Source organism: Vigna umbellata, chromosome 2, assembly GCF_029865625.1.
Source record: "Vigna umbellata cultivar VRB3 chromosome 2, Vumbellata_1.0, whole genome shotgun sequence".
NCBI classification, from domain to species: Eukaryota; Viridiplantae; Streptophyta; class Magnoliopsida; order Fabales; family Fabaceae; genus Vigna; species Vigna umbellata.
The window spans coordinates 50812874-51065020 of NC_142166.1; the positions used below are offsets into that span (position 1 = coordinate 50812874).

The 252147-nt window shown below is 30.8% G+C and overlaps 28 protein-coding genes and 1 non-coding gene across 38 annotated transcripts in view; 17 read left to right on the top strand and 12 right to left on the bottom strand.

The window, feature by feature from the left end:
- Nucleotides 1-6356, top strand: part of LOC124826880 (Regulator of chromosome condensation (RCC1) family protein) — a 6605-nt gene extending 249 nt beyond the window's left edge. Inside the window, exons 1-16 of the mRNA XM_088107380.1 lie at nt 1-207; nt 320-381; nt 464-531; nt 844-965; nt 2017-2122; nt 2247-2298; nt 3351-3468; nt 3553-3583; nt 3666-3689; nt 3830-3954; nt 4232-4313; nt 4431-4553; nt 4655-4708; nt 4987-5056; nt 5481-5514; nt 5753-6356. The exon at nt 1-207 is cut by the window's left edge and continues 249 nt beyond it. Of these exons, the coding sequence (XP_087963506.1) occupies nt 12-207; nt 320-381; nt 464-531; nt 844-965; nt 2017-2122; nt 2247-2298; nt 3351-3468; nt 3553-3583; nt 3666-3689; nt 3830-3954; nt 4232-4313; nt 4431-4553; nt 4655-4708; nt 4987-5056; nt 5481-5514; nt 5753-6123 (1638 nt within the window). The 5' untranslated portion in view covers nt 1-11 and the 3' untranslated portion in view covers nt 6124-6356. The remainder of the gene's footprint in view (nt 208-319; nt 382-463; nt 532-843; nt 966-2016; nt 2123-2246; nt 2299-3350; nt 3469-3552; nt 3584-3665; nt 3690-3829; nt 3955-4231; nt 4314-4430; nt 4554-4654; nt 4709-4986; nt 5057-5480; nt 5515-5752) is intronic.
- Nucleotides 6357-17989: 11633 nt separating this feature from the next.
- IQD32 (IQ-domain 32) lies at nt 17990-24029 on the top strand. Of its 2 annotated transcripts, XM_088107382.1 has the most exons (7): nt 17990-18019; nt 18123-18214; nt 19938-20267; nt 20362-20574; nt 20904-20984; nt 21086-22841; nt 23669-24029. In XM_088107382.1, the coding sequence occupies exons 2-7, from the start codon at nt 18131-18133 to the stop codon at nt 23686-23688; spliced, it is 2484 nt and encodes an 827-aa protein (XP_087963508.1). In that variant the 5' UTR covers nt 17990-18019; nt 18123-18130; the 3' UTR covers nt 23689-24029. The 2 variants fall into 2 exon arrangements, with proteins under 2 accessions (XP_087963508.1, XP_047155785.2); XM_047299829.2 differs by lacking the exon at nt 17990-18019 and having other exon boundaries at nt 18058-18214.
- A 2575-nt stretch (nt 24030-26604) lies between these two features.
- Nucleotides 26605-32145, top strand: LOC124826877 (Zinc finger C-x8-C-x5-C-x3-H type family protein). The gene is made up of 4 exons (XM_047299825.2): nt 26605-27021; nt 30482-30691; nt 30851-30975; nt 31061-32145. Exons 1-4 carry the CDS (start codon nt 26962-26964, stop codon nt 31956-31958), a joined length of 1293 nt encoding a protein of 430 aa, XP_047155781.1. The 5' UTR covers nt 26605-26961; the 3' UTR covers nt 31959-32145.
- A 1331-nt stretch (nt 32146-33476) lies between these two features.
- LOC124826876 (39S ribosomal protein) lies at nt 33477-35274 on the top strand. The gene is made up of 2 exons (XM_047299824.2): nt 33477-33989; nt 34908-35274. The coding sequence occupies exons 1-2, from the start codon at nt 33633-33635 to the stop codon at nt 34935-34937; spliced, it is 387 nt and encodes a 128-aa protein (XP_047155780.1). The 5' UTR covers nt 33477-33632; the 3' UTR covers nt 34938-35274.
- Nucleotides 35275-36709: 1435 nt separating this feature from the next.
- Nucleotides 36710-38316, top strand: LOC124826875 (putative methyltransferase At1g29790). Its single transcript, XM_047299823.2, has one exon. It carries the CDS (start codon nt 36785-36787, stop codon nt 38042-38044), a length of 1260 nt encoding a protein of 419 aa, XP_047155779.1. The 5' UTR covers nt 36710-36784; the 3' UTR covers nt 38045-38316.
- Nucleotides 38317-45629: 7313 nt separating this feature from the next.
- Nucleotides 45630-46551, top strand: LOC124826866 (SAUR-like auxin-responsive protein family). The gene has a single exon (XM_047299809.2). The coding sequence runs from the start codon at nt 45868-45870 to the stop codon at nt 46291-46293; it is 426 nt and encodes a 141-aa protein (XP_047155765.1). The 5' UTR covers nt 45630-45867; the 3' UTR covers nt 46294-46551.
- Nucleotides 46552-55251: 8700 nt separating this feature from the next.
- On the top strand, nt 55252-61319 carry LOC124826874 (filament-like plant protein 4). Of its 2 annotated transcripts, none has more exons than XM_047299822.2 (6): nt 55252-56576; nt 56830-56934; nt 57323-57539; nt 57657-60081; nt 60286-60328; nt 60527-61319. In XM_047299822.2, the coding sequence occupies exons 2-6, from the start codon at nt 56836-56838 to the stop codon at nt 60983-60985; spliced, it is 3243 nt and encodes a 1080-aa protein (XP_047155778.1). In that variant the 5' UTR covers nt 55252-56576; nt 56830-56835; the 3' UTR covers nt 60986-61319. The 2 variants fall into 2 exon arrangements, with proteins under 2 accessions (XP_047155778.1, XP_047155777.1); XM_047299821.2 differs by having other exon boundaries at nt 55252-55765.
- Nucleotides 61320-73814: 12495 nt separating this feature from the next.
- On the bottom strand, nt 73815-74473 carry LOC124826865 (SAUR-like auxin-responsive protein family). The gene has a single exon (XM_047299808.2). The coding sequence runs from the start codon at nt 74389-74391 to the stop codon at nt 74086-74088; it is 306 nt and encodes a 101-aa protein (XP_047155764.2). The 5' UTR covers nt 74392-74473; the 3' UTR covers nt 73815-74085.
- A 16172-nt stretch (nt 74474-90645) lies between these two features.
- On the top strand, nt 90646-93083 carry LOC124826873 (putative cytokinin riboside 5'-monophosphate phosphoribohydrolase LOGL10). Its single transcript, XM_047299820.2, has 7 exons — nt 90646-90944; nt 91036-91133; nt 91215-91245; nt 91326-91425; nt 91898-91968; nt 92401-92544; nt 92668-93083. Exons 1-7 carry the CDS (start codon nt 90819-90821, stop codon nt 92761-92763), a joined length of 666 nt encoding a protein of 221 aa, XP_047155776.1. The 5' UTR covers nt 90646-90818; the 3' UTR covers nt 92764-93083.
- A 3439-nt stretch (nt 93084-96522) lies between these two features.
- On the bottom strand, nt 96523-103947 carry GH9B5 (glycosyl hydrolase 9B5). Its single transcript, XM_047299817.2, has 6 exons — nt 103351-103947; nt 102861-103144; nt 101738-102175; nt 101118-101265; nt 97224-97390; nt 96523-97148 (listed from the first exon to the last, which is right to left on the bottom strand). Exons 1-6 carry the CDS (start codon nt 103568-103570, stop codon nt 96816-96818), a joined length of 1590 nt encoding a protein of 529 aa, XP_047155773.1. The 5' UTR covers nt 103571-103947; the 3' UTR covers nt 96523-96815.
- A 7972-nt stretch (nt 103948-111919) lies between these two features.
- LOC124826870 (putative HVA22-like protein g) lies at nt 111920-114724 on the top strand. Of its 2 annotated transcripts, none has more exons than XM_047299814.2 (7): nt 111920-112099; nt 112655-112687; nt 112801-112899; nt 112991-113047; nt 113162-113225; nt 113321-113530; nt 114202-114724. In XM_047299814.2, exons 3-7 carry the CDS (start codon nt 112802-112804, stop codon nt 114565-114567), a joined length of 795 nt encoding a protein of 264 aa, XP_047155770.1. In that variant the 5' UTR covers nt 111920-112099; nt 112655-112687; nt 112801; the 3' UTR covers nt 114568-114724. The 2 variants fall into 2 exon arrangements, with proteins under 2 accessions (XP_047155770.1, XP_047155769.1); XM_047299813.2 differs by having other exon boundaries at nt 111921-112099; nt 112655-112695.
- Nucleotides 114725-117225: 2501 nt separating this feature from the next.
- On the bottom strand, nt 117226-121037 carry LOC124826869 (transcription factor E2FC-like). The gene is made up of 14 exons (XM_047299812.2): nt 120778-121037; nt 120194-120368; nt 120029-120079; nt 119850-119935; nt 119582-119670; nt 119441-119495; nt 118663-118715; nt 118530-118580; nt 118397-118445; nt 118242-118307; nt 118080-118156; nt 117765-117963; nt 117631-117688; nt 117226-117505 (listed from the first exon to the last, which is right to left on the bottom strand). The coding sequence occupies exons 1-14, from the start codon at nt 120904-120906 to the stop codon at nt 117462-117464; spliced, it is 1182 nt and encodes a 393-aa protein (XP_047155768.2). The 5' UTR covers nt 120907-121037; the 3' UTR covers nt 117226-117461.
- A 6949-nt stretch (nt 121038-127986) lies between these two features.
- Nucleotides 127987-128623, top strand: LOC124826863 (uncharacterized). Its single transcript, XM_047299806.2, has one exon. The coding sequence runs from the start codon at nt 128008-128010 to the stop codon at nt 128371-128373; it is 366 nt and encodes a 121-aa protein (XP_047155762.1). The 5' UTR covers nt 127987-128007; the 3' UTR covers nt 128374-128623.
- A 5546-nt stretch (nt 128624-134169) lies between these two features.
- LOC124839071 (WEB family protein (DUF827)) lies at nt 134170-135861 on the bottom strand. Its single transcript, XM_047314813.2, has 2 exons — nt 135519-135861; nt 134170-134896 (listed from the first exon to the last, which is right to left on the bottom strand). Exons 1-2 carry the CDS (start codon nt 135663-135665, stop codon nt 134420-134422), a joined length of 624 nt encoding a protein of 207 aa, XP_047170769.1. The 5' UTR covers nt 135666-135861; the 3' UTR covers nt 134170-134419.
- Nucleotides 135862-138395: 2534 nt separating this feature from the next.
- LOC124839077 (uncharacterized) lies at nt 138396-142783 on the bottom strand. Its single transcript, XM_047314820.2, has 13 exons — nt 142391-142783; nt 142134-142276; nt 141997-142054; nt 141497-141603; nt 141180-141396; nt 140854-141088; nt 140686-140752; nt 140539-140596; nt 140356-140422; nt 140159-140249; nt 139673-140023; nt 139382-139585; nt 138396-139126 (listed from the first exon to the last, which is right to left on the bottom strand). Exons 1-13 carry the CDS (start codon nt 142521-142523, stop codon nt 138725-138727), a joined length of 2133 nt encoding a protein of 710 aa, XP_047170776.2. The 5' UTR covers nt 142524-142783; the 3' UTR covers nt 138396-138724.
- Nucleotides 142784-146920: 4137 nt separating this feature from the next.
- GASA1 (GAST1 protein homolog 1) lies at nt 146921-147808 on the bottom strand. Its single transcript, XM_047314795.2, has 3 exons — nt 147652-147808; nt 147488-147527; nt 146921-147330 (listed from the first exon to the last, which is right to left on the bottom strand). Exons 1-3 carry the CDS (start codon nt 147727-147729, stop codon nt 147149-147151), a joined length of 300 nt encoding a protein of 99 aa, XP_047170751.1. The 5' UTR covers nt 147730-147808; the 3' UTR covers nt 146921-147148.
- A 1776-nt stretch (nt 147809-149584) lies between these two features.
- Nucleotides 149585-152642, bottom strand: LOC124839054 (uncharacterized). The gene is made up of 6 exons (XM_047314793.2): nt 152266-152642; nt 151838-152037; nt 150863-151003; nt 150597-150677; nt 149909-150033; nt 149585-149822 (listed from the first exon to the last, which is right to left on the bottom strand). The coding sequence occupies exons 1-6, from the start codon at nt 152486-152488 to the stop codon at nt 149774-149776; spliced, it is 819 nt and encodes a 272-aa protein (XP_047170749.1). The 5' UTR covers nt 152489-152642; the 3' UTR covers nt 149585-149773.
- Nucleotides 151896-154672, bottom strand: LOC124839053 (uncharacterized). Of its 2 annotated transcripts, none has more exons than XM_047314792.2 (2): nt 154176-154671; nt 151896-152037 (listed from the first exon to the last, which is right to left on the bottom strand). In XM_047314792.2, the coding sequence occupies exon 1, from the start codon at nt 154617-154619 to the stop codon at nt 154194-154196; it is 426 nt and encodes a 141-aa protein (XP_047170748.1). In that variant the 5' UTR covers nt 154620-154671; the 3' UTR covers nt 151896-152037; nt 154176-154193. The 2 variants fall into 2 exon arrangements, with proteins under 2 accessions (XP_047170748.1, XP_087963510.1); XM_088107384.1 differs by lacking the exon at nt 151896-152037 and adding an exon at nt 153347-154014 and having other exon boundaries at nt 154176-154672.
- A 1662-nt stretch (nt 154673-156334) lies between these two features.
- LOC124839076 (nucleolin) lies at nt 156335-159152 on the top strand. Of its 2 annotated transcripts, XR_015784460.1 has the most exons (5): nt 156335-156606; nt 156727-156834; nt 156928-156998; nt 158189-158879; nt 158986-159152. XR_015784460.1 is itself a non-coding variant. In XM_047314819.2 (4 exons), the coding sequence occupies exons 1-4, from the start codon at nt 156391-156393 to the stop codon at nt 158514-158516; spliced, it is 723 nt and encodes a 240-aa protein (XP_047170775.1). In that variant the 5' UTR covers nt 156335-156390; the 3' UTR covers nt 158517-159152. The 2 variants fall into 2 exon arrangements, 1 of the variants encoding a protein (XP_047170775.1); XM_047314819.2 differs by having other exon boundaries at nt 158189-159152.
- Nucleotides 159153-162037: 2885 nt separating this feature from the next.
- Nucleotides 162038-164759, top strand: LOC124839081 (uncharacterized). Of its 2 annotated transcripts, XM_088107385.1 has the most exons (5): nt 162038-162494; nt 162610-162672; nt 162813-162887; nt 163086-163402; nt 164612-164759. In XM_088107385.1, exons 1-5 carry the CDS (start codon nt 162219-162221, stop codon nt 164622-164624), a joined length of 744 nt encoding a protein of 247 aa, XP_087963511.1. In that variant the 5' UTR covers nt 162038-162218; the 3' UTR covers nt 164625-164759. The 2 variants fall into 2 exon arrangements, with proteins under 2 accessions (XP_087963511.1, XP_047170781.1); XM_047314825.2 differs by lacking the exon at nt 164612-164759 and having other exon boundaries at nt 162039-162494; nt 163086-163526.
- Nucleotides 164760-170689: 5930 nt separating this feature from the next.
- On the bottom strand, nt 170690-174111 carry LOC124839082 (tubulin beta chain). The gene is made up of 3 exons (XM_047314826.2): nt 173596-174111; nt 171704-171973; nt 170690-171615 (listed from the first exon to the last, which is right to left on the bottom strand). Exons 1-3 carry the CDS (start codon nt 173993-173995, stop codon nt 170933-170935), a joined length of 1353 nt encoding a protein of 450 aa, XP_047170782.1. The 5' UTR covers nt 173996-174111; the 3' UTR covers nt 170690-170932.
- Nucleotides 174112-186360: 12249 nt separating this feature from the next.
- On the top strand, nt 186361-191158 carry LOC124839072 (protein PSK SIMULATOR 2-like). Its single transcript, XM_088107387.1, has 13 exons — nt 186361-186640; nt 186720-187014; nt 187337-187650; nt 187745-187837; nt 187956-188046; nt 188283-188376; nt 188567-188664; nt 188817-188886; nt 189608-189705; nt 189785-189901; nt 190051-190127; nt 190274-190318; nt 190417-191158. The coding sequence occupies exons 2-13, from the start codon at nt 186787-186789 to the stop codon at nt 190907-190909; spliced, it is 1818 nt and encodes a 605-aa protein (XP_087963513.1). The 5' UTR covers nt 186361-186640; nt 186720-186786; the 3' UTR covers nt 190910-191158.
- Nucleotides 191159-196288: 5130 nt separating this feature from the next.
- LOC124839079 (Pathogenesis-related thaumatin superfamily protein) lies at nt 196289-199402 on the top strand. The gene is made up of 3 exons (XM_047314822.2): nt 196289-196448; nt 196523-197228; nt 198675-199402. The coding sequence occupies exons 1-3, from the start codon at nt 196391-196393 to the stop codon at nt 198889-198891; spliced, it is 981 nt and encodes a 326-aa protein (XP_047170778.1). The 5' UTR covers nt 196289-196390; the 3' UTR covers nt 198892-199402.
- A 3043-nt stretch (nt 199403-202445) lies between these two features.
- Nucleotides 202446-202529, bottom strand: TRNAL-CAA (transfer RNA leucine (anticodon CAA)). Its single transcript has one exon. It is a non-coding gene; the product is annotated as a tRNA-Leu (tRNA).
- A 4851-nt stretch (nt 202530-207380) lies between these two features.
- LOC124839069 (uncharacterized) lies at nt 207381-209824 on the top strand. 2 transcript variants are annotated; one of them, XM_088108061.1, is made up of 2 exons: nt 207381-207945; nt 209595-209824. In XM_088108061.1, the coding sequence occupies exons 1-2, from the start codon at nt 207664-207666 to the stop codon at nt 209604-209606; spliced, it is 294 nt and encodes a 97-aa protein (XP_087964187.1). In that variant the 5' UTR covers nt 207381-207663; the 3' UTR covers nt 209607-209824. The 2 variants fall into 2 exon arrangements, with proteins under 2 accessions (XP_087964187.1, XP_047170768.1); XM_047314812.2 differs by lacking the exon at nt 209595-209824 and having other exon boundaries at nt 207394-208293.
- A 1788-nt stretch (nt 209825-211612) lies between these two features.
- Nucleotides 211613-216818, bottom strand: LOC124839052 (uncharacterized). The gene is made up of 3 exons (XM_047314791.2): nt 216421-216818; nt 215916-215999; nt 211613-215029 (listed from the first exon to the last, which is right to left on the bottom strand). The coding sequence occupies exon 3, from the start codon at nt 214910-214912 to the stop codon at nt 211952-211954; it is 2961 nt and encodes a 986-aa protein (XP_047170747.1). The 5' UTR covers nt 214913-215029; nt 215916-215999; nt 216421-216818; the 3' UTR covers nt 211613-211951.
- A 7312-nt stretch (nt 216819-224130) lies between these two features.
- LOC124839068 (ATP binding microtubule motor family protein) lies at nt 224131-234125 on the bottom strand. Of its 3 annotated transcripts, XM_047314809.2 has the most exons (23): nt 233655-234125; nt 233357-233556; nt 232521-232644; nt 232339-232433; nt 231429-231564; nt 230795-230860; nt 230566-230628; nt 230356-230406; nt 230102-230184; nt 229873-230011; nt 229055-229097; nt 228614-228768; nt 228295-228483; nt 227517-227620; nt 227328-227400; nt 226718-226824; nt 226548-226623; nt 226329-226435; nt 226162-226237; nt 225107-225258; nt 224908-224986; nt 224670-224750; nt 224131-224569 (listed from the first exon to the last, which is right to left on the bottom strand). In XM_047314809.2, exons 1-23 carry the CDS (start codon nt 234111-234113, stop codon nt 224504-224506), a joined length of 2724 nt encoding a protein of 907 aa, XP_047170765.2. In that variant the 5' UTR covers nt 234114-234125; the 3' UTR covers nt 224131-224503. The 3 variants fall into 3 exon arrangements, with proteins under 3 accessions (XP_047170765.2, XP_087963514.1, XP_087963515.1); XM_088107388.1 differs by having other exon boundaries at nt 224132-224750; nt 226727-226824; XM_088107389.1 differs by lacking the exons at nt 224131-224569; nt 224670-224750; nt 224908-224986 and adding an exon at nt 225972-226061 and having other exon boundaries at nt 225128-225258.
- A 6338-nt stretch (nt 234126-240463) lies between these two features.
- Nucleotides 240464-241738, top strand: LOC124839073 (uncharacterized). Its single transcript, XM_047314815.2, has one exon. It carries the CDS (start codon nt 240776-240778, stop codon nt 241367-241369), a length of 594 nt encoding a protein of 197 aa, XP_047170771.1. The 5' UTR covers nt 240464-240775; the 3' UTR covers nt 241370-241738.
- A 2368-nt stretch (nt 241739-244106) lies between these two features.
- On the top strand, nt 244107-246702 carry LOC124839065 (rac-like GTP-binding protein RAC1). The gene is made up of 7 exons (XM_047314807.2): nt 244107-244346; nt 244687-244774; nt 244872-244981; nt 245099-245162; nt 245864-245928; nt 246053-246118; nt 246202-246702. Exons 1-7 carry the CDS (start codon nt 244248-244250, stop codon nt 246301-246303), a joined length of 594 nt encoding a protein of 197 aa, XP_047170763.1. The 5' UTR covers nt 244107-244247; the 3' UTR covers nt 246304-246702.
- Nucleotides 246703-252147: the final 5445 nt, after the last annotated feature.

Sequence of the window (252147 nt, forward strand, 5' to 3'; positions counted from 1 at the left end):
GTGAACGGGAAATGTCTGCATCTGAAGCGGAGAAGAAGGTGGAGGAAGAGAGGGAGGAGGTCAAAGGGGGAGAACTCTTGTTCTGCGGTGCCACGTGTTGGGATATCATTGGCCGGCGCAAGGGCATCGTTGACGGCAACCTCGTCTCTCCCTCGCGCCTCCGTCCTCTTGTCAGTGTTGATATTCGTTTCGTCGCGGCCGGTTGCGGTAACTTGAACATACTCTTTTGTTTTTATATTTGGCATTCACTTTTTTAGAACTTATTCTCCCGTGTTATGAGTTATTGTTTTAAAGTGTGTTATCGTTGGCGAGAGTGCAGTCTCTTGTCATTGCGTTGCATTGGACGTCGAAGGGCGTTGCTACACTTGGGGACGGAATGAGGTATGTTTAAGTTTATGTGCACACACTTAGGTGTTTTAGTAATTGAAGTTTTTGCGTCTAATATTTGAGATTTGGTGTGCAGAAAGGACAACTGGGTCATGGAGATACGATTCAACGTGATAGACCAACTGTTGTGTCTGAACTTTCCAAGTGAGTGAATGATTTGGTGTGGTGAATGTTGTTTTTTTTTTCGGACTTTTCCCTTTGGGTATTATGAATATAGTGTTACTTCCTTGTTTAGTGTTGTCTATGAGCGTTGGCACACTTTTAGGAAGAACCATAATTGTTTTTGCTTTTGGTGGGTTGTCTGTTCTGAGGTTGTCTAATGGAAAACAGACACTGTCTCTATTATTCTCTCTAACTTTTAATATGATCGTTAAGTTTTACATCTGTCTATCTATAAACCCTACTCTATGTAAGGTTTAATTTTGTATTGATCTGTACTTTATCCTGTCATTGAAGGTACAAAATTCTCAAAGCGGGAGCAGGGAGGAGCCATACTGTGGTTGTTACGGAGGATGGAAATTCCCTGGCCTTTGGATGGAACAAGCATGGACAACTAGGTTCGGGTTCTGTGAGAAATGGTATGTATTTTTTAGTTATCTGTAAAATTCTGCAGTTTTTTCTAATGTATTTTAAATGACACCCATTGTTTGCTTGAATGTTAGCGTGCTCCACTTTCTTTCTTGGCGTCGTTCTGATTTTTATGAGTGGAAATGTAGTATAAACCTTTCAATATTTGGGTATTCAATGATGGAATGGAAGTTCTGGTGGAAGTGAGTAGAATGAAAATGTATTCTTCCAATTTGTACTTATTACAGAAATCTTATTTTTCTCATACTATTACTATTTTATTTTTTGTGAAGTATTTTATCCCTAGTTCAGGAAAAATAATACATATATTTTTTCAAATGAGCATCCATGTCACAATTTGTAAACAGACAATGCAAACTTCAAAGTGCATAGAAAAAGTTCCAAAATAGCGAATTGAAGGATGGGGGAGGATGAAGTGCACTGCTGTAGCTTCTGTGCCAAATTATACACCTGTAGATGAAAAACACGGTTGTTTCTTCATTACTTGAAAACAGGGTGGTTTGACATGGTTGGTGCAAGTAGATACTGGTTGTAAAATATGGAAGAGGAAAACGATGGCAATACACCAGCAACAAGAAGAAAGAGCTGAAAGAAAAAAAAATGTGGCTATGATAGTAGATATAAATTGGTTTCTCCTCTTCACTGTTCAGACTTGAACATAATGGGTTACAGAGTGGAATGAAGTCCACCCAATTTTGTTCCATCCCAACCTATTTATAAAAGCCCAAACAAAGAAATCACTTATCATTCTATTCACAGGGTTCTCATTTTCACCCTTACCATTGATCTAGACTAATAATTATTTTCAGTCATCTACTATAAAATTTGTGTAGAATAATGGTTGCACTGTGATTAGTTATTGGGATTCTGTTGGTAATTCTTCTTGCAACTTGCTGCTATATATTGTCCTACAACAAAATGTGATTAATAGCTGATGTAAAACTTTGTAGATCTTCCAGTTGTACTTTTGTTTTCAGCAGTAAGGAACACTTTATATTGTGGAGAATGACAAATTCATTTCCCTTCATGTGTCTTGTACAGAAATTGAGTCATCACCTGTTCGCTGTCTTGTGTCTGAAGTAAAACATACTGCTTGTGGTGGTGACTTCACTGTGTGGTTATCTTCCGTTGAAGGAGCTTCTATATTGTATGTTTTCAAAATTAAGATTGCATTCTGTTTTTGTGATTGTCTGTTTTCAGGGATGGATATTCTATTCTTTCTTGGGATGCAATTGTTGGTGATTTTCAATTTTTTTTTCTTTAATTCCCAGAACTGCAGGGCTTCCACAGTATGGACAGCTTGGGCACGGTACAGATAATGAGGTATTCTCAAGGATGATGTTTTCACGATCTTTGTTGTCCCAAGATGTGTGTCCTTATTTTAATTTAAACCAATGGGACGCAGGAAGCTGTATTCTAGTGGTTGTATATGATCTGTTATCTTCAGATTTAAAGGCCAGTTGATCCCGTGTGCTTGGGGCCATCTAGGTACCATTGAGCTTGTAATGGTTGCCTGGGTTTAGCAATTCTTACAATTACAATGATTGAACTTTGATTTGTATTTCCCTCTTGCTATGGCAGGCATATGTTTTAACACAGATTTTTTTGTGCTGACATCTTTCCCTTGGATTTACTGCATCAATTTTGTTTGTGTTTTCTTCAAATAATTATTTCAGCATACTCAGTTTAAGTAAGTACTTGCAAGTTTTATAATAATACTGGATGTCATATTTCAACTTTCAGCAGACTAGATATTTATGCAGGCTACTTTTTTCATTTATTTTATGGATTTTAAGTCCTTGATTTGTCCTACTATTCGTTGCATTAATCTTTAATTGGTACTTTCTCCTGTGCTAGTTACTTGATTTCCTTAAATAACTTATTTGAAAATAAGACCATTAATTAGGATAGGAATGCTTAATAATTTTTGTGGTTGCATTGCAGATTCAGAAGCATTACAAGAGAATTATTATAAAATAATGGATGGAGAGGACTGAAACTAATCAGTAATTATTAAATAAGTAATTATATTTTGTATCAGACATTTGCTAAGTTCATCTGTCTTGTGAATTATGTCACTCTTATTCTATAGTTGCCTTCTATGGCTGGTGTTTTGCCTGATCATCTTATCGAGCTTCTTACATGTCAATGTGAATTATGAGCTTTGTATCACAATTCTTGTAATAATGGATCTTTATTTTTCTTCAAGAACAAGTTAATTTTCTTATTTATAATATGACTAAATAGAAAGTTGTTATTCTCCATGCTTGTTGATTTTGTAATAAAGTACTTTTTTTTTCCATTCCCATTTGATTCTTGCATACTCTAATTTATACTCACATGCTTACTCTAGTTAATTTTGCATATATCCGCAGTATAATTCCAAAGACAGCTCTGTGAGGTTGGTTTATGAACCCCAGCCACGCCCTCGAGCAATTGCTGCTCTTGCTGGGGAAATAGTTGTGAAAGTGGCATGTGGAACAAATCATACAGGTGGTTGTTATTCCTTTCTTGATATTGGTTATATGACCTTATTTACTACTTCACTTTTAATGATTTTTTGATTTGGATATTTAGTGGCGGTGGATAAGAATGGCTATGTCTACACGTGAGTAATCCTAGAGTTCCCTACTTCAATGTTTTGGTTCGTTTCATTTAAAGTTATAATTATCGATTATTTGTTTGTGCAGGTGGGGTTTTGGTGGTTACGGAAGGTCTGTGCTTGGTTCGAGATTGGGTTGGCAATATTTTGAGCTCGCAATAAACTGCAAATATGAGATATTCTTGTTTGAATCGGTTTTTAATATGTGGTCCCTTGTGCTCAAAATTTCATAAAACCGTATGGGTTATGTAGGCTAGGACATAGAGAGCAGAAGGATGAGTGGGTCCCACGCCGTGTTGAAGTTTTCCAGAATAGAAATCTTTTACCGCCTGATGCCATTGTTTCTGCTGGTTCTGTGAGTTCTTCATGTACAGCAGGTATGCTTCTTAGACATGAATATGAATATTTTCTTCTATTGATTCTTGATATTTGTTTTAAATTTTTGTTTAGTAGTTAGTTGATGGTTTGAGTCCAACCTCTATGGTCTTTTCATTCGTACTTAATTATAATTCATTAGATAAGGGATGAGTACTTTCCACATAATAAATTACTCAATGGTTAAATCAATTCATCCTACTAGTTTTACTGACTAAGGATGAGTACTTTCCACACAATAGCTTTTGCTTTCAGTTTCACCTCCTTATTTTGTTTCAGGTGGTGGGCAGTTGTACATGTGGGGAAAATTAAAGAACACTGGTGACGACTGGATGTATCCAAAGCCTCTAATGGATTTAAGGTTGTACTATATTTTATGGTTTGGCTAATAATGTTTGGTGTATGTAATTTTTCTTGATGAGTTTTCTTTGCCAACTTGATGTTGATTAATAATTCTCTGTTTTTTTTTTATAAATAGTGGGTGGAATATACGATGCATGGATTCAGGCAATATGCATCATTTTGTTGGGGCTGATTCCTCTTGCATAAGTTGGGGACATGCTCAGAATGGTGAGCTGGGATATGGACCTAGTGGACAGAAGTATGTTTATTCAACTCTTTCTGGGCTTGATATGGATGTGGGGAGTAATCTCTAATTTGTGTTGCCTTAATTTTGTAATCCTATTTGTACTTTTGTTTTAGGTCTTCAGCTGTACCCAAGAAGGTGGATATACTTGAAGGTATGCATGTAATAAGGTAAGTAGTGAGCGTTCCATTTTGTTTTATTTTATCATACCTGCCTCTTTTGTGGATGTTGCGATTCTATTTTCAACTCTGAATTTCAAGTGATTTACTTTTGTTTCATGTGATTTTTTGGTAGCCAAATTTTGGTTTTGGTTAAGTTGTAATCTTTGATGCAATATTATATTTGAACAAGTTGGTTTTCAATGCGTTATCTTTTTATTCAATTAAGATTGTTATCTATATGGAACCAAATGCGAAATGATCTATAATGTTTTCTCATTTTCTAACAGCGTTGCTTGTGGTATGGGTCATTCCATGGTTATTGTTGATAGAGCAAATGTTGTTGATCGACTTGAACAGGTAGCTCTTAAATCTTGCATGTTTATCTTAGGAGTTCATTAGCGCTCATGTTTATTCTATGAAGTTCTCAGAATTGAACAAGGTCTTCTATTGTGTTTTTGGCTGGCTGTAGCGGAAATAATAGTATCGTAGTGAGTGTTTTTCGAAGCTATTTATCTGTTCAATACAGAAACCAGTACATTCTTTGTAACAAGGTTTTTTTTTTTGTTCGCATTTCGTCTTATTGAATAGATTAGGAGGCCGTGAGTTTTGTCTGTTATCGGTTGATATTATCATGCATTAAATTTACATCATCAATCTTGCATTTATATCTCTAAAGTGTTCTTCATCACATGTCGGATGTAGTTTATTTTATATTGTTATAGTGTGTGGTTTACTTTATCTTTTCGATGTATACAACGCCTGACGTCTCATTTTTCTGCAGCTTGATATTTATGATGGGAAAGCTGTTGGTGAAGGTATGCTACTTGCTATAATTGAAATTAGTTTTAGCTCTAAATCACAATCTGTCCAAAATGCAAAATACCTCGGCATGTATTATTGTATGATTGACTTAAGGGTGGTGGGATGGAATCCTAATTGCTGTGGACATATTTTCCTGATCCACATTCAGTTGACGGACTGTTCAAAAGAAGACTTTTAACAATCTGGTTGGAATCTGAACTGGTGCTGATTTCATTTTTGCTTTGGCTGCAGGTAATGAGGCTGTAAATACGTCTCCAGCTCCCAAGCAGGCAGCAAAAAAGGGTGCCAAGGCAGCTGAGAATTCGAAGAAGAGGAAAAAGTCGAAAGATTCATCAGAGTCAGAAGATGAAGAGGAAGAGGATGCTGAGGAAAGTGATGATAGCGAGGATGATGAAAGTAATGGCGAGGCTGAGGTGAAAAGGTCGCGTAGTGCTGGCAAAGGCCGAGGTAAGGCATCGAAAACGTCCAGTGCCAAAGGAAAGGGCTCGGCTGCAAAGGGAAAAGGTGGTGGCCGAGGGCGCGGTGGGACTTCAGCTAATAAGAACAGTTCTAAATCCCCTCAGGTGAAATCTGGTAAGAGAGGAAGGCCCCGTAAGTCATAACTTTTTAGCTTTTTGGTTGGAAATTTTGTTCTCTATGTAACCACTAGAGAATTGTAGCGTGTAGTTCATTGGCCGGTGATTATACCTAGTGTTTCAGTACTACTCAAATTTAATACTGCTAACTATGCAAAATTTTTAGAAACACTGGAATTTTCCGACTGTTTTGGAACCCAAAGGCAAGAATTGCCCGCTTGTTATTATAATTTCTTCAAGCTGATGCTTTTATTGCTTCATTAAGTCTTTTTTATTTTTTAGTTATTTTTCTTTATCTCCAAAGTGAGTTTTGGCACTATGGTTATGGGCGTCTCAGTTAATTAACAGCTCTAAAAATTATAAACAAAAGATATTGTTGTGTTTTGGGAAAACTATTATGTGCTTTCAATGAAAACGTTTTCCATTTTCTTGAATTTAATACCATGCATATTCTAGTTGACCAGCATTGGTACGAGCCATTGTCAATCTACCAACATGCATATTAAATTTTTTCGGGTAATTAATTTATTAATGAAATCTCAGTTTATTCACTGACGATGGAGACAAGTTTGATTTGTAATTTTATTTTCGTATATAATTATTGGTTTAGAATAGAATGAAGGAAAATAAATTTTATTTAAGAAATTTAAAGTAAAAACAAGTTAAGGGTGGAGTAGAAATAATTAGCAGTTTTTATTGTCTTAATTAAGAATATTAGGCCTGTAAGCATTCAATATTTCCATTTTATGTTGTATGATTTCTTTACCGCTTTAAAAGAAAACAAAGATAGAAGAATGTTTTATTGTTTTGGAAGTATTTTAGAGAATTATTGTTTTGTAACCGTTTGAGTAATTGGATAAAAATAACAAGTGAGAGTGAATATGGTGAGTTTTATTTAAAGAGTTTATTAGAGAGAACAAAATTATAAAGAATTTGTTTAGAACTGTGTTCAGAGGGATGGTATAGACGAGTTTGTGTTGTGTTCTTTTGGTTGTGCAGGAGTGGATACTCTTTTGTGAAAATAAAATCTTTAATGATTTGTTATTAAAATAAATATCAATTAATTTGGAGTTAAAATAAAATTTAATTAGGATGAAAATGGTCTACCCATAATTTAATAATAAACTTATTTTTTCTATCTATCCATCATCAAAGACATGTAAATCTTTAAATAATTTTTCTCCTCAATTATGAAGAAGCAGAGTAAATTTTACCTCTTTATATTCAACTTTGCAAATGTATGCTATATGTAACACTCTTAAAATCTCATTAAACAAAAATAGATAGACTTAACCGATTAAACATTTCATATATATATAATATGTTTGTGTATCAAAATCATTATAAACCTAATATTGTATAAATTATATTATAAATTATATGAAAAAATTTAAACACCAAAACATGTAATAAAGCAGTGTTTTAAGCAAAACAGTACGATTAAATTTTGTAAAAAATTTATTTTGTTAAATACATACACAATTTTTTGAAAGACTGATATATTAAATAGATTCATGAAACTCAATATTTGTTATAATTATTTTTAATTGAGGTTACAACTTTTAGGACCAATATCCTTTATTAAGTCATAATAAGGTTAATTAGACAAATTTCAATAAATATGATTTTGTTTCATATTATATTTCTTTTGTTATGTGAAACCTATTTCAATTCGCACCATTTTAATATTATGTTTTGTATGAGTAAGATATTAGTTGAGTAATAATACTTTTATCTTCAAAGTCTTTTATAATATGTTTTGTGACTTTAAGCATTAATATTTTTCTCGTAAAAATAACTATTGAAATTCATTCACACACAATTACTTTAAACAAAATTATAATTTAATTATTTAATAAAAAATTTAGGTTCAAAATATTGTCCAACACACCTACCCAATACCCACAAGTTGACTCGTTTAATATCCTTTTTAAATCTAAGTTTCATCAACTCAAACAAACAATACAACATCACAACTCACATTTTAACATGATATAAACCTACTTATGATCATAGTCTCCTTTTTCAATTCTACTTTTCAATTTTATATAATAACTTTTTTTTTTGTTGAAGATTTTATCACAAATTATGATAGACTCGACAACTCGATACAAACTCAGTAGTTTGACATCATAATCTGATTGACATCATAATCATAAGTTTTTTTTTTTTTTTTTATGTTCTTTCTTCTTCTTCTCTCCAGGTAGCATGGTATCTCATGATGGTATCAAAACTCTTTCTTATTGTACCTCTGATTATCTTTTTTTCTTCGTATTTTTTTTATCATTTGTTTTTCTTATTTGTTTTCGACTGTCGAACTTAACACAATTTGTTTCCGACTGTTGAGCTTAACACAATCAGATTATAAGGTCAAATTACGGAGTTTGTGCCGAGCTATCGAGCTTATCAAATTATTCTAGTTCACAGTCTGTTGTACAAATCATTCATCACATTTTATCATTCACACCATATTTCATTTTCTCCTCTCTTTTTTTATTCAATTCATCAATAGTCTACCTGCATTATAATTTCTCAGTATTCATCATTTAATGTTAATATCATTGTTCTCCTTTTATAGATTCATAACAATAATCAATTACATCACAATACCCAATATTTCCATATTTTTTATCCCATCTAATCAATTCACTTGCACACACATTCAAATACATTCCAACATTCAAAACCTCCAAATTTAATTTCAAAGTAGACTTAACATTTCCAGAAAATGAACAATTTAATCAAATCATTTTTTGTAATTAAAACCTTAAAATGATTTTAACAATTTAATCAAATCATTTTTTTAATTAAAACCTTCAAATGATTTGTTCCCTTACTTGAAAGATGGAATCCACCAACAATACCATCACCACAATACTTAAGTTTGATCTATATACACAAGATTCTTAATCGTTATTAGATTTTCGGTTGGATTGTATGAAAATTAAAGTGGTTTCTAAAAAAAATATATTGTACTCACTTAGAATAAATTGATTCAAACATATTGTAGAACTCCTTGTAGATTTTTTCTATTGCTTCAATTCTTAAAAAAGATGATGAAGAGTATTGGATCTTAGTAGAAAAGAGGGAAGGAAGAGCTTTTGAAACTGACACACACACACCATTTAAAAAATCTTAGAAGCATTTTGTTTTCATATTTGTCTTTGGTAATTATTGAAGCTTTGTAATTCCTGTAGGAGAATTTGAGTGCTGGAGTATGTTAAGTATATTCCTGTATCCTCATCGCCAATGGTTGTGCAGTTTTTAGGTAGCTTTACCATAAAGCATCATTTGATTGAGAAACATATAGAGATGAGTAGATTTGACTGAAAGGGAGTAGTTGCCTTACCACACTATTGTCTGCGTGTTGTTTAAGAGAAGTAAATAATGATCTAAGTCATCATATCTTGGTGCTAAGTTCAATGTTTGGTTTGCTATTATAGTTGATTGTTTTGTTTAGTGTTGTAATTTGTTCTGGAATACTACGGTTTCCAGCTTCAATGTGCTAAAATTGGTCCAACAGGATGAAGTTCAGTTGTTTTATAATGAGAAAAGGTGAAAAATATGGTTTGAAGAAAGGCCCAGAAGTGATGTGGGCTTTTGTTATGGTGAGAATTGTTGGGCTTTGATATGGTATTATTAGAGTAGATGATTGTGAAAAGTGAAGGGTTAATGATTAGTTTGGAAGTGAGAGAGAGAGAAGAAGGTAGCATGTGAAGTATGTCAGGTGGATAAGCTTTAAACGAGAAGAGGCCATGCACATGCATACTAGCTTTTATGATTCACTTGCCACGGTTTCTTCTCTTTATAATGGACGAAGTATTTGACGAAACAACAATGTTGTGGCTGGCTTTGTTGGATCCCATGTGACAGTGGGCACCACCACACCTACGCACTTGCCATAAATTCTCTCTCCATACTTTCTCTTCTCTTCCAACACTCTCTTCGCGTCGAAGTATAGATATCATTTTGAGCGAAAGACTAGATATCAACGAGTGATCTGATAGCCGATGAAACAATATGTCTAACAAACAATAAATATTGTTCGAATAACTCTGATATCACGTAAAAAAAATAGATTTTGAACCTAACTCAATTCAAAAGATCAGCTTGTAACATGAGATTTATATCAACTTATATATTATAAATTAGCCTTTATATCTAGTGATCGTGAAACTTTCACTTATTGTCTCTCTGAAAAAAGAAAATGCAAATCTCCAATCTTCAGTTTTTCATTCATTCTCCACTCCTATCTACTCACAATCAAACCAACCTTGCGTCCTTCTCTCATGATTGGAACACTCTGCTTCCACTCACATCATAATCCTACCAAAAATTATGGATCAACCTTATCTATCAGACCAACTGATTAACCAAATAATTTACCATTCTCACTGTTTTATGCACCAAAACAAAAGATATAGCAGCTATTTGTGTGGTAAAAACTTGTGGACCAAACTTGTCCCATATACCCAATAACTAATCATTTTTTCTCTCTTTGATGTGATATCATGTTCACGCAAGTGTATGGCCATGAGAAAACGTACGTACGTGCCATCTAGTTATAGACAGTGGTTAAATAGATTTTTTCTTAATCACTATATGATTGGATAATCATACTGTTTTTGCTTTAAGATCGCCGGTTTTAAATATTTAGCTTTTTCAAGTTAAGTTAGGTAAAGTTATTATGGATAACATGCTCTGTGTTTCGATTTTCAACGCAATTGTAACGGACTTGAATTCGAAATCATTATTTATACTAAACATGTTTGTCTCGGTTTATACTTGTATTTGGTGATCAATTATTTGTGATTTGACAAGTGAATAGCAAGATTTGAAATGTGAAATTGCTAACGAATAAAATACCAGTCCTTGTTTTTCCGTGTCTTTTGTCAAAAATATGGTTGTTCTTTCAAAACGCTGCCAATGGAAATTCGTGAACTCACATACAAATGAAAGGATTGGACACCAAACATGTTGCTATCTTTTGAGAATTCTTTCGAAGGAAATAATTATACCGAAAAAAGTAGTATTTGAATTAATATTTTAAGTTTATTTTGTCCTTTTAAAAATAAGGTCAAACACAATTTTACAAAGTAAAATAAATTGATTTTTTTACCGAGGCTAATTAAATTTATTTTTTTATATATAAATAGGCTACAGTGTTTGTCAAATATTGTTGACAATAACATTGCTCAAACATATATTAAGAGCTTTTTGAAAAATAGGTTTGTCGCATAACAACGCAGACAAATAGTTTGTATATTTAAATCAAATGTTTTAAAATTACATTTATCACAAACCGCTCTGAGAAACAGATAACGAAACTAGTCGAGTAAGTCTTTATTAAGTGTTTTAACTTTCGTTTAAATATCAATTAGAATAAATGTTCATTGCGATTGAAAAGATGGGACATATTTTAGTAAAATGAATTGGATTTATGGGGAAATTTAATTCATTATATTTGATGGTTTCGAAATTAGAAGTCTTTGTTTTAAGAGATGATGAAGGGTCTATTTCTTGGAAGTTAGAAAGTGTCACGATAAGTTAAAGAGTCTATTTGTTAAGAAAAATAATACTTTTAATTATTATTCATCAACCAGTGATAATAGACCATTTGATTTCGTTGAAAACAATACCCTTTTATAAAGATTGCTATAATTAAAAATTACTAGTATAAATGATGATTTCGAATATATAAAAAAAAAGTTATTGGTGTAGAACATTTTATATATAAGCCAAAATTGGGAGAAAAATGTGGTTGTGTGAGGGTAGGTTATGGTTGGAAGTGTGGGGGAAAGAAAGTAGAGGGGTTGGATGAATGAGGGACATGAGTGGGTGATCATAAATTATTTAATAAATAATTTAACACATAAGATCGGGGTGGTTGGACCAATGTTTTTGTTTTTAATCAAAAAGGACCTTTTATTCAGATAGATCATTGTCTAAATTTCGATTACAATTACGGTGTTTCATCAAAATTATATCTAAAATCCTGTTTTTAAAACAGTTTTCTCCTGTATTAATGTTTTCGAAATTAATAGAAAGTTTTTGTGTAATTTAAAAAAGTGTAATTTCACAAGATCTAAAGGATTCTCGACCTAATTTATTTTAATATATATATATATATATATATATATATATATATATATATATATATATATTCAAATTTCACATTCCGTTTAAATATAATTCATAATAAAAAAATGTTTTTCTTGTTTTATTATTTTAATAACTACTTTTTGAATTAAAATAATTACTCATTATAAAAAAATTATTTACTCTTTTATTATTTTATAGTAACCATTTTTTAAAATTTAAATAATTACTTCTAATATAAAAAATTATCTACACAATATTAGTTACAATATTTTTTATTTCAATAACTATGATTTGTTTTATCTATAATTATATACATATTTTATTTTTTAATTACTATTTTAAAAATTTTAATAATTTATAGATATTTAAAAATGTATATACACAAACGCGATAACACCTACGTTAATATATATAATGGCGGAGCTTAGTTAGCGCTTAAGGAGATCTTGTCCCGTTCCTCAAAATTTGTTTTTACATTGCTTAATAAAATATGTAATATAATCTTATTGTTGTTGTAAAGTATGAATATTAAAAAAATGGTTTTGTTATATATAAAACTTAAATTATTATTGAATTGTAAAATATGAATAAAGATGATAATATTTATCCTCACTTATTTACTCACTTGCTTATTTAGTATTATTTAATAGTTGTAACTAAGTTGCCAGTACTATATTAAGTAGAAAATTAGTTAAAACTTTAATTTCAATATTTTATTATTAACACTCTTAATTATTTAAATTTTAAAAATTTATCAATCTTTGACAAGAATAATAATTGTATTTTAAAATAAGTTCTTATGTAAGCATTTAAATTTATTGTGTGAAAAATTTATAAGCTGTGGTCGAGATTATTATATCCTTCTTGGTGTACATTATCTTGCTCCTTAGTTAAGATTTGCATTAAAATAACGAGAAGATTAATATTGGGATTAGTAAATCCTAAGAATCCTTAGACTAGGTTTAACATATCTCACCTAAGGATTCAAGAAATTATATATAAAAAAAACAATAAATACTAAGAATGTGACAATCTTGAAAATTAAAAACAAAGAAAGAAGATTATTTTGTGAGGACATCTCAATCTTTTGCAAGGAGAAAACTAATTTTATATTCAATATATACATAAATAATAGAAGTAATGAATGCTCAACAATAAAAAAAATATATGTTATTATGTATTTATATTATTTTTTTAATAACTTTTTGCATTATGGATGTTGATTATGTATTTATATTAATTTTAATACGTATTTAATTATCTAATGAATGATCTAAATATTCATCTACATGCAAGAAAACACTTAAAGACTTTATGAGATTATTAAATAAATGTGTATTAGGTGTTCTCGTTTGATATATTACTCAATTATTTGATAAAAACTACTTTAGATGTTTTATTTAAGATATATTTATATATCATTAAATAGAAATTTTGAAGATTCGATTTTAAAAATGATTGTAGTTTTACCATAAAACTTATTGGTGCTAAATGAAAAAGGTGTAGAAGATGGAGCTGATAATGAGTCCAAGGTTGTCCATGTTAAGGTGGAATATGATAATGCTTTTTATTATAAATGAATTGTGTTGTATTGTATGGCACAACACCCATGTGCTCCTACGAATCAAAAAGTCAAGCCACGTGGCAAGCCAAGACAAAATAGCGATCAATGAGCTTCTCGCTTCTTTATTACGTTAGAGTCGAATGTCTATAGATACAAATATAGAATCTAAATGCCATGTGATGTTTCTCTCACTGTCTCCAAAAATAAATTTTCAATGTAATTTTCTTTTTTAATTTTTGCTTAGAATATGATTTATTATTTTCCATTTTCTTTTACATCATTGATAGATCAGATATACCATACTCAGAATACTATTTATTTTCTACAGATTTCTCACCATGATAACTTTTCTACTCATATTTTTCTTATAGATTTATTTATTCTACCAAAATAATAATTTTAGACATGAAAAAAAGTTTATTATTTTATCTAGACATAAAATTAAAAAAAATAAAGGAAATTTATTATTTATCCAATCCAGTAATTTAAAAAAAAAATTTCGATTAAAGAAAATATAATTCTCAAAATAAAAAATTTGCTAATATTTTCTCTTGTTATGGGAAGATAACGTAATAGATTTGATTATTACATTTCGTTTGAAAGTAAATATTCATTACAACTTCATTATAACGCTCAATTTATATGAAATATTTTGTCGTCTTTATTTTAATAGATATACTTGTATTAATGTTCATATTATTCAAAAATTAAAAAAAAACAAAATTCACACAAAATATATAATATTATCAACTATTAAATATTAAAAAAATACGCACTTACTTATCTGTAACTCAAATATTAAAAAAAAAATACAATGTTATAAATATTTAAAATAAGAATATCAAATAACAATTATATAAATATCAAATAGTTATAGTTTTTTTTTTAAATAATGAAATTAAAAATAAAAAATAATCTAAATTTTATCTAATAAATTAAATATGTTTTAAGAATTTAAAATAAAAATGAATATAAATATTGGAACATGATTTGAAAAATATATAATACATACCTATCGATGTTTCTAAACTCAATTTAAAAAATTAAATATTACCTATACCCAGTTAATATAACAAATTTTAACAAAATCATAATAAATTCAAATAATCCCATAACATATCCTCAATATGTAGGCAGAGAAATAAATCCTTTACCGATACATCTTAGCTGGAAAATACTCAAATACATTTTATGTTTTTCAATTTAAAAAGTATAAACAAAATAACATAAAACTAGGCTTCAATCTTAATATTTTGAGATAACAATAAGGAATCGTGTAACAAAATATAACTTAAATAGTTTCAAAAGTGAAGGTTATAAAATTATACTGCACAAGTACAACAAAAATTTATATGTAAACACAATATAGATTTTTTATTATTTGAGTTCGATGTGTTGAAAATTTTAAAATAAAAACCAAATTAGTGAGATGAGTTAACCCTTTATTCTTCATAATTTATCAAAAAAAAAAAAACTTATATATGGTTACATGAAAAAATGTCAACCTTTCAAGTGCAGAGTGTATGGATTAAATTTAATACACTTGGTACACTTGTAAAAGGGAATCAAAATAAATTTTAATCTATTTATAATCGATTCACTTGGGTGAGACTAATTTAAATGACTCGCTAAATTTAATAAAGAAAGTGTAATTTTAGATAAAAATAAATACACAGTGTAATAAATGTTTGTCTTGTTTATGAAAAAAAATATATCAAACATTAATTCTTCCACTGTTTGTCTTGTTTTTCAATATTTTTGATTTTTTTTTATAAAATATATATTAAAAGTGACGAATTTGTTGTATATTTATCTTATCAAAATTTCAATGTTATATAAAATTGATGAAAAAAACACTTACACAATAATTTTTTACATGTTTTTAAATATTTTTAAGGCTTATATTTTATCTAAATTTTTTATTTTATCATTTAGAAGTTAAAGAATTAGCAAACAGTTAATATATATTTTTGTTAGGATTTTTCTATTTTTTTAAAATGTATTCAGTTTAATTCAGACCAATATTTACGAGACTCAGTAGAGTTTATTATACAGATTTAGGTGGTTAAACCCAATAATCAGTTTTAACCACTTGATATTGGTACTTTTGTGCTACTGTAGTATATCATTTCAAAATTTGTTAAACTTCAATTGAAACTTTAGTTTAACGGATAAACTAAGGATAAACCTGAGTCTATATGATTTACAATTATAATATATTAACGTTAATTATAAATATAATTAAATTGAAAAAAGTAAGATAAATATAACATTTTACATGATTTCTTAAATTTTAATTTCGTTACCATCATTTTATACCAAAAAATTTATCAACTATTAAGTATATCTTTTACTTGTCTATATATGCTAAAAGAAAGCCTTTAATTATGCGTTCTCATTTTTTTTGGTAAAATAAAGTAGTAAGATAGGTAAAGGATAGTCAAACTTATATATAAGGTTGGACTTCCCCACAGTACATTAAAGATGTATCATTAGTTGGTTAAATGGATATTTATGATTTGATTTTGTTTACATATATTAACCACAAATAACACGATTGAATTACGAAAAATGATTGAACATAAACATAAAGACATCATTCAATAATTAATTGCACTGAAAATATAAAAAAAATATTTTTTTTAAAACGGAACTACAAAATAACATAATTTTTTATAAAAAGTAATTTAATTTTTTAAGTATAATATAATACGGATAACTATAATTTAATTTTTCTCTAGATTTTCACTTTACATAAAATCTCGTTTAATCAATAATATTCAAAGTATCTATCGTGATTAGATAATGTCCCAATCCGTGTCAGGAAAAAAACAATTATAGTTTCATATTTCTTTGGAAACACAGAGAAATGAAATTAACTAAGGCTTCGTGGACCCACGTTGCCATAAACAATGGTTGGTTTATAACCTCTTGATTTGAAACGAGTGCTGAAACTTTCTATTAGGTAGATGCCAAATTATGATACTCATCAAGACCTTCGGATCTGTGGAGAGGCATGGGAGCTTTTCAATGAAAGACAATGGAGTGATGGTATATTTAGAAAGATTGTGTTTTAAACTATTAAAAATATAAAATTTTGAAAATATTCGGTAATAAGATACGAGACCTACAAAATGTATAAGTTTAAACGAACTTTAACCAATACAAACATTGTGATTTAAATAAAAGAATAATTCTATTAACTGCAACGGTATTTCTTTTTTTCTATTCCTAGATTCTAACAGGAACTTCCATTTACATACAGCTGCATCGTAAAAGTTGAGAAAAAGGATACCGAATGAGAAACTCTAAAACCTAGAAGTTAAATTATAGACAAGTTTATCTCGATTAAGTTACGTGCATATCAAGTAAAACACATTATCATCGCTTAATTAAATAATGATTATGATCACAACAGATTTAAATTAACCATGCACTGTAACAACGACAGCATATTCCTATCTCGATTGATAATTTAAAATCTAGGTTTTGATTTTTATTTATTTTTTCTGCAGAACAATTTTTTAATGAGAAACGCTCGAAACACAATGACAGATTAAACTAAATGTGAAAAAAAATATAGAAACTATAATTAATTTTTTTATGAGGAATATTTCGTTGTGGATGCAACTCCCATAGTAATTTTTAGTCAAATTATGATCGCTTAGTCTATGCATTAATCAAACTATAACTTACACTCTAAAAAACAGTGCGAATTCCAGACTTAATTCTAAAAATAGCTTGAAGAAGAATTTAGGTAAAACCATGAAGAAATTCAGGAGGGATGGATTCCATTAAAAGCTCTTATTCCACACGAAAGAAAAAAAAATGAAAAAAAAAATCTGTATTTTCTTAAAAGAGAAAATAAGAAAAACCAAAAAGAATGGAAGAATTACTGGAGTATAAAGGTAAGGGGACCACAACACGCTGGATGTTAATGGTAGTGGTAATGGTCCTATATATCCTAATCCTAATCAACTGCGAGAAGGGCAAAATCGTCTTTCTCCACATTTCAAACGGAAGAGTGTTCAAAAACTTAAATTGTACATAATATAGTTATATTATATCGTATTATAAAATATGAAATGAGTATATAAAAAGGTGACACCATAAAAAGTAAAAGAAAATAAAAAATAAAGAGAGTGATCCATTTTATTTGGGTAGGTGAACGAGAACGGAGATGAAGTGATGCAAAGAAAGAAACGGAACGCGGACTCCAAGGCAAAAACATAAGGCAGATTTAAGGAGGGAGTTGAGGTCCGTATATTTTAAGCTTATTACTTTTCTCTCTCTCTATTTCCATTTTCCAATACGGTAACCAACCGCAACACAAAGCTCTCTTGTTTTGTTCCTTTCCCAGACTGAGCCATGGGCAAATCTACCTCCTGCTTCAAGCTAATCACTTGCGGTGGCGATGCGGCCGATAAGGACGACTACCACCAAGTCTCCGAGGTAATTGCTTCCTCAATTCAGTTTAACCACTCTAACTGTCTTTCGCACCATCTCATTTTCTCTCTGCATGTTTGATCTCATCTTCTTTCTCTTTCTCTTCTCCAATTGACGTGCTAGGGCTCTCTTCTGCATCGGCATTCATCAATCACTACATTCGCCTTCCATTTCTTTCCCTCATTTCCTTCTTTTTTTGTTTTCCTTTTTTATAGCTTATTAAAAGCCTCCACAATATAGTCTGATGCGGTTTTTCCATCATTTACTTTCCTTTTTCGTTTGTCCTTCTCGTCATTCTCAGTTTCATGATTACGGTTGGATGTTGAGGGAGCTGCACGTGTTCTCTGTTGATTATTGCAATTATTGTGCTCACTTTTTTAAGTTTATTTTCCTTAATGTAGAAATTTTTGTTTGCATCGAACTCATTGCATTGCCAATGCATGGGAACGATCCAGATACTGTATGCGTTAACTGATTCTTTTAAATCCGGGGTCTAACAACCTCCTTAGGATTTTTACATTTTACGTTTTTGATATCGAGTTACTATCAACGTTATTTTTAGATCTGTGCTTCTTGGTTCGTTGTGTTTTCTCTGGATGAAGTGTATTCATTGCACATGTAACTTCAAATAGCTGCACATTGCTTTCTAGTAAATTTCTTTGAGTCGGTGAAAGATTCATACAAAGGCCTTTAGCTGTTGGAATTATCAATAAGAGTGCAGCAGGTCTTAGATGCATGATGCATTAATCGTGAGATCATTGAAACGAAATTCATTTAGGATATTTTGATAAATTTAGTTCATCTAATATCCGTTTCCTGTCGTGTTTTGTGACTAATGATATCTGTCATATGGAAAATTGTCTGTATTTCTCTTTGTTTTCGTTTTTTTAATTCCACTGTGTAACTGATTAAAAGCTGGATTTTAAGAAAACACTGTAGAAGTCTGTTTCACGAGCTCACTTTTCTTTTGCAAAATTGCAAGAGTTCTGCATCTGAACAAGATGGATCTTTCGTGATTGAAGCATCATTCCATTTCAATCTTACATTTGAGACACATCATCAATGTAGTTTTGAATAAATTAGAAGAAAAAAAACAAAATATACATATTTTAACTTGCTTAGAGGAAAAATATTCTTTGTAACTTGCTGTAGTTTCCACTTCTAAGTTCCGTACTAAAACTTTTTGAAAGCTGAAATTAAAAGGAGTACCATAAAAACTTTTGAATACCAGAATTTACTTTTGTGAAGTTAGAACAGTTAATATTTGATTGCATTTCAAACAGCGTGGTTCTGTTATGACTGAATAACCTTCCATTTTGGCCATATGTCTTGGGCAAGGAATATGGGAAATAGTTTATAGTTTTGAATAAACATGTATTAGAAAATGCTTATTCTAGCTTACCAATAATCAGCAATCCCATCCTATTTATATTGCGCTATTTGTAACCGAAGGGTGAGATGTAAACATCTTCGTACGGAATCTCTTTTAGTGCTAAATGTAGGATCAGAATCACGTTCCTGGCTTCTTGCATATAATTCATGCTGGAAAACAATAAATTCCCATAAATACTCTTGTGGAGGATGTTTGGCCGAAATATAATTATATTGAGCATTTCTACTTTCTACTTTCTTGCTAGCAGTAAGAAGAAACTGAGTTTATGTATTCTTGCTAGTGTTACATGCATGGCTCCACGTTTGTTTTTCACATTTTTTAAAAATATCATTCCAGATCAAGGAGTCTAATGATAAACGTGGTTGGAGTTTTCGCAAGAAATCTGCAAGGCATCGTGTGCTTAGCAATACTGTGATAGCAGAGGCTCCATCTTCGACAAATAAGGAAAGTGCAGAATGTACTAATTTTAATTTTCAACCACTTTCTGAACCTAATGTTGTCGAGAAGGTTTACACAACAAATTGCTCTGATGAGAAGCCCCAGTTATCCTCTTTTGAAAACTCACAAGTAGTGGAAACAAATGTAATTGAAACTGAGAGGAAGGTGGATGTGAATCCACCAGAGTCTGATGTCATCGTCATCCAGGCAGCTATTAGGGGGTTATTGGTATGTGTACCTTTGGAAATCTTGCTAATCCAGAACATTGAAAGAAGGAACTGTTTTAACTTCCTTTTCTGTGTATTGTTCTCGTTGCTTTCAGGCTCAGAGGGAACTGCTACAGCGTAAGAAAGTAGTGAAGTTGCAAGCTGCCATTCGTGGGCACTTGGTCCGGAGGCATGCTCTGGGAACCCTGCGTTGTGCTCAATCCATAATCAAAATGCAGGTCCTTGTGCGAACTCGTCGTGCTCAGCAGTCACAACTGGAAAATCATTTAATTCACAAGGATGGCGAAAAGGATTCCTCAGAAATTTTGGTATTGTTATTTCAAAATTGAAATTAGTGATTGGCAATTGATTTGTCCTCTGTCTAATAAGTTTGATGGTTATTGCCCAGTTGTTACTTGTTTAAGTTTGCTTGAACTTGGGAAATGTTTAGCCCATAGAATTTTCCCTCCGTAATACGTTAAGCATTCAATACGATTACAGGAAATATGGAATACAGGATCTCTGTTTCATTGTTTAATAGTTGAAGGTTTTCTTTTTTTTGGTTATTTGGAAGAGCATCATATGATCTGTAGTATCATTAATTGATATGCTGGAAACCTTGCTCTAAGTATGACCATTTATTTTTACCTTTGTTTAGGGAAATGAAAATCTGATGACCAAATCTAATGTGAATTACACTTCCATTGAGAAGCTGCTTAGCAATAGGTTTGCAAGTCAGGTATGCTGAAGATGGATATGTTTGTTCCCTACTTCGCAGTTCCTATATTTGTTAATATCTCACTAAATCTCTTCCCATCCTTTATTTTTTTTACATTCAAGCTGATGGAATCAACACCAAAGAACAAACCTATCCATGTCAAGTGTGATCCTTCTAAAGCCGATTCTGCTTGGAAATGGTTGGAAAGGTGGATGTCCATATCATCAAAAGATATTGCAGATTGCAATGAAACTAGTTCTCTAACAGAACACTCAAAGGAAAGCAAGGATAGCGCTCCTGTGTTTCAATTTGAAACGGGTATTCCATCTGAACCCTTTCCCCCAGCCACTGACTCAATACCCACTGTTGAGGATTCACCTCTGCCATCTGAGGATGAAGAAAAGTCAATTACTTATGACGCTAATAACTTTGAGTTCCAAGCAAGCTGCTCCGCACCATCTATTGTAAAAGATGACTTGGAACAGGTTCCTGCTGAAGAAAAAACTGCATATGATGCCAAAGTTACCTTAGCTGATACCAATTCCTTCCAAAATGACAATTCAGCATCAGATGCAAGTGCCCCATCAGAGTTTTACTCTCTTCACAAGGGACCTGAAATTGCCCCATCATCAGAACACAGTTCTGTTCATGGGGAGCCTGAAATTACCCCACCACCAGAGCATACTTCTTTTTATCAGAAGCCTGAAATTGACAGTGAGCAGAACAAACGATCCGTGAAAAGATTTGCTTCAGAGCAACTAGAGTCTGAAGGCAAGAAAACTGTGAATGGATCAAAAAAGGTCAGTAATCCTGCATTTATTGCTGCACAGTCAAAATTTGAAGAGCTGAGTTCAATAGCAAATTCAGGCAGGACAAACAATTTGTCCTACCAAGATTCAGCAGTTGAATCACAAGGAGACACCTCTTCTGTTGGCAATGACAGTGCATATAAATCGAAAGAGTTTGCATTTGAAAATCCTGCTCTTTATCTTTCTAGGCTTGCTGGTTCTGATTGTGGCACTGAACTCTCCATTTCTTCAACACTTGATTCACCTGACATATCAGAGCCTGGTATAATGGAAAATGAACGAGATGCCAAAGATTTGGTGGAAGGGATTGGTAATCTTGAGAACACAATAAACCGTGATGATGAGGCCAATGTTTCATCTGCCATCCCAGCTTCTAATGTAGCTACTTCTGTTTTGGATCAGTCGGAGGTTGTTGATGACATTAGTGGCAATTTGGGTCCCTCTGTGGTGGCTGTGGACTCTGGAGAGCCTGCTATTAGTAATATTGAGAAAAATGCATCTGATCTGCAGAGAGAACCAGCAGAGGCTGGTCTGCAAGATTTAAGATCATCTCCAGAAGCATCACCTAGAAGCCATTTGACTGTTCCCGAATCACAAGGAACCCCTTCAAGCCAAGTGTCTGTGCAAACTAAAGAGAACAAAGCCAACAAGAATAGATCTGGCAATAAACGTCGGAGCCTACCCTTAAGTAACAAATCTCCTTCTACTCCAAATCAAGATTCGGGATCAAGAGGCAGTAGGGAGCAACTACCTAAAGATCAGCAGAACGGAAAGAGGCGCACTTCCTTTGGCTCAGTAAAGCCTGATCACATTGATCAAGAACCTAGAGATAATAATACTAGCAACAATTCTGTTCCCCATTTCATGCAAGCTACAGAATCTGCTAAGGCCAAGATTAATGCAAATAACTCGCCAAGATCAAGCCCAGATGTGCATGAACGGGACGTTGAAGTTAAGAAGAGGCTTTCCTTACCTGGTGCCGCTGGTAGACAAGGATCTCCACGTATCCAGCGATCAACATCTAAGGCACAGCAGACTGCCAAAGGGAACAATGTAAATCCTCCTCAAGGTAAACTTTAGAGTATAAGTAACTTCTTTTGCTAGGATTTTGAAGCTTGAATCTTCTTGTTATCAGGAATGGATCATCCGTTTTGTCTTCATTGAATAGTGTTTTCTATCAATTTAGTTTGTACGTGTAAGGGTTGTTGCTAGTAAAATTATGATTAATTGATAAGCCGTTATCTTGGCAGTCTATTGCATTGTTATGGCTGTTTGACATGCTAGTAATGGATAACTTTTTCTTTGTGTGTGTGTGTGGGGACAAGCTTCAATCAATCAGGGCTGGGCACTTTCCAAGAATCCAGCCTATGTTTACAGATTATATCTGGGATTTGGTTTGTCAAAAGTTAATATTTATATTACTTAAATTGTGTTTCTGACCATTGGGTTGTTTGGGGCGGGGTGAACTAGAATGTGAGAGACTTTTTTTTATCAGTTTCTTTTCGAAGTTTGTTTTATAAGTAATGTTGGAAATACCACCACATTTTTTAGGCCCAACTGCCACTGGAGGCATATGGTTAGGGAGATTTTAAGCATAGTTTCCATATTAATGAAAGAATGTTGTTTTAACTTCTTAGGCCAGCATGCTTGTGAATATATCACTGCTGCTCTACCTCTAAGATATTTGTAATGTATGGCTGTCTCTGATCCCTTGTGCTTTCTTTGCCTCACCTTCTTATAGTTAGTCAGAATAATCCTGGTTATTGAGTTAAACATATTGGGTGTCCAGTGTCCGCCCTTTCTTGTGGAGAACATAGATTTTGTCATGAAGAGAAGAGAAAAAAAAATCTGGTTTTTAAGCTGTACTACTTACCACTTGCTTTCTGATTCTTCCAGAGAGAAAATGGCTGAGGTGAATTGATGGCGGAAGTGTGCTGACAAGCTTCTACGATGATTCATTTGTTAATTCTCTTTGAAGCATAGCTGCTCCGTTTACATGCTTTTCTTTTTCTTCTCTTTAAATATTTCTTGACACTTTGCATTCTTTGCCTCCCTTTTCTGCTTCCCCAAATTTGAAGGTGCTCAGTTTGGTTGTGACTGCTGGGAACATTCATTTGTAAAAGTGAGTGAGGCTTATATATGTTATGTACATTGTTTGTTGCTCTGGTTATGGTTATTATTGTGCCATACCTGTGAGGCGCACGCGATTTGTAAGTTTCAGAGTTCAAACTTATGAAATATTTTTATGTTTGTTGAATTTATTATTGTTTTGATTTTGACCAACTGAAGGATTATAGTAGCCATTACTCATCGTTATCGAAATAAGCTGAATATCATCCAGATTTTTTCCCCTTTTTCTTGTGACCTGAGAACTCTTTTGAAAAAACTGAAGTGAAGGATAAAAAGAGCCAAAACTCAGCTGTAATATGCCAAAGCCTTGTTAGCCCGATTCTTTTGGAATTAGCAAAAAGCAAACTACTATTATGGCGGAATTGAGAAACTTCTGACTGAACTGAAAGTGTTTTGGAATTTTTCATAAGTAGAGCTGTCAATTTTTCTTGGATGATTTAGATGTCAACGAACTAACTACAAAAACAAAAAATTACGAGCGGTTGGATACTGATAAAAAGAGTTGGAAATGAGATTATATTTATGAAGTTTTCTAATTGAAAAATAATAATTGATGATAAAAAGTATTTAAATAAGCTTTCTTTTATCAGTGTGAAAATTAAAGGAACTAACTATAAGCAAACTACAGAAATTTGATAAGCACCAAGCCAGTTAACACTGAAATTTGATAAGCACCAAGGTCAGAACAAAAGTTCATTGTGCTTACGTAATTTTTTTAAAAAAGCTGTTGCTACAAAAGTTATTATTTATATAAAATAATAAAAATATAAGTATATAAGCACACAAGATAAGGTTTAACAAATGAAGTTTTCTCATTGTCGTTAGAGTTGTTCAAGTAAGTTAAAACCTCAAATCAATCTAACTCGTTATAATTATAAATTTCAGTCAAGTTGGTTTTAAAAAATTGCAAATTTTGATATGAACTCAAATTCAACCTGGCAATTAAAAACTTGACTCACCCAAAGTTAAATTATTGGCAAGTTGGATTGGCTCACCGATCCGTAATAAAAGAAAAGGTAAAAAAAATTAGATTACACAATTTAAAAATAAAATAAAATAATGTATACATAGAAGTGGGAGAATAAACATATGAGATGCAGGAAGAAACTGCCTTAATAAAGTCATAGGCCTGATTTAAGCCTTATTGGTAACAGGCCCCATAAAACTTTTATGTTTCATACCCGTTTTTTTAAATATAAATTTATTGTTATTAATTTTCCCACTAAATAACCTTCTTGGTGGTAGTTAATTTTCAAATTCCCATGAAAAACACACCGCCGGCTTATTGTAGGTAATTCAAGTGTGAATCCAAGTCTCACATTTAATAGAAATAATATAATAAAGTAGATCAGTATTTAAAGGTGAAAGACTCATTAACTCATTATCTTAAAGTTTTGGATAGAGACTTATATAGTTGGCTCATATGTTATTGGTGTTTGTGTAATCCATATGGAACCTCGTCCTCAGTAGATCCAACACTTCTCTAGAAACACCCTCTAATAAATCTTCTACAAGTTAATTTTTATATTTTCATAACTAAACTTTCTAATGTCTATTCATAATTTTTTCTTCTAGAATTATGTTTCTGAAACTATATAAAAAGACTTTTGGAATATCTTTTCTAGAATGTGTAACAAATACATTTTAGGAGCATAGTAATGAGAAAAATATGTGGATAGGCTTCAGACGTTTAATTTGAAATGTACAAATAGACTTTTCAAGATTACTTTTTGAAAGCCAACTTTTTAAACAGTTTCACAATTTGAATTCCGAAAGAAAATCCACCAAAGAAAACAAACTCACGTTTCGAAGAATAATTTGTCATATTATAGAAAAATATTTATTTACATTTTAAACGTGTTAAATAATATAACAAACTTAAATAATAAATTAAAATATAAATTAACACGTAAAAAAATAGATTGTGATTAAATTGAAATATGTATTATTTTTTAAAATTTAAAAATTAAATTATAATAAATTTGGATTTTACGTTAAAGTTGGAATATCTATTAATTTTTTAAGTTTAAAGATCGAACTAGTTTAAAGTTTTAAAACTAAAATATTATATGTTAAAAAAAGGCCTTAGTTTGACAAGAAAAAATAGTCGGCCAAGGAAATAATTCTTAACCATGTGTAAAAGAGGGCTCAAACTTTGTGATTAAGAGTATAACTTATATTTGTTTAAAAGGAATAATGAGTTATTAAAATTAATGATATACAATCAATCACCCAAACTTTCAGGTTTTAAATTGTTAATTATTGTTAATAAAATCATTACAAAATACAAGTTAATTATTAGTATGAATTGGATATATAATGTTAACTTAGTGGAAAATAGCGAGAGACGTGGTGACAGTTTGTATAACCTTTAAAAGTAAATAAATGTAATTAGAATAGTTTATGTTTAAAATTAAATACAAATTAAAATTAAAAAAGTTCTCCCGTTTATATTGAAATTACATAAATATATTGAAAAGTATCTTTTATATATACAAATTATTGGTAATTTTATCAAACATTTAGAATTTAATAAAGCTAACGTAATACGATGTTTTTTGTTAAAATGTAGCTGAGTTAAGATTAATCTGGCTTGTGAGGAGAGAGTGGGTATGTGGAAGAAATGAGAAAATAATTAAGGAGAAAATGTGTAATTATTTTACATAGAGAAAGAAAGAGAATGATAATTGAAAAAATGAGGAAAAATAATAAGAGAAAAAGTTGGGGGTGATAATTGTGGCTGTATATTCCAATTTGCAAGTTGTGTGATTCGGTGAGATTTGGGTGAGTGACGATAATTTGGGGTTTCGAGCTTTAAGGAAAAGGGCAACCTGGGAAAGAAAGAAAGAGAGAAAGAAGTTCTGAGCATGTGAAGAGCGAAGAACTGCGATAGATGGATAGATAGAGAGAGAGGTGGGTGTGTGTGTATGCGTGTGCGTGACGGTGAGGGCCCTTCGAAGATATAAATAGCTTTCTCTGGTTAGGGTTTACTCTCCAATCTATTCTTCCATACTCACACACATTTCCATCCAAGAAGTTTAACGATCCATTCCCTAATTATGCGCCGATTGCAAAAATCAAAAAGAGTTTCATGGGCCTCCGATTTAGATCTTTGTCAGGTAAAATTATCTGCCCAATCCCGAATCGATCCCTTCCTTCCTTCCCATGCTTAACATCCGATACTCGCTACTCTTGTAAACCTTTTTTTTTTTTTTTTTGTAATTTATGCCTTTTTGTCTTCCATTAATCTCGCTCTGTGTTCTTCTCTCTGTTCGTACTCCGTAATCTACCTTTCCTGGATTCCTATTACAATCTGATCGCTCTTGTTTCCTTCTATCTGAGAATCGAGGGTTTTACCTTTCGAAGTCGAAGTTAACACAGATGCAGTGTAATGTTGCCAGACAAGGAAAGGGATAACCCTAATTGAAATTGTAAACCCTGGAGGACTCTCTCTCTCTCTCTCTCTCTCTCTCTCTCTCTCTCTCTCTCTAACTTGTTTTCAATGAAAGTTGAGTCATCATGGATTAAATTTCTATAAAATGGGATTTTAAATGATTGAAGAAGAAATGAAGAAAGAGGAAGGTAATCTGTTTCAGAATACGAAAGGAACTAAAGTGAAATAGCTCATTTGAAATTCCTAATAAGGTCTGGGCTGTCCTGCTTCTTCATTCAGTTGAAGTTACTGGTAAGGTCGTCAGGCAATGACAGAAACATCATTTGATAACTGGTTACAGTATGAGTATGATCGGGCTTTGTTTGTTCTGCCTGAGAATTGAGGGTGTAACCTTTCAAAGTCGCAGTGTAGTTCTGACAGGGGAAGGAATGGCTCTAATTAAAATTATAAATCTTCAAGGATTTTCTTCCTGATTAACTGGCCATAGATTAAGATGCCTGTAAAATAGGCTGTAAGTCATGGGAGAAGAAAAATGAAAGTAAGGTTTTGTTCCAAAATACAAAGGAACTTAAGAACCATGATAAGCTGCAGGCTGTTTTGTTTCTTTATTCACTTGAAGCTACTGGTAAGTTGAGAGGTAATCAGCCAATGCAAGAAAGATCATTTGAGAAAATGAGTCTTGACATGTGATTTTAAATGTTGATACGAGACTCTGGCAAGTGCATCTTTGACTATGGCTGCCATTTGCAATCTTATAGACAGTAGGAGACTGACGTGCAAGAACAAATAATTACTAACTTTTGCTTGAAGTGCTCTATTAAAACTCCTGAAGAAGGCAATAATGAAATTAGTAAAATTCATCTACCAATATTTTCTGACAGAAATACATTATGTATGTATATATGTATATATACTGTCCAAATTTGCCTCCACCAGGATTACCTCAAATTCCTTCGGCTTGATGACTAAATGTGATTTGTGAACTGTTTGTATGTTTTAAAAAATTAGAATTATTATGTGAGATATTATTGCTCGAATGTTTAGGTTCAGTTTTATGGAATGCATTATGATGTGGAGTTGATGTTTGTTGTTGTGTGATTAGAAAAAGCTGTTAATAGCCTACTGCAATCTGGAGTTTAATGCATAGTTACATGGAAGACTTCATGTGTAGGGAATGAAACATCAGCAATTTACTACTATGTTAAATTCTATTTGAAACATAGTTTATTGTTGGAGAATGAATGCCCTTGTATCAGCTAATCAGTCAATTTCTTGTTTTTCACCCTTACGTGCAATTTTTTTTGAAGATTTCCACTTATACTTTCTTTTTCATAGTGTATTACCATCAATATTTCATATAGGAAAAAACCCCGTTGGCTCAGGACTCCTGAAGAGAGGACATTAGTAGGTCTTTCTAGATGCCTATATGCTTTCCACATACTTAAAGGAAAATTTTCCATAATTGGATCACATCTGAAAATGCTTTAACAGTTTGAAATATATGTCCAATTATGTGTTACTGCAATTGCACATAATATTTCCAGACATTTCTTATTTGCTTAAGTGGAAAAAGGAATCCATTCTTCCTTGTAATTTATATTTCTTTGAAGAAGGAATCCATTCTTCCTTGTAATTTATATTTCTTTGAGATGTATCCTGTGGATGTTAACTTGTATGCTTATGCTTTCTGTCTGTAACTATGGATTAGTTGATTTCTTTGTGGTCTATAATTTTCTTATTTGCCGTAATTCTTTCTATAAAAGAAGATAGTACTAACTCCAAAGTGACGCATTGATCTGTCCAACTATTTTTTTTTGTGACGTTGTTTTTATTATTATGATTAAAATAATTCTGCATAATCCTTATATCTGCACTTTTCACTTCCTTTTTTGTTCAAATTAATTTTTTGTTCATAGATTATTTGTGGTTGCAAGTGTGTCCGTGAGTCCCTGGAGAGTTTAAAAAAATAGCAGACTTTTTGTTTCTTCACTGCTATTACTATTTACAATGGACTCTTTTTCGTTGACCAATCTGAATTGGTAGAGTTCTGCAGCTTAGACGTCTTTGTTGTCTTTTGCTCTAAAATTTTTTTATTTTTCTGTTTGAAAGGAGACTAAAAGCAAGACCTCAGCCACTTCCAACCTGGGATGGCCAAGTCATAGTGATATTTTCTCGAGATGTACTGCTGGTGCAATCAGAGGAAAAGGTGACAGGTTTTTGGTTGGCCAGCCTATGAACTCAGATAACACCTTTCAGAGTGTGATTGTATAAGTTCTATGTGGTCTTTGCAATCCAAATCCGAGATGAAGAGGTGGAAAGATCTAGTCCAAATCTTTTATTTTTTGTGATCAGGGATCATAATCTGGTTTCACTCCAAGTATCAGTCTGTGCACATTGGACATGGAAAGAAGGCCAGACTCACTTGTGGGCAGATATTTTTGTGTATCCAGTTTCAATGAGACGCATCAGTATCTTGCCTAGTGCTATGGCGAGATTGTAACTTGTGTTTTTATTAATAGTGTTTCCATCAAGGGTGGGGTATTCTGGATGCAGTTATTCCTTGAGTCTACAGTAGGCTGTGAAAATCTTAAAGAATACTAAGGAATTGAAGATATTGGATCATGGCCTTTCATGTACCTATTGGATGAAAATACGATTTATATAATTTGAAAGGGAATATGCTTCTAATATGATTGAAACTACTCTGAGTGCTAGTGCATCTATTAGTTTCATCAGTATATTTTAGCTAGCTGTGTTGATTTTTATGTGACAACAGTTCACATTGTATCATCGATGACTGTACTTGGATGAAATATTTCATGAATGGCTTGATTGTGTGTTTATAATGATTAATGTTGATTTTTTGGATGTGATAAGTGTAAGTGATCATTATGTCAGTTTGAGGGAGTTTTAATTTATCATATTTTGTGCGGTATTTAGTTTTTTCATGTTGAGTTTTGTACTCAATAAGTTCATTTTGGATGATCTTATGTATTCGCCTCAAGGTTAAGATGATTTTCTTTGTTCTTAATTATTTGTATTTAATAATCGCTTACTTGAGGTTATATATAGTGGATAGTATTAATAGTTAGTTACTGAAGAATATTCTGCCTGATTATTGGATATATGAATAAATGTCAGAAGAGTGCCAAAAGGCAAAAGACTAATACTTTTTCATCGAACAGGTTAGGCTATTTTTATCAGAAGAATCCCCTTCGCAGGTTGGATTAAATTCTCAAGATCACCTCCAAGCTAAGGCATCATTGCAGTTCCCTGCAGGTGGACCAGGTTCCGATGACATTCTGCCTCCTGGATTTGAGGGAACTCATACTTCAAGTCAGTTTGAGATTAAGCCATCTCAAATACCAGTTATTAAGTGGATTACTCCTCCAAAGGTAGTTTTGTTTTAGTTCTCTATTAAGCATTTTTCCTCTGTAATTTTCAGTATTATCTATATGTCCAAATAGGTGAAAGAAAAGTAAGAAAAAAATGGCTATATCCATGAGTTTGTCTTCATTATTACATCTCTTTTAGTCAATTTGTGATTCTCCCAGATTGTGCTAAATCTCGAATGGCAAGTAGTGTCTGGGGAAGAAAGCAAAGAGGTAGAGGATCAACGTCAGAGGGAGATGAGAGTACTTGAAGCTATTTATCCTCGCACATCATCCATTCCTCCAAAGTTTGTGTCTCTTCCGTGCCATGTACTGTAATTTTTCTTTGTATCCATATTTTGTCATATAAGATTTTTTCTCCCCTGCATGCAGCCCTTCTGTTTCAGTGGATGTTGAAGATTCAAATTACATGGATGTTCAACCTGTACTGATACCAATAACGGCAATTGAAGATGACGATGCAGCAGCAGATACATTATCGGATTCCTTGGAACCAGTTGATGCTTCACAATCTCTTGAATTACCTCCCGGTATGTTGAAGAATTCAAACTCTGCCACAAGTACGCAATTTGCTCGTGGTCTGACATCTGATGTATCTGCTGCATCTATTGCTTTAACTAACATTGTGAGGAGCAACGAACATGGGAAATTGATTGACCATGAATTACTTAATAATATTCTCAGCAATCCAGAAGTGATTGAGAAATTGGTTAGAGATTATGGACCTACTAATAGTTCGCAATATGTACATAATGTGGGGTCGTCCTGTGCGGTTTTTTCAAATCCTCCTATTCCTGTTAATCAAGGAGAAACCGCTACACCTTCATCGATTGCTTTTTCAGCCACTTCTTCCTATACACCATCTACCGGAGGTCAGGTGGCACCTGTTTCTACCCAATGGCTTCCTAGGCCTGCAACCAGTTCAGCTATTGTTTCTTCTCCTGTTGAGGTTCCTGCTGCGAAAGATGTTAACTACTATAAGAGTTTAATTCAGCAACATGGAGGAGATAAACAAGAAACACTGCCATATTCCAGTAAACGTCAGATTCATCAGCCAGTAACAAGTTATGAGCCAACATACAATCAAAGAGCTAAAGTGTCAAAACCAAAGATAATGAAGCCTTGTATCTTTTTCAACAGTTCTAGAGGATGTCGAAATGGAGCTAACTGTGCCTACCAGCATGACGCGTCATTTCAGCCACGAGGTAATACCGTGGCGGGGATACAAAGTTCAAAGAGAATGAAAATGGATCATGAGATTAGCAGTTAAATGAACTCTGTTGATTGGTGGTGTCGATTGCCGTTTAATGTCATGGTGACGGCTGAATGCAGGTTCATATGCTTTTTGATGTGATCCAATTAGCCTTTAATTTGATGAGCAATTGTGAGCCTTGTTTGCAACTAGTTTCAAAAGCTACATGTATAATTTTTTAATGAAAGGCTCTTCGTTTTCTTCCCTTGTTTTGAGAATTTGCCAAATTTACTACTTTTCTTGGTCAATCTTCCGATGATTGTATTTTAAGATGAAGACTGATTACAGGCACCACCAGCTGGATGATGTCTTTTTCCTTTTTCTTTTCTTTACTTTCTGGCAATATAATTTACATTTTTGTGGAATTTAATCTGCCTTGACGTTATCATTGGCCATAAGGTGAAGGATACAACTTTTTTGCTCAATATGGACATGAAATCGCCAATTTAAGATTAGAAATTGTAGTTAGCAACAAATGTCATAAAAACATAATTCATGGATTGTGGAATATTTTTATGAATGGGGCATTTGGTTTGTTAAAATATTTTATTTTTATTTATTGTTTTGATTTTCAATATGTTAAGATTTATAAATTTCTGTTTGGTTTTTTACATTTTATTTTCAGTTTCTTGTTTGACGCTCCACTTATCCTATGTCGTAAAAGAGAGTGACATCACATCGACAAGCCATCTGTCTGGATGACACTAATGCTGTTGAATGGATCATTGTTGTTTACAATTGCAATATCTTTTCCTTATTTTCAGCTTTTGTTAAAATTATTTAAAAATTATTTTTTAATTTTTGTTTGAAATTATAATCAATTCATAATAAGTACTTGCAAATTTTATTTTTTAAATTGATTTAATAAGATTAAATTAATTTAAAATTTACTTCTTAATATATAATATAATATAAAAATTAGATTATAGTCTATTTTAAAAAAATTTAATATATATATTATATACATAAAAGGATTAGAAAATGTAACTTAACAATAATATATTTAAATGAAAGAAAAACCAATCAATTAATGATCAAATAAATGTTTTCACTCGCTTAACTTTATTTACATTAATTTAATTATTACACAAGCTAAAATACATATGTTTATTGCATAAAATAATTTAATTTTAAAAATGTATAACTTTTTTTTGTCCATAAAATCAATTTTATAATATTATTATTTTTATGCACTAGCTTAAAAAATATAAAAGTAATACAATTTAGAAATATATATGATTTTGTAAAATAAAATAAAAAATATTTAATAATTTTGAAATATAAAATATTCAATTCTTTTTTGTCAAATAAATAAATTATTTTTTATTTATTGAAAAGTAAAATTATTCATACCAAAAGAAATGATCAAAATGTTATACCTTATAGAATGGTATAAATACCAGATTAAAATAAATAATAATGAAATTTAAATAATAAAAACCTTATTTTAGTCTGAATATTAAAATTAAAAATAAATTAATTACAATATTGAATATTGCTTACGTAATTGTCAATTAGAGATAGTAAATCCCCCAAATGGAAGAGAAAGCGAAAATTTGAAATACGAAACCCTAAACTCATCCATCCGCATAAACTTTTTTCGGTTTCTCCTTTTACGCGTTCTTCACCAACTTGATTAAGGTTTTGGTCTTCATTGGTTTTGGATTTTACGACTCCGAGTTGGATAGAACAATGTTGAAGTTCCTGTCGAGAGTGAAAATCGAGTTCAACGTGCTGGATCCGCGAACGGCGTCGTGTATGGAGTTTCTGGCGCAATGCAACTCGCGTAAGGCGAAGGAATCGAACCCGGCGTGCGAAGTGGAGGTAAAGCGCGGCAAGGTAGAGTGCGCGCCGCAGATAACAGTGACATTCGTGAACGGCGTGGAGGAAGTTTTCGACGCGACGGCGACACCGGCACAGAACATAAGAAACTTGATTCTGGAAAAAGGTCGGCAGCTCGAGACGGAGCAGATGTTTCGTGAAGCCGGAGAATCCTGGCCCGTTATCATCCCCGACGAGGAGCTTTCTCAAATTGCACCCCCCACCAAAGTGAGTACTCATTTTCAACTTTATTTATTGGGCCTGTAATACTTTTACACCTAAGTAATTTAAGTGAAAAAAGGTTCATTGATTTTATTATGTGATACTTCACAATTTAGATTGTGTGTAGAATGCAAACATAGGTGATATAGTTAACAGATACCATAGTCCTTTATGCATTATAAGTTTTTCTCTCAGATCCCTGTGTCCGCTAAAAGTGGGCAACCATAAGGATGGTGTGTAGAGTTTTGTTATGCCAGTGAATGAAAATTTTGTTGATGGAAGAGTAGTTATGATTTTAAAGTAAGGTGTGATTCGCAAAATTCATTTTAGGCTTGCTAGTTTTGGTTATGGGTGTGTGCACAATGACTGGAGAATTTCCTGGATTCTATGAGGGAATTTGTGGTATTTTTGTGGATGATAACTTAATGGTTTTTTATAGTAGTTGTTTTGCAGATTGATAAAACGGAGTACTTAGTTTGGATAAACTTATTCATAATCATTTACAAGAAAATTGAGACTTAAGATGAATTTAGCTTCTTCTATAAACTAAAGTCAACTTATGCACTCAACTTTTATATAAGTTTTCTTGTTTAACTTTTCCAAACTGAAGTGCATAATTTAATTTTGACATATTACAGAAATTCAATTTATTTTATTTCATATTCTTCTCCATTAACTGATTGTGAGGAAGTTTCTCCAAACATTGTCTAAATATGTTGTCACTGTTCCATGGATTTTTTTTAGTTGTACAACAGCGGTTTATATGCATGGCTTTACAACTTCTGTTTCTATAACTCAGCAATTTGGTTTAGTGTTGAATACGACTTTTATTCATCGTCTTCAATATGTCTTCTCTCTGTGAAGTGTAGTCTATAGTTATAGCAGTTGTAATTAATTTCTGTGCTTTATGTGCGCTTCTTTCAGCCAAGGAAAGCAGAAGACAAGAAGCAATAGCTAAAAATTCTTGAGCTTATTAACTGCTGGGGATTTTTCTGGTTTTTCTTGTTTACTTTTGGTAGGCGGAGAAAAGGCATCCGATTGCTGCTGCTGTGCATGCCTTACTTTATTTCAGCATTTAGTTATTGACTACATGACTGCATACTTTTTCCATAATAATGTATGCCCTTCAATTGGTGAATTTTGAAACTGTAAGCTTGTCATGCTTGCTTTTTTCTTTCTTCTGGCTTCCACCTACAGTGTTTCCATGAGAATGATCTAGCCTCTATAAAGTACAAATGTTGTGAACATAAGCTCCCAAATGATATCAGATTATTGATTCGGAGGCACAACACACCGAAGAGCAAACCTTTGAAGTTTGGCTATCAATATTCTTATATTTCAGGGGATAATAACTGTTTGCATGCAATACTTATTGGCCCAGCTGCTACAAAATTTCGAGATTAAGTGTAAACTGTCCCAAACGGATGGGTTGGGAGTTTTATTTTAGAATGAATCTGTCCCCGCGAAGATAGCTGAATGCTAGGATTTCACAAATTAATAGCTGCAAATTCATCCTAATCACAGGGAACACAATAAAGTCAGTTTTTGAATAGTTGATGTGGTTATGTAAAGTTTGGACTTAAGTAAATGTTTTCAATGTTAAGATTTGAGAGTGGGCTTTTAAGTTATTGACCTTTATTTTCTATTGAACAAGTTTTTTGCCTTTGAAATTGATTGCCTACAGAGATGTACACATTCATCAACGTGCAGAGTTAAAAAATTCTATTTGGTATATTTGTTGCTATAAGAGAGATGTGTTGCCAGTTATACAGTAAGCCAGATTTTATTTCCAGAGTTATAAATTATACTTAATGGTTAAAAAAGAAAAGAGTTGTAAGTACACTCTTTCTAATGTACATTTTATTATTAATTAAGTATTTAAAACTATAAAAAGGGAACCATAATTATATAAAATTTATAGCACTTAATAAAAAAGGGAACCATAATTAAAGGAATGATTTCTAAAGTAACATTTGACATTTCTCTTCAAGAGATAAAGAGGAACAAAACTAAAAGGGTTAAATATGTTTTTAGTCCCTAAACTATTGATCGTTTCTGGTTTTCGTCCCTCTTCCAAACTAAGGTACAATTTGGTCCTCAATCTTTAAAAAACGTTCGTTTTAATCAAAAAAACGAACGTTTTGAGGACTAAAACGAGGACTAAAAACAAAATTTTGAGAGTTTGGAAGAGGGACGAAAACCAGAAACGGCCAATAGTTTAGGGACTAAAAACATATTTAACCCAAACTAAAAAGAGCAATGATATTTGATTTCATATATCCATTTATCAAACACCTTTTATTTTTTTCATTTTATGACATCATCCATTCTAAAAAATTATTATTTTTATTTTCTATTACATATTAATTAAGTATTACTAAGATTTTTAGTGTACATATGAATACTTAAGAAAAAAAAGCCTAAAATGAAAAAAACAAAGAGCCTAAAATGAAAAATGATGAGGTGGACGAAAATAGTCTTCAATTCATAAGAAGCATTATGCCTTCCTCCTGTGCATCATTAAGCATTAAGTAACTACAATTAATCATACAGAAAAACGATTATTTAAAAAAAATCACTGTAGGAGTAAAATAGGCATTAAAAAATAATTTTTTATATATATAAAAAAGAAGAATAATATTAAATAAATGTAAAAATTTATTATGTGTAAAAGTATTACTATCCTAATAATACACAGATGGCGTATAAATGAAGAGCTTACGTGTAAAATAACGAGCTACACACAAACACACAACAGACACAAAAGCAAATCAAGGTAGTGTTCTTCTTTACTCTCCAAGATGGGTTCCGTGTCTCTGAAAATAGGCGACGGCACTGCCAGATTCAAAAGTTCAACCGTGTGTTCCTCCCGAGTTAACATTCTCATGATCTTCTCCGTTATCACCACCAACCTCTTTGCCCTCTATGCCTTCTCTTCTTCCACAAAAGATCTTCACAACCACCACCTTCTTCACAAAAACTTCTCCCTAATCTCCGAACAAGTCACCCTCATTCTACGAGAGATCGACTTGTCGCAAAAGAAACTTGCCCAGATGGAAAAGGACCTCCTCGGCTACGAAAGCATTGACCTTTCCCGAAATAACACCTCCAACGAACTCAAACTCTTTCTCCACCGCCACCACCTTCCTCTGGGCAAAGACTCGAAAACTGGAATCACCGAAATGGTCTCGTCTGTGGGCCACTCCTGCGACAAATCCTGGGACTTGTTGTATCAGTACATGAATTACAAGGTTTCTGGACCCTGCCCCAATGATTTGAGTGTGGCACAGAAACTCGTTCTGAAAGGGTGTGAGCCTTTACCGAGAAGAAGGTGTTTTTCTAAAACCATTTCTAAGGTGGGTCTTCTACGCCCTTTTCCCACCTCGCTTTGGGAACCTCCGGTTAACAACACTGTTAACTGGAGTGGTTTAGGTTGCAAGAGTTTTGAGTGTTTGAAGGGTAAAAAGTTGAGTAGAGAGTGCATTGGTTGCTTTGATTTGGTTAATGGGTATGAAAATCAGAGGTTTGTGAAGTCTAGGAGTAAGAATGATTTTCTAGTTGATGATGTGTTGACTTTGGGAGGTGGTGGAATTAGGATAGGGCTTGATGTTGGAGGTGGGTCTGGGTCCTTTGGTGCTGTGATGGCCGAGAGGAATGTTACTGTGGTTATTACCACTTTGAATGTTGGTGCTCCATTCAGTGAATTCATTGCTGCAAGAGGACTTTTTCCTCTATATTTGAGCTTGGATCATAGGTTCCCGTTTTATGACAATGTGTTTGATTTGGTGCGTGCTGCGAGTGGTTTGGATGGTGGGGGGAGGCACGAGAAGTTGGAGTTTTTGATGTTTGACATTGATCGTGTTTTGCGGCCAGGTGGTTTGTTATGGCTTGATAACTTCTACTGTGTTGATGAAGAGAAGAAAAGGGTGTTAACCAGGTTGATTGAACGGTTTGGGTACAAAAAGTTGAAATGGGTTGTGGGAGAAAAGGTTGATAGTCTTGGATCAGGTAAGTCACAGGCAGTGTTATCAGCAGTGCTTCAGAAGCATGTTAGAGTGTAAAGCTTCATAAGACAACATGACACGATGAAACACGCAATCTGTGTATGGATGGATGAACAAATAAGTGAATGAATATGACTGTTTAAAAGTACTGGTTTGTATGTTATTCTGGTACTGCTACCTATTTTGTAGGTGATAACTTCCTAGAGAACGAAAAGTGATGCTATCTTGAGTTTTTCTTTTTTTGTCAACATCCTCGTATAATTTCTAAAAAACTTACTCGTAGGATTGTTGTTGTTCCATGAAATACTATTTCTGTCTCTTTCACTTCATTGTCCTGAATTCAACCACCTTATCGTTTATATGACTTGAAGAAAATTCTTCATGGCAGAGATTGCCTTTGCTCAGTGGATGTATTTGGGGGTTCAAACCTAGAATTGGAAATTCAAAAGGAAGACAATGAACTTGGAATTTCAAAAAGCCATTGTCTGCAGCATTTACTTCGTATCATTATTACTTCATTTAATCTTTCACCAAACCATTTTGGGTGATATCCGACCTTAACAATTGAATGCATGGAGTATCCAAGGTTGGACCTTGTTTGACACTATTTGATAACTATTTTACATTCATGTAGGGATAAAATAGTATTAAAAAAGGTAAATTATAATATTTGCAAAAAAAAAAGGAAATAAAATGTAGTAAAAGGTAGTGTAAAATGGTTTTGAATGTCAAATTACATATGTTTTTTGACTGTTGTTAGTAAACAAAATGTCTCCGTTGGGCTAATCAAACGTTATTCGCACCCTTGTTTGGGCCTTTGGGATAATCTAAATGTTAAAAAGGAGGCTGCTTCTTCTTGCACCACTATGTTTTTCTTCCTGCATCCCATATTTTTGAAAAAAAAAAAACCTTATACATAGAATAGGTGTTGTTTTTCAATTAAATTAAATAGTTACATCGTGAAGTTAAATTAGTTATGCAGCTTGTAAAAATGAGTAAGTAAATGTTTTTTCTAAGTTCTTGTTTATAGTTTATGTATAAGCTAATTTTATGTTATGAAATAATTTATTTATCTAAAATTATTTGTGGAGAATTTTATTCCAACATTAAAAAAAAAGTAAAAGTAGCATAGTCTAAGATTAGAGTCATAACAAAATATTGAATAGAAAAAAATATCGAGGAGATTTTAGAGTATTTGAAAATAAATTTTTTGTTGTTTATTTAAGTGAATTTGAAGGTAAATGAGAGTGAATTTGGAAGTAAATTTTTTTAATCTGTCACGTCAATCAAATCGTACATTAATTTTCACAAACTTTACTTCCAAATCCACTCTCACTTATCTCCAAATCCACTTAAATAAACAACAACAAAATTTACCTTCAAATCCTCTTAAATCTCTTCAATCACTTTCCCCAAATCACTTTCCCCAAATCAAGGCCTTAATGATTTCCTGGTCTCATTTACAACCATGAAGCAAATAGCACACAGCCATTGATTCCTTCTTTAGAAGCTTCATCCACTCTGAATTTCTGCAGGTGAAAGAAATTCTAGTCCCAACCAACAAAATCCCTCCCTACAGAGAGAATTGGGTGGAATATGTAAAAGTGAGTGACGATAACATTTTTAGCAGAGTTATCAACTCGTGAGTGAAAAGAAGTCTATAAAGTAAACCTAAGCTGGAGTATGACTCACTATAACAAGAGTGAGAAAATCACTCCCATGGATTATCAAAAAACAAACACAGCATTGTTCTCATGACAGCATTATCATGTACTGTCATAATGTAATTAAGGTTCTTTATTGTTTCTTCGTTTTCCTTTCTTCCTAGGAATGTGGATTCTATATACCAAGTTTTCTTTACATGAATTCAGGGATGCTTCGCACGTAAAATAAATTGTTGCATGGCTATATAAATAGCAATTGTAATCACCACAATCTACCACTTGGATTCCAATAACACGAATGCAATTTCATCATAGTTTTCGTCCAAATACCAGATTTCTAATAATGGACAATACCTTATAATACAAAATACTGCTTGTGTGCATAAAGTAAGTTTTAAAATAAAGTATATTACATAAATATTACATCTAGTGTTATCTGAATTGGACTAGATATTAGTCGTTTCACCGACCATGTAAACAGTATGACACACCACTAATCACTTTGGCAGTAACATCTGATTGTCCAATAATAGACACATTAGCAGGGTTAATTAACAAATTAAAAAAAAAACTTTAGACAAAAATTACATTAAATAATAAGAACACTGACGACGTGAATTAAGAAAAATGTCGATGTTGGTCGTTGGGGACGGAATCATCTGAAGACAAATCAGACACCATCATGACATTGCATTTTCTTTGTCAGCCTCCATCTAAAGAAACAAAAGAGATAGAGAGGTAAGTTTCTAACTCAGACATCACGTGATTACAAAAAAAAAATGATACCTTAATCTAGTAGATAATGAATATGATAATTAATAAAGCTAGATGAAAACCGAAAAATGTGGAAACTGGAAGTTGATAGTTAGAAACTAAAATTTGTTTAATTAATTCTTCATATTATAAGTGTATGTTAGTTGTTAAAAGCAACTTGCAAATATAAAATGATGGAAACATACACATTGATTTTTAATATTTTTCTTTTTCACTTACAAATTATTATTTTACATTCAATTATGATATTTTATATATTAGGTTGTACTATTCATCATTTTAAGTAAACATCCTATTTTCATTACGTAATAGTGAAAAAGAATGTAATACAAGAAACTATTATGGATCAATATCTTAATATGTAATGTCAAAATAGTAAAATAAAATAGTGTAAGATTAAAATAAAAAATAAATTATTATCTATCACTGAACATAGTATGCAATAAAAGGTAAACATAAAAAATATCTTATGTAACAAATAATAAAAATCAGAGTAGAAATATAAATGTAACAAATAAATCCAATTAAATCTTGAAGCCTTTAATTATTTATTCATACAATTTTCTCTTCAAAGAGTAAAGTAATAGTAAAAAATTTCGATTCATATGATTCAAAATGAGAATCTAATCTGTCTATTTGTTTTATCTATAGACAGATTATAGATTATGTATTCGTTTTGTTCTATTTTCATGTGCATGATCGAAGTGAGGGATATGTCTCTGACAAAAGATTTTACGCATCTCATAATGCCAACCTTTTCCTTAAGTTTTCTATTTCTTAATTTCACATATACAATTTAATTAATAGATAAATGAGGAACGTAGTAATAAGCTCATTAATCCATATTTTCGCTCCTTTTTAATCGCGGACGTTCTAGAGAGCTCGTCTGCATGCACCCAAGGCTTGCCACGTGTAGTCTAACTCAAAACTATATAAATTAATAACTTTATAAAATTAAATACCTTAGCATGTGCCATCTACGGAATACTATAGAATTGTAGCATATATATATATTTATTTATTTTCGAAAATTATGTTCATCACTAATTTTTTGAAAACTTACTTTTCACGACACATAGATCGGAAATTACCACTATCTGATCCGAGAATATTTTATCTCATTAATTATATAATTTGGCTTCAACCTAATTATTGGTGAGAACAAGAGAAAAATTAATCGTTAATTATTTATATTATTTCCAAATTAATTGTTGGATAGGTTGGTATTTTATGTGAAGTTTGTTCTTATTTTCGAAAAAAAAAATATTTGTGTGTTTTGTGTCAGAATTGAGCACGTTCAGTTATTACGACATTACACCTAACTCACGAGCTATAAATGCAGTGAATTATCTTCAAACAACTCTAGCCTCTATATAAAATATACCTTATTATCTTATTAATTTCTAATTTATTTATTTTTTCTAGCTTCTCACTCGTTTTTGTACTGGATACAGCATGCTTTGACATCCAATACGGAGGACTACGTGTTAGTTCATGATTTGATTATGATTATAAGAGTCTTATATGATCCACCGTACTTAATTTATTGATAACCAATAAAAACCATCATATTTCTTCGTCAAAAATCATACAACATTAAAAGTAATAAAAATATATGAAAAAACAATTCACAAATTAATAATGGCATTTATTAGGAATATCTTTATTAATGATATTCAATACTCAATTCAATTCATCAGTTTCAAAACATGTTTATTTGATAATAATAAAAAAAACACCCTCTCATAGATTAGATGGTGTTATTGTCTCCTTTGTCCGTTTGAAATGAATCTTCCGATTTTAAATCGATTTATTGACCAAAACCAATCACTGATATATCATCTATCATATATATATTCTGAATAAATGAAGGGAGGAGATTAATTTCTAATCAAAGACAGTAAATAGAGCCAAAAAGAGGTTAATGAAGAATTTATATTTATCCCAACCTAAAAAAAAAGTGAAAAATGTAAACTATTACACCAATAAGAAGACTTTGACTTGCTTTCTCGACCTGTCTCTTCTGATTTTAATTTCTATTTCGAAATAAATAATGTATTAATTGACAACTATTTATATATCAAATGATGTTTAAGCTGCTAATGAGTCGTCAACTCTTTTTTTTTTCTTTCAATTCTTCTCTAAATAAATCATAAACATGAAGAATTTTTAATACTTCCAGCATCATTTTTTCTTTTAATAATCAATAAAGATAATTTAATAAATTATTTCACTCATTAAATTTTTTATTTGTTCTTTCCTGACAAACAAATTTCAATGTTACTTTTTGAAATGGATGGAATATTAGACAAATGATGAATTAATTACGAGATACCATTGTGAACTTAAATATAAAAAGGATAATAATATCTTAGTAAGAGTTTGATGAATGACTTAATTGATAAAATTAAACGTTATTGCTAAAGTCCTTTTGTCCCTTCTTGTTGGCAGCAGTCTTTCTTTGATAAGTTTTATACAACCCTGACATTTCAAATTTTTAAAACTTGTGACGTGATATGATTATTTTTTTAGTTGAATTTTTATTAAAATATTTTATTTATTTAGTATTTAATTTTTTTTATGTTTTAATTAAGTTTTTTTACTTAAATTTCTGATAATTAAATTAGTGTCATTTTATTTTTGTTATTTTACTTATCTTTATGTATTAAGATATGTAAAATGTAAAATGATGAGTAAAATAAATATGTTGAATAATAAAAGCAGCCCAGTCAATGACGGTGATGAAAATATAATCCTTAATCACTGTAAATAATGTCGTAAAAGTTATTAAAAATATATAATAATATCATTATCTAACACGTTTTCTTATAAAAAGTAACAAAAATTAGTCATTGTTTTTCATTTCTAAAACGGAAATTGTAGCAATCATCTTTTATTTTAGTTTAGATATTTTAAATTAAGTTTTGATTAAATATTTACAAAAATTATAGTTTTCAATTGATATTTTACATATTAATTTTCATGTATATATGGAATAAGATAACAAAATAAAAGTTATATCACCAAGTTAACAAAAATAATTTAATTATAAAATATAAAAATTTTAAGCACGCAATAAAAGAAAAATAAAAACACAATTACAAATATATAAAATTATGAAAAACTAAAAAAGTTAATTAAATTTTCATTTTCTTATTTATATATTGAAATAAATAAAATCTATATTGGGTTAAGTCGGAAGATTATTTTAGTGTTATTAAAATAAACCACTCGTTTTAATGCAGTTCGGTCCAATACAAATTGACCACTCAGTGAAGCAATTCAACTCGACTTACGTATTTATGAATCTAAAAAATTTGAACCAATGAGTTAAATGGGTTGACTCATTTAATAACAAGTTTTATTTTTTCTTCAATTCCAAAAATAATAACATTTTTTTTAATTGAAATCTAAATGAAGTTAAATTCAAATGATATTAATAATAAAATTTAAAAATAACAAACTGCATGGGTTGATGAGTCAACCTGACTCACTATAGGTTGATAATCTAAAAAATTAATAAATTTTATAATATAATAATATAACTTAAAAAAAACTGGATGGTTTGATGAGTCAAACTTCATCACGATTTTAATTTAGGTGAACGATATTTTTGACGTGTCTGATTCAAAATTATCATATCAATTTCTTTTTAAATATAACCTATCTTAAACTTGTAATAGGCCAAATTCAGTTATGGATTTGAATCCGATAACACTAAGATTTTTCATTTTTTCAATAAAAATATTTAACAAAGCATTGAGGCCAATTCTCGTAAAACAATAATATATTAGGTTTATTTTACTTTTTCATTTGACTTTACTTATGACTTAAGGTGAAATTTTAATATTTATTTCTTGAAATTACGTTTATCATATTTCTTTTTATTAGTATATGTACTATTATATTTGAAGAAAAGTCAAAAGAATAATATGATGTAAATAATATTGATAGGAATAATATACATATAAGAGATTCGACTTAATAATTTTTCAATATAAAGATTAAAAAAACACATTTCTCCAAGTAATAGAAACAAGAGTAACTAAACTAGGTGTAAACGAAGAGACGGGCTTCCAGAAATCCAGCATATATTCTTCATATCTTCCAACAGTTTCTGGTCTGATCACCAACCAATTAAATCAAATTGACGAAAGAACAGAAGGCAAAGAACAAACAAGGGGGATATTAAGGTACAAACTGAATGACATTATTAAAATTGTTCCTGGTTCATGTTTGGTTAACTTAATTTGGAGATACGGTAAGATATGTGTTTTGTCATAAAACATTCTTAAATCGTAGCTGGGTGAAATTATTGGAAATGAGGGGGGATGCACCCTACTAACTAAAACATGCGAAGTGGACCCTTGAATCATAATCTGCAAAATTTGACACTTAACTCTATTCTCATGGCAGGCACCATAGCTCTTTATATTTTATACGAGAAGAAGAAAAGAAGGAAATGGTGGCTCAAGTGACCACTGTCGTCATTGTATGTTTGTTGTGGATCACGAATTAATAAAAGATGGTGGAAATATGGGGAGTGGAGGAATTAGGAGGGTGCTTTTGGCTCTTTCTTTTGGGAATTATAAAGAAACTTAGAACGAGGCATCTTCGCACATGGGTGTAGTCAGATTTTCAGATTGGAAAATTGTTTCTCAAAGGGCTTTCTATTTAAGATTATTTTCTTGTTTTATTGCCAATAATATCCTAACCCACTTTTTCAAATACAGCTTAACTAGAAAGCATCTTTTATCAGTGGGTCACTCTAACCTCAATGGGTAAACCATCCTACTCCCTTCTCTTTCCCTCCTCTTTCCATTTTTTAAACATTCTCTTTAACCAATAAAACCTCCTCACTTCTTTTACTTCTAAGATTAACACCATAATCTCTCTTTTTAAATTACAAAAATACTTAGTAAAATGGTATTTAATATTTTCTTAGAAAAAGGAGCGCAGAGATTTTATGACACGCCTGGCTATAGCTATAGGCTATAAGGTAAAGATCCTTAAATTGTGCATTACTCAATACAAACATGCCACTCATGATTTTGCCCTCAACTCCATCAAGCAATTGAAGGAATCCACAATACATTTTTCTGTTGACCACTGTTTCTTTACATTTACCAGCTCTATTTCTTAGGCGTGCTTTTCATTTTCTTAAGCCAAAAAAATAAATAAATAAAATAAAATTCTACACTTTGCATAAAACCAGTCTCGATTTTACATGTGTCATAGGTGAGTTTCTTCCTCAAACGTAAGTCTTCTTTTGGTGCAAAAAGAGGAGACAGTTGTTTGGTAATTATTAGGAAGAGGAAGGGCACAGTGTCAGCGGGCTATTATAAAAGAGCACCACCACCCTCTTTTCCAATCCCCCACTCCCACTCCCAATTTTCCTTTTCCTTTTCTCACACACTCCAAACAAAACAGTGGAGAGGGAAAATGGCAATCTCAATGTCAGAAGGGGGACTTGCAAAATGTACCAGAATCCGGCACATAGTCAGGCTCCGCCAAATGCTGCGGCGCTGGCGTAGCAAGGCCCGCATGTCGGCCCACCGAGAAGTACCCTCCGATGTTCCGGCGGGACACGTGGCGGTGTGCGTGGGCAGTAACTCCAGGAGATTCGTGGTGCGCGCCACCTACCTGAACCACCCCGTGTTCACGAAGCTACTTGTAGAGGCGGAGGAAGAGTACGGGTTCTCCAACCACGGTCCTCTCACCATTCCCTGCGACGAAACACTCTTCGAACAGCTCCTCCGCTTCATTTCACGCTCCCATTCCCCTCCCTCCAATCGTTTCGACGACTGTCACGTCCCTCTCATAAACAACCTCGACTTCTGCCTCCAATCTCGACCAATACTCCACTGAACCAAACCCAACACATTCACATAACAAAAAACAACAAAAACAAAAACAACAACATTGTTTCAGTGCGATTCGGCGGAGAATGCTGAGGAGATGGCAAAGGGTTCCCACAATGGTCCACCCAGTCGTCCCGGCTTCCGGTCCCAGTTCACCCTATTGCTTTTCAACCTGTATATTTTCACTATTATTAATATTATTACGTTTGTCACCAGTAATAATTCATGCAAATTCAAGTGGATTTCGCCACGCTCAATTATTATAGATTCTCCCTCTGTTTGTTTTTTAGCACGATACAATCATAGAAAGACGGAGCAAACGAGACTTATCAGTAGCATAGCATCAACCCACGTGAAGGAAAAAGCAAGCACCGTGCCTCAAAGTACACGTTTAATCATGACTCATCGTCCCAAATTTCTTTCTCTATCTCGATCATCACCTCCGCAATTTTGCTTCTTTAGTTAGTTAACTTCTTATATCACTCGCAACAATTTCTCAATTTTTTTACCTTATACAAATATTTAATTTAAATCTAACCTATATTATAATTTGGTTTCATTTATAACGAGGTAAGATTTCCAACAAAAATAAATTAATCTCAAATAAATGTAAAAAGATTTATATTTTTCTTGATTGATTCACAATTTCTTTGTTAAAAACTGGATTTAAAATTGAAGAATATGAGTGGGGTAGGGTGTCTTATAAGAATGGTTACGTCAGGTGGGAACAAAAGCAAAAGAAAAGACGAAGATAACTGTAGAAAGGAAAGACTTTACATGTGGTAGACACGTCATCACTTTACTAATCACAGTTATATGTTCCTACGAGCTAAGTCAGTTTAGACTTTAGACTCTCTACTTTTTTAGCTTAAATGTAAATATAATGTGATAAACATTTTTTTCCTGTATATAGAAGGTTTTGTGTGTCAGCATCGTTTGCAAAAAATGAACAACCGATTTGTAAAGCAAACATGTCTTTAAGTTAAACAACACACGATACCTCTAATAACGGATTAACTCTTTAAATATGCCGCTTAACTCAGAATAACCTTTTTTTATTTCTCCTCTTTGACGGCTTAAAAAAATAAATAATGTAAACGATCGACTAACGGTGATTGTTGATTATGCATATAAGTTAATTTTAATCTGTGAAAAGTTTTATTTCACTTTCTTTTTCTACTTACACAATTTCAAAAAATAATATTAATCAGGATATCACATGGTCATGTTAAAGAGAAATCAATTAAGGATTTTTTTTATTACGTATATAATGAGAAGTTTGAAACATAAATTTTATAATTGAAAGAAAAAGTAGTTCAACACAACTTTTTGAAGCAGTTAAAATGCTACAAAGCTGGGTATTGGAGGGAAAACTTCGTTTTGTTTTTGTTTTTTTTCTATAAATTTTACCAATACGTGTCTCGAGTAAGGAGAAATTAAACTAAAAGTGTTCTCAATATAGTTTATTTAATATTTTCACATTACGTGCTTACGAGCACACTATATATAGACAGCTTCATCGATGAGAGAGATAAGTAGGAGGAGATTAGGGATACAATTATAGGAACTGTTAATTAACATCAAACTATAGGCATTAAAAGTAATAATAAATAGGTTTTCCTAGTGAAAATTAGATACTTGAAATTTTCTAAGAGACAAAACAGTTTCCAGTGTTAATTAGAAGCTTTCATTGCAGATTGGGAGTGGTTGGCAAATGCGATTTGCCGTTTCTATTTAGGGTTTATAAATTATATTTATAACTAAATAAAGGTAATAAATACATAAGATAAAAAAAGGGTAAATTTGTGATGATTGGACTGATAACGGATATTGTAAGTGGAGGAGTCATGTTTTCAATGGTTCAATTGCAAAACTTACAAAACCTATTTCATAGAGATGGACCATATATCAAAAAGAGCGTACTAACGAAGCCTATATACTTAGATCCACAGATCAGAACCATCAAAACATGAGCTTGATATGATTTACGATGAGTTGTCCTACGCTTAAAATAGACTCTTCAATAATTCAACAACAAATCACCAACAGTATCTTTATTCCTTTTAGCATAAGGACTACCTAGGTTATTAGACCAAATTCCTTATGCTTGTTATTCTCGATAAATTAGGGTAATGTTGAAAATATTAAAAGTTAATAGAGGATTAAAATACAAGTAATAAATGTTTATGGGAAAATAAGAATTGAATGACATTTACTAACTCGTGAAAAGTGTGGGCTATTTTAAAAAGTAGAAAAGTGCGCGTTGATAAATAGTATATTAGCCAAAACCAGTAAACCTCAGTGTAGGTTGTGGATATTCCTGCTAAAAATGATGAAATTTGAAATGATGCACATGACTTTGTCTATATAACATGGAATGTGTTCATCATGCTCTATTCCAGTTAAATAGTTTGTACAGTGAAATAATAAAATTGAAAAATTAGGATTGTGAATGGAGCCTCACATGAGGGACGAAACCGGTAATTTTTTGGGCTTGTTCTTTTGAGTGGATTTGAGGGAATGAATTTGAGGAGATTTGAGAGAATTTGAAGATAATTTTTTTTATCGTTTTTTTGAGCGAATTTGGAGGTAAATGAGAGTGAATTTGAAAATAAAATTTGTGAGAATTAGTATAGAATCTAATGATTGGACATCTTCAAAGTTTATGATAACTTGTTTATGTTGTTTTATCTATAATGTTCAAAAGAAGAAGCAACATGCACTGTAAAAAGTGTATCAAGTGAAACAGAGTGAGATGTTGAATAAGCAACAGTGCTCTGAGATCCAAAACTTTTGGTCAATGCAATCATGCGATAAAAGGAATGGAACAGAACAGTTATACAAGAGATGCCAATTTTTTAAGACCTCTCTGTCTAAAAATAAAATGTGGAAATTTATTTTAAATTCAAAATTAGCATAATCCATTTTTTTTTATTTTATTCTATCAATTTTTTTTTCAATCTTATTTTATTTTATTTTATGTTGGGGGCGTCAGAGTGATACTGGGTTTGGCCCATTTTTTATAATTTTGAAACTGTTAATATCTTACTGAGACTGGGCTCGTCCCTTTTTAACCTTTTCCTGATATTTCTTTTTACACCCCATAAAAGCCGTGGCCCACCACTTCGAATTTGCTGACAGATACCTGGGCTCGTGTCATTCTTCTTTTCAGGTAATATATAAAATAATGGATTTAGTGAAATAAAGATTTGAGTTGGCGTAAGAAATAAATTTTAAATTTTATTAAATTATGTACGTATCTTAGTTTATGTTATACGTACTTTACTTTTGTGTATATTTAAATATAACATTAACATAATAAATAGTATCAAATTATAGAAGAACATATGTTTTCATGATTATAATGAACTAAAATAAAGTTTTAATGTGAGAGGGTTCGACGTGACTCACTTTTTATCTTTAAATTTTTGGAATACAAGTTGTGATGATCTAATAATTTTAAAACTATTAAAAATAAAAACAGTTTAATTGATTGAACAATTGTTTCATTGATTAGGAAAAGAGAGTTAAATTAAACATTTTAAGCAACATTTTATCAGATCAAGTAGACTTGGACTCGAATATATGATGTAATTAGTGTATCAGATTTTAGTTCAATAGTTGAAAGAATATAATTAGGAAGGAAGACCTCGTATAAAGTGATAAGAAAAATGAACAACCCTTATGATACGTAATAAGAAATTTATTTCTTTAAAAAATTTCTTAGTCAAGAATAAATTTTCAAGACATTAAAATCTAACTAAGAAGTGGACTTCTACTAAATATTCTTTTGTACAGATACGGATTTCGGGATTAAACCCTTGATTAAATATTTAAAAAGAAAAGAATTACCTCACTTAATTAATTGAAGTTTACGAATCGTTTGATACGTAATATTTTAAATTTGATTGTGTATATAATAAAAATAAAAGGTGGAGCAGCAAATAGTTTTTGATCGATTGAATGTCTCCATCTATGCAGAATCCAACTCGTAATTGTAATGATTTTTATGAGTAATTGTGTTATGATTAGTTTGGGGTGTGTATGATGTTGATATCTTGGAATTATTTTGGGGTCTTTTGGAGAATCCCCTTATCTCGTATAGTTTGTATGTCTAATGAATACTAAAAATGATTATAAAAGACAAAGAACGTAAGTCAAAAGTAATAGGAAGAAAATTGGAGAAATTCATAATAAGAAATGATCGAATTTGGGTCCCCCAAGGGTTGAGGATTTTGGACCCACCCTTTTCATTGTACCACTAAGATAAGAATCACAACATTGCTTTTGTTCCATTCTTTGTGATTAAAAATATCATTTCTTTACTTTCATCATGAAAAAGGTCTTTGATTTGGACAAATGTGTTTGATTATTGTTTCAATGGATAACAATTAAACTTCTAATCTGGTTGTTAGCTCGTTTACTTCACCACTCCCTTTTTCTTTTTTTCCTTTTTCTTTTCTGTGTGGTGACACCATTTAAAGGGTTTGCTTGTTAATAAGTTTTTCCACCTCTCGTCAATTTTTTATTGGTGAATGGCTTTCCATCAATATCTTTAATTTAACAACGACACAATTAAATCCAACCATTTTGTTTAAAGAGACAAATAGGAAGCATGACACGAAGGAATTACCAAATTTTAGAGAATGACATTAACAAAGAAATAAGTTTGGAGAGAGATTAGGACTTTGGAGCACATAAAAATTAGTAGGAAAGAGATTTTCCATCACTACACTAATAAGCTCGCATGTCAATGGAAGAAGCTTCAAGAAAATGACTGTGAGAAGTTAAAAGTCAAAATCACATACACTAATACAACATACACACTAATTCATTGCATTCAACTTTGGTTAACACGTACCAATTCAGCTTAAAGAGTAGATTCACCATAATCACATTTTGGCTAATACATGTAAATTCTTTCTATTTTGGCGATTGATATCATGTAAATTCTTTATATTTTCTTCTCTCTTTCAAATCTAACGAAATATTCAAGCTTTTCCACTAGAAAAATATTTAAATTACATGAAATATAAATAATATGCGATAATGAAATTTATGTAAAAGTTAGAGTTAAAGTAACTTTTGATTCCATTCTTGCAGGTCTTGAAATTGCAACCTTGCAAACCCAACGTGGTCCCATTCTTTTGATAGCCAAATTTTAAGGAATAGTTTAAAATTTTCTTAAACAAAATCGTTTTAATTTATTAAAAAAAGGGTTAATTTTTTTTAGAATTATGAAATATTGAAGCTATTTACTTTTCATTTAATTATTTTTTATAAAATATTATGATAGTTAAAAGTTGTACTTCTAAAAAAATATAGAACAGCATATTAGTGTATCGAAAAACCATGAGAAGTGGGTAAGTGGGGACAACATTTATTTATTTTAACCTTATTCTGAACTTAGGTTTGAACTTTAGTCATTGGATCCCATATACCCTCTCTCTTTCTTCCACCACTCACTGCTCTTTCGCTTTTGCTTTGTAGTTCTAGCTGCTGACAATTTTCATATATTAATTCGACACAGATAAATGTATAAATAATATTTCATTTTGGAAATCTTTTATAAAGATAAACAATCGTGTATTTGTTTTTATTTTAAATTATTAAAATGTGTCTAATTATTAGCTATTTTAAAAAAAATCACTACTTTTTTTTAATTATTTGTTTCATTTCATTTAAATTTGTATTACATCATCTTTTTAATTATTTTCACTCCTTTAATATTTTAGATACTTTCTTTTATCACAACTCCAACTATATTTGTTTTTCTTTATGATGTTTCATTCAAACGATATATTTAATTTCAAAAAACATAAACATCTATGTTATTAAATGAAATTGTTTATAAAACCCATGTTTAATCATTTGTTTTCCTTATAGTATGTTTATTTGTATATTGTATGTCACATTAGAATGTCTAAATATCTAAATATCAATACCAGGTTATGTAAACTTTTAATTGTTTTTTTCAACTATTCAACTTTATTGACATCCGATAAATTTAATTAGAGGAGAATAATAAGCTATAGTACTCATTGAAACAATACAACTACTTAAAAATTTAACTATTAAAATTTTAATCATGTTTCTTTTATATTTTAATATAAATCATTGATATATATTATTATATTGTTAGAACAATTCTAAAACGAATGTAATTTGTTTTATACGACATCACTCATCTTTAATTTTCAATATTTAAAGTTATTATAAAATTCAAAGTATTGTATTATTTTCGACTTTGGACCGGCCAACTATTTTTCTTAATTATTCTTGATTTTATGTTAAGCATGCATTACTAGCCCACACCCGAATTCAACATCTCCCTTGATTTGATATGGACCATGAATTATTAATGGAAAATGCTGCAGAAATAATAAATGATATTGGATTATTGGGATAATTTATTCAGGCAATAATGTTGCATTTTAAGGTTATAATATTCCTACTGGTTCTACATTTATTAGCATTTTAAAGTTGGTAAAAATCAATAATTTTTATTGTATAGCTTACTTATTTATACTACACTTATTTTTCATATAAGAACATGTATTAGTTGCACCATTAAGATTCACATGATAAATGAATGTAGTAACATTCCTATTCACATGTGCGGCCTCAAAGTTAGATTCATTAATTATAATTTATTTATCTACAAAATGAGCACCAAAAGATTACTCAGAGACCAAATTAATGAAAATTATCCAGTAATTAATTACTTTCTAAATAAAATCATATTAAATATCATCATAAAACAAATAGTTAATTATGACACTCGAAACTCATAATTCAACAAATATAAGATAAATACTTTTGAAATTGATTACTTAAAATTCATCAGATGACGATAATTTTTTTCACTGACAAGAAATATTTTTAATTTTACTCTGTGTGTAATATAACTATTTTTTTTATCAAAACAAATTGAAAAACTAATGTGGAACAAATTGAAAATGAAAAAACAAACCAGTGTGTGTTTTGTTAAAAGCAATCTTTTTTTCTTCATTTATTTGTTCATGATTTCACCTTTTCTTTTATAATTATACATTTTATATTTTCGTGTATTTCCCTCTCATTATGGTTTAATTTTGAGTACTCGAGTTTTTTTTTGGTGGTGAATATTATAAGTAACTCTTAAGGAACATTTAATAAACTATTATCTTAGAAAATAAAATAATGTTCATTTGTTTTAGCTGATGAAAAAAAATTGATAATTTGTTTTAAAGACAAATGAAATATTTTATTAATATAAAAAATTAAATTAAACAATGTTCTTTCAAGGTATAATTTAATGTTATGTTGAAAAAAAAAAGGTTACGATGATATATTGAATGTTATATCGTGCACATATCTAATGTATTTTTTATCTACAAAATTGAAATTTGATATCTTACTCATCCTTGAGACCAGCAGTCTTCTTACCCTTGTCATACGTGAATAAGCAAGCATGTAAAAGATTTTACACAGTTAATTGATTGTAAGTCATTATATATTATAATAATGAATTATGTTAAATTTTATTAATGATTTATTATGTTATATTTTTCTAAAGTATTTTGTACCATAAAAAACACTATATTGATAATATTTCTTAAAATTATATTAATAACATATTAATAATATGAGAGGAATCGGGTTCGTCCACAAATTCAATAATGGAGTTCAAGTAATTATGTTTAAATTATTGAAAACCTTTTATTTAAAAGAAAAGTACACAAAACTAATATTTACATAAAACACTGAACTTATAACTCAAATAAATAAAAAAATATAATATTAATTTTCTTTTACTCTTTCGTATTTTTTTATTTCTGGTTACTAGAATGCATAATAATTTTTATATGATCAATATTCATACACAGTGAAAATAATATATTCTTCACATTTTATTTCCTATATTCATGCAATCCTTTCATTTACATTGGTTTCTTCAATTTTCTTTCGTCAAATACCCTCTTTACAAAATTTATTTTCTTGACCAATTATAATATGAAACACTAACTCGTTTTTAAATTACAAAAAAATTGCAATTTTAATTTCTGTAAATAAAACCTGCAATCAATAATTAGATTAATAAAAATATTTTGGAAAAGAATTGAAAGTAAACTGTGTCGTACGCTATATCGAATAAGGTGGTTTTCAAAAACATTTATATTAATTTTCCTAGAAGGAGACAAACAAAAGAAATAAAATGCGAGATCAACCATTCCTCTAAAATTAAATATTTATTATTTGAAACTTTATCAGATCGTACTTATACTACCTTTTTTTTTTCAACTATATAGAAAAACAAAAACCGTATAATAAATGAACTCTACAGAACAAATTGTTCTCGACCATTGTAACCAGCAAATGGTATTCTCGCCACAACACAATTCCATGTAACTCCCCGTATATTTTTTCTTAAGGTTGTGCATCTAATAAAAAAATTTGTAAAATGCAAATCTAAATTTTATATTGAATAATAAAACCATAAACTTAATATAAATAACAGATACAAAATAATAAATTACATGATTATTGTTATAATATAGAATCATGAATAAAAGATAGTTAGAATTTTATATATAAGTCTAAATCTCATTAAATATAAAAATAGGAAAATAAAATATTATATAAGATTGGAAATTCATTAATCTATTAATTTAAAGTTTTAGATAAAAAATAATGTTAAAATTTTATATGATTAAAACTCAAATTTCATTAATACTGTATACCTCTCTTCGGTAAACCTAACGGAAGAAGTCATGAATAAGAAGCAAAGGACTTGACCTGATGGCATGGGAAGTGAGCAGTGGCCATGCACTTAGAAAACTCCAAAATTTGTGAGCTGTACAGTGTAGAATGGCAGTCACTACTTACAGTGGTCCAAACACACTTCTTCTTTAACACACTTCAATTAAATACATATATTAGAAAACTAAATACTAACCATTCCCATTCACTCACTCAAGAATCCAAAAGTAAAAGAAAACCAATATGCCACCACTTTCCTTTGCCAAAATCGGATACAGCTCACAATTTTCAGATGCTTGCTTGCGTCTGACACAAACCATTCTAAGCATCCCAAAGGGTCAATTACGTCAATCTTCACTTTGCTTAAAAAAAAACACACACACTCTTCTTTTCTCTTACGCGTTAATCAATACACTCCTATTTTATTTAATATATTTATTCTAATTGCCTCACAAAAATTTAAAAACAAAATGGGTTTTGCGTCTCCTTCAACATCCTGCTTTTAAGTTTCGGCAGACACAAACTGCACACCTTCTATTCCGAATATCTTAGAAACATAGCAACCAACCACCTCCTAGCCACCACCACCACCGCCTTCGCCACCACTCTCTCCGTCTATTATTCTAATCGACTTCCTTCTTCTTCTTCTTCTTCACTTTTCACCTTTCAATCTCTAAATACCATTCTTTGCTTCCACTGCTCCTCTCGCCTCACATTATCTTCGCTTCCGTTTTTTTGTAAGTTTATTTTATTCACATTTTCTTCGCCACTTTATCATTCTCGTTTTTTTCCTCTTTGTTTTCCTGCTCGCTACGGTTTCGGTGAAACTGCACAGTCAACTGCACGCTACGAATTATTATTTATTTTCTAAATTTTATTTTCTTATATTTGGTCATGGAAGGAGAACTTTATCTTTTTCTTTTTCATTTTTTTCTTTAAATTGTCGGTGTGATTCTGTGCCTGCGGTTCCAACTGTTGCTGTTTTTAGGAATGAGAAACATTTGGTTCATTCCTTGGCACATTGGATAATTTTACCAAGATTAATCGTGGTGGCGCTAATCTGTGATGCCTGATTTCGATTAATTGGGATCTAACTTGGGCGATAAAGACGGTTAGGCATAATAAACAATCATTACGAAAGCTCACTTTTATCTTTTGAAGAATAGAAATGAAAATGCCCACTAACTTGCTTTACTCTCAAGTTTGAGCAGTGAGTGGAGTGCAGTGGAGAGAAAAGAATATTATGTGGCTTTTGATAGTTATGGTGCACGGCTATAGCATGCGCACACCTCCACATTAGCCAAGTGCGGTGGTTGGTTTCGTTAGATCTCGGAAATCGCCGTTACATAAATACCACTTCATTTCCATCACTCCCACTCCAGCACACGCAGAAGCAGTGCCATGCTGCTTCAATGCGTTTCACCAATTTAGTAATTTCGTTCTATCCACATCCAAAACCTTACTACAACTCAATCTCTTTTTACCTCCCACAATTACATTTTCATACGCACTACGCTACAATGCACAGTTATTAAGTTGCATCCCGAGGTAGTTTTTTTTTTTCATATTTCTTTTAATATTTTTTCCCAAATTAATTAAGATGTTTGGAATTTTTAAGATGTAAAAATTGAAGTCCTACTTGAAGATTTGTCTTTTTTGTTGTTGTCATTTGAATCTAATTATCTTGAATGGTGGTGGAATTGATTATGGAGTTTGCACCGGAGTCTGTTTCTGTGTTAGTGGGACAATTTTGTGTGGTGAAAACCTAATCTGAGTGTTTAACGCTACGTGGCTTTTTTAGTTTGCGATGGATCGACGCTGGCCTTGGAAGAAAAAATCGTCGGAGAAGGCTGTGATTGAGAAAGCAGCTACTGCATTGGATTCCTCCGATGCTTCCCACAACCAGGTATATTTGTTTGTTGGCATTTTTCACACAAGAAATATGTTCAGAACTTTTGTTCCTTTGAAAATTTTCCCACCTTGAGTTCTTTCTATTTGGCAACTGAGTTCTGTTTTATTTTTTTTTGTCTCAGTCTGACTGTTTTAGCAATTTTTAATGTCTATAGTTTTTGCCACTTTGTGGATGTTATCTTTCTCAACTTTCCCATTCTTAGCAGGCTGTTAAACATGTATTCACTCTCTAGTGTGTACGTGTGTCTAGGAGTAGAACATGGATTGCCAACTTTATTTGACTACAAACTCTTATCCTTTGTTTTGATTGATTCAACAATGTGATTTTACTTAATGTTTTTTTTTTGTCTTTTCTATTTCTTTTTCGGTTCACATGTGTACAGGATAACAAGAAACCTAACTACGTCCAAATCTCTGTGGAATCCTACACACATCTGTCTAGCTTGGACGATCAAGTGAAGACATATGAGGAAAAAGTTCAGGCATTGGAGGATGAGGTCAAGGAAATTAATGAAAAGCTGTCCGCAGCAAACTCCGAGATAAATACCAAGGAAAGCATGGTAAAGCAACATGCTAAAGTTGCTGAAGAAGCTGTATCAGGTAAAATGCTTCATGATTTTATTTACCATCTTATACATGCTAAAGTAGCTGAAGAAGCTGTATCAAGTATTATATATATATATTCTCATCGTTCTTAATGTTTTTAAAACACTGCAGGCTGGGAAAAGGCTGAATCTGAGGCTTTGGCATTGAAGAATCATCTAGAATCTGTCACTCTTTTGAAACTCACTGCTGAGGATCGTGCAACACATTTAGATGGCGCTCTTAAAGAGTGTATGCGACAAATCCGAAACCTTAAGGAAGAACATGATCTGAAAATACAGGAAGTTGCTCTCTCAAAAACCAAGCAATTAGACAAGATTAAGGGGGAGCTCGAGGCAAGGATAGCAAATTTTGAACAGGAACTTCTTAGGTCTGCTGCTGAAAATGGGGCCCTGTCAAGGTCATTGCAGGAGCGCTCTAACATGCTAATCAAATTAAGTGAAGATAAGGCTCGTGCTGAGGCTGAAATTGAGCTTCTTAAGGGCAACATAGAAGCATGTGAAAGGGAAAACAATTCACTTAAATATGAACTACATGTTGTTTCCAAAGAGCTTGAAATTCGCAATGAAGAAAAAAACATGAGTCTGAGGTCTGCCGAAGCTGCTAACAAGCAGCACATGGAGGGTGTAAAAAAAATTGCTAAGTTAGAGGCCGAGTGCCAAAGATTACGAGGTCTCGTGAGGAAAAAGTTACCTGGTCCTGCTGCACTTGCACAGATGAAGCTAGAAGTTGAAAGCCTGGGCCGAGATTTTGGAGAAAGTCGATTAAGGAAGTCCCCTGTGAAGCCTGCTTCCCCTAATTTGTCTCCATTACCCGATTTCTCTCTGGAGAATGTGCAGAAATTCCAGAAGGATAATGAATTTCTTACAGAGCGTTTATTGGCAATGGAAGAAGAAACAAAGATGCTGAAAGAAGCTTTGGCTAAACGCAACAGTGAATTGCAGGCCTCAAGGAGTATGTGCGCTAAAACACTGAGCAAACTTCAAAGTTTGGAAGCACAGTCTCAGACAAGTAACCAGCTGAAAGGATCTCCAACATCCACCGTCCAGATAACTCACGAAAGCATTTATAATCAAAATGCAAGCAGTGCACCAAGCTTGGTCTCCATGTCCGAAGATGGAAATGACGATGCAGTGAGCTGTGCTGAATCTTGGTCTACAGCAATAGTTCCTGGGCATTCCCAATTTCCTAAAGAAAAGTGCACTGAGGAATCAAGCAAATCTGAGGTCTCTAATAAGTTGGAACTAATGGATGACTTCCTGGAGGTAGAGAAGTTGGCTCGTTTGTCAAATGATTCCAATGCAGACGCCACTGTTTCAGTTTCTTCAAACAATAAGACAACTGACACTGTGACTGATGATGTATCAGAAGCCCGTATTGGCAAAGAAGGTCCGTCTGAAAAAAATGGCAATTCAAATCCACTGCCAAATAAAGTGTCTTCTGATGCTTTGATGTCTGCCCCCGATCCTCAATCTGATGCTAGTGGCTTGATGTTAACAGAACTTAGATCAAGAATATTACTGGTTTTTGAGTCCTTATCCAAGGATGCTGACATAGGAAAGATTGTGGAGGGTATTAAACATGTGCTTGAAGATTCGCATGACATTACTATCCGCCACTCGGTGGATGCCCATCCTTCTGATGCTACGTGTGATAGGAAGGATGATCCTGAAGATGCTGGCTTAAACCTTGAAAAGGACATCATTTCATCCCAGCAACCCGGAGAACATGTGCGTATAACTTCAGATTTGGAAGCTGCAATTTGTCAGATTCACGAATTTGTACTGCTCCTTGGCAAGGAAGCAATGACATTTCATGACATCTCTTATGATGGAAATGAAATGAGGCAAAAGATTGAGGACTTCTCCGTCACATTTGATAAAATATTAAGCAACAATGCAAGTTTGGTACAGTTTGTTCTTGACCTGTCCTATGTTCTAGATAAAGCAAGCGAGTTCAGATTTAATGTTCTCGGCTACAAGGGCACAGAAGTTGAAAGTAACAGTCCTGATTGCATAGATAAGATTGCTCTGCCTGAAAATAAATTAGTACAAGACAATTCATCTGGAGAAAGATATCAAACTGGCTGTTCCCATATTCTTAGTTCGTCTTCTAATCCTGAGGTTCCCGACGACGGGAATTTGGTCTCAGGTTTTAGGGTGGATGCTGCATCACAAAAACTGTCAATGCAAAAGTTTGAAGAATTGAAACTAGAGAAAGAAAAAGTAGTGACTGATCTTTCAAATTGTACTGAAACTCTTGAAATAACCAAGTCTCAGTTGCTAGAGACTGAACAACTTCTAGCTGAAGTTAAATCACAATTGGCTTCTGCTAGAAAATCAAACAGCTTGGCTGAGACGCAGCTAAAGTGTATGGCAGAATCGTACAAGTCTCTTGAAACACGTGCCCAGGACTTGGAAACTGATGTGAACCGTCTGCAAATTAAGATAGAATCTCTGGAGAATGAACTTCAAGATGAAAAGAAGGCTCATGAAGCTGCTTTGACTCGGAGCAAGGATCTAGAAGAGCAGTTACAAAGGTAAGGCATCATCTAATATCTGGGTACAAGTACAGAAATCATGCGTTGCAACCCTAATTACTGTCCATTGATGACATATTTTCAGCATTTGTGTTTATGTTTGATCAAAATTGGAATGTCATGAAAAGCAGGGGTGTCATATATCTAAATTGATGGAAATCTCTTATGCCGGTTCAAATTCTGATTTGTTTTACTGTCTGTCAGGATTGATTACTCGGCAGCTGATGATGACCACAAGACTTCGCATGTAAGGCTCTGATTCTATTGTGGATATTAATGACCATGTTGAATTTCGCATGTCATGTTGCAGAATGTTAAAAGAAAATTAAGTTAGGAAAATATAGGCCATCATGATGGTTAAAAATTTCATAAAGTGTGTATCTTAGAATGTGTGATTTCCTTGGATGAGTTAAAAGTCTAAGATTGATCTCTATTGTAAATGCAGGATAGAGACTTGACAGCTGCTGCTGAAAAGCTAGCCGAGTGTCAGGAAACCATACTTCTTCTGGGCAAGCAGTTAAATGCTCTACGTCCACAAACTGAGTCAATCGATTCATCGTACAGTAAGTTAAACCCGAATGATGAAGGATTCACAGAAGATGAACCCACCACCAATGGTCCAAAATTTCAAGAATTAGGGCAGATGGAGATGGACCATGCTGCTTCTGCTTTTGTTCAAAGATTGAGTTCGGAGTCTCCGTTACATTTTTCCAACAGTTTATTTAGCCCTTCGGACAGCGAGTCTACCCTTCCAGCCAGATCCCCAGTACAGCATTCTAAATCAAAACCAAAACACAGACCCACCAAATCAGCCTCTTCTTCAGTTTCTTCTGCCACTACACCCGAGAAGCATGCAAGGGGATTCAGTAGATTCTTTTCACCAAAAGGAAAATCCGGTCATTAAGCTTTGCGCAGGTTCTATTTGAATTCATAACGACTAAGCCACTTGGTGGTGACTTATGCAAAGCACCGAGGTCCAAACCCTTCTTGTTTGACAGAATTGAGATTTGGGGAGGTTTGTGTAATTAATTAAGGAGGGAATACCGTGAGTGCCAGGTGATTTTTGTATGTATGGTTGTACCATAAGTTTTCTTTCTTTGCTTTCCATTGTTTTGCCCCTCTGTTCTGTAATTTAATTAGCAAAGGACAAACCTTAACATAGTATCTGAACTTTACAGGATATGTTGAATATGTTGTATTTCACAAATTTATCCATACCATAATTCTTTCCCAAGCAAGATTCAATGGTTCTGATGAGTTTTCCGTGAAAATATTAAGCAGATATACTTTTAACTTATTTTTGTTTAGACTACCAATACTTCATAAATTTATACTTAGACAGTAAATTCTTTTATTTTATTTTTTATAAATTTAACGGAAAATAATTAATTTTAGTTCTTGGTCCATTGGCATTAAAACTTATATTCATTTTTACTATAATTTTATTATCTTGGTTGAACGGGTATAATTAAATTATGAGCACTTTTCGTTTTTTTTTTGTAGTTTTAGTAATAAAAACTTTATAAATTAGAGAAAAAATGAGTATTAAATTAACAACTAAACTAATTATACAAAATACTAAAGATAAATAGAAATTAATTGAAATAAAGCAACAATAATTTGTAAATAATGTAAGATAATTAGATAAAAATATCATATTAAGTATTTTATGATAAATAAATTTACTGTAATATTAAGTATTCAGCAAATAAAACGGTGTACCCTTTTGGACAGTTTTAATACACCTACTATTGTTGATGGGAAGCCTTTCTTAAGTATTTTATGATAATTAAATTTACTGTAATGTTTTTTATTTTCAGAAAAAAAAATTAAACATTTAGCTAAAAATGCATTGTTTCCTTTTGGAAAAAAATAGGCAAACAGAAAATTAGCTTCAGTGTAGATTCTGAACGAATTTCATGTATATGGATTTATTTTACAAACATGAGTAATTCAGAATCATCAATTTCCTACCCTTATACGTTTGGGGGAGCACCGACACAGAACCATCCTACATTAGTGGGGGCAGTCTTTGTTTTGGGCCATAGTCGTCCTTAATTTCTCTGTTTCTCGAAGAATATTAATAAAGACAAACAAGTCCTCAATGCAATTCCCAGATTTTCTAAACCTCTCAAAGGTTAATAAAAAAAATGTGTATGAATTATATCAGATATAACTCAGTTCTTTCATAAAAAAAATCTCCTTCTTCTAAAATGTGTTGTATAAGAAAATTTAAGTAACGTTTTTATTGCATTTTAATTTTTGTTTTCTAAACCTTTCACACGGAGAATTCAGCTTATATATAACCCCCGCACGCATGTGTGGCCCTCCTTATTCTGAATTCAACCTACTAATTTAAACTATGGAAATATATATATATAATATTAAATATGCGCACGAGGCTATATACGTACATAAGTATTAGTTTTATAACAAATAAAAATATAAAAAAAACAAATAAGGAGACAACAGGGTCATTAACAAAATTTTAAAATGAAACTTTTATCTTGACAATTTATTATTTGTAACTTAAGTAATTGGAAATTCATATTTTTATATGGAGAGATTCATTTATTCTATTTGGATAAAATTTGAAATATTTAATACAAATCAAGAAAATAATAAATCTTTGCCGCCAACATGTACATATATAACATTAAAGTATGACTTATAAAATAATTTTACAAAAATAATAAAATTAGTGTTGTTAAAATGAGTTAGAATCCACCTATCAATTTGACCAATCACATATTTGAGTCGGATTGAGTTTGAAAAAATATCATTTTTTATAGGGACTAATTTAATTTAATTGTTTATTAATTTATGTTTCAATATTATATTATTAGTAACACTTTTTTTTATTGTGTTGTAGATGAGAATAAAGAAAAATATGTAAGGTGATTTTAATATTATAAATGGATAACAAAAATGATTGTTAAGAAGTGAACTTTAAATCTAACGCAATCTTACAAAACCGACTTGAGTTGATCTGAGACTCCCAACAATGATCAATTTTATAAACTTATTTATTCGTTGTGTTTTTTTTGGATTGTTTTATATATATTTTTTTAATTATCTTTGGAGTTTAACATTGCTTTATACTAAAATTATTTAGATTTGAATTACCAAAAAAAATTATTTATTTTAAATTTGAAAAAAAAGATTGTAATTAAATGAGTCAGTCAACTCGTTTAACCCACTAACATATGGTAGGTTAGGTCGAATTTAAAATTTTTTGAGTCGTTAATAAATTAGTCAAGTTGGATTGACTTACTAAACGACCAACTCGTGATTAGCCGAACCAAGTCGAACGGAATTATTCGAGAGTAGCAATTAAAATATATGATTGAAGAGGAATGTAAGAGTCTTTTTACACTGTAAATATTTTAAATTAAAGAGAGATACATTATTAAGAATATATAATAATTATCACCTTTTGCTATAAGGACGTATTTGTTGGTTAGAAAACATCAGAGCAATTTGTCTCTTGGACCATAATTTAACATATCGAAAATAAAGTAAATAATTTGTAAAATGTGTGGACTACTCTGTCACTTGGAAATAACTTGTTCACAAACATTATCCGCAGAATCCAAGATTTGGTCTGTTGGGTACTCCTGTGCGTGTTCTTTTTTATGGCTTAGTGATTAATATTAAAATTCCTTTAATTATAATTTAAAGATAACATGTCAATGAATTTTAACATCGATTAATAATAAATGTAAAAGGTGGTTTTATACATCAATTATGAGTCTAATAGATAATATTCAATATAAATTAAAAATAGTACCAATCTAAAATAGAATGTTTTTTTAAGAAAATAATTTAAAATTCTAAAAAATGTTCACTAGACGAAGAATCATATTCAAAAGCTTTGTATTTATGTTTACAAGAATGATAACAACAATCAAACACACAAAAACGATATAGATCTCAAAAATCCAAAACATGAAAAAATAAGTGTGTAAAATATTAAAGTAGATTTGAAACAAAAATGTGTAAGAGTGGTGTGAAATTGAGGAAGAAGAATGATAGTGCAATGGAGAAAGAGAGGATGATGCTTGGAAAAGAGGAAAAAGTGAATTGATGCATTTGAGATGATAATAACTATAAATGACAAAAATGAGAGGAGAGGAAAGCTATGGAGGTGCAATTTAGATAGAAGAAAATTTTTTCCCCCAAAAGTAAGTGAGGTAAGAAGTGGGAAGGAAAGTAAGAGCTGGTGTTCTAATATAAGAGATTATTCATGAATTATTATTTCTAATTTAATTTAAAAAGTAATCACTACATCAAATATCTCTAAGGAAAAAAAATTATTTTTACAAAAACTTTAAGTCAGGATAGACTCTCATACCATGTTAAGAAATGAACTTTAAGTCTAACTCAACTCTCCGGCTTATAAACTGAGGTTTCCACTTACTTGTATATTATAAATTGGCCTTATTTCTAATTGATGTGGAACTTCCAACAAACATGATAATTGTTTTTTAACTGCTATAAAAAATAAATACCTTATCAATGTAATGTCCATTTTTTTTACCACAATTATAAAATCTATCAAAATATAAAATATAATATTTACAAAAAAAATTTTGCATCTGTTTTTTCATTTAATTTTTATAAAAAATAATATCATATTAACATATGAATTCATATATTTAAAATAAGTATAATCATGACACACATTTATATTTATTTGGTATATTATAAGAATAAAATAATAATAGAAAAGTTTACTTTTGTGATTTTTAAGAAGAAAAAAAAATTAAAAAAAGTACTGTTAAATAAATTTTAAAAAATTATGTGTCAAAATATATTTTTGTTATAATAATATTCTATAAATATGAATAAAAGATATGATACTTTAACATATAAATTTTTTATATTTATTTAATGCTATTTTTTTTATCTTTTTATTCTCTTTTTTTTAAATACAAAATTTACTATTTTATCTTTATAATATATCACTATGTTATTCTGTCTAATGAATAAATCACCAATCACTCCTAAATACTGAAGTTATAAATAATAGTTGAAAAGCACGTATCTCCAAATGCTTCCCATGCGATTTTATTTTGTTGAATTAAAATGTTTGATGTGATATTTATTATTTACGTATTAACTTGTACATTAACTATAATATATATTACGTTTATATCTATTTATATTTACGTGACTTTGTTTGAATTTAAAACTGTATCTATAAGGATCAGTATGTTTATATCAGGTCAATAATCTTTCTCACCTTCCTTGTATTCTACTACGTTGTCTTCTAAACTGAGATCATGTGAGGCTTAAGTCTCCCATATTAATGAAAAGTTTAGGTGTCTATAAAAACATTATGGTATTCAAGTAAGTAGGTAAGACACGTGTAATATTTGATTAATGAATAGTGTATACTTGGTAATGTATACTCTATTTATTGTATTTTAATACACCCTTATCAGAATGAGCCTCGGTCAAATGTGTATATTATTCTGAGGATGACATAACTCTGATCCTACAAAATACATGAAACATTATATAAAAAATTTAGATTTAAAATGGGTTTGTTATAAAGGAAAACAACGAGTGTATGAAAGTCGATTTTATATATTATCTTAAAACGTTAGCAATAGATTTTTTTTTAAAGGTTTAGATGGTGACTGATTGATTTGAATCGTAACAAAAGAGGAAAGTAAGCAAGATGAGATTGATAATGCATCATCACCACCACCACCACCTATTTGCTATTCGCCATTATTTTCTTCAAACTACACCTACTACTTCATCATAATGTTGTTTGTACTCATATTTGATATATATTCAATGTAACGTGAATCGATTCCAATGATTCAAATTATTATGATATGATGTGTGTTGACCTTTTGAAATGCGCCAATTGTTGTATTGTATCCATATCAATATCCATAATCCCGAAAAATATGGTTGTAAAATCATAATAACACCATAACCTAAACACCACCGAGTATTCTTTCTTAGGTTTTCTTATGAAAAAATAAAAAAATAATAACATAATTTTTTAATAAAACATTAGTTTATGCTTAAATTAATTAGATAAAAAATTATAATTAAATTATATAGTTTATATTTAAAAAGCTTATTTTTCTTTTTTTTTGTTATGAAAAAATACGGCCATAATGGTTAAGGTTGAAGGAGGAACATATCAGTGACCTTTTTCGGAGCTTGCCACTCTAAAATTGTGAGTAACCTGGTGAATGACCACGATACATCACTTACCCCTGTTAAAACCCACCTACCCCATTAATAAAGGTTGTATATTACCTAATTTTATTTTCTCAAACCATTCACTCAATTTATCTATCCTTTTTTATGATTTCTATTAACATTACATTCCCCGTATTTTTCTACTATATCTATTATTTTCTTTTAAAAATTTTATGATATAAATTTCATTTTATTATTTTAAGCGTATTAGCTGTGTAAATGTAGTCGCCCAAGTCCAATTGTACTAATTACTCGTTAGAACTTAAATTTGGACTCGTTTTTTTAACACAATAAAGTGAGAAAATTAAGATAGAATGAGTAATCTTAATTGTGCTTCCTATAAAAAAAATCATTGGTTGAAAATTAGTAAGTGTTTCGAATGTGGTTGGAAAATTACTCTTTATATTCTTTTTGGCTTTTAGTGTTATATTAAATATCCGTTAAAAGAGTTTCTTTTATCCTTTATCTTTAGTTTTCAAGTCGAATAAGTGAGTGTATATCAAAGACATTCCGTTCAATCAAACGTACTCTATAGGTTATCAAAGTAAAATCTAAAATTCCTAATAAATATAATCACATGCTTTCTTGTTTTAACTTTATGTTGATAAGTTAAGTGAACTTTTAATTAATATTAATCTAATCATGACTAAAAAATATTTAGATTTATGATAATGTTGCTTAATAATAAAATTACCTATCAGCTTAACGAAATACTGTTCGATATACAAAAATTCGAGATTGGTGTGATCTTTCACATTTTTTTAAAGCATTGACTAGACAGTTACTTAATGAAAGACCAATCTAATTTTTGTATTCATAAATAATTTGTTGTTTGTGCGGATGAAATAGACTATTAATTATCTCACGCGGAATGAGTTGAATTATTGATTTATTCTATAAAAAGAATTATTTATTTTGCACTATAGCCGATAAAAAAAATAATTAATAAAGAATTATGATTATTTTGTTTATGATAAATGTATTAAAGATAAATTGAAGAGAAAAAGATGTGAACCAAGCATTGATGATATATTTTAGAATACGAAGTTGGAAGGTGCAGGACGCAATAGAATTTGGGGCCAGGAGAGGGATAAGATAAAGTAGGTAATGGGATGATAAAGTAGTGATGCTTATAAGAGAACATGTGAACTTGCCTCTACAAATATCAACCTTATGAGGGTGGAACCTAACCCTTTGTCCTTTTTATCTCTTAATAATTCAACTCATAACACTTTTATTACAACAATATTTCTTTTCTTTTTTCACAATTATAATTTCCAATTTTTCTTATATTTACACCATTTTTATAAGCTTCTTAAAACAAATCTTTAAACTAAATCAAAATAATTACTCTAGATATGATCGTAAATAAGGAAATTAGTGGACCAACTTTTAGCAATATATGTACTTGTTTGGGCTTATTTTGATGAGATTATTAATCTTTCGTCCGCCTAACAACACAACTTTTTTGTTTTGGTAGAAAGAAAACAATTTTAAATGTCATCATCTATACGTAACTCTACAATATTTCCTTATTTCGATTTTTATTCTACGATATTATAAAATAATAGATAAAACTGAAATTATGTAGTAAATTAAAGTAATGCTTAATCTTGGGAATCTGTACTCGTGTTTAATATAAATACTTATTATGCGGGTTAATCAGAGAATATTGTAAATAGTGTTTAAAATTCGGTATTGATTTTAATTGGTTATTTTTAAATAATTTTAACTTTTAACAATACATGCATCTTAGTTAGTTATAATTTAATAGCTGCATACTAATATATCAGTTAAAGGTAAGTAAGAGACAAATAGAATTGGAGGCTAATTCTAATTAATTTTACAAAGTAACATACCAAAGTTAGTGTAAAAAAATATTTGTTATTATATATAAGGACAACTTCATCATTTAAGTTATATAAAAAAACAATATATTATAAAATAATGTATTATATGACACTTAGTGATAATAAATATTTGTCATTAATTCAAATTTATTGATTAATCATCAATGATTAAAATTTTGTTGATAAAATGGTAATCAATAAATTATAATTTTTTTTATAATTATCAATAATAAAAAATATGGTTAAATATGTTTTTGGTCCCTTAACTTAGCGAAAATTGGAATTAGTCCATCTTCAAAACTTTGGCCTAATTTAGTCCCAAACTTTCGAAATGTGTGAATTTAGTATTTTAACTAAATTTTGCGTTTGAAACATCAAATAAAGTTAACAAAATTTCGGGGACTAAATTAGTACAAAATTTTGAAAAAGAACTAATTCCAATTTTTGTTAAAAGTTAAGAGACCAAAAACATATTTAATCTTAAAAAATATGTTAATAAATATCAATCAGTAAATATAATTACTAAATAATTTTAGTTGTTGAAAAAATGTCTGATTTGACTTTTTCTTTTATTTTCTTTTCTTCTTAGTATTATGTTGCCACAGTTTTTTACTAGAGTGATTCTCGCTTCTCTTTTTTTTTCTCATTTTTCTCTTTCTCCTCGTTTTTCTTTATTCATTTACTTTTAATATATAAAAAATTTTGTCAAAATTTTGCCTCTTATTTTATTAACAAAAAAAATTCATTAATAATAAAAATTAAAAATTACCAACGAAATTTATTGTAGAATATATTATTTACGAAAATATTCGTCAATAATAAAATATAGCTTATTAATATTTATTGAGAAATTTTACCAATTCATTTATTATGAACTAAAACATTTATCAAAAATTTAAATTATTTGGATTACCAACAAATTTATTTTTATTTGTAAAAATATGTTGATAATTATGAAAAATTTTAAACAACTGTATAAATAAAATTTGATAAATATTTATTAAAAAATAACAAGTTGACTAAAATTATACAATACGATGTTCAAGTCGTTCAAAACCAATTGATGCTTCAAGGACTTAAAGTGCTGTAACTTCAAATTAAGACATCCCATTTTTATGTTTATTTTGAATTCTTTTAATTTTGCATAGAAATGAGGAAAAAAAACTATTTCATGTACATTTAATGGTTTAGAAGATAATTATCGAGTACATTTATTTAATGGTTTAGAAGATAATTATCGAGTACATTTATAATTATTTAATATTAATGTATTCATGTAATCGTTATTTGTTATTTTACGTTAACATTTATGTAGATATTTTCTTTGGATTAATATTAAAAAAATGTATTTTTTACACTAAAGTTTTTTAAAACATTGTAATTTTTATTGTAATTATTATTTCAAAATATTTAGTTAACATTTAAATAGTACGTTATAAACATATGAGTATATCTGTATCTCATAAAGATAAATAAAAATTTTATATTCGACATGAATGAATATGAATTTTCCCTTCACATAATAAAAAAATAAATATAATTAAAACATACTATTATTTTACCGTTCAACATTTTTTTTATACATACTTTATATTTATTATTTTATTTTTAATTTTTTTTATAATATAAAAGTTTATATTTTTAATGACCAAAATATTTTAAAACGAGCTTTCAAATGATATATTCAGTATATGATATATACAGACCTTAATTGTTCGCCTACAATTACAAAGATTGATTATAATATATTTAATAAAAAGTCTTGAGTAATATGTTAAATAAAAAATATCTATTTTATTACATCTTGTACTATGATCAAAATAGAATGTCTAATAAGAAAATGTAAAAGAGAAATTAAGTGAAAAATAAAATTTAGTTAACTTATATTTTTAGAATAAAAATTTAATCATGGTTATGCTATTATTGAAATTAGGGTTAAATATGTTTTTAGTCCCTAAACTATTGGCCGTTTCTGGTTTTCGTCCCTCTTTCAAAGTAAGGTACAATTTGGTCCTCATTCTTTTCGAAACGTTCGTTTTAGTCTTTGGAATTTTGGTTTTAGGCGTCATTTGTTGCTAAATGAGGACCAAATTTTTAAACAGTGTTTAGTTTTCGAGGACTAAAACGAACGTTTCGAAAATAATGAGGACTAAATTGTACCTTACTTTGAAAGAAGGACAAAAACCAGAAACGACCAATAGTTTAGAGACTAAAAATATATTTAACTCTTAAAATTAGGATTTTGGCTTAATAATATTTCTTTTATTATCTGACTTATATGTTTACACTTCTAAAAAAGAAAATTGAAAAAAATTATGTAATGTATAAGTCACGTCATATTTAATGCAAATCCCATAAAAAATCCAGACAAATCATGTGACGTAATCCCATTATATATATAATCTTGCTCTACCAAAAGAATCTTGTTCTTATTCCATAATTTTTTTTTTTCCATACACAACACACAAGACTACATGATCGATTTAGTTTTTTTAATGGACAAACTGCTTTTGTTTTTGCTTAACTGTTAATGGATATATCTAAAAAGTGTTTGTAGAAAGTTAATATTTTTAAACATGCAAATAATTATATTAATGAAACGAATGTGCAGACATATCAAAAGCTATTATGTATATTTCATGTTGATGTTTTCCCTAACAACTTGACAATTAATGGTACTTCATACTCTTGTTTCTCGGCCTTTTCCTTTTTCCCATCTAAGATACAAATTTATTATACTCTTTTATAATTTCTTTAGTTTAGCCTTTAGTGGTTCAGTTTTAATTATGTATTACTTTAGTTGTTTGCAACAGATTTTGAATAATTTTAATAATAATAATAATAATAAAAGTATATTTTAGTACTTTTTATTTTCACACATTACAAACTATTAGGAGATCGACTTATGAGTCTTATTATTATAATATTCTAATTATAATAATCAATTTTAAAAATGAAACAATAATACTAGAAATAAGAAACGTTGAAATTAATAATACTTAATTGTAAGAAATTAAAAAAAAAACTCATTCCAAAGTATCTTCTTTTCTTTGATTTTTTCCTCACTAGTTCTCTCTCTTAAGTCAAATTGGATTGAAAATATTTTTAAATAAAAAATAAAAGATGGATTTATTTTTATTGTGTTATGTATATATTTTTTATTATTGATATTCTCAAAACAGATTTAAATTTACAATCTAATCTAGGTCACAACACGTTCAAAATTACATTTAAAAAAATTAAAATTTTAATACGAGCCAATTTTATACCATGGGATTACATCCTATTTTATTAATAAGTAAATCAATCCATTTAACCCATCAATCTATAATGAACAAAATCTGTTTTAATTTTTTAAATTTACTAATAAGTGAATTAGACTACATTATTAATTTATGATGAATTGAATTAGACAAGCCAAGTGACCCATTTTAAGAGCACATTACCTTTTACATTGTCACCTATATACATGGAACACCTCAAAGCACTGAATAGTTACATATTAATATACCAAGAACCTCCTAGCCATCAATAGCAATCAATGGATTATAAATTTATAATCATCAATAAAAATGAAAGCATATAAAATCCTCCAACAACTTTTCTGTAATGTACTGGTAGGAGAGGATTAGATTTTCAGCATGATGCTGATGTACTAAATCCTATAATATGAATTAAGTCACATAAACAATAAGGCTTATAAGTAGTCACTTATATTAAGTCACATAAACATTATTTTAAAAATTATATTTATCATATTATTATTGGTTAATCAAGTCAAAATTTCTATAATAAATAATGTTTTGACCAAGAATATATAAATAATGAAATATATATAAAAATGAAATATTTATATTAAAACCTCTTTACTCTTATACTTTTAGTGTAATCTTTTTTTCTAAGTAAGTTTTGTTTATTCATAAAAATAAACCAAATTCATCAAGAATAACACTCTAAAAAGATAGAAAAGAATTTTAGAAAGTAAAATGAAAAAAATGAAGAAGAATAAAAAATAGTTTTAGGTTGAGAAAATAATTGATTTTATAATTAAGGTTTTGTCAAATAATATATTTGTTGAGGAAATGAAAATTGAATATAATATTAAAAAGAGGAGTGTATGAGATAACACAGTGTAGGTATGATAAAGTGAAACCCTGGGCCTTCTTCAATTTCCTCCTTTACAGTGTGCTAAGGGACCCTCCCTTTTCAAATCAAAACCTCAATTTTCCTCCATGTGCCTTTCATATTTCTCCCTATCACTTATCTCAACATTTCCAGCCAACAGTCAATACCACAAATAAATCTTCAAAATTAAATAAAAAACTAATTATCATATAAGATAAAAAAATTTACAAATATTAAATTTATCTAATAAAGAAATTTTGCGTCAGAGTTTGAGGTTCATCTATACTAACAGAAATAAGTATATTCTAATAGGAACCTAAAAGAAAAAATAACTACCAAATACTGAATTTGCATTCAAGATAGATAATATTTTATTAAATATATATACTGTCTCTCTCCAAAATAAAGTTAGAACAGTATTATTTATGTTTTTAAAATTTAATTCAAGAACAAATCTGTTACTGTCAAAACTTTTTAAAGGAAGAAGAATGTGTAAACTTTACTATTAAAATTCTCTTTCTCGTGATCAAACAGTCGGATCAAAGTGATTGTAAAGTTTCAACGGTCATAACTGTTCGTGTGGCATATATGATTCAGAGCAGACACGGATCAATCATCAAATAAAATAATAACATCTAACAAATAAAATAATAACATCTAACAAATAAAATAATAAGATCTAATATTTTTTTTGCCACTCCAATTTCGTTCACCACATAGAGAGAGAGATTTTGTAATGTATAGGATTAATTAAGTCTTCATCTGCTGATACAATTGTTTACAGTTAATGCTATTATAATAATTCTGAGTGTAACTTTCATTTGTATACGATAAGGGTTTTGTTTAAGAATTTATTTAATAAGAGTGGACATATTAGACATGCTAAAATTATCAATATTTTCAAGAAAAGGAAACAATTTTTGGATGATGAAATATTTGAGTTCAGATAAGTAATCCTTTAATTAAAAGATTTTTCAAACACAGATGAAACTTCCCCTTTCTTTCTTATAGGCACACATTATTCAAATTCAGATTATTCTTTATAATAAATACACAAAAAAAACAATTTCTATAAATTTTACCTACTAAGCAATTATATGTATTTTTTTTCAAGCTAACGAATAAAATAGTCCGTGTGCTAATTATATTAAAAAAACTACATTATTATCTCGACATAAATTATATTATGCCATAAAAAGTTTGTAAATTTTGATAACAATCATCTTAAAAATCATACACAGAATAATTTTTATTAATTGATAATCCATAAATTTTGACCGTGAATACATAATTGTTCACAAAAGAAATTTGAAAAATATAAATGTGGCTTTAAAAAGAAAAGGGAAAAACATTTTCTTTTATTGACTGAAAATATAAAATGTTTTCCACTTACAGTAGTTCATAGGTATCGAGCTTGTAAACAGAACATGATGAGCGCAAAAAGCACAGAGAGTGTATATTTAGTGGGAGATGTTGGAGGTGAAAGCAGTGAAACCGATAATGTTACAGAAGAGAAAGAAAGGAGAAACAGAAGAGAAGAGAGAGATATCTGTATTTATATATGTAGATAATAATATATGGATCCTCTTGATTAATTCTCCAACAGGGTACATTACTGGATGGTTCACCTCTGTGGAAAAAATTGGTGCTTTCTAGTACATTTACAATCTAAACTAGGACATAATGACAACATTGTCTCATGGTCGAACTCGGTGAGGTTTGAGCCTCTCTAAAAAACAAACCTCAGTTATACACATAAAGGAAGAAAGAAAAGGAAAAATGGTGGTAGGTGGTAAGATGTTCATCGGAGCATGGAGGTGAGAGACTCAAAAACGTGTTGTTGGCATGGAATGGTGAGACCCTTTTCGTGATCGAAGCCAAACTCTTCTTCAGCCTGGTGTAGAAGTGTTTGGAACTCAGGGCGACTGAGGAAGGAAATAGGGACTATATATCTGCTTCTGTTTTCTCCGACGTAGACAACAAAGTGACCCTTGGGGACGTCCAAGCGAAGGCCTTCATCGTCTTTCCTACCTAAGCTGGAACACCTCTTGAGGATTTGCTTGATGAGTGCTGCTTGAGGGAGTTTAGTTGATTTTTTCAAAGCCATTGTGTTGTGGGTTTGGAGTGAAAAAGAGGTATAGGGACAGAATAAGGTTGAAGAGAAAAGTTGAAAGAGGTTGCTGTGAAAGGGAAAAGGGAACGTGGTGGTATTTATGGATAGGTTTGGGAAGAAAAGTAAGTGGTAGATTCACAAACAGACTCATGTGGGGTTGTGGGGACAAATCAAATTAGCTTAGGACCGTCTGGGGGGTCCTATGGCTGCTTAAGGGAGCTAAGAACTTCCCCTTGTTGCCCTTTCCAAAGACACCCTGGCCCCTCTCTACACACTTATTATTTCAAATATACATATATTTCACACTGTCTTCTGTGTTTACTTTACCTAAAAATACCACCATCCATGTAACCATATCATGTTTAATGCTTTCATTGTAGTCAGTCATTCAAACTTTCATGATATAAAATTAGATTTTTTTTTTTAATTTTCATAAGAGCTAAAAAAATGTGAAGTGGATTGTCCTATTTAACTGTTGTCTTAAATATGCATTAGGGTCAAATGGAGTTATAAAAAATCTCATGTTGATGAGTGACATGACAAAAACAATACTACTGATAAAAGAAATTATTATTATGATAACTGCAATTCCCTCTTATAATAGAAAGAAGTATGCATGCAAATAAAAACTTTCATATGGAAACTATGAGTACTGAAGTAAAGTTATATAAATTTTTAAGATATTGAATGTTTGTATAGTTTAGATTTTATCTCTTGCCGACGTCTTTTTAATATATAAGGAAAGTTTATAAATTTGGAAATTACACTGCCTTGGTCATTCTTCATTTTTCACACATACTAATTACGTGAAATTTTCCATCGGTGGTGATTTTACATTCAACATCCTTCATCTTTATCTGTTCTGCATAATTTTTATTAATTAAAAAACAAAACAATTTTTTCTATCAACGTATAGCTTCCTCAATTCATAACTCACAGTTAACTTAATTTATGTATTTTTTTCTAAATGACGTAAGATAGAAAATAGAAAGATATATTGAGTACGATTTTACTAAAAGTCGGAAAGAATAAATGTATTTGTCGTTTATATTTGCAGTTGTGGAAATAGGTAGAATAGTGAGAGGAAGAAGCATCCCCGTAGTTTCCCATGTTTACACGAAGTATTTAAGAAAATTTGCAAAAAAATAAATAAAATGAAAAGGTGAATGATTTTACAAGACCCATTTCTTCAGTGCAGTAAATGGGCCGTGGTGAAATAATATCCGTACATTGCATGCTCTTTTGCCACCATTTTCAACGCCAGGGATGGAGAGTTGCAGGTTTTCTGATAGCTTTTTACAATTCTCTATTATGTCTAAATTCATTTTTCTGATTTATTTAAATAGAAAAGTCCGACCTGTGAGAGATTTATCATTAAAAATTATGAATTTAGAGAAGGAAAAGGTTTTCGGATTCTATTTTAAGATTTTTCATGTTTTTTATTTGTGAGTTGTGAAATAATATGTTAAATGTTTCGTGTGCATCTAGGGCGAAGGTACCTCATGGATACAAGATGTGAAGATATGAACAAGATCTCAAACCTATGTATAGAACATTATTAAATGATTTTTGAAGTATTTTTATTGTATTATTGACGTAAAACTTGTTTTGGTGGATCTAAACGTACTTTGGTAGGAGTACTAAGATCTAAACGCAAAATTCCTTATCAGCATATAAGCAGTTTTCATCTTTGAAAAAATTATCGTAAAAGTTAGGTTATGTTTGAGAGAAATATATATTATTGATATATAGTTAGAGTACTATTTATCCTTGTAAAAAAATTAACTACTCATTCAAGATCTAAGCAATATTAATGTGAAATATATTAAATACAATATGCTTTTGATGTTGAGTTGTTGAAGTTGGAAGAGATTGATTTTGTCGATAATGAAACCAAAATGACAATTTATGAAGAATAAAATTTGTCACGTGATCGTGGATTGAGGACACCTTCACATAATTTTGAGTGGAAGATTTGTTAAGTTTAAAGCTCTTTTCTTCTTTGAAAAATTTTAGTAATGATAATTATAACTCTTGATTGGTTTGATATAATAATAAAAGAAAGATTAGGTAGATTAAAAAGAAGGTGAGTTGTAAGAAATGGATTGTGTGGAGTAGAATTATCCGTAATTGAGAATGAAATGGAGCGTGGAAGAAGGATAAAGAATTATTGAGTTGATAGTACAAACACATGCAATGCAATGGAGCTTTGTTGGGGTTATGAGATGACAGTTGAATGCAGGATTTCACATGCTTGCATTAATCTTTCCTGCCACCACGGGGGAGAATTTTTCTTCAACTTCATGTCCTTTCTATTTCATCTTTTCTCTTTTCTATTATTATTATTATTTTATGATTAATAACAAAATTCTTTATATAGAAATCACCACCACTCTACCCTTTTCATAGCAACATCAATCTATTTATACATATGTCTATCTTCGTAGATGCTCACACTTTTGTCAATCCAAAAAGCAACCTAGTTCCCTTCACTTTCTTTTGCAACTTCAATCCCTCATACATACAAATCAAAATTCAAATCATATATTCGCGTACCATGCTTCTTGTACTTTATTTTCTATTACGTCCCAGGCATAAATATTCAACAACTCTAAAATAATGAATTTTTTTAGCATGTGCTATTTTTTAATATTTCATTAACATATATTTTTTGAAAGGAAGAAAACATGATTAAATGATAATGTTAGGATAGAATTGATTTTGAAGATGTTAGACTTCATCCAATGAATTACCTCTAAGCTTGTGGATTGAAATTATTGTTTCGTTGTTTCATAACTTTTTTGAGTCTATCAAAAGTTCCTTTGTAAATATATATATCATTCGTTCACAACTATCTCTCCTATCAGAACTTTTTGTGTTTCCGACAAATAAAATTAACAATTAATTAATGTTAGGTTATGAATTGATTAATTTTTTTAATAAAATAGTATTGATATTATTTCGAATAGGTAGAAGTGGTAAAAACAATTGTTCACCTCCACCCCGAAGACAATACGGACGAGACTCCTACATGTCAACTATATGTTTTGATGATACTTAATAGTTTATGGAACAATTTTTTATTATTTATTTATGATTTCATGTTTCGGTTTTAGGAAAATCGAATTATAATAAAACATTTATGACACTCGTACATGTCAACAAAGTCACCATTTTTTTATCTCATTTGGATATACTTTGATTATTGAAACATGATGTCTAAAATAAACAGTTTCAAAACCTTTTTCCCACGTCCTTTCATGGCCAAACAGGAGTCGTGTCTATAAAGTTCGATATTGAAGTTAGCTAAGTCATCAGATTATATAATAAATGTTGTAATTAATAAAAACATAATCAATATATCTCGTAGAATGTATAATTTATACCATATTTATGGACCCTTATTTGAATGAGTCTAAGTCATGTGGCATGATTATCTTCACCCGCCGAATTTGACCTTTATTGTAACTTAGTCATAATTTATTAACACCAATAACACGATTGACATGTTTCTTACTTGGTCAAAATATGTTTGGTCCGAACACATGTGGACTTAAATGAATGAGATGTACTCAAATATAAAAGGTATATGCAGTGATATGGCCAAGGTGTTCTGAGTCATGTAGAAGAGATTAAGTTGTTGAAAAAATGTGAGTGAGTTTTATTCCGTTGTTATATTGAAATGCGTATGAGATGTCTATAGCATTCTTTATTCTTCTTTTTTAATATTTCATTAACATATATTTAATTTAGAAAAAAAGAGAGTGTATATTTATTTAAAAATGGAAAAAGGTGAGAAAAATGAGAGTTGAAAAGGTTAGGATGATAAAAAGGAAAGTTGGAGTGATGATGGAGAAGACGATCACATGCAGAGAAAGAGAGGTGGTAAAGGGAGTGGTCCTGTTTACAATGTACGCTGCGCAGCAAACGCATGCAGCAGAGAGAGGGCACTAGCAATGGAGAAGCAGGGGTCGCAATCAGCTATAAATTGGTCGAGAAAAATATTAAATGTGGAAGGACTTGTGCACTTGGCTCTTTCTGCAGAATAACTACTCTACTGTCACAATTCACACCCAATATATATATATCACTACCTACGTGGCCATCTCTAACTATGTGCATGTGTATGTCTATGTCCATGCTTTTCTTTCACTCCATATATCATATGCCTCTCATCTCAACCAGTAGTACCTTCGTTGTACGTATCTCTCTGTATCTCTATTACCAGGCATCGCATGTGATCATACACCACTCTATTTCTACGTTTTATTTTTCAGGTGTGGAGCCATGTTTATGACATTTTCAATCGCTCACTAATAAAGTCATCGAAAGCATCGATTTTTCTTACTAATCTTATGATCATTTTTGTGGTCTCATACAACTTTTCTTTCGGACACGGAATCTCCTTCTACTAATTCTGAGGCAGGAAGACGTCCACGGCATTCCATCATTGGATGATGATGATGATGATGATAAGACGTCTACTTATCATTATTATTTCGTTGGACGATGATAATATACATAATAATTACAAAATTTAAAGATATAAAAGCTGTAATGTAAGACTTGTTACGGTGGCATAATAAATGGTAAGTAAGGGTTGTTTGACTTGGGCTCTCGATTTCCGTATGCATGGAGATGGGTGGCTGGTAATAATAAATACAGTGGTGGAAAAGCTTGAAAGCGTATCCTTTCTGAAGGGTGAAGTTATGAAGAAGCCTTAAATGTGAAATGTGAAGGTTGGGCCGATGTGTTGGTAGTGATCAAAGGTTGAGTCTTGAAAAGAGGCTACCCATGTTCTGTGACTGAGATTGGTTGGTATTCGTTACGAACAACGAAAGCAGGAGATGGGATATGTTACCCCACCAGGCTCCAAGGAAACATATATATATATTTATAGGGAGTTAGTTTTTCTTTTTCACATTAACTGTGGTAACAACCTTCCCCTGGCAGGCTCTGTTGAGCACATGCAGGCACGTTACTTTTGCACTCAAAGGTGAAGGGACATTACGAGGAGTATAAGGACATGAAATGGCAGTGGCAACAACCTTTCTCGAATTTACCAAACAGCATTCAAAGTCACGGTTAAAGTTTTCCCTAGTTTTGTACTGGAGCTGATGGTGCGTTTCTTTTGGTTATACCAGAAAGAGGTGGTAAACAGCAAGTTGGATTATGGAGCATTTCTGAATGGAAATAATGGAAATGGTATTTCTACATGTTGCTAAATTAAAAAAACATGGGTCCTAATACATGATCCACTAAAGATAGCCTTAACAGGTTTACCTATTAAGTGCTAGACAAGGATTAACGAAAAGCATCTGGGATAGAAAAAAATCAAACATCGAAATTGGAAAAGACAGAAGAAAAAACATGTAGGTCTACACCGACAATAGGCATCCGTTTTCATCACTCAATACTCTCGAACAACCAATCTCCTTAATGTAGCTACTAGCTTGGTGGGTGGCTACCCTAATGCGCAGCCTAATATTCATTAATACTTATATGGTGAGATACGACGCAGTATCGCAAGCTTACACTGATGAAGACGCACAGACGTTAGGTATATATGCATGAGTTTATGTTGTTGCAGGGGAAAACAGAATTGACCCCATCACAGCTAAGCTTGGAATCACGAGCACCAAAGGTCTTTACCATGTACCTCTAACATGCTCCAGCACATGTGCTGTATGACTTTAAAAGAAGAGAAGAGAAGTATATCATCAGCATCGAATTCGTTAGTTTGCAACAAAAGCTTCATCACTCTATAAGACCTATGCTTAGATGGGTCCAATTAAATTTGATTCAATGAAAGTCTTATCTACCCAATTCAAACGAAGGAATGGTTTTCAGAAATTGTAAATAGCGTGTGATTTATCTAACCAGATTGAAAAGAATCATAATGAATATTTTGAAACACAGAAAGAAGGGAGGGGTTTTGAGAGAGACCTGCATGGAGAAGAGTAGACAAGAGTTACATATTGTGGAGCCCATAGAAAAGGATTGTTTAGCACGTGAAAGGTTGGATGTTATGTTCACACAACACAAGCTTCCTAGGAATCTTATTAAAAAGAAAATCAACAGTACGTGTGTGTAAGTAAAGGTTACCCAGTCTTCCCTGTTGAAAGAATTATTGTATGCCGTATACCTAGTACTCCACACTTCAATTGTTTTTTTTGCTTTGCAACTTATAAACTCAATGCTTGCTTTAGGACTCTAATTCTTTTTCATCCTTATGTTTACCAAAGTTTCGTATGTATTTTTGTCGCACAAAGATTGTGTTTTTTGGGGTGTTTCTTGGCAACTCATGGGCCATCGTCTGTAAAAGCCCACTTACTATCTCCATAGCCATGGACTAAAATCAAGAAATCAGATCATTCTTTCACTTAAAATAAAAACGAAAATAAGGTAACGCATCTCAATTCCTAATATTAGGATATAAACAAAAATCTTATATACGATAAAATAAGAGATGAACATAAATTTATATACATAGACTATATTTATTGATAAGAAACATTTTGAAATAATACCAAAAATAAATCTGTGAGAATTTGATTAAAACAGACAATATTTTACGTTTTTACTTCTTCCAAGTTTGTCTTTAATCGATGAGTATAGAAATTATGTTGAGGTGAATGTGTTTATGTTTTCCGTATATATTAAGGGCACAACAACTTGCATTGTTTCCCATTCAGCCAACATACTGCAACATCCGGAAAATAATTGATTATCCACACTCTTATCACAATGTTCTATTGCATTAAGATGTCATAAGTAAAAATGCCAAATTCTATACCTCCTTGTAGATCATCAATCAAGGGAAAAAAAAGTAGACATTTATGTCATAACATAGACATGATATACATGTCAAATAATTATGCACAGTTTAATATTTAGTACATTATAAAACACTTTTATTTCATACAACCTATGACAAACACAAACTAAAAGTCTTAATTCATATATCTGTGTACTTTAAAAGACTAAGATTTGAATTACAATTAATATTAAAATCTATCTATGAATTTATTATTTGTGATAAAAAAAATTCTTGAGATTATTATATTAATATTCAGTTATAAATCTGTATTTTATTTTCTAAATACACCCATCGATTCTGAAGAGCAATTCGTTTTCATTTGGTTCCTCTGCCTTTTTTCAGCCCTTTTTGTTAGCAAGTTGCTTGGGCTTGTATTACTATACATATGGGCTTCGATCTGGGATGTCCACGAATCAGAGCCCATTGACTAGAATTAAGAAATCAGTTCACTCGAATAAAAAATGAAAAGGAAAAATTGGATTACGAGACAAAATGAAAATGTCATCTCAAATTTTCAATATATATAAGTATAAAGTCAAGAGGTAAAGAAACAGAAAGAAATTTTGAAAAATTAAAAATGAAAAAACAAGAATATTACATGCCGTAAATTTTCAACATAAATATAACGAAATTCACATGAATAATTTGCGTATATTTATTAATATTTATAATATAACTAATTATGTTTAAAATATTTTATACTATAACTACTTACATATAATCGACTTCATATTAATATTTATGCATTTATTATAACAAAACTAACAAGTTAAAAATAAGTTTATCAATGATAAATAAATGTATTTCTCTGTTCACTTATTTTCATTTTCTTTTTCTTAATCTAAATACTTTCCTTTTTATTCTTCCTTTATTTTTTTTCTTCATTTTCTATTTTCCATGTTTCAATCCAATCCAGATAAAAACCTTTTATTTTCCATCCTTCTATCCAAATCAAATAAACATCAGTATAGTTTATTGGATGTAACCTTGTTGGAGTTTCTCCGTAATTGATGGAACACCACAATTTAAGCAATCTTCGCGTTTCAAATGTATTAGAAGAAAAAAATTCCAAGCTCTTGAAATTCATTACGGACTCACGTTTAAGGATTTAGAAATACAAGGAAAAGTCAATATGTATTCTTATTTTGAAGTAACTATACCATTTTATTATTTTGTTTTCTGGGGAAAATATTAAATTGCACGGGGAAAAAGAATTCGTTATATGTATTTTATTTTAAATCTATAAAATATTTTTGTTCTTTCTTACCATGACTATATCTAAGTGTGTTTGTTGTTGTTGAATACGATAGAAATTAATTTCAAAATTCTATAATTTAATCATACACATTATTAAAATTTGTATTTCATCTTGTTTATTTTTTTACTTGATTAAACTTTTAAATAATGTCATTATCAAAATATTGGATAGATAATGGGTAAAACAATATAATCAAAAACAAACTTTTGCAACTTTTGTTAAGATAAAGTCTAATTTTCATACTTTTGATATCAAATTAACTAGAGTTTAAATTTAACTCAATTGATTAACTTATATATATATATATATATATATATATATATATATATATTACAAATTGATTTTACATTGGAGATTTCCATCAAATACAAGCATCTTCTCTCTTTGAGCTAGTCCATCATATGTGTCCTACCAACACAGCTCGTTTACCTTCTCAAATCTACTGTCAACATCATTTTTCATATGCCTTTATTTATTTAGAGATAATAGTGTGAGAAAATTTAGAGTAATTCGTCAACCAGTTCTAAGCTAACTATTCAGAGTTACATTCATGTCATATCAGAACCTGTTGGTATAGTTAAAAATAATTGGCACCAGTAGCTTACTTATATGTTTGATGTATTACACAGTACTGAAGTGATAAGGTTATATAGAATAGATTAAGTTTCACCGACACATATATAGTGTTCAAAATGCAATGAGGTGAAGATATATATTCATGGGAATTAGTAGATGTGTGTGGTTCCAAGTTGCAATTAAGTTTGAAACGTGTACTGTGAGACAAGTGAACGCGTTTTTAAACAGTTGGTGACAGGGATTGGGAAGTGAAACTGAACAACAAATCTATATAAAATGATTGCAAAGCAATCAAACACACGAATGCATCGCAGTCAGAGGTCACAGGTTGTATGTGTCGGGCGTTGCCAGAGTGAGAGACCCCCTGTCTTCAAACTCAGATACCTTTTGTACGTATGTAGTACGGGTAACGGACCGCGCCGTATACGGTTCGTATACGTACGCAGTTCCTCTAACTTTTGTATTATTATCATTACATATGCAGCAGCATGATACGTTACTGTTAGAGTGAAGGTTGCTGAAGAATCCTGGTAACTGTTTCTAGTCCTCTCGGCACTGTCTAAAGCTTAGAGCATTGTGTTGGACTTTGTTGAAAAAACAAAACTCAAATTAATGTTAATGGATAAGGTAGAAAGGAGTTATACTTTCATTTAATGATGTGTCATCGTACTAATTAATGACTTTGGAATCTTATATAATTCACATATTTAAATTCATTCAATATTGTATAATTAAGCGTCAAACTATTTTCAAACATTCTAAATTTGGTCACTTTATTTAATTTGGAAAAAAATAATCCATTATTAACCAGTTTCCGACTATTGTTTATAATATTTACGAGTATAATCAAGAACATTACATGATATTTCATAAACTCAAATAATAAATGCCTGAAGTGACTATAACGGTTAATTTAAGGATCGGTTAAACTCACTCAATTAATGGATTAAGTAATCCTGTAAATGCGATTATGCCAGATGAATCTATATATCGAAACTGAACTCACCGAGTGTATTAATAACATAGAAATATGTATGAAAATTTTGCTTTCTCTAGAGAGTTAAACGGAGAAAAAAATAGTTATAAATAGAGTTGAAATATTTTAAATAATAAATATAATCCTTAAAAAAAATTTAATTTAGGCTTGATTAAATACTTTTTTTAAACTATAATATAAAAGAAAGCGAAAGCATTTTAATTTATATATAAGTTCATTTTGAAAGGTTAACGTTGAAGAGATAACGACGAGACAAGGAGAGAGAAAGACGTTTGTAAAAAAAATCTGTATTTTATATAATTAACAACACAAAAGTGTGACGGAGATAATTAACGAGTTATTATGTGTTTAAAATGGTTGTTTTGGAAAAAGAGTTTCTCAACGCTAAGCATGCCAAGTGTCTCTTTTCTGACCCACGTTGGTGCTTTGTTTTTCAACAATCAGTGAATTTCTTCTTCCATCCATAACGTGAAACGACAAGCCATGAAAAAGTCGTAAAAGATGTTAATTTATTTAATTTTTTAGAAAAAGAAGTTTCGTGGCCTTGGACAACCATGCCAGTAAGAGCTGAAAGTCTTGAATAACGAATAATCTTCATTAATGTGTTAAGAAAATAACAGGAACTTGACTTTTCTGAAGGATCAAATTAGCACACGCAAATGCCTCCTCCTAAGACTATATAATAGTAATTAGATATTGTATTTAAGAAATCCACGTAAATATATAAATAAGGCGCAGTGAAAGGACCACCGAAATCGCGATTCTCGTTTGTGAACGAACAACAACATTAAACAATTTAAGGTTCACACATTCACGTAGGATTAATTAACACCCACGAGTTGTAAAAGGAATGAATGAGTGTCTGTTGAATTCTGCCAAGCACAGATGTGCATGCCTTTTAGAGACAGCCTCATATTCATCATGCCATTCACATATTATATATTCAAGGACAGTTGCGTTTACAATAATTTTGGAGTAATTTATTTAAAAAAAAACAGATTTATATGAAAAAAAATGTATAAAGAAAAGGGTAGTGTGGTTTACATTTTGCAGGAAGACGTAAGACAAGAAGATAGGATGTTTGAATTGAGGTGTAGAAGATTCATTCCTATTTTGTGTTTGGAAGCACTTGATGCCTTTCCTTGTTTTAGAAAAGGAAAAGGAAAAATAATATTTTATGATGTGATTCATTAGAAAGAAAAGAGACAAAGTAAAAGAGAAGAAGAGATGGAAGAGAAAGGAAGAGCGTGGCATTGGGATTCCAAAGGGACAACATTTGGAAGGCACCAGATATGTCCCACGCGGCGTTATCGTATTGCAAACCAGCTCCTATGGGGTACCTACTTATTACCATAATCTTCAATATTATCATAAATAAATAAAATTGGATTATGACATCAATTTATATGTATACCATCACATCACATCATTTAACTGCCGCCACTTAATTCATGCCTTGCAATTTGGGGACTAAAATCTTATCTCCGCTCCTTTCGCGCCTATTTTTAATTAATATAATTATATTTTCACAACATTTTTTTATAATATTTTAACACTGTTTATGTGTTATTTTATGATTGGTTCAAAATTATTTCACAATCAATAATAATAATCATAAATATCAATATAAACTAATCACATAATGACACGTACGTAGACAGTGTTAAAATATTATAAAAAGATGTTGTCAAAGTATCATTATACTTTTAGTTATCACTTCCAAGATTTACTCTAATTAAGTACGTATTAAAGTTCTGAGATCCAATAAGTTTTAAAAAAAGTCAATTACATAAAAATATTTTTTTTTATCTAATTTTTTTGATGTGATAAAGATTCTGTTTTAGACTCTCTTCGTATTTAAATTTTAAAGTTATTAATTTTAGTAAGTTAAAAAAGTTAATATATTTTAAAATATAAAAATCAATATATTTTGAAATTAATTAAAAACTATCTTCTATTTAATTGTATTAAAATAAAAAAATTTAAAAAGTAAACACTTCAACTGATGAAGCGGCAGAAACACTCAACTGATGATATATCTACTTAGGTAGATATTGTATAATGTATCTTATTCTTAAATATTAAACTTTAATTATATACCATAATTTTGTTTGTATAGCCTAGTGGCATTTTCTTTTAATTTTTAGTTACATAAAAAAATATGCTGACTCGCAGGTCTAAAATTAGATGAAACCAGATAATAAAATTATATTTCTTTTTAAAAATATAGGTAATTTCCAGCCATAACATCAAACTGAATAAATTGAATAGCGTATTTAGACAACCTAATAGTTACAGTGCATAAACCACCGCTAACAATCTATTAATTGATTCGTACCTTATTAATTAATTACTTTCCATGCTTCATGCAAATTAACAAACATTTTATTAAACTCTCCATTGTTATTTATAAAAACAAAACTAAATACTGTATTATACTTTACTAATTCTTTAACCTTCTTAAAATGTTTAGTTAATATAGTAAAACAAGCAGTAAAAGAAAATCATCTTATTATTGTAAAAAGTAACAACAAATAATGGTTTAACTAAAAAAACAGACATTAAAAAACGTTAAAATCTTTTAGCATAAAGTATTAAATAAAGTAAAAATAGTTAAAACCATATTTATATTTAAATAAAAAAAACTGTTTTATCATTGGTATAAAGAAAAACAGTACAGAAATAGAGAATAGAACATATCTCATTTTAAATAATTTGATGTTATATCATCTTCTCCTTAAGTCAAATCATAGTAAATTTATTATAATCAAGTATTTACTCTTAATGAGAATGATAACGGATTGGATACAAATAATATTTATCCATAACTCAATCCACGTGCTTAGAAAATATCTACAGATATTTTAAAACCTGCGAGTATCCGTAAAAAATGATTATATATTTTTTAAAAAGATTTAAATAAAATTATAAAAGATATATAATATAATATAAATTTAATTTAATTTTAATTAAATTTAACTTAATAAAATATAATTTAATTTAAATTTTAATTAAATTTAATTAAAAAATAAGTTTTTATTATTTTTTATGGTTAATTGTATTTACGGGTTAGATAGCATATTACCCAATACCTGACCCATTTAGAAACAGATATTAAAATATTCAATAACTAGGATTATTTTTTGGTCATCTGTATAATTTTAAGAAAAATCTCATTTATTTAATTATATAAACTAATATTTAATCTGATCCCGCCTTTTTATATAGAGAGAAACATGAATGTATTATACTAAATATTTCAGTTTTGCTTTTTGTTGCTTTTTTATTCAACAAGTGTATATGAAACTATTTTGTCTTTTCGTATAAATTAACCATGTGAATTATTACCTTAAAATAATAAAACTCGTAAATAATAATAATATGGGGCCACCGACCTCTTTTCTTATTCTACATCATAGGTCGGAAAAACTAAATATCTATCTACTTGAGTCATGTATGAAAATTGACTCTTGTGGAAAAGTCCTTTCAAATTATTATTTTTAGCAAATTTTTGGAACTCTTAAATTGCAAACTCTCTCAGGAAAGAAAAAATAAATAAATTTTCAAAATATAAGTACTCACACCTATATTTTCAATTTAAACATAACCTTTGGAGAGAGGAAAAAAAAAGGAGGAATCAAGCTTTTGAGTCTAAAATAAACAATTTTGTAAAACTCTAACTAAAAAATAGAAGAAAGTTTTTTTCTTTTTCTTAAAACATTGAGCTAGTGTTACATCACTTCTTCTACCACCAATTTAATAGCATGTTTTAATATGTCTATTTTGGACTAGTGAGCTATTTTTAGAGATAATAGTATTATTTCAATTCAAGAAGTTTCAGATACTACTATTTATTCAATTTAATTTTTTCTGGATTTTCTTGTTTCACATCATTATGTTTAATTTTTTTTTATAATTATTATTATAATGTAAAGATCTTACATGACTAATTTGTCAATAATATTTTATTTAATTGTTGGATGAAATATACATTTTCAAAACTATATATATATATATATATATATATATATATATATATATATATATATATATATATATATATATATATATATATATATATTCATATAAAGGTCTTATTCTTATACCATGTTAACATACTTTAATAGAAAAGTCTTACAAAACTTAGATCTTAATTTTATGACCAAATTATGATCCTGCAATAAATATACTTTACCAATCTTTGTTCTAGTACATTCATTTCTTAAGAATATTGATTGTAAATGATTTATTCAAAGCACTATGTTTTTAATTATAATAATCTCGTGATAAAATTAAGACTGTATTTTGAAAACAAAGTTGACATTGCTCACCGCCCTAAAAGAAAATAATTTTAAAAAAATGTGCGTTAAATAGGCATGAATATTCTTCAGGTCATATTTGGTTTGTTGCACAGGAAATTCTTTAGTTTGAAGAAGAAAAAACATAAGTTATTCTTTATTCATGTTTGGCGTTAGAAATTTCAACGAATGTTTTGTGCAATGTGAATGTGAAATCGCGGGTTTATTTTATTTCCGAGGGAGAATATTTGGAAAAGGGTTAAAAATAACTCAGAAAGTAACGTGACATTTTTCGCGTAAGTTGAAAAACCAAGATTCCGTCATCCAACTCTAAATATGAAAGCAGTTTTAAGAAAGTGGAAATGGAAAAGAACGCAACAATAGTTGAAGTTTTGTATTCTCATTTTCCTATCATAAACTTTATTCTCATTCTATCCACATAGATATGTGTAAAGTGAGTAGGCTGTGACCAAAAAGGAAAAAATAGAAAAAGAAAAATAAAAAATGTAAAAGTGAATGGAATATTAGTAAAACATTCTTTGCTCCTTAAGTTGGAAAATGACAGGTTCATAAATAGGTTGAATTAGCAACGTATCCAATTTGAGCAGTGAGAGTGCTTGACAAAGACGATACATGCCACTGTACCTGTTCTTCAAACTTCAAACTTCAAACTTCAAAGTACTACCACCTTTTCTTTCCATCATCCACTAAATTAAGTACAACATCATCATTAATGATATTGGATACCCAGATTGCAAAATTATCATTAAAAATGTTTTAATTATTCAGTGGAAGAGATTCTATTTAATTCAGTAGATATAAGACCATGTGAATTTGATTTACTGTTTTTAATTTTGTTAGGAAATGTCCCTTTTATGCATTATTACAATGGTGATTGATAGGCAATCGGGCAGGCCCAGTAGGCTTGGTCCTCTATTACATGCAACAACCACTACAGCTGTTATTATCATTCTTTCAAAAATTAAAAATTAAAATAAAACTTATGATTATCGGATATCTTTTCAGTAGGTCCATAAAAAAAAATTTCCACTGATCCACAAACAATTCAAGACAACACTACAGTTATAACAACGTAAGAGTGACGTTAAATGTTTTGTTAATGTGTGCATGCTTTATGAAAAGAGGATACTTTACAAATATTTTATAAGTTATTTTTTTTTTCACATAAATATTAATGTTTTATTCGGTTAGGAAAGAAATATGTTTTTGATCGAGAGTAAGAAATAACGTGTCCTCTAGAAGAATGATTGGAAGAGTTAAATTATATTCCAGATATTTATGCCTTCCTCTGGGTTTTTTTTCCATACCAAGCAATTCACGAATCACGGGCCGGGCAGACAACATCCGAGACTTCACGTGACATTCACGTGTGCTTATATAACTCCCAAGTACTGGGACTCCTATATTTATACTTTTAACATCATCGAGCATTTGAAACTTTTAAACAATTCACAACGTGCTGCACCCGAAAATGAAAAATAAAACACATAAAAATTAATTAACCTCGTTTTTTTAATACTCTGTGTCTCCAAAATTAAACTAAAAGTTAGGTCAATTTATATTTTCCTTGGTTAATTATTTTTGTATGGACACGTTTGTTTGAGTGTAAGGTATTTAGTTTTTATATTTGAAATGGTCGTGATGATCCTCCGTTTACTTTTTTAAGGAAAATGGTGGAGAAGGACAATTATTTTGGGCCACTGAACTGCACAGCGGTTTGATATAGTACGAATATATGAGAACCGCAAAGAAACTCCAATAGCTTGATATCATGAGGTTTTTTCTAGGTACAGTGTGCCTCCGTGCATCATAACGAAAAAAAATAAAACATTACAGCCTTAACATGATTTCTGTTCACATACCAACTGCTAACTGGGATTTCTTTTTGTTTGCATCAAAGATATTATAACATTTAATTAAGAATATTAATATGAGAAAAGTGTCGTACGTGTGACGTACCGACATTGTACATTTGTTTATTTGATGAAGGTTTTTTTAAGGTGTTAAAATGTTTTAGGAAATTAGAAAGGAATTATGAAATCTGATATATAACTGTAGAAGAAATGTATAATGGACGGAATTTGGAAAAGGAATATACGGAGAACTAGAAAAGGAAAAAGGATAGAGGAGTGAGTGTCAATCAGATTCAAGGAAGAATATGTCTGGAGACGAGATGAGAGATGAGAGATGAGAGATGAGATGATGTGAGATGTGATGGAGAAATTGATATGACATGGTGAATATTATCATGTCATGTGTGGGTAGCATGGCACTCTCATTCTCATATTTATTTATGACACAGAGTGACTATAAAGAGAAGCAATGACACCAATTCTCATTCCCCCTCACTTTTGGCTTCTCAGTGATTGCTGACTCCTTTTTTTTCTTTACTTTCCTTTTTCTGCCTAATATTATTATTCTCTGTTCTCCTTCACTTCACTTGCTCTATTCATGGAAGCCCAACCGCAACAATCACCCTGCAAGTCTAGGTTCAGACGCATCTGTGTTTACTGCGGTAGCAGCCCTGGCAAAAGCCCCAGCTACCAGCTCGCTGCTGTTCAACTCGGAAAACAACTGGCAAGTATATCTTAATCACAAACCCAAACACAACCTTAATTTTTACAAGAAACACAAAAATATTCAGACTTTTGTTGTGAATGTTGTGTAGGTGGAGAGGAAGATTGACTTGGTGTATGGAGGAGGAAGCATAGGCTTGATGGGTCTAATCTCACAAGTTGTATACGATGGTGGACGCCACGTGTTAGGGTAACTCACCGCTCCCTTCTTCTTCCGTCTCTTTCTTCCTCTATTTTTTTAATATGCTAATCAATCTTCTCGCTGCTACAGGGTCATTCCAAACACGCTTAATGCAAGAGAGGTACACTATACTATCTAATAAAACTTGCATATTTTTCTTTTCTCATCAATTCCTTCAAAAACTAATAATAATGTCTTCAGATCACCGGCGAGAGTGTCGGAGAAGTCAGAGCTGTATCGGGCATGCACCAACGCAAAGCAGAGATGGCCCGACAGGCCGATGCATTCATTGCACTGCCAGGTTTCTCTTCTTCTCCTTCTTCTTCTTCTTTCTCCATCATATTCATATTCTCCTCTTTCTCTTTTTTTTTTTTCAAAATTCTCTTCTCCATATATATACCTATATATATTATTATTATTATTCTTATTATTGCTTTTCAAACCGTAACATTCTTAACCTCAAATTATTTCACCCCTTGCAATGATTTTTATTCCCGTCTATGTTTTATTTTATATTAATTAAAGCAAATTTTTTAATGTTTGTTTGTGAAAAAGAAGGGTTTGTATATGTATAAATAATGAATACGCCCATCTTAATTTCTCATCCTTCGCCGTTGACATTCTTTGCGAAATCGAAATCGGTTTCCAAGATAACTGTTTCTGTAACTGTCAACCGTATGGGTTGTATAATCTAAATGGTTGTGGCGGTGATTCCTATGAAATTCCTGGTATTGGCAGTAATAATAATTCCTTGCAAATTTATATTCCGACAGGTGGATATGGCACCCTTGAAGAACTACTGGAAATCATCACCTGGGCTCAGTTAGGTATCCACGATAAACCGGTAAGATTTCCGAAATTAACCAAAAAAAAAGTTCTTTTTTTAAAAGTCTTTTATCTCTAAGATAACAGAATTAAAACGTTTATTTATTTATTTTAGTTTGTACAAATAAGCCCTTTTTTCTTCTCGTGATAGAGTGGAGAATTATATTTTTTTTGGCTGCTCACGTCACTTAATACATGAGGAAATTTATTTAGCGAAATGAAGGGCGTATTAACTAGTAATAAAAGGCATTATTTGGGGAAGTCAAAGAAAAAGACAGAATGATGGTGTTTACTGTTCAAACAAGAGAAGTAGTTAATTGATGATTATTTTTGGAAGGCGAAACAATGTTAAAAGAGAAAAAATAAATAAATAAAAATTAAGATGGATTAAGTAATAGATTAATTTAATAATGAAAAGGGAAGAAAAGTGATGGGAGTGAATTGGTTACAGGTGGGGTTGTTGAACGTGGATGGGTACTACAACTCGCTGCTGGCATTCATGGACAAAGCTGTGGACGAAGGTTTCGTAACACCTGCTGCCCGTCACATTATTGTTTCTGCCCAAACTGCCCAAGACCTCATGTGCAAACTTGAGGTACATGATAATATTTATTTAATAATTTTGATGTTATGTAGAGTATATGATATATGCACACGTGGGAGAACGTGGTGGGTTGAATCCGATTTATCTGAACCGTTGATTTTCCACTTGGAACAGGAATATGTCCCCGAGCACTGTGGCGTGGCCCCCAAGCTAAGTTGGGAGATGGAGCAACAGTTAGTTAACACTGCAAAGTCAGATATTTCCCGTTGACTGAAAAATAGAACAACGACAACAACACTAAGGAGGAGCCTAGGTTGATCTTAAATTTAGTGTATAAGTATAACCTCAGCAGCTAAAATGTTCCACAGAATAGGTTTTTAGTTCACCTGTGGATTTGTAATTCCAGATTTTCACTCTGCAATTTTCTCTGTTGATTGTTTGGCTTTAACGCCTCAGACCACTATGTATTTTCATTTCTTAGCTACCAACTAATTGTGCATTAGAATTTGACTTCGATGCTCCAAGAAGAACATATATGAATACAGATATATATCTATATAATGCATATCGTGTCGGTGATTGATTTGTAATGCTGTGAGTTTCATATATAAATATAATTAAGCAGTTTTTTAATACAGGTCTTAAGAGAAAGATTGTGGTGGATGGAGAACAATGATGACACGTTGAAATTAGAGGGAAGAAGAAGTGAGAAAAATTAAAAATAAAAAATAAAAAAATGGTTGGAATGTTGACGTGAATCACATGATGAGGTTCCATTCCATGATGTGATGAGGGTTATTTTTGATGTGTGGGTTCGGCGACGGGACCCTATTCTTTTTTTTTTTCTCGTTTTTGAGAAAAAAAAGACACACTTTCTGAGTCTTATTCTAACCAACCCTATGGTCCCTCTGGGATGGACCCACCCATTTGATGAATGAATGAGTAGAGTTAGGATGAGAAGAGAAATGATAATGTAAATGAAATTTATATTACTAATAGTTATCACTTCCTACCATCTCAAAAGGAAGATCCTATTATTAGCTATAAGAGGAATGGGAAATAGGCAGCAGTATATTCAAGGGGGAGCAACGGTGGGTCCTTCCCCTTACCCTAAATATCTTTATACTCTTTTCTTTTCTTTTTTAAATATTTATATATGTACACACGGATCCCCTATAACCATATTTATTATATTAACGACTTTATTGTTTTCTATTTGTTATTTTAAAAATCATGCTAACCACTGATGTGCATAAAAAATTAGTTTCTATTTTTTTCTTTTTTCATATTATCAATTTTGAATGTTTGGGACAAAAGCCAGTCCCATCGAGATCACTGTAGTGAAAGAAATAACTACAAACGATGGTTAATTCATGATGCTGGCTTACATCATTATTTTTGTCAACACAGTATGTGGAACATTTTGGAGACTTCAGCTTCATAATTGAAGCAGCCATTTTGGAGCATGGATGAAGTTATTGTCGATGAATCTTGAATAATTGAAGAGGTGAAAGGAAACCTATTCTTGGCCGTACTCGATCGACAACTTACGACGTGCCCCGTGTACAAAACAGAAGGGAAGGATAAAATCTTTTTTTTTTAAAGAAAGTTAAAATCAAAGAAAAATGTCTTGAAATTATTACGTGTTTACATCAAAGAAAATTGAAAGATTTACGTAAGTTTTGGTGATGAAGAAGCAGTTGGTGTTTATTGATCGGATGATGTTGTCGGTGGCATAATGTGATATCTCCGAACCTAAGTGTCTCTGTTGTTGTGGACGGAGTTCTTCACAGGTGTTATAAGGTGGGATGAACCTACGAAGTCGTTAAGATTAAATTGCTTAGTGAAAAAATGGACCATTTTTGAAACACTAAAAATGATAGGAGAGTGTGCAATAATGAATGAGGGGCAAGGAACCAGAAGGAATGCATGAGCACGTGAAGGTGGCATTTGGGTACTGTACTAGAATGAATGGGAACTCCTCACGTTGCGATTTCTTTCATTATTGGAGAAAAGGAAGGGGATGAGTATGGAAAGGAAATAAAAAAACCCTTTTGGCCTACCTTTCCATTACTTTTTCTTTTTCCATTTTTTTTTCTCCTTTTTCAGCATTGGATAAGCATCATCTTCCTTCATAAATTTTACAGTGACGGTGCGAATCACGTCTTCGTAGTCTTTATTTGCGTGCATTCGTCTTTCTTCTTCCCTTTTTATTTTATGCCGGTCAAAAAGATTAAAGAGCAAACCAAAAGAAAGTGATTATAACGTTCATTATAAAGTCTTGTTTAAGCTGTGCTGATAGATAGCTTATGGTGACGTAATGAATTTAATGGCTGCCCCACCAAAAGAATCAGGTTTAGCTTTTCCTTACTTTTCACTAATTTATGTGTATACGGACTTCAAACTTTGCTTCCGTTTTCGTGTTCCTTTGCCATTTTCACACAAGTTTTACCGTCAAACAGAGTCGACATTCGGAATTTTAATGCAGTGGGTATACGAGAAAGCATGTTTGAATGTACGTAGCCTCCGAATTCTGTGAAAAGAAAGAACAAAATCATTAGCGTTTTGAATGTTTGGCGACCATCACGAACTTAAGCTTGGACTTGTTGGGTAAAACAATAAACTTTCTGCCACAGCAATTCCTGTTGAACCCAAAAGTAAACATTCTCGTCTGCTTCTCCCTTTATTCATTCAAATCAGAAGCTACTATAGCTTAGTCTTTTGTTTCCTTCTGACTTTTCTTCACCGTTTTAACTTCCGCTTCTACTTCATCTTACGCCATCTATGAATTTAGAACCTCCGCCATCGTCTTCTTCATCATTTCTTTACTTTGAAAAACCACATCGATCCAGCTTTTTTCCGTTCTTTTAGATTGACTGTTGACTATGTAAGCAGCGTCGGAATATTAATTAAAGTTATTCAAAATTTTAAAATTATGACTGACTTTGTGATTTTAATAATAAATAGTTTGTTTTGGAATAGTATATTAAAGAATATATATATATATATATATATATATATATATATATATATATATATATATATATAATTATAAGGTCATAACATTCATACGTTTGTGTATAAGAATAATTGAATCTCGTGCTTTCATCAATATTTTTTTTTTTCATTTAGCTATGGGATTATCTTTATTTAACATATTTTCTTAATTGAGGTTTGTATTACTATTTATTTCAAAATGATCAAGTTGTGTCCTGGTGGAGACCTATGGAGCTTTCGTCAAAATTCTCTAAAATGAAAATCTCTACAATCTGCAATAAAAGTTCATATAATTTATTTAATTTTAAAATATTCTCACTTATTTTAGTTAGGATTTTGATTTTGTTAATTAAAAATGCTAACATTATAGGATCTAATTCCATTTTACTAGCTTCATTTTCATTGATTCTTTTTGACGGTATAAATGTTAGATCTTTGGAGGAGAATTCAACACTGATGAACGTATTATTATGGCATCACACCAGTTGAAAAACTTAAGGATACTTGAGTCTCTTCTATATTGATAATTCAAAATGTTAGTATTTTATTTAACTTAATATACTAATACATTTTTATTCTATTATTAGAGTGAATTATCAAGTATTTATTTTCTTTTGTGTTCCAATACATGGGACATTCCAGTCATATAATCCGCAATCCTTGTACAAACCACTCTCCATTGTACAGATTTCATCACTAGTTACAGTTGATACCATTTCAATTTTAACATGAGGTGATGTGTACCACAGTACTGTGAAGTAAGCTAGTAGTATTATTTTCTTCTTATTAGGTTGTTACTCTTCCATTAATGAATGAAAAAAGTACAATCATATCCTCTCCTCCCAAATCTTCTTTGAACAACAAGGGATCACTGCAAGTGATAATGTACAACGTTAGGACTAGGTAGTCGTAGATGCCAACAAAATGTACCATGTCGGGAGTTGGTTGTGTCAAACAAAGTGCTCGTACTACAGAATGAAACAAAAGATCAATAATATGATCAGAGTCTAATGATAAGAATAATGGCAGAAGTAATACTAATAATAGTGATATTAATAATAAATTTTGAAAATGTGTTCCACGAACAACTACAACTAAATAGCTCCACACCTGCTGAGCTAATAAAGCCAAAGCAAACTACACCAGTACATATACACGATAAACCTATCCAAACCTCATGATTTACACTCATACAATCAAGCACATCATTACATTACAATATTATGTCTCATGCTTTTAACAACACTTTCCATTTGTCAGGATAGGGAAATGAATAAAAAGCTACAAAAAACACAAACCTATGTCAACAAGTGCAATCGAGGAGCTTAGGTAAAGGATTGAACAACAGAAGACGTGGTGACTAAACTTGATAGGAGACCGACTATGACAGCACTATTGTACGTGCTTGGTTCTGTTTGCATGGAATTGTTCCTGGAATCAATGAAAGTCCCATTCTTGAAGGGTCCACCAACAAGTGCTCCAGTAGCTACATTGGGATTTGGATCAGATGAATCAAGCCACTGGAAACCATCCTTGCACCCAGTTTTTGCATCGGCAGGAATTGAAGCACCCCTATGATGCACGAATTGCGGGAATTTATCGCCGTAACCCACCAGAAAACTCATACCCATAGGATTCTTGCCCAACACGTAATCAGCCTAAAAAGCATTACATAAATTATATTTGAGCATGGATCACACCAAACAGATGTGCAAATAATAATGCATGCATACCTGAGATTTGGCAAAGTCTCGAAGATCTGATGGGGTAAAGGAATCTGAATCACATTTTAGATTTGGTGTCTGCGATGTTAGCATATAGTCACTGTAAATAACAGCTAAGAACGCAGATGCAACAGGATGTTGCAAAGAGTTCCATTCGATCACCCATATAAGACCATCTGTAATATAGAAGTACCAATTTATTTGTAGAACATATGGCATAGAAATATTAATCTAAAAATGAATTTCAAACGTTTACATATCAAAAATACTTTTATCCAGGAGCAATGACTATCGTATGATAGGCCAAGTTCAAGCAGTTATAATTCTGTACTAACTGGTTGTTATTTTCTATGTTTTGAAAGAGGAAACTCCTTATTACAGGAAAACCCTGCCCTGTACCTGTATGTGTTGGGGGGCAACCTTGAGTTCGTACTAAAATTTGGCCTAAAATACTGATTGTTTCTATCTTTATTCAGAAATCAGTGTATTTGTTTCTTGAGAACAATAACTTTAGAGCAGAAGCATCGGAAAAGCATGTACAGGAAATGAGTGTCAAGGAGATGCTAAAAGGCCAATTCTCACCACAATGATGATGGGAAAAAATGGCAGATGAAATTCAAGACATTCATATATTTTATAGAAATGAGGGAAAGGCTTCGACAGTTTGGATACCATACACCATTGCAGAAGGATTTAGATTAGCATAAAGGGCCAAATAATAGAGAATAGCATGAAAGAAGTTCTAGCCTGGTGAGAACTAGTGAACCAATGATCTAGGGGTTTTCAACACTCCCTCATAGAGCTTTCTAGATGGGGATTCAAGATCTTTTAATTAAAAAAGCAGTACAAGTACAAGTACCCACTTTCGAAGGGCGAGATTCAACTGGATGGCTGGTCAGTATGTAAAAAAGTGTTATGAAATTCAAAATACTAAACCGTAGGTCAGGGTGTCCACGGCCTTCATTTGCACAAAAAGGGAAACTACACACTGGTTAAGTCACCGTAAATGGGTTCGAACAATGCACATTAAGGAAGAAGACAAATTCTTTGGCAAAAAACATCAAAGAAGGAAACCACCCACTTTGACTACGGAGCAAGAAGAGTTATTTGATTTAGAGGCAAGGATCCCTGAAGATAATAATGGGGTGGTAAATGTTGTTCAGAATTTACCCATTGCATTAAGAAAGGGAAAAAGATAATGTGTTAAACATCATATTTCTCAATATGCTTGCAATGACAATCTCTTTAATAAACATCGAAGTTGTATTGTTATGTCACATAAATTCCTACCTCAGTTCAAGAAGCCATGAAAACTAAACATTGGACTCCAGCCATGGGAGAAAAGATGAATGCATTACAAAAAAACTGAACATGGGAAATATTTATAGTGAAATATAATGCAAATAGAACAATAAACAAAAAACTAAACTGGTTACCCAGGGATATACTCGAACTTATGGAATTGACTACAAGAACTTGCTCTGGTAGCAAACATGAATGCTTTTCAACTTCTTCTTGTTTTGGCAGCTCATTTTGATCGAGACTAACACCAGTTGGATGTGAAGAATGTCTTTCTTCTAGGAATTTTAGAAGAATTTTACATGGAAATTCTGCTAGGATTTGAAACTCAGTGAAAGAAACAAAGTATGTCTCCTAAAGAAGGCCTTATATGGTGTTAAGTGAATTCCAAAAGCATGGGTGATTTACGAAAGCAATAGTTTCCTTTAGGATACAACCACAGTTTAAGGAAATCCTACCTTATTCATAAATCATACCTTATTGATAAGTGTGGATGATAAGATTGTGATAGGAGATGATGAAATAGAAAAATCAGTTTTAAAGGAAAATTTGGTGGTCCAATTTGAAATAAAAGACCTAGAAAAACTCAAATAATTTCTTGGAAAAGAGATTTCTTATTCCAAAATGGTGAGCTTCATCTCTCAAAGAAAATATGTATTTAATATCCTAAAAAAAAAACAAGTTTTTTATGTAGAACCTCATATGCTCTAATTAAATGAAATCATAAAATTGGAACTGAAGAGAGTCCTCTTGTAAGAAAGATCCACTATTAGAGATTGGTAGAAAAACTTATTTATCTATCATACACAAGACCAAACATTGTTTATGTAGAATACGGTATGTTAGTTTATGCATGATCCAAGGAAAGACACATGCAAGTAATTCACAAAATTCTTCAATACTTATAGTCAAGACGGATCACCGTTAAGGAAAAAAGACACTGACCCTGAAGATAGATATACTGATGCAGATTTTATTAGCAACAGGAAATCCATCTTTGAGTTGCATGTTTCTTGGAGGAAGTCTAGTAATTCAAAAAAGCAAAATACAGAATAGAGTATTTCGTTCTAGTACAAAAACTGAATTTTGAGACGTTGCTCAAGATGCATGAAGGATTCTAGATGAAAATCATAGTAAATAACCCTAAAACAAAGCTCGACATCCTTATGCAATTGTATTATGATGACAAGTCATCCATATAGATTGTCCATAATCTAGTACAACATAATAGAACCAAACATATTAGCATTGACAGATATTTCATCAAGGATACTTTTGGCAAAGGTCTTGGTTACAACCTATTTCCCCAATAAAACTTCATATGATGGACATTTCCACTAATGTTTTCCTTAGGGCAGATTCTAGAATCTTGTAGGAAAATTGGAAATAATCAATATTCACTTACCAACTTGAAGGGGGTTGTTATAAATAAGGGATTATTAGGATGAAAATATTCTCAATATATGCATAGTAGTGATTAGGAGAAAATATTTTTAGAATCTTCGTGTTCATTTCAACATATTTTTATATTCTTATTTTAAAGAGATTGATTGTAACAAATAGAGGAGATGAGAATGTTATTGGTATATTGTTATCAATAAAATAGTTTCTAATTTCCTTACATTGTTCAAATGTGTTTGCTTGCAGTAAATTGTTTGAAAATTGTGGTATAGCTTTTACCTACTCAAAAGAAGGTTAAAAGGAGGAGAAAGGGTCATTTTCCAAGTAGCCAACCATTTGGGCCACTTCATTGATGTCTTGAAAGGAAGTTACATGTGATAACCTAGGGGAAGATGATGTGGAAGAACAAGAAAAATCCAAAAGGGTTGAATTGATGAAACCAAATTGAAATGTTGATCAGCAACAAACAGTTTCCCTATCTCAGTCCCGAGGACAGGACTGATAGTGTACTGGGAGGCATTCATAGGTTAAGATTTAACGTAGTTTAATATTGGGAAGTTATTTTTATGATAATTTTGGATTAGGTAATTACAGATTATGATGCAACTGTTAATGTGAAATAAAGTTGGTTTGTAGACTGGTAAAAGGGAACTAAGGCGTAAAATTGTTATTTCATGTGTTTCTATGAAACCCCATGTAAGGAGAAAACGGTTGGTAAAGGGAAAACCTTAGATGTGTTAGGGAAATCCTATGTCTATACTCAAATCAGGCCTAAAAAACAAATTATTTCTATCTATATTCAGAATTCAGCGTGTTTATGTCTTGACTCCAACACCACAAGCAACAAAAATAGCCTACATGTCCATTATTAGGAATCTACCTATAATTCAATTTAGTTAGTTAATCAGAAACTCTCAATTTTCCTAACGGTGAACCTTGGGGAAGCGTTACTGTTGCATCTTAATAACCAGGATGCATTCTAATCTAAGTTCTAATTTTGCAAACAGACTGGTGCTGATGGTGTAAGATTGGAAACATTTGACCCTTTCTAGATCCCTCAAATAGAAGGCTTGAGCATTGGGAAATCGGGCATTTAACCAACAAAGATGTCAAGATGTGAAAAATGATACGTAGCTGGGAGAGAAAAAACGTATGATTATAGCCATTCGTATCCAATCATATAGCATTCAAGGAGAATATTACCCTCTGTTCTGTTTTCTGTGGCTGTTGGTGAATCCGGAAGAAGGCTACACATTACAGCCTCGGCTGTTTTCTTGTAACTTTGGAGCCCAGAGCCATACGAATTTGAAATGCCCTTTGCCTTAAAAAAGCTTAATCTAGCTAACAAAACCTGCACAAACAATGTTGAATTATTAAGGAAACATACGCGAATAGCAAAAGCCAGCTTTGTACAGTTATAAATCATAATTATCTAGCTAGAATCTTGATCCAGAACACTTGAACGGCACAAGACTTGACTTAGCTCAATTCTGTTCATAAGACAGAAATTTAAGCCGGTCATTGGGTCTTTTCTGCATGATGTCTAGGTACGTAGGTTGCAATAAAATCAGAAAAGCCATTCTCTATAGCAACACTTGTAACGCTAATGATTGTCCTTCCCAGTTAATCAACTCACAAATTGGAAACTGGAGAAAAAGATTGAGCTTTTTCTAGTGAGTTCTATTGATCTGTATGAAGATTGTTTGCGTGAAAATTGACATGTTCAAACAGAGGGAGCTTCATAGAAATCACTCGAGGAGTGTGTTATTCAGTTTTTTGGCAAACACAAATTTTTACTATCTATCATTATCTTTTATTTATACCTGAGTTCCAGCATGCTTGTTATCCCAACTGAACCAGCTTGTGCTTCCCCATTCAGCATAGTCTTCTCCATCTTGGCCAGTCACAAACTCAAGGTAAGAATCATCACCCGTAGCATGATAGAGCCAGCTAGCAGCCCATAAAAGCTCATCACCATATCCAGTTGAGTTATAATATGTCTGAACTTCAGGTATACTCTCACTATAATATCCCCTATTTTTGTCAGCAAAAGTGAACAACTGTTTTGCATGCTTGAGGAGTGTGCTTGAATACGAAGAATCAGACTTTTTAAAGACCAAAGATGCTGAGGCCATGGCAGCTGCAGTTTCTGCTGCAATGTCTGATCCAGGATGAGATGCATTCACTTGTGTGAGTGGTCGAGCTTCAGTCATTTCTTCTGGTCTTTCCCAACACTTGTGATCTGCAACAGGATCACCCACCTGCCGTGGTGGTTTTAATACGTCAAAGAAGTTAGAAAAGGTTAACCTAAAAATAGGTTGTTAAAGGCTTGATAGTCCTAATGCACAAAACAAAAAAAATGAAGTGGCTGAACATGAAAAGTAAAAGGAGTAATGAGAGTTATTCAATCGTCATACGCACATACAACAAAGAAAGGGAGTCCCAAAATCTAAAATTGATAGCCTGCCCTGTACAAAATCCCTTATCTAATTACATGGCCTGTCATGTCATAGGATTAATACCACAAGCATACCAATAACCTTCCAATATAAAGGCGATTCTTGAAGAACAACAATATAGATTTTTTTAATTCAATAACTGCAAATGTAGCAGTTTTTCTCTGTAAGGAAACAACATGTTACATCACCATCGGAACTAATAAATATTTGACACTTCTAGTTACAACTTTAAATCGTTTCTCAAACAGCTGGCAAAACATAGCTAACTTATTGTGTAAATCTCTAGCACTGAATAGATCAAAGTCAAATCTTTTAGTCAGGTGAGGATTAAAAAAGAAAAAGTCCTATAGTTTTACCACAAAAAACACTCCAAGAATAATGGAGAGTACCCACACAGAAAAGACAATAAATATATGCATTTTCATATGCAGACTAACTAACGTGCACAGATAGGTACCATAAAATCGAAGTTGTAAAAGACATAAACCTGAATGTAAAGAACATCAGCAGAAGGGTGAGCATTGATGAGATAATCAGTGATCCACTTGAGCGAATCTTGAGCCGAGTCTAACTGGCCAACGTGATCCATTTGATCTCCATATTCCAGAATGGCCCACGACAACACCGTCGCCGTATATGCCAACGGCAAACCAAATTTCATGTGATCCCCAGCATCATACATTCCTTTTGTGAGATCCAGCTTCGCTTGGCTCCCATCCTTAAGACCCGAATCCCCTCTCCAAGGTATTTTATTGTCGACTAACTTCCCAGCTGCATGACACGAGGGAACGCCATTGTTAACCGACAACAATAACACCTATAGAATAATCGCTAATAGAAACTAAAGAGTCGAATAAATTAATAATCTGGCATTAGCATACCACTGATGCCTTCATTAATATACATTAAGAACCACATTGTGAGATATTGAAATAAAAAACAGAGAAAGACGTCAAAAAGGTGATAGAATGAAATACATTTTTGAACATCGAAGAATTGCAGTGAGGTTTTTAGTGCAGTGGCGTATTTTTGATCAACGGCGCCAGGGGGACCGGGAACTGGAGCAGCTTTATCAGAACCGGAATGACCGAATTTCTTCTTGACGGTAAAAACAATAGCACCGACGACGATGGCCAGAACGACAAATGCGATGAACCAACCGCAACACCCTCCTTTGGACTTCGATTTTTCTCCCATTTTATATCATTAATATTATTGAAATTGCAAAATGCGCTTCACCACACAGTTCAGGGCCTCGATCTGCGTTATATAATCAAACCCTAACGCGAAGCATTGTTGTCGCTCACGGTATCAGTTTCTAAAACGCAATGCTTCTCCTTCTGGCAATGACAATCGCTATCTTTGGAATGAGGTTCGGTTTCGGACAGAACAACACCAACAACCTGGTTTACTGTTTCCGTTTGTGGAGCCGTATTCACAAATCTGTTGACCCGACCCGATACGGTGAGGGTTAAGAAAATGGAGCGGAAATAGCAACGGCGAAGAGTGTTGTTCTCGCGGGAGGAAGCATTTGGCAGTGGATTGAGTGGTAGGTTAGGTACCGTTGGCGGTGTGACTTTTGTCTTTTTTGTTTGCTAAATGACGAGAATGCCTATGTGAAAAGAGGGTCGTGTCGGTGGGATTGAGGGTATAAAGGTAAAAGGATAGTCAACATGTGAGTGATGTGATGCCAGCTGCGTCGGTGGGCTTTTGTTGTTAGTTATTGAATTGAACGGAGGGACGTAGTCTGGTGTGGAGTGAGAGGGACCCTCCATCTGATGCAACCACCATCAACCATTCGTTTTGCTTCATCTTTAATCAACATGAATGCGTTGCTAAGCAACGGCCACGATTTCACCCTTTCTCAATTTTAGTTTCATTTAACATATTTTTGCAATAGAATATATATAAGGCTTAATTACCTACTTAGTCCCCATGTTCGGAGGTAATTTGCTGTTTAGTACCCGGTTTTAAAAATGTAGGCATTTGATACCTATGTTTTGAAATTTGTATCAATTGAATCCTACCCACTTAACGCCGTTATAATTGATAATGTTTTTCTGACTGTGTATGTGATTTGTGCAATCGTGGCAATGAGGTGGCTTAAGTGACTTGACGTGACAGGCTTCCTCCAAGACTGGCTTCCTCCAAGACTGAACTCTCCCGTAAGCTCACTCCCTCAGCTCACCCTCTCTCCGGAGACCCAAGGTCTCTTACTCTCTCCGCAGGCTCACCGCCGCGTCTGTCTAACTGGTCGCCGCGACCCAGCCTCTGTTCCAGTCCACACCACTACTTCCTCCTCCGTGGCGTCGCGCACCGCCAGAGCCCGTGTCGGCCCAAGCTCCAATCAGCTCCTTCTCTTCTCCACCTCTTCGCGTGCGAGAGAGGGACTCTCACCCCTCTGTGCCATGCCGACACCACCCCCAGTGAGGCCAACCACCGCAAGCCGCCACGGCATCACTCTCCTCCTTCCGATATTCTTCTTTTTTCTTTTTTAATTACTGATTGGTTTAGGATTTGGTTTATTCATTCTCTGTTTTCCTACCTGGATGCTTCTGTTTACTTGGATGCTTCTGTTAACGATTTTGAAGGTTTCTGGGTGCTGATTAGATTATGAGAAAATGATGATTAGAGTTGAGAAACGGATTCATGGGGAAGGCGAATAGGATATGAGGATTGGGAGTGGGGAAAAAGGTGATTGGAAGTAGCCGTGAGTGTCAAAATCTGGATAGTGAAAGGGGCATGCGAATGGGGCATCAATGTTGATTTTGAGGGATGATAGGTGTAGTGGAGGGTTATGTTTGTTGAGGCTGTTACGACTGGCGGGGGAAAGGAACGAAGGTTGGAATCTCTATTGCTGCGCCTAACGTCTTCATCTTCTTCAATCACCTCCAACACCCGTGATTTCCCTTCCACCGTCTCACAGCCAACATCACAATCATCAACCAACATCATAGCCAAACACAAAAACAGAAAATAGATAAAGGAGAAGGGGAGAGTCAATCGGCGGCGGCTTCCAAGGCTGACTGCGTCGCGGTTGGGAACGGATCCGGTGGTATTTGGGGTTTGCCGACGACGCAAGAGGTGGTGGCACGGGTGGCTGGGTCGAGGTGAAAAGAGAAGGAGAGAGACCAGAAGCAACTTGCGGCGGTCTGCTTGGAGGAGGCGGCGGCCAGAACTGCTCCGACGGGCGTGAACGGCATCGCCGGCAGTGGTCCTGGTGGTGCTTAGCGTCGCCGGCGAAACTTCGAATGAGGTAGAGGATCCTCTCGCGGCGGCTGGGACGTGGGTGGTGGGTAGTTAGGGTTAATTTAAAAAAATGTAACCCCATTTCAAATTCCCAATTCAGCCTGCCACGTCATTGCCACGACGCAATTGATTGCACAAATCACATACACAGTCAGAAAAACGTTATCAATTATAACGGCGTTAAGTGGGTAGGATTCAATTGATACAAATTTCAAAACATAGATATCAAATGCCTACATTTTTAAAACCGGGTACTAAACAGCAAATTACCTTCGAACATAGAAACTAAGTAGGTAATTAAGCCTATATATAACATGATATTGTTTTGTAAATTATTTTCTAGTTAATATTTGAAGCAACATATTTGCTGGATATAAAGTCGTAATCAAAAGGGAGGATGGTAAACAATCCTTCATTTATGATGTCATGTACATACGAAATTAAATAAAGTTGTTAAGTCTAGAACAATTATTAGACAAGGATTTTCTAATTGACATGACTAAGAGTTTTGTCAAAAGAAAATGTTGGTTCTTAAGACTCCCTTGTCGTATAATAAGACATTTTAAGTAAAAATTGATGTAATAAAGTATGAATGTTTGAATGCTATAGTGTGGGCCGATGATTCGGTTTGAACTTAACTGTGAAAATTTATTTTAAATTGAAAAATTAGTTTAATTTAAATTGAACTCGGTTACAAAATAATAAAAATTAATCAAACTGAACAATACTCAAGCTTGCTAAACTGTTTTGAAGCATTTAAAACTGAATTATTAAAAACATAATTTGAGGCTTTCCACTTAAAATTATATATTTGAGGCTTTCCAATTAAAGTTATACATATATATTTATATAATTAAAAAATTAATAAGTAATAAAATTTAAGTATAAATTTAATATCTGCATTAAAAAAGAGGGAAAAAAATAACATAATAAAAAAATTTATAAACTTATAATTCATAAATTATTATTTAAAAAAACAATAGACAGCATATAATAAAACAATCTATAAATTTATTATTCATAAATTACTATTTTAAACTTTCAAATTGAGATGTTTTATTTACTTTTTAATTCGGGAAAAGAATTTTGTATAATAAAATTAAATGATTATTTTATATAGTTTTAAAATAGGTTTAGTAAGTTAAAGAAAATTAAATATATTCAATTAGTTACATATTTGAATATGTAATAGTCTAACTAAAATGTTTGTATATAATTTTTTTAACAAATTTTGAATATTTATATTTACGATAAATAAAAATTAATTGTATTTTTTTTATTTAAAATGAATTTTTTTTAAAAAAATGTGTTTAATATAATGGACTTGTCCTATAAAATTTTTAAGAATATTTTAGTCTTATAATCTTTTTCAATGGAAACTTTATTTTAAGCTTTTCTAATCCTAACCTTTTAAGAATATTTTAGTCTTATAATCTTTTTTATGTGAGAAAGACCAAATTAACACATCTAATCATAAGATTAACAAATAGGTATCATGAGACACATTTTGGAAACAAATTTATATATATATATTAAAAAAAAATCATTTGATCCATGGATATCAACGAAACTACCTTCTCCTGTCTTCTCAACTAAAGTTTTGACATGGTTACAAAACGAGCAACTGATTGACCAAATTCTACATTAACATTGTGTTTGTTTTCAAGTATATTTTTGTTAATATTAATTGCCTAAAACGGATTTTGAATTGATTTTATGTTCGTTTTAAAAGATTTATGAGCTATTGAAAGCAAATAATTGCATGATAAATGAATTTTTCAATCTTTGATCAGTGCAGATTTAAAATTCACCATCAAATATCTATATAATCCCTACATTTTTTATTTATGATCATGTGTGATTGTATTTGATATTCGTTCATAAAAAAGTTGAAAACAAAAAAACAACAATAATAACCAACATAATAACAATAATAATAAACATAATAAAAAAATTATTTTTCTCTTCTAATAATAATTTTAATAAATATATATATTATTAACTATTATTATTTTATATTATTTTTATTAAGATATTTTAATAATCTTTAATTTCTACCAATTAAACCATTTTTCATGTGTCATATATCGATCAAATTTTAAAATCTTATATTGAGTTTTATAAACTTTATTCTCAAATTCACAATCACTCACGTTTAAATCTCCTAGAATAAATAATAATTAAGTATCAAATTCTCCTAAATTCATTTATTCTTTCTTCTAAATTCATCCACTAAAATTCAGAGAGGCTAAAGAAACAAAATAAAACTCTCAAACTAACCATTAACATGTTATATGGGTGATACAATTTGATTAGAATGTTCCTAAACAAAGTACCAATCAAGAGCACATTCACACACAAAATCCCAAACAAATTTCACATACATAAATTTACTTTTAATTTGAGTAAATAATTAAAAACAAGTTACCTCTCCAGTAGCATTGTTTATTTTAATTGCAAACTGTTTTTTGTTGGAAATTTTAATTACTAAACTAGTTTTAACTCTTGCGTACGCGCATGACGTGTTTTTTGTTTTGGTTGTTTTAAATTTTTTGTTAAGAAAATTCATATTATCATTATATTTAAATAAATAACTTTTTTTATATAACTAGATTTAAGTGTTATAACTATTATAGTTATAAATATAATATTTAAATAAAGAGTTTTATTGTATGAAAATAATTAATTATTTAATCATATATATTTAATAAGGGTTAAATATGTTTTTAGTCCCTAAACTATTGGTCATTTATGGTTTTCGTCTCTCTTTCAAAATAAGGTACAATTTGGTCCTCATTCTTTTCGAAACGTTCGTTTTAGTCCTCGAAACACCAGCGACCAATAGTTTAGGGACTAAAAACATATTTAACCCTATTTAATAATAATAATATAATTAAAAATAAATAATATTATTTTAATATTGATTTTTATGCTAAAATAATGGATTATAGAAAATATATTTAATAATATCAATATTGATAATAGAAATGAATTATATACTAATAATAATAATCCTATTAATGATAATAATACCACTACATGTAGATATTGACAGAAAAAATATATTAAAAAATATTGGTATATAGAATTAGACGTATTATTATTATTTTTTAGAATGATAAATATTAAGATAAAAAATAATATCAATTTATGATTTTCTTTGTGTTAAATTATAAAATAATATTCTTAAATGATAAAAAGTTAGAATTAGACTGTTTAATTAAATATTATATTAAATGAAACACTTTAGCTTATTTTTTGTTGGTATTGTTCGTAAATTTATGACATAAAAATTAGACGACGACTACTACTACTACTAATAATAATAATAATATTAATAATAAAAATAATAACGGTAATACAAATGATACTACTACTAATATAATAATAATAATAATAATATCAGTTTTAATAATAATAACAATAATAATTATTATAATTATAATAATAATAATATTACTAAATAAAAATAAAATATTAATACTAATAATGTTGATGCTAATAATAATAATAATAAAGTAATAATATGATAATAATAATTTATTGTTATTATAAAAATAATAATAATGTTAGTAGCAATACTAATACCAATATTATATTAATACTAATACCAATTTTAATTCAAATAATAGAACTAATAATGATATTAAAACTAATAATAATACTAATAATAGTCATACAAATAATACTAATATTAATACTAATAATAATAGTGACATAAATAATATAACACAAACATAATAATAATATTAATACCAATAATAATATAAACAATACTGATAATTATTCGACAGAAGCATAAGAACATCCACTCAGGGAGCAACCAATCTATACCTCAAATTCATCAAGATACCATAACGGCCTTTAGACAAACAATCTCAAGGTTTATTAGATTACAAATTCTTTTTATGATAACTCAATATAAAATATTATAAAATAAATCCAAAGATAGTGAGATAATAACAAAAAAATATAATTAATTTGAAAATTTCTTAAAATATTAAAAAAAATCTCATGAGTTGTAAGTACAAATTATTATGTAATAAAAAAACAAATACGAAAAATCAGTTGATAGAACATGGTGAAAATAAAAGTATTGTCCTCTTAAACAAGTGTCCAAAATTATAGTGTAAAATAAACAGTTCAATATCTTTAGTTTTTATAGATATAATCATGTTTGATTTTAGAAAAAATGTCTTCTTTACGTGTTGATATTGTTCTGAGTTGTTTTTTACATTTTGTATTTATAAAATAAGATTATAAAATATGATGTTTTATAATTGATAATTGGTTTAAAATAATAAAACTTAATTATCATTGAGTTGTTTGATTATCTTCCAAGTAAGGGAAACTAGTTGTTTTATTGCATGTGAGTTGTATATTTTGATTGAAAATTGTATGTGTTGAATTTGATTCATGTTGTGTTTGGAATTGAATTGAATGGTTTGATAATTTAATTGAGTTTTTTTATGGTGGTTTATTTATTATGATTGAGAAAACTAAAGAGTTGAATAATTGTTCAAATGAGTTTAAGATATAAAAACTCTCTTGAATCATTTCTCTTGAAATATAATTACCAAATTGGGCAATTGATTAAGTTTCATTTCACTTAAATCACAAATATAACAATATTGGTTTAGCGCAAGCTTGGTGCAAGTCTCGAAGCATTTTTGATAAAGACTATTGAGTGTCCCTTTTCATTATTGAGTAATAATGATTTGGTGCTATTAAGTGATGACATGACCCCATTGAGCGCCATCTTGCACTGCAGGTAATTTTAGTTCTAAGTGCGAAGGAGACTAACATTGTGATTAGTAGGGTAATAATCTCTTTGTTTATGGCTATGAAAAGTATAAATATTACTAGAAGAACACATCTACCGTGAAACTCAATATTAAAAACATGTATCAGGATAATTAAGTCTAGAGTCAACTGTTATCTTTTCTTTTATGAGTTTTTAGTACTTTATAAATGTTTATCTTGCATTTGATATGATTCATCTCATTTATGATGTTTCTTCTGTGCACCAACTTATCATGTTTTTTTCTTTTGCTGTTCTTTTGCGATGATCACATACATACAATGCAAGTAAATAACGAAATTTGTAATAATATATCTTTAGTATGAAAGACGAAAATACACTAAAGTGATTTAGTTTTAACCACTTGATTGCATAGTTTATTTTCTTTTGAAAAAATTGAATAGTTTTTAATATTATGGACATATACTGTATTATTAGAATTATTAAAATAAATAATTATATTAATATTTGATATTACTTCTGTTTAAATATATGTATTATAAAAATTTATAATATTATATATTATTAAATGAGATGTTATATAAAAAATAAATAAAAATTATATATAATACAATTTCATAAAGTTCCCTTGCTTTTAGGTTTTCACATTTAACTCATGAGGGCAAATATGCTTTCATGTCGCAATATTTGTAATCAATTCACCATATATCTCTTATATTACTATTACCTTTGACCCTTATTGTGGTTGACAAAACACAAGCACCATGGATGGATAGATAACGAAGAGAAAGCACTTATCACTAATGGGACCATGAGTGGATGTTCCATTATCAACTTCTGTAAGTATCACAATGATGAATAATCAGACATTACCATTCATCATCTCTCTATAGAGTCTACTAAATTCATCCAACAAGTTATTTTAAACACAGTCAATTTTTTACGAATGAAAATATGAAATATCAGAGTTTTGTAAAATATATGAATCTGGACAATAATTACTTCGTGAAAAACTCAGAAACTTCCCTTATAATAACACACATACAGTCTTGCAAAGTCGTATGAAGAGTTTAATTTCCATGTACTATTAGTAAAATTAACTTTATAGTTTAATCAGTGTTATTTATCAAAAGAAATATTGTTCCTTATTTTACCTAACGAAAGTATTAAGTATTATTCCTTCGGATAATTAATTATGAGTTCAATCTCAATATCGTTTGTGTAACTGAAAACATATCTCGCTTTAATGTTTCACTGTATTTTGGGAAATTGGTTTATGAACCATTAAACGAAAGTATGTTTGAAGAAAAAAAATATTATCATTGTATATTTATCAATTATGTTAATTAAATTTTAATTTAATCTTTTCACATTTCTTTACTAATACATAACTATTAATTTATCATTATTATATGATGAAAGTGAGAGGCGTGAAGGAGCGTATAGAAGGCCACAGTGAACCCAAATCCATGGTTGGGTTAAGTTAGAGCGTAGAGCGTAGAGTAGAGAAGAGTATCCGCCGTATGTATATGTACATGTATATATTCATCAACAGGAATCGAAGAAATTACAAATTAAGCACAAAATCAAACGGCTCCATTTCTCAACTTCTCTTCCTCCTTCTTCACTTCTCGTCACATTCTTTGCTTTCTCTATAAACTCATTTCATTTTCGGATTATACACGATTCTTCCTTCTTTCTCTCACACCAGACAGGTATTACACTTTTCTCACTCCATTTTATTTTCCCAAGGGTACATTAAATTCAACAAGGTTCTCTTTCATGTTGTTGTTAGCGTCCTTCTTCTTGAGTTCCATGTTGCAAACCGATCTTTATTTTACTTCGCCCTAATTCGAATTGTGTGTTGTTTGGAGTCAACAACGCAAACGAAACCCGTTTTTCTCAGCTTCCACGTGTGTTTACAATTTCAATCTAAATCAGCACGCAACCGATTGTTGTGTACTTCATGGACCTCGTTTGGCTTTGGTTTCAATTTGCGCTGCACAAAGTGATGTTTCCCATTGAGAAGCCTAGCGTTATGTGAATATACGGCTTTAACTTGTGTTGAACCTAGTTTTATGCTTAATCCTCTTTGAAATGAAATTCGTTGTAACTAAATTTGTGCGTTTTCTCTCATATTAAAGCAATTTTAATTAGAGATGGGTATATCTTAGACTGACAATTCTTCTTCAGTTTCAGTCTCTGGGAAGTCTTGGAAGCTATCTTGATTGACTTAACCAATTATCTTTTTTTTTTCTTTTCCATGGCAGGGATACACAATGATAGGATCTTTTATTACGAGGGTACTTGTGTATGTTCATGCTTTACTAAATCTCTGGCCGTTTTTGTATGATGCGGTTTTTCTTTATTTCTCAAGATTTATTGAATTTGTATATTTTCATCTACTTGTTGATAGGATGGTTTTTGGCTATGCCTTCCCAGCCTATGAGTGCTATAAGGCAGTTGAAAAGAATAGACCAGAAATTGAACAGCTTCGCTTTTGGTGCCAGTACTGGTAGATTGCTTATCCACCATTGGTGTAAAACTTGTACATAGCTGTTGGTAAATGCAATATTGAATTCTTTTTGTACACCCTTGTGTTGCAGGATTTTGGTAGCTGTTTTGACAATATGTGAGAGGATTGGTGATACTTTTATTTCTTGGTAATGGATAGTATCTTTTAATGGATGCAGAGAATGCTATGCCTTTTCTGTGATTATAAAAAGAAAAAGTTTAGTGTGCTTTCCTATTAAATAAGCAGCTTATTTTTCTTGAAGGGTCCCAATGTATAGTGAAGCTAAGTTGGCATTTTTCATATACTTGTGGTACCCGAAAACTAAGGTATGAAATTAACTACTATGGTGGAATCTTGTATTGCTCCATTATTTGTTTCTCTTCAACTTGATGGTTGAATTTGATATCATTACCTGTGTTAGGGAACAACATATGTGTACGATTCTTTCTTTAGACCGTATGTTGCAAAACATGAGCCAGAAATTGATCGCAACTTATTGGAACTAAGGACAAGGGCAGGAGACATCGCAGTTTTGTATTGGCAAAAAGTTGCTACCTATGGCCAGACTAGAGTATTTGACATTTTGCAGTATGTTGCAGCCCAATCAACAACTTCGCCACGCCCTACTCAGGTAGTTGTTGAGCTTATCTTGGCTGGTCTACTTTTATAATCGGCTATACTGAAATTTCTGTGCACATACTTTTATACTTTTTCTATATCATCAGACTTCGTATCTGCTTGATTCTGCATATTCTGGAGAAAGCATCGGATCGTATTTTTGTCAACTTCTTATAACTTTTGGGAAAAAAAATTACTTGAGAAATAAGCTTTCCAAACCACGAACTTGGTTTGCTCTGCTTACCCTTCATTCTTATGTTGTTTAATTCCAGGACACACGCGCACACACATATTTTGACATGTGTGACGTAACTATATATAGATGTGCATGCCTATACCGAATTCATCTAATGGCAGTTAATACTATTATTATAGGAGGGAGATATATTTTGCAAATGTAAAGGATTGCTTTACAATGGTGCTGGTGCTAGTGCTTTCCATGTTGTCATATTGATCAATTATCTCCAATTTCTGCAGCATTATTTGATATTTGATTGATTAGTTCGTATCTGGAAAGAGTATTGTTAATCTGGCATATTATTTGAAAGCTTTTTTTAAAAAAAAAGAGTAGGGTGAGAAAAGTGATTATTTTTCCAAAATAAGTTAATTACGGTTTTTCTTTGCGGTATCAAATGCCGTCATCTCCATGGCCTTTCTCCCATTAAAATCTCTTCAATTTCACAGCAACCATCAACTGCGAGGGTGCGTCAACCCCCATCTACTGATAGCCAACCAGCGGCTGTAACAGAACCACGAGCTGAAGATCCAGCTGCTACCTCTAACACATCAAGTCAGCTCCAGAAAGTAGCAGCAGAGGAACCCTCTACTGTAGCAGCAAGTTTAAAGAGTCAGAAGTCCAATTCTATGCCTGAAAATACCAACCAATCCGTACCTGCCGAGGAAGAGTCAATGCAGAATGTAGCAATAGCACCTTCATCCTCTTCTGCAAATGCAGATGAGAACCCTCCCTTGGAAGATACCATAATGGAAGAAAGTATTAGGGTAACACGAGCTAGACTTAGAAACAATCGATCGGCTGGAATCCGTTAGGACATCAACAGTTTCAACTTTTAGCCTGAAAAAACAATGGTGGGTGTCCAATTGTAAAATTTTATGTAAATCACTTGCCTCAGCTTCATTCCATCTATTGCTTTTTTTCTTTCTTACGAATAATTCTAATTTTTTTACCAGATCTTATCATTCTTAACTCCTTGTTAGACGAAAAAAAGTATAAATGCTCATTTTATTTCTCTAACATACTGACTATTTTCTTCCACTTTATATTCTACTTGTAAATATATAAAACGAAAAAAAACGAATATTTTATATATTGTTTATTTTTAAAATATCAAGCATGGTAACTTATTTAAAGAATTATACGTATAGTTTTATTTTATTGTCTTGTTTATAAGTTTGATCGCCAAATAAATTATTAAACAAGTTGCAGCTATGGAAAAGTGTACATTTACTAGGTTGCATGTGATCCTTCCATGTCGCACTTAGTGTTGTGAATTTCTATGTAATAATGAAGGAAACAAACTTCAAATTTTTGGCGTGCCCCCAACGATGTGCCAACAATGGGCTCTTTCCAAGGATGAATGTTCTAGTAAGGATATTTGATGACTTCTTAAATTGTATGCAGTGATGTATATGTAGTCTTTTTTTTTTCTTGTGCATGTACTAAGGATTTCATGTATTATTTGTAACATGAGAGTGTAGTCCTTTCGTCTGACAGTAAAGATATTAGGTCTTTTGTGTTGGTATCACATATTTATGTCACGTTAATGATCAAGATTTTAGACACTACAGTAGTCTGTAAAAGCGAAGATTAGCAAATCATGTATGATTTTTTTTTCTAAATACGAAATGACCAAGAAATATTTAAATTAATTCATGAGAGATAAATGTTTTGCATGTAGGTGTACCAGTTTTTTTTATTAAAATTTGTGTAAATTAGTATTAAAATATGGATAAATAGTTGGTTGATAACAACAATTATTTATATATTTGTTTCTAGTTCAATAAAAAAAAATTATAACAACTTTAATTTTATTAATTTTGTTTAAATTTTATTGGTGATTAATATGATTGAACATGTCTTAATAATTATCACAGATTTGTTAAAGAGAAAATTAGTGTTAATATACAATTAATTTTGAAGAAATCAATAAGAACCTTCTATTTACAAAATAAAAAATAAAAAGTTAGCTACATATTAACGTTCATTTTTCTTTAATAAAGAAATTTAATAATTATATTGAAGACCAAACATGTATTTAATTTAACATTGATGGAACTCAAACAAAATAATTTTTTTGTAATAAGATTATAATTTTTTTTATATTGAAAACACAAATTTATTAATACTTATTAGACATTGTTTATCCTTAACAAATTTATAAACCTGCATATAACTTTTTAATGAATTGATATTTGATAATTAATGACATTTTTATTTATATATGATTAAATAAACTTGAAAAATACATTTTTAAGAATGATTTTTATAAAAAATTTAATTAAAAATGTATCTATCAACATATTTAACTTTTGGAATGGTGTGAATATTTACTCATAAAATAATTATTAGTTTTTAAAGTAAAAGTTATCTCAATGATGTATTAAAAAAACCGTTAAAAGATCATTATGTACAAATAACTTCGAACTACACTCTCCCTTCCATCAAGACATTTTTTTTACATGAATTTTACTCAATGACCTCTTTGATAAACTTGATAATTGCCAGGAACTGGAACCTAAATAAAATAATTGGTTCTGAAAAACGCATAATTAAACATAGTACAACAACAATACACATTGATATTTTGTATTTGTCAGGCCTGAGGTGGAAGTGAAAACAGAAAGAAAAGCAATAATGAAAATTTTTGTTTGATTTGAGGTGAGAGTTACAAAAAAAGAGAAAGGAAGGTAACCATAAAAGAAAGAATTATCCAAACAGGTGTTCCGATATTTATTTTCAAATTTGGAAATGATTTTCAAAACATATGTTTTATAATTTTTTTTATATTTCAAAATATATTTTTAAATTTAGAATATATTTTTGGATTTCGAAATATCGGAACACTCATTCCTAAATGCATTAAAAGAATAATTTTTGAATTAGTGAATCCAAAATTTTATTTTAATGATATTTTAAAATATAAATAGAGTGAAACTTTATTACTGATAAGGTTCTAGTGATACAAATTCTAGCAGACTAATTTGATTTATTACTCTCAAAGGTTAGAAACTAATTATGCATACACAAAATATATCCAGTAATGTTTGACACTATATGCTTCTGGATTCTAGTGTTGGAGATGAATGAGCCTATACTCAATTTGTAGGAAGCAACTGTTACTAACGAGAATCAGGCGAAGAAATTGTAATGAATTACACTTGCTTAAAAAAATCACGTGAATAAAAAAACAACTTATGAAGGATTACTCAGATGGGGAAATATCCTAAGGATCAAATTATTGGTGGTGTCAATTTCAAGAAATCTCTCACTCTTTGCTATATATATTTTAGATTTGAATCTATCAATTAATTAATGGAGACGTATAATGATATTAGAAAAAAAATTAACAAGAAATGTAGTCATAATAAAGAGCAACATTAATTGTCTGTCAATTAAGTTCTTTTTATGAGATATATGCAATCTGAAAATAAAGGAGTTGTCAAAAAATAAATAGAAGTTTGCCTGAACTCAAAAATTTCATTAAATGATTTGCAACTTTATTAGGAGTTAAATGTGAAACATTTTGTATTTAAAAGTTATAACTCACCTTATTTGTTCGTAAGTTACACGATAGGAAAAAGACAGATTTACAGTTTGAATATACCTTTGTGTCATCTGGAATAATTTATGGTCTATCTCTTACTCATTAATTGTATCTGTTAGTGATGCTTGTGCGGTAGAAAATTCCACTCCACTTACTGCATTAATAGTCTGGTAGCTCGTCTATAGGCAAAATTGGTTTATTTTCTGAACAAAAAACACCAAGAATTGGTTGATATGAACTTTAAAACTGGTCGACTTTCATCCCCACGTAGGATAAAAATCCAAGAATCAAATTCATATAGTAGGGCTTAGTTAGAAGATATTGGTACCCCACAGTTGTGTTAGCCTTACTCCAGGATCTGACTGAAACCAGTAGTCATCTTCCATCTGCAATAAACACAATGACATGACATGTCTTTCCAGATTTTGATATTTTACAACTCACAGCTTAAGTTATACATACTTCAAAATCAGTGGGAGTTATTTCTTGAATTCCAGATGCCTGTGATTCATGAAAATTGAAACTTTCAGAAGTATTTTGTTTATCGTCGTGGCTTTCTAATAATCCCACACCTCTCTTTATGCATTGCTCACTGTTCCACGATGGATCCATTAATTTCACCCGTTTGACACTATCATCTTCATACTTGCAGTCGTCCTTGCTTCAAGGGTTAAAAAGTTCAGCAGTTAGTAGAAGACTCAATACAGAGGAAAAATCACCTTTAAACAAACAAAGATTTAACATAATAATAAAGAAACTTTTGCATGCAATGTTTACCTCAAGAGGTACAAATATATTGGTCCAGTGGCGCTTCTAACAATCATTTTGTATTGCCTTTGCCGGAAAACTGATTCCTGCTCATTTGAGTGAGGAGTCAGTTAAAACTCTGTGATACACCAAACTTTTTGAACAGCCAAGTTAGTCGAAAGTAGATACCACCTCATCAGGATCAGGGACCTCTATGAAACTAGCTTTTGGAGCCTTGATTGCTATAATTTCTTGATTCTGTGAAAATAGTAGATAATAAGTAAAGTGGCCATAATGGTAAATAGATATATCTTCATAAAATCTAAGCGTATAGAAAAAAAAATGACCTGGAAGCATGGAAGACTAAGAATCTCTTCCTTGGTCAAAAAAAGGTACCTAATGATCAAGCAAGCTTACCATCAGGTAAAGAAACCTATAAATTGGAACTAAAATACAAGGCAAGTTGTCAGAAATTCCTACTTCTGAGAGCTTTCACTTTCCTCTAGGTTTCTTAGAAGCTCCTGTTTTTTCCTGAGAAATTAAAATGGTAATTGTTTTAAAAGAATAGATCAACCATATGAAACTTCACGCGATATCACTTTAACAAACAGACCTTATACAATCATCAAGTTCGCATTCCCTGGCATATAGACTTTCAACTTCAGCCTGTATCGAATCAAATTGTCAAAGTTGGACTGAATCACTAACACAAGCAGTATTGGCAGGTGGAGCTAAAATCCTAAGAGCAACATGCATTTTAAACTAAAATTGGTGATCAATTACATCAGTCCAAGGCACGAGCAGAAGTTGGCTATATTATCTGCATAGGCATATTTAGTTCAGGATAGAAGTGGCGAGACCAATACATTCGATCCGCAATATGAGGCTTATACCCTATCTATATTTAAATAGTATCATAAGAAATGGAATCATGTTACATTCAGATTTTGCCTCGACCAAGAAGCTTATTAAAAGGTATCTATCATGGATTTGTTAGACACACTAACGTCATACAGACACATGTCAAGCATAAGCTTGAGTTTCTACATAACACAGATACTCATACAAGTGATCCTTTAAGATGCATTTATGTGACCTGAAAATTTTCTTTTCGCTTCTAGAAAAAATGCCTCAAGCAGTTTAAGTTGAAAATTGCTGGTATCAACTTGAATTTTATTTTGATCAATCTCTTCATGCTGCTCTTAACTGTACAATTATGAAGAAATATTTTGAACATACCATACCATGGCTTCAAAAGAGGCAAAGTAGGTTTTCATTTTTCAATTATATAATCGAATGTAAAAATTAAGTCATGTTTACACTTCAAAGCAACCATGCAAGCAGTCTAAAAGCAGGAGATTTGAACAGAGTCCTTTAAAAAAGATCCAAACCTTTAGACCGTTAATTTGGTTCTCCAGTTCTCGTGGCCCAAGTCCATCACATCCCCTGCTCGTAAAACACAACGTGTATCATATATATAGGAAATCTGATAAAAGAAACTTCAAAGTAACAAACAAAATCATAATATTTACTTCCACTGTATATGATTTTTTGAAGTTTTCTCTATCAATCCTACTCCTTCAAGAACATTTGTAATGTCATAGATTCTCCTTTTCTGAACCTGACACAATTAATTTTAGATATATTATAAAACCAGAAATTAAAAAACCATGAAGCAGAAGTGCATGTACTAATAGCACAAATAGAAAATTTTAAATTAAAAGAACTGGAAGAGAAGATCAAAATAAGCCTGACAAAAAGGTCCTTCTGTGAACAAAACTATGAAAGACATTTCTATACCTCCAGGATCTCAGCAGTTTTGTTAAGATCAAGGGTGCCATCCCTAGCATCTTGGATCAAGCTCACAAATTTCTTTGTCAACAGTCCTGTCCATGGCATATTATAAGCATTATAAAGAGAGTCAGCTTGACAATTGAGTTAAAAAGGGAAAGTGGAGTAATACTTGAGTATAGACATACCTAAGGAACTGTCATAACGACAGTTGTTAACCGCAGTTGAATTAGGGGAATCTGATAAGGAAAATGCACCCAACATAAACTCCAGCAAGATAATAATTATAATATAAAAGCAACAGAATGAAGAGTTTAACACAATCATAATCTAATAATCTAAAAGAGTGTTACCGGCACTAGGTCTTTGAGTCCCAGATTTTGTGTTTCTAGAAAGTTTTGATTTACCATTTTGCTTTCCTCTTTCGGTAGACTGGGTTTGAACTGGAGGGGGAAGATAAACTGTTTTACTCGTGTGAGAAGCCACTTCGAGATTACTTCTGTGACTACTTTCATATCTTTGACTCGGCTGCATATGTAGTTGAAAGTGAACATTAAAGTCTTACAAAAACTACAATTTGGCGGAGGCTCATAGTATATTTCTAATATCTAAAGGAAGGAAAACAAAATTCAATTATAAGCTTACAGAGAGCCAATATTTTTATCACTGATAAATACATAAAACACTGAATTCGCTGAAAGCGTGGACTCATCTCTTATAATCCAAAAACAATTTATTAAACTGTGTGCCGAGGAAGAAATCATATGAGTAGGTGAATGTTAGATGTTACAACTGAAATGAATGCATTGTGTGACAACGAAAACAGTGTATAATTTGCATGATGAGATTGTGTTAGTTGGAATCAGGGACACGATCTATCCATCCGATCATGAACAGAAAATGAAAAGCCGACAGAAATTGAAAATAGGAAACTCACGAAGAAATTGGGAAAAAGAGAATGGGGAAGGGGAGAAATGTGAGAAGGGGAGTGCAGCAGGTGGAATTTAAGTTGAGATGGATGAGAAGGGTCGTGGGATTGATGATGATCCTGGCCGGAAGTCGACATTAACAGAGAAAATAAAGGGTTTGGAAAACAGAGAGAGCGGGAGTAAGAGAGGTAACAGCAACACTGTTATATAGTAAGGAGAAATGAAAGAGGGTGAAAGTGAGATTATGAATTTTGAAACAAACAAAAAGGAAGAGATGTGTTGTTGAATGAAGAGTGAGTGATGAGATATTGAGATGAGACTGAATGGCCGCCAACACTAACGCAAAAAAAGCGGTCAATTGAGTTCGAATGTACACGCTACCCCGCCTTTTGTTTTCCTTTTTTCTCCTTCTCTTTTATTTGGGCCTCTCTCTGCCCTATTTTTCCTGGGCTCTATGTGTATTAGATGAATGGGTGTTGATCCCTCTATCACCACATTTTTCTCCCTCTACCTTCCATTTATTATTTTGGCCCTAAAATTTTATTTTTAAGGTTATTTTTTAATTTTATCTATTCACAACCTATTCCACTAATAATCTATTCTAGTGCCCCGTACATGAGTAAAATATTTTTATTTTATTTTAACATTATATTTCTTCCTCTCTTTCTTTTACAAGTTGCAAAGGTTGGTAGTGGTGCAAATAATTATCAAGCAGTCTCCCTCTCGTGGTGCAGTGTCGCTCTCGTAGTGCAGTGTGTGGAGTGGTGCAGTGTATTGCTTCCTCAAGGTGTGTATTCAAATAAACCTTCAAATAAAACCCTAAAATAAAAAACGTAACCTTTAAGACACATCCTTCAACGGATGTCAAAATCCTTCAACAGATGTCAACATCCGTTTAAAAGTTACGTTTTTTATTTTAGGGTTTCTTTTATTAGTTTATTCTTTATTTTGGAAATATTTTAATAATTTTTGATTTATTATTTTTGAATATATTTTTAATGTATTTTAATAATGTAAGGAAAATGAAGAAGAAAAAAACGGAGGAGGAGAAGTGAAACGGAGAAGACAGATTGGGTTGCAGAGTAAAACGAAAGACAAATTATTAAACGAAAATAAGAGATGGAAAGATTGGGTGCAGGAGTAAAGTAGGAGAACTAGGTTTGAAATAAATAAAAATAATAAAAGTAAAAAATTTTAATCTGATGATATAATTGGAATTAAAATAAATTGGGGAGGTGGAGAGAGAAAGGTGTGGTGGTAGAGGTAGCAACACCCTAGATGAATAATATGAAATATGATCCTTTCTATAATTCACTTGAATGATATTGCACAAAGAATAATATTAAATTAGTAATAATTAAAATTTAACATAAATTTACTTTTAAAATTTAATTTATTAAGTTAGATGATGGTAAATAATATTCATGATAATGATATAAATTATTATGTTATAGTAAATGAAATATCTTTGTACAAATGTGATGATAAAATTATACTTGAGTTAAAAATTACAAATAATTATATAAAAATATTAAAAAAATCAAAATGATCAAATGTGATTATTGGAAATATTTCGATGAATCATTTGATACATCATAAAAAGGAAAGCAAATATATAATTAATGGTATAAAAAAAAATTCTTATATCAAATTAGCTTAATTGTTGAGAAGAAATGAAAATTGTTTAACAAAAGTTTTCAACCGAAACATAAATTAAAGATTAGAAGAAATAACAAGTATAAGGTTTTTATTACCTAGGAGTTAGATATATTTTTGTGTAAAAAAAAACAATAAATAAAAATATTAAAAATAAATAATATTTAAATGTAAAATATAAAAACTATTTGATTTGAGATAACTAATAATATACTATTTGAACATAACCATTAAAAAAAATTGTCATAATGAAAAAAGTTAAACGAAAGGAAGAAAAACGTGTAATAAAAAATATATAATTAAAATTAAGAAAATAATATATATATATATATATATATATATATATATATATATCACTTAATAAATTATAAGTATTTTAATAATCTAAATGAAAACAAAAAGGAGGATAATTATGAGTATTATAACAAATATGAAACTAGCATAAGTATGGAGACAATTAATAGGTACATATCATCACTTCACATATCTAATAAAAAAATTAAATATTATTATACACATACTCGTACTAACAAAAGTGAGAATTTCTCAACAATAAAAATGATATCACATAATACTCAAATAGAGACGAATTTACTAAATTTTTTTTTTCAATTTATTCTATTTTCTTATTTTTGAGCTTTTAGTTTGAATTTGTTTTTGTTTATTTCATTTATTAATTATAATTTTTAAATTTGTTCGTTTCAAAATTAACTTTATTTTCGTAATTCTACCAACAAGATTTTTATCCATAAAATTTTGATTTAAAATTTTTTAATTTATTTAAAATGCATTATTATTATTGAATTTTTCCTTCGTTTTGTCTTTGTTAAGAATTGGAATTTTTTTATAAGTATAAAATTGAAAGAATGTTTTCTTTGATTTTATGCCTAATGAAACTCATGTGATAAATGAAATGAATATTTGAACTAGATTTAATTTTTTTTAGTTGAATTTATTTTTTGTTTAAAGTAAAGATAATAAATATTTACTTAAACTTCTTTCATTAGAAGTGATTTTATGGTGTATTTTTCTTAAGATGGATTCGAAAGATAATGAATAAATGTATTTGAAGATAAAAAATTTGTATTTGTTTTGAAGAATTTGAAGGTTGAAGGTTGAAGTGAGTGAATATATGAGTAAAGTTGGTGAAAATTTTGATAAATGTAATAAAGTATGTTTTTTAATAAATGAAAATGTAAGATTTTTATTTTATATATATATATATATATATATATATATATATATATATATATATATATATATATATATATATATATATATATATATATATATATATATATATATATATATATTGGCAGAAAAATACATAAGATATGAATTTTAATAAACATAGAATGACAAAAGACATCGATAGTATTTGTAGATAAAATACGGATGACACAAATATTTATCATTTGTAAATAAAGAATATTTTAATACTTATTTATAAATAAATATATCATACTATTCATACTCTACTCCATCATGGGTAAAAAATTTAATTTATATTTATTAAATTAAATTTAATTAAAATTAAAATTAGTTTATATTTTACACGTTAAATTTAATTAAAATTAAAATTAAAATTAAAATTTTCAACGCTCAAATGTGCATAGAGGCTGCATCCTTAGGCACCGCATTGCTGCACAACTGGAACCATTGGTATGGGTTCTGCATCATGAAACATGTCTGGATGATTTCTTTATCATTTTTACACTTATCAGAGTTGCTCTAACAAAAAGCAAAAAAATACTCCAATAGTGACATGAAAGTGCATGAAACGTGGTATTAAAACAGAGATATTTTTATAAAATCATAATTTTTATATACATTGAAATGGCATTATGGAATAATCCCATAATTTTTCTTCATCATCACTTCCAAATTTCGCGAAACAAACACAAGAGTTTGGAATTAATTTTGAGGTTATTTAAATCCACTGCTTATTTTAGAATAATGAGAATAACTTTTAGATATACGAAAGAAGATTAATTGGAGTGAATATGAATATTTATTTTACCGAAAACTCTGAATTAGACGAGTTTGTTGTGAGTTCGAAAAAGTATATGTTTCTTATGCAGAAATGACCTCATCCTATCCTAAGTCTGTTATTTTTAGGTGAAACAAGTACAAGACATAATGATTAATGGCTCAAGAATTAATCATCATTACCCCAAACCTTCACACTAATCATAAAATTCATAAGACACAATGTTCAACTATTCTCATTCATTCATTATCATCACCACGTTTTACATTCTCCAGCCCTGATAAATTAATCATACATATAATGGAACCATATTATTATTATATGTATGTTCATGAACTTAAGATATTCACTGAATTTTCATGCTATATTGATTTCATAAGATGTAGCAAACTATACAGCCAAAAAAGCAATTGGCTAATTTTTACGAACTGCGGCGAACTTTTTTAGGTATTAGGAAAAAAGTTAATAAAATTCAAAACTGATTATGTGATTAATCAAAATCATAAAATTAATTAACATACATTGATTTCTTTCCAAAGCTTGTAAACGATTTCTTAAATAAACTTGTAGGTTAATTTGCCTCAACACAGAATTTAAGTGACTTTATTTGGACCATTATCGGCGTAATCGTGGTTATTTTATTCAACTTAAAATGAAAATATTCATTGTTTCTTCTTAAAAACTTGCCAAAAGAAGGCCAATGATTATATTCTTAGCTTCTAATCTACTACCAATTGGTAAGTAATCATATGTTCTTACGAATCATATTAATGGATTAATTACTTTAACATAAACGAATATCAATAATATATACGTAGGGTAAGGTCATGCCAATGTGCTATTAGTATGATTCGTGGAGGGGAAATCTTAAAGGAAAGATTAGGTTTTTCTTTTCTTTCCAATTTTAAAGTAATTTTTTTTATCAGTTTAAATTTTGCAGAGAGGAAAGAAAATAAACTCTGAAAAGTAAAAGAAAAATTTATTGATTTTATCTCTGATTTAATGTTAACAAATTCAGAGAGTGTGAAAAAAGCAAGATTCAAAATTTTATTGTGCATCAATTAAACCGCCTAAAAATCAAGATTTTATTTTTACTTCACGTACATATTTTTGATATTTTGCAAGTGTTTATACATACATATACATGTATACATACATACATATACATATATATATATATATATATATATATATATATTTATATATATATATATATATATATATATATATATATATATATATATATATATAATAGTCATTTTTTGTTACGAGTAAGTCATATTTAATTTACTAACTAATTTTATTTATTATGAGTTAGTTTAAAAGTTTATATACAATAAAATTTCATTAATCAACTTTATTTTGACGTACAATATGCTTTCCAAAATATAAACAAAGTTTCCAAATAAGATTGTGTGTTTATAAATATTCTATAAATTTATTCACAAAACTCAGCATATAAGTTTCTAAAATTAATAATTTAATTTACAAATATTGAGGAACTAAGTTTCAAGCATATTTTGTTGCAATTTTTTTAACATTTAATTTTAGAAAATAAATAGATCAATTTTTTTACGCCAGGTGCTTCAAATCACGAAACAGTATACATTTAACTTGAAAAGGGATTTAAGTTGCACTGTGAGATTTAATCTTTGAACCCCAACAATATGATGGTCAAGACATAAGTTGCAATGAGTTGGCTTCTCAGGTTGATTTTGTTTTTAGATGCTTTGATTGATTGTTTATTTTTGTTATAATTATGTTATTCGGTGACTGGTCGAAACCTTGTTTAAGAAATTAATTTAGTTTCACTTTAATTAATTATTTTTTGGGATGGATTATTCTTATTAATTGTTATTAGACAATAATATTATATATATCACTCTATGTTTATTTAACTAAAGACTATATTTTTAATAGCTTGTTTGTTAAAATAATTATTTCTTTTTAATTTATAAAAATATTAAATTAAAAATATATAGACGTCTATTCTCGACTAGACGTCGGGGACCTCACTAATATGACGTCCATTCGATTTAAAAATTAATATTTGCGGTGCATATAGACGTCGGATGTGGCGGGATCCGTCGTCTAAACGGCGAAAAAAAAATGACTTTTCACATTTTGACGCATATAGACGTCGGTTAGGAGGGTGCCCGATGTATAGATTAACTTTTCACCTACCTTGTCAGTCATATAAACATCTGTTACAGGGGGACCGACGTCTATAATCGTATATAGACGTCGGACTGGTGGGATCAGACGTCTATATGGCGGAAAAAAATGACTTTTCACCTACCTATCAGGCATATCGACGTCGGATAGGGGCCCCGACGCCTATATGCCCAACTTATTTACGAAAATGCCACCGGTCAATAATTTACGTTGGTTATTTTGTGGTCCGACGTCTACGGTCTACGGGGTGACCTTAAAAGCCAATTCTGTACTAGTGCTAGTTCCTTTTCAAGTGATGTCCAATTCTTCTTTCGTTGTTTGTGCGTCTCAAGAGACCCGACAAACTCTTTAACTATGAACGTTGATAGGTTTTTGGACTCCTGAGTCCCACACACCACATTTTCAAAGTTTCTTCGTTCAACAACCTCATAATCTTCCCCACCACTTGACTACCGGGATGTGCCTCTTTGTTTTTGTCGAGTTGGTTGACCATGGTTTTAACTCGAGTAATCTACTTAACTACTTCCTCTATCTCCTTCATTCTTCTACTCTTTAACTCTCCTTTGAGTGTTTGAAACCTCATTTGCTTCACTCGATCATCTCCTTTATATGTCTTTTCTAAAAAGTTTCACACTTCTTTTAAAGTTTTTTCACTTGCAATCTCCTTAAAGTCAAACTTGTCCACAACTTCATACATAATTTATCAAGCTACCTTGTTCTTTGTATGTAATTTTCAACACAATCATCTAAGCATTCAATTAATTTATTAATTTATGATGTTTTTATTTATTTTACATGACCATTTTTCATTGCCTTCAAATTTTTATAAAAGGCAAAAAGAGCTTTTATTCTGAGACTCCAATGATAATAATTGAGTACTTCTTTTAATTCGGGTGCGAATACACTCTTTGTAAGACTACCCATCTCTCACTCTAATTTATAGATTCTAATTTATCTTTTCATTTCAAAGTTTTAAACTCTCCGATCAAATTAAAGATCATAAAATAACCCATTTAAATTTATTCTATTTAAGTTTAACTCACAGCTTTAACGTTGGACATGTTGGATGGGTTCCACAAATGTTACAAATGATTGTTGTTGCAGATCCGTCAAGGTTTTATATTTGAGGCAGAGTGGACCGATCATCATTCTTCCCCTTTTAATAAACTTAACCGCTAAACAACAAATCATCAAATTTTAATCTTCCCTTCAGATGTTAATTCAACAAAATCAACCAAACCAAACAAAGAAACCAAATTCAGAGGACAGGAAGGCCATGCAAATGATTTGGCCACATGGGAATACTTTTTTGCCTCACACTATCGAATATAATCTCAAGCTTTAAATGCTCAACAAAACCTCAACTATAAACTATATATTTCAAGAAGGCTCTGTCATTCTGTGAAAAGAGAGAAAAATGCTGAAGAACAACGCACTTAGAGGAACAGAGAATTTTGTTGTTATTCAAATAAGAGGAGCTACCGAAGAAGCATCGCCTGAACAAACACCTCAACCTCCTCCCAAGTTCAACAACCTCTCTGCCATGAAGCTCTTTCAACGCTTCCGCAAGATCTTCATGCGCTTTGTTTTCTCGGTACCTTCTCGCCGCTCCAAGGATTCAAAGCACAAAGTTTCCGACCGGTTCGAACCGCCCAAGACTTCATGCAGTTCTTACTATTCCTCTTACTCGCATTACAACGAGGCCATTGCTGATTGCATCGAGTTTTTCAACAAGTCAGCACAAGATGGCATTTTCGACGGTCGAAAATCTGATGTTGTCTGAGTCCCACATCATCCGACCTTTGATTAATGTTCTGTACCCGTGCTATGTCGCCATCACACGTCCTTCATTATACTTACGATTATATATTTTTTTCTTATGCACAGTGATTGATGATGTATATGTAAATGAGAGAGCATTGTATTTTGCATAATGGAGTTACTTCAATTCCTTGGCTTCTATTTTACTTGTTGATATTTCAATTCCTGGGTAATGTTGAATGTTAAGTTGTTCTGGGATGATGAATAATGAATTGCAAAACAAAATTACTATCTATAAAAATGGTTTTGAAGTGGATCTACCCACCCAAATTTCAGCTTTTAGGTATTTCCCGGAGCAGAATATATTATGAATATCCCATCATCTGTAATGATGAAAATAGGATTACATTAGGCATACAATAAAAGTAGCGCATTATAATAAGGTCAGCATTATATGAAGAACCTACTTTTCCAGTGTTCGCCTTATGTTTCTCTCTCCAACTTACTCATCACACTCAAAATATTTTCATTCCCTAGTTCTTTGTTTGGTTTGGAAATATATAACAGCCAGAAAAAAATGAGAGAGAAGAGTCACAAATTTATAAATATTGCTACTGTGATACAGAAAATGAATTTTTTTTTTTTAAATTGCTGGAAGAATACGTAAAAATATTTTAATGCAACATGGATGCAACTTGGTTTGAAGGTATTATCTTCTTTGGACGAACTTTGGATCGGTATTTTTATAAAAGTAGAATAAAAATAAATAAATGACTTTTAAAGCTAAAATTAAACTTTTATCTACTTAGATTATACATAAACTTTCTTTTTGTGAATGCTTGTGTTTTTTATTTTATATATAAAACAACGTATGGTATGTTGTTTAACATAAATTATTTATGTTGTTATGTTTTTAAAATATAAAGGAACTTTTTTAGAGTAAAAATATAAGGAGCTTTCTTGACAGTACATTGACCGTCCTCCACGGAAATCCAACAATAATCCTAACATAGTTTTATATAGGATTAATGTCTCAATAAGTTCCTATTTTTGTCCAGAATTTCAAATAGGACCTTTTCTTTTTTTGCGTTTTAATTGGGTCCTTATTTTTGTAAAATTGAATCAATTACAGGCTCACCATTAAATTGGGAAAACGGCCGTTTAATAGTGGCATTATAAACATGTTTGAATGGTATTTTGTATTAAAAAAATATTGCAAACAGGGGAAATCAGATTTAGACAGGGGAAATCATATTTACTTAAAAGGGCAAAGTGGGAAAAGAAAGAAAATAAGTGCAACCCACCAACTGAGAAATCAATTTGAAGCTCAGAAACGAAAACAGAAATCAAGATCCCAATTCAAACATTGCAATTTCAATTACATCAAAAAATCCCTAATTTCCCACTTTCAGCAAAACCCGATCTCCAAAATTAGATAACAAAAGGAACCCTAAATTGTAGAGTCAAGAATTTCTCAATCACAACTCGTCGTTGACGTTGTCATCGTCGGATAAGGCAATCACTCGCCCTCGCTGTTGTCTCCGGAGATCACTCCTGACGCATTGTCGTCCTCTTCTCTCACCACCGCGACGTTGTTCGCACATAGGCTCGGTCATAACTGAACCCACATCCACCATTGCGGGTTGATTCGAAGGAGGAAAGCTTCCGCGACCCCCTCAAAGCACCGTCGGGACGCCATCGCTGCCGCACCCTCATCGTGCCACGTGGAAGGGTATGCGTCCTAGCCACCGATAAGCTTATCCCCTACCTACAAAACCCCTAGCAGAACCAAGAAGAAGAGAAGGAAGGAAGACGTCTACTTTTCCTACTCCGCGAGTTCGAACAAGGTCGAAAGGAGCAACAAGCTCTAAAGCGAAACACGCCACTGCCGAAAACCACAATTAGATCTTCTCCCCTACAAGGCCGCAACCATGGTACAAAGAACCAAGAAGAGGAAGATGAAGAATTTTCCTGTGTGCACCGCCATACTCCCATTGCTGGAGTTTTTGGTTCAAGAAAAGAAAATAGAAAGGGAATGAAGTTTCCCAGAACCCTAAAACTCATCTATTAATTTAATTTGATTTCTCAAGTTTACCCTTACTTAAATTTTATTTTCCCAATGTGTACTCTATTTTTTAATTCAAAAATTAAAAAAATACACTTCACACACCTTTTTAAGGCCACGTCAGTTAAAACTATACCGTCAGCGCGTCATATATCACCTTCCTTAACGCCGTCTGATCAATTTGACAAAAAGGCCCTATTGGATTCAATTTTACAAAAATAAGGACCAATTGAGACGCCAAAAAAGAAAGGGTCCTATTTGAGATTCTGGAAGAAAATAGGGACCTATTGAGACATTAAACCTTTTATATATTCAATAAATTATTTTTTTCCAGCTAACTCAAGGATTTTTTCTTTTTATTGAGTATAAAAGACTAAGAATAAAATCTACCAAAAAATAATAACATATTTAAAATATTATTTCTACTTCATTCAATAATCTCACATTGTTTAGAAGTCGAAGTTTATGATAGTTAAAATATTATTTCTACTTTTTAAGGTAATTTTTAAAATAATAATAGAATTGTATGCTAAAAAACGAATAATACCTAAAATGCATTATGACTAATTTTAACAATATCACTCAACAGACTTAGGATCGAAACATTGACACTCATTGTAGGACTGATAACGAGGTTCTAAAGCGAACCATCGATCCCTTAAGCCCTCCATTAGAGACGATCCGTCATTCCTCATAGATCTCGATTGAGGGTTTATATTCCTTTCACATTCAATAGTACCATGTGGCTTGGGAATTAACGTCAAAGGTAGTTTAAATACTTATTTCACCTTCTGAAGTATCTTCTTTTAAAGATAAAATTATAAAAAAACTTACAAAACGAACAATACCTCAGATAATGAGTGACTAACCATAACAATATCATTCGACATTTGAAGACAATACCTCATATGATAAGCTTGAGATCAAAACATTAATAAAAATAGTCCCTTGAGTCCAATTCTAAAAATGTTACTCAAGAAACGTAAAACAAAACTTCATTTTTAATAATTTTACATTGATTGAAAATATGATGTTAGTAGTAATCATGATAATTATTAAAAATTTACTATACATCTAAACCTAAATCAAACAAAATCCAATCAAATTGGAATATCATTCTAAATACACAAACGTTCTCAAAATCAATTGCACCCATCTTTAACCATTTAAATATTTAAAAAACTGAATTTATACTTTTAAGTATAATTTGAATTTAAGTAATTTCGGATATCTTCATTATAAGATCTGTCTTATTTTAGTATATGAGAATCCTGTTATGTCTCATTATGAAATCTTACGTAACTTTTGTTCTAATACAAAAATTGTATAACTTATATTTGAATATACTTTTATTAATATTTTAATTATAAATATTTTTAAAATATTTGTTTTTGGGTTAAAGATAACAAATCTTAAATTTTATGTCCTAATAGTATACTCTAATATATTGGAGAAACACTTACATGTGCTTTTTGGGTAATGTTTTATTTGAACAAATTGTTTATCTTCTATATTACATTAAACCGAGTCATGGCTTTTGAAAGAATGCACGTAAATCTGTATTAAGGATTATCAATATTAGTTGAAATTATTATAATTAATATATTATTATAATTATCTACAGTAATAATAACTAATATTATTGTAAAAAAACAATGAATAATGATAATAAATTTTTATTATAAAAATAATGATTTTAATATTGATTTTTATTATAATTATTATAGATGATATATAATCATTTTTTTAAAATAATATGTTTGAAATTTAAATATTTTGACTTAGAAAATACTAATTGATAAATAAATAAATAAAATGACAAAGGTAAAAGATAACAAGGATAAAATGAAAGAAAAAGAAAGAAGGAAAAAGTTCAACCAATACAGTAATAAACAACTATACTAAATGCAGATCAATTATTTCCATCTAGATCTATCCATTCTTATAACATTTGTGCTATCTTTTAAGTCTACCCAAACAGTTGATTATTGGTCTTAGAGGTCTGAGAACAAGAAAAATCACTAGTGCAGAACGGACTATAGACGTCCGTTCTGTGGGTCTTTTGACGTCCGACCTCCAACGAACGTCTATGTGGGTGACGTCTATGTAGACGTCCGTTGTGTTAGGCCGGACGTCTATATAGACGTCTGTTGTGTCAGGCCGGACGTCTATATAGACGTCCGCTGTGTCAGGCGGACGTCTATATAGACGTCCGCTGTGAACCTCTCGGACGTCTATACACTACTGCAGAAAGGGCTTTATTAGACGGGTTATTTAGGGTTATTTATGGGTTATTTAGGATTACAGGGTTTGGACGTTTGTTTGTGCACTGCAACACGTCTGAAGAGCAGATTCGAAATGAAAATGGAGGGAGATGGAGGAGTAAACGACCTAAAACGTAGGCCAAAAACGCCGCCCAAGAACACGCTACAAACTGCACAAAAATGCACAGAAAACGACTTTTAATCGGTTCAAATGAAAGATATTTCATCACTGAACAATTTAATCGGAATAAAAGTAAGATTAAATGGTCCAAAACAGATAAAAACCAACCTGGAAATGCAAGGCGCAGAGGGAACTCTCACGGGTTCGCATAACTCCTCGCGGGTTCGCGTTTTGGTTAGTAAGTCCTTATTTTAAATGTCTTTTGAACGTCCGTCCTGAAGGGGGACGGACGTTTAATATATATAGACGTCCGTCCCCCTCCAGGACGGACGTTCAAGAGGCTGACAGAGTAGTTGAACCAGTCAGCTCCTTGAACCAGTCAGCCCCTTGAACGTCCGTCCTGGAGGGGGACGAACGTTTATATATATTAAACGTCCGTCCCCCTCCAGGACGGACGTTCAAGAGGCTGACTGAGTAGTTGAACCTGTCAACCCCTTGAACGTCCGTTAGAGGGGTCGGACGTCTACTGTATTATAGACGTCCGGCCCCGTCTAGGACGGACGTCTCCACACTCAATTATTTACATTTATGCCACCGGTCAATTATTTACGTTGGGGTTTTGGTGGACGGACGTTTACGAGGTGACATTAAAGATCAATTTTGCACTAGTGAATTTATTTTTTTTTTTTTTAACAGTAAGACTATGTTTCAATTATACATATTAGTAAAAAAAATGCTTGAACATTTTACATTGGACAGTTTTAATTTACCAAAAAAATATTACGTGTAATATAAATTGATTATAACGTGTGGAAATTTTATTAACCAAAATTTTATTGTTTGGGCTTTTTAAAGTGTCCAAGAGTTTACAGATTTTTTCTTCTTACTAGAATATCATCAAAATAAATCTTATGCCAAGTCTTCTCCAATCACATGGTTATAAATAGAATTCTTAATTACTCATTTAAAAAGTTTTCTCCAATAAACTAATTATATATTAGACTTTGATGGGTTCATATATATCTACAATAACTATCTTAAATTAGCACATTCATTGTCCTTCTATTGATTGGTGAACTGCAAAACTCATAAATAAAACGTATTTTATTTATGAGAAAATTGTAGTTTGAAAACCAATGTTTCCCTTACTACAATTTAACTATGTGTTTTATTAATAAAATATTATATGTAATATACAAAAAATAAATATAAATGAAATTTTGAATTAAAATAATAATATTTGTGAGTGTGAATGGGAGTATAATAAAAATTCTGGTGTCAAAGTACAGGTCCTAATTCATACATCACTTAAATTTCTCATTAATGCAATTTATTTGTCTTTATCTTTTTTAAAAGATGAAAAGGAGATTGAAATTGTAATCGGTGTCCTTTATTACATTTACCACATTCAACATGCAACCCTGTTAGCATCTCGCGAGTTTAACAAGATTGTACCGTCTATCTGCCATTGAAGTCTGTTAAAGTGCGCATGAAAATAAACTTTTCCAGAACCAAAAATAAAAAATAAAAAAAACTCTAAAGAAAATGCAGTGGGGAATTATTCTGGTAAATTAACATAGTGCTAAACCGAAAACATGGTATTTTGTTTGGAAGTGTGTCATGGAAGTTCTTGGGTCCCCTTTTTCCTTGAAAAAATAGCTCCAATCAAAGGAATCAATGACTTCTTCTTCTTCCTCAGAGAAGGGTGCCTTTCCAACTTTCCAACCCCTTGTTGTGGAAACATCATATGAGACACCGATGGAGGATTCGCGAACGTCACGTACCTTTTTTTCTGGAACTCCATCTTTTCCTCGTCAAATCTCGAACTTTTCACTCCAAACGTCGTCAAATTCTCCACAAACTTCACATCTTCGATTTCAGATTCCACCGGGTGTTTCTCGGTTTCTCGTTGCTTCAGTTGTTGAAGCTCTTCCTTCGTGCGTTCAAGCTCTTCCTGCAGAGAAGACAGACAATGCGCCATTACCATGCTTTCTTCCTTCGCCCTCTGCAGGTTTTCTCGCGTCTCCTCTAGCTCAGCTTCAACGTTTTCAATTCTCGAATACTCCACGCCATTTTCACTTCCTCCACTCTCCATCTGTAACCACATAACATTAGACTAGATTTACTTGTTCATACAATATTAAGATATGGAAAAAAAGAAGTAATCATGTATATGGTAAAGTGAAAAGTTATAAAAGAGTAGTATAATATCTCAGTACTTCATAGAAAGCTTGAAACATACAATGAATACATTGTAATTAAAGTATGAAAGCGTAAATTAATATTGTTTTTCAGTGCCTTTATTCTGTGACACGACAAAGAAAGCAAGGCACACATAAACCATTTGTTGCTTGCACCTTGTTACAAGAAAGGATAAGATTGGAGCTAATATTCTGAACTCCTCTTGAATTAATGAAATTTTGCGATTAAAAATACCGATAATTTAAACCATCTGAATGTTCAGAAAACGAGATTCTAAGATGGGGCTCAGATAAAAATGTTACTATTGGTTCAGAAATTTAAGGCCAACACAATTTATGCAAGCAGGTTTGTGAAAATCTTCTAATGGCATCGTTTAGAACTATATAGGACAATTAACTTTTGAAAATCACATTCAAAATGTAAAACGTTATTCGTAAGCTTCCAGCACAGATTAGAGTTTGTGATGCATATAGGTGTGTGATTAAACGATGAAGAAAGAAAATGATGTGTAGAACCTTTTTGAGTTTGTTTGCAGTTGCATAAACCTCCCCAGCTAAGACTTTGTCGCCGAACAAGGAGACAGCCTCTTTGACGGAGCGGAATGGCGGCCTTGTGTCTATCTCTGCCTTTCTGACAAGCATGACGCCATCTTTGATGTTCATGTTGGTGTTGGTTCCAGTGTAGTAAAGGGATGAAGATGTGTGAGAGAGAAAGAATAACAAGTGTAGGATTGGAGAAAGGAGAAGGTTGAGTTGAGATATATGTGATGAAGATTGGAAGCTTCGTTTCTTCGCGTCCACTTCACTAGAATTCTGTTTCTTATGTTTGAGGCTCAAGGCGGTGGGTGGATGCCCTTGGCTCTCGTTACTGTGGCTGTTGGAAAACAAATGGTCCAAACTTTATATATATATATATATATATATATATATATATATATATATATATATATATATATATATATATATATATTTTGTCAGCACAACTATAGAGAAGGACTCTTCACCCATACCCAACTTCAAACCCCACTTTTCTTATGCTTCTCCATCATAGAAGCGTGTGGAAAGGTATATGCTTTCTAAATGAAATCAATAATGGTGAGATGACTTAATTTTACATTTATTTGATACATAATATAATATAAAAATTTATGTATGTCAAATAATTATTTTTCTAATAAAAAAGGAGGAAATAAAGAAAAAAGAAAAAAAATACTAGATATCGTTTTTCTATATCAAAAAGAAAACAAAATGAAGTAATTGATGATGCGTTTTGAAGTAAACAGTGACAGTGACAGTAAAATATAAACAGTGATGATAACATTTTGTGTGAAAGTGATAGATCAAATATAAAAATTTGTCTGTATGAAAGTGTTATTTCTCTTATAAATCCAGACAGAGACGTATACAAAGCTTTCGTGAACGAAAGAAAAGAAACTAAGTTTATTTAACGTTAGAAATATAAGTTCAGAGTACTCAGTTTAGTAGAAATAAAAAAAGTAGAATAAACGAAGAGAAAAATAACACTTACAAACATTAAGTCAGATTTTAGGTTAGAATTGATATAAAACTATTTTTGTATAAATAAATTATACGTTAATCTTTCTAGTCTATTTTAATAAAAAAAATTCAATTCTAATATTAAAGATTTGTCTTATTATTTCCAAATAGAAATAAATATGTTCCATTATATTTAGGAGATTATATGATTCAAAACGAAATATAGAAAAATTGAATAAATTTTATATTATTGAATAATAGACATAGAGTAATAAAACTTAAAAATAAGAAAGAAAAAGATAATTTACAAATAAAAGAAGAAGTTAATTTTAAAATAAAAAGTAGTATAATCAATAAAACTAATAAAACTATGAAAGACAAAAAATATTTAATATAAAAATAATATTAGTATGGCAACTAAAAACATGTATAATAATTACCGCAAAACATAATCTTTTTTAAATTTACAAGAAATGTTAGCGATGAAGTACAATTGTCATCAAAGATATATGTGTGTTAGAGAGAATTTACCTTTTATAAGGTTATTTTTTATTAGTTTTTTTTATTATATTTTTTTTCTTTTTTTTTTCTATTAAACTCGGACTTACATTCTCTAACAGAATTTTGCTCAAATAGAAATTGGAACCCTTTAATCAAAATGATATGTCTCTAAATAACTAACTGATATTGTTATTACTCTAGTTGTTGTACTTTTAATCTATAAGGCCAAAAAAACTGGAAATTGAATGTTATTTTAATATTAATTAGAGGTGCAACTATATCAACCTCTACAAAAAAAAAAAAAGAGACAAATGAGAGTCAATTACATCTTATTTCACCCCATCAAAATAATATTAACACATAAAAACAATTATAAACAGCAAAAAATTAAATATGCTAAGAAGTGATTAAATTTGAAAAAATAATATTAATTTTGATAGAAAATAAGTATTAATGATAAAAATATAAAAACATACGTATGATTTCTATCAAACAAAATTTACATATTAATAAATAGAAGTATTACAAAATATCCTATGATTGCATTATTCACATAAAAGAGAGGAGTGCATATTTAAGGATTTAAAAAATGTCGCAAAGCTAAATGTTACTATAAAAGATTTCAAAAATTAATTTTTGGTTTAAAATTATTTTGAGCTTTAAAAACATTTTTTTTTAATTTCGCTTTAAAAATTTTCTATATTGTAAATTTTTATTTAGTTTTATTGGTGATATGTTAGCCACATCAACCTATTAATATTAGTAGTGATCTTGTTAGTAACTGTCAAAATAGTATGAGAATAATATATTATGTACTTGATCATGTTGTGAAATCTACCAAAAGTGTAAAGATTGTTTGATATGTCATGTAATGATCATAAAGACATTACAATCTTTATCACCTATGATCTTATAAAATATTTTCCATCAATATTACATTTTCTTTCAGTGAAAAGAATAACAAATTTCAAAATGTTAAAATAGTAAAAGACTTTTCATTTAAAGTAATAAAATGAGAGATTAATTAAAATAATGAGAGAAAAATTTTTGTCAATAATTTTTATGTTATATGAAAAAGTTTGGTTTTGTAAGTTTTTTTATTGTTTTAAAAATTGAATATGTATTTGCACATTTTTTTCAAATAAGTGGTTGACTGGTTCTTTTTCAGGGGATGTAGTGGAATAGTTAAGATTATATTTTAGTGAAAGAATAAGTTTTATTTCAGAAGGACCATTGGTCGAGCAGTAATATTATTTGTTAGTGAAGATATCATAACAAATTGTTTCGTAGAAGAATATACAAATGAAATAGGTAAAATATATATATATATATATATATATATATATATATATATATATATATATATATAAAAGTTAAAATAATAAATAAAGATAATTCAGCCTAAATTTATACAGACTAAGTATTTTCTTTTAAACAATCGAAAAGTTTGAAATACACTGATAAACAAGGCATTTACTTGATGACAAGAACAGGGCAATAGATGTCAGATTTAGCTAAATATTTACTGCGTTCCCTCTGATTTTACCAAAGAGGTAATCAAAGCTGACCTATAACATGGCAAGTCCTGTGTCACGTCGAATAACGTGACAGGCGTAACAGTAGCACAAAAGACCAGCATATGCAGAAAGACAACAATGAAACAGTAGTATATTTCTATGCCAATTTGTTTTTTCTGTTCAATTTCAGATGCGCTCATCACATAACTATTGTTGCGTAATCAATCTACCTTTACTTTCTTCACATACAGAAGAGGAGGCAAGATGAATGTCTTGGCCATTTGCTCTGGATATTGATGAAGCGAGGGTGAAGAGGTGTTGTTGCTCAGAGATTGAAGAGATCTTGGATCCAAGTGCTTCAAAGGATGCAGTGGAATGGGGAAGGATTACTTGGGGACAAGGACTCGCTACAGAAGAGTCATGTCCACCACTTTGCCAATTAGGATATTGGGCCCTCACAATGCTGCAATTTACAGAAGACCCGCCTTGAGATGCAAGCTGCACCGCCCAAAAACTTTGGTGCTGTTGTTTATAGGAAAGTGTGGAACTATAATGAGTTCCACGTAACGGGGTACCATAATAATGAGGCTGCTGCTGCTGCAACCGGACCTGTAGTCAATTAAAGCATCACGGAATTGAGCTTAATATGATAATAAGACAAAGGGAAAGGGTGTTGGTATGTTAAGGATATAAATTGCATGGCTTCTCTTTCAACTCCATTCGGGTGGGGCAGGTTATTCCAAGTTAAGACAATAAATTTTAGCCGCTCCATTAACATCACTTTAAGCCATATTTCTTAAACTTGACCCAGGACTTTTTAGTTCATTAATGTATAAGATTGATAGGAGTCTAGTAAGTAAAAACCTGTGGTCCTACAAGAGGAAGATGCTCCATGAAATTTGAGGCATATGGACTTTGAAAAGGCATGAGGCCATGCTGCTGTTGTGGCGATTGAAAATAAGGCACTTGAGATTTTGAATATGGTTCCAACTTACTTTCACCTTTATTAAAACTTTCGTTGACCTTTAACTCATTACCACCAGTTGACAAGGACAAGAAGTTGAAACCCTGCAGAAAATTAATAGTCATCAAATCAGGCACGAAGAAGAGGGGACACAGAGAGGTATACTATAATCATATTTATCCAAAGCTTACCTGTTTTTGAGGACCATGCACCCCAGATGTTGAAGGAGCCTGAGAAATATCGTGATAAAGGCCATGTTGAAGGATACCATTCTTAGTTTCACGTGAATTACTCATAGTAGCAGAATGAACTGTTCCAGCGGCATTACTATTTCCACTTTTCTTCCAATTCAAGTTGTGTGCTTCCATTATAACCCCACAGTTTGACCCTTCGGGTACTCTCGCTTGATGACTTTCATAAAGCTCATGTCCTTTGCCCGCCAGTCCTCTTGACACTTCTAAGCTACGGATGAGATGACTGATGTGAACATGAGATGCACACCTCTTCCTTGATTTCTTTTCTTGTGTAACAATTTCGGAAGTCTGCATCGATAATAAAAATCAGACACAACAGATAGGCGTTTGAGCAAAGTGTCTGGGCCAGGATGAAAAACTTTTGACATTATTTAGGTAAATCATGCAAAACAGTTCTATAAACATAGATTTGCAATGCATTACCTTTTCACCAGAAGAACAACTTTCCCTCAAATCCTGTTTCGAGGTGCCAATTGCAGTATTCAGCCAATCTAGAGTTTTAGCAGCAGAAGTCCTTCAGAAGAAAAACCCATCAAATCAGGATATGATGAAGAGGGGAGAATAGGGGGTGGATTTGGCCTCTAAAAAGGACAAAATGAAGTAGAATTAAAGAAATTTACTGCAAATAAGAAGCAACAATTCCAGTTGATGCAGTGGGAGACAGGCTTGGCCACCATGTTAGGCTTTCTGGTAAGACAATAAAAAATGGTCAGCCAACTGATGAAATTTTTAGCCTATACTTATAATCACCGGGGGGCAAAATATCATTGCCTGTACCAAGCACATTTAGTCCACGAGCATACCAGTTTCTTTTTGGTACTTGACCATATGTTGTTCTTGCTTGCAATCAACGCTTCCAACCTGAAATGTAAGCCGACAACACCAATAGTACTGACGCTAGCTTGTAGTAGAAGAATTTAAGCACAAATTGTAAAAGTTGAAATTACTACCGTCTGATATTCCACGTTTGATTTCCTCCCAACATGTGAAATCTGTGGCTGTATGGGTACGTTTAATCTGTAATATGATGAGAAAAAAATGTAGTTTAAATATTAAAAATTTGAAAAGGAAAGGATAGACTAGAGAGATTTCAAGAATGCAACTAAAAGACTACCCACCCCATGTCCAGAGACAGTTCAGATTCATGCAATGCAACTCTGCCGCCACTATCACTCTTGACCATCGACACAGCCTGCAGATTTACTTTTGGAACAGTGCTTTGAGTAGCAGCCACCAAGAAGTTGGCACTATCAGGAAAATCAGTCTGTTCATGACCAATGGTTTCGCTCAAAGAACTGAGTTTTTTACAGCCCTTCGGTGATCTTTTTCCCTCGTCCGCAGTGGCTCCCGAGGCTAGAACACATGACACACAAAAGGCAAAAGATAAATAAAAAACTTGGAATAAATTAATATCTTATGAAAGTGCCGTGACGGAGAGAGAAACCTTCAACAGTAACATTGGCACTCTGACCCGCCTCTTGGTCCTGCAAAACCGTGGAGTTTTCTGGTAGAGATTCACTGTCCCGTTCACTCTTAGCATTAGAGCCATTATCTGGTAGCATTCCAGCCAAGGCATAGAGAGTCTCCGCAACCTCTTCCTCATCTTTTGTTATGGGCCCGGGCAAAACTTGCCTCGTGGACCAGCACGGGCTTCTTTGTTTCTACGAAAAGCAAAAGCTCGAGTAAAGGTGAAATTGAAATGGCTAGAAAACGAAGCAAAAGGTTAAGTTTTGAACCATAAAGAGGTGCCGCAACACTCACTTTGGATTTCTTTATGCCATCTTTTTGGGGAGATTCCATTCCATTCATATTATGGTTCACCTTTTCTGAATCCCCAGAGATAGATTCGCGACCCCGTTTCTTCACAGCTGTAATTTTAACAGAGACAAAATCTCCACCTTTTAAAATGAATGAACAAATAAAAGTATATAATAAAAAATATTTAATAGTATAGGAAAATGGAAAAAGAACAACCAATCAATTTCACTGTAGAAACATTTCCCAATAATAATTTATTAAAAAAATTACTATTATTCCTTCCAGAATTCAGAAAGTACCACACGATTGAATCATTACACTGTACATACACAATTTAATTTATAGTAAAGCAGAGGAAAATGTGAGTCCCGTCATTGTGGCTTCAACCCTTATAAAAAAGATGAATGACAGAATTTGGACGGAAAGGAGAGCGTGGAAAGAAGATGAATATTTATTCGGAGATAAACTAGACATCTTTCAACGGGAATCCGAAAATAGTGCACCTGAACGTATCTTCCGCGGAACAGAGGCATGATCCACGCCATTGCCGACCTTCGGAAACTGCCAAATCATTAAATATTGAAAACAACAGAGAAATTGAACAAAAATGACCAAGCAGTAATAGTACTAGAAGCAATACCTTTCTGGAAAACTTAAATTTCTTGGTTGGTTTTGGAGAGTGAGAGACACAACAACCCATTGATAATGCTTTGGCAACGGCACTCAAGCTTCTCACCTTCTCCTTCTTTGATTTCTCCGAATACTCACTGCTCGCATTCAAACCTATATTTCAAACAGAGAAAAGGTGTAGATATTTATTCACCTATTTATTTGTTTTATAAAGGTTGATGATGGAAAAACTACTATAAAAAGTAAAATGAGTGGTGAAAGAATTACCACTACTGAGAGGAGTGAGGTTGCGTCTCCAGGAAGAAGCAGATTGAGACTGAGATTGTTGTTTGTTAATTTGTCCTTTGGCGTTTGAAAATTCACACATCTTGGAGGGCGTAGCTTCTCGACCTTTGTCCATATCTTTTCCTCTCACCGCCTTTGACCACCACGGCAGACCAAAATCATAATCACAGTCACAACGAACAACTGATGAATGTTTAAGGATCAGACCCAGTAAAAGTAGAGTTGGGAAAAAGCTACACAGCAATGAGAATGAGACTGTGCCTCTGAACTATCTCTACAAAAACAAAATAAAGAAGAGGGAGAAAAGTAATTGGTGCTTCGTGTTCAGAGAATCAGGTTCTTTGTGAGATAAAAAGTAACAGATTAAGTTGAGGCAAGGAAAAGACTATATATATAGAGAGAGAGTGAGTGAAGGGTAAATAAATAGCAGTGTGGTACTCACGAGAAAAGAAAGGCATGAGAAAGAGAAAGAGAAAGAAAAAGAAAAAGGATGCCTATCAAATGTTATATCGGTGATAATTGTTTTTGTATTCAAGGATTTCCAAGGATAATAATTAGTATTTTCTTACCCTCAAAATAAGTAATTAGTCACAAATCCCCTGCACTTATAGTTAAATTAATTAAATGCAAAGCTAAACCATGTCCTCCACAGACACATGAAGTGCGGTTTACATGGGAATTATCAGTATTTCATTTGTTATTTTCATTAATAATAATTAATAGAAAAAAATTGAATTTAGTTTGAGAATGAAATGTTGCAGAGGAGATAAGGATGTCAGATGGCATCTCTCCGAGCAGTGCGGCATGAGAAGCTTGCTCTGATTGCATGTTTCTCTGTTTCTCACACTCTGTTTTCTACTCTTGTTTTTTAGTTACTCACATTATAATTTTGTTATTTAATTAATTTCATACCATGTGTGGGTCCGGTGCGTGAGAAGCACGTGGCATTTGAGATGGGTCAAGTGGATGTAATGAGAAGACAAGAGTCTGCTACACGTGCGGAAGGAAAGAAGTGTGTGAGAAATTGGAGATTGAAATGAAATTCAAAGTTGAAGCTCCATTTATGATTATTTGATTCTAGGCGGCAGAGGTCATGCTTCCTACGTGAAAACCACATCTGTTTTCTCTTCTTCTAAGTTCTGTTCATTACTGCATCCATTGTGTGTCCTTCACCTACTGAATTCTTGTATCATATAAAGAATTTATTTTGAAAGTTTAAGGGTTGAAGTTGCTTTTAAAAAGGTTATAGAGTAACTATTTAATTATAATACTGTAGTTTTTAGAAAAGTTCTCTTAATTATTGATTTCTTAATAAGTACATTCATTACTTTACCTTAATCTAATATGTTAAAAAAAAAACTGACATATTTTCCATAGTTAACAACTAACATCTCAACAAATAAGCATGTATGATTGTCTTTTCTTTTTAAATAAAATAAGTATTCTTACTGCATTTTTTTATAAATCTAAAAAATAAAAATAAAATGTTAGCACAAAATATTATTAGATACATTATTACAAAATTAAACTAAAAGAGAAATTATATATCTATGTTTATCCTTTCCCTTATTTAAGTCTTCAGACATTAATTTTTTTTTCCGTCTCCAATGAGTATATACTTCCTACGAAAAATGAACCAAATGAAAAGATATAGATAATAAGGTAAATAAATTTGTAAACTAAGTGTACATATTTGAATATAAATCTAATATAAAAGTGATATGTGAAAGGAACTTTTTATAACCATTTCAAAAGTTTTAACCAAGTATTTATTATTATATATTTTTTGTTATTGTTATTATTATGATGTTATAAACATAATAATGTGTATACTGGTATGTTATATTTACAACATATTTATTTAATTTTAAAATATATAATAGAATACACTTTAATTTTAGATATTTAACTTTGTATTGACTAAGTTTGTATCATATTAAAATTAATATATTGTATTAAAAAGTTAAATTAGATTACTTTTTTTTCTCCTTTATTTTAAATATTGATACCATGATATTTTACTTTAAATAAATTATATAATGTATATTTTAAATTTATGTGGGATAAATCTTAGTGTCTTTTTTTGAGTTATTTAAGTCAGTTACAGTGAAAATAATTTTTTTATTATTGATCATTTAATAAATTTTTTAGTGGAGAAATTAAGAAGAATTTAATAAACTTTTATGAAGCTTTATGAGTTATTGAAGGTGAATTAAATGGATATCATGTATGTATCTCAAGTTGCATTCATTTTGGACTTTGAGAAATCAGAATTTCTATTAAGATTTTTGCATTCTTGTAAAGATGTTTACCAATGACCTTTCTTCTTTTTAGTTGGATCATAAACTTGTATTTATTTAAGGAAAACTATCCTTTTTTCATCCTACAAAGTGATACAAACATATGATATAAATAGTATTTCTTATTTCCTTAATTTAATTTCTTATAAAATTTATTTTTTTATTTATTTAATTAAGTTCCTCATAAAATCTAGTTTTGAAAATTGAAGAAAAATAATATTTGCATATGTTAATTTTTATATAAAAGATTTTGTTTGGACAATATCTCCTTGTTTGAGTTATATTTTTTATAAAATATAAAGTCAATCATAATTTTTATTTTTACTTATTGTTTGAGTTATATTCAAACACTTTAGTGGTATACATGTTAAAAAGATAGATTTGACATTAAATCTCTCCTATTCACATATTTAAAATAGAAAAAAAATATTTACAACATATTTTGTTTTTTCAAAACTGGAAAGTTAAGAAACATAACTCGAGTAAATCTGATTAGATTATTACTTGAGGTTGTTATCTTCCGACATTAAGTATATTAGTATTTCTTAAGCTGCCAACATATCAATCAAATAATATTCAGAAACTAAAAAGTATCTAACTTTCAAATGCTTTTTGTAGTAAAAAATAAACATTTCCACTTCAGTTATTACATTTTTTTTATTCACACAATTTAAAATGCATTAAAAAAACCATTCTGAAATGTGTAATTTAGAAGATATTTTTGAATTTGAAAACATTCTGAATTACACATTTCCGGAATCCAATATTTTTTTAAATATGTTTTAATTTTGTAATTTTGAAAATACTTTCAGATCTAAACATGTGTTTTGAATTACACATTTAACATTATATTTAAAAATATGAAATAAGTTACAAAAGCTATTTCGCTCTTCTTTTTTAAAACTAATATATTTGTTTAAATCCATTGCGAATTATACAATTCTATATAGATTTTTAGATTTAAAATACATTTTAGAGTCTGACAATTCAGAAGAAAAAAAAACATCACTCTTAACTAGGCACAATTTGGGATTATCATGTTTTATGGTAGTGAAGGAAGATATTGCCCACTTTTATCCTTGAATAAGGCTTCAGAATATTCAGCCCACTCAAGATTCATCAGGCTTAGGCCCAAATTAACTACTACAATGGACTAACAGAAAGTAAGTAAAAAGGTTAAAATTTTGTTTGATAATGACTGTTAGTTCTCGTTATTAGGAAATTATCTGACAAAACATTTTTAATTAATTTTTTCTTATATTTGAATTTTTATATGTCGATATTAATGTGTTCTATAAAACAAGTTAATTTTAGTTGGTTGGGGTACTTCTTTTGTAGTTTTTAAGATTCTTATAGTTTATTTAATTTTTATTTTTAAATATTTATAATTCTTTTTGCTCATTTTCAAAAGCGGAAGGGGTTTTTTTGTTCAATTTGTTTTTAAGATACGAAGTTCCAATTTTTACACTTTATGTTACACTGTTCATTTAAATAATATTGATTGTTTACAGTATATGTTCAAAAACCTTGTTATTTTTGAAAAAGACATTGCTATACTCACTTCATCATTTTAGCATCATTATTGAAGACATGAATTATACTATATGATAGGTTTATTTTATGTTATTTTTTTATTAAATACTTCTTATATTACATTACATTAGTTTAACTACAACACTACTTAATACAAATATGACGTTGATTGGTCCATTTATAAAAAGTTATTAAAAAAAATTATTAATATATCATGATTTTATTTATTTATTTATTTTTTAAATTTGATTGAGAACATTTAAAATTGAAATATGAAATAAGATGAATTGTAGATACACAAAATGCAAAAGGTATAATGGTTGACAAAGAAAAAGGTGATTAAAACAAATTTCTATAAATTAATTTTTAAATAGTTGAAAATTAATTAAAAAAACTAAACAGTAAATGTTCCAAAATACATTTGTGTTAAGCATTTAAAATTAAAATTTTATACATAAAAAATGTCTAACCCAATTAAGTGATTAGCTTTAAGCTTTTAAGCCTTTAGGTAGTTAACTAGTTTTACTAAATTTACAAAAGCCTTTTTTTCAAATATTAAAAAACTTAATTGAGTTTTGTACTTAATTTTTTATTTTCTATTAAATTTAATTAACAGATGTTTCTATTTAAAATGATATTGATCAACAGTGTAGAAGGGTCGAATCAGTTTCACCCAAAATAGCAATAACAGAAAGCTCTTCTTTATATAAGTTGGAAGATACAATACAACAGCAGATACAGAAAAGGCACAACACTCACAAACTGTGGCAACGCAACGATCGAACATGCGTTAAATACGAAGGGTTTATTTCTGCACGCAACTCACCAAAACAAGAACATATATTGTGTATGTTATATATGTATAAATAGTAACTTGCATGGCATGGCTTCACACTGATGGAAATCTCTAAGGGCACTTGCGTCTGCCACCGTGGGTGGTGAGACTGGCATAGCAGGGACACACTTCCTGGTTACCGGCAGTTCCCGGTGGTACGCAGTTGCAGCGTCTGCAGCAGGTTCCACAAGCTCTGTGACACATGCGCTGACGAGATGCTAAACGGCACCTCGCACCACATGCAGCGTTACAATCTGTCAAATCAACTCAAATTCAGAATCCTATTCATTCAAATAATCAAAATAGCTACATGAAATTACGTATACTAGATCTTCCTGAATATATATTCAAAATTAAGAAAACGCTGTTCGTTTTGTTCTCTTAACAAGAACGATGCAGATCATGCAATACCTATCTGCTGAACGAGAGAACCCTGGGTCTGTGCCTGCACCTGCGGTCTCTCAAGAACACGATAAATCAGTTAATTAACTAGTGCAGAAGGAGTATTATAAAATATAATGAATGAGTAAACAAAAATAAACGAAGAATTAAGCGGCTTCTTTAATTTCAATCACCGTTTGATCAGCTTGAAGCAGATGGAAGAGGAGAAAGGATAGCAGAAGGGATGCGAGTAGAAGCTTGGAGAGAGGCATGGTTAGATTGGAAGAGGTGTTTTACTTGAAAATGAAAAGTGCATGGCATGTGAAATTGGACCCTTTATTTATAGTTGAAAGATAAATAGTTTACGAGCTTTTCAAAGCATTTTCTCAATGGAATTTACTTAAAATAATTATAAGTATAATAACATGTAATTTAAAACATAAATGAATTCATGTATTCCATATATATATATATATATATATCTACAAAAACATATGATAAGAAAAATGGGAGTGGGATACTCTTTGTTGTGATGCGACGCGGAAGAGACATGAAATTGGAAGTGTTTATAAGTGAGTGATGAGGACATATTTGGTGGTGAAAGAAAAGAGCTTCGGGAAGCATAAAAAAACAGGCGACAAAGTGCTTTTGCTTCGTCACCAACTGTTCACGTGGCTATCAAAAGTGACGCAGTCCTTCATTAAGCCAAAAACACGATTTTTGTCTGAATACTTCTACACGATGACTCTCATAAACTTGCTAAACATATCACTAACATGGCAAGCTTTTGGATGGAAAACGCAATGCAACAAACATAACGCAAATGGTATGAGAGAAAAGAGTGTGATGAAGTTAGATTTACGTAAGCTTTTTGGGTGCGACGGAAGCGTGAGAGAATGATATAGTGATAGCAGTGATAGAATTTGATTACGCACTGTAGAGTGCATTATTGGGTGGAAGATATATTGTATGAAATTGAATGTAAGGATTTTGGTTAGATGAAGGAAAAGTACAGGTGCTGGATTATAATTATAACAGCCAAGAATTTGTCAAGTGGCTCGCCGCTAACTATGGCTTTGGAAGATTGTGATGTGTGAATCTGGAATGTGAGATGGAAGAGAAAGTAGAAAATAAAGTAACCTGAAATATAGGAAAAGGGTTACAGAACACAACGCAATCCTTACAGCTGTCTATGCTTTGCTACCACAGCTGTTACATGATCATATCAGATTATCTTTTCTCTATTTTGTTCCTCTAAATTGTTTAGATATGATTCGTTGAGTGTAATTCCAGAACTCTTATTACTGTTAATTATAAAGGAATAAATTAAGAAATGAAAATAATGAATACAAAAGTTTTAAAATAATAAAATAAAGTCACGTAGGTGATATTACAGGAGGTTTAATACAAATGAGAAGTTAAAAAAATTAGGAATGAAAAGGGGAGACGATTTTTATATCTCAATGAAAAAGACTTCAGTAATATGAGTAATAGAAAGCAATGAAACATTAAAATATATGAAAATGTACAATGCTCATTGACTAATATTTTACTATAAATCATGTTGTTTTTTAATTCATTAGAGATAGAACAAAACAATCAAAATTCATATCATCGAATTACACATCGTTCACATATAACAACTATATGTTGCATATCAAATTCAATGTTAAGCACACATAAAAATTAAAATAATAAAAAATATTTTTTTTTAACTAAAAGGTAAATGCTTAACATAATTTTAGAGACCAAAATAATTAAATGATTTTACAAAGATTGAAAAACAAAGTACCCAATTATATAATGAAAATATATTTAAGATAAATTAAAATAAAAAAAGATAAAGAAAGTTGTCCATCCTTACCATTAAAAACCTATCATTTTCATTTCCTCCTCGGACCACTCTTCTACTCCTTTAACAATCTAAACGAGCAACACAGGTAGACATTTGCTCCTTATCCAAATCAAAATTTGATATTTTGATATATGTTAACTACTAATTAATACTAGAACTCTGATATCTTGATACCCTTTTGAACCATTTAACAACCCTAAAATATTAGTATTTTAATTGAATACTTTTTATTTTTAATTTAAAATACTTATATATATATATATATGAAGAACTGATCAAAACAAAAGATAAATTAAAATTTCAGAAAGTTACATGTGTAGTACATTCTCAACTCAAATTCACTCAGTGATGCGTATACATAACATATCAAACTCTTCTGGCTGCTATATCTATTCTGACTTTCTGAGTGCCACAAGCAAAAGGGTTGCTCAACTTGAGGAATCTGAGAAGGAATGTCAAAATTACACCACTCCTGCAGGAAGTCGAACAATAAGTTGTCCTCCGACAAGACTGCAGTCAAGGAAGAATGAAAAGCGTTAGAAAGTTGACAAAGAGCATATTAAGATATTGCATATTCTTTGAATTTTACTATCCACCTCTTGACGTAGTAGTAGCAAAAATCTGCCAGGATGAAGGTTTGAACAATTTCTGATAGAAGAACAAATGAAGGCCACAATCCGTAACCCAATGCAGTTAGTAGACGTCCATGAGTATCTATTACCTGAGGAAGACAAAGCAGTCATTTTCTTGATCACACAATCAGTTGAAATGAACTAAACAATTACTCACAGGAAGAGAAGAAAAAAATTAATCAAGGAGGTAAATGAATCAAAATTCTTGCATGAGTTAAAGTTCATCATTCACTTCAACTTTTTCAAAAGCTCGTTCATCTAACTTGTTTATAGTCACCGGTTATGAACATGATAGAAAAGGTAACCAAAACCGGGTTAAACCATATGGTTGGCCTATGTATCATTGGATATTAAAGGTTGAGAAGGTCAAAAGATATAACTGACAAACAAAAGGTCTCGATGCCAAAACTCTTATGCAACAACTCTCCTTAGAACCCTCAGAACCTTATTGCCGTGCGGGTAAAGTAGTTTAAAAGAAGAATGTCGTACAGGAACATTCAAGCAAATACTACTAATAAAGTATGCATAATTCAAGGTTCTAAATATGAAAATTCTCCAAACCACAAATTTACAGCATATTAGGATATATCCGTATATGTATTTCAAGAATTAGGTGATAAAAAAACTTGGAGAAGTTCAAAATTAGACAAACCTGGAGAACCCAATGTGCACAACTCAAGAACCTTGCAACTCCCAGGGCAAAAACATAGTGTGCGGTGAATGGTTCAACGATCTGAAAGTTGAATTTAAGAATTAAATCCAGCGTTACTAGAAAGACTAACAGGCAAAATTGGGGGATCTGATCACTGTATTTAGGAAGACTAACGGGCAAAGAAAATAATTACAGCAGCAGCAGCATTTCAAACAAATAAAAGATAATAAAGAAAAGGTATAGGCAGAAAAGTATATATTTGAGACCTTTGCGTTCTGCATGACCCGCAGCTGAGGGAGAACAGAAACAGCTTCAAGATAAACACAAAATGCCCAGAGAATCCTATTAACTGTATGATGTCGGGTTGTCGGATGAATAAACAAGGACAGCACAGCACAAGGTATCACCTACATTTTGGTAAAAGAAAATCAGAACACCCCATACTCAAAGGCAGAGGAATTGAATAATCCATTCATTTAGTCACATAAAAAATAAAACATGTATCTTAGTTATAAAAGATATAATATCCTAGTTGCCACGACAAAAATACTTTCAGTGAGTGATGAAGTTGGCTACTTGTGTTTAAAACTAAGACAATTCCATTCAAGATAAAGAGAAAACTCACAAAAATGGTAACAAATGAAAAGGTGAAATCTCCGCAGCATTGAACCCATTTTCAAATTCATCAATGAATATTTTAAAAACAAAAAATTGAATCAAACACGTGATATATCACCTTCCACAAAGTCAAACATTAATAACTCTGTTTCTGAACAGGTAATCCAGCCAAACAAGCTAGCAGGAATCATAGAACACATTCAAACAACCTCCTTCCCTTCTCCTTTTTCTGGAAATCCATACTCCTTTTAAGGAGGAAGCACACAAAGAAGCAACAATAACTATTGGAAACTAAATTTCAACTAGACCTGTAGTACCCATGCAGGAAAAAAAGGAAATCCATCTAACAATAAACATAAATATAACATAACATAACATAATAATTTTACAAATTTGAGAAGTTTCTAAACTGTTTTCAACACAACACTATTCCAATTAGAAACCTCAGATTTGACCAACTGCAGTTTTTTTGTATTTAGCGCCTAACCGAAAAAAAAAAGTTTCTAATGCAAGAGTTCCAGGCATTACTCCTTAGATAAAAATTACATACGAAAATTTGTGAGATGCTTAACAGCAAGGCTGAACAAAAGCAACATTACAAACTGTAAACATGAATGACTTACCACATAGTATGTTGCAAGGTTATCCTTATCATCCATATAACTAGATTTGAGTTTGAAGCGTATCATATAGATAACCCAGATGGTCGTTCCCAATGTTGCCATATCGAGTAAGGTGTGTATATCATATTCCATCACAAAACTGCAGTAAAGTCTTACGCCTAGGAATATTGCCGTCAGCTCCTGCGATTTCAGCGAAAGCCCTGCGAAGATTTAAATCGCCCGTTACATGCAAACAAAAAACATGCAACATTAATTTCTGCTAATACCGTAGCAGGATAGGAAAAACACAGCAAAAGTCACATCAACCATCAACCCAAAGGTCCAATTTAACACAACCCTACCCTGAAATGTCAACGGTAATTTTTATCTTTTTGGGGGGAAAAAAGGCGTTGAAGGTAAAATTGTAATGAAAACAAAGGGATTTGTACCGGCACAGGTTCTTTCCTTGGTGAGTTTGTAAATGAGGACGGAGATTCCTAATGCATGGACAAACTCGGCGGCAACGAAAAGGCTATCGTGGTCATGAACAACGATTCTGAGGAAGAGCAAGGCGGCCAGACCGATTAGCACCGCAAGAAAGACCTTCATCTTGGGCGGTTGCCGCCGAAACCATGTCTTCACGGCGTGGATCGGCCTCTTGCTTCCCTTCATTCTTCTTCTTTTTTTTCCTTTTCCCAACAGATTATTTGTCTGTCACTTTGTCTGGTCTTGTGTTTTGTAACTTGGTACGAAAGAAGCTAAAATACAATCCAATCTAATATGTGTTCCCAGTTGACGATGATTAAGAAGGACACGTGTGACATTAGTTTATAGGTCTTTGTTTATTCGTTATATATGCGACGGGTGGGTTGCTCAACCACTCTTCTTCCCACTTCATCTCGTCCCTGCATCTTTCGTTTATGAAGCTGGGCGGGTGCGTACACGACACGGCCCACTCACGAGTTTGGTAATGGCCCATTAATGCAAATGAAGGGAGGGTAAAATATTTTACCAGTTTTGTGGGGACTTTTTTACAAATAATATTTAAAGACAGAGACAAAAATTAAAATTAAAATAAAAGTCAAGTTCCGTACATTACGCAACAAATATTGAAATGACTGATCATTACCAAAAGAATATATGCTAATTTAATATTGACAGAAAGATTTTTTTTTCTTAAATAATCAGTGGTATAAATACGAACAAAATATGACGAGAAAGGAAATTTAACCTAATAAAATATTGTTAAATAAAATTATTCACTATATTACCTTTTAACTATGTCAGGAAACTTAGTATGATTGATCCACCTGAGTCTGTGTTGGATGGACGCAAGATACATATACATATACATGTACTAATACATTTGAAAGACATTTTTTCTTTCAGCAAGACAAATGTTTTTATATCAAAAAAATAAACTCTGAAAATTATAATTTTTATTCTTATAAGTAATAAACTATGATTAATTATTTAAATATTATGTAGAATATTTGTATAATTTTTTATTAACAAAAAAATAATATTTTCTTTTTATTGAAATATTCATTTTTATCCTATTAAATGATTTGATATGAATAACGTCATTTTTATTTCAATCCAAGAATGATCTATTCTCATCTCTCGTGACCATATTATTTTCGGAAAAGATGGAAAAAAAGTATTCAAAAGAAATTGTTTCATGTAAATATTATTTTTGAAAAGATAAATTAAATATTGAAAACGTATTTTTCTGATTTAAAATTCTAAAAATACTAGAAAAATCTTTTGCACACGCTTCCTGAAAAAAAATGCAATGAAAATAAAAAAGAAAATCTCAAGAACATTGATCTAGTTAAAACTGCAAGATTTTTAATACAAAAATGTAACATAACCCATAAATCTTGTTCATATTCATATCAACGTGATCTAATTTAATGAAAACCCCAAAAATTTAATTAGAAAAGTTGATATATTTAGAAAGAGAAAACACATATACACATATCTGTGAGAGCGAGAGAGAAAGAAGAGTATGATATCATATTATATAATATTTTCTCGCATACTTATTTTCAGTAACAGTATTCTTCTGCTTTCGGAATTAATTACGTGTTTGGAATCTGAAAACCTTAGACACTGTCGCTTCATTAATAGAATAGAAAAGATGCGTCAATCTGAGGAACGGAGCTAAAATGCATGTAAACGATCTGGCTTACATCCTGTATAACATGATAGACAATTATTTATTTATAAAAAAAAATTAGAATCCCCTTCCTTTTAATTTGATAATTTTCTTGTAAAATTTAAGATACAAAGTTATCTAAAATTTATATTTTTTAATATATTGTGAACTGATACACAAAAATTGGCGATGACTTACATACGATAGTTGCAGCATCTAGTAGGGTCTCGAAATGAGTGGTGACCACATGGACCTGAAATTGGAGAGGTAAGAGGCCAAAACCAAAAGCAACACCACCAACGCCGCCACGCCCCAGGGAAACCCCCCACCTTCTGTTCTCAGTCGTATGCCACCCAAGAACGGCGGCGGCGCCGGAAGCACAAGACGCGATCCGTGTTTAGAGATGGCGTAGGCAACGAAAATCAAGAAAAGGGGCAAGAGCAAGAGGAAGACGTGGAAACCGACAGTGGCTGTTTGCACGGTGGACTTGAAGTTAATGTAAGACGGAACAAACAACAAAAACATGACTATGGCAACTATGGCGAGGAGTTGCAAAGGTGGCGCAGATAAAGAGCAGAGAGTGTTTGTCGTCCAGCCTTGCTTCCATGCTGGACCCCTTCTCTCCTTCAACGGCCACACCATTTTTGTTTCTCTCACTGTATTTCTAATGGTAACGTGCAGTGTGTGGTGGCTACTATTTATAGTGCACTAGAAAACTAAACAGGAGTATATATATATATTTAATATAAGACCACAGAATTTGGTGCATTATTTGTGTGTTGGCTTTGGCATAAATTCTAAGGTGGGTTACATCTCAAACCAGACCACCTTCTCTTTGGGATTGATACCAAATGAAAAGCCACTCGCGGCCGGTGAACTGCATGAATATATTCTTCTTTGCTTTTCCACCCAAAGCTTTTACATGGAATATGGATTCGGCTAACAATGCTTCCGCATCTCATCAAAATCTTACATATATAATGGAAACATTATTTTATGAATTTCCCCCAAAAATAAATATATCATAATTTTAAAGTATCACTAAACATTGCAAACATTGAATTCAGATAAGAAATTTTTTTTTATTTAATTTCAAAATAAATGTACTTTTAAATATTTAAACGGTTTAACATGTCTAGAGGGACGGCCGCAAGTGCCCCGGGTTTCTATGTATAAAGGAAGTGGAAATAAACATATCAAATAAAATTGTAATAAAATTTCAAACTTTAAAGTGATATGGTAATTAACCTTTAACAATATTATCTTAATATATTAGAAATCGGGATATTAATGTCATCTGTAAGATCCAAAATGATAGTCCAAACAAAGATATTTATTTTTCTCTAGACTTTAAGTGAGACTTATTACAGCAATAATCTTAGGTCACTTAATAGTGAAGACTAATAATAATTTTAATATGATTTCTTATCTTAACATATTGAAATGCTTTTTAAACAAAAAAATTGTAAGAGAGTTGCTATATTCAAATGGATAATACATTATATATGATTTATATACGACGACTCAATATAAAAATATTATTTCAATTAACTTGAGATTAAAACGAATTATATTTTAATAAAAAAATATATTAGTTTTATTTTATAGTAAAAACATGACTTCATTAGTAAAAATAGTTTGATGTGCTCTTATGTTAAATTGGAATTGACACAACTTAGAATTATTATATGTTAAAATTTAAGTCTGTCACATATTAAACATTCTAGTTATATTCTACTTAAAAGTATTGCATATTAAAGTAATTTAAATTTTGACACATGAGATTTTAACACATAACATTTTCAAACTGTGTTCAAACCAATTTTAACATAAGTGACTACAATGAGTTTTTTTATAAAAATAAAAACCGGATTGAATAAAAAAAATATAAATAAAAAACAAAACTAAATATAAAAGAAAAATAATTTCAATTTTATCAGTTTAAGTACAAAAAAATTAAATATGTAGAATCAAATTTATTAATTTATATTTCTATGACTAATAATTTATTTGAATCACTTATTTTTTAATATTTAGATAAAACTCAATTATAAATATTAACAAGTAACAAATATTCACATGTTGACACTATAATATCATTATCTACTCTATAAACAACAGGTAACTGAATACGCATGTCCACTATACATAAGTATTTATTAAAAATATTTATTTAATACATTACAAATTTTATGCGCATATTTAGGAGCAGAAGTAAGAACTAAGTAATCATATTTCTAATATTCTCCATATATTTGAAAATTGGGTTGAAAAGAAAAAGGTAATATGGGCCTTTTTTGGGGCCAAGCCCAATATGTCTGTACGAAAGACATCTAAAACATTTAGTTCTGGTATCCATAACTTCAATGTGAATTCTCCCCTTACTGGAGATTGAAATTGATTTTCCAGAGAAATGGCTTCGGAAGATTCTAAGCCGGTGAAGAAAGAGGAGGAGTCCAACAACAAGAGTTCCGTTTCCAAAAAGGTCGCAAAAGTTAAGAAAGAAGAGGTCGAATCCGTGAAGAAGAAACCTAAAGCCGTGCCCGTCAAGAAGGAACCTAAAGTCAAGAAGGAAATCGAAGACGACGACGACGACCTTCCCCTCGCCAGAAGGACCTCCAACTCCAAGGTTTCTCTTACATTTGAGTTCTGCTTTTTCATTTTTATTATTTACTTGTTTTCAAAGGATTTTGGTATCATATGGAGTGGACTGTGTTTTGACTTCGTTTGTTTGGGTTTAAAATTGTAGGAAGTGAATAAAAAGAAGAAGACAAAGGAGAAAGTAAAGGAGAAGGGGAAAAAGAAAGAGAGAAAGGTTTATGATTTACCTGGCCAGAAACGTGATCCACCGGAGGAGGTATCCGAATGCTTCTCTTTGCTCTCGTTTTTGTTCAGGGTCATCTAAAGTTTTGAATTGAGTAACAGGGTTGTAATTTTTCCTATTTTTCAGAAAGATCCTCTTCGGGTTTTCTACGAGAGTTTGTACGAGCAAATTCCCAACAGCGAAATGTCACAAATCTGGTGAGTCTTTTTTTTTTCTCATTTAGAACTTTACTTTGGAGAATGAAGGTGGGAAGGAACTGGGTTGTGATTTGTCAAGGGAGGTAGAATTGTTTTGTTACTGTTTTCTGCCCCCTTAGGACTTTGTTAGCTCTTACAAAAATTTAACCCTTATAACAATATTTGTGGAATGTAATTTAGCTGAAACAGTCATTTGGCTCCAGCAAAAACACCGAAAGAGCCTGTGAGCATTCACTGTGAATAAACTAGTTATGCTTGTTTTTTAGCTAATAATGAGTGCAGCGATGAAAGAACAGTTAGCATGCTTTTAGCTAAAAATCTTTTGGCACACGTAACTGGAATATAGAGAAAATTTTCAAACGCGTAAATAATGAATTTTTTAGGGTCTCAGTTGGCTAAATGCCCTGTGGATTGTTTTCATTTGTTAGGGATATAATATCAGGCTAAATATCTTTGCCAATAAATGGACTTTGTACTGGTGGTAGAATGCTGTTTCACGTGTAACCTTGAACGCAATTGAATGAAACCAATTTTGTTAAGAGGTGGGCATTTGGCGCAATAGTAATTTCCCAGCTTTCATGACACCTCAAGTGAGTCTTGGTAACATATGAATTTGTCTGGGCAAACGATAAACCATTTTAAAGGCAGATCTGGAGGCCTCCCTGTCATTCCTCCCCTATGTCGAGATTGACCCATTTTTCATCCCTCTCAAATGTTGAGTGAGATGGGCAAATTCTGATTCTCAATTTGATGACAGAAATAAGGGTTAAGGGGGGAAAAGGAGGATATGTTGGCTCAACTGAGTCCCCTCCTATACCCCTAGGGCATGTAGCACCTAGCATTTGTCAACACTTATTCATTTTATATCTCAGAGTGATTAAAGTGGTAGATGTGGCATAAGTTTTTTATTTATAGTTATAATGGTTTTGACAATAGATGTGTATTTCCCCATTTCCCATGTTTATGATCACTCATTAAATCACTCCTCAACATGTAGTGACAAACCTTAAGCAACAAGTGACACATAGTATTGAAAGTTTACATTAAGCATGTGTCAAAATGTAATCATTGTTTAAACAAGAAAAATCTATATCTGTGGTTATCTTTCAAGCAATAAAACATGCTTTCCATAGTTAATGAAGAATATAAGACTGTTTATTTATCATGACCATGACTGCACATAATTTCAGGCTGATGGAATCGGGGTTGCTTCCTAAGGAAATTGCAAAAGAAGTATTTCAGAAGAAGCAAAAGAAATGTCCGCAGAAGCTGTCTTCTCCAGTTAAGGTGGTATCGGCTGCGAAGAGGAGCACCAAGAGTATCACCAAATCTGTGACAGTTAAGAAGAAAAACCCAACTTCCCCTTTGTCTTCTCTTAAAAAGAGTACTACGAACTCCACGTCGAAGCAGTCTAACAAGAGGAAGTCTAAGGCTCTAAGCTCAGAAGATGACGATGTCACCGATTCTGATGATGAATTTATTATGTCGACCGTAACAAAGAGGAGAAAAATGGCTTAATTATGCCCATCTGTGACAACATTTTTATTTTGACATTATGTTATTTAACTTGTGGAATGTTAACCAGTCTGCTTCAATACTCACATCTCAACTCTCACTCTGACACACATCTGTGTCTTGTCTGATGTATTACTTTTTCTTTGTGGATTTGGATAGGATGAGGAAGAGAAAGATAAGGGGGGTAAATTATGCACAACTATGGTGGATAGCTGGTGGCAAACTATTCCTTCATTTCTAATTGTTTTTGCTTTTTTATTTTTGTATTTCTTTAATGTTTTTTCCTTTAGCATTCACTTGCACGCTTGGAGTTTCATTAGCAGAGAAATCGAGATTGGTGATTGCTTTTTGATGTGTAACTCTGAGGTATTCATTGTTCTCAGAGGGCATGCATCTTAGAGAGAAATAGACTCTGATGCAAGGAGATTGAGGTTATCTGATGGTTGTTGTTTTTTTTTTCTTTTATCTGTAGGATTTGAGGCGTTTGAGTTTAAGGATTGTGGGATGTTATCAGAGATGAGAGCTTATTATAAGAGTTTAAGGAAAGAGAAGGTTGGAGGGAATCAGAATGTTACAAGTTACATTTGCAAATTCAATTTTATTCAGGTAGCGGGTTATTACATTCTACCCGATTTGGCATTGTTTTTTTAGTTTTACATAGCCAATCGTTTCCTTTTTCATCTAGTGTTTTTTTTTATATGACATAGTAGATAGTAGATTTGTCATAATACGTTTTATATGCATATTTAATAGTAATTAAAATATATTTTATGATTGAAAGGACAGAAATGCATTTAATCTGAATGCCGTGGATTCTCAATTCTTTTTAAATAATAAAAAGTGTTAAACTGATCCATATACGTTAATTTTTATATATACTGGATTCGAAATTTTGTTATACTTGAAAAAATATTAAACTAAAGTCTTTACTCAAGAATGTATAAAGAAATTAGCATAGACAAAATCGGTAACAACTGCGAATGTAAAAATCAATTTACCAAGTTCAACCTATTTACAAATAACCGAAATTTAGAAAACATAAATCAATTTCCCACTATCATAAATTTAAAAAAAAAAATATTTGTGATAGTTGAAAATTTCAATTTTAGAAGTTGGATTTGAAATATTATAATAGTGAAATTATAATATTTAAGAAATATAAAAATGTAATTAATTTATTTTTATTAAATATTTGTTATTTATAAATCATGTTTTATCCATTCTATTTAGTTGCGGTCTAAATAATAGGTTTTGAAGAGTACACTGTTTTACAAAATAATAATTACATCAAGAAAATAATATTTGAAAATACAAACATATATTATAATTTATATTTATTCGCATTTCAATATATTGTATATCTAAAATTAAAATTAATTTTATTAACATGTGGATATTTTAATTTTTATTCAAATAATTCATTTGATTTTTTTAAATATTTTAAAACTATATTAAAATATTTTATTCGTCTGAACGAAAAAAAAAATAGTCTTTTAAAAAAGCAGTGAAGTTGTCTTTTAAGTATCAATTTTGCTTTAAAACTTTCATTTTCTTTTTACTTAAAAAATTGAATTATCCACGTGCTTCAGTTGCCCTACTTCACTCAGTCACGTCAGTTAAGAAACTGCGTGCCACGTCAAACACACAATAACGTCGTTGGAGACAATTTAACGGAAAGGATCCAATTGTTGCAATTTTTATAAAATTAGGATCCAATTGACAAAAACAAAGGGACTAAATTGAAATTTCACGCGAAAAAAAGGGACTTAGTGAATTATTAAACCTTATTTTTTTTTTCCACCTCGTTCAATGGATTCTTTAAGTACGGTGAGACTTCAAGTTTTAATTATAACCCATATTACGTAGATGAAGGTATAAAGAAGGAATGAAAAATTAATAAAGATATATAATAATTGTTCAATATTGAGAGACACCATAATTTTTGTAATGGTTTTAAATAAAAATAATATTTGTAAGGATGAAGATTGTCACTTGATATCAAGGTGACATGTGGTCGTATATCTTATTCTACGGTTGAATTGATAAAATTATAAGATTAATTAATGGAGATAAAATAATAATAAATGGTTTTAATGAAATATTTATATGATTATTTATTTATATACATTTATGAATTTCAATTAGTTTATCTTATGTTATTTGTTTAATACATTGGACGATTATGTTTTTAAAACGTTACTATGTGCGGAGGAGTAATTCTATAGAAAAATTGTCCATATATTTCTATTTTGAGAACTTTTGAAAGTAATTTCTTTTATTTTAAATGTAATGTATTTAAGGAAATATATATGTATTGCGTATAATGAGTTTAAATGTTTGTAAATATTATAAATGCTTATATACAAATACCATAATAAAAGAAAGTAAAAGTTGTATGAATAACGTAAAAACTATAACATTAGCAGTAGAGTCAAATTAAACCATACTAAATTACAACTTATCAACGAATATTTTGTCCTTTTCTTATATACGTATACAGATAATTCATATTTAAAATTCCCAAATATATTTTCAGAAATCTAATTTGGCGATAGTTTTTTTTTTCGTATGATAATGTATTTTATTAAATCAAATTACATAACTAAGATGATTTAAGATAGCTCCAACTCATATAAAATAATAAAAAATAAATATTTAGAAAAGTTTAAAGTAACTTAATAAATTATTTTGATAACAGTGCTATGGCAGTTTAACTAACAAAAACTGGTTCATGATACATTTTAATGATCTCAACCAAATTGAGACGTATGATAGTATTATTAGTCAACATAGGTATCATTAATGAACTAAAGTTTCTTTAGATATTAGTTTTTAAATCATTATTATAAATGTCAACAATATATTATGCATAATAACTTATAATACAATTAGTTTTTATTTCTTTTACATTATCAACGAAAATGAAAAATTACATTAAGAATCTAATTGAGAAAGTAATACCATTACCCAATAAATTATTTAATAATTTTTTATTTTGCTTTTATCTAAAAGTACTATTTACATTATTGTTTTAGCTGTTGAAAGTGTTATTTAAACTGTCTTTATATAATAACGACCTAAAAGTAGTTACTCCAAAAGCATATTTAATATTTTAAATAAGGTCGTGTATGTTAGATATCAATATAAATTTTGACTTTCAATTATATATATATATTTAAATCTTTTTAATTATTTATCATGACATAAAAATTTAAAATAAAAAATATAAAAGATAGAGATAATAAATGTTTAAAGATATATTAAATGTGGTAAAAAAAAAAGTATTGATAGAAATAATATCAGTAGTCTTGTAAAGATCTGCATAAGAAAATGTGATAAGTCTTGTTTGCTAGAATGAACGGCACGACCAATGAATCCTATCGGAATGCAAAAAAGAGCGCGACCAAAAAATCACTCAAAGCAACCATAAACCCTAGTCACCTCAATTCTTCCACACACGACACGTGTCAACCTTAAGCGCGTGCTGTGGATTTCCAAATTCCCTTTTTATTAAGCAGACGCAGAAGGAGCCTCTTTCTTCCTACCAACACAAAAACCCAAACTCTCTCTCTCTCTTTCCTATCTCTTTCTCATCCTTCTTACTCTATCTATTTCTCTCTTCATCTTTGCCCTCTGCAATGGGAATTCAAATTTAGAGGAACGCCAAACGAAGATCAGTAGGACCAGTGGAGAAAGATTACGAGGATGAAACAGAGGACTGGGTCGAGTGTCTCCTCGTATAGTACGAAGGAGAACGAAGTTGCAGAAATCCTCGTGAAGCTCCGAAGTTTAATATTGGAATTGGAGTGCGGCCACGGAATCCTTCCACAGTCGTGGGGTCGGAAGAAAAAGAGATCTGCGATTAGTGTTAATCCGAAAGCAGAGGAAGCTTCGAGTCCCGCAACCCCTCTCTCCTTCTCTCCCAGTGAATCCGATGAAAACCCAACCTCTATCTTCAGAAGAAACGTTTCTCTCAAAAGGGTATTTTCCTTTTCCTTTTCCTTTTCCTTTTATTCTATCTTTCAAATCTATGTTTTTTCTTTTGTGTCTCTTTCTTTCGTCCTTGTAATTTCTGGGTTTACTTCAAAACTCACAGAAGAGAGAACACTGTCTGAAGATTATACAGGATTTGAGCAAAGACAACGATTTGCTCTCCGGGGTAACTTCTCGTTCTTTCTCTCTCTGTTTCCTGAGTTTCCCGTGTTTGGATTTGGACCCTCTTAAATACGAGAGTGAAATTTTGAAAAGGAAAGAAGAAATCTTGCTTAACCATAGTTGATCTGTGAAAATTCTTGACAGGAAATTAAGAACGTCAATTGTTACTTCGACAAGTTGAAAGACTACAATTTGAAGCTGAAAGCTAAAAAACAAGAGGTATTACTGCCGCTACTACTACTCCCACTAGTCTGCCAATCTTCTTTTCTTTTTGTGTTTATCCCCTTTTTTTTTCCTTTTTGTTGGGTATTTCTCGTTCTAGTTATATTTATGTTGCTTTATCTTTATTTTCTGATGGTGGGTCCACTTCTTTATTTAGATTTATTAATTATTGAATTGCTATTTTTTTTTTTACAGCTAACTCATGGCCCAAGGCAAGGTGTTGTAGTACACAAGCAACCGCAACAGCAACCGCAATTCCCCGGTGTGGCGCATCATCCACCGTTGATCTCGAATCAGTCGGCGTGTGGAGTTGCAACGACGTCGTCTGGAGTACCATCTTCGAGTAGTAACGATGTGGGTCCAATTGGAATTCCCGATCTGAACCTACCACTTGAAGAGTCCATGACCATGGAGTTTTGTGAACCGTTGGATATGAGTGTGAATGTGGCTAACAGGAATCTGAGTAGGGCCATGGCAGCTCAGGCCCGTCAGAATAGGCTTCACATTTACAGGTTCAAGAATTCAATAGGAATTAGTAAACCCCGTTACTCTTGTAGATGATGATATAATTATTATAATATTAATGATAATAATAATATTACTATCATTATATTAGCCAAATCCTATATTTTCATACACACAGAATTCTTTTTTCTATTCTTTCTCTCACTCTTCCTTTTAAGTTCTTACCTTCAATAATATTATTATTATTAAGGAATTTAAAGGATGGTACTGTTCACAGACCGGAATGTATATATCGTGGAAACTCTTACACATATTTTGTCGGATTTTTGTTTCTTGAATCATGATAATGATAATAACGTTTCTGATTAGAGTTTAAGGCAATTTAAAAGAAATGGTGTATCAGCATTACCTTCTCACTGGTCACTGTGTCTTCTAATTATTTTTTCAAACTATCTACTTTTAAATATAAATATCTTTTTTTATGTCTCATTAACTGTTTTTTTTAGAATCATACGTTTATGTTTGGTTTTTAAACATTTTATTTAGTTGTGTTGTCATAAATGAATGCATGACAATAATGATGATGACAATGCCGTGTTTTTAAATTTATTTATTTTTGGATTGGCTTCAATCTCTCATAGAACTTGTAAAAAATGAACCAAATATTAGCTTGAGCAGAAAGGAATTGGTTGGTGAGAGAAATTGGTGTGTGTTTAACTATATTTTTTTATTCCAAAAGACTATGGAAACTATGAGTATCAATGCACGTGGGATAAGGTTGATGCACTTTAGTAACTCTAGTCTCTTGAGTAAAATAAGATTCAATTCAAAATTTAAAAAAACAAATAAAAATTTAAGTCACGCCGCCTTGTTGTGTTTTGAGTTAGGGTTTGTTTCGGCCTTGTACCTGTTCTAGATTGGGCCTGTTTTGGCTTATGCATTGACTCCATTTTTTCCCTCCTTAGAAAAGCCCAAATCTATTTGTAGAGAATTGTAATTAGTTTTTGGGTGTTACTCCCTCCACCACCACAACTTGCTTCCTCCACCACCCCATTCCCCTTTTACCCTTTTCTTTATTTTTTCATTCCTATTTTACCCTTACTAAAATTTTAGGGTTAATATTATTTAAAATCTCACGTGGACATTCATTCTCTTTATCATTCTTCCCTCTTTCTCTTTATTATTTTTCCCAGGTTGTCTCTTACGATCCACTATCCTTGGATTGTCTCTCATGTTCCACTTCTTCTCTTTTATAGAATTGTGACATGAAAGTGTGGTGGACTCTGTTTAGTAAGATTGAAAGTGGGGAAAGCAATTCATCTTCAGTCGTAAGTGTGGTGGTGCTTCAAGGTGCTGGTTCAGAGGCGTGAGAGGTTCAGAGGCGTGAAGGTGCATAATAAAATTGTAAAATATAAACCGTATAATCTTTAAACGGATGTTGACATCCGTTGACGGATGCATCCGTTTAAAGATTATACGGTTTATATTTTACAGTTTTTTTTTAAATTAATTTTGAAAATATTTAAATAATATAATTTATATTTTTTGATATATTATTTTTGAATATATTTTGATGTACCTTAATAATGTATTTTTGAAGAAAAGACATATCAGGCCTATGGAGGAAAAATGGAAGATAAGAAACGAATGTGATGGAGAAGGTTGGGAGTTGAGTGAGAAGGGGTAGAAAGATAGATTTTAGGGTTAAAATAAATAATTAGAATTAAAAAGTAAAAAGGTTATTTTTGTAATTATAAAATGTTAGTTTTGTAATTCAAAAAATATGTAATAGAATTGAGGAGGTGGAGGGAGAAAATGTGGTGGTAGAGGGAATAACACCCTTAGTTTTTACAGAAATTTTGAAATTATTTATGATAAAAAATTTCTTTGGATAATTTTATTAGAAGAAATTAAGATGTTAGAAATTCATCAGATTAATTTATTTTTTTGAAATGTTGAAATTCTCTTCAACCAACTAACATTTTTTATTTTCCAATTCTGAAAATGCTTCAAATATTATTTAAAACACTGGCTATTATTTTCCAATTAATTTAATATATTTCTATGGCGATAATTTTTTTCACTGTGCAAATACTAATACAATATTAAACATTATCTGACAATATAATTAATGTTTAGTGAATATAATTATGATTCGCATTCCAAAATATATTTTTATTAAGTATTAAATTATATACTGTTGCAACACAATGTTCAATCTCACTTAAAATATGTCATTATATACCTTTGGACTCTTCATTCCTTTCCTCGTGTATAAAATATAGCTTTTTCATATAAAATATCAGAGATTTTCTTTTTAAAGATTTTAAAATTAGATTACGTGTAAGTTAATTAATACAAGTTATCTAGTATAATTTTTACAAATTTTTATTTATAAATTGAGTACAAAATAATTTAATTTATAGAAATATTAAACTATTTTTATATTTTCTTTTCTTTTTAAGATCTTATTATAATGGTAAGTTTAGATTGTTACTTTATTAAGTAGAATAATTACTACCTAATAAATTTCACGTAATAAATTTCAGTATAATATAATGATAAATGTTGGATGTATAATTGGTCAAAATGTTATTCATAAATGCGAATTTCCTCTAACTGTTTTTTCTTGTAAAGAGTGTACTAGTTTGCAGAAATAAAGTCAACCAGTAATCATATCTTTATTTGACAGTGTAATTCAAACAATATGCTTATAATAAAAATCAATTCTTCATCTATCTTTGTAATTTCAGCTTGCATTCCATAAAATTTTTAATTTCAAATATAATTTTCTATGTTTCATAAACGATTTTGGAATATAAAATGAAAAATTCATTTTGAATTGTAACATATTTTGAATTATATAGTCTCAAATATGAAAAACATATTTTAAATTATGTACTCTAAAATATAAAAAATTATATTTTGAACCTTATGTTTTGGAATATAAAATAAATGAAAAATATCTTGTAATATAAAATTTTCATTTTATATTACACAATCTGAAACATACAAATTTATGAGGGTAGGGGAAAAAATATATGAAGTTCAGATAGAAATATAAAGAGGTTAAGAAAAAAAGAGAGAGATTCAAGAAAAAGCTCTAAATAGGAAAACATGCATGAAACATTCATGGGTCACAATACCATAGCCAACGACTATTTGTTTTGACGACGAGATTTAGTCCAAGATAGGATTTTCTTTTTAGGGTTTTAGATACCTACTGCTTAGTGAACTTTTGGATGCAACATTTAAAATGTAATTGAAGTTCTGTTATGTTAGTATATCAGCACAACTTAGAACAGTTAGAAAAAAAAAAGTCTTTGCTATAAAGTATGTTTGATATAACTAATTACTAAGTGTAAATCACTCTCATCAATTAAAAAAAGTACATAAAAATATAATAACGCTGGTTTATTTAACTTTTTTGTATTACTATCTCTTATATTTTAATATATTCTTATTTTTAATGTTGCATATACATAAGATTGTTTGCTTCATTAGCTTTAGTTAATATAAAAATATATTTTTTAAAATATATTGAATAATTACTTTAATTATAGCACTACTTTTAGTATTCATTGGGTTATTTTTAATTTTTATTTAATTTAACTCTTAGAAATATTAACATTGCAAATAGAAGTAACCAAATTATGGAAAATAAACTCATAGTAGTTTAAGATGTCAAATTCAAATATTTAAATTAAAAAAATTTGATTAATACCATTCAATCAGTTAGTTTAAAATTTCACCAATTAATTTAAATAAAATGAATCATTTTAATAATATATATAATTAAAAAAATAAAAATAATGAATTTAAGAACTTACAAAATGGTTTAAGTTTGGTATTAAAGATCACACTTGATTATTTTATTCATAAAAAGTTCAATTGTAAATAGATTTTTAAATAGATTTTATATTAATCGAGTTTCATTCAATAAAATGCAATCTCTTTATATTATTTTTTTTAAGTTTTCTCTATCTTATCTCTAATTTTTTAGATTTGTCTCTCATATGTGTGACTATCAAAGGTCACCGGTAAATTCACGATGGAGTGATCTACACTTTTGATCGATTGCAATCTTAAATACATTTTAGTTTAACATTTTGAGACACACGTAGTTATAGGATTCATGCATGTGACTCAAAATAGTTCAATGTAAATATATATTTAGTTGTAATCATTATAATATTCTTAAATCTGTAATTTGATGTTCGTGTAGGTAGTTAGAACATATGTGGAACTAAAGCTTTAGGAGTAGCTAGTTGAATTATGTTTGATGAGTGATATTATTTGCATGTTTAATTGAATTTATATTATTATTTGTTCTTATTCAATTTGCTTTACTGAAAATTATTTTGAACTAAACTATGATATTTTTAACTAAGAAAGAGCTAAAATTTTCTAGATGATCAAATATGATAACTTGTTATAGCTAGTTAAGGTTTGAGCATTTATATAATGTTGCACAGAACCATAAAACAGTTTGGTGTTAAGCGAAAAATTAAAATTAAAGTTAAAGAGTTTAAGCTCTTGTTCACTTAAATGGATTTGGAGGATAGTGATTGAATAGATTTGAGATGATTTGAAGGTAATTTTTTTGTTGTTTATTTGAGTCGATTGTGGAGGTAAGTGAGACTGAATTTGGAAGTAAATTTTTTTAACCTGTCACATCAATCAAATTCTACACTAATTCTCACAAACTTTACTTCCAAATCCACTCTGAGTTACCTCCAAAATCTACTCAAATAAATAACAAAAAATTTACCTTTAAATCATCTCAAATCCATTCAAGCACTCTCCTACAAATCCATTCAAGTGAACAAAGTAATCTATGACGTCGAGCACCAATCAGGAACCATGCCGGTCTTAAAGGATATAGGGTGCTCGGTACCCATTCACACTATTGAGCACTCCAGTATAGCGTTGACCGTCAAATGATTATGTTGGTCACCATATGGAACTAAATTCCAAGAAATTAAGACTTAGTATGTTAGATGCTACACGTGTTCTATTGCACGTTATGTGAGGGATTTAGGTGCTTATATGATCCAAGTTTTAAATTTTAATGGGCCTCTGTGTTTACTTTTGTTGAGCGAAAATGGTTGACATTACAAATATGTAAATTGACATGTTTTACATTTTATATTTAGTAACATTAAAATGTTTTTTAATGTATATAAGTGATAATGTATGGTTTAAATGTGGAAAAGATTGTAATGTTAAGTATGAATTGTTTAAACGAGTCTTATTAAAATGTGTTGTATTGCGTATATGTGATAATGGATGTTTAAAATATGAAAAAGATTATGTCTGGATCGTGTGAATGAGAAATATGGTTTTAAAATCTTTATAAATAATACTGTGATATAAATTATATGAAATAAGAAGGCAGTGATTTTTAAAGTAAAAATATTATAAAATATGTTTTGATAAGTGAATTGTTGATGTATTGACATTGAAATTTGTATTAAAATTATCCTTACACATGCATACATACACAAACATACAAATTTTGTTATAAAAAAAATAATTGAATTTATATTGTATTAATACATATATGTAATAATAAAATAAAGTAATTTGAACTATCACCTCCTTAACATTGTTAAAAAATATATAGGATATTTGAGTGCACTCATTTGTAAGTTAGATCATCTTATTATGTATATCTTTATTGATGTATATCATCTTCTTCTTTTTTATATGGTTACAGTAAAATTAATTTATATTATTGAATTCATTTAAATAAAAATAGATTAAATTAAAATTTAATGTTATAAAGTGTATATTATTTAACATATGAATTAATCATAGTTATTAGTATAGTGGTTTAGAGTGTTTTTAATATTTAAGGAGTCATGAATTTAAATCTTAACAAAAGCTTACCATATATGTTTTTTGATACAATTTATTTTTAACGAATATTCACAGACCAATAGCTTTTGTGATGATAAATGAATTAATATCATATTTTATGTTGACTTTTAATTGTTATGTAATTAGTATTATTTTTGTAGAGCATAAGGTAAATTTTAATGGGAAAGTGGGCAAATGACGGAGTGTTTTTTTATTATAAAAACTTAGTTTGTGAGCTATGTTATGTTTATCTTTGTACTCACATAACATGATTCTGGTGCACTAATATAATTAAAACTATGTCAATCTAAATTAGTTTGGGATTGAAAATATTTTATTATTGTCACGATAGTCTCAATCCAACAACTTTCATTGTTTTTAAAATCAAATTTTCAAAAGCAGATTGTAAGGGAGGAGTTTATCAATACAAGGGGTTAGTCATTAAATAAAACCTTATTTAAAAAAATTTGTTTATAACTTTTTTATCTAGTTTAAATATTATAAAAGAAGTAGAAAAAATCTATATTCTTTAATATTTACAAGATGATATAAATTTGTTATAATTTATTTTTTTGTAAAACATATCATTTATTCATGTATCAATTTTATGTCTTATGTATATAATTTTAAATTTATATTAATTTTATTACTATTTATTTTTTAAGTAATTTTTTGCCTATAATAGAAATTATTTCTTTTTAATGATTAACAAAATTATTATAATTTATATTTTTAATATTTTTTGTCGTTAAAAATCAAATATAATGATCTTACAGAGAGTCCAAAAAAACACCCATTAGGATGCCACATTGCTCACTTGTATATGTGAAAGCATTCAAATATAGAGTGAATGTTCATAGCATAAGTGTTAACAACAGGGCTTTATCATGGTTTAAATTGAGTTCTATTTATGTCTAAAGTTATTCTCTCAAGTCAACACTTTTTTGATTAATACAGTACAGACTTAGAAGTCTAAAAGGACGAGGTTACTTTCTAAACAATAATAACTGATGATGATTGAAAAATGATTAATGGAGTAAATGATAGACTAGAATATTACCCCTTTTCTGCACCAAACACTCTTAGGAAGAGCAAAAAGACAAAAATACAAGTGATAGAAGAAAAGTTAACTTGGGTTTTTGCTACTCTGTAGAGCTAAAACAGACAAAATAATTATTTCACCACCATTGCTAAAATTTTATCAACCAATCATTTACGTTAGAGAGAAACCACAGCCTCAGCAAATGTGTTCAATGAAGTTAATATTCTACTTCAAAATAAAATTTTATATTATAATTCTTTATGTTAATATTTAAACATAGTCAGTATAATTTACAGTTAATTGAATGTGTTCCAAAATATATGATATTTAAAAAAAATTACAAAAGCCGATCATACCATAATTGCATGCCAATGCAAAATAAACTTCATTGTCCATTTTAATTAAATTCTAGTAAAGTAAAAATCCACACTGAAATAAAAAATAATTAATAGTGACTTGAAGCTTTTGGATAAACAGATAGAATAATCGACTATTGTCCCACCGCGCACATTCCAAACAATTCAAAAGCAGTACATTTAACAACGAAATTGGCAAAATGTAACAGATAAATGGGAATGAAAGTGAAAGTTCATAGGTTGTAGATACACGAATAGCAGCAAAGGTAGATCATGCATTGGTAGTTACCATTAGGCATAGCCTAAGTTTGATCCAGCTAATGCTCAGCATACTGGTCATCCTCAGCTTCTTCATCAAATTCTTCTTCCTCATCGGCAGTTGCATCTTGGTACTGCTGGTACTCTGCCACCAAATCATTCATATTGCTCTCTGCCTCTGTGAACTCCATCTCGTCCATTCCTTCCCCAGTGTACCAGTGCAAAAAGGCCTTGCGCCTGTACATAGCAGTGAACTGCTCACTCACCCTTCTAAACATCTCCTGGATTGATGTTGAGTTCCCAATAAAAGTAGATGACATCTTTAAATTCTTGGGAGGAATATCACACACACTCGACTTCACATTGTTGGGAATCCATTCAACAAAGTACGACGAGTTCTTGTTCTGAACATTGATCATCTGTTCATCTACCTCTTTGGTGCTCATCTTTCCCCTGAACATAGCAGATGCAGTCAAGTATCGGCCATGCCTAGGATCAGCAGCACACATCATATTTTTGGCATCCCACATCTGCTGAGTCAGCTCTGGGACCGTAAGGGAGACATACTGCTGAGACCCACGAGAAGTGAGAGGTGCAAACCCCACCATAAAGAAGTGAAGACGGGGAAATGGAATCAGATTGACAGCCAGCTTCCTGAGGTCAGAGTTAAGTTGTCCAGGAAACCTCAGACAACATGTAACCCCACTCATGGTTGCAGAAATAAGATGGTTGAGATCGCCAACTGCAATACACCACGAGGAGATAAATCAGCATAACTTATTTGTATGCCTAATCTTAGAAAAAATGTGTCACTACAAGACAATACTTACAGCTAGGTGTGCTGAGTTTCAATGTCCTAAAGCAAATGTCATAAAGAGCTTCATTATCAAGAACCATGCACTCGTCTGCATTTTCAACCAGTTGGTGTACAGATAAAGTGGCATTGTACGGCTCCACAACTGTGTCAGAAACCTTGGGAGATGGGAAAACAGAGAAAGTGAGCATCATTCGATCTGGGTATTCCTCCCTAATCTTTGATATCAACAGTGTTCCCATCCCCGAACCTGTGCCTCCTCCAAGAGAGTGGCACACTTGAAAACCTGAGGAAATTAAATTAGCCTTATAGCATTAGTGTAACGAACTCTGATTCCCGGCTACAGGTACCAAGTATGAGACAAATGACATTTAAGCATTTTAAACCCCATTACAAGACAATGAAAGCATACCAAACACATTCTGTTGTGGGTCATGCTCATGAAAACAGTTGCATCATTGGCACAACCCTATCCAAGACAATTGTGTTTTTTTTCTGAAAACAACTTCAAGAGTCTTGCCTCCTAGATTAATATTATGAGTTGGCTATGTAATAACTCAGCTGAACATAAATAAGCAAAACTTGTTTCATGAATCTGCATTGCTAGTATGCAGGTGTTTTCCAATTGAATCTATGAATTCAGATGCAAGGGGTAAATTAATATACTGCAGTAACTTGCTCTCAGAATTAAAGATCCAATTTGAATACATACTTTCATGTAGTCTGTGCAGTGTCTGAGAACCAGCAAAAGAAAATGAGAAAAATTACATTTATACATCAAAATAAAAATTTAGACAGTTGCTTAATTGAGAGAAAATACAGATAGAGAGTATCAATGTTGGATTATCATCAATGTTACTATTATTATTAAGAAATAGTCAAATATCATCACCCAAAATGTAAGTAGAAATATAACCAGATTTCAAAAAAGTTCTATTTAATTAATTATTAAAAAAAAAAGTTAAGATGGTCCCTACCTGTCATCATTGTAGACGACAGGGGTCATATTTAACAGCTCAGCCCAGTCATATTCTCCCAAAAACAAGCAATACAATTGCATAATGTCAACAAGAAAGATAAAATAAAATAAAAAATTAAGATTTGAGAAAGCAATTATTGCACTAGAAAGATAGCATAAAAAAAAATTGATTCCCGATACAGTGATACAACTCCAGATCTAATATAGTATTCTTTGATTAAGATAGATCCAAAAAACAATTAGACATTATGCAAGGAGAGTGAATGTAGTACTATTATTCCCTCGCATCCAAGTAACAGGGAAGGGGAAGAGTAGATCGATGTTCAACAATTGTGTCTAATATTCAATATATAGGGTCCATTATCAAGACAAAAAACCACACATGATCCGTCCCTAAACATCAGTCACCAAATATACAACAGTGGAGCCAAAACTAACAGCAGCTTTTTATGCAGGTTGAGTTCTACTTGTACATTGGATCTCATAGAACCAAATACATAATCAATTTCAGTAAACTCATTCTTTCATTAGGATTTATCAGTAACATGCTGGATCTTAGGCTCTATTTATCATTAAGCTCAAAATCCATTATCATTCAGATCTAAATCTTCAACATCCATAAGACAGAGAGAACCACACAGATCCGGTCCATAACAGTCTACTCTAAATGGAAAACAAATTTCCGAGCAATACAGTTTTTGAAAACAAGGATCAAGGAAGTTCGAAACAATTGCAATACACGACATTAAAAGACAGAGAGATGCCTCAATAGTCAACACAGAAACTGTACAGATCTGAAGATCTATCCTTGTTCGGGTATTAAGGCATTCCAAAATAGAAAGACATAGAAAGACATAAAAAGACAAATGCGGACATTGCATGTGAAGGTTTGAAATGGGAAGTGAATAAATATGTGTATAAAAACATACCTTGCAAGCAATCACAGTTCTCAGCCTCTTTACGAACAACATCGAGGACGGAATCGATCAACTCAGCGCCTTCGGTATAATGACCTTTCGCCCAATTGTTACCGGCACCGGACTGTCCGAAGACAAAGTTATCGGGGCGGAAGATCTTGCCGTAGGGGCCAGATCTGATGCTGTCCATGGTTCCAGGTTCGAGATCCATAAGCACAGCTCTAGGAACGTACCTTCCACCAGAGGCCTCATTGTAATAGACATTGATCCTCTCGAGTTGGATATCAGAGTTTCCAAGACCGTTGTACTTTCCGGTTGGATCTATGCCGTGCTCGTCACAGATAACCTCCCAGAATTTGGAACCGATTTGGTTGCCGCATTGGCCTCCCTGAACGTGCAAGATCTCTCTCATGGTTCCGATGAAGGGAGGAAGAGAGAAATTTAGGATTTGGAGTTTTGTTTGACGGTGAGAGGGAAAGGGAACCAAATGCAGTGGGATGCGTTCAGGAGAGTGCAGTCATTTATGGAATTGGGAAGAGATGAGAGAGGGATATTCGGAGGTTAAGATGGTAATAATGGAGGGCGGGATATTTTGTTTTCGAGTGAGGTATCCTGTGCCGTTCATTCTTCAAGGGTGACAGCCATGTTACCGCTACCAACCATACCAGCGCATAACTTCGTTCACGTTATCCCTCAGACCCCACTTCTTCATTCTTCATTTACATTCTTACCCATCCATCATTGCCTATATTCGGTGCATTTTCTATTCAGATCAAATCCATTGCAACACCCAATCATAATTTTCTGTCTTTTTTTTTTTTCTTTAAAACTATACAAACTTAAATTCATTCTCATTCAAGTACCCATAATTCTATTCTAATTTTATTTTAACTTTTGTGGATAAAAAAATTAATTTTACTGTTTTAGGTCCAAATAGGTTTTATGTAAGAATTTGGTTTATTTTTCAATTTTCTGTTTTGACATTATCTAACTTAACTGATTCACTGTTCTTATAGTGTATCTACCTTTTAAAAGATAACTCCTTTCTAAAATTTCAAATTTACAATGTGATTTAGGATTTATAATGGATTATAGGAAGTATCTAAACATACAGTTAGCTACTTATTAACATGTTGTTTAATAATAAATTATAACATATGTTACTATTAAGAATGCATTGCCATTTTTGTTGTGTAAATTAATGTACAATTCACATCTTTCTATACTTACATTTAACACCTGTTTTTATAGATACATCATATATTAAAAACACAATATTTATGTAAGTATTATTAAGGGTATTCTTCAAATAAACCTCTAATTATTATATTTGAATAAATAAATTATATCTAATTTATAAATTTATGAAAACACCTAAACAAAATCTAAAGTAATATTATGATACTATATTAATGTTAGAACAAAATAACTTGGTTTGAACAATGTATAATAAATTGTTATAACAATTACAATTAAATATATATTATACTAGGATGTGATAATAATTTTAGTATATATTTATGTGTATCTAAATTTTTTATTATAATAAATAAATATTTTTATCATAATTATTAAAAGAAAAGATGTATAAAATAAATTACATTTATAATTTTATTTTACCTTATCAATTAAATTTTGAAAAATAATTATAAAATTTTAAAAAAATAATATATAATAATTATAGTCATCGCACAATTAGTATACAAATAATTTACCAATGAACTCACAGTAAAATTAATTAAATATTAAAATATCTGAATAAATATGTAAATATATATATATATATATATATATATATATTTATAATTTATTAAGATTATAACTTTTTTCGATATTATTTTTACTCACCACATTCTCACGTATAAGATTTTTTTTCAAGTATAATACATGTCACTCACTACATGTAATATCAATACCACAAAAGTAAAAGATAAACTACTGAAAATTTACCAGTAATTATCTAAAACAACATTATTATGAACTTAAAAAACAACAATTCACGTTTAAAATAAAACACGTATCATACAACACAATCATATTGACTTAACAAAACATAAACGTTTAACTAAAGTTGTGCAAGAGGTGTATATGAAACAAAGTACAAGACTTTACATCTGTCATAACTCAATATGCATTTCAAGAACTATAGCTAAATATACCAGGACACAAGGTCCATATCGAGTATGACAGTGTTGAGTTTCTTATATGTGTGAAGTACAATCTTTTTTCAAACAAACCATTTAGTTTGTAAAAACCTATTTCGATTCTCACAACTATAATTTTTTTTTACGCAAGTTTGATACTAATAGAGTCAGAATAAACTATTCAGAAGATTTTTTTTTTTTCCAACACACCACCTAACATCACCTTAACATAGTATCCCTTATAAGTCATTAGATTTTCAACATCCACACACACCACAAAACATAACACATCCTAAAACATTAAAAATAAATTGAAATACAATATTTTTCTCAAACAATTATTCAAATGTTTGCATGTGAATTCAAAAGCATCAAAAACATTTTTAAAATTGTTGAAGCATTGTTTGGCTTAACCAAAAATCATGTTTTCTAAATTAAAGGTTTTGCTTGTCCAACAAACATTTTCTCAGACAAAGCTCATCTATACAAATAAAGTGAAAGTTCCATTGAATTTAAGTTATAGTTTGTGTCTAAAAATACAAAGATAACGTACAACAACATCTAGTTTACACCAAACATCCCAAACTCATGCAACTCATTGAAAATTTATTACTCTTTAACATCTAGTGACACACCATATTTGTTAAACGACGAGAGTACTAAAAGTCAAAATCAACAAACTCACTCAATGTCGAAACGAACCTAACAAACATATGTTTTCATTGGAAGAATGAATTTTCACTTATATCCAATGTGTCTGAGGTCTCGTTCAATGATGTTGCAAAAATTTAGAGTTTGATATGCATATTAGGTCAGTCTATTATCTATATGAGTTACTTTACATTTTTCTTATACCAAAATGAGTCTAAATTAATTAATAATCTAATTAATAATATCAATTAATCAATTTGATACATTATACTCATATATTAAAACTTTTACTCAGTTTTATTTTTATAAAAAAAAAGCAATTCAATTTATGTATCAACAATCACTACACAAACATACTTAAGTATCACATGTATTATCATCATAAATTTGAAACAACAATATTTTAAATTTTTTTAGTCTCCCTTATCTTAAATACTCCTAAAGCTAAAGTCTCTCAATTTGTTTTCATTAATATTAGTTTCTAAAAGAAAATTATAAAATAAACAAAAACTTGTTGTATTTTGAATTCAAATTAATGCAAGATGTTTTTCAATTCCTCAATTAAACGTGGTGGACATGGATTGTGAAATAGAAATGAAATTGAAGGAAAGAGGGAAGAAGATTTGGAAGGTGCAAAGAACGGCAGAGATAAAATGTTAAAAGTAAAATGTTAAAAATAATATAGTTGCAAAGTTTTCATTATGTAAATAAAATTTTCATTTTTAGACAAAAACAATGTATTATTATGTAATTATAATATATATTTAATTATTTTGATTATTGAGTTTGTAAGTAAAAAAAACACATACATAAAATATAATTGTAGTTTTTAAATTAATGATAAATGCTCAATCTAATAACTAAAATAAAATTGAAGGTAAACACAGCTTTTCTTACAATCAATAAGAAAAATATTATTACATGTGACAATGAATATCCCATAACAAAGGTAAGGTACATCATATTAAATTCAAACGATGATATTTAGACCGTTACATAATCAAATCAAGTAGTTTACATTTTCAAATAAAAGGAATTATAATGTTATTATTAATTATAATTTATAATTTAATAATATAGCTTACTTTAATACTAACCGAAACATTGATTAAAAAAAACAGTTTTTCACTTGAAAAAGTGAGAAGAGATTGAATGAAGAAGGAATAAGATTAAATTAACTTCTTAAAGCTATTTAATTGGAGGATCGAATAGTTTGGTTTATAAATTTAAATATAATTTGTAAACAAATATACAGATAAAGATCTTGTATATAAATCAAAATTTTGAATGATACATAAACACTAATTTAGTTTATTTACTTTATAAATTGTGTAGTTCAATTACCTAATCTAAACTTTATTTTAGCTAGAGAACTAATTTTGAATTAAAGTACAGTTTAGAAATGGATTATAAGTGATAAAGGTGTAGTTAATGTTAGAAATAAATAAAAAATTGAATACACCGACAAACCGACAAACAAGAGAGAAATATTTTCAAGAGAGAGGGAAAAAAATGACCCCCCACCCTCCCATAGATATTTATCCATGTCAATTAATATATTATTATTTTCTATTTTACTAAGGGTATTTTGTAGTTATTAAATTATAGACTAATTTCGTTTCTTGATGTTACGTGTATTGTGACATGATACGGGATATTCTTGATATAAAGTCAATATGTGCATGTTTTGGGTGTTTATTTTAAGGGATCTTATTTTTATGATTAACAGAGAGGTTTTTAAAAATAACATGAATTAAAATTTTAAGATATGTTATATATATATATATATATATATATATATATATATATATATATATATATATATATATATATATATATATATATATATATATATATATATATATATATATATATATACACATTGCAGTTTTAATGATTTAGTTTTATTAATAAAAATTATACTCTCTTTTTTTCTTTTTTTATTGTTTTCTTTAAGATTTTGAAGTAATTCATAAAATTTTCTTTTATTAAAAATTGCAATGTAAAAGATAATCATTTTTCTAAGTTTAAGTATAAGTATGGGTTGTTCAAGAATTTGAAACTTCTAAAACAAATTTTAAAACATTTTTATTTTCTAATAAAATAATCTATATTAAAATATATCATAATTTTTTTAATTTTTTTTTTAGTTTTCGAAGGTTTTTTTTTTCTCTTTAAGATATAAAATAATTAGTATTAACCAAATTTTTAGATTATTTTTTTCTTGGAGACCTGAAGAATTTAGTACTAGATAAAATATTTCGAGGTATATTTTTTCTTAAGTCTAAAACAATTAGTATTAAATATAACTTTTTTAGACTTTTTTTAGGTCTAAAATAATGACATTGTATGTTTGAACTTGAGTCTATGTCAAACATGTTAATTTTTAGAATTTTGGAATTTGCTAACTTTTAAGATTACAATAATATGTTATATATATGTGATATCTTTGTAAATAAGCTGTAACATTTCTAATTATATATATATATATATATATATATATATATATATATATATATATATATATATATATATATATTAATGTGTTATGGGAGAGGAATGAAAGTTAATATATACACAGTTTAGTGAAATTTGGAAAATATGTTAAGTAGTTGTTATTGAAGATGATCTGAGATTAAAAACTAAAAAGATGCCAAGTTAATAGAATTTGGATAATTGTAATGTTTACTTTTTTTACTTTTCAATTTGTTATTGATTAGATGGTAAGTAGTTGTTATTAAGTATTGAATATATACTTGAGTTTAATTGCTTTAATACTAAGATAAATAATATCATAAGCGGGTGTTTGAAGTATAGATAAGTTATATTTTTTATGATAAAGATACCTGTGTTTGTGAATATTTATAGATAAATTTATTTATGACTAATTGATATTTGGTGGGATTTATTATTTTTAAGGAGGGGTATTTTAATACTAGTTTATAAGCGGTCTATTTATATTTGTAAGTATTGGTTATCCATAAAAAATAAAAATAATTTTTTTATATTATATTAAGTTTAAATTTAATTAAAATTAAAATTAAATAATTTTATTAAGATAAATTTAATAAAATTAAATTTTAATTTATATTATATTTTATATATGTTTTATAATTTTATTTAAATTTTATTTTAAAAATTTATAAAATATACTTTTTTAAATATTTGGAGGTATCTACGTATATTCGTAGTTTTAAAATATCCATTTTTTATATGGACATTCACACGAGTAGTAGCAGGTAATAAATGAACTTTTTTGTTTCCGGTCACGCAGCATATAGAAACTATTTGTGTCGACTCGACCCTTATCATCTTTAGTTATATAACTTCAAATTTGTAATTTTTTTTTTCATTATTCATATTAATTTTATTTCAATTTTGAGATATTGTGCTTATTGTTTATTTTAATTTATTAAACACATTATAATTAGTAGGATAATAATTTATAATTTGGTAAGTTTTTCAAAATTTTGAGTTGTTGTATAATTGAATTTAGGTTTAATCAAGTTTCAAGTTACTAATAGATTTGGAAATATTTATAATTTATTAAGTATTTAAAAAAATTATATTTTTAATTGAGTGTGTAGTTTAATTTTTTTTAATTTGGTGTGGTAGTTGTTAATTGAATCATGTAACTCTTATTTTATTTCGTTAGTTATTACCACATATTATTTTATGACATTTTGACTGTATAATCATGTAATATTATAATTTTATAATCTTATAATTTTACAATCATATAAGTATATAGTTTATTATCTTATAATCTCATAATTTATACTTTTTATAATTTTGTATGATACACTATTTTTTAATATTTTAGTTGTTGTATCAAGCAGTTTATGTGTATTGTGTTTATGGTTTATTTTTACCAAAAACAAATTTACTGTGCAAGCGATTGTTTTTAAGTAAAAAATAAGACAAAAATATTGCACATTTATTATTTTTTTACTCAAGTAAAATGTATTTCATTAAGACAGAAATTATCACTAAAACTAAAATAATATATAAAATAACCATTCTTTTTTTCTCTATTAACTTGTAAGAAAATACACTTAGAAAATGTAACTTTATTAACCCAAGATGTTATTCATGTTATTTAACATACTTTTTAAAGATATTATAGGTTCGGACATTAAGAATTAAATTCATTAAAAAATTAGAATATCCTAATTTTATCAACGGCATGAAATTCATAAAAAAATGAAATATTTTAATTTTATTAACAACATTATTGTATATCATGTCTATCAAACAATCCATGATTTTTGAATAACTTCTCTAAATTAAAAATAAAAAAATCAAAAGTATTTATGAGAACAATACAAGAGAAAGACGATAAATGTAAAGGAGACACGCACCACAGTAGAGTTTGGGGTTTTAAGAGCAGACCAATGCGGTGGAGGTTAGGGTTTTAGGAAAGGTCAATGCGAAGAAGATACAAGGTAGAGTTTAGGGTTTCAAGTGATGGCCAATACAAAGGAAACAAATGTGGCGGAGGAGCATATGATAGAGGTTAGGGTTATAGGAAGGACCAATGCGATAAAGACGCATGACAAAGGCTATGGTTTTAGGTGATACAATGTGAGGAGACTAGCGTTGCGAAAGCTAGAAAATCAAGGAGTAATATGAGTAACCCGAGTGAAACGAGTATAGTGGGAGAGTGCGAGTGCGAGAAACTAGGAGAGTGAAAGTTCTTTGAATGAGTTTAAGATTTAATGAAAAATATCGAAGAACGATATGATAAAAATATTATTTTTAATTTTTATTATTTTACAATTTTATGTAAAATTATAGGTAATTTTTTGTTCAGTTACCCACGGATATTATATACGGATCTATCTTTTACAAATTTTTACTCAAACCCACAAATATTAGATACAAAAATCCGTAAATAAATTTCTTTAAAATTAAATACAAAAAAAATCAGTATGTAATGTTATTTTCAAAATCCGTATGTAAGAGACTATTTATCTACAAATCATAATCCGTATAATAATCAGTAAATAATTTACATTTTTTTATAATATATAAATTAATATTATGAGAAAAACAAACCAAGATTTTACACCTTATTTTGATATAATAGAAATGTACCATCTTGAAATGAAACGGTTGAAAAAGTAATTTAAAATATTGTTAAGTGTTAATTTTAGTATAACATAAATAATATAAATGTTTCGTTAACATTGAACGTGAGAAAAAATATTAACATAAATAATGAATATATTAGTGGATTAAATTATATAACATTAGTGTGTCTTTGTTATAAGTATGTATTATCTTTTAATTTTTAAAATAAAATATTTATATATTAAATTATAATTATATTATAATTTTTAGAATCTCCTCCATTCCACATATATTATAATGATGTATTGACAAAGTAAAAAAAGAAGAAGCTCTCATTGATATTTTTAGTTTCATATGTTTTTATATTATTTGAAAAGTTTAATTCAAATATTTTGCAAATCTTTTCACTATTGGATGGGCACACAATTGATCATGAACCCTTTCATTATTATTTATAGTTTCATTAATTCTGTTACATATTATTTTAGATAATTTAGTTCAATATTAATACAAAGTTGTAAAAATAAAGTTACTACATTTATTGTAAAGAGCATAACACATTTATTAAAATTATCGATACATCAATGACTTGTTCATTGACTAAAGTAGACTCAACACAAGCAACAACTTTATTTATATTTTAATTACGATCTTATTGTTAATTTTTACCAATTATGTTATTGATTTTAAAATTTGGGACAGATTTATTTTTTAATCGCTCAATTTTATTTTTTATTTTAGCATCTCTTATTAAAAAAACTAAAAAAAATATAATTTATACATATTTCAAAAGTTTGTCTCATATTAATTAGCTTTGACTGAAACAAATATTTTATTCCACAAAAAAGGACACGACATGAGTCCACATGGTCACATTATTGTTTTTTTTATTCATTTTAGCTAATACCATGTGAGTCTATAAATTAAAGTTTTAGAAAAATGGAGATTCATTTCCTGTTTTTATTTATTTTGTAGATCAAGATCATGTGCATGGTTGCCATCTCCATGAATGGCATTTAGTGTGACTTTACCTATTATTCTAAAAAAAGACAATGCATGACTGAATTCACCAGAACTTAAGGTTAAAAGAAGGTGACAGATTCTTTCTGCATTGCTTTACATTTCAATCTGAACTCTTATTATAAATACGTGAAATTATCTATACATTGTTATTTTTTTCACCATCTCCTTTTTCTACAGTGATTTTTTTATTTTTTATGTTTCAATATTTATATTTCATTTTCTTATTCTTCTTATAGAAATGTACATTTTAGAGAATACAATTCAAAATATAAAACTTGTTTTAAAATTATATTATAAATTGTGTACTATAGAAATTTATAAATCACTTATTTTGAAATTCAAAATGAAAATTCTAAATCACAACCTAAACTGAAATTTCCAAGTACACAAGATGTCGAATGAAGTTATGAAAGTGTAAAGAGAATCCACCAAAAAAAAAATCTTAAATTGAGCTAAACAAATTTCAGTTTGAATTGTTTAATATAGAATTTATATAAACTTAGGTTAATCTATACACTAATGGGTTCAATCGCTTTTAAAATAATAAGTGTTTTTATAAAAACTAAAAGGTATTATTATTTTATTAGTATTTTTTTATTATAATTACAATATATATATATATATATATATATATATATATATATATATATATATATATATATATATATATATATTATAAAATTAAACTCAGTCTTTTTTATCTATCAACATGTAGCATGTTTTTTCCAAAAATTATTTGACTTATATAGTTAAATACAGCTAGTTAACATGTTTTCTTTTTATAAAATATACAAAATCTTTTTAAAAACTATTCTGAGAAAGGGTGAAAAGTTTGATTCACTGATTAACTTCTTTTGTCGGTGGAAAACTAAGTCCCAGTTTTTCTGAAAATTAGGTGTCTTCTTCTGATTGTTTTGTTTATATGTCGACACATCATTATTTAAGGTATATGTATTTAGAAAATAAAATAAAAAACTAAATTTTTGTTGTACAAATTTCAAAGACTTGTCTTTTGGAAGGTGGAAAATTCTATGGGATATATTATTACAAAAATTGAAACGTACCATTTTATCTCATAAGATTTACATGTATTTTTACATTTTTTTTTCTTATCTGGATAGATATTAATGAATAACATATTTTCATTTAAAGTCTATGTTTGTTGTGCAAATTAAAAAAAAATCTATTTGATTTAAGAAAAAAAGGTAATAAATGAGATTGATTATTTCATTAAATTAAGAGATTCGAGGATGTCCTCTCCGGATTTATTTTGATTATTTGACTATATATATAGTCAATAAAAACGTGTTTATTTTTTGAAAGTAAAAAAGAAGTCTAATGTTAAAATTTGTCTTGTTTTGAGAAAGGCGAGAAATTTCGTTTTTTATGTCATTAAATTTCTGCTTATTTAATTGCAAATATTAAAGTCCTATGATTTTTTTTATTATGAATTATATGATGTTAGAATGTGGGAGATTAAATTTTATTCGGATGAATGAGAACATGATCAAATATAAACTATTTTTTCTTCTTAAAAATATTTTATTTGAAGGAAAAATTAATTTAACTTAAGCAAGTAAACAAGTTATGTATTGAAAATTTAAAATGAGTAAGAAATTTTTATATTGAGTAAATATGAGTAAAATGAATAAATAAATAAAAATTATAAGTTTCTTATATATAAATATCTTAATATTTTATATTAGAACGCAAGTAATGATTTGTAGTTGATGTCAGTATATACACTTATTAATTGCTATTATATGTAATGTAAATAGGAGGGAAATCAAACACTTCATAAAACAAGTATTGTTTTTAGAGTTGTATGAAAATTGATAGTTTAATCAATATTTGTAAAAAAATGTAGTTGAGTCCTATATACAATATTAAAACAAGTTTAAATATTGACAATTTCATGATACATTATCAGTGATAAAATAAATTTAAATTCTCCTTGTATGGAAAATAAAAGTGTATGAATCCAAAGCTTTTCCAAAGTTCCACACTTAATAACACGATTACAAAAGCTAACACACTTATTGTTTTTGATAGAAAGGGTAAAATTACATAACAAATTGGTAGTCTGGTTGCTACAATTTGTTTGGATGGAAGAAAAAGTAAATAAATAAATAAAATTAAAAGTTACTGTAGATGTGAAATAATGTGATAAGATTATTTTTGGTAAGTATTTATTTAAATTTATAAGTAAAGGATTTGTATAATTTATTTGTCCGGTGAATTATTAGTTGGACAATCAATTATTATATTAGACGGTCTAAAGTTATAATTAGTTTTGTTTGGATCATAATTAAATTGATCTTAATCTAAAACTTATCACAAATTTTATAAAGAATCCTTTAAAGTAAAGAGATAGATTACATGCTAATTATCCTTACAATTTAAATCAATCTAATATTGACATCAGAAAGTAACTTAATTTTATGAACTGTTGAAGATAAATGTGTTGGACTAGAAGACTCTGACATTATTCGAAACAGAATTAAATCAGATAATAATTGGAATTTATAAACGAAACAAACGAGGATGATGAAATTAAATAATATTATGTTACAGACATTTATATCCCTGTGAGACTATATGCTGAAAGTTTTCATTTGACATTAATCCATGCGATCTCCAGATCGAATGCTCAAATTTCTCCTTGTCACCGATACGCTATCAATGTCACAGATAACAATGACGATATGGAGACAGATTCATAGATGAATGCATACGTGAATACTATGTTTTTCGGATAGTTTGAGGGGAAAAAATTGTAGGATGGAAAAAACTCGTTGTATGTTGATTTCCAAGTATATTTGTTCGTGACAATAATGCTATAGGGTGACGACCAAGGGGAGTTGAATTTTCTCTTGGTAGGTTTCATTATGTTCCTGCATGTATTGGAAAAAGAGAAAGCATGCAGGTCATTTAAAAGTACTAAACCAGTCCATGGAATAATACCCAACTTTTCAACAATCATTTACGCTTTAAGATTGTTGAATAATGATACAAAATTCATATAAACAATTACAACCGAAACCCATTGCTATTTGTTTCTTTATTGTCAACAAGCTCAATGTCAAAGCATTTGCATGCATCCACCAACCCATGGAACATTCCTTTATTTAAGTACAAATCTTGGCTGCTATTAGAAATAACAACTCAATTCATTATAATTTAACTCTATTTTTTAACATTAAATTACACATATCCACTGATTTTTGACTTAGATGGAGATAAGTAAGTTTCGTTATGATATAAGATACCATTATAAATAAATTGAGTAAAAATTTGTTAAGATAAATGGTAAGATAAGTATGATGATGTATTCACATATGTGGAGAGTCTCAAATTCAAATATCCGTAAAAGTTCTCACATTAGTGAATAAATATAAGAAAATCGAGTAATATATAACAAAAATATAATTCATAAATATTTAACCTAATATTTCTTGTTGAAAATAATGTTAAGTATCTTCTTTGGTCAATTCCTACCTAAAAAGAAGAAAGACTACCTTGATGAAACAGTCATTTACAAAATCAGTAGAATTAAAATATTAAAGTGATACTGTAATTGAATAAAAAAAATCCATACGCTACAAATAAAGGTAGGACGATATAGTAGATATTATGGTATCATGTGTTGAATTAAGTGATGAAATTAAGTAATTGAGAGTGTTTAATTAATAATGTATTTTGAATTAATCTCAAAAAAGGGGTAACATAAGACGCAATTAAAGTGTTGTTGAGACACGGGAGTGTAAATTAGCACGGTGGTGGTCCACATGGTGGGCGCGACTAGGATTTGCTGTGTTTTCACGTTTAGGTGTTTGATGGGAAGAAACGTGGCTGGCATTGATGGTGGGAGTGCCACGTCGCCTCCTTTTCCCCAGAGTCAAACACTTCATTCCATTTGCGCGTTTCCTCTTTTCATTAATTGCTTACTTTTACTATTTTATTTATGATTCATTCAAATATTTCAACCATATGAATAAATGAATGAATGACACCAACAAGAACGTAATGTCTTCATTCATCTCTATCTTTCCAGGTTTTAGTCAAACTCCAGCGTCGTAAATTCGCGGCCACTTTCCCCTTTTTACACCTTCTCGCCATTCCCAATCCCAATCTTCTTCTCCATTCTCAGCACTCTCTGTAAATAGGTACGCTCCCCTTCTAAAGCTACCAATCCAACAATCCTCCTTTCTTCAACTTCAGTTACGCTCTTTATTTTTCGCGCAGGCGTTAGGTTTTCATTTCCTCTGTTCTGTTTCATTTTTTTTCTTGGTCGTTGTCGAGGACAGCAATAATGGGAGCGGTTTGTTCGGCTGGCATGGTGGAGAGAAATGCTGAACTTGGAGGGAAGAGTTTCGGGTTTTCTGGTAACCTTAAGAAGGAAAATAGCTTTGTGAATCGTGGAGATGCTACTTCAGATTCCAGGTCTGATAGTGGTCAAGGTAGAAAGCAAAAGAGGCACGACTCTGGGTTTTCCTTTGAACTTGGGTTATCGACTCCTACGTCAACTGGAGGAAAGCAGGTCTGGTTTTGCTCCGCTTGCATCTTTTTTCTATGTTCTTATTGAGAAGGTTTGAAAATATGCGTATCCTTAGGGCTGTTTCTGTGGAAATTCATTGGTTGGAATGGGGGCTTTCGTGTTATTCTAGAATTGGATGTTGATGGGTGTTACATTAGTGCCTGCAATTTCTGAATGGCCGCCAGTTGTGAATAGTTTAATATATTAGTGGTACGCCTCTGTAGTTTGTGTGTGAAATAGAGTTTCGGGATGCATCTCATGGTATGTTAGGGATCTTCTAAATTGGAATCTTAATGGTTCATGATTGACGTCATTTTTTTGATAGGTGAGCCAAAGGGGTTCTTTCCTGGGAAAAGCTGGCGAGAGGGCTGTGGGAGTTTTGGACACAATTGGAAGTGGCATGCCAAAGTTAAATACTAATAGTGGGTTTGTCTCTGGCGTGACTTCCAGAGGGAAAAAAATATCAATACTAGCATTTGAAGTAGCTAATACAATAACCAAAGGAGCAATTTTGTTTCAATCACTTTCTGAAGAAAATATCCAGATTCTTAAAAAGGATGTTTTACAATCGGAGGGGGTTCAACTCTTAGTCTCGACTGACATGAAGGAGTTAATAACTCTTGCTGAGGCTGACAAAAGGTTCTAGCTTGTTCAAATAATAGAATTTTTGTTTCTCATTGCTGGGAATTTTCTTTATGTTCTTTGTTTATGATTTTTCTGGGGAAACTTGTAGGGGAGAACTCAATGTCTTCTCACGGGAAGTAGCTAGATTTGGAAATATGTGTAAAGATCCGCAGTGGCACAACCTACACAGATATTTTTCACGGTGAGTTTCCATGTACATTGTTATTGACAATGTTAAGCTAAAAATGTCATGATTGAATTCCTAGCTGATTACAATCACACAAATTTCACTTTCAAACCTTTGACTAAAAAATTATCAGACTAGACTTAGAAGTTCTGGATGACAAACAATATCAGGCAGAGGCAGAAAAGACAATGCAGGAGTTTACCACTCTAGTTCGGAATACCGCTGTAAGCTCATTGTCATTTTAAATAAAGCTCTGCATATTTTTTAATTTTCTCAGTGAATTGATAACTGAGTAAAGCTGTTGTCATCATTTTGGTTTCTTGGTGTTTGTTTATATTGGTTCACACTATTTGTTTCCTAATTCTGATGTGCTTTCTAAGCTGTTTATTGGTTATAGTTTGAGTTTCAATTGAATTATTTTAGCAGTTTCTTCCTTACGGATTTTCTCCTTGTTGTGTAGGAATTATACCATGAATTGAATGCTTATGAGCGTTTTGAACAAGATTATCTGCAAAAGATTAAGGAAATGGAGTCCTTAAATCTTCCTCTAAAAGGTTAGAAATTTCATAATATAGTTTTCCTCATATCTTTCCAAATAAATAAATAATATTTCTAGAGGACTTAGTTTCGGATGACCAGTTTGGATTTTCAGTTTGACGTAAGTACTATCTGCAGCACGCTTCAAAATGTAATTCTGCTGAAGTTAACCTATCATTGACAGCTACATTCTCTTTAAAATCGCAGGGGAGAGTATCACAATGTTTCAAAGTGAGCTAAAGCACCAAAGAAAGCTTGTGAGGAGCTTGAAGAAGAAGTCTCTTTGGTCCAGAACTTTGGAAGAGGTATGTTTCCACTCAACGAACTGTTCCTAATTTGCATTTACTATTGTTGAATTTCGTATTTCCACATGTTTACTTCTTTGAAGTGAATGTTTTATAGCCGCGGATTCATAACAACGGACTTATTTTGTTGGAACTCAATTTGATTATTGCAGATAGTTGAGAAGCTCGTTGATATTGTTACCTATATAAATCAAGCAATTTATGAGCTCCTGGGAAACCATGGTATGGGATTGTATCTCTTAAGGATAAAAACCAATGCTGTACCAAATGTAGCTAGAAAATATGCCTCCCTATTTTGCACTAGGAGCCTAGGAATTAACTAAGGGTTTGAAATCTGAACTTTCATTTAATCCTGTTATCGAGAAAAAAAAAATCAAATGGAAGGCGTTCTAATTCTTGACATGATTATTTTTAGACTAAGCAGATCGTAGATGAAATTTTCCAATGTTTTCTATGCTCTTGTTTTTTATTCAGATGTAACTGGAAATAACCAGCGGCTTTTTTCTTTGTGGTTGAGCTACTTGAAATTAAAGACAATTTATTTTTTGATAGGCCAAGATTAAATGCATATTTGCATTAGAAAGAAAAAACTCTTGAAATGAAACACTTCATACAGTCTAGGGTATATTCTTGTTGCTGAGTATCAATATGGAATCATGTTATGCATCCCTTACAGCAAACGTCATGTGACTCTAATAAACTAATGACATTACAATTGTTCTCCTCCTAAATCATCTGTTCCGCTTGGATTGACTTTTTGAGAAAAAGCACTTGGGAGAACTACAATACAATCAAGTGAATTTCTTCATCAATTTTAATATTTGTGTTTCAGTCATGTATTGACTTGTGGAATCTACCTTTTTTTGTGTTTTCTATTGTGTAGATTTATATCTTGTTGCCTGGTCATAATAATAAGAAACGTGAAATCGTGGATTCGTGGCAGGTACAATCACAACCAATTACTGTAAGGGTCATGAAAGACTAGGAGAAGCTGGTCTTGCTCTGCACTATGCTAACATCATCAATCAAATAAATATGATTGTAAGTATCATGCTGAACAAGATTGTAATGACCGTACAAATAGAAATATTTTTGATAAAATAACAATTGTTTATACCAGGCATCTCGTCCGACAGCACTTCCTCCAAACATGAGAGACACATTGTATCATGGTTTGCCCAACAATATTAAGACTGCTCTTCCATCCCAGTTGCAAACAGTTGCTGACATGAAAGAGGTATACTCTCCCTACGCCGAATATCCATGACCTTCCATTTTCTAGTCTATTTTATGGTGCCATTTTCTTCTCGCGAGTAATCACATTGACTTGATGGGAACAGTTTTATTTTGTTTTGGATTATGTTAATTGACATGAATTTTCTGTAGCTCTCCATCACTCAGATGAAAGCAGAAATGGAGAAGATTCTTCAGTGGCTTGTGCCGGCTGCCACAAATACTGTCAAGTAAGATGTGTAATATATTTGTTGGGATTGGCTTATACTTCCATTTTTCTCTTCTTCGTGTTGGTCTTATTTCCTTTTGTGAAAATAGGATAAAAACTCCCGGCAATTGTTTATGTATTTATTTTATCTATTGATATTCATGACAGAGCACATCAAGGTTTCGGATGGGTTGGTGAATGGGCAAACACAAGGTTTGTTGTAAACTTGGATATCTTAATATTTGTTGGAAATTACTGTCGTGTTTACATATGCAGTTAAAAGAAAAGTTCACAACACTCTGATATTGCAGTAATGACTTCGATGATAACACCTCCAGAGAAAGTAACCTGATTCGTCTGCAGACGCTTTATTATGCCGACAAGAGGAAGATAGATGTTTACATAATTGAATTGTTGGCATGGCTTCACCACTTGATTAGCTTTGTAAAATCTAAACAAAACACCTTGAGATCCATGCCTACGCGGTCTCCTCCCAAGGTACTTGAACTTCATTCCAAGATGCGACAATTTTTAATTCTTTCCGTGGACAGTGGAAACAAGCCATTAGGAACTCAAATTTCTCAAGAGGATAGGAAATTATTGGAGGAGGTAATTGCTAGGAGAAACAACTCAGGACTCAGCAAAAGCGAGGATCTTGGTTTGGCCAAGAAAAGACAAGTGAAGGATTTACATGGGACCAAAAGTGCTGGGAGTTCACCTGCCAAGGAAATCTTCGGTACAAGAGTTGTCATAAACCACCAAAACTATAACGTTTTGGATATTATGGATGGGTTGAGTCACTGATCACTCTATTTTTCTGCTGAAATTCTTGCTTATAGATAATACTCATCATTCATTTTTATATAGTTCTAGTTATGTACATATCTATATAAACAACTAACACCAGATCTTTATTTTTTACTCATTAATTTTGTACAGCGGGTGAGGGAAGTAGTTGAGTTCCTTCTACTGTTCAATTTATTATTTTTGTTCGAATACACCGCTTTCAAAGTTCGTTGGAAAATAATTGAATTCCTTTAAGACTTTTTTGTCTGTAAATGTGTCACTTGCTGCAGTTTCACTGTTTGGTGCTTATAGAATATTTATAGAATCTTATCTGTGACAAAAAAGTATTAAAATGCAGCCTTAATAAATGAACACAAATATTTCACATTATTTTGGATTTGCACAAGAATCAGATTGGTAAAAGGGAAATTGTCCTAACCACTTGCTGGTAGAAGATGAGAACCACCACCCACTCATATCCTCTACACCGCCTGATGGATCATCAATCAAATCGTATGGAAATCGAATCAGTTTTCTCTAACAATTTCGCATGTGTGGGACATAACATAAGTTGTACGCAATTACGAAAGTTAAGATTCACTTGCTTCAGTTGCTTGGTCACACATCTCAATCTAACACCTATTATCTTTACAAAAGTTATTTTTTATTTAAAAACTAAGAGAAGGGAATTTTAATTTTTTAAAATCAAAATATTATCTTGAAAAATATATATTTTAAAAAATTAAAGTTTAGAGAACTACTTATATTGAAGAATAATATTTTAGAAAAATAAATTCATTATTAATATAATAATTTAGAAAAATAATTATATTAAGAACAAATTATTTTAAAAATATTATAACTTAAAAGATAATTATTTAGAAAATTAATCGTTTTAAAAACTAATTAATTCAAAATTTTAAAATGTGAAAATTTAATCTGTTAGAAAATGAACTATTTAGAGTGGTGATTATTTAGTTTTGTATTAAATTAAAAAATGTAATATTAAGTAAATGTAAATGTTAAAATGTAAAAAAAATCTATATTAAGAATTATTCTAAACTAATTTTCAATTTTTTATTTATACAATTTAATATTTATTAAATAACTATGATGATGATAATAATACGAATAAAAAATAGTAAGTAGAAATTTAAAAAAAATTTTGTTTATAAACTATTGATTTATTTACGAGGCTTAAGTCTCCAAAACTTCAATATCACACAATATCAAAATTATCAATTTTATGACTTAATGACAAGTGCACCAAATTGATTGTAAGAGAGTTTTCTACATAAATTTAACAAAATTGATGATTTGTTGTTTTAAATTTTTGTGTGAAAATACTGATACTAATATATATTATATAGTCTGAGTGGATGAAGTTTATAATTGAATTATCTTTTAATTTATATTAATTTTTTTTTGTAAAATAAATAAATAAATTGTAATTAAGTTAAAAATGATTTATTAATAAAATAAATTGTCTTTAACTTGAATCAAATTAAGGGTTTTTCAATAAAAAAATATATTTAACTTATTTTTTTGCTGAAGATACGATAATAGTTCTTGTATATAAAATTCGTATCAAGTAAACGTTTATTTAAATATTATATGATAATGGACTTCGGAAGACTTTCTATTCATGACATTGAGAAACCCATTTTAGCGACAAAACGGGCCAACCGATTTGGGCCCATGAGCTTCTCCCATGCATTTTGCATTTATTTTTGAACCGATAAGAAATTTCCTTACAAAGAACTCTAAATTAAGAAAATAAAATTGTATAAAAAATTTTGGAAATAAAGTTACGAATAAATAAAAACACTAAAATTACATAGTTTGTAAAAGTTAGGATAAAAACTACATTGAAATTTAATTATAATTATATAAGAGTGCAAATTATTTTACATTATCATTGTTAGGGGTAACAAGTAGCGGAAGACGTAGGAATGAAATAGAAAACGAGTCTCCATGAAAATTAAATTTCAAAAATCATTTGCAAGTTGGGTAATCCACGATATTAAATTGTATGGCATTTTTCAATTAAATTAAGAAAAATGATTTACTAATAATGGTGGAAGATTTGTTTATCGATTTGGGCCTTAGCATGAGGCATGCTTGCAGGACTGGCTGATAATGTTTATAGAAGATATAAGAAAGTGATGAGTTTGTCACCACTGCACACTACAAAAGCTTGCTGGTAGGAAATCTCAATCTTGCTATAAATTATTATTAGTATAAATACCAACTTCAAATTCATGCATCATCTTCATGTCATCCACAGCGTTGGAAGCATGCGAGACAACGGGAGTTGCTTAAACATTCTTATCACTTCGATCAATTCATGGTATTTTACGAACATAACGTGTCCATTCCATTTGGATTATGTGAATAAGCACAAGAAAAGCGTGAGAATTTGTGACGAAAGCTTCGGCTAATTCTTATTTTCATGTCACTCTCGTATTCTGTTTTCAGCTCATTCCGATACTAGCCCTTCCAAGTCCTCTATTTTCAAGCATACATCAATAATTACAGATAAATGATACGGTAGATCTTCTTTGATATTGATGTTGATTAGATATAAGATGAGTTTATAATATAAGAAAATGTAAATATTATTTTATAAGTTGATTTTATACAGTTTAGTTAAGTTTAAAATTTACTTTTTTAACTAATTTTTTTAATCTTATTTTAGAGTTTAATAATAATTTAATAATAATAGTTTATGCTGGAAAACAAATACGTATTAACAAAAATCAGAAAATTGAAGGGCACGAAAGCTGCTATTTTGATGTAAATGAAACTTAATCAGTATCATTAACAGTGTTCCTTGAAAGTTAACAATGTTACAAATAGAGAAATAATAAATTAATCCAGGTTAGGGATATTTGAATTGATTTGATATAAATGAGTAATATTTTATTTTTTAAATTAACTATGTAGGTAGATATGAGTAGTTATATATACTCATTCATTTTTTCAAGTCCATATATGTTCTCATATCTATTTTAAATTATTAAAAAAATTATTTTAACTTTTTTTAAACTTAATTTTGTAACTTAGGATTAAGATACACATTTTATCAATTTTGCTCTTTATAGTTAATGTTGAGAATTCAAGTGTGAGATTGCTCTCTTAATAAATTTATAAAAGGCTTTCAATATAAAGAAACCTTATATCTATGATTATTCACCTCTAAGTATTATCAGAGTAAATAATTTGTTTTAGCGACTTTCAGACAAATAGAATTTAGGTTAAAAATTTTATATATGAGGACTTTTCATATAAGAAGTCTTCATAACAAAGATTTGAGATAAGAGTGTTTCTTGTTATGATAAAACATGAGTATAAAAGGTTATTATTGAGGTACAGTGGAAAATGTTTCTACTTAAGAAGAAATGTACCAATATAAAAGTAACTCATTCTTGAAAGATGTAATAAGAGCCAAAAGGTGAGTTGGAAATATAAATACGAATATAAATCCCACATTAAATAAAAATTAAAAAATATAAAATATAAGACTCATAAACGCATAGTCTTTTTTTTTTTTAATTTGAAATGATGTTAATATCTTGTTTTAATTAGATAGAAGCTTTATTGGTAACGTCTCTTCCAACTAAATCTTCTCAAAAAGATCCATTTTTTTTATTCAAATGTTATGTTATTGAAACTCCTATTTAATATTATATTATTAATTTTTTTTATTAATATTTTATATTTGAATATTTTTACATATAATAATTATAATATTATGTTTTATTTGCTATGATTTTTATTTTTATTTATAAAAAATCATTTAATTAATATTTAAAATAATAAAAGTTTGCGTAAAAGAATATATATATATATATATATTCCAATAAAGTGATTTTTACAAGTTATAGAATAACTAAAATAAGGTAGTACGTGTTGGTTCGCACAACTCATGAAATAGAAGCATGTAAAATGTCCAGTGAGATTCTTAAAGGTAGGCATTACTTGACAATATGAGGCCATTTTTGTCTTATTGGCTAATATATTTTATATTTATTTTTTATGGTGATGATGTAATTTTATTATTAAAGGTACATTACTTTACATGATCAAGTAAAGAACTTTTAGAAAAAAAAAAAGAGAGAAAGAGAACGAGGGAGATAAAGTGCTCTGTGACGAAATATATTTTGTTTATGTACCTCTTCTTCTTTTTTTCGTTCTTAAATAGATTTAAGAATGATTAAATGAATTTGAAAAGATTTAAAAATATATATTTTATTATTTATTTGAATAGAGTGAGAGTGAATTCATAAATAAAGCTAGGATTTTAATTCCATCCATATACTTTGTTTTTGTCTTAGCTCGTTTTTTATTCGATATTTCAATATTATATAAAATAATAGTTCTATACCAAATTATTGTTTTAAAAAAAACTTATATACCAAGCAAAATATAACTTACTCTAAACCCACTGGGCAAACACATGAATCTACAACCCAATTTTTGTTAGTCCTGAAGAAACAAGTGTATTTTGGATTTTGAATTTTTGGTAGTTTGAATTGAATGAGATGAATTTATTACAGGAGGTATAGTTGATATACTGTTAATACTTTCATTCACAATATTAAAATTTTAAAAATAAACTTCCTGTTTCTAAGATCAGCACGGTTGGTATATATTTCGTATTGTTAGAATTGACCGTTCGCATGTTTCTTGTGGGAACACTTTAAAATGAATTTACAACGTTATTCTGATATTTGTTCTGTCCATCACCGTTTCAATATTTCATTGTTTTCTTCTCATGACAGTCAACTAGTATTAAGCTGGGCGCGTGGTAAATATTTTTTTTTTTGTTAAACAACACTATAATATTTTTTTCATACAGTTATCTAATAATAATAGACTTATATAGATATACATTTATTGACTTTCACCATAATTATGTCGAAATTAAACGAATAAAAACTCTTTATTAATTGGTAATATAGATTTATACTCAATTTTCTAGTCAACCATAATTGAAATGTGTGTTTGGTACACACGTCTTCCGAAACAAAAACGGAACTTAGAAATAACACCACAACTTACGTGAAAATTCACGTAAAAAAAGTGTATGTAAACATGCTAACTTTGTTCTAAAACTGAACTGAAAATTCACGCGTTTTTGTAACGTTATTTTAGGGGGCAGATGTTCTTAATGTAATTAAAAGGAAAATGCATGTTCCAAAACGTTTTTACCCACCATGTTTACCTGTACAACGTTATGGGTCCCCTGAAAGAAAATCATTTGTTTGGAGGGAATGATAGACATTTTCTGTAGTTTTTTGTCTTTTAATAATCAGAATTCGTTTTGATAATTTTACGAAATAAATTCTATAAACATAGTCATATTCCCCTATAAATATCCCTATCCTCGTCCGCTCCGAATTTCATTTCAGAAACACCGGAGTAGAAGCATTTTCGTAACTTTTACATTTTATTATTTCGTTCTTTAATTTTTAGCGAAGATTCAATTCTTTTAACATGGAACAGCTCAAACTATCACTTCAATTTTTACTAACACTTCATCTATTAGCATCAGGTAAATAACTCACCAACAAATTCACAAGTAAATAGATGACGGAAACTATGAAATTAAAACAAATTTTGTTGCAGGTGCAGTATCAACAACAACGTTCACCGTCGTTAACAAATGCGACTACTCGGTGTGGCCAGGCATTCTCTCAAACGCAGGAATCGCGCCGCTTCCAACAACCGGTTTCCTTCTCCAAACCGGTGAGTCCAAAACCGTAACCGCTCCAACCTCTTGGGGTGGCCGTTTATGGGGCCGCACTCTCTGCACGCAAGACTCCGCCGGAAAATTCTTCTGCCTCACAGGCGACTGTAGCTCCGGCACAATCGAATGTGCGGGCAAAGGCGCCTTGCCGCCCGCGACCTTGGCCGAGTTCACTCTCGACGGCGACGGAGGCCTCGATTTCTTCGACGTGAGCCTCGTGGACGGTTACAACGTGCCGATGCTGGTGGCTCCCCGGGGTGGCTCCGGCGATAACTGCACAAGCACGGGGTGCGTTGGGGACCTCAACGGCGCGTGCCCTTCGGAGCTTAGGGTTACAAGCGTGGATGGTAAACAGAGCGTGGCGTGTAGGAGCGCGTGCGAGGCGTTCGGGTCGCCGCAGTATTGCTGCAAAGGCGCGTATGGGTCTCCCAACACTTGCAAGCCTACGGCATATTCGCGGATTTTCAAGAACGCTTGCCCACGCGCCTACAGCTACGCGTATGATGACAGGACCAGCACTTTTACATGTGGACACTCTGCGGATTACACCATCACCTTCTGCCCTTCCCCTAAAGATAACCCCAGGTAATTTTAGTTTTACTTTCACTTGCACTTGAACAGTTAAAAGGGTAATTGCGTCTTTCACATAAATATGAACGTTGGGTTGGGTGGTAACTGGGATTGTGTTTCGCCCATTTTCTGCTGTGTTTTTTATATTTTCATTTTGCGCTACAACTTTTCATTTGCATAATGACAGACTAGCGGCTTTTTGTATAGTGATGAAGAGAAGGACAACTAATAATGAACGACAAGCTATTTAAAATATATATATTAATTAATTAATAAGTCCTTTTATGTTGAATTCGAATTAAAATATATAAATAATGTGATTTAAAAATATGTTTGGGTTAACTGTGTGAAAATAAAAGAGCTAGTACAGAGTACATATAATTAGTTTAACTCAGGAAACTCTAAATTAAAAGATAATGAAATCTTACTCTTGTTGTCTACTTGAAGGTAACATTTTGTTGGAATAACACTTCGTTTGTCGGAAGTTGAAGTCGAAGTTGAGTTTTATAATTGAGTAGAAAATTAGTCTCAAACTATAACCATATTTCAGACAATCTACTCAGCACTAATTTGTTAGAGGGAATTACTAATAATAGACTTATCAAAATATTCAATTAGCATAATCAATAATTTTTTTGTTCAAACTTAAAACAGGAGAGTTTATCTCCCAAAAGAAAAATCAATGATTAACCTTTAGAGAAATTAAAATTCATTTAAGAATGTACTTTCTCCTAATCCTTTTTTCTATATTCCTTCCCTATAATTTTTTTCTCAACCTTTGATGGGTTATAAATCTTAATTCTATTAAAACAAGAGTGTTGGTTCTATTTTATAGTGTATATACCGATTAAAAATTACTTAAACAGTAAGAGCATTATTATTGGTAAAAGAGTAATTACAATCATTTTATTTTATTTTTCAAAAATATGATAAATAAAAAGGAATGGAGTGAGTAATGGATAATAGATCTTTAGATTTGATACTAAATGGTGGTACACAGATAGATGACAGGTTCTTAAATAAATCTCAGTACTGTTAGTATTTTGGTTTCATTCAATGAATATTTTGTGTTGTGGAAAAAAAGAATTCTTTTGAGATAAATGTTAACCATTATGAACTCTTCTAACTCTGTTTAATTTTTTAATGAATATCACCTGTCTTGATTTTTAATAAATAATTGTGAGGTACCTTTTAGTGTTTAAAATAATTAAACATCGAGAGGCAGGGGACAATACTTTGGTGGAAGTCGAATCTCAATGAGTTGAATTTAGCATGATATCATATAATTTAATGCACATGATGATCACTCATCTTTTGGCAAAACTCGCAAAATAAGGCAGCTTTGTCTGGTACTCAATTATTTTGGAATTACATGTTGATGAGTGTCTCGTTTTCATTTTTTATCTTCGAAACAGTGTTCACCAATTTATTTATCTCATAATCGTTATTCTGGATTTGCAGTCAGAAATCGTGGCAGGGGCAAAACCCGAAATCAGATAGCAGCAGTAGTTGTTCTTCTTCTTCTGAGTCGCCGCCAGTTAACAATGGCACAATGGTGTATATGGATGAAAGTGAATTTCCATGGTCAGTAGGTACCCGTGTGACTGTGAAGGAATCTCAAGCCATTGCTGGTTTTGTCAGTATCACCATTGCTCTTTGGCTCTTGTGCAACTTATAGTAACCACTTCCTCCTCCACCTTTTTTCTAAATATTACGCCCATCATCAACCCATGTTTCTATGCCTAGGAAAGTGGTCGGATCCTATCCATCACTTGTCTGGTTTAATATGTCCTCGTGGCCCACGTGAGTTGAGCAGGGCCCACAAGCAGCAACCATGATCACAACTCACAAGCAATCGGGTCATTTTAAATGCACCCCTCGATGGAACTCCACCACCTTCCAAGTTGTTTTTTTGTGCCAAAAAGAAGAATCCGATGTTGTAGCTATGGTTATTCCTGCTCAATGGTGAAGATAGATAAACAGGGAGTGGGGCATTTGAATGATCTTTTTCCTTGTAGTTTTCTTGTTTAGTTAAATAGGTATACTGCATAATTCTTTGCTATTTGGGCGATGCATTCATTTACTGCCATCTCTACTTTCACCATGCTACTAGCGTCACAGAATTGGTGATGTTTTTTGAAGCCTGTCACCATAACACATTCATCACTTTCAAGTACACCTTTCATTTTCGTCGTTGTTCCTCTCTCTTTCCTTATCAGATAATTTGACGTTTCATACCAAGTGTATGTTAAAGAAGTATATAAAACAAAAATAATACAAATTGTACCACGAGTTTGATTAAAATTGTCTGGCCTCAAATTATTCAAAGAAAACTAAGTGTGACGAATCTACTTTATTAAATATAATATATTGTCATATTAAAATTTATTAGGTGAAAATATTTAAAAATAAACAAATATTACTTGTAAGGCATGATCTGACCCACAATCTATTTATGGAGCAACCTTATTGAAATGTTTTGGTATTAGGTGTGTATACAAATAATCTTGAATCCATTGAGAAGAAAGTGGTGTGGTGGTGGCCATAGTTTGGTTTGGCATTCAGTGATGTAATCTAGCAAATCGTCTACAACCAAGCGTTTATCAATTTGATATCTCAAACAATTTGATTCTGTCATCGGATTTTTGGATCAGCAATTTACTCCTTGTGGTTGGTGCTTCTGCTATATCTTATCCCCTTTTTACATCTCAATTTCATAGGGGCTACCAAATGTTTTGTTTATTGTTCATAATTTACACCTACCATCAGTTGTGAGCATTGGGGGTTCACAATAAGGAAATTTAGCAACCAAGCATTGCATACTTTATATTATCCTTTATCGTTTTAGTAAACACCATTATACAAATTTGTTTCTGCCGTCTGCAGAATATACAAAAAATAAAATATAATAATAATAATATATAGGTAGACACTTTTTATATTTATTAATATAAAAAAACTAATATTTTCTCAAATCATACAAACTTCTCATTATTAGTTTGAGTATATCTTTTGAAACCGAAGTTAATTTTCTCGTTAGTTTTTTTTTTCAATGATTGTCTTGTCTTATTTATAAAAATATATATATATAGACATCTTTTATTAAATAAACACCCACCTGACAAATTTATTTTAATGACATAATCATACATGTGTCGATTAAAAAAAACTTAACAAATGGTTTCTTTTTTGTTATGGATTGTTAAAATATGAAGGCTATTTATTTATATAACTCTAATAAAAAATTTAAATAGATGGTTTGACTTTTGGCACACTCAATTAATTTAGCAGTTGAAATTGGCATATCATCCATCCAAAGGGATTATACAAATGGCCTTAATTGGGTTTTCTTGTTAAAATGGTCCATCCTATTGTTGGGGGCACTTCTCAACCACCGTGCATATAAAAGTGAGAAGAAAAAGGCTCAAATTCCAAAGTAAAATTGTTTGGGTTTTTCGATTGGAAAATTTTCTTTTAACAATTTTTCATAACTAGCATTTTAACAATTGTTTAAGTAGCAACATTTAAAATATATATTTTTAAATATTTAAAATAAATGAATACATTTTTGACACGTAGTTATTGTTAAAAAATTGTTAACTTTTAGTTGTTAAAATATCATCATCCAAATGTTCAACATTCGTAACGTAACCCACCCTATTCTTAATGATAATGCACTCGGATTTTGATTAAGGAATTAAATTAATTCAACTTAACTAAAGTTCGAAAAAAAAATATTATAATCCTTAAAAATCAACTTGAAGTTAAGATAAATTTTTAAAATTATTTTATTGTAATTCTTAACAATTACCTTTTTTTCAAAAAATTGCTAAACGTATTACCACATTTATGTCACTACTCCGAAGTTTGTTTTGACTTTTAAATTACATAATGTAAAAATCACAAATTGGAACGTTTGCTTTTATGTGAGTGTGCAAGAAGAAACATACGGAGGTCTATGGAGGTGCACAGTATCTCGTTTGGTGAAATTGGGCCAGGCCCATTTCTAGTACTTTTAATTCAGTTTCAACACGGGCCTAAATTATTGTACGGAACAGAGTAATGCTCCTTCCATCACTCCATCTTCTCCCTACATCTTCCCAATTTTTTTAAAATTCCAAATTTACCCTTTTTATTTTTACTAATTTTATTTTTTATTTTTTAAAATCCTAATCTTAATTCCCTCTAACTTTCACAATAGCAAGTCCCCACCCCCAGTATCACTTCCTCTCTCTCTTAATTTCCACTTCCATTAACACAACATTTTTCATTTCCTTTCAAATTCCGTGAGATTCACCGAACACTCAATGATAAACTGAACTAACTATTTTTTCTTTTATTCACTTTTTATTTCGTACTCAACAAACATACTTCTCTTTAATTGCACCATTGTAAGCACGGATGTAATTTTAAGTATAGATTTTCAAGTTTGATTATTTAAAGACAATGAATTGAGGAATAAATTTTTAGCATATTATATTATGGAATCATGACACTTCAAAACTCATCAGAAGTTATAAATGTTTTCAATTTATATCATGCAAAATTTGATTTTTCTATCCAATTTTTGTGTTAATGGAAGTGAAAATTAAGAGAAAGAGAGAAAGTGATAGCAGGGGGTGGAAGTTTGCTGCTGAGAGTGAGAGGAAAAGTGAGAGTGAGAGGGGATTGAGATTACGATTTTAAAAAATAAAAAATAAAATTGATAAAAATAGAAAGTAAAAAGGATAAATATAGAATTTAGAAAAAATTGAGAAAATATATAGAGAAGATTGGGTGGTGGAGGGAGTATCTCTACGGAACAACGGTGGAAACATCGCCTTACAAATAAATGGGCCTAATTTCAAATGGTTGAATCCTACTCATACCTACAAAAGGAAAAAGTAAATGTAACTGCACTAACAGGAATTGGGTTTTGGACATCAGCGAAAAAAAGCTTGGTTTTATGTAAATTACAAAAATCAGCTTCAAAAACTATGATTTTAGATCAATTCACGCATTTTTTTTATTTTGTAATGAAAAAATATTATAAATTCAAAGATGATTTATAGTAAAAAAAATTAAATAAACGTTGAACTAATAAAAGCATAAAGTTCAGAAAAATAAAAAATAGAAGTTATAGAACACTAAAAAATTTAAATAAATGTTGAATTTATAAAAGCATAAAGTTCAGAAAATAAAACAAAACATAGAACTTATAGAAATAAAAAAAAAAAGCAAAAAATCAATTTTTGTCAGAAGTGGGATTTGAACCCACGCCCTCGTTAGAGGACCAGAACTTGAGTCTGGCGCCTTAGACCACTCGGCCATCCTGACTTACTTGTTGAACTTCGTTTCCACTCTGATATGATTAAATATGTCTCAATATTTTATTCATTGTATTTTAAAAACCATTCTGCCTCTTATTTCTTTTATTTGGTATATAATAGATATTTTAAATATGTTAAGAGTGAGTATTGTTTGAAAATAATTTTATATCACGTCCAGAATCTTTTATGAAAAAAAAAACTATTGGTTCAACCTTGTAGGATATAAAAGGAAGAAAAAGATAATTGATGTGTTTAATTATATAATCCGATGAAAAAATATAAGAAAAAGAAAAAAAAGTAAATATTTGTTAAATGGAGGTAGCATATTTAAGCAAATTAACAAATATATATTGTAAGTCTCTCTCTATGTATAGAGAGAGAGATTAATAATAATTGTACAGTTTTCTATTTCACCTTTTCTCCCTCCATCCCACACAATAAACATACATATATTATTATTGAAGAGCTAAATAAATTTGCAAGTGCTTTTTAATTGATCCCTGTAACAATTGGTAGCCCTATTTTTGTTTTTAGTTTTAACCGAGCTACATGATAGCATGCCTGCAAATGTTTGATTAAGATGATTACGATTAATTATTAACCTAACTGTAATAAAGCCACCTTGAGAACCAAATTTATATATTTATTAAATGTTAAGTATAAAATATAGAGATATAAATTCCAATATCAATCAATTAAAGGTATTGAAACCTATTCAACTCATTGTTTAAAGATTAGAAAACATATATATAATTAAAAGACTAACTGATGCGATGTTAAATAAAACAAAAATTAGAATTCTTCAAGCACTCTCACACGGGAAAAAAATGGAGTGATATAATTAATTAGATGGTTAGGTATCTTTCCATCAGTTGATTTTTAACAAAAACAATATTATTAAAATTAATTGGTAAATTAGGTAGCATTTATGTTTTGTGTTAGCTGGTTTATTGACATATATTTATTGATTTGAGTATAAGTAACAGAACAGCATTGAATTAATTCGATTTCAGTGACTTTACATGTTATAGGAAGCAGTCATTCAGATACGTATTTTGTTAATTAATCACTTCATTTTAATTTGAGTACAATACAACATATATTTATTGATTTTAGTGAACTTAAATTCAATAGAATTTTTTCACTTTCTTGTTGGGCTTCAAGGTTACGGGCTTCAACTGTTCGAGCCCGCTATGTTGTATTTAGAATATGCCATCTACTTGCTGCACCTATATAAATTTCTCTCAGCACCCCCACATAGAAAACTCCCTATTTTGTTTTTCAATTGTATAATATGAAAAATGACTTTCAATGAAATTCAGAATCTTTCCAAATTATGGAATTGAAAATTAAAAAATGACTTATAAACTGTACAATTCAATTTTTATTTTAAAAAGAATGGCTTATAGATTTCACCATTAAAAAATTAACACTAACTTTCATATTGTGTAATATGGAAGTCAGATTTCGGATTATACAATTAAAAAAATAACTTTCAAATTATACACTTATTTTTTATTTCTAAATTATAGTACAAAGTTTTCTTTTAAGAGAAAAAATAGCTTTTGTATTTCGGAAAGAATAAAATAAAAATAAAATTTATATGAGTACATGAAAAAAGTTATCGAGATGCAGAAACAAACTTTCTTAGAACAAACAACAGTCTGCCTTTAAACCCAAACCACCTTAGTTAATTACGACGTTTAAAAACCATATCCTTTGACGAAACAGCTAATAAAAGTTTAACAACGTTAAAACATATAGACGTCAAGTTTTTAGTTATTATAGAATGAGTTTAGCGTAAATAATTGTGTAAAACTTATGTTGTGGACCCGTTCTAAATTATTAATACCTAAAATAGTTCACTACCACACTACTCATACGAGCGTTATTTCTTTAATTAACATTTAATTTTAGTTGTAATTTGTAGTTTTGGATGTTTCCATGACACGAACATTTTATAGTTCAATTTTTTTTTTCATGTAAAAAGTAAAGTTTTAATATAATCATACCAACATAAGTGTATATTTCGTTGATTTAGTTTAGAAATCGTACCAACATAAAATTAAAGGTCTATAATAAAACAAAAATAAGTATAATCAAACTCACATCCAACGGTATTTTTGTTTTTGTTTTTTCTACTAATAAAGAAGATTATTAATTTATAGTTTTGCAAATTATTACTACTTATATGAGAATTATCATCGACTAGGAAAGTATTTAAGATTCAGTGATGTAGAATTAATGAGACATTAATTTATTGAAAAAAATATATTGTTGATTCTTTTAAAAGAAAATAAGTATTTTGGTGCAAATAAAATAATCAGATCAGAAAAGAGTACTTTTCTAAAATTGAAATTAAAATGTTATTAGGCTAAATTAAAACTGGTTAGTTGTTTAAGTAAGGATAATGATATTTTGACAACATTTTTTTTATAATATTTTAACATCAACTATGTGTCATTATGTGATTGGTCCAAAATTACTCCATAACTAATAATAATAATAATCATAAATTGCAACATGGATTAATCACGTAATAACACAAAGATGATGTTAAAATATTGTAAAAAAAATGTTGTCAAATATCATTAAAATATATTTAGTTAAACCATAGTAAAAAGATAGATAATGATACTTTGACAACATTTTTTTGACAACATTTTAACACTGTCTACGTGTCATTCTGTGATTGGTCCAAAATTATTTCACAATCAATAATAATAATCATAAACACCAATATAAATCAATTACAGAATAACACGTAAACAGTGTTAAAATATTATAAAAAAATGTTGTAAAATATATCATCATCCAAAAAAAATTCATCGAAAAAAGTTGGAGTGGGGAACGTAGTTTCTGAGTATCGAAAAGTGGGGAAAAGGAGGTTGGAGAAGTGGTAAAGGGACGGATGAATGATTGGTGAGATTGATAGTGTGGTGTTGAGTGTCGCTAAAAAAGCCTTTAACAGCGGTCAAATGCTCTGAATTATGTCTAAAAAGGTAAAAAGAAAGTGTCCAAAACTTTTTACTGGCTTCTCAAGACGTTACAGATGCATGCCCCCTTATAGGGAAGTGAGAAATCTGATAAAACTGCAGTGTTCTCCCATGTCATGTACTCTCTTATTATACTTTCATGAACACAATGCATGCTACATTAATGGTCTGGAACCACCTAATTTATTTATTTATGAAAGGAAACAACAAACACCTAATTACCAATCTCACACTAATTTGTGTCTTAGATGATATCAAATAAATTTTAATGTTAACTCAATTTTTTATAAAAAAGTATTTGTATTAGTTTATATATTTTAAATTAATTTTATTTTTAATTGATATGAAACTTCTAATATATTTTTTCATATTAAATAATATATATATTAGACATGACATAAAATATTAATAAATAATTCAATAATACATGAAACAATATAAATTTAAGAGTGACTCTAATATCGTCATGTCAAAAAATCAATTTTAACTCTAACTTAATATTTATTTATATATTTTAATTTAATTTTATCTTTATTTAACATAAAACCTCCAAAAATTAAAATTAGGTTACCAATAATTCTTTGTCAAAAAAAATATAGACGAAGACTCATGGTTTATTTAAGTTTTAAAAAATTCTATCAAATAATAATAATATGGTTTAATAAACTTTTTTCAATATTTGTAAAACTTATTTAAGGTAATTTTTTTTAATTTTTTCTCTTTCATTTTAATTTCAATTTTATATAAAAAAATCATCGTAAATTTTTTTATTATATTTATGTTGATGTAATTGAGAAAGTATTATAAAATAGGTTTAAAAAAATAAAAAATCATTTTAAATGTTTAAAATGTCATATTACAATTTATATTTTCACGTTGTGTCATCTTAAAAATAATTAGCACAATATAAAATTTTATACGAACTGTTTTAAATAAATCATAGATATACCTACGTATGTAAAGTGATATTTCGTTGTCTTATAATTTTTTGATGTTTGAAACTATACTATTTAACATCATATTTGAATAAATTTTCACTTGACAAATATTTACATCAAATTTTCTTGATATGACATTATAAATTAAAAATTTCAAACGTTAAAGTTGAATATTTATTTATAAAAATTTCACCAATTATTTTTAAGTTGATTTTTTTCGTATGAGGTGAAAGTCTTTTTTGTATTAGTTATAATGTATATATTTTATGTTAAATTATTAATGGTATAATTTTAATAATTTTTTATGTAATAGATTTTCAGTTTCAATATATTTTAAGTTAAATTTCATCCAATCACAAAGAAACTTAAATTAAAATGGTAAGATTAAATAAAGAGACTTGATATCAAGGCACTCTTAAGAAACAAACAAACGCATGAAAATCCCAAATATTAATATATATTATTTATTTTTTAATTTTTCAATTAAAATACTACTATATACTGTTATATTATTAAAACAGGTGTAAGATGAGTGTAATATTAGTGGATAAGTGTCAAATACCTTTCCCTTAAATAAAAGGAGGAGAATCATGTTATTTATGACCGCTTACCTAGCTAGTTTAACCCACCTGAATATCGTGTGTACTTTTTCGTTTGTATTAAAGCCAGTACACACATGCCGAATTTATACTCACTCTCAATAAATTCCCGATATCAAGTAACTTCTTTTTATTTTTTTCACGGACTTCATTTTCTATTATTTTAATTACGTAATTTTCATAATGTTAACAGTAATAGGCATAACATTTATTTAATATATATTATAAAAGTAAAATAATTATAAAAAAAATGAATTTCTGTACTTGTAAAAGAATAATGAATTTTAGTATCATTTAATACGTATTGTAAGAAAAAAGAAAGAAATAAAAATAATAAATGATATCAAAATATAAAAAAATATGTATGAAAATACATAATTGAAGAAATTGAAAAGAAAACACGTGGAGGGTTATGATTGGACATGTAGGTATTTCATTGGGCATTCACAACCCAAATCTGCACCGCTGAAAAGAGAGAGTAGAGAAGGGACAGAAAGAGAGAGCGACTGAGGGACCCGTTTCGGCAACTAAAAGAGAGTAAGAGAGGTTTCAACGTTAGCACCGGCTTCTTCCCATCAAAGCCTGCACATTCTTCAACTCTTCTCTACATGGCCATATCTGATGTGGTGGCGCGGAACCTCACCACCATCTTCCTTGCGCTAATGGCCTCTTTTGAGGCCTACGGATTTATCTGCGGCCACAGCTTCAACGGCGCTTATCTCCTCGTCGTCTCCACCGCCGCTGTCATTCTCATCCTCCTCACCACGCTCACGTGGGACGTATCGCGCAAAGCAACCTGCGCCTTTCACCGCGACCACCGTGACAGCCGGGAGGTGTGCAAGGGAGGTATCTGCTGGCACGGCGTGGCGCCCCGATCGCCAGCTTCTCAGGTCCGTTTCAGACTCCCTCGCCAGCTTCCCTTAGCCCCTTTGTGATTGAAATCATGCTAATAACACCTTTTTATTTTTTTTTTACTTAATAAATATATAATCCTCCTCCTCCTCGTAATAATAATAATAATAATAATAATAATAATAATAATAATTTGGTAAAGATAGTTGGTGTGAAAAGGACTCTCTTAATTTATCCTCTTCTTCCTTTTCTCCCAGTTTGTAAGTTGTACAGAGTGTGTTTTTGTTCTAATTGGAACTCATTTTGTATATAACCTATATGCCTGTTATTCCTTGTAATGATAGTTTATATATATAAGAATTATTGAAGTTATTTTTGTGTTTGTAGTTGAAATGAAAGAGTATAGTGGCTTGGTTGGTCGATGTTAGGGATCTGGGATAATTTGTTTTGGGGTTAGTTAATATTAAATAGAGTGTGGACAACAATGTTTAGTGTGTCAGCTAAGTTAGGTGTGGAGAATTCATGAGACCTCAGAAATCATGGTTTGATGTGAGATAATTAGGATGACAAAAAAATCTGTGCCCGCAGATATCCGCAGATAAAATTTGCGACGGATAGTTGATACTCGCGGATATTTACTATCCGTAATCCGTGGGTAACGGATATTTTAATATCCACTTATAAACGGGTCGGGTGCGGGTATTATACTATCCGTACCCGCGAATACCCGCTACCCGCAAAAAAATAAAAATAAAAATTTAATTTATATTTTATTAAGTTAAATTTAATTAAAATTAACATTAATTTATATTTTACAAGATTAAATTTAATTAAAATTGAATTTAAGTTTAAATTTAATTTAATTTATATTATATTTTATATATTTTTTGTAGTTTTATTTAAATTTTATTTTAATAATTTATTAAAATATATTTTTTTAAAATATTTGCGGGTATTCGCAGATATCCACATATATCTGCGAGTTTTAAAATACCCGCAGATATTTTTTAAGCGCATATGCGTGCGGATAGCGGATCGAGTAGCGAGTGGATTTTTTTTTGTCAGGTCGAGTTGCGGGTAAGCACTGTCCGTGTCCGACCCAACCCGTTATCATCCTAGCTATAGCCTGTCCCACCTCTCTACATGCATACATCAATGAATTTATTTTAAACAGATCCAATTCCTATAAAATTGACATTTAAGAACACAGAAATGTGAATACAAAATAAGAATCAGTAAGTCCACAAATAACAAACATATATATGATTTTAATTTTTAAATAAACTATATACTTAATTTCATTTATATATGTTTCACTTTATTCATATCCCCTGCATATCTATTCTTTGTTTCTCTTTTCTCTTATTTTTCAAGATATATCAATTAGTGTTACCCGGTCCGGCAAATTTCTCCTTCAATTCTTATTTTGATTTACGTTAAATTCATCTAACGTGAATTAAATTAATATTTTTCATTATTAAATTACTTTTGGATTCTTTGTATTCTTGTTTTTTATAAATTCGTCTAAATATATTCTTATAAAGTTAAAAATAAATAACCATATTACTGGCGTGATTAAGAAGAACCATTTGGCAATAATAAGATGTAATTGTTTGGAAGTTCTCCATGAGGCAACTAAGGAAATTAGTATAATGGATGAAGAGGCACTAAAGCTTATTATTTACAGAATAGAAAGTAAAAGGAAGGAGGGAGACAAGTTGGTCTGATGCAGGAAAAAAAAATAGAAAATCAGGTCATCGATGAAGATTCTGAGCAGGGCAAAGATATGAAGAAGAGACGCATTAATTATCTTTGTAACTTGTTTCACTATGGGTTATTTTTTAATATTATTTATTTTAATAATAATAGTAATAGTAAGTAATTAAAAAGATTATATTATTAATAAACAAAACATGTTCCCTTTATTTTTCAACTAAATAATTTTTTATGAATTTTTTAATTAGTAATTTAGTTTTATATTTAGGCTTTTTTATCATTTTTATTTTTATATTTTTTTATTCAATTGAATTCATAATTTTTTAAAATATTCAATTGAGTCTTAAAATAAATGCAATGTTCTCTTTTCTGATAAATTCGCATTAATGAAGTTTGGAAGTATAATGCGAAAATATGTTATGAATGAAAATTTGGGTCATAGAAAAGTTTCAAAATAAAATGTAACATAAATTTTGACACAATGACAAACCAATATTTTGACATATGGTATTTTTAAATTGTCTATAATGACAATTTAACAAACTACATTGAATCTTTTATAAAAATGGAAATTTAATTGAATCAAAATTATATATAAGAATCAGATCAAAAATCAAAATATAAAAAGAAAATTATTAAGAATTTCTTTGAATCTTATAAAGGATGAAGACACTTATCTTAAGTCAAGATGAATAAAGTTAAATATTTTTAATTCTTCACCCTTGATATATTATAACATTCTGATTTTAAATTAAATGTTTTTACCATAATACATCATCATAGAGTAATCGTTACAAACGATCATACAAATAAATTTGTCTCTTTTAACTATTAGTTTTCTTTGACATGCTGCTTTATTATTATAATCATCATCACCATCATGATTATTATTAATTAATTATAAGAGAATACTGACGGAGGACATAAAGGTGAAACAAGTGGTTTGCATCATGAACGTAATCCTAAAAAAAATGTTCTCTCGTGCACTTTTGCTATAACGATTTTTCTGGAGCTCGGTGACATAAACTGAACCCAAGCTATTTCTTCCACCCTGTGTTCCAAATGCACAAAAAAGGTTAATCATTTAGGATGTGATAAATCAAAATTGGAATTCTTGTTTAGAAAAGTGTCCATATTTAATGCTGGGTTGTTTCAAAGATAGGTTGAGTCAAAGACAACTTAAATAAAGTATAAATATATCACTCACTAACCTACCAGTGAACCACTTGAGAAGGACAACATTTTAAATGCTAATTGTATATAATTTAAAAAACAAAAAAAAATAAAAATATTTTTCATGTCTCAAATTCAAGGTGTTCTTTTACAATTCTTATAAATTTAAAATGTATTTATTTTAATCGGTCTCATTCTGTTAAAAATTTCACCTGTTCCACAGCATAAAGTTTTGCTTGAATAAAGAGATTATAACTATTTCTTTTCAAATTAAAGAAGCTAAAGAATTTGAAGAACCAAAATCAAACCTAATTCAAATTTAAAAAAGTAGAATACCGGTTTAAAAGTCATTTTAAAGATTATTTTTTTCATTTAAATTTGGTGAGACCGGTATCGAAATTTGAAAATGCAAGAATAGGCTCACAATAACTGAACATGGATCAATTAACAGACACCAGCACCATTTGCCATCACCAACGTTGTGAATTGAGAAGGAGGGTGGGTTGAATCGATTCGGTCAAAATTCTAAAAGACTAAGCTAATCAATCTGTAATAAAAAAAAATGCCATTGAAGATCCGCGTAGACTTAAAAGTGAATCAATAAACCTGACTTGTCCTGTAGAAGAGGACTCACCACGAATCCTCGTATAATAATAAATTAGAAAATTTAACAGAACTAACAAAGTATTATGTAAACAGAAATATTGAACTGAGGCCATTCTAGGTCGGCGACTTCTACCTTCTTTTTGCAGGTTATTAACTTGATAATGAAAACTAACAAAATAGTGGTAACATAAGAAAGCACCACCCAGAAAATGAGACATGATACTCTGCCTATAAATTTCTTTGACATACGAAAAAAAAATACAGCTAAACGCACCAAGACTTTCTGTGCTTTGTAATGCTTTTCTATGAAGCTATAGTAAATGATAAACAACGGAAGAGAAAAAAAAAATAACAATATGAAAACCCAATTTCTGCCCCCTTTAACCATTAATAGTTTGAATCATACTACATCCATCTTCCCCCAGCATTTATTGAATTTGAGATCTTCAGTCGCTAAAGGTTGCCAGTGCTCTTGAGGATAATTTCGGGTAATAAAACATTAATTGGAAAGGTGTGTGTTTATGAACAATTCAGAAGAGGTGTAATAGGCTACTTCCATGGAGGTTGCGAATGTTTGTAGCTATATGGGTAGGGTTCCCAACTGCTATCTGGTTCCTTTCGTTTCCCACCAACCACCGAACTTGACGGCTGCGGCATGGTTCTTACTTGCTCCTCCACAGCCCTTCCCTGACCAGGAAAGGAAAACTGCCTGGCTGCAAATGTCTCTCTATTCCCACCCTCAATCATGAACCCAGAGTTCAGGTCAAAATTAGGACGTGAAGGCCCAAATCCATTCAAACCGAGTTGTGTACCCGTCACGTTCATAAAGAACGGTGGTGGCTGAGAGTAAGATGATGAAAGTATATTTAATGAAGGTCCACCCACTTGAGGGACAGCTGGAGCTCCTCTTGAGTCAACCATATATGGAACTGTGCCACCTGACCCGTACATGGCTGATGAAAAAGGCATTGTGGGTGCTGCTGATGCTGATGTCACTCCATTATACCCAAAAACAGATGACTGATTGAAGGAGGCAGCAGGAGCCATCCCTATAGTGCCACCGGTCCTTGACATCGTAAGATCTATTGCAGGTTCAACAGCATTTCCATTTGGCAAAAAGGATTGAGGAACACGTTCTTTTTTACCAACTTCTACCTTGGCGCCCAAAAGAGAGATAACAGGAGCATCTGGTGATTTAGAACAATCATATCCATTGGTTATATGAGAAGACTTACAGGACCCCAGGTCTACCAAATCAGTTTGAAGGCATGGCCTGTCATTCAAATCAATGTTTCTAACATAAGGCTGCATTGATGATGATGACGATGTAGGTGATGGGCTCCAATAGCCATTTCTTCCAAGAAAGAGTTGTCCCTCCATCCTGTGATCTGAAGGTTGGACGTGGCCGTCATCACCAGTACTGTTCAAATCAAATCCAAGCATGCTTGAACTTTTAGAACTAAATTCAACAGTGGATTGCTCAGAACGCCAGCCTGAAGATTCGGCAATAGGTTTTGCATTTCCTTCTTCACCCTCAGCAACGTTTAGATCAATATCAAGCCAGTCCTGCCTCGGCCTTGAAGTGTCAATGTTCGTATCCGAAAGATTCCTCTCATTATCACAATATTTACGAGGAGATGCAGGGCGAAAGGCACTGGTGGCAGCTGATCCTTTCCAACCAAGTGTTCCCTCAAACTGCAAAGGGACACCAGGCAACCCAGGAGTTGGCGTAGGCCTTGAAGCAGAGACAACAGGAATGGGGGTAGATGTAGTATTTACACAAACATCCATATCGTCAGAACCAACTTCGTTGAGATCAAAGCCCCAAGGTTGTTTCTCTGAATTACCACCTGAATCTTGAGCTGTTTCAGTCACCTCCAAGCACACCACATCAGGTCTGCATTCAGGCTCCGCCACACTATTGTCAGGAATACTTGCACGCCCCTCCATTGAACATGCCTCAGTAGCAAGGCTGTGTCTGGAGGAAACCTCCTCAGGTGGGACAGGAGGGAGCTCATCCTCTTTTCTTACAGAATCTGGACTGCCTGGTTGCCTGATTCTGCCATATGAGAATTTTTCGGAAGAACTGCTGACTTCTCTATTAACTTCCTGAGCAACTTGTCGAGCAAATTCTAAAGGATCGACAATGCCACAGTCAAGTTCATTGCCAGAAACTCTCTTGTCAACTATGTTAGACCTTCTGAAATCTATTTCAGGTTTACAAGAATCAGAACCAACAGATGTAACTTCTTTGTTGTTATCAACATGACGCTTTCCTTCCTTTGATGGAGTGACATATCCGGCTCCACAGACAGACATATCTGACACCTCAGTCTTTCCCAATTTACTGTCACTGACTGATGTATCTTGTAAGGCATTAGAGCAGTCATTATCATTCTCTGCAGCTCTGGAAACTTGTGAAGAGCCAGTTACAGTTCTAACATCATCTTCCCCACTGTTCCTATCAGATGCAGGCGTCTTCATACTAGTAGAAATAGGCAAGTTATGACAAACATCATCCTCATTGTGTTCAACATTTTGCTCCAAAGCTGGTTCTTTAACAGATTCTGGTGCTTTTACTTCACAGGAAACAACGGAAACAGACTCGGGCTCTGGCTCAGCGGACACAGAACAGATCTCCGGTGCTCCAAGTTTTTCTGGAGGGACATTAACGTTTTGCTCCTGCTTTTCCAGTTTAGCCAACTCAATTAACTGAACCATATCTGACTGTCCTTCAACCGAAGTGATCACATCTGCAGGGCATAAAGGCAGTGGTACTTGAGCAGAAGATGGAACACCAGCACCATGGTTTACTGATCCTTCTTTGATACCATCACATTGCAAACTGGAGGATGAGTGACACACATTATCAGAACTATGTACAAGCAAATTATCTGAGCTTTTCGATAGACAATTTACAGTTCCATTTAGTCCTGATGCATTATCATTATCATTGCCAGCTTCATCCACAGCAGATGGCTGGCTTTCCTCCTTGACAATCTCATTGGTTGCACAATCAACCTTAGCAAGCTCCACATCATAAGATTCAGTATCAACATTTTCAGCTCTCTTCCAGCTGTCAAACAATGCCATTGCTCTATCCTGAACCTTAGCACTATGATGGCCAATAAGATTACTTACAGTGATGCGAATTCCAGATGAAATTGACATCTCAAAGTCTAGATGAAGCTTTTCAACTGCACGTAACATTGCAGTAATTGATTCTTCAACAAAACTGTCTTTTGCATCAACCTCAAAATTTTGGGCATCCTTTAACCATCCGTTGATGAAGCAAAGTCCATCCAATTGAATAAAAAGATCAAGGCAATCTTTATTCTCTGTAGCGGTAATAGTGCTTGCAACAGCAGCCCACTGCCTAGTCGCATCAGCAGAATTTTTAACATCGCAACTTTTTTCTTTCTGCATCACAGAGACCAGCTCCTGCACACGAGAAGGTGCTGTGAGCCCATCTTTCATCTCGGTCAAGGTAAAGAAGTCTTCAAGAGTCATATTGCTTCACAAAATCTTCCTCAGAGCATCAAGGTCATCCTTTTGGGGTGCCAGAACTTTTCCTCCCATTAAGAATTTCCAATAGAATTTCTGGAAAAAAAAGTTCACAAGCATCCACTGCAAAAACAGTAACAAAAAAATATTCATTTTGAGGACTTATAGATTCCTACCAAGAAACAGATCACACATAAATTAAGCCCCAAGTTTACCGCAACAGTTGGTAAAATAATAAATATACCCGACATTTTTCAGTCTTAGACTAATTTTGCGACTGACTCTATTCATAGTGCCGGTCATAGATCTTATATCACTGTTGCCATAAATAAAAGCAACGACGGTTCCATAGAAGGTAGGATATATCATAACTGATTTGTTTATGAAAAGACACTTAAATAAAATATCCAAATCTTGTCAAAGGAATATCAAGTTACATGTAAAATAACTGCTTCATATACCATTGCACAAATCATTATAGATTTCAATTTTCTCAAGAAACATATAAGCAGTATTTTTTCAATCTAAGGACCGACTTGACAGGCACAAGCTTGTGCTATAACAAAATGAAAGCTGCAGTACGCTAAAATACACACGGGAAGAAATTGAATGTAACTTTTTACAACTCTTCTAAACCCAGGGTTGTCTTCACAAAACCCAGGCATTAAAAAATGATAGTTCATAACCACACTGATCACTTCCTAAATACACGTACAAAACATCAACTTCAAGAATTTTTATTGTAGTAAAACAAAATATGAATTGCACTGTAATCAAATTTTTTTAACAAAATCTTTTTCGTTTAAGTAGATATTTTTTAAAATCTGCCGAGGGTTGAGTAGACCTGCTGGCTTTCTGAGAAATATTTTAAACACATCAACAAACCTGATAGCAATTACTATCAAACAGGGGGCAGATAAAGGTATTGGAATTGAATACATTAAGTACTATTTTGAGGATTCAAAATTAAAAACAGAAATAGCAAAATGTAAAACGTAAATAAGATTACCAGTCGCTCTGACGGCTGGTTGCAACTGTCAAAAAAGAATTGTAAACTTCCAATCACGATCAGTGAACAGATTTTACTCAATCCCTGAAACGCCGAATTAAGAAATAAAATTAGAATCCCACACACACAATGCAAGCAAATTAAATACCAAAGGTATAAATTAATGATTATGCATGAACCCAACAAGCACAGAAAAGAACACTAATCCTTAATTTCCAACAGCAGTAGCTTTTATAAAATTAAAAAAAAAAAAAAACACACACACACACACAGTATCCAAAACCCTAAAAATTGATTTAAGATATAGAAAAACCCTAAAACAAAAAACTAATACTCTATAGCTTCGACGCCCAAATTCAGTTGTATGAAAAGAGATGAATAATCCAAGAGGGGGTACCCAGCGTAACACGGCGAAAACGCGGACACACCTTACAGAGGGAAAGGAATAAGAGAAAGAAGGGGAAAAGAAGTGAGCGGAAAAAAGGGAGGGGAAGAGAATGAGAACCTGAGAGAGTGAAATTAAAACCCTAGCTGTGACAGCTTTCAGCAATTCATGAATGTTGCGCGAGAAAGGAACAGAAAGAGAGAGAGGTTGGCGTTGTCCGTTTCGTTTTTATGGTGGTGCCTGCTCTGCTCTGTGCTGCGTTAACAAACTAAAAAGTGAGGGTCTGTGTGTTTGTTTGTATGCGTTTTTGTTGTTGAAAGCACACAACACAAGCACAGGTGAGAAGAGAATAAGAGAAAACGTTTTTGGTTCTTGGGATTTTTAATTGGTTTTTCTTTCACAGATTTCTGAAATTTCTGGTCGATTTTAGTTCGTAGGTTGGGCATCAACACGTGCGACGCCAGAGGCTGTTCCGGGTTAATGGGGCCACTCCCCACCACAACACAACACTCATGCCGTTCTCTTCAATTTCAATCTTTTCTGGGTTCCCACCCCACACTCCGACCCGTACTCCTTTATCTCCTTTCTACCCGACCCGTATATCATCACACCGCCCCGAACCTGTTAACAACTCCAACAATTTAAAAATGCTATCATCTGATTCTATCATTATTGACATGCCAAAATTTTCGGAAATTATGGATTTCGAAAAATAAAATAAATCCAGTTTCTGAAATTTGGAATATTTTCTTGATTTCAAAAATATTCACTTATTTAGAATTTCAAAAGTATAATTTTAGGATGTTGAAAATAGTTTAAAAAATCACTGTAGTTCGTCAAATTTATCTTTTAGAGATTAAGAATTTATTTTTTTCAAATCTAGAAAATTAAATTTCAACCGAATCTTAAACCGAAAATAAATTACAACAGACAAATATCAAGTATTCCAGTCACTGTCTGATATTGTAATTATTTGTGGGTTATATGATTTAATTGCAATAATTTAAATTATCTAAGGTTATATTGATGAACAATGTGAATTAGAAATTTAAAATAATTGTCAATTACTAAGAAGAAAAAAAATGAAATTGATGAAGAAATTGAAAAGACAAATGACCAGCCTTTAAAAATCCAGAGAAATATCTATATTTAAATCATTTCTTTTAATGTTAAAATAATTATTTTGTTAATTTTGTTGTTTTATAAAATTTAATAGGTTTTTACTACTCCCAATAACTATGGTCCAATTCGTTTTTAAAATTTAATAAAATTTTACTACTTTCAATAATTATGATCAAACGCAGTTTTTTTTTCATTGTTTTAAGTGTTTTTTAAGAATAAAATTATAGTATATAATACTCTAAAACGAATCATACCTGATATGTATATAAATTAACCTAACATATTACTTGACGAACTTAGGATAGTACCATAATATTTTTTTAATTTAACTATGGTTAAACTTAATTATCTTTTAATTATAAAACTATCTATAAAATAAATAGAAACTATTTACAATAAAATTATAAAAATTACTTATATTTGGAAAAGCAAATGCATTTTGATGATATAAGTAGTCAAATCAATCTTTTTAAGCTATCCTTCAACTGTATACCTATACAGTCTCTTCTAGATCCCTCTCACTCTCATTCCAGTGTATGTTCGATTCATTCCTGTGTTCCTTCCACTGGAAGCCTGCCAGGAGCCGCTCCTTGTTAGTGCCTCTTGCACCATGCTTCTTGCACCCGGCGATCACTCCCGGCCCTTGTCAGTGTCCGGTGTCACAATTTCAATGCTTCAACATTCACGTCTAATTAAATTAAATCCGATCTTCCTTAAATATTTGTTCAAAATAAATAAGATAAGTTTACTCCATCAAAATCCGTTTTTAATCTGTATAAAATTAATGAGGCGGTAATTATTATACTTGAATTCTGATAATATTTCCTCCTATCTTGATTTTTCTCTTAGTTTAAGAAATTTAATTAATGAGTCGTTGATCTTAAAACAGAAAAGATTTATACTAACTGAGTATTTTTAATTAAAAAAATACAAATTTGGAAAATACTTATTTTAAAAGCAAAGTTTTGACATTAAATACGCAAAAAAAAATATAGAATTTTAATGTAATGAGTTAAATATTAAATCACGTAATAAAATATTATTATGACAATTATGAATACCAAATTTAAAATAAATAGATAATTAATAGATATATAGTTTGACTTTATTATGTTTTAAATAGATAATTGATAAATATATAGTGTGACTTTCTTGTGTTATAATAATAATTAATTAATTGAGAATATAATTTATTAATGAAATAAATTAGTTTTGGGTTAAATATTTTGTATTCGTAAATTTAGAAGTAAAATTAAATATAAAATAATTTACCATAACAGAAACAAATTTTAATTTTACTTTCAAATTAATTGATTAAAAATATAACTTATCTTTCTCTCTTCTGTTTTTATTATTTTTTTTCTCCTTCATACCTCGTATGTTTTAAAATTTTATCACATTTCAAAGTAATTGAGAACATAAAGATAAAATTTAGTCGATCAATTACTAAAAAATTATATTAACTTTATAAATTATTTGTTTTCATAAAAATATATCTCAAACTTGCTATGACACATACTAAAATCACATCTGAATATCTTATTTTAGGTCCTAAATTTGTTTGAGTGAATTCATGTTTGAACTACATGGGGAAACAACTTATGTCTTTAAAAAAAGTTTAGGATAAATGATTTAGAAGTTTGATTGTTTAGACTTGAGTGTCATTAGATTTTTTTTTTTAATTTTGTTTGATGAGCGATTATTTTCTTTTTAAATTAGATAGTCTAATTGATATGTTGATTTACATACTAGATTATACATGTTAGTTATATTTTTTTTAAGTTGACTTTTGAACATGATTTAGATAAGAAGATTACATTTTCATAACTTTTCTTATGAAAGTTTATAAAATTGATATGCCACAAAACATATAAGCTAAGAAACTAAGATGTTTTGGAATTATTCTTAAAATTTGGTCTGATTTAGTGATTTAGACTAATTTATGATAATTTCACTCAAACAAATGACTTTTGCTTGAATGAAAATATAACATAGACCTAGACCTTGCTTTTGGTTCCATTTTCACACATAACCAAAGATTTTACACTCTTGTAAAATTATAATTGAAATTACTTTATTTTCAACTTAGTTTTTAAGCAAAAATAGCATTGCAACTTAACCCATATTTTGTTCAATTTTTGCTCGAGTAAGCTTATGTTATCTCAAGCTAAAAAAAATGCTAGTTTCTTTTAACTCGTTGAATGTAAATGTTTTTATTAATGAAAATTAAATATTAATTTCTATATTGATTTATGATTTTATTTAAATGAGTTATATTATATAATGATGTTTATTATAAGATTGATGAAATTTGTATGTTATATGAATATGATTATCAAGACTGAAGATAATTAAGTGAATCCATAATCACATATATCTATGATGATATGTGAATTGTTGCTTGATTTAAGTATTATAATATTGACAATTATATTGTAATAGAGACTATGAGAATATGAGAGGAGTTTTTGCACATCATAACATTGTAGATATTCGATTTAGGTTATATTGGAGTTACCATGATACTTTCTCTTAGATTTTTTGTAAATATAAGTAGAGTATTGGATCATATGTCAGTCTCTGGTAGGACTTACTCAATACGTGTCTTTTAGAATTGACGTATAGAACCATGTGTTGGTTTATTTGGATGGAAGTGAAATGTTGTGACTAAAGATGTCAATTTGGCAAATGGCCGTGAACGAGCCCTAACCCACCTTTCATTAAGTCATTTTTTAGAGGTTTTCCAAGGATAACAATGGGTTAGGTCAAGCACAAACATTGTTTATATGCTATCTAACCCACAACAACAAAATTCACCTATTTCCCATTCTGTTACCTGTCGGATACTCATTTAAAAAATATTGGTAAATATTTAAAAAAACATAATTTATAAATTTTAAAATAAAATCTAATAAAATTACAAAAATATATAATATAATATAAACTAATTAAATATAAACTATATTTTTATTTTAATTAAATTTAACTTAAAAAATATAAATTAAATTTTAATGTTAATTTCTTTACTGATAATGGAAACACATGGGTACAGGTAGTATGATACTTGCATTTTGACCTATTTAGAAACGAGTATTAAAATATATGTTACTCGCTAAGTCCCAAAGCCCATTATCAAGTGGGTTGGTATGAAGGCTAAGGTAGGTTACACTCCACTAAAAGACTTTAGTTAACTCCTAAAAATAACACTTTGAGTGTAAGTCAAAGATTGAGCAGATTCATCTCAGGCTAACTTGAGTCGAAGGCAAAAAAGGATCGACCTAAACTGAAGGCCGAGACAGATCAATCTAGGTCAAATGCAAAAACTGGTCAACTAGGATCAAAGACCTTGATGGGCTTGCCCAAGTCAAAGGTCAAGACGGGTTAATCCGGACCAAAGCGAAAACACGTCAATCAAGACAAAAGCCAAAATAAACCAACTCGAGTCGAAAGTCGAAACAAATTGACCCAAACTAAATATCAAGAATGACGATAAAAAATAAAAAATAGTTGAGATGGATTGATGTTCGAGACAATAATTTATAATTTTGTGGTTTTGAAATTAGGTTAATATTTTTTTTAAATCTTGATTAAATTGAATATATCACCTTCAATAATCCGCAGGTTTAACAAATTTAAAATAAATTGACATGCTATTTTATCAACAACAAAAATTCGCACTGAACCAAATCAATTTACAAAAAATTTCAAATTCTTGGAGGAGTAAGTCGGACCGAGCTTCTTCGTACTTAAGTCAACTGACCCATATAAATTGGATTGGTCCACTTTGTAAAAAGAAAAGAAGAAAAGCAGCTTAAAATGGTATGATTAAAATAAAATATGAATGCATGGATAATATAAGATAAAAAAAAACAAAAAATGATGGATGATATGAAGCAACGAGTTTTGGAAGAGATGAAGACATTGTCCAACCTCAGAAGGAAACGTCACCTTCACGTCTCTCTCACCCATTCTATGCATCGCATCTTCCTTTCTTCACTCACTTCACACCATTTTCTCCACCAAAACCAATCATATCACCAACCTTTTATTAACAAATCAAATTATCTCCATCAAAACTATCTACCTTATTTCCTCCAGAAATATCAATTTAATTATGATTACTGAAGTGATTTTTTAAAGTGTAAATTCAGTTTTTTCTTATCATGGTTTTGTGAATGTACAAGTTTGAATAATAAAATTTAAATTCATTGACTTTTTACTTTTGTTTAGTTAAAATAGTCTAATTATCATCAAATGAAAAAAATATATTATTTAAACGTTAAATATGTGTTAATAACTAAAACTAGTAATGTTGGTAATTTTTTTAGCCAATTTTAATCGATATTAATTTTCAATTAAAGTTTATAAAAAATTAAGGATATTGATATTTTTTTACTGTTATATTATAACAAAATAAAAACTTATTGACAAAGAATAAAATTACTTTAATTGATAAAAAAATTAATCATTACAAATATCGATAAAAAAAATTACAAAAGATGTTAACAGAAAAATTTAATTGGCATAGACAAAAAAATAAGTTTATCGACATTGGTGAAGAAAACACTAACTAATGTTGAACTTAAAATAATACTAGTTTACAATGTGATTCCTGACGATAACATCAATAAAAAAATCATACTCAACGTTAAAACTAAAAACATCTTAAATAATATGGATTAAAAAGTAACTCTAACTTTGTCAAAAAATAAATCGATTTGATATTAATTAAAAGAAGTGTAATTATCTGAAAATAAACTAAGTGCACATAAATTTAAAAATAATGAGTTTGACATTAATAAAATAAGATTATTAATATTGGTTGAAAAATAACTTTGTCTAATATTTTGATGTGCGTTAAGACGAGGACAAAAAATTGTGGCTGAATGTCTCATTCAGTGATCATAGAAACACTGTTTCTCTGCTTGTATTTCACTCACAGACATAGAAAATCTCTATTATCAATTCTGTAACCTATTTCCAGAAAACTGTGGGTACAACTTCTGTGCTTAAATAAATATTTGAAAAAGACAAACACTTACATTAGATTAGTTTTGCTTATTTTTGTAGATGGAAAAATTAAGATACAATATATTCTGAATCTTTCTAAATTTTTAATTTTCTTAGCTCTTCGAAACTTAAAATATATCATATATCATTATTAATATTTGTTAAGCATGATTAGTATTTAATTTATTATTCACTTACAATAATATATTAAATGGGTAATATTGAAAGTTATTAATGGACTTCGACCTTATCCTAGCTATAACACGTTTATGGTTTGGAAAGATATAAAAAATATAAGAAATTTTAAGAAGATGGAGAATATATTTTATCAAAACATTTATTAGAAATAAGATTTTATTAACGGTGAGTCAAATCTATAGAAATAAATAATTTATCAATAAAACAACCAGAGAGAACGCAGTAAAGTTACACAAGGATCCAAAACTGGTATCTTTCAGCATAAATTTCATAGCTGCTGATCTTTCTTTTACATTCAAACTAAGAATTTTTCATGAAGAAGATTAAATTTGAAAACTTTTGAACTTGATGGCTCGACTTATAGTTACGAACACTTAAATTTAATTGTATATTAATAAAGAAACATTTAATTAAAGTAAAAGCTTTCAGAATTGGTTATTATTCTTTTTATGATCCATTGATACTTACATATGGGCTTTCACTTTTTGGACAGTAAGAGTTATTGTACGCAGCTTCTTCCTACACACTTCCATACGTTTAGAAATTCTAATTTTACTCCCTTTTTCTTCGTTTTGAGTTTTGGAATATGAAATCTGGAAACTTTCTGAAATACAAAACAAAAAACGTATTTTAGATTATACATTTTGAAATGTAAAATAAAAAATATATATTTTAGATTGTACAATCTAAAATATATATTTTATTTTACATTCTAAATTATGTTTTTTTCAAAAAAGAAGGTGACGAGTGTAGAGAAAAGTAGACAGAAAGAAGGTAATGATTGGGGCCATTGAAAATGGAGGAAGGGGCTTCAATGGAGGTGGAGGAAGAAGAGACGTTGGTGGAGAAGAATGCGTTGATGGAGAGGAAAAAGAAGATAAGGACAAGAATATCTTTTCACATGGTCAATGAAGGTGCAAGGATAAATGTATGGAGGTGCAACAAAAAGTATTCATCAATGTACTCTTTATTTCCACAAATAAAATAATACCAGTGAAAACATATAAGTGCATTTACATCTTTATTATATATATATATATATATATATATATATATATATATATATATATATATATATATATATAATATTAAACAATTATATAACCATTATTTTCAAAAGAAAAATTTAGTTATTTTAAAATAAAAAAGAAGTTATTTTATTATTTATTTTATTAAATAAATAAATAAAATTTGCTTTAAAAGTTTCCTTGAATAAGCTTTATGTGAAAATTGTTAATTTTTGGTTTATACTTTATACGAGGCCTTATTGAATTGAAAATAAAAATTAATGTTTACGGTTTATAAAGCGTCTTGTCTCAACTCAGCAAACAAATATGCCACGTGCTAGTGATTAGGTAATATAACTTTTCTAACTAGTAAATCAAATATTGTATCAGGAGAAATAAAGAAAGAAAAGAAAAATCAAACATTTAATCATAACAAGTTAGATACAATTCGAAATATATATTTTTCCAAACCTCTTTCACATTTGAACAGTTTTTACACATAACATACTGAGCAAATATATTTATATTTTAAGATTTAACATTAATCAATATGTTCATAGTAGCATTACATTCTACAAAATTGCTATAGGTAAAATAAAAGTTGGTATTCCTCATATCTTCGTTCTCAGACAACTGCTGAAAAGTAAATAAACATTTCTTGTAGACAACGAAAGTGAATGCAGCAGCATGAACTATGTTTGAATGGCAAACCAACGAAACCTCGTATATACACACGATATACAGTTTACCCTGTGCAGTGTAACTTAAAAGTGAAGGTTGTGATGGATACGGGAAAATTTTGGTTTGTTCCTCGCTATCATCACTGTCAAAGAAAAACAAGATTTACCAGCAAAAAACTAACTTTGTCATCGGTAATTGGCTAACTGCAACTGCAAGGCAGAAGATACATTCCAGAGAGGCAAGTCGACACACTGCACAACAAGAAGTTGACATATCTATCCCATACTTTTTTTCTTAGAAACAAAAAAGGGTTAAATGGCTAAGCTAGCGATGAAGATTGCTTTTTCTAACTTGCAGCAAGTGTAGCAGAGAGATGCTTCCATTTGATCTTTGAGGTTCATGTGCAGATAACTTCCTTGTGCCCCGATTCCCCTGCAAATGCACGACAGTGTTGTGTGTTTACTCCTAATTCACTGTCCTTTCTAGGACTCTTAACATAATAGTGTTGGATAACGGTTTGTAATTTCGTGCGTGTTCGCTGTAGTTGAAACTGAATTTACAAATTCAAATATTAAATTCTTTATGGTACCTTTAATTTCTCAGATTCGTCACAGAGATCAAAGGTACTCAAGTCCCTTGATAGCATAGAAGAGGAAGGCATAAGTGTCCTGATTTCGACAACCACAAAAAGAAAAATATAAACTTCGTTAATGCTGAGGAAAAACAAAATGTACAAGGTTAGAATGTTAAACACCACTCCATACTCTTCTACCAGAAACACCACTGACCTTTTTGGCTTAGGAGGTTTGCGAGAGATATCGATACCAATCTTATAACGTGGATCCACAAGGTTGTCTGTTTTAGTAGATGAAGCATCTTTGGGTGGTGACAAAGGATCCAACTTGTCATCTTCTGTCGACGATGACGAAACGAACAATTCCTAAAAGGCGAAACAAGCAGGGAAACCAATGTCATGTAAGATTTTCATGTTGAATTAATATGAACAATGATTGTTTATGGATTACATGGTAGGACCACAATTTATAAACACTGGGTTTTTCATCAGTCTAGGTCAATTCTGCAGTGTCCTTTTTTTTTTCATGAATTTCCATTCAAAAAAGAATAGTAGCTGAAATTAGTTCATAAAATTATTTGCACCATTTAATTTAATTTTATAATTATCAAGCGTCCATTACTTTAGTCTTTATCTTGGTAATTTCATGGAGTAAAATGATTCATTATTTGATAATTTCAGGAACAAATGCGATTTTTTTTTTTTGTAATTTCTGACACGAAATTGACCGGCACCTATCATTTCAAAGGTTGATTTATCAGTCAAAAAGTCAATTAGAAAGCCATAATTGGATGAACAATAGAAACATATCTAATCCCGCCATCCCCACCCAAATTTCATTTCCCTTATATTCATATTTAGATTCCAGATAAAAAAATATCACTTATAAAAGTCTAGGTTCTTTTTTAAATATATAGAAATATTCATGAAACTTTAATTAGCATTTAAACTATGATAACCACCCCTTTGTGACAAACTAATTCGTTGTTTGATCCTTGTTGAATTAATCTAGTCCGTTTCCAATATTTCAAATAACCGAGTAGTTAGTTAGTAACAATATACTAAGAGATCAAGCTAACCTTGCATTCTCACTAGCTGAGTTTCTTTCATGTCACCCTAATTTCCTGAACTATATGCATACACATTCTGAATCCTAGTTCACCATTGAACTGAAAAATTAGAAGTCAGCTAAGGCACAATCCATCCTTCAATGAAGCAACGTATAAAATTTTGACTAATACGCATTAACATAATAGAATTTCAACTTACACTTGGTATCTTGCGCACAGCCTCAATCTCTGAAGCATTATGATCCTCTGCTTTTGACAAGGAGATTGAAATTTCCCTGTAACGTCACAACAAGCAAGAAATAATGAGTAAGTATATTAGTTCACAGCCAACAAAAAAATGAACCAACCATTCTTCATAATACTAACCTATCCGACTTTTGACAATCTAACTGGCTACAGGAAGTACCAAGTGTAAGCTCTTCATCTGACAGGTCAAGTCTAACCTCAGACAATGACTGCACATCAAATGATTCCTAGAAAGAATGGACAAGCAAATATTTTTAAGAAAGAACTAATGGGTGATCCTCTAAGTAAATTGTAAACTTAAGAGAATTGACTCATTTAACATATAGAATGTCAACTTACACTTGATCTCTTGCGCACAGCCTCAACCTCCAAAGTATTATGGTCCTCAGCATTTAACAAGGAGGTTGAAAGTTTCCTATAACATTACAACAACCAAGAATGAAGGAATCAGTGTATTAGCTCAAAGCCAAGAAAAAATGCATGGGCTCATCATTCTCCATAATATGAACCTATCTGACATGTTGGCATTTGGCTGTGTACAGGAAGTGCCAAGTGTAGGCCGTTCATCGGAGTGGTCAAGTGTAGCATCAGACGATGACTGTGCATCAGATGATTCCTAGAAAAAATGAACAATCAAACCAAATGCATACATACATGATTACTTCGCAATAAAAATACAGCTTGCACAAAGTTTCAAGAAAGAACTGCGGATGAACCTTCTTCCCAAATAAATACACAAAGTATGATAGCTAAGTTAATTCAAACACGAGATGAGGTACCCCAAGCAGTATAACAGTTTTCTTCTGATCTGCTGAGGCCTAATTTAACTAAAAACAAGACATTAAACCGAAAACCAAAAACTATATTTAATAAATCATTAAGCCTAATTTAGCTCATAATAGCAACAACTATATGATAGAGGAAAGTAGGATTTGGGAAACACGTTAGTTTATCAATTCAAGCTAACTTAGCTTGCCGCTGATATGATTTATTTTATGTCAGTCTCAATTCCTTAACAATATGAAGGATCATTCTCAAGCTAAAGCACAGTTCATCGTTTAACTATCGAACCCGACATATGGAGACAATAATTCAAGCAAAATGGAAAAGTCAACTCACAGTAAGTATCTTGCTCCCATCATCAACCTCCGAAGCACTATGATGCTCAGGCTTTGTCAAGGAAAAAGCCTCCCTGTATTATTATTCCAGGTAGAAATTAGGAATAAGAATATTTGTCGAAACTCCAAAGCCAAGAAAGATAACCGGGAGTTACATTTGAACGATTACACTCTTCACAACAATACTAACCTATCTGAGTTTTCAGAAGATAACTGCGTACAGGAAGTACTGAGCTCATCTTCATCAGACTGGTCAACTCTAGCCAAAAATGAGGACTCTGAATGAAATGTTTCCTGGAAAGAATGGAAACCAATTACATATAAAATTGTTATCTGACTAATGTTTGTACATATTTTTGGTGAAGAAAAAAGCTAGTGGTTGATTCATTTCATATAATATGCACAAAATATTCACATTAGATGGGATGATTTTAGTAGTATGATTGTGTTAATCTAATCAAGCGAAGCCTAAATTAGCCCGCTAACAAAACATTAAACCATTACCTAGCAATAACCACATGTCAGAGGGAAGTAAGAATCAGCAAAACAGGTTAGCCAATTATTAGGTTCAAGGTAACACAGGTTTCCACTACATGAAATCATTTCATGTCAAACCAACTTCCTCAACTACATGAACAACACCCATTCTCAGACTAAATTTATTATTGAAACAGCAAAATCAGGAATAAATCAACAAATATGGTTCAAGCAGATTGGCACTTGCACTACGTAGTTACCAAATACTAATAAAAAATAGTCATTGCATAAAATGAAGCCAAAACATAACTAATTTCCAGAGCTGACAGCCTAGTTTCCCCTTATGCTCAGTAAGTTATTTGATACAGTAACCTTGCACCCCATCCAAAATAGCAGCTCTTGACGAACATATTTAAGGTGAACGAGCAATGAAGTTGCACCTCACTAATCTTCATACAAGGAAGCATGAATTCAGGAAAACTGTACTCAACCTGTTGCCCTGAAATATGTGGTTGAACCAGACTGACTGACGAACAATATTCAGGATCATTTTTTATATTTCCTACTTTGCAGCAAGTACAATTTGCCTTAAACTCGTTCAACTGTGTTTCTATCTTCCAGTATTTTGTCTTTTCATTCACAATGCTTTCTTTGAGACTTTCTATTTCCATTTCTGCAACCTGATTATGAATAAATAAATACATTATGTGCAGATACATGGATTGCCAACAAACACCACAGTCACATGTAATGAACGAGAAAATAAATTAATGATCACTTTAAGCAAACATACTTCCTTTTTCTTATTACCTTCAGCTTGGAATTATATTGCTTCAGAACATTCCATATAACTTTTGCAAAATTCTGCATTATAATGTGGCTCCTCTCACTCGGGACTTGCCTATCAAACTCCGACTTTAAAGAGACAGAACTATTAACATCTAATTTGCCGAGTGCTGAAGAGTCTGCACAAAATCAAAGTTAGGACCCAGACATTAATTACCAGACCAAAGGATCGAAAATTTCTAAATTAGAACATTGTAAGAACTGCCTAGTTTTAGAATGCAAAAAATTAAATCTCACACCAATGTTTGAACATTGGGTCCTCCTTCTTGAAGGTCCAATGTTCAAATTGATATGTATAAGAAAAGGCATTGGGTTATGCTATCCTTGACCTTGTTGTGCAGCCTGCCGTTAAGGGAAAAAACAGAACAGATAAATTTAACACAGTTTTTAGATGTCCTGTATTACCTTCTGTAATGTTCTCCCTTTCTTCGGCACTGTTTTTATCATTCTGAGGGAAAAAAAAACTTATATTCAATTAGTAAGTAAAAGTCAAATAAAAACAAAAAATTTATTCAGTCCATAATCTACAATTAAGATTGTTCCACAAGTGACAAGACGATGATCATTAACAAATTTCAAAATCGGTGAAAGTGAAGGACACACAAAGTACACAGGGTATATCAACAGTCAAGAGCAAAGTTTATCATAATTAGTCATGAACACACCATGCTAAGACCTATTTACTTTCACACAAACACAATGTACTTAACACAAAGATGAAGTTCTCTGACCTTTGTGTAATCTATTTAAGCCTCTCTATGCACAATATTAATTTATTCATGTTAGTTAAACCACAAAGTATATCTAAATCTTAAACAATGACCCCCCACCATATGCTCCCATATCCCAAGTCTCAATGCTCCTTTTCTTGAATTAACATCTGATTCCCTTTCTTTTTTGTCTTCATTACATAGATGTTCTTAATTTTAAATATTCACGTTAACAAAATCCTGAATAGTTTTCATGCAGATTTCTGACAATTTATAGATGTAAATTGTCTTGTAATACCCGAGTTATAAAACCTCACTACCTATTCAAATAGAAAAATTGCTTATGCTAAGAGGCCAATGTCAATGTCATCCACTATAAAAGAATGTTTATGCTACCTATTCATATACCATTTCTTACATGTATGACCAACATATTCAAAAGCAATTTTTATGATAATGTCAACAAGATTTTCTATTTTAAACAAGGATGCAAGCTAGGATGTAGAAGAAAACCTGCTTGGTATGTTCACTAACAAGTCTCATTCTCTTCAAATTTTCTGATAAAGGTGATAGTTTTGAATCATCCATTATTGATGAACCTTGGTAATGCCTTTTTTTTGGAACTATATTTGATGGTTCAACTTCATTGTACCTAAAAAAAACAAATATAGATACTTAGAAATCAATCAGAGGCAAACATGAAATCCAAGTAAGATCATGCAATGAAAATGAAGAGTTTCACTTGATCTGCATGTAAGGAGAAGCTTGTCTCAGTAGATAAGAAGTATCAAGATAATCTTCTTCTCCAGGTTTTGCGGTTAAAATCTATAGACAAAAGATGTAAAAGTTAACAAAAGAAACTAGTAAAATTGATGATTTTGAAAAAAAAAAATTATACCAGAAATGCATAGGATTCTCATGAACGGAAAACACCATATGGGTAAGTATAACTTTGATAAGCTTGGAGAATGAAGTTTGAAAGCAGTATATACATACCAAGGACATGCGCTTCTTGCCCTCCAAATAATCTCGCAGGTACCTGGTTAACTGCAGTAGGTTAGACAAAGTCAAATTTGTTAAGCAGTAACTCATCCCCATTTCATTATCTAAAAGACATTCCTAAGCAGATAAAATGAATAAGCTTTTAGCCTATTTTTGTTGATATAAAATTTGCAAATGACAAACAAAGTACATAAAAAAAATTACCATGGAGCTCTGGAAGTGCTTCTGCAATGGTTTCTTGCGATTTTTTTGGTGCTCCAATAATGACTTAAAACAGCACAAATAATTCATAAGTAAGAAGAATGTAAACGCAGAAGAAAAAATATATTCAAAATTTTCTAAATTTATTGATAGCAGTATAATAATAAATATAATTTATATCTACTAAAAGCACAATAAATTGGATTCATGGCTTGAAGTATAGGCTACATACTCTTAAGCATAACCCAAACACCATTAATGTGTTGTTGATAAAATTGCTTTCATGCAATCTTGCTCCCTACAACATCAAAGAAAAAGGTTGAGATGGAGTAAAAAATATATATACAATAGCAACCAACCATATTATTCCAGGCCAGATATAGATTCACTGCAAGGATCAACTAGCCCCACTAAAAAAATCGTAGTAAAACGTGCAAATTGGATTCAAGAAATGATGACACACTTGTTATTTGAAATTGCACACAAATATATTATAATTAAGAGGCTTTGCCTTTCTATTAGATATTAAATTGTTAAATTTTATCCAGACACTAAAGAATTTCACTCTAGTAATTAGTAAAGGCTTATACTTTTCAAAAATTATGAAAGCTCCAAAGTAAAATTGATAGAAATCAAGAGCAATTTCTTATTGGAGCACAAAAATCATGGTTCATAGAATATAAAGGCTCGGTAATTTCTCTAAGCTAACGGCTACAAAAGATAATAAATCTGTTATACAAGAGACAACAAAGAGGGTAATGATATGACATGTAAGAGATCATTCATATTACATTCCACAAATGAAAACAGCACAATACCCCCAAATAAATCCTATTACTCAACAGTAAGGAAAGAACGAAAAGAACCTGATTCCCTGTTCTTTTTTCTCTTTCAGCCCCAGCAAGGTCAATGATAGTCAAAACAGCACTGTTTGACTTAGGATTGACCACCCCTTTACATTTTGGGGGAGCATCACAAATGTTAATAATGCACTGTGATCGGCTGCAAGTACAAAAGAGAAGAAAAATAAAAACCTTAAGATTACACTATTGGTTGCATAATCTCAAAGCTACTAGCAAGTCATTATCTTGTAACCCATCCTACAAAAATTTAACTGGACTACCACCTACTTCCAGCTCATTTATTCGGAATAAATACTCAGTTGCACTTCAAGGTCAGTCCTTTTCTTTTCTTCCCATTTCTGGATGAAATCAACTATGGTTTAGCATCCTAAAAGGTCAATGATAGGAACTAACTGAATCGAAGTAAAACTTCAGGGATCATCAACCCTGAAAGTTGACATCTCTATCATAGCATTGCACATGAAAGTTGACATCTCGTAGCTTTCACTCTATCAAACTAACCCAATGGTAATTCTTATCTCTTTTTGATGGCTTCACTCATATACAATTATCTATTTTACACCTTAATTCAGCCTATAATAACCCTTTTCGTAGTCCAAACCTAAATAAAGCACCCATTATTAGGACTTAGGTACACGAGAGGAGTTCATCCAAGAAGATTAGTTCAATAGATAAGAAAATTTCAAGATTTAAGAACCACACCAAGCAACATTGTCACACCCCTAATACCCAAGTCCCTATAATATAATTTGAAACACTCTACTATCAGGGGTTGTGATGTTGTAGTTTTTAATACATTTTAACTTGTGATACAAAGAACATTAGAAGAGGTATTATTAGCATTCCTTTCTTTTATTTTTATATTATTTTAGAGAAAGATGAGACATTCCTACATCCCTATGTAACATCATACCTCGACTGACTGTTAGTGTTTGTCATTGCAGTAGCACGTTTAAGCGTTGCTTGTGCAATCAAGGACTCTGCCTGTTCCTTATTAGAGATGGGAACCTGTTCAGACAATCACAACAAACATAAAATCAACACCAATCATATTACACAGCAGGGAAAAGCAAATACACAGATTTAGCTTTATACCTCTTTCAATCCCTTCACAGAAGATTGCTGCATGCTTATTTCACCTCCATCTGATAACAAATCGAACAGTTTCTCTGCTTTACCTCGTTCAGAACATATCTCAAATATTGACATGTAAAAGGTTCTGCAAATTACACACAATGGCAAAAAATTGACATTTTATTCAACCAAACAACAAACTGAACCAAAGTTCGTAGTGTTTTTCAAACTCTAAATCTTGACACTGTACTACCATGTTTATGTTGACAGTGATAAGAATATTGTGCTATCAATTTTACCCATTACATAAGTTTAGTGTGTGTGGGTCAGTACTGCAAATTTGATTTTGAATGAAATTGATTTTAAAGTGAAGCAATTTATGCATGAGTAAAACCAAACTCAGAAAAACGAATTATAAAATCTTTTTATCCAATAAAAAGTCAGTTAAAGTTGTTTCTACTCAAATATTTCTGGACACAACCAAACATGTGATCATTTGCATTATATCTCATTAGCTAACATTTCAATGTAATTTAGATAACTCAATATAAAACCAAACAGGAACTTATTGCGTGTTTGATTTGGTGTTCACAGCTTTGGATCTAAGTTTAGAATCGGAAAGAATAGAAGTTATTCAAAGTAACTTCAGTTGATATGTGGATCCTGAATCTGCGTTCGATTATCCTACAGCAATTAGGTATCTATTGCGTTCAAATATCACGTTTGACATCAATTAATTGTGATTGTAATCAAATATATAAGGCATGCTATGTCCTAAGTCATAATCGAACATTGATACTTGTGCTGCTTAACTCAAGTTTATTTGTAACAAGTAAATCGGAATTAATGCAATGTACCTAGATGGTTGTTTGACATGTGGCTCAGCGTCCTCAAAAATATGGCGTAGGGCAAGAGGTACCATTCCAGGATCCCTAGGGGTTCCAAACACGGTGTGAGTCTTCCCAGACCCACTAGGTCCCAATGCAGCAAGCATTCCACTTTTACCCCCAAGAAACTCCTCCACCAAAGGTTTCATCATTCTCTCGTACACTTGAAACTAAATTCTCAATCACACCGCTACTGTTAACTAAGGGAAATAAAAAGAAAAAAGAAACGCCAATGACGAAAAACTGAAAATGGAGAGAACATCACTACCTGAGATGAACCCGAAGAGAAAACGTGCGAGAAGCCTCCGTAAGTCTCCGATTTGATTCGCTTCGATTCATGCCAGCTAACGGGAGTTGATAACGTCACTGACTGCGAGTCGTTGACCGTTACACACGTGCTAGAGTTCTTGCTCTTCGAAATTTTAGCCCCCGCCGCGGGCACGTTCTTTTTCGCGGGGTTCTGAGGCCACGCACTCTTACCTCTCACGCGCGGTGCCTGAATGGGCGAAGAGGAAAGGGGTCGAATTCGGAGGAAAACCTTTAGATTTTCGTTCTCCGGTGACGTTGAGGGCTTTTGTGGCGGCAAAACGTCGTCGTTTGGAAATACCGATATTTCAGGTAAGTCGAGGCTTTTCGGCGTCATTTGGGGAGTGGCGCGAGCTCTCCGGGGAGGATTCCGACGAACGGTGATGATGCCGGGGCACGGTGGCGAAGTGTTTGAATCCATGGTATTGGTCCGTTGAACTCGAAAGAGCGGAAGTTTGAGGTTTAAATTAGGTACTTTTTAAACTTATGTTTTAGTTCATACTGAAAATTCAAAATTCAAAACTTTAATTGTCACACCATTTTTTAAATTTTATTATAAATTTTTTTATTTGAATACAAAAACTTTTATAAACTTTCAATTTAGTATTTTTTTTAAGTAAAAACTTCTTAAATGAATAGTTATATTTAATAAAAAAATAGTTTTTATTCTTAAAAAGTCAATGTTAAATCTTATATAATATCAGCGTATTTCATTACGGACAAAAATTAAAACACTCCGATGTTAAGGTTATAATTTAGATATGACTTTACAGAAAGTGTTCTTGTATGAAATATGATGGAATGTGAAAAATTAACTAATCCTATTTATAAATATTAATTTTGTATATAAACAAATACTTTTTTTCATTGGCGTTAATAGAAATGATGTAATTGTGGATATGCTTATATGTGTTTATTTTATGTTACAATTTTATAAAAAAAAATGTCTGAAAAGTCAAACATATAAATAATTAATTATGTTATTACATTATACGCTATATAATCTATTATGGGGATTTTTTTTATTGTAATAATAATAAAAGTAATATATAATTAAAAATAATAAATAAAATTGTAAACAGCTTCAGTTTTATATTCAATTTCATTAGCAAATTACACGAGATATTCAATCTTAAATCTGATTCGAAAATTTAGTTCTTAGATAACCTTTGGGGTCTTTTTTTTCATGTACATACATCTAAATTTTTAAATTTACTTATTTTATTTATTTTGAAATTTTAATATGATAACATGTTATGACTACAATTCAAACAGTCAACCATTAAACCGTGTATTATATAGTCATTTAGTTAGTTACAACTTAGATGGTTAATCGTCCATAAAAAACAAATTATTAAGATCAAATAGTTATTTAAGGACCGAACTGATAGTTTATTAGATCATATTGTTTAAATAAGAGCAAAGTAGACCAATCATAAAATTGTTTTACTTCATATCAAAATAAGCCCATTCACAGTAATCAAAGTAGATCAATCCAAAATCTGTTTTATTCAAAGTCAAAACAAAATTACTCACGTTTAAATAATAATTAAACCAACTTTAATTAAAAATTTACCACAAAATTTATAAAAAAAAAAGTTTGAGACAAAAAAAATATAAATTTTGTATTTCAAAATATGTTATATTTCAAATAGTATAATTTGAATATAAAATATATTTTATTTTATATAATCTAAAATATAATTTTTTATATCATATAATTTAAAATATGTTTTTTACTTTACGAATAGAATTATATAATTTATAATACAAATTTTATTTCAAATTATATAATCCAAAACATAAAATAAAAATATCTGTACAATTCAACATGTAAAATAAAAAATATATTTTAAATTACACAATTAAAATTATATTTTTTGAAATGTAAAATAAACTCTGTCTGGAATGGTAGGAAAAATGAAGGTCTTGCTTGAATGAATTACACCCCTACTCCATGAAATGAAGGGGATACGGGAGGAAGAAAAACACAAACTTTTCTCGTAACAAAATTGTAACTTATATTCAGGTAATAATGTTAAAATAAAACTCGCTACATTAAGATTGTTATTTTAATCTTGATTAAATATGTAAAAGGTTTAATCCTTTCCTACATCCCTATTTATGTACGAATTTCTCAATTGGGTCCTCGTTTTTTAAAGTGTATCAAAATGGTCCCTAATTTTGAAAATTGATATCAATTGAGTCATTTCCGTTAAGTTGGCTGGACGGCGTTAAAAAAATTGATGAGTGCGATGCTGAGATGACGAACGAGAGCTCGTCCACCAGCGAACGAACGCTCGTCCATCAGCGAACAAACGCTCGTCGACCACCGAACGAACGATCGTCCACCAGCGAACGAACGGTTGTCCAGCTCTCTGGTGGACGAGCGTTCGTTCGCTGGTGGACGAGCGCTCGTTTGTCATCTCAGCATCCACTCATCAATTTTTTTAACGTCGTCCAGCCAACTTAACGGAAAGGACTCAATTGATATCAATTTTCAAAATTAGGGACCATTTTGATACACTTTAAAAAACGAGGACCCAATTGAGAAATTCGTACATAAATAGGGATGTAGTAAAGGATTAAACCTATGTAAAATGAATATTTCTATTTAAATATATTTCCATCAATCCTTTTAGTTATGGGTTTAAGGTTTTTGAATATTATTTTTAAAATAAACATGATTTTGACTTTTTAATTTTTAATTATACCATCAAACGAGCTAAATGAGAGATACTGGATCATTAAAGCTTTGTTCACTTAAATGAATTTTGGGGACAGTGATTGAATAGATTTGAGAGGATTTGAAGGTAATTTTTTTGTTGTTTATTTGAATGGAGTTGGAGGTAAGTGAAACTGAATTTGAAAGTAAAATTTGTGAGAATTAGTGTAGGATTTAATAGATGTGACAGATTAAAAAATTCTACTTATAAACCCACTTTCACTTACCTCCAAATCCACTCAAATAAACAATAAAAAATTTACCTTCAAATTTGTTCAATTACTTTTCGGAAATTTATTGAACCGAACAAAGTAACAACAAACTTTTGAATCTTTTTCTTTTCCTTTTATAATAATGTTATAGCTTAAATTCGAATAAATTTTCGGTTGAAATACATTCAACTTGTCTTAAAAAAATGTTAGGTGATGAAAGAAGAACTGGTATTTTTCTATTAACTGGAAAGCTATTTTCCAGAAAAATAAAATAAAATATATAGAACATCGTAAACACTGTATATTATTGTGTTGTGATTGAATGGTTTAACCTAAATTCAAAGTGCACATCGGGTGACAACGATGCCAAGAGTCAAGTAACCGACCGACCAAGAAGAAAATCAAGACTGTTCATTATAAAGAAGTTAGTCTTTTATTAAAATTATGTATAATATCATTGTTTCTATTTCAAGAAACAGTCACACACGTTTTTCATTGACCTGTTTTTCCTCTTTTTAAGTGACTTTTTTCTCTCCTTAGATCTAATTCAGGTTAAACAAAAAAGCTTTATCCCAAATAATTTATAAATGAAAGTAGTGACTAATTGGCTCTTATTTATATGTTTAGTGGAAATAGTCAATAGGTCACTTTCAACCAATTATAAAATTGTGAGATTAACATTGCATTCGGTATAAATAAGTAAAATTATTTAAAATATACAATTTATCTTATTAAGAATGACAAAAAAATAGAATGGGTATGAATAACGTATGATATTCAATCTGAAAAAAAAAAATACATGTTACCGCTTTCTTAGTGGTTAAATATTCGTTTAAAAATTTCTCACGAATATTTTAAAACTCGTTAATATTTAAAAAAATATTTTGTAAATTTTTAAATAAAATTACAAAACAAAATATAAAATATAACATAAATAAAAAGTTTATTTAAATTTAATAAAATATATATTAATTTAAATTTAAATTTAAAATTTAATTTAATAAAACATAAATTAAACTTTTATTTTAATTTTTAGATAATAAATATCAATAAATACAAATAATATAATACTTATATTTAACCTATTTATAAACAAATATTAAAATATTCATGTGAATAATAAATTTTTGAAAATACTAATTATTCATACAAATATTCACACACACGTATGAATATTTTGTCCATCAAATTGGCATGGTCCACTTTTAATAAATTGCAGTAAATATTAAGAAAAATCAATTTGAGTCTTTGCTGTGGCTGTTCGCTAGACTTGGAAAATCTAATCATTGGTCGGTGAACTCACGTCATTCTTTTGCTACCCACTTCCACCAAATTATTCTCTGCACTAATCAAACAACTTATATTTACATTTTATTTAGTGAGTGAAAACTAAAGATAATGAGTTATTTTAAAATTGAATCAAGGCTTCAAACCTACGTATTTTGTTATAATACAGAATAACTTTTTATAATCTATACTATAACGTAAATACTAAAGATAATATGGTAACTTTTAAAGAACAGTTTATTAGTCATATCAGACAGATGTTCAACAAATATTTTTTACGATATCAAAATCATTATATAGATATATATAACAAACTTTAAAATGTCAAATATATTAAATTTATTAAAATTTTAAAGAATATTTTTCATTATATATTAATTTATATATATATAAAAAAAAGGGGGAGTGAAGACCCCTCAGCCACCAGAAAGATCTGCTACTTTTGATGGTTCAACTATAACATGTTTAATTACCATTGTCTTCACAATTTTTGTAACTATTATTATTCCATTTTATATTATATCTTTACTAACTTGCCTAATTTATTTAACTTTAAAGAGTACGCAGTCGAACTATAATCTTATTAGTACACAAAACAGGTTCATAGATGTAAATTATATAAGAGTCCCATTATATAATAAAAATATCAACATACTTTGTAATCATAAAGGTGGTATGTAGCAATAAAAGCGGTATATTTTTTATTTTAGAAAAAACATCATTTTAATTAAAGAATAAGCGAAAATATGTACGAGTATTTCACAACACATGCTTATAGAGGTTTGTATTGTCTATGTAGTTCTTATTTTATTAAGTAATAAATTTGGCTGTTGCATATCAAAACATAAATATAATTTTGAATAAAAAATTTAAATACAATATATTATTTTTTGTATTTTAATTTTAAGTGACATTTATGCATTTTACTGGTGGTTTAAAAACTGCAAGAGTTGTTTTAAGTTAAAGACTTTAATCATATCAATTGAGATGTCTAGGCCTAAGTAGGAATTTATAGATTATAGATTATAATATTACAATCAAATGTTGGAGTGTTGGAAGTCTCACATCGACTAGACATAAGGGTAATTTATAATATGTAAGTGAGGTGTTACAAGCCGGTTTTGTGGGATTGACTTAAACTTAAACAGACTTTCTAATATGGTATCAGAATCATGGCCAGGGCCTATCATAGCGAGTTCTATATGGACATTTCTGTTTCCACTCCTTGTCAGACCACTATTGGACCACTCATTCATTTTTACTCTTATGTACGGAGGATGTCTGTATCTCGATGTGAAGAGAGTATGTTGAAAGTTTTACATCAACTAGACATAATAGCAATTTATAATATATAAACGAGTTACAAATCTCACCTTACAAACTGATTTTATGTGATTGAGTTAGGTTTAAATCCACTTAACGGGAGTTGTAGGTTTCTGAAGTTGCCTTCGGAAATTATTAAGGATCAAGGTAGCTGAAATTTTCAAAGATATTGGATTATTGCTCTGGGCCAATTGAATTGCAAGAGGTGTTCAAAACAAATTGTTAAGGTTTGACATGCAATCTGTTTTCTAAAGCTTTGTCTCCACATAGCATGGCTGACACGAATTATAACATATTTTTAGATATAATGTAACATAAAAGAGGAACAGTGATGATGTTGTTGTTATGCTGCCGTTGGGTCCCAAAATGATTTGAGATGTTTAGACGCCTTAAGTTTTTCCAGTTTCTTTTATTTTTTTTAATTAATGTAATTAATTAATGCTTTATTTTATTCAATAAAACTTCGACACACATAGCGTTATCTGTTTACTGTGTGTGTAGAAACGAGCAAGATGTTTGTTTCAATAGTTTTGAAAGGAAATGAATGAACAAATTTACTATTCATGCAGAGATTTGCATCATCGCAAAACGAAGATATATGCGCTGAATTACTGTTCATACGACATGATTTTACCGATTTTTTCCAATTATTAGACTACCAAAACCCTTGCTGGGAATTTACATACAAAACATGTTTGTTTATAAATTTAATTGTAAAGATTCAAAGGAGACAATTTTTAAATATTAGAGATCTAAAAGCCAAAATATCTCACAATAATCAGAACTAAAATTTTCATATTTAATTATATATATATATATAATAAGATAGCGATAGCCAACTCAAGGTCCCGCAGTTTTTTTTTTTTTAAAGAAGAGAATGGGAAGCACAGAGTTATTCCCGGCACATGAGGTCACGGGGCAATAAACAAATATCAAAAAGGCAGGCCCACCATATTAGCCACGTGTATGGCTAGGATTTCTCCCTTTTGGAGGACCCCGTGAAGTTATCGACATCGCTTTCTTCACCCAACGGATATATATATTTACAAAGACCGCATCCAACGGTCCTCAACGCCCCGGCGGTTGCCGCCCTTCAAACCATTCCACTGTATTCGATTACCGCAACGGTTCTCACTAATATAAGAGAAATCGTCACCAAACAAAATAACAATTATTAAAATAATTACAAATATCCTATCACCAACGTTCACTAAAAAAAAAACTTTGAGCAGTTGCTGTTGCCATATATTAAAGGCATGGGAGCGTGTTTATAATCGTTTAGTGGCTCAGACCCATCTCTTCTCAAAGCCAGGGTCTCTACTCCTATTATGTTCATATGTTTTATGGTCTATGATAACTATATCATAAAGTTCTTCCTCTGATATGATTTTAAGAGATCAAGTTCTAGTAAACTAATTCAAAGGCAACTGATCGGTTTGTTTTGAAGAAGATCAACGCCTGTTTAGCTTCTTTTCTTTTCTTTATTAACTGTTTGATCCGAATTCGGTGTCGTTTTCTTTGATCCGTTAAATCTGAATGGACGCCGTTCTGACGCCTCAGCCTCCCAACAAGAATACCAGAATCAAAACCCCGAAGAAAAAAGGAGGAGGTAATTTCAATTCTTATAAACGCTCTGAGAATTTTGACGCCTATGCAGGTCTCTTGAACCCTCCTCCTTCACGATCCATGTCATTCTCCTACTCTCAACCGCTCTCCGCTTCTTCTATCTTCAATCACCACCGCCACGTGCAACAACAACCACCTCTGCTTCCTCTTCCTCACGCTTCCGGAGGCATTCGAGGCAGAGACAAGTCTCTGACACCGAAGAAATCGAAGCCAACGAAGCGAGAGGAAGCGAAGAAGAGATCGGGCACGCAGTTTCTTATTGTGGCCTCTCAAAACCCCTGGGGTCCGGATCCCAAGGACCTTCCCAGACTGGTCCCGGGGATGGGAAACGTCAACGACGTCGTCTCGGCCGCCGTTTTTAATTTGGCTCCGCCGCCCAGTAGTTTGCCGTTACCCAACTTTTCTCTCAGATCGAAACTCGGTTGCAAAGCGGAGGCCGCTGCCGGTAGTGGCGTTGACGACGGAGCAACCAACAATCTCCGGCGACTTCTACGCCTCCGGTGACGTTGTAACCCTCTCTTTCTGTCTCTCTACCTCTCTCCCGGTTTCGTGGTCGATCGTGTGTAACATGATCGAATATGCTTAGTGTGTTGGGTCACGTTACTCGATGCTTGCACCTACTATTATCTTACTACAGTGTTATTATGTGTAAATAAAAACATCGGCGAGGGTAAATTGCTGATGCGGGGGTGTTGGTGAATACGCTTTGTTTTGTTTTGTCGTGTGGTATTAGTTGAAGTTGTGCACCGCCTATGGTTTTTTGAATGGGATGCACATAATGATGATTGGTAGTTCTTTTGAACTTTTGTATGTACCATCCGTTTGGGCTAAAAAGTCCGTTTCATATGTGTTTAAATTATCAGGTTATTATTATCCTTGTTATTATCTATCTAATTTCTCTCTGCATCTTTTTTCTTCTAATTAACGTGTAATCTTCTTGTTAAACAGTTAGATTAGGCTTTGTATTAGCTAGCAGCGTTAGGGAGTTGAGAGAATATATAAAATCATAGAAAGGTTGACTTGATTAAATGTAAGGTGGTGAGAGATCTGGGAAGGGTAAGAATTTTCCGTGTATGATTTAATATTTTTAGAAAAAAATTATTTACAATCAAAAGACGACACTCTTTGCATGTTTTAATACGTCTGAAATTTTGTCAAATTATTAATTAGCCTAATTTTACATAAATGTTAAGAAAATTTTACATCGATGATTAATTTTAAGTTGGAAGTAGTTTTAAATAAAATTTTAAATAAAAAATTATAATAAATTTAATACTTGTTTTAGAACACTTTAGAGAAAAATAATTTATAAGTACTCACTCCAGATTTAATCAAGTAGGTGCACCTCCTATGGTTCCAGAGTGTTATTCAAAATTTGTGTGTTATGCTTTTCTTTATATTATTTTTCTCTTGAGGTTGTTTTAAATTACAAAAATGAAGAGTAACTCCCTTCACATATAAAAAACACAAGTTAGATTATATTTTTTTATTTACCCAGACCATGTTTAAAAACGTTGTATTAATCTAAAGTTATTTGTATGCGTCAAATTTCATGTAATATACATTGCTAAAAAATATATAAGTATGAATATTTAACTACTAATATTATAATTATATATTTTGTTTTGTTTTAAAACTGAATTGCAGATACACAACCATATTACTCATAAATTTATTTTGTATAAATTTATTATGATAATATTTGAATTTCAATTCTTCTTTTGAATTTAGTTAAAAATGATAATTTACATACCACTAATGTTGATTAATAGTTGAGATTTAAGTTTTATGGAATTACATGACTAAAAAAATGATGTAGTCGTGATCGGGCCATATTGAAGATGGAAAAATATGTTGGGATGTCCCTAGGTTTTCTTGCAGTGAAAAGTTAACTCAACTTAAAAGATAGTTTCAAAATATAAAATGGAGAGAATCTCACCTTAAAAGCATAAGAAACGCATAAAAGAAAATTACATTAATATCAAAATAAATAAATAGCCATGGGTTTTTCCATATTTTTAACACAATTTAAGCATTTTACCGACAGATATACCAAGTAATTAGGGTGATAAAAAAGCACACTTTTCAATATTATTGTTGCATGCATGTGATGTTTCTTCTCTCAACATCGGGGTGTGTTTTTGTGGTGGTTGTGCACCAACTTGGTATATGAAATTTACTCATTTATCCTAGTTTCATGACAAATTAGTAACAATAAATGCACGAAATTCACTATAAGATTAATGGAATCAACCCGTGAAAAAGTACATGCAAAACTTTGTTTTAGTAAAAGATAATAATAATATATATATATATATATATATATATATATATATATATATATATATATATATAATAGCATACGTGTTTTTAGTAATTAGGAATTGAGACTAGGAAACTACCGATCTTATCTGAATGCACTTTTTAGTTAGAAGACGAAGATAAAAGGTATTCCATTTTCCCTCAGTTGAGTTTTGAAGAGAGGAAGAAAACAAAAATGGCAACCGTGTTTGTTTCAGAGACGAAGGTTGTTAAAAGTTAATCTCGTTCTTAATTATTAATTAGAGATGAGTAAAACTCTTTTATCAATTAAAAACTAGTTTTGACGCGTGAGAATAATAATAAAAAAACGAGAGAGTAACTTTAAAATTTAAATTATGAATAAACGACGAGAAATCCAGACAATCATTCGCCTGTCCAATAATGTTTTTTCTTTTGTAATGAATGAGGTGTGTCCACTAACCTTACGTTTGTGCCTTTTGTTGATTTGAAATTTTACTTTGACATTTTAAATAAACAAAGGATATTGGAAATAAAATATACGAGATTCGTCGTAGATAAGATTATAATCGCTATCAGATTTATTGTTAAAGTATCAAAGGCTTTAAACTAATAATTTATAATTAAGAACATTTTTACAGTGTAATTAATAATTTACAAAGGCAAAGTTTCTGTTTCTGAAGATTCTAAGGAGCAGTGAAAAACTCTCCGCTTACCTATTTTCAGAATAGAGAACAAAGTAATTTTTTAACTTTTAATTGAATAATATTAAATTATTATTTTTAATCCAAGTAATACATTGATTGAATAAATAAAACATTGGTGTGTGGTTCTATGGTTAAATTATTTTATTAATTAAGTGTAGGGGTGAGGAATTATTATTTGGTAAATAGTAGGGTATGAAGAGAAGGAGGACCTAATGGTCACATGAATTATAGATAGCTGGCAAAAGGTTGTCTCTGGGTCAGTCATAGTCAGCCTTTCTTTTGAATTTCATTTCAATTTCATTTCATTTCCTCTCTCTCTCTGCACCTGCAACAACTCGTTAGGGGTTTCAAGTTCGTTGAAGCCATTGTTGTTTGTGCAGATCCTTGATCTGAAAATGAGTGCGTCCAGGTTCATAAAGTGCGTCACCGTCGGAGACGGCGCTGTCGGCAAAACCTGCTTGTTAATTTCCTACACCAGCAACACTTTTCCCACGGTTTCTTTCTTTCTTTCTTTGCCCTTTTACATTTTCCCCTTCTCAATTGTAGCTCTTTTGCTGTTGAAATTACAGATATATGCGGTGGAATTATTTGAAGTTTCCAGGTGGACTTTGACTTGGTTTCCCACTTTCCTAATATGGAGATTCACTACACTGTCGTCGTTATTTTTATTTTGAAGCATTCTTCATTAACCAATCGAGTGTTTCGATATTACTCTTACTAACAGATGCTCTTTGTTCTCTTTAGTGCTTAATCTTTCCAATTGATTTTGGTTTTCTTCTTCAATGAGTTATGTAATGCCTTCCGGTTTCACCGTTTGTCGTATTATGATTACAGGACTACGTGCCTACCGTTTTTGACAATTTCAGTGCTAATGTTGTTGTGGATGGAAGCACAGTAAACCTGGGATTGTGGGATACTGCTGGTAACATGGCAACCGATTCAGTTTATATTGAATTGGGTATTTTTCTTTTTTAGCATATTGTTTGTTTGTTGTGGTTAACATATTTTTTGATTTACAGGTCAGGAGGATTATAATAGACTAAGACCCTTGAGCTATCGAGGAGCTGATGTTTTTATACTTGCTTTTTCTCTCATAAGCAAGGCTAGCTATGAGAACATTGCCAAGAAGGTTTATTTCTTTACTTTTATGTGCACAATTCAATTAGGACGGTCACCATTTGAATCGATTTCTTCACTTAGTATGATATAACTGATGAGGTTGCTGTTCTCTTTTATTTCTTCTCAGTGGATTCCTGAACTAAGGCACTACGCTCCCGGTGTTCCAATAATTCTCGTTGGAACGAAGTTAGGTAAGTGTTCACTCCTTTCCTTCGTTCAATCATATGGTCCTAGGTTAACAACCAATGCAGACGATTCTGTTAGAGCTACCTGCTGAACTTTGGATACTGAAAGGGTTTTCTTGACTTCAAAACCCAGTTCTTCACATCAGTTTACTTTCTTGTCCTATCAAAGCTATTCTATTTTTTTCATTTTTGTTTTTCTATAAGGTCATATGGTTCTTAATTTCTTTCATGCACACACCAACCTAGAGCGTAAAATGGTTTAAACAGCGTCTTAGACACATTGCTTTTCTCATTTTCATAAGTAGTTATTATTTCTTTTAGCTAAGGGATTATTAATGCCCTGGTGTATAATGCTTTCAGAAGTTGGTATAAAGTGTCTACCAAAAATAAAATGTTCTCATTTCTCAATGCTGAGCGCTTGTTACTGAAATGAAAAGGAAAGAACTATTGAGTTTGAATCAATGTTATGGAGTTAAGAAAATCCTAGAATTTGTTTGTGAGAAGAAAATAGATGCAGGACACATAGTTCACAAGACTTATATCTAGATTGTGCACGACAAAAGTAGCAATTTTTTTTCTTCACCAGGACATAGTTCACTATCAATTCTTTTTCTATGGTCAATACTGCTTAAAAACAGTTTTCGGCAAATTCAACACCTCCAATGTTGAATGGTTTATTAAGTGTAAACCCATAATCTTGTCCGCAGATCTTCGGGAAGATAAGCAATTTTTCATGGACCACCCTGGTGCAGTGCCAATAACTACAGCACAGGTACAAAGTACCATAAATTTTCTTAGCCCCTCTCCCTTTCTCTTGCTAGAGGGGAAGTTACGAGTTCTTCATTCAGAAGTTACATGGATCTTGACTTTGATATTTGTTGTGAATTTGGTTGAAGGGAGAAGAATTAAGAAAACTAATTGGTGCTCCTGCCTACATCGAGTGTAGTTCAAAAACGCAGCAGGTGCGGTTGTCACTTAACACATGCAGTGATTTTTTGTTTTCATGTTGTGTATATCACGAGTGCTAATGTACCCTTAATACCAGAATGTGAAAGCCGTGTTTGACGCTGCCATCAAAGTGGTTCTTCAACCACCAAAGCAAAAGAAAAAAAAGAGAAAAGCGCAGAAGTCTTGCTCAATATTGTGATTAAGAATCAGAGGCTTGCTGAACATTGTGGTTAAGAATCAGAAATGAGTAGGTGGTAGTGACTATTCGGCCAACCTCTGGTGCTGCCTCTCATTGGTTTGTCTTGTTTTGATCCCTATCCTATGTAGCTGAGATCAGGAAGCTGTGTATAGTTTGGACTGACTTCTTAGGCCTTTATAATCACATGATTACTGGCTTGTCTCGTTTCATACTCTGTAATTACAACTAGCTCAATTACATAACTCAGTGCCGACCTATTTCCTTCTACTACTGTTATTACTATTATTGTATGTTAGTAGCCTTCTAAAATACTGCTTGCTTTGTGAATGCGGTCATATTCATAAGGCCTTTGTGGTGTCTTCTTTGGATTTATTTAATGGTTTGGACAGTTGTCGCACATTTTACGTTTTAACAATTATGGATGTGGTTCTGATTGAAGGATAAAATTCCATTTTGGACCATGGGATGTTCCATTTAAATATTTACACTGTTCTACGTGTTATTGCATATGTGGATCCAGAGCCTGGCGTGACTTTTTTAACCGCACAGATCTTAACTGTTGAAATTTCTTCGTTTTGTATTCGAATAAAGGGGTAGAGGTTACTAGTCAACTATAGTGGATCTGGTTTCAAATTCAAACTAAGCTTTAACTTATTTTCTTAGCTCAAAGAGTCGTCATAAAATAGGGGGTTTCTTGGAACATGATGGATATTCAACGTAAGCCCCTCCTTTTTCAATACAAATAGTAAATTTATTACACTAAAAGAATTAAAATAAGGCATAATGGCATACTAACCTATTTTCTCTTTGGAATTTTATAAGTTTGGCTTAATACCTCTTTTGATCCCTCTTTAGGGGGTAATGTTTAAGTCCGTCCTACGTTTTTTAAAAAATTCAATGTGGTCCCAACTTGTAAAAAAAGTGTGCAATTAAATCTTTTTTGGTCACGGCATTAATTTTTTAACGGTACAACTGACAGCGTGGACAAAACATAATTACGTGTCTAGTTTATGTCATTACGTGGAAGTGACGTGTAAAGTTTAAATTTAAAAAAAAATATTTTGACAGAGAATAAAGCTGCTTGCTTGCGTTGAAGATGGGTCAAGCCCAAACCCCTCTTAGGGTTTCCTCCGTGAGAATGAGCAAGAGAAGGGAGGCCTTTAGGAGGTGGCAAGGTGACCTGTCGCGAGTTAAGGTGTTGGTCGTTTGGCCTCCCGAGAAGAACGAGAAGCAGGCCGAAGACACCATGTCTCCGACGACGGTAAGCTTGGTGGTGGTTTGGGGTCGCGGTCACGGTCATGGCGCAAGGGTTTGGGGTCACGGTCACGCTACTTACAACAATGTGCTGGCGACGGTAAGCTTGGTGGTGAGTGACGGCGGTGGGAGCTTCACGGTTGCGGTGGAGACAGGATGTGGATGGGGTTGGGATGGCTATTTTAGAGTTTGCCAACTAAGTGGAAATTGGGAGATTGGGGATGTATTTTTGGGTTGAATGTACTGAATTTGAGGGATTTGTTGGTGCTTTGATCCGTTTTTTTTTTGTGTAGATGAAAGAAAATCTTGAGATTAGATGAAGATCACGAGTTGGTATCTTGATGTTGGGTATCTATTGGTATTGAAAGTGGTTGAGAATGAACTTGATGCATTGTGTAGGATGGGTAGGATGGGACGTGAAGTTGAACCTAAATGGGTATGATGAAAGTCATCCGTCGCGAACTCTTCGAACCTGCAAGTAAATCTTTCATCGCCAGTCTTCCATCAATATTTGCATCTTCTTCAATACAGAGCAAACAGCCCCTACCCCTCAAAATATATTTTTTTTACACGTCATTTAACCTCAGAAAGCCAACATTCACGTAAAATAGACACGTCGTACTGTTCAGTCCATGATGTTAGTTACACCGTTAAAAAATTAACACTGTGACCAAAAAGAATTTAATTGCAAACTTTTTTCACAAGTTCGGACCACATTTAACTTTTTTAAAAACGTAGGACGCACCTGAACATTCCTCCCTTTTTGAGGGATCAAAAGAGGTATTAAACCTAATAGCAATTCACATATCTTATCTTAGGATTTAGTTCAATTCTATGCACAGATAATTTTAGTATTTAACAAGTTTTTTCCTGGTCATATCAATAAGGTCATGAAATTTCTATTTATCTCTTCTTTTACATATAATGGATTTGTCCGAATCGCTACATGATTTTATTTTAATCTTTCTTGGATCAGGTCTCATATTAGGAAGTCTAGGAGTAGTATTCTTTACGAATCCTATTTTTTCTGCTTTTTCATTGGGACTTGTTCTTGTTTGTGTATCTTTATTCTATATTTTATCAAACTCCCATTTCGTAGCTGCCTCACAACTCCTTATTTACGTGGGCGCTATAAATGTTTTAATAATATTTGCTGTTATGTTTATGAATGGTTCGGACTATTACCAAAATTTTCGTGTTTGGACCGTTGGGGATGGAATTACTTTGATGGTTTGTACCAGTATATTTCTTTCACAAATAACTACTATTCTAGATACATCATGGCACGGAATTATTTGGACGACAAGACCCAATCAGATTTTAGAGCAAGATTTGATAAGTACTAGTCAACAAATTGGAATTCATTTATCAACAGATTTTTTTCTCCCATTTGAACTAATTTCAATAATTCTTTTAGTTGCTTTAATAGGTGCAATTTTTGTGGCTCGCCAATAAGAAATTTTTCGAACTAATAATATAAATCACATTTTGTTAGATTTTCTCACATTTCTTTTTTGTTGTATTATATGTTAACGAAAAATAATATTTATGTATAAAGTATAAAATATTTTTGCAAATACTTGATTTTGTTGTAGACTTATTATGTTAGGCAATAAAATCCGTTGAATTCATGAAATGAATAAAAATTGAAAAGGAGTTGGTCAATGATATTCGAGCATGCACTTGTTTTGAGTGCTTATTTATTTTCTATAGGTATCTATGGATTGATCACGAGCCGAAATATGGTTAGAGCCCTTATGTGTCTTGAACTTATACTAAATGCAGTTAATATAAATCTCGTAACCTTTTCTGATTTTTTTGATAGGCGGCAATTAAAAGGAAATATTTTTTCAATTTTTGTTATAGCTGTTGCAGCCGCTGAAGCAGCTATCGGACCGGCTATTGTTTCCTCAATATATCGTAATAGAAAATCAACCCGTATCAATCAATCAAATTTGTTGAATAAATAGTATTACTCATAAAAAAAAGTCTAATTTTGAATAGTGTGTACTATATAATCCATTCAAATTAGCAGAAATGATATATCCTTTTTAATCATGTTTGCGAAAACAAAGATAAGAAATCAAAGTATCTTGGTTCTATTCTCTTATTAGTTATTAATATAGAAACCTATTTTTAGTAGCAAAATTCTTATAAATCATTGATTCATCTGGTATATAATATAGATATATATAGATATATATATATATATATATATATATATATATATATATATATATAAAGATTAACATGATCTTTTAAAAATTACACGGATTGCAAAAGTAGTTGAGCTTGAAAGGTAAAAATAAACTTATTTTAAATTTGAAGGATCAAAAGGGTAGTTGAGTGGAGTATTTTTGTTATTTTAAATTATACTATATAAAATAAACATTTATTTTTCACACAAAGACACCCCAGCAAAGCCTTGTAATTAATTTGATGTAGCTGTATTCTTGCTTTGGGAATACAAATATCTCATTTTCCTTCTCCAATACGTCACTTTTCGTGCAAGTGGATAGAAAGTTTATGCAACCATGTATTTCTCTGACAACAATTCAGCAGAGAAATTTATTTGGTTTTTAATGACGTCCAATTAAAATTAAAATTTCATCTTTAATAACTCATTGGACGCCATTAAAATAATGTGAACCTACAGGAGGACCACTGCAGTATCATCCATAGTTACACTCTGAAATAAATATGACGAGACGTGATATAATTATATTTACCATAAAAGGGTGGAATTGTATTCTGAATTTTTTGTCATGGATGCATATCAGAGCAATTACGGGAATCTTCAGCCTTAAACAAAATCCAGAAAAAGTAATATATTTCACTATTGTTTAGCAAAGAATATCTAGAAGCTGTACACTAAAAAACAGGAGCATAGGACCTTATCTCACAAGTTGAAATAATTTTCTTGGTATCATAGGACCTTATCTCACAACATCACCCACAATTGCTTAACCAACTACAGCAAAAACATTGTTCACAGAGGACAGAATAAGTCAGAGAAGGTTGGGTTTTCTTCTGTCCTATACCATCGGTAGAAGCAGATCCCTAAGCAGAGTTTCTGCTCAAGAAACTTCCAAATCAAAAGGAAATGCAAACATGTTTTTGGTACAACCAAATGTCCAAGAATTGACGAAAACAGACGGAGAGAGTTAAACAACTTCAAACATCCTTATACTCTAAAATATGTTTTTGTCTATCAATCGTGTTTTTTACTCCCAAAATCAACAACAGATGGAGAAATTTCTTTTCTTAATACAGTATTGGAGGTTTATGGCTTTTACTTTAATACAATGAATGCTTACCTACATATGTATTCCATTTGTTGTCATTCTTTTACCGTAACAAAAAAAAAGTATAATAATAAATTATAATTAAACTTTCAGTGGAGTAAATTCTTTTTTTAAATATTTAGTTCGGCTTGAATATATGCAGTTTTTATATAAATGAAATTACTTATGAAACTTAAAATAAAATATTAAGAAATCATAAACCACAAATCTTTAAATTCAAATTTCTCTGCGTTTTTAACCTTCTAATTCAAGAGAAATAATACAAGACGGAAAGTTACACTTTTTCTTTGTGCTTTTATATTTCTTTATATTTCTAGACTGTTCCTTTATGACTTTCTTTATACCAGCTTTTGAAAAATAGAAGGGGGAAGCATAATAGTGGGCGAGCCTATATTCTTCTTATTTCATTAAAAAACACAAAAATAATTTGCAAATACCGCTTTTTCTTATACGAGGTTGCTTCATCTAATTTCGATTGAAATGTAATATTTGATATGCTAAAATTCTTACATTATTGCTATGGTTCATATTGTTAACTTTGTTAACTTTTTGGCAAGAATACCAAATCGTTTTAAGTAATATAAAGTAGTTCAAAGTATAGTTCTTCCAAAGTACTTGTGCAATACATGACAATTCTTTCTTTTGTAACTCAATTAGACATTAAAATGCATAAAACAACACAAAAGAAACTCTTTTTGGTATTTTATCAAACAGTTGGTGTGTAAGAAATTATATTTAAGAATTACCAAGTTATTGAGTCTATCCCTAGATCCCAAATCCCTTAGGTGCTCTATCTATGTTCATGTTCAAAGTTACTTTCCAGTAATCAGAAACATTCAAATAACATTATATTTCCATTACATCAGAGTGAGTTCATTACATCAAATTCCAACGAAAAGAAAAATTTAACTACTCCTAGTCATATAGAACGTACACATTTGACGCAATTCCTTGCGATAATGGTGTCTTGATAACTCGAAGTAGTCTCCTGAAGTTCCTCATATGTTTTCGTTTCTTTCCTATGTCTGGAACTTCTCTCGTTCTTTCTGTCTATTTCCCACTTTAAAAGCCAATTGAAAAAATAACTAATTCGCTAAGCGCACAACTCTTTATGCACTAAGCAAATATTCAACAGTAGTATATCTTTAATTGTCCGCTCAGTGAGTTATGCTGGTGCGCTGCGCGAATAAAACTCTATTTAGCTTAGCGATTTAATGCTAACTTAGCGAGAAACATCTAATAACACTCATGTATAAATTCCTCTACAATTTATTACACAGTTTTC

What these genes read in the sequence shown, in the direction of transcription:
- LOC124826874 (XM_047299822.2), top strand. Translation starts at nt 56,836, where the DNA reads ATGGATCGACGCTGGCCTTGGAAGAAAAAATCGTCGGAGAAGGCTGTG. An exon ending in CCGATGCTTCCCACAACCAG is followed by an intron (nt 56,935 to 57,322) that starts GTATATTTGTTT and finishes ACATGTGTACAG; the next exon opens with GATAACAAGAAACCTAACTA. An exon ending in CTAGAAGAGCAGTTACAAAG is followed by an intron (nt 60,082 to 60,285) that starts GTAAGGCATCAT and finishes ACTGTCTGTCAG; the next exon opens with GATTGATTACTCGGCAGCTG.
- LOC124839081 (XM_047314825.2), top strand. Translation starts at nt 162,219, where the DNA reads ATGAAACAGAGGACTGGGTCGAGTGTCTCCTCGTATAGTACGAAGGAG. An exon ending in GAAACGTTTCTCTCAAAAGG is followed by an intron (nt 162,495 to 162,609) that starts GTATTTTCCTTT and finishes CAAAACTCACAG; the next exon opens with AAGAGAGAACACTGTCTGAA. An exon ending in ACAACGATTTGCTCTCCGGG is followed by an intron (nt 162,673 to 162,812) that starts GTAACTTCTCGT and finishes AATTCTTGACAG; the next exon opens with GAAATTAAGAACGTCAATTG.
- LOC124839065 (XM_047314807.2), top strand. Translation starts at nt 244,248, where the DNA reads ATGAGTGCGTCCAGGTTCATAAAGTGCGTCACCGTCGGAGACGGCGCT. An exon ending in CCAGCAACACTTTTCCCACG is followed by an intron (nt 244,347 to 244,686) that starts GTTTCTTTCTTT and finishes TTATGATTACAG; the next exon opens with GACTACGTGCCTACCGTTTT. An exon ending in GGGATTGTGGGATACTGCTG is followed by an intron (nt 244,775 to 244,871) that starts GTAACATGGCAA and finishes TTTGATTTACAG; the next exon opens with GTCAGGAGGATTATAATAGA.
- LOC124826866 (XM_047299809.2), top strand. Translation starts at nt 45,868, where the DNA reads ATGGCAATCTCAATGTCAGAAGGGGGACTTGCAAAATGTACCAGAATC.
- LOC124839068 (XM_047314809.2), bottom strand. Translation starts at nt 234,113, where the DNA reads ATGGATTCAAACACTTCGCCACCGTGCCCCGGCATCATCACCGTTCGT. An exon ending in AATATAATTCCAAGCTGAAG is followed by an intron (nt 228,484 to 228,613) that starts GTAATAAGAAAA and finishes ATTCATAATCAG; the next exon opens with GTTGCAGAAATGGAAATAGA. An exon ending in AATGCCAACATGTCAGATAG is followed by an intron (nt 226,624 to 226,717) that starts GTTCATATTATG and finishes GTAATGTTATAG; the next exon opens with GAAACTTTCAACCTCCTTGT.
- LOC124839079 (XM_047314822.2), top strand. Translation starts at nt 196,391, where the DNA reads ATGGAACAGCTCAAACTATCACTTCAATTTTTACTAACACTTCATCTA. An exon ending in ACTTCATCTATTAGCATCAG is followed by an intron (nt 196,449 to 196,522) that starts GTAAATAACTCA and finishes ATTTTGTTGCAG; the next exon opens with GTGCAGTATCAACAACAACG. An exon ending in TCCCCTAAAGATAACCCCAG is followed by an intron (nt 197,229 to 198,674) that starts GTAATTTTAGTT and finishes CTGGATTTGCAG; the next exon opens with TCAGAAATCGTGGCAGGGGC.
- LOC124826869 (XM_047299812.2), bottom strand. Translation starts at nt 120,906, where the DNA reads ATGTCGACTTCCGGCCAGGATCATCATCAATCCCACGACCCTTCTCAT. An exon ending in AGGTCCCTGATCCTGATGAG is followed by an intron (nt 118,157 to 118,241) that starts GTGGTATCTACT and finishes TCAAATGAGCAG; the next exon opens with GAATCAGTTTTCCGGCAAAG. An exon ending in TAACTCCCACTGATTTTGAA is followed by an intron (nt 117,689 to 117,764) that starts GTATGTATAACT and finishes TGTTTATTGCAG; the next exon opens with ATGGAAGATGACTACTGGTT.
- LOC124839069 (XM_047314812.2), top strand. Translation starts at nt 207,664, where the DNA reads ATGGCCATATCTGATGTGGTGGCGCGGAACCTCACCACCATCTTCCTT.
- LOC124826875 (XM_047299823.2), top strand. Translation starts at nt 36,785, where the DNA reads ATGGGTTCCGTGTCTCTGAAAATAGGCGACGGCACTGCCAGATTCAAA.
- IQD32 (XM_088107382.1), top strand. Translation starts at nt 18,131, where the DNA reads ATGGGCAAATCTACCTCCTGCTTCAAGCTAATCACTTGCGGTGGCGAT. An exon ending in AGGATTCCTCAGAAATTTTG is followed by an intron (nt 20,575 to 20,903) that starts GTATTGTTATTT and finishes ACCTTTGTTTAG; the next exon opens with GGAAATGAAAATCTGATGAC. An exon ending in CAATGTAAATCCTCCTCAAG is followed by an intron (nt 22,842 to 23,668) that starts GTAAACTTTAGA and finishes TGATTCTTCCAG; the next exon opens with AGAGAAAATGGCTGAGGTGA.
- LOC124839072 (XM_088107387.1), top strand. Translation starts at nt 186,787, where the DNA reads ATGGGAGCGGTTTGTTCGGCTGGCATGGTGGAGAGAAATGCTGAACTT. An exon ending in CTACACAGATATTTTTCACG is followed by an intron (nt 187,838 to 187,955) that starts GTGAGTTTCCAT and finishes AAAAATTATCAG; the next exon opens with ACTAGACTTAGAAGTTCTGG. An exon ending in CTTAAATCTTCCTCTAAAAG is followed by an intron (nt 188,377 to 188,566) that starts GTTAGAAATTTC and finishes TTAAAATCGCAG; the next exon opens with GGGAGAGTATCACAATGTTT.
- LOC124826877 (XM_047299825.2), top strand. Translation starts at nt 26,962, where the DNA reads ATGCGCCGATTGCAAAAATCAAAAAGAGTTTCATGGGCCTCCGATTTA. An exon ending in CCGATTTAGATCTTTGTCAG is followed by an intron (nt 27,022 to 30,481) that starts GTAAAATTATCT and finishes TTCATCGAACAG; the next exon opens with GTTAGGCTATTTTTATCAGA. An exon ending in AGTGGATTACTCCTCCAAAG is followed by an intron (nt 30,692 to 30,850) that starts GTAGTTTTGTTT and finishes TGATTCTCCCAG; the next exon opens with ATTGTGCTAAATCTCGAATG.
- LOC124839052 (XM_047314791.2), bottom strand. Translation starts at nt 214,912, where the DNA reads ATGACTCTTGAAGACTTCTTTACCTTGACCGAGATGAAAGATGGGCTC.
- LOC124839082 (XM_047314826.2), bottom strand. Translation starts at nt 173,995, where the DNA reads ATGAGAGAGATCTTGCACGTTCAGGGAGGCCAATGCGGCAACCAAATC. An exon ending in GAACTGTGATTGCTTGCAAG is followed by an intron (nt 171,974 to 173,595) that starts GTATGTTTTTAT and finishes TAATTTCCTCAG; the next exon opens with GTTTTCAAGTGTGCCACTCT. An exon ending in GAAACTCAGCACACCTAGCT is followed by an intron (nt 171,616 to 171,703) that starts GTAAGTATTGTC and finishes GGTGTATTGCAG; the next exon opens with TTGGCGATCTCAACCATCTT.
- LOC124826865 (XM_047299808.2), bottom strand. Translation starts at nt 74,391, where the DNA reads ATGGCTTTGAAAAAATCAACTAAACTCCCTCAAGCAGCACTCATCAAG.
- LOC124826863 (XM_047299806.2), top strand. Translation starts at nt 128,008, where the DNA reads ATGCTGAAGAACAACGCACTTAGAGGAACAGAGAATTTTGTTGTTATT.
- LOC124826870 (XM_047299813.2), top strand. Translation starts at nt 112,664, where the DNA reads ATGATAGGATCTTTTATTACGAGGGTACTTGT. An exon ending in CGCTTTTGGTGCCAGTACTG is followed by an intron (nt 112,900 to 112,990) that starts GTAGATTGCTTA and finishes CTTGTGTTGCAG; the next exon opens with GATTTTGGTAGCTGTTTTGA. An exon ending in CTTCGCCACGCCCTACTCAG is followed by an intron (nt 113,531 to 114,201) that starts GTAGTTGTTGAG and finishes TCAATTTCACAG; the next exon opens with CAACCATCAACTGCGAGGGT.
- GH9B5 (XM_047299817.2), bottom strand. Translation starts at nt 103,570, where the DNA reads ATGGGAGAAAAATCGAAGTCCAAAGGAGGGTGTTGCGGTTGGTTCATC. An exon ending in CTGATGTTCTTTACATTCAG is followed by an intron (nt 102,176 to 102,860) that starts GTTTATGTCTTT and finishes CCACCACGGCAG; the next exon opens with GTGGGTGATCCTGTTGCAGA. An exon ending in CACAGAAAACAGAACAGAGG is followed by an intron (nt 97,391 to 101,117) that starts GTAATATTCTCC and finishes TCTATATTACAG; the next exon opens with ATGGTCTTATATGGGTGATC.
- LOC124839071 (XM_047314813.2), bottom strand. Translation starts at nt 135,665, where the DNA reads ATGAACATCAAAGATGGCGTCATGCTTGTCAGAAAGGCAGAGATAGAC. An exon ending in CTGCAAACAAACTCAAAAAG is followed by an intron (nt 134,897 to 135,518) that starts GTTCTACACATC and finishes ATGTGGTTACAG; the next exon opens with ATGGAGAGTGGAGGAAGTGA.
- LOC124839076 (XM_047314819.2), top strand. Translation starts at nt 156,391, where the DNA reads ATGGCTTCGGAAGATTCTAAGCCGGTGAAGAAAGAGGAGGAGTCCAAC. An exon ending in GAAGGACCTCCAACTCCAAG is followed by an intron (nt 156,607 to 156,726) that starts GTTTCTCTTACA and finishes TTAAAATTGTAG; the next exon opens with GAAGTGAATAAAAAGAAGAA. An exon ending in AACGTGATCCACCGGAGGAG is followed by an intron (nt 156,835 to 156,927) that starts GTATCCGAATGC and finishes CCTATTTTTCAG; the next exon opens with AAAGATCCTCTTCGGGTTTT.
- LOC124839053 (XM_047314792.2), bottom strand. Translation starts at nt 154,619, where the DNA reads ATGGTGTGGCCGTTGAAGGAGAGAAGGGGTCCAGCATGGAAGCAAGGC.
- LOC124826876 (XM_047299824.2), top strand. Translation starts at nt 33,633, where the DNA reads ATGTTGAAGTTCCTGTCGAGAGTGAAAATCGAGTTCAACGTGCTGGAT. An exon ending in AAATTGCACCCCCCACCAAA is followed by an intron (nt 33,990 to 34,907) that starts GTGAGTACTCAT and finishes CGCTTCTTTCAG; the next exon opens with CCAAGGAAAGCAGAAGACAA.
- LOC124839077 (XM_047314820.2), bottom strand. Translation starts at nt 142,523, where the DNA reads ATGGACAAAGGTCGAGAAGCTACGCCCTCCAAGATGTGTGAATTTTCA. An exon ending in GAACTGTCTCTGGACATGGG is followed by an intron (nt 140,753 to 140,853) that starts GTGGGTAGTCTT and finishes ATCATATTACAG; the next exon opens with ATTAAACGTACCCATACAGC. An exon ending in ATTGTTGCTTCTTATTTGCA is followed by an intron (nt 140,250 to 140,355) that starts GTAAATTTCTTT and finishes TTTCTTCTGAAG; the next exon opens with GACTTCTGCTGCTAAAACTC.
- LOC124839073 (XM_047314815.2), top strand. Translation starts at nt 240,776, where the DNA reads ATGGACGCCGTTCTGACGCCTCAGCCTCCCAACAAGAATACCAGAATC.
- LOC124826873 (XM_047299820.2), top strand. Translation starts at nt 90,819, where the DNA reads ATGGAAGCCCAACCGCAACAATCACCCTGCAAGTCTAGGTTCAGACGC. An exon ending in GGTGGACGCCACGTGTTAGG is followed by an intron (nt 91,134 to 91,214) that starts GTAACTCACCGC and finishes TCGCTGCTACAG; the next exon opens with GGTCATTCCAAACACGCTTA. An exon ending in TGCATTCATTGCACTGCCAG is followed by an intron (nt 91,426 to 91,897) that starts GTTTCTCTTCTT and finishes ATATTCCGACAG; the next exon opens with GTGGATATGGCACCCTTGAA.
- LOC124839054 (XM_047314793.2), bottom strand. Translation starts at nt 152,488, where the DNA reads ATGAAGGGAAGCAAGAGGCCGATCCACGCCGTGAAGACATGGTTTCGG. An exon ending in CAAGGAAAGAACCTGTGCCG is followed by an intron (nt 152,038 to 152,265) that starts GTACAAATCCCT and finishes AAATCTTCGCAG; the next exon opens with GGCTTTCGCTGAAATCGCAG. An exon ending in GTGCACATTGGGTTCTCCAG is followed by an intron (nt 150,034 to 150,596) that starts GTTTGTCTAATT and finishes TGTCTTCCTCAG; the next exon opens with GTAATAGATACTCATGGACG.
- GASA1 (XM_047314795.2), bottom strand. Translation starts at nt 147,729, where the DNA reads ATGCCTCTCTCCAAGCTTCTACTCGCATCCCTTCTGCTATCCTTTCTC. An exon ending in TGCTTCAAGCTGATCAAACG is followed by an intron (nt 147,528 to 147,651) that starts GTGATTGAAATT and finishes GAGAGACCGCAG; the next exon opens with GTGCAGGCACAGACCCAGGG. An exon ending in TTCTCTCGTTCAGCAGATAG is followed by an intron (nt 147,331 to 147,487) that starts GTATTGCATGAT and finishes TTGATTTGACAG; the next exon opens with ATTGTAACGCTGCATGTGGT.